A 288,358-nucleotide genomic window follows, 5' to 3' on the forward strand; every position below is an offset into this window, starting at 1 on the left:
AGTGGATTCACCCATCCGGTGAGTCTACCTCTCACACCAAAAGAATAGGGGTAGAATGCCGCAACTCAGTCTCTAATGAGACTCCAAACCTAAACTAGTGGAGAGTTTCTAAATTTAATATGATGTAAAAAATTGCAAAAATATAAAGCAAATTCTATTCTGTACATATGAATAAAGTGTACATATATTGCTTCATATCTAGGATTCACTGGATTTTAAAAGAAAAGTAGTTTTGCACAGATAGAAAGCCAGTGATGTCATCTTTGGAAGACTGAGAGAGTAACTCTTCTCCGTAATTTAACAACACTGAGAAAAGGTACAGCAGGCACCTTGGAAGGAGCCAAGGGATCCAAGCACTTTGTTATTCCAAAGGCTTCCAGAAACCAGATTTCAACTCTCTGGACAAATAGGCATTAAAAGGGCTGCAGCAAACTATACACATGGTATTCTTTTTCTTGGCTTCACAATTTTTAGTTAATATATTGGGTTCTTGGGTTAATTCCAATAGCACAGCTCATAAATGCAGGCCTTTTCTTCTAGGGGCTGGAGGGAACAATCATAAAATAAAACTTTGACAGCCTCTCTGTTCTATTATAAAATGTAACATCCTTTCTGAAAAAGAGAAATCCCCCAAAAGTGAAAAGAGGGCAGCACCACAAAAAAGTTGGGGACACTTCAAACAATAGTTTGAACCACATGTTATTCTTCAAGAAATTTCAGTTACAATAGCATGAATGTAGAATTATATGTCTTGGAGAAATAGAGAAAGCTGAATGAACAGTTTCAGAGATGGGGAAGAGCTGTTGCCACAAATATTTGTTCATTGTGATGCTTATTTTCTTAACCTGTGAGATGAAATTTCAGTTTATGAGAACTGGCTATTCTGTTCCCAGACTGGGCAGTGGCTGTCTGAATGTTTCTGTATGAATGAAAATCTCATCTCCCAGGGAATAAAAAAGATAAAGATATTTAGCAATGCCCTCTTATGTTTCTGAATTTTGTAGAACTGGCAGTCGTTTGATACACTGAAAATACGTTCTTCCCAAAGAAGTAAGGCTAGATTCTTTGAATATGTTTTGCATGACAAACCCCTTTGGCAGTATTATGTTTTTGCATAGCTTGTAGGGAGAGACTGGACGAGCTGAATGCTCCCTGGTTCATTAGCATAACCCAGCCCATTTCCAACACACGCCCAGAACTACCTCATTAGCCATTGGGATTGGAGCCAAAAACATAAGACTACAGTGAATATAAGGGGAATTACTGGCGAGAGAGCTCTAGACCAACTTAGTACTGAACCCATTACTTTTCCAAGATTAGAAAAATATTACACTAACAGGAACCATTTCTCCATCTCATTCAGATAAGAATTTAAGGTTTTAATCTGTATCTTTTACCTGGAACAATTAACTGCACCATAACAAGACATGCAGCCTGGCTGCATATATTTAAGCACTTCTGTTAATCTCTCTTCCTTTCTCTCTCTCTTTTATTGATTTATGTTTTGGATAGCTTTGACATTGTAAACCACAGACGAATTGGAGCCTCGCATTGAAAAGAGGTGTTGTGCAACGAATTTTTTCTTGTCTAAAGAAGTTTACTTTTGCAAGAGGGAATCTGAAAGATGACAGGCGCAAAGAGGAAAAAGAAAAACGTGCTCTGGAGCAAGATGCATACCCCTCATTGGGAAGACTTCAAACAGTGGTGTAGAAAACGACTACCTATTTTGGAATGGGCACCACATTACAATCTGAAAGAAAACTTGCTTCCAGACACAGTGTCTGGGATAATGTTGGCCGTTCAACAGGTGACACAAGGTAATGTACTGCGTTTGATTTTCCTGTTTTATGCAGAATAGATGTCACTTTGCTTTCTTGGAAGAGTGTTGTCACCTAAGATCTGCAGTTCTAATAAAATAGATATTTATTTAACTTTAGGGGAATAAACATATTGAATATCTGCATATAAAAGTTTTCCTAGTTGTCTTTTTTAAAAATCTTTTGATAGCTATTAGCATTGAGCCAGTTTTTGAATGGCATTACATATTTGCAGTGTTAAAATTCATACTATGTAAGAGTGAAAGATCAGTAATTATAAGAGAATGAGTTTTTATAGCTTGATTTTACTGATATCGTTTCCTACTTTTGCTGAATCAAGTTATGAAATATCTCCTGGCTTGCACACATTCTTTGTGAACCTAATTAACAGCACACAATTACCTGTTGTATCTTTAAGAGTTGCTGTAAGCAAGAAACCAGAGTTTTCTGTACATAAAGGAGGCTTTTTGCCAAGATCATTATTTGCAAAGAGAATCCTGTATGTCCTTAGAGCTTATGTTTTTCTGTTCATGCCTATTTAATTCTGTATCACATTACATACTGTATTCATTTTTCAATAAGAAATTTAAACTGGTGAGAAGTCTGATTTTAACTTTCCCAAAGCAGATTCTAAATGATATTCTGGATTTAGATAGGTGTTTCTGTTGGTGAAAGCTTTTAGTTAACCAGTGTGCATGCACGTATGAGCTTGTATGTGTTTTCCTTAAAGGCATGTTCTGTTCGTTGCATTTTTTTTTTTTTTTACTAATTCAGGTAATAATTTCCTACCTGTAGCAAGCAAAGGAACTGATTTCTCAGCCTTGAGAATTTGGAACACTTTCCTTGGCCTAGGCTCTGTAGATTTATATTTCCTGCGGTTTCACTACCTCCTGGGCTTGAAATATTATTCATACTGTTAAATTATAAGCACTCTTTCAATTGAATTATTCTCTAGCTGGAACAAACACATTGTGTATTTGTGTTTTTAGTATGGTTAAGAACATCTGCACTAGTGGCTTTTCTTTAAGATCCATGATACTATCATACTTTATGGGATTCCATTTGCCTGAATAGTCTTGTATTACATTTTTAATAACCATTTTGCCAGTAGCAAAGCATAGTAATCTTTTATAAAAATGCAAAGTAAATAACAGGTTAGGGCATTTTGAGCCTTGTTTTTATTCAATTTTAAAGACAAAATGAGGCACTACCATGTGCTTTGAAACTGGTGATGAACTTACAAGGGCTTTTTCACCAGATAGTTTCAGTTTATTTTATAAATTTATTTTTCTTTAATTTAATGTAAAGTGAAAGAGAAATATATTTTAAAAAATAATTTGTTTTTTCATCTTTGTGAAATATCAGGCTAATAAGGAAACTTGGGGATATGGTAAAGATACCTATGATTCCTCATTAGTGATATCATTTATGTGTAAGTCTTTGGTAGTTAATTAAATGGCTTTTATTTGGGTCTAGATTTTGAGGGATTTTGTTTTATGATTCATGTATTTCATTGATTATGAAGGAACACATTGGCCAGTTCCCTCCTGATGAGAAGCAGAAAGCTTACTCAGCCCTTGTGTCTTGGAAAGTTATGGATCTGATGGCTGGTTCTCTTGGACGGCTATGAGTGATTGGACAAAGCTACACTGCCAGAAAGAACTTAAAGGTTTTTGTTGGCAAATGAAAAGACTAATCCTTCTGAAAGCACCTATTCTTTTAAAAACAATTCTTTCAGACTTTCTCATGCTTACCCACTATGGAGAGATAAAATACCATAAGCTACCATTTGTTATAAGGGCACTGTGCTAAACCCTTTATATACGTTATCTTCCCTTATCCTAATAAAATCCCAAGAGACAGCAGTCTCTTCTCCATTTTCCATCTGAGAAAATGGAGGCTTAGAAAAGTAAGTAATTTTCCCTGGACCTCATACCTGATAAGCAGTAAAGTCAGGACTTGATTCCAAAGCCAACACTTTAACATTTTATACTTTATACTCTACATTGCCAAAATAACTAGACTTTTTCATAATACCAATGTTATTAGTAATAGAAGACATTTCTTTGGAAAGGTACAACTATTCTTCCCTTCAAATTACTTTTGCATTTACGTTTCATCCCTGCAGTTTTTAGACTCAAAAGCAAAGTGACAAGGAAAATAACTACAGTAGACATAGAGTAAGGAAGGCATTTATGTATCATTAGCCTCTATTTGTGTGAGTACAATGTTGGCAATCATTATCGGCTCCATTTATTTAGGAAAATTAGAATAAGAATAATTTTTACTTTTGCATCATAACACAAACAATAGAAATAAATACCTGTTTTCACTCTACTAATCTTTGAAGCAGCTTTTCAGTTACTAAGTGAAATTGTGGAATTCAACATTTTTTGACCTACAAATATGAAAAGTTATATGCTTTAATCTAGTAGTTGTTATTCATTCCTCTCTCTCTAAAAATGCATTTAAAATTAAGGAAGATAATGGAAACTAACATTTGAGTGTTTTCTGTATGTCAAATACCAAGGAGCCATTTTAAAGTACTTTATTAAAGAATTCCCCATTGTTAAATATAGGTGCTTGTCAGTTATCTTCATAGTTGACTCTATAGCATTTTCCGTTTTGACTATACTCTTTCTAAAACCCTTTCTGCTCTTGATTTTTAGACACTGCTTTTTTGTTTTTCTCCTACTATCTCTCTGGCCTTCTCTTCTTATGAGTCTCCACATATTTTGCCTCCTACTTTATTTACTCATTAAACATCAGTGTCCTGGAGACTCAAACTTCCAAAAATGCCTTAGGCTGTTTAATCTGCATAAGAGGCTTTAACCACCAGCACTGTGCTAGTGAAACTTTCTTCTCAACTGGAGATCCCCATATTCAATTATGCAAACCTGGAATCTTTTAAAAGCACTTCAAATTGCAATATTTAGTCTTCTAAAACAAACAAACTGAATGGCACCCACCATCCTAACCAGAATTATAATAATAATAACAGTAATTTTCAGGCACAAACACAAACACTGTTGTAAGAACACTTGGGATATATACAAAACTGAGGCCAAGAGAGGATAAATAACTTGCTTAAAGTCACACAGCTAATGAGTGGAAGAGTTAGGATTTGAACTCACGTAGTCTGGCTTCAGGGATTGTGCTGTCAGTTTTTTACTAGACTACGTCTCACAGAGGATCTCAAGAGTCATTCTCAACTCTTCCCTCTCTTTTGGTACTCTGCACGCTAACATGCAGTCAGCCACCAAGTTCTGTTGTCTCTATTCCCTAAATATCTTTCCAACCAAGTAGTTTAACCTCATGCTCCCCAGCTCTTGCTACTGCTCTAGTTCACGGACGTTATTGAAATCATCATCTTGTGGTTTTCATTCTCTGCTCTGTCTCCTCCTGTAGGCCATATGCCATACTGTAGCCAGAATGACCGTAAAAATCTGAACATACCATTTCAGAATTCTTCAATGACCCTCTATTTCTTCCAGGATAAAAGCCCAATTCTTCAGCATAATCTATTAGATCGTTAGTAATCTGGGCCCCTGGATACAAAGATCTGCTCAAAGAGAGCTCTCCTCTGAGAATCCCTTCCAATCTCCTTGGAAGACATATGTTTTCTTCCCTCCCACTCCCTTTGTACTGTTTACACATCTCTATGATAGGCCTTCACAGATTGTATTAAAATCTTTTGGTACAACTCTTTTCAGACTGGTCTGTAATCTCTGGAAACAAAGACAGTGTCTTAATCTTTATATTCTTACCAACTTGTATATCACCTGGCACATAGAAGTAGATTTTTCAATAAATGTTTGTTGGAAGAATTAAAAATAATTCAGCTCCTGAAACCTCGATTGTTCCATGGTAGGATGCTGCCACTCTAGGAAGGAAGTTGAGTTTAATTCTTAAGTTTTCAAATTCTTAATATTTCAAAATAAATGTAATAAAGATACTGATAGCAAAAAATATATTAAAATACGAGTAATTTCTTCCAATTCTTCATACTTTCTTGAAGTTACAAACTTGCAGCACTCCAGGCAAATCTGAGAAAAGAAATGTTTCCTTTGTCCCAAACAGTCTTAATTTCTTCTCCAGCAGACATTAACAAGTATGTATAGTTTATATAAAAATCATATGCCTGGTTTCTCTTGAAAAGGGGGATTATACGGCCATATGGTGCCCACATTCCCACGTGGCAAAAATCTGCTAGACCTTAATAAAGGCTACCTCCTTCAGAGAGGGCATTCACTTTGCATTTTGGCACAGTCCCCACCACTCACATGTGCACTGCCAACTCTTCCTGCTAGTATTCCCATTACCTGCCTAGCCCTCGTCTGACTCTGTCTCCCCTTCTCCCCTGCCAAGACATGTTTCTTTTTCTTCTCCTCAAAGCCCCCCAGTACATAGTTGTAGATTCTAGTTCTAGGTCCTTCTGGTTGTGCTGACACCTTCTAGTATGTTTTGTTGAAATGCCTTGAACTTACTCTTGAATAAAACCTTTATAGAGAAATTGCATAAGATTAGGTTCTTAACTTAGATCCATAGAACCTTTATTTATCTATAATTCTATGTATTTTCTGTTCCTTATTTTAGAAAAGAGTTCTGGGAAGGATTCCATAGGCAGTACCAGACTACTAAAGGAGTGATTGCCCCTCCCCAAAATAAATAAAGCATAGATGTGCTTATTTCAAAGAAATTTTAGATTGTTCTTTTACCATGTTCAAATTTTTCTTGAAAAACATTTGTATTTTTTTAAATACTTAAAAAATTTGGAGGCTTTCACTACTAACATCAGGTAAGAATCACTACAGTTAGCATCTGCCGCAATGTTCTTTGATGTCACATAGGACCACACTACAGAATGTTTTTGTGGATGAGCAAATATTCTAGAGAATGTCATTGACTTGAAATGTGTCACTAACATGGTTGGCAATCTAAACAGTATAAGACTTTGGTCCCTAGAGTATTTAGTTCACATTCTAGCTGGGATGATCACTTGGGCGAAACAGTTTCTTTGTTTCCAACCTGAAAACTCAAGCATTGAGACAGGGTGGAGGCCTAAAATGCATGACTTGCAATATAAGAACCTAATACACTGAGCAGCAATATGAGAATGTTTTGCCTTGCATTCCAAGGGATCACCTAGAATTCTTGTTCCCAAACCATGAAAATTTTATGCTACCATTGGGTTGCCCGATTTTCAAACCACAGCGTTTGGACCACAGCGGGCCACAGACAAAAGATGTATGTTCCTTATAATTACGCAGAATGTGTGGCATTCCTGGCACCAAAACATATGTGTGGAAGCTGAGCTTCATTGCACTCCTGAGGGCAACTTAGTGACATGTGGAACAATAAGTGGAAATTCCTGAAGCATACTGCGTGGCAAAGATTAAAGGCTTGTCTGGGAATTTTTCTCTGCGTAGTCAGCCTTAAGGATGCAGAACCCTAGCATTAGCTATGTATCTCTAACCTAACTCTCTTAATCACTATATCTTCCTGCTGGTAACTTTTCTCTTCTCCAGCAACAATGGCAGCTAACTATTGCTAAATAGGCCTAAAGTATACTTGCCCTGATCCACATAAAAATATACCCAGGAGCAAGTAACACTCTGCTGGCTTTTCCCTTCTCCATTTCCTCTAACCTAGTGATCCACTATAGCTCCAGGCTTTATTCAGCATTTCTGATTTCCTTTTGATTTTTCTTAAATATAAAATACTGATGATTTGTATATTAAAGGGCCATTTACATATTTCTACACTTAGAATAATGCTCTCTATAATATTTAGACCTGTTCACCTGGAAGAACCATGACCTTCCTTTCTAGGGTGTTGAGAACTTGGCAAGGTTTGCAACAAAATAGGCACTGAATGTGAAGATAAGGTGTGTGGCTTATATAGTAGTAGACTTCTGTTTTTTACCAGCTAGGATCCATCCCTGCTTCTTTTAGTAACTATGCCTTGGATTTGTTTTGGGGAACAACGCTTCTTCCAATTTTAGTATACATAATTTAGATGAGGTTATAATTTTGGCTCTAGTGATGGAGTCCAGGCTGATCAGTGGACTGAGTCCCCCTCAGGATTCTCAACCTTGGGGACCCACTGGAACCACTGTGGGGCTTGAAAGAACACTGGTACCTGGGTCCCATCTCAAGCAATTAAATCAGATTTCCTGGGAGTACTTCCCAGACATTGAGGCATTGTGTTTCTTCTTCTTTTTTCAGTTGTCCCAGATTCTATTGTGCAACTGTGTTGAAAGCTGGAACCAGACACAGCTATTGGTCCAGGTGAAGGCTTGTGGCTCCAGTCTTGATAATTAGCACAATTCCATACACCTGGCCAGTGAGTGGTTCAGGGATGAGATCTGCCCTCTAGGCACAAGGGTGTGGATTTACTACACAATAAGTCAGTCATTTCTTACTTTATCATAGTGGCAATACAAATGACCTGAGAGGTCCAATTGGTCTGGGTCCCAGGGTATGTGGGACCTTTTAGGAAGAGACATCTTCCTTTGTGCTGGGACTACTGACAGTAAGGATGATGCACTTCTATAGACTCTCATGGCCTCCAGAGCCTGAAAATGAAGCCATCCCAGCAAAGGGAATAGCAGAGAGAAACCTAGTCCTGATGACAGCTAGTACACCCCTGACTTCACTTGCCATGCAAACACATTTTTGTCTTTGCTTAAGTAGGTTTAAGTTGGGTTACTTCTAATCACTTTAAATACACGTTTGCATGTTACTACAGCTTAAATACGTTATACAAATTGTTTTTAATTCTACAAAACTCAGCAAGGTAGCTATTATTATATTTTATATTTTCATAAGAAAATATACTTTATATTTTCATGAGAAGAAAAATTTGAGGCTCAGAACATTAGATGACTTACCCCCAATTCTAGTACTGCTAAGAGGAATTCAGACCAAATCTGCCAGGCTCCATCCCTCACCACTCACTGCCTTCTGTTCTCTGGCTTGCTTGAGTATAACAGACATAACTTGAGTGGGACTGGGGCTGACTCTGGGCAACAGAACACCTGAGCCTTCCTTCACATTAACCCCTCAGGCTGCCCCTTCCTGTGAAGACATGGCACCTTCCTGATCAAACTTCCCAGAGAGCAGAAAAAGACTCTGCCAGTAGGAAGAAGTACCTATACCAGAGATCCTGCTTTCCCTTGAGAGCCTCTCGCTGCCCCCTGCTAGACTAGCTTAGGACTAGACAGGGAGGGAGATGTGCCTTCATACTGGCCTGAGCATCAACAAATGATAGCTTTTACCATTCAGCAGAGGGGACACAAGGATAAAATGTTTAGATGAGACTTTGCTAAAGGCTAGGGGGCAAGAAAAGGTAAAAACAGAGTACCATGAATCTGTAACCAGGGTTCCTTGTCTTCACTTGGTTTGTTCCCTTTTGTTTCAGCTGTGCTCTCCTCTATCAAAGTAGATGCCATCTCTAGCCCTTATCACCCTCAGCGCAGAGCACCATTGTAGACATTTACTCTCTCCCATTCTGAGTTCCAGAGAAGATCTGCCTTGAGGTCTCTTAACTTTTCTGACACTGGAGATGTCTGCCCACCAGGCAAGACTCTCCATACTCCTGTCGCAGCCATGAGCCTCAGGAGCATAGCTCCATCTCATCTTAGTACCATTTCTATAATTAAACAACATTGGAGGCCGGCCTGTGGCCTAGTGGTTAAGTTCGTGCGCTTCACTTCAGTGGCCCAGGGTTTCGCCCGTTCGGATCCCGGGTGCAGACGTGGCACCGCTCGTCAGGCCATGCTGAGCCGGTGTCCCAAATAGCAGAACCAGAAGGACCTACAACTAGAATATACAACTATGTAGTGGGGGGCTTTGGGGAGAAGAAGAAGAAAAAAAAGAAGATTGGCAACAAACGTTAGCTCAGGTGCCAATCTTAAAAAACAAAACAAAACAAAAACACTATAGCCTTGTTTCTCCAGTCTTTATTCTCAATCATCTTTTCTTTTCTCTATATACATTTCGTTTTTCATGAGCTAATCCTTATACATAGCTTCAATTGCCACTCTGCTGCTGGTGAATTGTAAAAATATATTTTTAGCCCAATTTTCTCTTCCTAGTTCTAGATATAAGTATCCGGCTGCCTATTGGACACCATCTTGATGCCTCCCAGGGACGTATTTAAAACTGGACACATCATTCTCACTCTCAAAATCAGTCCTTATCCTCTATTCGTCATTCCATTGAGAGTCATCCTCATCTACACAGTTGTCTGTGCCAGAAATCTGGCAGTGATCTTTATTGCCTTTGCCCCTTAACAGCCATATTCAATTAATCAAGTTCTATAAATTTCTTCCTCCTAAAGTCTCTCAAATATGTCTGATGCCCATTGCCCATGTGGCAGCTTCCTTGGTAATAGTAGATATTGTAATATTTGCTAAATCCTTAAAATTTGCCATAAACCATGCTAAACACTCATGGTGTATTTTATCAATTAATTGTCATCATAACCTAAGAGCTTGATACCGTTATTATCAATATTTTACAGATGACGGAAAGCTGATTAGTTTGCTTGCAGTGCAAAGTAATGCAGTTTCTATGAAACAGAGGCAGGGTTTAAATTTGGGTCTTTCTGACTCCTGAGCCCATACTCCTATCTTAATTTAGTCACCCTCATTCATTTCTTGCCAGTTAGAATGTCTGTTCATTTATAGTTTTGTCCCTCTGTTATCTATTTCAAACTTCAGCAACAAAAAAATTAAGTTAGATAGTGGGGATCTTTGTCTTAAATTCCTTCAGCTACACCATTGTAAATGGCATTTTAATCTGCTATTTCACTATATAGCATCCTTGCTTCACACCATCTTATTGGTCTCTCTCACCTTCCCTTACTGTCTTTCTTCTCATCCCTTCCCTCATGCCTCCCTGGAACTCCAAATACTTCTCTGAAACTGAAACCACAGGTGTGTTTTTATTGTCTTGTATAATGTTGGGAGCCAACATTTAAATATTAGATTTCATTTTAAAATTGAGAAGTTTTTTTGTTCTTCATTTAGATCTAATCATCTAACAACAGAGGGCTTATATTCGTGAATGAAAACAGTAGGTTGAGTTGACTGGTGCCTGCACCCTTTATGTGTGCAAGGACTTTCCATTTGTCACATGCCCCAACACTGCCTATCTTTTTACATCAGTACCACCTCAATCCTGTTGTTCATTCTCTTCAGAACCAAAGCAGCATGTTCTCAAATTCAGCTGGACACTTTGATTGTCCAAACCTGTCAAAGTATTCAGAAGAACAAGATATTTAATATAAAAGTAAACACTAGAAGGCAGTTGTGGCTATAAATAACCAACTTTCCTCTCATTACACGGATTGGACTTTTGAAAATATTTTTCAAGGCTCTTAAATATCTGGGTCTCATTTATCTCTCCAGCCATATGTCTTCTTATCTTCATCCTATGTTCTGGTTACACTGAACTGCTCTTAGTGTTCTAATGGATCATGTTTGTTTTGCCTCAGGACATTTGCACAGACTGCTCCCTCTTAAATGAATGTTCCTTCTCCCCTTGTCCCCTTCACCTGATTATATCTTAGCATATTTTAGGGCTGGATTTTGCCCAGTGGTTCTCAATCTTGGCTGCATATTTTTTTGGCACTTAAAAAAAATACCCATGCCCAAACTTTAGACCAATTAAACAGAATCTCTGGGCAACTTAGGGCAAGTCATTTAATGTTATAGGCCTCAGCTTCCTCAACTAATGACAAAAAATGAAGTAAAATGAGCACTACAGGCTTTCTAAAAGTGGTTGATACCTTTGTTTTCCCATAGCACCCTCGCTTATCCACTTGACTAAGTCTATCACCTTTGTTTTTGATTTAGATTTGATTTTTCTTGTAAGCTATAAGTTCCTTGAGGGCAGAGACTATTTACAGTTTAGGGTGACCAACCATCCTGGTTTTAGCAATGGGTGCCCTGAATTCTGGGAAACCCTTTCAGCTCCTATCAAAGTATCTGGTGCATAGTAGGTACCCAAATGTTTGTTGACAGTGAAAAATCATAATTGAGGTGACAGAATGGAGCTTTCCTGTGCCCACTCTCCTTTTGGTGGCCTCTCTCTGTATGGAAACTTTCAATCTGTTACTGTCTCTACTATCTGAGCTCGTAGGTCTGTTGATCATGGGAGTTCTTTCTTTTTCCTCTCGTGAGCTATCACCTGTAGAACAAGATGCAGGATAGAAGTGTGGTGGAATTGCCTTACCCCACTAGTGATTAGAACCAGTGATCTTTGATTAAGGACACTTGTCTGTGAACCAAGAGACTGTGTGTCTATAGGAATTTTATTTGCATCAGTTGTGGTTCTTGAATATATGTAAATTTACCCCGGGAGACCCACTTGTAATATCACTTAACTCTGATCCTACTCTTGCTGTGAACCAGACAGCTGAATATAATGTGGTTTGCTAGTAACAATGCTAAGACCACCACAAACCAGTTACCAGAGGGAAATAACTTTCATCATTACCCACACAGTTTGGGTTTGATTTCTTATGTGTAATTCTTGGAAGTGCCTGCTACCACCTAATTATTTTGTTTTTAAGAATACTAATCTTAAAAAAAAAAAAAAAGAAAAAAGAATACTAATCTGTCCTCCTAGGGTCTTTATTCATTTCTATTAAGAAAATACTCGAAAGAATACAGTCTTTTGCTATATTCTTGGAAAGAGAGAAGTTATTATAAGACAACAATTCAGCCCACAAGGGGTTTGTTATTTTTTCCTTCCTCAGAAATTTGTGGAAAAGCATATATGAGAATATGATCTTGTTATTTCAACCTTGAAGATATCATTCTGGTTTGGGTACATAAGGGTGGGAACATTTTCTTAATAGAAGTTTGTGGAGTATTAGTTTCAGCCACTTTCTGCCTTGAGAAGGTTGTGTAACATAGGGAGCTGCCAAAGAATTCAGTGTTTTTATTTGGGAACATGAAGTATAGAACAATCCGATCTATATAACATAACATGAAATGAATATTTGGTGGTAAAAATTAGATCCATATAGAGAACAAAGTGGCAGCCTTAAAAAACTGGCAAGACTTGCTTAGCTACAGACATATGGTATTATACGAAATGGCATTTTAAGAAATCAAGTGCTGCTAATCACTCTTCCTCCAGAGAGGATCTCGAGGGAATGATAGCCACAGGTAACATTTAGGGAATGGCAGCCAATGTTCCAGTTTACTAGCTGAGTTAGTGTTTAAAGTCTAGCTCTACTAAAGCTGGACTGGAGCAAAACTATTTAGATCTGAGACTGAAGAGTTGCTTCTTTCTTTCTTGTAAAGCTAAGGTTTGGATGTGCTTGTGGAAAGAGAAAGAGAGAGACGTATCAGAGCTTACCTTGAGGCAGGCCCTGGTCTTTTTATCATATCTAGTAGCACGGATGAAGAAATAGTAGAAGAGAGAAAAACACACATATGTGGACAGGCCTTTTCCCATCAAGAAATGTTTTCCCTTTCATGTTCAACTTTGACCTCTCTAAGTAGCAGCCTTCTTCTTGGGTAGGGGAGATAGAAGGTGGTGGAGAGAAGGAGCCTGACAACTTCTGCTTTCCCACTTGAGCTGAGGTTGCGGCACTATAACTAAAGAGAGGTGGATAGAATCAAGACATTTGAGAAGGTAGGATTGAGCTCAGGTTCTGGGAGGTTAGCTGAGACATACAACTCAGCCTGATAAGTGTCAAGTTTAGCATCTGGGTGTTAACCAGTAGGACCAGGACACAAAAGGTAAAACTAGGGAATAAAGTGGGGAAGCAGGCAAAGTGTAGGAGCAACTCAGGATTAGAACCTGGGCTCAAGATTCTGGGTGAAAGGAGTCTGAGTTACAGTCTAGGGAGCCAGCAGCATGGATAGATGTAAGTCTTTTCTAATTTTCTACCCAGTGTACGAGCAGGCCTCAAATTTTGGTGGTGGGCCTGAGCCCATGGGAGGCAGTGAGAAGATGCGCCTGTCTGGCAAAGAGAAGTAAGGGAAGAAGGCATTAACCAGCAGTTACTGTAAAGTGATGAGGACAGTTCTTGTCCTTTGCTGCTCCCAGGCTTAGAGTGTGATCTAAAGAAGTGTTATGGAAACTTGGTCCTCAAAAAAACGCTGAAATATGCCGTGGAGCAATTTCTGTTCACCTTTACTTAGCTAGAGTGTTCAAGGGAAAGAATGTTAGGACCTGTGAGAAGCCTTGAAGCTCCCAGTCATGCTTTGCCCTATGTGGTCAGCACCTCCTAACAAACTGGACTTCAATACCCCTGGGTTGCCACTGGCCTCCACAATGAACTGCTTATTAACCTCACTTCCTGACCTCTTTACAATCTTCTTGACCACTAGACCTTGTTTATGCTTCCATCCTCCTAATAATCAAGACCTTTCTTTGCCTTTGACCCTCTGTTTCTCCCCTTATACTCTTCATTGCTCTGGGCAAATGTATCATTCCATTCCTGGCCCTTTCAGTGCCCAGGAACTGAACCTGGGCTGCCAAAGTAGAGCGCACCAAACTTTAACTGCTAGGCCATTGGGGCTGGCTCTGTTTTGTTTTTTAATGCGTGTGGTGAAAGGGACCAAAACAAACAATTTTCATTTTGGATTTGTTATGTGAAGGCCTGTGAGATCTCTAGTTGATGTCCATTAGAGTCTGGAGTTTAGGAGAGATATCAGTAAGATATATATATATCTTGTACATCCAATCCCTTGACCATAACCCCTATATATTTATATACATATATGGGATTGGATGGGATAATTCATGGTTAATTTATAGAATAAAAAGAGGAATCAGAATGGAGGGAACCTTGGGGAACATAGACATTTCAGTGGCTGAGGACCTGGCAAAGGGAAATGAGAAGACATGGTCCATGAACATTGTGGTGCTCTGGGAGCCAATGGATAAAAGCTTTAAGAGAGGTGTAGTTGACAGAGTAAAACGTATGTATGAAAAATAGAGTCCCCAGGACAAAAGGAATAATAGTTAGAAACCAAAAATTTGAAATTCGACAAGAGAGTCCTAGAAAATATTCTTAATGATGAAATCAGATGTACCAGAACAAAATGCTTCACAATTCTTCAGGAATGTGGGCAACTTGTGGAAAAAACTTGTACACATCCTTCAACCCCTACTGTAATTCTAATCCTCCAATAAAACTTTTTGTGACAATGTCTTCCATAATTTCTCTGTCTTCTCTGAACTTTGACTACACTGATCGTTCTATGAACTGCACATATAATGGTTTAATGTTCAATAACATTTGTTTCAGGCAAGCACCCTATAGTTCATATCCCATGTTTCTTTATATCTCTCATGGAATTTCCTGTGGATTTAGGTATGTAGTAAGCGCTTTGTAAGGACTTGTAGAGTACCAATCAGAAAGACCTCAGTTTTGAATTCTGGATACGTCACTTGGACAAGTTTTCTGACTGCTCTAAGGTTAAGTCTTCCTCTATGGACGGTGGGGATAATAATACCTAGTATGTAGAGTTGCTCTGGAAAGTAAATGTTAGGAAATAAAGTGTTCAGGGCAGAATATAGTGCAAAAGAAATATTCCATAAATGCTGTTATTTTAATGCTATCGTTATCTTCTATTTCCCGTAAGAACGTAAACTTTACAAAGGTGGGGATTTTTGTCTGGGTTATTAATTGATGTATCTCAAATGTCTGGCACCTTGTAGAGCTTAATTCTAGGAAGATGTTTTTTCCACCTCTATGTTTTAGCTCTGCTATTTGGAGGTAAGAGAAAGATAAGAAGATGGATAAGATCAATTTTGTAAGAGATCTTCCAAAACACCTAAGTTAAAAAAATTCTAGGCATCTTACAGAATGTCAAGGGAACCCTCTCAAATTTGCCAGGGTGGATACTTCAAAGCTTACTTCTAGCTATTACTGATATCAGTTGCTAGACAGGTATCATTTAACATCTGCAGGTAGTCTGTGCATGAATGTGCACACACTCTGTGTGTCTCCCACTTCCCTTTCATCCTTTGCCTACCCAGTTAAAAAACTGAAACAGAAATAAAAATAGACAAATCCAAAAGGGAAAGGGAAGAAATACCAAATAGCCTAATTCGTGTTATAGGCTCATTGCATTTTGGGTCTCTGTACACCAGCCAGCACTTATATCCATGACTGCCTGACTGGGTAAAAGAACACCTTAATTACTATTTGTGTCCCATGGGTCCATGATAATTCTCATCAGTTTATTGTGTGTAAACTGTTCGGAGGTATGGGGGATGGAGGTATGGAGGACTGCTGGGGGATGGTACTTTGCAGACAGAAGCATATCGTGATCTTACGTAACCAAGCTACCTCCTTCTCTAAGCCTGCATTGTGTGAGAAAGGAGTGCCAGCCTGGACTGCAGCTGTCTGTGCTGCTCTGCACAGACAAGGCTCCGCACTTTTGTTCAGACTCGGAGATTAGCCATGTGTGCCTATCTTATGCTCAGTATTTCCTCATTTTCATGTGGGCCTTGGTGTTTGCTATTGCAGACTTAGCCACTTGAAGCTGGAGAGTTAACAAATCCTTTCTGGAAGCAGCTGGATTATCTTTAAGTAGTAAATTAGCCCCTACAGAGTATGATGACTGTACGTAATCCACTTCTGAAATAATTTAAAACATCACAGTCTGAAAAGTGATATCATCTCACATGCATGGTTTGATGTTTACTTATATAATTCTGTCACTAAAGGTAAGGGATTACTTCTTTTTCTTCCTCTGAAAATTATAATTTTGAATATAGTTAAGTATCATCTCACTTATTAAAAATATTAAAAGATGGAAATGACAAGGAGAAAGTCCTTCAAATTGACCTACTTCAAGACTGGGAAAACTGGGGACCACTATTGCAGTCTCTTTCCCTTCCTAATCAGGGGGTCTCCGAGTCTGAAGTAAATACAGTAAGAGGACACAAGGAAATGGCATATGGCATGTATGTTGAGTTTGTACCTGCACACATGCCTCTGGTTCCTGTCACCCTTGGTCACCATATGAAGTCAGGCCCTTTCTCAGTCATCTTTCCTTCCCCTTCTCTTCCTCTAACACTGGTGGTGCATGTCCTCCTCCCTTGCTTGTACTTCTAGTGAGAGCCACACAGCCCGCCTTTATCAGTGCCGCCTCAGGAACCCCTCTTCCTCAGGGAATAGAATCTACACTTTCAAAATGTTCACAAGGCAGTCTCTCTGCCTGTTTTCCTTTCCTAAAATTAGCTGGCTCTCTAACTCAAGGGCATTATCTTCTGAACACCTCTCTAAAGTAGAGGCTAATTGTTTTCCCACTGCCTGTGATAATTCATGTATAAAACACCTCATGCTTGAATTTGCATACTCAGTATCTGTCCTGTTCAGTAGTGCTTCTCCATTTGCATGTGCCCCTTCCAAGGCCAGTTGTCTTCACATGGTCATATATTTTTGTAAAATTTCCAAAGATATTTTAACAGAAATTGATTAAGAACACTGTCTCTTCCTGACTCAACTTCCCTTGAGTCATATTTCTAATATCTGGCGGCATTGGAGTGATTGCAGATAATTTTAGGATCTGGTTAAGAGGAAGTTGCCACAAAAGATTGACATTGACTGAGATTGAATAAAATGCATCAGATGGTAGTGTAACAATGATATTGTCAAGAAACTGGTTAATTCATGTCTGCAATTCTCAGATAATATTTAAGTTTCTGCACAGGAAAATTTGAAATGCCTTGAAGTCTTATAGCTATCAAGAATCTTAATAGATATTTTTTCAATTTGACAATTTGAATTTCACATATTATTAACTAGTTATAAAGCTAAAATAAAAATTTCTAACCTATCAATAATAAATCAAGGGGGGCAAATGGCTCTATCACTGGGTCCATGCTCCCAAGAAGGTATCAACTACACCTCCAGACCATCTTTCAGTGGGGAGGAAAGGGGGAACACGTATTCACTAGTTCACTCTCTGATTGGTCAAAGGCTCACCTTTAAGTGCTCCTCTGAGTTGGCATGAGTGAGTCTGGTCATTAACTGAATCCCAGAGCAGATGTCAACAGAGAAACCTGAGGGTGTGAGAGAAAGAGGAACTGTCAGATTTCAGGGCGTGAAGTCAGACAGCCTCCCCAGAGGGCAAGAGCAGGTGAGCCCAACAACACCTGAAATGTGTGTTAGAAATGTCAGGTTCACCTTATCTTCTGCTTCCTTTGTTCATAAGCCGCCCTTTCATTCTCACTGAAAAGGCCACTCAGAAGAACCTGAAGTCAGTGATTAAAGCATGCAGCACAAGATTGATTCTTTTATTTCCTTTCTTTGGGTCTTATTGTTAGTGTTTTTCCAAAATTCCAAACTCTTTCTCTTACGGAATTATTGTTACTTAGCCCTTATTCCTTGGAATGAGAACTTTTAAGTGCTTATATCTTTAGCAATTCCAGGCTCAGAATAAATTCTGAAATGCATACAGAAATACCTCTGATGCTTAATATTCAAGACATCACTCTGCCACCTCCACTCCCAACCCCCAGGCATCTATAAGAAATAATTAAGCTTTTGTCATTGGCTAATTTTTACTCACATGAAGTATCTTTACTGGGGGGATGTAATTTGGATAATGCTATGATTTATCAAGGGGTATGACTTATTAGGTTAAGAATCTCAACTTTGGCTTTAAAATATCTCAAATCTGAGAGTTCCTCTTTTACCATAGCCAAATACAGTAGTTCATTTGTGAGCCTAATGTTTAGAACTAAAAACCATTGTTTGGCTTCTGTTTGCAACCTCAAAAAAATTGAATAGAAGTGCTTTCAGATGATTTTGAAAAATGAATATAATTTTTTTTTTAAATTGACCAAGCTAAAATCTTCCCATTTTTCAGAAGGCATGGGGAAACTATCATTGCTTCTCTGAATAACAATTCCTCAGTCACTGGTCACAAATAAGATGGATAGATCTAGCAGGGAGCTCTTTTTTCTAATTTGCACGAGGGCACTGAATGATTCAAGCAGCAGCTCTGGTTAGATGCAGGCTGGGAGCAGAACCTGGGTTCAGCCTTTTTGATATTTTTGCTGTCGATGCAAATAATCCATAATCAATCTATAAATCACAATTGGGGTCAGTTTCTTAGGAACCAGATCTCAGGACTAGTCTAGGTCCTTCCTTCTCCAAGAAAAGAAGGGCACCAAAGAAGTAGGGTGTACAGAGTGGTTATATACCATCTTGGAACAAAGAGCATACTTCACATATGATAGGAATCTCCCTTTTACAATTCTCAGGAGACGCTTAGCTGGCACAGCAGATGAGTGATCAGCAGGTTGGTGGTCACAAGGTGAGCACAGCAGGTCAATAATTAATCCTTAGTTTAGGGAGGGATGCTTATCCTTAAAGAAATGTCAATATGAGGGAAGTTACATCCATTTCTTTAAGGGCATAATTCTTGTCTTTGGGAAGTAGTTATTATTTAAAGCAGATGTACAATGCATGTTCAACAGGCCACATCAAGCCCTTTTGGAAAGACAAATTCAGGCCGAATTAGTTTTACACCAAATAACTTCATCATATACTTCAATATATCTTATTGTTATTCATTTAATTATCATTTCCCCTTTTGATATATAATCTTTTGATAGAAAGACTTGAAGATCAAAATATTGTCCGTGGGTGCCAAAGTGGTTGTTGCCTGCCCTGGGTCCGTCGTGTCCCTCAGTGCTAGGCTTTTATCTCATTTATCTGCCCAGGTTGTGGGGAAATAGTCAGATATAGTGGACAAGCATAGAGATATATATTAACAGAAGAAGCAATTCATAGGTTATATAATTTTTAAATTAATTTTAGATTATTGTACAAACATTGTACATGTGCTTTTACATGACTCCTCATGCTCACATTGTTTACAATTATAATTACAATCTGGATTGAAAAAGGGAGCCAATACCTGAAGGGGGTCAACCGCACAAATCAAGACTGGGTGTAGGATCACTTAAGACATTCACCTGCTGTTTTTTGTGTACTTTAGCAGAGATGACACAATGGAAGATTCATCAGGTATAAAAACACAGCATTCACTTTGAATGATTGCACATGTACCACCTTGGGATGCTGTTAAAATATCTAAAGCCATTCTGTTTTGAAGGACAGCCTTTTTCTCTAAAGACATTTTAGTGTTTAATTAAGCTATTCCTGCTTGACTATTGTTAAGGCTTTGTTGAGTAAATATACTCAGGGCTTCTATATGTGATAATGACATCTTCTATCAAGGAAGAAACAAATATAGCTGCTAGGTGGCCATACCAGTGGAATACTGAATGAGCCCATCTGGCCTTACAGAGAGGAAGATTGGCAACAGGTGTTAGCCCAGTGCGAATCCTTCCCTGCAGCCAAGGGAAGCTCAGAGTGCAGTGTTTTAGCCATCCCAGCAGTAGCCAAGGCCAGAGATTTGTTCCACATAACGACTGAGTTCCATTAGAAGCCTCCCAATAAATGCCTGGCCTTCGAGATGAGCCTGTTCCAAATCCATCACTTTCTTTAAGTATGATAGCATTCTGAAACCTTAAATGGAACAATTATAAAATAGGTATATAGTTTAAGTATTACAGAGGTTTAAATGAGGAGATATAAGGATGGGAATACAGGCCCAGTCTGGAGTTGTGGATCAGCTGTCTACAACAGATGCCATCTTCTTCTCATCCTGGTTTGGAGATATTTGCATTGGTCAGTTGGAATCAGGTATCAGAAATAGTAACTGAAACCCACTCAGGTGAAGAAGACTTTTTTTTTAAAATGAGAAATGTGAATCCATGAATACATTGATTCTGTAGTGCATGAATTAAAAGTACCTGGTATGGTCCTTTCCAAAAGGGCTGAAAAGAGTCTTTTATCTGGAGTCTTTTCTAATAAACAAAGCCTCAAGTTTGAAGTCCATGATTCTGAAGGTCTTCATCTCCCGGGAGCTCAATGTGAAAAGAATCAGCTACCAATCTCTCATTTCTGTTAAGTGTCTCAATGAGACCTTGACAATAATTAAGAGATCTCCTTTAAGCAAAGTTGGTGCATACATTCCTTCATCTAACAGCATAGGCTGTCCAGTTATTATCTCAAAAGGGGACAGCAGATACTTACCAAAGAGTGTAGATCTAAGATTGAGGACTACTAGCAGAAGAGCCTTTGGCCCTGAGAGAGTAAATGCTTCTGAAAGCTTTGTCAATTGAGTTCTGATTGTGCCATTAGTTAAAATGTTGCATTATTGGCCAAATGTCACAAGTAGATTTAATTATTTGTCTGGTGAGATGAGTTCCTCAGTCACTGTGAAACACAATGGGAATTCCTCAAACAGGAATTATCTCTTTCAATAATAATTTACCTAATAATAATTTTCCTCTTCTGAAGGAAAGGCCTCAACCCAATGTGAGAACACACATATCATTACAAGATATTTTTATCCTTGGCATGGTGGTATTTGAGCAAAGTCCAATTGCCATATCTCAAATGGTCCCTTAGAAAGGGGAAAGTGGCCTCCTGATTCATGACGTAGTTCCCCTAGATTATATTTTGGGCATGTAGTACAACAAGTATAGGCTTTATGAGCCACTGTGGGAGAAAGTTTCCAAAAATGTCTTCCTCCTTTTGTTGCCACCTTTATTTCTATTCTTCCATGGTGATTTCTTGAGCCTATAGAAGGAAATCTTTTACTGAGTTAGAGTTAATAGAAAGTAGAGAGTGTTCTTGAGGCTAGGCAGCAGATGCAGTTTGATAATATCCTTTCTTATCATTTAAGTAAGACCCATCTGTAAACTGAATTAGATAATAGAATGCAGTCATGGTCTTTTCCTCTTGTAGTACTGGAAGCAAAGTAGCAGGGTTAAGATAGTGAATCATATTTACCTACACAATATAACCTAAGAAGGTATATCATCATTTATTTGACAATGCCTCCCATGCAATTTAGCATAACAAGCCTGATTAGTACTTCCCTCTTTATAGGAAGAGGCAACTTCTTTGAGAAGCCCACTGAAAATTTTCAGAGAAATTTTTTTCAAGTCCAAAGAAAGAGTTCATTTAGGATATGAATTTTGGGGAGCTTGTCAAAAATATGAAAAGGTTTTAAAACACTTGATCCAATAAGATCAAGGGATTTCTTGTCACCATGAAACAAGAATCACTGTGAAACAATGCATAGTTATCCATTTAACCAAAGTGAGATTCATTCAAAAGTCAAGAAAACTTTGTATAGTCTTTTTATCAAGAGAAGATTAAAAGTCCAGGAAAATTATCCTTTTAAGAAAGAGAAAACCAAATCCTAATTTTTGTAACAGTTTACTTCTGAATTAAAACTTATTCATTCATTTAATTAAATTCATTTTAATCTTAGCCAACTTGACCATGTGCAAAATTCTTTCTTCAAGGTCCTTCTTTAACAAACCTTCTATAACTTTCTTTTTACATTCAGTTGTCTCCATGTTGCCTTTTTTTTTTCTTCCTAGGACAAATTTATCTTTCTTAACAAAACAAACAAAATATTTCCATTCTTTATATCTTTTTTACTGAAAACATATATCTTAACTTTCCTTGAATACAAAGATGTCTTCCTTATTAAATTGTAGTAATTTTAATTACATAAATTTGAATTTTAACCCTTAGAAACCTTAATTTTTAGTGAAAACTAAGAAGTAAGCAATTATAAACTTTTACATTATCACTTTGTGACTTTATTAAATACTTTTTGTAATTTGTAGAAACATGCTACTTCATAGTACAATTTTAATAAAATATAAGACATATTTACTAATAGACCCAAACTTGTTTTTCTCTGTAATAAGAAGCCAAAATAGATAAACTTCAATATTTTGGTAATTAACATAAAATGTTTTATCTTACATGGAAATGACCAAGATACTCAATAAATTTTATTATTTAATTCAATTAGCAAAACTCTTAGGTTTCAAGTTAGCAAAAGGTTTTGAAATTATTTTAAGTACATACAGAATAACAGGTAAATTATTGTTTAACCCAACACTCTTATCTTTTTCACTCTATTTAGTTACTTGTTCCCAATAATTATTTAGATTGCCTACAAGACTCTATGAGACATTAAGCAAAATTAGCCATCATTTTAAATTATTATTTTTGTTAATGGGTTTTGTAATAGAGATAACATCAACTTATTTGACCAATAAACGTAGAATAAAGGATTCCTGTCTACATCATATCCAATGCTGATAATTCAGAGGACATGTTCATTTTAATCAAACCAACAAACATAAATAAGCTTTCATTTACCAAAGATTAATTTGATAATGTTAAGTTGAAAGACATTGGGTTAGTTTCCGTTCCATGTAGAAATAATTTATATAAGCACTTGCTTTGAGTCAATTGAATAGAGCTCTTTAGAAACTAGACCATCTGGAGGTTAGATATTATACACATATAACATACATAGACATATGTGTACAGAGACTTCACAGCTATTGTTTTAAAATCACTACTGTGAATCAGGTACAGTAATATAAGGCTCCCTAGTTATGCATCCAAATTTTGTTTTAAGCCTTTTCTACTAATATTTGAGGAGAAGACACTCAAGATGTTAGATTTTTGGCTAGGGTGCTCTTACAGCCATTTTTCTTTCCTTTTTCCCTTTGTTTCCTTCAGTGTTAGGAGTTCATGATGGGCTATTTAACAGTCCAATAGAGGCAAGGCAATAATCTTTTGTGAGATAGAGGAACTGGGTGGAATTTGAACTGTCTCTACAGCTGCCTTCCAGTTTTGCAAGGGTAAGTTGAGGATAGTTGTTTTCCCTATCCAACTACATCACCCTAATTTACTTTTTCACTCTGGGTGCTTAGTTTTATTTTAACTTAGAGAAGAAGGCCTGGAAAGAAACTTCCTATCAGGGTCTGAATATCAGCTTCCAGTTCTGCCGAATTTCTGATCATAACTTGCTAAATCCTTTCAAATACCTTGCCAGGTTTCAGCCAGGACAAACAGCAACTACCTGGTGGTATTGAGCAGTTCCAGTAATCCTTAATGTAGCAGTTTCCTAGAAAATCTCTCAGAGTCTCATTAACTCTAGGAATAGGTTATGGCAGTGTCTGTAAAGTCATGGCCTAATATATTTTACTTTAGGTACGTTTTATAACTTAATTTTCTATTAGCTTTTTGCAACAAAACTTTCAGTAAGGTTATTTTGGAATTTTGAAGTCTTTCCTTTTAAGCGCACTTATTAAATGATCTCATCTAATCAGAACATTCCTTCTAATGGCCAATGTAATTCCCCTGAGGTGGGTGGCAGTTTGGTAGGACCCTTAGCCATGATTGGAGTGCAACCCACATTTCTGTCTGAGTTTCTCTGATCACAAAATGGAGTGCAACCATATTTTTGTTTGGCTATATTCTGGGACCTCCAACCTGACAATTAATAAGACAAGCCCTCAGGACATGGAACAATCTTGGTAAGATTTTAAATTGTCCCGGGTTATCTTGCCAGCTGTTTGCAACTATCTGCATTTTGTTAAGCACTTGCAAGTTTCAGCATGAAGCCAATCAGAGTTCTGAGGGGAGGCTGCCTATTTGGGAATTGGTTGGCTTTTAGAAGCTGGATTTTCCATTTTTCTTTTAGTTTAGTTTTATTATAAAGTTTGAACAATTTCTAGGGACAGTGTAAGGAGCTGGTGTTGCTTCTCTTTGGAGCTCAATGAGTTCAGACTCTCATTTCTCTATCAGGCAGTTTATTCAGACTTTATAAACACAATTCTTTCCAGTTCAAAGCCAAATTAAAAGATCAGCCTGCTCCATTCTCTCCGAAATTCCCCCTAGGCTCCCCTTGCCTAGGAATTCCCCCTAGGTTTCTCTTTCTTAGGAATTCCCACTAGGTTCCTCTTACCTAGGAAATGTACTGGTACCCCCTTAAGACACCTAGTTTTAAGGCTTGAAACAGCTCATATAAACTCTGGACCATCAACTTAGAATAAGGAGATCTGGGTTTCAGGAGAACTTACCAGGGTCACCTGAAGAATGCAGTGATTGGGGTGCTCAATGGACTCCTATTGGTACTGAACACCAGTTCAGTGTATAGTCCTTGTGATCTCTGCTGGCTTTCTCTGAAATCCTGCCGTGACTATGCCAAGAAACGTCGACACAAATGATCCATAATCAACCTATAAATCAAAATTGGGTTGAGTTTATTACGAGCCAGATCTCAGGACTCAAGGAAAGAAGGGCACCAAAGAAGTGGGATGTACAGAGTGGTTAAACACCATCTTGGAACAAAGAGCATACTTCACATATGATAGGAATGTTCCTTTTATAATTGTCAGGAGATGCTTAGCTGGCACAGCAGGTTGGTCAGCAGGTTGGTGGTCGCAAGGGGAGTGGTCACAGGGTGAGCAAAGCAGGTCAGTAATTGATCCTTAGTTTAGGGAGAGATGCTTATCCTTAAAGAAATGCTGACCTCACAGTAAAGAGGTGAGGTCACTAAGCCAAGAAAATATAAAAGTCTCCAACAGAATGGCTCATATAGCCCCATGCATATAGAATATATAATTCCATCACAATTCCCAACTGTAGATACAATACTCAATTTCTATACACAATCTTTTGCAGTTCCACGTTTCTTTGGTCTTCTGAATAATTGCTGTTGTACGAATCCAGATAAAACTGGGCTGAAACTTAAATAAAAATGTGTATCTTAAAATACAAAACATTATCTTCTCTGTGATAAACAGTTCTCTTTCTCACCAGCAGTGACTGAGTCACTTTCTAGTGATTTCAGCCAAGAAATTGTAGTAGAAGCAGAAGCAAAGACTGAGCTACCACTTACCTGCTTTTGTGGTCCTCCTCGGCAGAGATCAGGCACTGTGTCTAGGGAAGCCATTCTCACTGCAGCCTGGATTGAAGGGCAACGCGTGCTGGTGGTAAATGTCCAGTTTCACACTCAGGACCCCTTGAAAGTTGGGTCATGTTCACAAGCCCTGAAACTACTGATGATATTGTGGTGGGAATATGGCGTCTCTTCTACTCCTCTGGTATAATAACCATTACTACACCTACAAAACATATTTTCCTTAAGTCAGACAGAGGAAGACAAGTATCGTATGATTTCACTTATATGCGGAATCTAAAAAACAAAACAAATGAACAAAAAAACCCAAAACAGAAACAGACTCACAGGTACAGGAAAAAAATGATAGTTACCAGAGTAGGGGGTGGGTTTGGGGGATGAGCGAAATATGTGAAGGGGATTAAGAAGCACAAACTTCCAGTTATAAATTAGTCATGGGGATATAATATACAACATAGGGAATATAGTCAATAAGATTGTAATAACTTTGTATGGTGACAGATGGTAACTAGCTTTATTGTGGTGATCCTTTCATAATGTATATAAATATCAAATCACTATGATGTACACCTGAAACTAATAGGGTATTGTAAGTCAATTACGCTTCAACAGCAACGACAAAAAAACAAGTTTTCTTAAAAATTGTGTCTTTTGAAGTCTTCTAGTGACCTTTTTTGTAGATATATCAGACATGCATTACCAATACACGATTTTTTTTTCTTTTTGAGGAAGATTAGCCCTGAGCTAACTACTGCCAATCCTCCTCTTTTTGCTGAGGAAGACTGGCCCTGAGCTAACATCCATGCCCATCTTCCTCTATTTTATACGTGGGATGCCTACCACAGCATGGCTTTTGCCAAGCGGTACTGTGTCTGCACTCGGGATCTGAACTAGCGAACCCCAGGCCGCCAAGAAGCAGAACATGTGCACTTAACCGCCGTACCACCGGGCCAGCCCCATGATTTTTGATCTTTAAGAATAATCAGCCATCTAAAGATCTCAAGTTTTGGGTTTTCTCCTCCAGTCAATCTCTGTGTCTCTCTCTTTCTCTGTCCCTCTCTCTCTCCCCCTCCTCTCTCTCCTGTCCCTCTCTCTCTCTCTCCTTCTCCCTCCTCCCATCCCCCCTTTCTCTCTATCTCCTTCTCTCATTCATTCCCCCATTCTCTTTTGGCACCCTCTCCCCTAATACCCATTTTGTTTTATTCTTTGATAGTTTTGTTTGTTGTGCTAATTTTGCTCTTATCTAAGTTAGATTAGGTAATGCAAATATCTGTTAGTATTTGCAGCAATTTTTCCCCCTGCTCTGATTGAATTGGATATCCTGTTTTATTAAACATGGAGAAGAGTGTAGATAATTCTGCTAATTTGTTAGTGACTCTAAATCATCAATATTTTCAATATTTTTGGAGGATTTAACATATTTTAGCTTGTATGAGTGTGTGTGAAAATATGTATGTAGCTTGAATTATGAACCAGAATAGGAAATGAATCAGAAAAAGAAAAGTTTATTCAGTCCCTCACCTTTTTGGAGGTCTGTGTGGGAGGATGTCTTGGGTTTTGTAGTTCTTATTTATGGAAGGGGTACCTGAAGTTTTAAAGCATTATACCCGTGAATTACTCCCTTCTTCCTTTATTGTGGCCATGGTTCATTGCCATAGTAGCAGAGAACAGATTCTCGCTGAGGGTGAACGACACTTGCTTAAGTGAAAGCTCAGTGCCAGTTTTGTATTAGATTAAAAAAAAAAAAGTGTCTACAAGATTTCTGGTCTTTGAGGTGGTTCTTGTAGAATCTATTGAAGTGATATTTTGCATTTATAAGTCTAGAGATCTATTAAAGATTTGAGTGAAGCATGTTTTACCTGACTGCTCCCATTTTAATTTGACAGGAATATGAGATTCAAAGAAATTCAGTTTTTGAACTAATTTTTTTTATAGATTCTATTTGGGATAAACAGAGAGAGAGATGAGGAGTATTGCAGTAAAGCAAACAGATAAACAGGGGGTAGCTATTCACAAGGCAAGAGGAGAAGGTCCAGTTTCTAGCTTTGTATTTACATTTGCTGTTGCAGTGAGAGTAGAAATGTAGCCAAATGTCAACATCCAGCCAACTCGATCCTGTCAGTATTTACCACATTTATCAGAATTTCGTGTCCCTGTGATTCATCCAAGGTGCTTTTGTTAAATATGTGGCATGCCTGTATCCCTTTCCCCCATCATTGATTTAGGGATCTGAAATATGGGCCAGAATTTTTCTTACTTGGAAACACTCTGCGTTTCTGTCTCTTGGTATGTAATTTTTATCAGATAACTCCTTCTGAAAACGGCTAAGAAAAAGTTGTTTTCTAGCTTTCCATATGACTGATTTAATGCACACAATACTTTTTGCAGAGTTGCTTACACTATAAATGCCAGGAGGTTCTTTTGGTGGGGGTGAGAGAATATCTAGCCTTCCAATGCTAACCTGGCTTCAGGACCTGTCCTTTAACTCTCCCTTCCTGAAAACCAGAGTGCTGCCTCTCATCCTGCCTGTATGAAATTCTAGAACAGCCTCTGCCACTGAGTCTCCTACAATCACTTTGTATTTCTTTTCACCAGACTTTTATGAATATATTGCCAGTGAACAGGCAGCCCAGATGCATTTTTAAAAAATAAAGAAGGGAATGGTCGTTGGTAGACCTTTCGTGTATTTTATTTATAGCTAAAATGTACTGCTTGAAAAAATATTTGATGTGCAACTAGAATTTACTTATTTTAAAAAAATTAAACAATTTAAAAAGAGTAAAAAGTATTGATATTAGAACCAGATTTCCAGGCTTCCTAGTGTAAATAAAGAACTGGCCTCATAGTTAGGTAATTGAGATTCTAATGCACCACCTTCCTCGAGTTTCTTTGTAAATGTAAGGTCCTTTATGCCCAATCAAACACCTGTCATTAAATTGTACGGACTTGAGGAGATTTATCAGAATCTAGCTTAACCTATGTTTAGTGTCAAGGATCAGCCACAAACAAGATCACTTTAATGAATTCAAACTCATACATATTTTGGTCACATTTAAACCATGAGTGATCAATTAGACGTGTCTAGGAAAATTTTCTATGTGCATATAACATACAAACTATGTAGGCAGTAGTGCCTATAAGAAATAAAAACAAACAATTATGAGTTACTCTTTGAATAAATAAAGTCGATTTTTTTTTTCACTCTAAAAAACTCTACTTGAATATAGGCTGGTGTCCAATTATGGGAAGTGCATGGGTTCAGACGTTGACCCTGCAACTGTTATGCATACTCTTAGACTGGCCAGCCAGCCAGCCGGCCAGGCAGCTTTGAATGTGTGTCCTTTTTGCCCCAACCTTAGTCACTTTCATGTCAGGCTTCTCACTTGTGAGTGGTAATGCTGCTAGTCCTGTGTATCTCACAGATAGAAGCTGTTGTGCGAATAAAATGATAACGTGAAAATGCTTCTCTGTGTGCGTGGAGGGATTTTTTTGCTATGATGTTATCACTTTTACCAGGAAGATACAACATTTTCTTGTAGATATCTCTGTAATCAAGGGGAAAAGTAGTAGTCTAAAAATAATTGTTTTGAGAGTTCGAATACAAATATGAACAAAGGAGTGAATTTTCTGCTATTTAGGACAATAATGTTAGGCTCTCATTGAGCAAGTAGTCTAATCAGATTATTGTTTCTCTTGTGTTAAGTAAACCAATATCTGTTCTACTTTGTAATGGACTGTATCTTGGGGTTATCAGAGGATCATAATTACCCCCGTCTCCTTCACAGGGTTGGCCTTTGCTATTCTCTCATCTGTGCACCCAGTCTTTGGTTTATATGGGTCTCTGTTTCCTGCCATCATTTACGCCATGTTTGGAATGGGACATCATGTTGCCACAGGTAATAATTTCTGTCTATGTTTGTGCTTCTCATATTACTAATGAAAGGGACTCAGAAGTTATCATTAGTTACTAATTACATTTCCAAAGCAATTCTAACTTTACTACTGAAAACCTCAGCAAATATTAGAGCAAGACATTTAACTTTCTGTGCTTTTCTCAATGTATACTGTAGTTTATTGCTATATAACCATGTAACAAAGGTTATTGCTAAAGACTCTTTGCATTTTTAAATTGTAAAAAGACCATAAAATAAGCACAAATATTCTGAATTTACAATGAAATGAGAGAAAGGAAGTACTTTGAGGGAAAGACAAGACTACATAAAATTTAGTTACTTAAATATTGAAAAATACTTTCCATGTAATTGATGTTTGGACTAAGTGACCTTTTAGGTTTCTTCCAAATTGGATTCTGTATAGCTCTTACCTTGCCTAATACTGCATTACCAAATAAAATGTGAACTGTCACAAGTAGTCTGAGAATAGAGCACGCTGGATAAAAACATGGGTTTTGGAGTTAGACCTAGGTGAATGTCTCTTTGTTGTGTGCTATCTGCATGATCTTAGGCAAAGTTTTAAAGCTGTGTTTATTGCTTTCTTGATAGTAAAATGCCAAAACAAATTCATATGATTGTAGTGAGAATTAGATGAGATCATTGATGTAGAGTGTCTAATTTAGTACTTGCCACATAATAAGAGTTAATGAAAGTTAGCTGTTATTACAAAAATGATACCTTCACCTTAAATATTAAGGCAATAATAATAAACATACTTTTAACCAGAAATATCCATAGAGCCATTTCTGCTTATTTTGTGCATGTAAGATAGCTCTCAGTAAATAATATCATTTTGTGTCTATTTCTTCAGGCATCGGTTTGTGTTATTGACTTTATTAGTTTTCTACTTCTGATGTAACAAATTACCATGAGCTTAGTGGTTTAAAACAAGAAAAATGTATTATCCTGCCATTTTAGAGGTTAGAAGTCTGAAATGGGCCTTACTGGGCTAAAATTGAGGCATCAGTAGGGCTGCATTCTTTTTGGAGGCTCTAGGGGGCAGTTTGTTTTGTGACTTTTCCTACGTTCCTTGGCTCATGGTGCCTTCATCCATCTTCAAAGCCAGCAGTGTGGCATCTTCAAATCTCTCTCTAATTCTGATCTTTTGCCTTCATCTTCCATATTTAAAGGACCTGTGTGATTACATTGGGCACCTTTGGATAATCCAGGATAATCTCCTTATTTTAAGGCCAGCTGATTAGCAACCTTCATTCCATCTGCACTGTTAATTCCACCTGACCATGGAGCCTTTTTATGGTTCCAGGGATTAGGACGCAGACCTATTTGGAAGGCCATAATTCCACCTACCACTTTGATACTTACATTTCTCATGCAGAAATTAACCCGTGAATAATGTTTTATTTATGTAAATTTGGCTTCTTATATCAATTACCTTTGTCATGGGGGATAACTCAACAGTTGTCAGTCATTTACAGCACTGCTACCTAAAGCATGGTCCACGAACCAGCAGGATCATTGTTATGTGGGAGCTTGTTAGAAATGCAAAATCTTGGTTTTCAATCCAGATCTACTGAATGAGAATCAGCATTTTCACAATCAACATTTTCTCCAGGTTTTATATCTATGTATAAATATATATACATATAAAATATGTTTATATATATATAATATGTATATGTATGTATATGTACTTAAATTTGAGAACTATAGATGTACTATTTGTTAGATGCTTACTTAAGAGCTTTATTTATGTTATTTTGTTTTGTCCTAACACAACCATTTTAAATAGACATTATTATCTGCATATTTACATTTAAAAAAACACCCTGAAATTTAGAAAGGTTTCTGTGAGAGCACAGAATAAAGTCTCAGGTTCATGGATTGCAACCCAGCTGTCCCCAAATTTTTCTTCTTTACAACCAGTTACTCAAGAATGAACTTTCCTTTTGTGTTGATGCAAAAGGAAAAAATCACAGTAATGAATTAGAAGTTTTTGAAGAGTATTATTTCTGAATTATCCTGCTCCCTAATTTAGTACCAATTTATTTTCATTTTTCAAAACATTTAAATATGTCATTACCAGGAAGAAACATACTGTTTTAGAGCTGACCCCAAAGCCTTTCCTCTGTTAACCAAAGGATAAAGGAAAAAGGTAAAAAAATTTGCCCAATAGATCGTAACTGCTTTAAGAATTCAAAAATACACAACCTGATACATACCTGAATAAACATTTACATAAACCACTTTATTTTCTAAGGAATCACTGTAGACATTTAACTGGTGGCATGGTTTTGAAATTACCATTTATATGACGCTCTGTATTTAGCAAATGTTATTAACAGCTATCGGAACCTTGCAGTCTACTAGGTAAATAACGCATTTCAAAATACATTTAATTTATAGATGTAACTATAGTCACTCTATCACACAATAAACGCTAAAGGCATTTTATTTCTGCATATGTACTTCTCCAGAGGACAGAGTCAGCTGGACCTTCACATTTCTTTTTTATCCCAATATACTTAGAATTCTTTAGACTCAGCAAAGCAGAAATGAATACAATATAGATATCAGGTGAGATATGCAAACTAATTATTTTTGACTTCCCTATGATCTTAAACACAGGAACCAATTGTATCTCACCAAAAAATTCCTGAAAACATTTAATATAGAGAACATATTTCTCTTTTAAATCATTTTGTTGTATTTTATTTTGGTGTGTATATGTGTATGGGAATTCCTACTGCCACTTTATTAAGAGATTGATGTTGCTTTCATAAAGAAAAATCACTTTATCTGGGATTTTGCCTCCAACTTAGGTAGTCAGAATATAATACTGAATTGCTAAATGCAATAATAAATTATTCTAGAGGTATCTTCAAAAGCAAATAAATCAAAAGCCAGAGTGTAAAGGCACCAAATGTGCTGTTTTGCTCAACAATGTGAATTTTGTTATTTTAAGTTAAAAAATATATATGTTTTAAAAAGGAATAAATCATTGATTGCTGCTTGTAACTTGCAAGGAACATGTCTTGGAATAAAAAAGGAAAAGGACGGAACCTTGAGAATAAATCCGTTGGAAAAAGAATTGTTGAAGATAGCTCATATGTGAAAATTTGTGGTATATACTCATTTTCTAAATTAGAGAAAATTTTTCAAAGAGCAAAGTCTGTTCAGCAATTTAGAGAAAACGTTAGAGAGACTGTTTAGAGAACTCTTCAGGAGAAAAGAAAATAAGCAAACAATTATTTACTGAAGGCTTACAATGCGATAGGACTTATGACCAATGTTGTTTATATATGAAATCTCATGTAATCTCTACCAAATTTTTCTAACTAGATAGTTTATCATCATCTTACAAATAAGGAGGCTGAGAGAGGTTATGTAACTTGACCAAGATTACAAGCTAATATTTTGCTGAACTGGAATTTGAACTTGGGTCTGTCCAACTCTGAGGCCCATATTCACTTCCTATTAGGACCTGCTATCCACATTACTGTTAAGCTGCTAGATACTAGACTACCACTGGCAGGCTTAAAACCTAACCAGGGTAAAAAGTTGAGAACCTGAGGGAGAGCACAGAGAGTAGTAGGGAGGAGATAAAGACAAAGGAGAGACCCATAAGACAGAGAAGGTAGAATGTCATTCACAATGTCCTCACATACTCACCCATAGCACTGGCATCCTTGATTGTTCTTAACTATCTCAGAAACAGCAAAGCATCATCCTTGCTAAAGACGTGGTACTCCCATATCCATGTTGGCACTGTGGATATCACCACATCCATTGCTGGCAAGGTCTCTCTCTGGAGACATTCTTGGGATGTGACTCATTCACAGGTGGGGCTCACTTTTATTGCCCCAACAAAATCTTTTAGATAGTCTTTCCTTACCATTCAGTTCCCTCCTATCTCCTTCCAAATCCAAGAAAAGATAGTCCTAAACTCAAAAATGAACTGCAGAATATCTTTGTTTTCAATTCTGTAGTCATTTGTTCAGCGGCTTTTGTACAAATCACTTTAGGAGATTTAAAGACCAAAAGACACACTTCTTTACTCTCAGGAGTATGAGACTTTGAGAAATTCTGTTGTAACATATCCTGAAAAAGTATGTCTTATCAAGAGCAGATTCTATGGTGAATCTTCCTTCTTTGGTGTTCCCTGTCATGGATGCCAGAATCTTACCTCTAATCATTAGATATATTTGTTCCTTGTTGTGTTCTTAATTTAGTACTTTATGATGAGGACAGTGATCATGATGGTTAATATTTATTGATAATTTATTGAGAATGACTTAACTCCTTAAGAGAACTATATTCAAGTTGTTCTGTGTATCTATATTCTACCAACTCAATAGAACAGCAAAGAACACAGCATAACAGACAAAAAGAGAGCATTCTGATCTTAATCTTATTAAGAATTACCATTTTTAGGTGCTAACTATATGCCATATACTGTGATATTTGCTGCATTACATTATTTCATTTAAGCCTCATAACAACCCCATTGGGTGAGGAATTCTGTCTGTAGGTAAAGAAATTGAGATGTCAGTGCTGGGATTGAAGGTGGGGTTTATTGGAGGCTGCAACCATGCTGTCTGAAGCACAGCACATACTGCCTCTCTCATCCAGTAAGACCAGAAGATTGTCTGTATTTGGTTTCCATTGAGACATGTTTTTGTTTGGCTCTCTTAACCTGTGTAGCTGCATGCTTTGTGTTGTCGTCTCTACATCTTGCCACAGGCTGTTTTTCAAAGTCTCACTTATGACCTGGAACAAAGTAAGGTCTTTAAGTAGTGAGTCAGGAAGAATGTTTGTGCAATACTGCAGTTTGTTTCTTTAATCTAAATTTGCTGAGCCCTCTCTGTGGGAACTGGCATTTCCCTGCCCATGTGGCTGCATTCTCAGACATGCTGTGCCAAGATGAGAGGCATCAGAACTCTTGGCAGGGAGAGGAAAAAAAATTGAAAATGTTTCACTATTTCTGTGAGGCCAGCTCACTTCCTGGGAAATACCTTTGAACCTTATCTAATTACAGTGGACAAAAATGGTAAGTTTAATCATTTGATAGGTCACAGCATATTATTGCTATACTATAATAAAATTCTACTCTGTTATGAGAGCATACGGAGTAGAAAGGCTAAAACTGGCCTGGAGAATCTGGGTTGGATTCTTGTTGGATATGGGATGTGAGTCAGACCTGGAAAGACAAGTGTTTGCACAAGTAGATTGGAGGAGCAAGCGTTTTGGTCAAAGAGCCTCCAATTCGACAGAGAGCTCATATTTTGCCATGTACCCTACTGAGGTCTTCATATTCATCATCTCATTTATACTCCCCCCCATTTCAGCCCTGAAATGTAGGTATTGTTACCCCCATTTTACAGATGAAGCAATTTAGACTCAGAGGAATGTGCTTTTGAGTCATGTTAGTGATAAATAGAGGAGCTAGATTCAAATCCAGACCATGATCTTAATCCCTGCCCCAAGGACATTCTCTCTGTAGGTCTGCCAAGAGGTGGGAAGATGTATGGCCTGGGAGGGAATAGTAGGTAGACGGTAGGACTGTATGACTGTGTATATGCAGGTAAGTTTCTATTTATTCCATGGAGAGGAGTGAAGGGTGGAGGAGTCGGGGTGCAGAGGAGAGTTTTTCTGATAGATCTGTTTGGTTTTGCAATGTGGATTCAACTTTAATAGCGGAATCCAACAATTTTTATTGAGTCTGTTACTAATAGAAGATTCCCAATCCCACCTCCTTCTTTTAGGCACCTTTGCCTTGACATCCTTAATATCAGCCAATGCAGTGGAACGGCTTGTCCCTCTGAGCGTCCAGAATCTCACCACACAGAGTAACACAAGTGTGCTGGGCTTGTCTGACTTTGAGATGCAAAGGATTGGTGTTGCTGCAGCCGTTTCCTTCTTGGGAGGTGTGATTCAGGTAAGTGGTACTGAGATTTGGGAGTGAAGAAAGGACAGTGGCAAAGGGAAAGCAATTGGTACTTAATTTTCATTTGTGTTCATGCGTTTGTCTTTCTAGATTGGATAAAGGGCAGATGTGTTTTATCTTTATGGAAATACTGTCTACTGCATAGAGGAGTTACTCTCTAAATGCTGGTTGAATAAATGAATTAGAATCAATAAATCGAAGTTACGGGAAAGCAATTTTTGACTTTTCAAGAAAGAGCTTTCTAACGAATGTTTTACAAAATGGAATGCGCTTCTTACAAGGCAATGAGGTAGTCCTTGTGTTCACACAGTGACCAGATCATCACTGTAGGAGATGTTATAGGAGAAATTCCAAAATGGGAGGGGAAGTGACTAGATTTCTAGCATCTTCCCAATTTTCAGATTTTATGATTTTACTGCCTACATCAGTAACAGATAGTATGTAGTTTGTGCCATAGACTTGCTGGTGTGCGGTCCTGGGACTCAGATCTGTACCAGTCTTTGCCCCTCTCAGCATCAGGCATGTGTGTTTTTGCTAGGTCTGCTCTAGTCTGTCTGTTTCTTCAAAATATCAGACTATGGAATTTTCTTTTTATAATCAATTGTCAAAATTTTAAACTGAATTATGTGTACGTCAGCTTCCTGGGTGGCTGTTTTCTGGGTTAGTACAGGCTCTATTTTACAATGCAACATTATTTACAAGGTCAAAGATGGTGTAAATGCCAAGAAGGGAGAAAACTAGTTAATGATTGCCTGGAATTGGATGGTAGGAAGAAAATGTGACCTAGAAGGAAGGAAACATTAAAAGTCTTTGAGCTACGTTGCTGTCTAGCCACGTAAAAAGGACAGAAGAATTAAGGATGTAAGACAAATAAGAACTCAAGTCCTCACAGTTCCTTAGAAAACAGACCATCTGAGTGGCATCTTTGCCTAGGAGATTACCAGACTAGAAGGCCAATAGGTATTTTCTATTGCTCATGTCTGTGCTTTTACGAAATACCAACTGGTTGAGTAGGTACCTTGTAACCTTCTCTATATGTTTTTAAACATGGATGATGTCGACCTATTCCGAGACTTGCACAGGCAGGCTTAGTGGCCTTTTCCTCCTCACTTGGCTTGTGTGGGGCCCTCTCATGGACCTGCCATCTGTGTCCATCTCAGAAATAATCAGTGACATGAACTTGTGATTCAGATGTGGATATGTTGCCATAGATTTGGCATAGGTTTTCCTTAATTTCTGTTCATTTAAAATTAAAATTGCTGTGTTAATACAGCAAAGATATATCAGTACTCTTTCTGATACCATTATTTTCCATTCATATTTCTCTTTGAATTTGTGATTTTTCCTATGTTTGGACTTTCTCTTATTCTATAAAGCATAGAATGAGTAATTTTAGGTGTATATTAGTATTTTTAAAATCTAAGAGAATATATAATTAGCAATAAGAACCAGCAACCTCTGCTTTGTTTCATTTTAACCATTTTCCATAAGTTTGAAACAATCACCAGGTATTCTGTTATTATCTAGCAAATTTGGATTAAAGACTTAAATGATAATAAAATATAAAAGTAAAAGCCAGGATTCTTACACATAAAAATAAATATCTCATTTCCCAGAATGAAACTCTCTAGAATTACAAAACAGGATATTATTAAAGATAAAAAAAATAATTTGTTTTCATGGCCTTTTATTACACCTAAGATCTGATCCAGTGATCGCATGTTTTGTCTTATAACTTCATCAAACATCTGCTTTCCTTGGTCTTTAGCTCTGATCCTGGTGGATATGTGACTTATGTTTTAGCCAATTTTTAAACAGATGGCTGGACTTTATTTGACCTGCAAACTCATCTATCCACTGTCAGCCAGAGCCCCGGGGTCTGTTGGATCTTTTGGATCCAGCTTCTTAGTCATTTTCCCTTTTCTCCTTCAGATTTGAAATCCACTGAACATGAGGGCAGTGCCAAGGTTTCCAGCTTCTGCAAACACACAAGGTGTTTGTTTGTTTGCCTTGTTTTATTGATTTTTTTTTGTGTTGTTTTGCTTGTACATTATTCATTTTCAGATTGTGATCTTTTTTCTTTTTTTGCCCTCTGAAGATCTAACTGATGGAATTATTTAAGTTAATAAGATTATATTGTTAAAGTGTTTGAAAGAATTACATCCGGTCTAGTTCAGAGGGTGTGTATCAATTGAAAATTCTCTCAGCTGCAAGTAACAATGACTCCACTACCAGAGGCTTACGCTATACAGACATTTATTGCTTCTTGTGCTACAAGAGGTCATAGAAACAGGTTCTTAAGGGTTTTCAGTTTCCAACAGCCCATTCAATTGATGAACTGATCTAATTTTTTATTAGATAATAAGGACTCTGTGACTTAGTGCTTTTCGTTTTTTGCCTCTTTTCTGGTAATTCACAAATCAGTTTTTTCCTAAGTAGCTTTTATATTTGTCTAATTTTTTTCCCACACAACTTTTTCTCCACTTCTTTATTCATATTACTTAACATTGTTTTAATGATTCTAGTATGTCTATCTCTTAAATTTTAACTTGTTTTATGCTATTTTTAGAAGAAAATGTGGCATAAAATAATAAATATATTAGAATTAAATTAAGATGCATACTTTAGCAAACTGTCTTCATAACATAAAATTTCTGGTTTTATTTTGCAAATCGTCTTTTTTCTCTTTTTTGTCTTTCTTCCAACTTTCTGCACATCCATAATATTTTGATTTGTTTTCTACATGACATTATTTAGAACACAAGTTTCTTGAGGTTATTTATAGTATCTTAATCCATTTTAAAGTCTTCGTTACACTTAGCATACCACTCTGCATGTGGTATATTCTTAGAAAACATGTTCAGTTAAAAAATTAACTATTAGAAATAGCGGACATAAGACCAAGTAATAATTTTATGATTTTTGAAAAATCGAGCCTGACGTTTGTTGATTTTAATTATTACTATAACAAGAGAGGACTATTAAAACAGACACACTCGGAGAACTATTCCTCTCCCTACCCCTTAGTCCTATTTCCCCATCCTTTCCACCCTATTCTCACCTACCTCCTGGAGGTAACCTGTCTTATTTATTCCTGGTTTATACTTCCTGTTTGTTTTTTCAAAATGAGAAGATACTTGTATTTTTTTTATTTGTACTTCTTTCTTACTTGAAAGTTAGTATTCTTTTGTATTTTTCTTTCTTGACCTAATGATTCCTGGAAATCATTCCAAATCAGCTTATTAAAAAAATCCTTTATGCCTTTTTATTGCTGCATAGTACTCAATTGTGTGGAAATACCATAGTTTATTCGACATATCTTCAATATTGGGCATTTAGGTTGATTCCAATATTTTTTAATTGTTAACAATGCTGATATGTATATGAATATATATTTTCATATTGTTAGTGGTGTCTGTTCTAAGTGAATTCCTAGAATGGGATTGCTGGATCAAAAGGTCAGTGCATATGTAGTTTTTTTAGATATTGTCGAATTTCCTTCCAAAGGAGTTACAGAATTTTGCATTCCCACAGAAGTGTATGAGATGTCCTCTGCCTTGCCAACAGAATGTGTTGTCAGACTTTTTAATCTTAGCCAATCAGGTAGGTGAGAAATCATATTCAAGGGTAATTTGCATTTCTTAAATTGAGTGTGGTTGACGTCATTTCATATGTTTAAGGCCATTTTGTATTAGTTTTGTGAATTGTCTGTTCATATATCTTTCCCATTTTTCCATCAGACTTTTGGTTCTTTTCCCCTCAAATTGTAAGAGTTCTTTATATATGTTAGATATTAGCCCTTTATCTGTGATATATGCTGCAAATGTTTTCTTCTAATTTGGCAATTCTTCTTTGGCTTTATTTTACCGTGCAATTAAAAAAAATCTCTATGTAGTCAAATTGATGAATTGTTTCTTTATTGCCCCTGGATTTGAATCACCATTAGAAAGCTTTTTCCTACACTGAGTTTATAGAGGAATCACCGTATTTTTTCTTGTTTAATTTATGAAATTACTGTCTATTATATACATGTGTATACATATTTTACATTTACATACTTACATTTATATATATATATTTTTTTACCTTTTGTTTTCTAATCAATGTGGAGTTTATGCTTGTGTATGGTGTGAGATACACATCTAGTTTTATCTTTTTTCCAAGTGGCTAACCAGTTGTGCCAGCAACATTTATTAAAAAGCTCATCTTTGCTTCTGTGGTTTAAGATGCCACCTTTATTATTTCCATATTTATGTAGATCTAGCTCAGGACTTTCTGTTCTGTTCTACCGGTGAGTATGTCTATTCTTGTGACAGTGGCACTATTTTAATTATGGAGACTTATAGTATGGTTTAATATTTGACACGACCAGTCCACCTTTGTAGTTTTTATTTCTTAGTGTGTTCGTGTCTATTCCTGCATGTTTGTGTTTTTTTAATGAACTTTAGCATCAACTTGTCTAGCTCCACACAAAAAAAATGCTTCTTATTTTTATTGGGATTGTGTTAAATTGACATCTTTATATGTTGAGTTGTCCTATCCAAGAACAGGTATGCCTTTCCTTTTGTCCAAGTCTAGTTTTGTGTCTTTCAGAAGTGTTTCCTCTTATAGGTTTTGCACATTTTTGTCAAGTTTATTCCTAAGCATTTAATCACTTTGTTGCTATTATAAATGGGGCTTTCTTTACCATTGTGTTGTCTAGTTGGTTATTGTTTGTGTCTTTACCATTGTGTTGTCTAGTTGGTTATTTTTTGAGATATTTTTGTATGTTAAGTGTATATCCTGATATCCTATTGAGTTCATTATTTAAATTCATTTTATTGTTCATTGATTCTCTAAAGATATTTTTTAACTTCTTTACAAATTAATATACCGCAATTTCTCTTGTCCAATTGCATTAGGTGATAGCTCTATTATAATGTTAAATAATAGTGGAAAGAGTGGGCTTTCTTGCCTTTTCTTGAGCTTATTCAAAATGCCATTAGTGACTCCATTAAGGTGCTGGCCTTAAGAATAAAGTATATATTTTTTCACGTTAAGAAATTATGTATTGTTTTATATTTTGTGTTTTTAATTAAAATTAGAAAAAGTGTTGAACATTCCTACGGGCTTTTCCAGCATCTATACAAATAATCATATGTCTTTTTTTTCTTTTCAATCTATTATATGGTGTATTATAGTAATGGATTTCCTAATATTGAACCAACCTTAAATTGCTCCAATAAATCCCACTTGGTCATGGTATATTTTATTCTTAATGTGGTTTGGATTCTGTTTATTAATTTTTTATTTGGTACTTTTGCATCATTTTCTTCAGTCATATTGGGTTGTAGTTTTCTTTTATATGCTGTCTTTATCAGATCCAGTTGTCGATGTTCTACATTCTTCTTGATGTTCTTTTCCAATGCTCTTCAGCAATGTCTAGCACTTTGGGAGCATCTAGTCTTTGAAGGTTTTGTAGAATCCTCCTTTAAAGGATCTCCCGTTGAAATCATCTGTTTCCTGGGGCTCTTTTCTGGGGTAATTTCTTGATAATATTTTCTATTTTTTTCTACAAAAATTGGTCAGCTTAAGCATTCTATCTCTAATATGGTCAAATTTGGCATTCTGGATTTCCTTAGAAAATTATCCTTTTAATCTAGCTTTTCAAATTTATTTGTATGCGTGTCTTTAAAGTAATCTCTTATGAGTTTTAAACAATTTCTTGGTTTAACGTTTTTCCCCTTTGACATTCTCTATTTTTGTATTTGCGCTTTTTTCCTTGATCATGTTAGCTGGTGGTTTGTCTATTTTGTTAGTTCTTCTTTTTTTAAAAAAAACAGCACAGGATTTTGAGATAGTAGATCTACTTTTTTTCTATTCCTATTTGTGCTTTTATCTTTATTATTTCTTTCCTTTTGCTATGTGTTTTTTCTGTTTGTTTGTTTTTGTAGTTTATTTGTTCTTTTTCTAGGTTTTGAGCTGGTAATTCAATTCATTTATTATAACCTTTTCATTTTTGTTGATAAAAGCATTTAGTGCTATGAATTTTCCTATGCTTATTGCTTGAAATGTATTCTATAGATTCTGATAGTGTTTCACTATCAGTTAGAGTTTCACTATTTTTTGAAATTCTGTGATTTCAGTTTGTATTTCCCCCTTCACCCAGCAATTGTTTAGGCAAAGGATTTTAATTTTCAAATGAATGGGCTTTTTTGCTTCTCAATTTTCTCATAATTTCCAGAATTATTACACGGTGGTCAGAGAGTGTTGCTTGTAGTATTTCTACATTATCTAAATGAGGTGTTAATTCCAAGGCAAGGTGGAACCATTTAAAATGCCAGTATTAATAAGTATTTCTGTTAGGGAAACAAACACTCAATAAAAGTTAAGGCACTTTTAAAACCATTGTTCTCTTCTCCCTGTAGTTTTTATTATTCTCCATGGTGGGCACTTTGCCCATTCCTTTTTCCAAGAACTTAGAGGGGTCTGTATTGTCCCCTGCCCATTTACCTCTGGAAGTTTTCCCAAGGTCTACTTTTCTCAAGCAACCACAGGTCGAGATTTCTCCCCTGGAGGACATGGGGATATATGGCTCCTTTGTTTGACAGTTGCACAAGCGTGGGGTGACACAGGTGGAAGTGTTTCATGACAGAGCCTTGTATTATTATACTAGTGCATTCTGGAAGCACACAGTCTTACTTCTTCAAGGATGATAAAAACCAGCTGCAGACCTAAATAGGAGATTCTCCATTTACTTTTGGTTTTGTACTAAACATTTTTTTGAGCGTATTAAATAAGAGGGTCATGAATGTAGAAAGGATTTAAGATATAAACTAGTTTGACCTGGCTATTCAACACATCATACTTACTCCTTCCAGAAAAATCATCGACTCCTTTCTTTTATAATGCAGGAGGAGGACAATCTAAATCTCTTTTCATGATATTTTGTTATTTCACAACCATTACAGTCAGGAAGTCATTACTCTGTTTAATCTAAATCTTTCTAGCTGTGTTTGTACCTGGTGAAGCTAAGAAGTAATAAACAATAAAATGAGCGCCATAACATTCTTAAAATTATAAAAATGAAAATTCCTCTCATTAAAAACAGTAATAATATTTATTATCCTACTACCTGCCAAGCTCTGTTCTAAGCTTACTGCATGTATTCACACATTCAATTCCCATCAACATTTTATGAAATAAGTAATATTATTCTTCCTATTATATATATACTGAAAGGTAAAGTGACTTTTTAAAAATCTCATGATTAGGAATTGGCTGAGCAGGAGTTGGACTTCAGTATATGTTCTAACTATGATGATGCATAGCTTTCTAAGCTGCTACTGAGAAAGAAAGCAAGGAAACTCAATCTGGTAGCTTCTAGGGCCGGACATTGTGCTAGTTCTTTTCCAAATTTTACCTCCTTAATAGTAGCAGCAGTCTGAGCTAGGCGTGACTTGTGTGGTGGGGGAAGACCTTGGCTGCACAACTGTGTGCCTGACATTCTCGAGACCTTCAAGGCCCTTTCCCATGCCACTTGTATGACTCCTCTTTGTCCTTTAACGCTCAGCTCAAATGTAATCATCTCAGAGAAACCTTCCCTGATATCTCTGAACATGGTTATAAGTGATTCCTCCCACATCCTTCCATCAAACATTGCTCATGACTTCCCTTACAGGACCTTTCAATCTGCCAGGAGATATTTTTCACATATTTACCTCACTTTCTGGACTGTGACACTGTAGAACACAGACTGTTTATAATTCCAAAAGGTCTATTAAATGTTAGTGGTATCACTTTGTTAAATAAGCAAAATTAAATTGAGGGTTTTTTTTTCTTACCTTTTTATTTACCATTTTCTCTCTCCACTTCCCACCAGAAGACAGAGAATGTGTCTCTATCTGTTTAAGTTGTAACATAGTTTTTAATGAAAAAGGAGTAAAGAAATTGTATTATAATTTTCTAATTTGGTCATAAATTTTGTCAGATCCATCCAGCTGAAATGTGGAGACCTAGTCAATGAAATCTCCCACCTCTTCCCACAGCTGTACCCTGATGAAAACTAAAAATACAACCACTCCTAAACTCCCTCTCCTCTGTGTCTTTTAATGATATCATGCTCTAGTCACCCCATTTTACGACTTTGTTGTTTTCTTTGGCTGGCACAGAAAGGAAGGCAGAAGAGTCAAATCGTCCATCCCTAGCGGTTCTGATTTTCACTGCTTCTTGCATTAGAAGCTATTTTTTTCTGGAAAAGTCTGAGAACTGAAAAGATTATAGTGCCGCCTTAAACCATGTAATTCCAAATAAAAATCATTCTTAAGCCCAGTGAATTTCTGATATATTCCACAATAAAAAAATCAAATAAAAAATAAATTGTGTTTGTTTCCTAAGCATATAATTGATTTGCCTCCTGGATAGTCCAACACTTGGCTGTTTTCTGTTCTCTGTTCCTGCTGTGTCCTGTTTATGTGCTTTTGTCATTTTTCCTTTAGCTACTTCTCTTATACTAACCTTTTAAATGGCTACTCGTTCCACAATCTATCATCAGATTAATTCTACCAAAGCACAGCTCTGATTTTTGAGTTAATGTGCAGAATACTTCTTGGCAAAATTAGGTGTTTAATAAATGTATGGAAGAGTGATGTCACTCACTCTCGCAAAGCTCCCTTTTCACTACTTTTGCAGTGCCCCATATTCTGACTTCAAAATCTCTTGCTTTATTTTCTATTGCTCCTTTTTGCCTAGTTGCGCTCCTTCTAAACTAGCAACTCTGTGTCCTCTGAGCATGTCAAGTGCTGTCCTGCTTTATACTCATATTCTTCCCTCTTTCTGGAATGCTTTCTAATAACATCTCTCTCTTGGATTCCTCCTTAAATGTCAAGGCACAATTTTACCCCTATGGAGAAGTATTCCTTTCTCCCTCTGAAATCTAGTGGCATGTTTTCTATTCCTCTCTTTTATACGTGTGCACACTTGTCTTGGTGTGGTTGTTTGCACACATGCCATACCTCTGAAACACAGCTGTCTGGAGCCCCTCTAAGAGTCCCTCTTTTCCCCTGTGCCATGTATGCAAAACTCAGGAATCCGTCATGCACAGCACACACACTGGGGAGAAATGTAGCCTTACCTGAGTATTCTGTGGGAGAGGTGAAGGAGGTTTTCTTTTTTCTTTCCTTTTTTAACAAACTTTTTGTTTTAGAATAATTTAGATTTACCGTAAAGTTGCAAAGTTGCAATAAAGTTACACAGAGTTGTCACATAGCTCACCCATCCACACTGTCCCTTATTATTAGCATCTTGCATTAATATGATGTGTTATTTACAATTAATGAACCAGATTGATATATTGCTACTAACTAAAATCCATATGTTCTATTCAGATTTCCTTAATTTTTACCTAATGTTCTTTTTTCTGTCCCAGGATCCCGTCCAGTATACCACATTACGTTAAGTTGTCCTGTCTCCCCTTAGGCTCCTCTTAACTGTGAAATTGTCAGAGACTTTTCTTGATTTTGATGATCTTGACAGTTTTGAGGACTACTGGTCAGTATTTTGTAGAATATTCCTCAATTAGGATTTGTTTGATGTTTTTCTGTGATTAGACTGGGGTTGTGGGTTTTTAGGAGAAAGAGCAGAGAAATAGAGTGACATTTTTGTCACATCATATCAAGAGTATAGACTATCAACATAACATCACTTTTGATGTTAACCTTGATCACCTGGCTGAACTAGTGTTTGTCAGGTATCTCCAATGTTAAGTTAGCCTATTTTCCCCCTTTTCACACTGTGTTCTTTGGAAAGAAGTCAACGTGCACGGTCCACACTTAAGAGATGGGAGTTATGTTAAGTGAGAAGTTAAGGTAAGGAGTGGGGAGTATCTACTTAAATTATTGGAATTCTTCACAGAGCTCTCCCATTTTTTAAATTTAATCAATCGTTTATATTGGTATGGACTCAAGGATATTTATGTTGTCCTTTGGGTCATAATCCAATACTAGCGTATTTGTGCTGTTCCTCAGATTAGTCTAGCTCTGGGCATTGGGAGCTCTTTTGGCTGGCTCCTGTGTCCCTCCTTGACATACCCCTTTTATTTATTTATGTATTTGTTTGTTTTTTTGTTTTGGGGGCACTTCCTTGCTTTCTGGCACTACAAGATGATCCAGGCTCGTAGAATATTTTTCTTGTCCCAGTCCTAGAATCATCCATTTCTGTAAGAAACTCTGGTTCTTTTTATTGTGAACAGTATTAGAGATCAACATCTGTGTGCTAGGTGTGCTGGTTGCTACTAGGGTGTTGTTGCTTTTAGGCCATTTCAGCTGACAGAGCAAGGAAATATATGTGTGTATATTAACTGATGTATGTAAACATATTTATATATATTTCTATATGTATCCATCTATGTTAAACTACTGTGTAGCTTTGTCAGACTGTCTTCATTCGCTTACAGTATTCATTTAAGATTCATCCATGTCTTTGCATGGCTCATTCCTTTGTCCACTGAATAGTATGGAGAAGGGTTTTATATTTTGAATTCCACAGCACATAACTGCATAGGTATCCATTTGACATTTTGTTCTCTCAAGTTCTCTGGTCAGACAGAGGCTTTTTCTGCCATATCCCTATGCAGCACTCCAACTGTTCTCCTGTAGTCATGAATAGTTTAGCTCTCTTCCCCAAACTTGCATGCCTGCTCAAGAAAGAACAAGGAGCTCTTAACCTTTTAGCTCCCACCCAAACAGCTTCTTAGACTTGACCTTCCTAATAACACCTACGTTACAGTTCTTTATGCTCCTAGTTAACATTCTTCCCCCCACTCCCCACCAACATCATCACTTCACCTCTCTTTGTATGGTCTTTTACATTATGAACTGTATCTTTGTCTCTTTATTCTGCAACAATGCTGTGCCTAGCACCTAGTAGGTATTCAATAAATATTCATTGAAGAGATAAATAAATGATTTGGTACAACGTAAGAGCCAGATTGTAGACAAACTGATGGAAACTGAAACACATGCTATAGTCCATCCACTTGAGGAGTATAGTTCTTTGCTGTGCACCCTTTTCTTTTTTCACTATTTGAAGGCCACTTTCAAGAAATGGCCTGAAATCTGAGATATATTCGTTTTGTATAGAACACATGGTGTTTATAGAAGCATTATGAAATCCTGTTATGCTAATGAACCTCGATAAAGTGTGTCAAAGGTTTTCAGCATTAGCCCAGAACATCAGCATCACTACAAAGAGCTGAAATATATTGTGTGAAGTTTCTCATTAAATGTGCATGGCTAAATTTGGGGAATTGGCTAGGCAGATTAGAGTTATTATCATCTATATTATTAGTAAAAGGAGCTGATGTGGCTGTTTATTGAGTCATTAGCTTAAAAAAGTCTTTAACGTTGGTATAAAATTTAAACACTGGGCCTCCAAGCAAAATATTCTAGAAGGGCCTTCATTTCACATACTTGAAGGTCCAAGGTACTTTTGGTAACCACAGTTCTATCTGTTAAATCTCACATGTTTGCAGTCATCCTTCACATACCCAGTGATTTGTATCAGAAATGATGTCTTAAGAGTCTTGTTGACCTTTCAGAGTCAGGAATTCTCCATTTGAGGGATTTATCCTTTTCTGGGAAGATTTTTTGAAAGCACAAAAATGTGTATGAGTAGAATATTACACAAATATCTTTGGATAAGTTTTAAAGGAGGATATTCCATCTTTTTTGGTTTCTGTTGTAAGGGAGGTACACATATTTGCAACATTTGAAACGGCTGAACTCTTTTTATATCTTGTAGTTTTTCTGGACCTTTCCATTTATAACATTCAGGTTGCAGAAATGACAAAGAAGCTGCTGCTATAAGATAGTGATTTAGCTGGAGTGGTTGGTGAATCACTTCAGGTTAGGTGACCTTTGTTTCTTAGGCGTGAGAATCATTAACCTCTCTAAGTAGGTGCCAGGATTTAGGAAACAAATGAAAAACAGAGGTAAAATGGAAATGGTCTATCCAAGGCCTCCCATAAGACTTTGCTTCTCAAAACAAATGAAGATAAGATTGCTTGGCATACAGATGAGAACTTTCCAGCATTACATGTATGCGTAAAATTCCACATGTGTGAACAGTTTTCACAATTTCAAAGATTTGGATTGCTTGTATGCTGCATTTAGTTGAAATGAAAATCCAACTCTGTAGTCTTTATCTTACCCCAATAATATGATAATTTCATCCTCATGGTCTGTAAAAGTTAATGTCATAATTTGAGACGAACTTACTAGTAGAGAGATGCTTGGGAAAAATTGGTTCAATGTTTTTCTTAACTGATTGTGTTTTCAGGATGAAAATGAAGAAACTGTGAATAAGAGTTGCCAAGAAGATCGGTGTGTTCCACTTGTACCTATAATATTGATTGATTGGGTATTTCCCTCAGGACATTCTATTTTAAAAAACAGACACGTAGCTTCTGAAAAAATGTTAGTAGTAGAAGCTACTGCTTTGGGTTCCTGTGTTAACGGAAACAGATTGCCTGATTTCTACATTGGCAATCCATATTTTTTTCTGTATTACATATTGAATAAAAGGGAGCTGCTAATTTACAAACTATTCAAATATGTTTCTTTCTGCACTGGTAAATTCTTTGAAGTTTTCCAGAGTTGGAAAATGTGGGGTGGCCCATTCTATATTTTCAAAACTGGTGGCTTGTTTTCCATCCTAGGTAAATATGTATGACTCCTCACAATATTTCTGGTGCATCACATATGTCACACATTTTACAGGTTTCATGGCTCTTTCATATATTATTTCACATTCACTTTACAACAGTTCTACAAGATAAATAGCAGAGACATCACTCTAATGATTTATAGATGGTGATGTGGCTTGGAAAATTTCAGTAGGTTTTCAATAGTCACAAAGCTAGGACATGGTGGAGTCAGAATCAGAACTTTGGTCTTCAGATTTGAGCCCAGGAAACTCCACAAGTTCAGAGCATTATTGCTTTGGCCAGGAGTATTGCAATATGATAGAAATTATATATTTTGCAATTTATGCTCTGGTGGTACCAGATAGCACTTTATACTTCTCATTTTTATCCCTGTGACCTCTTGATAGAAGGAGATCTCATTGCCATTCTTTCCTCTGATTTCTTTAATAATTAATTTTATTTTCCAACAAGAATTTTAAGACCAGATCTAAATATCATAATTGACACATTAACATGACCCACTTTGTGTCCCTTTTCCAGTGTGGATACTCATGAATGTGATTTAATGTAACTTTCAAAACAGTGAGTTTTATTTTTTGCAGTTTCTGTGACTGAGTTTACACAGTTATATTCAGTCAAAGAGTGGGCTATCTCCTAAAAGTGCTGTCTCTGGCAAAGGAAGAACACTAACCATTGTAGTGTTAACAGTGAGAGAGAGGAGAGTGTTGATTCTTCCTGTCATCTTTTGCCCAGCAGAGCTCAATGCACGTCTTCTACTCAGAGTTGATGATTTTGTCTGGTCGTGAGATGGTTTGGCAAGGGAGCATGATGCTAGGAAAAGGAAGGAAATGTTTACGGAAACTGATTTTTCTACTGATACCTGGGTTTCTTAAGACATATCCCTTTAACTTATCTCTCTTTTGTTCTTCTCCATATACAAATAAGTCCTGATATCTTCTTATTGATATTGGCCCTTTAGAGCCACTTGACAGAGTATCTAGTCAAAATAGTATGTTTCCACTTTTCAGAACCTAGCAGAAACTCAAGAAATGTTTTTTTCTCCTCAGTGCTTTTGAAGTTTTAAGCCTACTGTGTGTAAAGTAGTGAATCATGTTGTTTTGATGTTTAAAAAAATTATGAATATAATCATGAAAATTTAAATTTTCTCTGCAGAATCCCATATTTTAACTGATTTGAAGCTATTTCCCTTTTTTGTAACATGTGTGATTAGGAAGAGAGAAAAAAGAAAAGTCAGTATTCAGGAAAAAATGTGTATTGACTTTCATTGAAGCATTGAAGTGGTACCCAATAACATTTGGAAAGTCTTAGAACCTAGTAATGTTCTCAAGAAAACTCAAGATATTGAATACATAATATTTAAGAAACCTGTTTCACATTAGTTCTCTATGTCTGTGCAAAATGAAAATAAAATATATCAGATATTAATCCCTCTAGGAACCTTGGGAAATTTCATCTTCCTTTGTCCTCTTAGGTGGCCATGTTTGTGCTACAACTGGGCAGTGCCACATTCCTGCTCACGGAGCCTGTGATCAGTGCAATGACAACTGGGGCTGCCACCCATGTTGTGACTTCACAAGTCAAGTATCTCTTGGGAATGAAAATTCCATATATATCTGGACCACTCACATTCTTTTACGTGAGTTTTCCATATGTTTTTGTTCATATATTTTCGGTGTATGTGTGTCACAAAGTAGAATTTGGTTAATTACGATACTGAGATTGTTTTTATATTAAAGTAACTTGGGCTTAAATATAGTCTTTTAGGATATTTTAAATGTGTTCTAGGGTATGAAACTAATTTAATCAGTAATATCTACTGATTTTGGAAGCAATTCTTTATAATAAACAATTGGATATAATATAATCCGGGGGAACAATTGGAAAAAAATCACGAATGTTTTTGTGAGCCAGATATGTTACCAAATTCTAATGGAAGCCATCTACTTGGTTTTAAGCCCAATTTAACAATAGTATGCTCTACCACATTCTTTCAACTCTACCACATTCTTTCTATATTGTGAGCCATGGTCTGGATCAAATCAGAGGCCTGGTCAAAATTGGTGTGTGGAGCCCCAATAGCAGACGATCAGTTATTAAAAGCAACTTGAACCTAATAGAGGAAGATGGGGCCTGTTTCAACATATTATACTAATAACACACCATTGTCGTTGGTGTCTTTTTGAAGCTGACCTAAAACCTGTGACTGCCGAAGAAGTCACATTCTATTGGAGCTTTATAAGAAAATGAATGTCTTGTTAATGATCTTGAGAGCAACCAAACTTTATTTTAATTTTACATGTAGAGGAGGAAAAAGATCTTTTCCTTCTACTCTTCCAGGTTCTCAGCTGGGGCCCCTATAACAAAAGACAGATTAACAGGAGAAAAACAAACAGAAGTTTATTAATATGTATATCTCATACATACATGAGAGAAACTTAGGGATGAGCAACTCAAAAGAGGTGGCTAGAACTTAGGCTTAAATACCATCTTCACCTAAAACAAAGGAAGAAGGGTGTGGGGGAGGCAAGTTATGGGAAGGTGGCCAGGAAAAGTACAGAAAACAAGGGTAAGGTTTGTTATACAGATTTGAAGCATCTGTTGTGATTTAGAGTAACCCTTTTCTTCCTGCTTTAGAGAGGGAGACACCTTACAAATGGAGATTTCCTTTATAAATGTAAATTTCCCCTACAAAAGGGTAACTTATACTCTGTTTTCAGAGTTTCCCTGTGTCTGCTGTTCCTCAAAATAATAAACTCAAAATAATCCTTATGCCAAAGAGGGATATTTTGGGGTGGCATATTCTGGTCTCCTAAACTGTAATACTGTAAATTAAATAATATCAATGCTTTATAACGAGAGTATTCTTATCCTTAATTTTCTTGATCTTAATGACTGAAAAGTAGCTTAATATATGGAAGTACAGAATTTATCTAATCTCTGTTATTGAGGTGGTTTGTGGTGTTTCACTATTATACACAGCCCCCCTTTCTTTGTATGTTATTGTCTGTGTCACTGATTATTTCATTAGAATAAATTCCTGTTACTGCCCAAGGGAGTCATCTGCCCACCACAAGACATGCTGATAGTCAAGAAGCAAGGTGGTAGGAGAGAAAGGGTTTTATTACAGCTTGTTAGCAAAGGGAAAGATGGCTGACTAATGTCTGAAAGAACCACCTTACAGAACAGACTACAGGCCAGTTGTGGGGGAGGGGGGCTGTTCTCTAGGTGGGGAGGCATCTGGTCCCCGGGTGGAGCAGACATCTCGTCTTCAGTTCTTGATAATCTTTTATTTTACTGGATGGGCATCAGATGCTGGAGCAACACCCTATACCCATATCTTTCAGTTGTCATTGATGATGGCTGTCAGCATAGACTCTGCCCAGTGGTCATAACATTCCTAAGGAACTCGAAGGAACAAAGTTATCAACTTATTGCAGCCAGGAGGGGCCTTAAAGTCTAAAGAGCATGTCTATTTCATGGAGGGTGCACATCCAGCTGGGTTAGTTAATCAGACGCCATTGAAAGTTACAATATGATTTATTTTCTACAGTATGGCTTCCTTTATGTCAGCCTTGTGCTGAGTCAGTATCCTTCCTAGTAATGGAATTACTGGATCAAATGGGTATAATATTTTTGCTAAATTTCAATCTGAAAAGTTACACCAGTGAATATTTTATTTTCACCTTATCATTGTCAACTCTGATTATTACTGTTTTTAAAATTTGCCATTTTGGTATGTGAAAAATAGTATCACTTATTTGTTTAAATATGTGTTTCTCTGATTAATTGGTAAAGTAGTTAATAAAGATAGTAATGTATGCAACATGGAACTGGAAGCTGATTCTGAATTTTTGTTACTTAAGTAAAATCCTACTCAGTGACTCATTCATTCCAAGAAAGCTTAAAACTAAAACAAAAGCACTGGAGCTGGCCTGGAAACAACATAACTCCAAACTCCAGATCAAACAAAATCCGAACAAGACAAAAGTAGCTGTAAGCTGTCAGGTGACTGGTCGAGGTAAGACTTTTGGTGACACCAGGTCTATACAACTGAACCAAATCTGTGCTAGATTCTGCCTTGAATGACTTCCTTATTTGTGCATGTGCCGTGTAAGGGAATGTGGGCAGGTTACAAATTGGCCTTTTCACTCATATTCACATACACAAGGTTATCCCTCGTTTCATTATGTGTGTTAAAAGAAACAGGGTAGCCTGGTATGGGAATGACATGTAGTCTTTAAGCTGGTTTCTCCAGTGACAAAGTGCATAAAATGCTATATTAAAATGTTTTGTGTATGATTTCTTTTTTCTATTTTATTTTCTTGTGAGGTAAACCGTAAGCTACTTTATCTTTGCCTTGTAGGTCAAACACTGTGTGGCTTTTGCGGAGAGGTTTCTTTTGTAAATTTTCACACTGAAAAGAAATCAGATTTAGAAATATTTTTAGATCGGTGACTTTAAATTTATGTTACAGTGGTCCTTTGGTATCTGCAGGGGCTTACTGCCAGGACCCCCAGGGATACCAAAACCCAGTATGTTTAAATCCTTTATTTGGCCCTCCTTATCCATGGTTGCATATCTGCGGATTCAACCAACTGTGGATTGGTTCAACGGAACCCACGGATATGAAGGGCAGACTGTACTCAGGTGGTGGAAGCTGCTATGCTTTGTGTTGATGGAAAATAAAGAAAAGTTGCTCTTGCTTTTCAGCGTCACAGAGCCCTGTACTGTTAGGCTGCTAGATTAGAATGATGCTTTGGTTCTTTGTCAGGGTTTCAGAATGAATGCTGTTAAGTCAATGTCAAAAATTGTGGTGATCTGGGCATTAGATTAAGAAATAAATTTTGCGGCGCCAGCCTGGTGGTGCAGCAGTTAAGTTCGCACATTCCACTTCAGCGGCCCAGGGATCACCTGCTCGGATCCCGGGTGTGGACCCACCCACCACTTGCCAAGCCTGTGGCAGGCATCCCAATATAAAGTAGAGGAAGATGGGCACAGATGTTAGCTCAGGGCTAATCTTCCTCAAAAAAAAGTAAATAAATAAAAAAGAAAAAAATAAATTTTGCATCATGCATAGGTTACCCTGGGACATTTGGGAAGTGAGTTTTGGTATAGTTAGGCTGAAGAATCTGTTGATAATGTAAATCTGAACTTGCCCCTGGATCATTTAGGTGGGATATGAAGGAGCAGAGCTGAGCTCAGCACAGAGATATAGAACAGAGGACAAAACAGAGGCCTTGGTCATCAGGTCAAAGAACCTAGAGGAGAGTCAATTAACACATTTTGGGGATTATTCACTCTTTGACTGTGTTTCCTGCTTCTGAGTTTTCACACTGTTATATACTTTTTGAAAGCTACTCAGGCTGATGAAAGACAATGTCACTGATATTCCTTGGGACATAAATTAATATCTACAATATTTGAGATTCTTGCACAATGAGCCATCACCACTCCTAATTGTCTCAGCTGGAACACTCATTTTTCTTGAAAGAATTCAGGTTTGGCCAACAAAAATGTCCATTAATTAATTCTCACAGTAGCAATCCTTACCAGCTACTTTAAGAGAAAACACAGCCTCTGCCTTTATCCTGTTCTTAGGGCACTGCAGATTGGGGGCTCTCCCTTCTGTCACTCAGACGATTTCCGCAGTATGTTCTTCCTGAGGGATGTCTGATTCTGTACTACTGAGAGAATCTAATTCTCTAGTTTGAATAGCTAAGACCTCCATCACTTTGGTTGCTCTGGGCTAGCAGATGTTCTTGCCTCAACAAAATATTTTTAGGGAGCAATTTAAATCAGGTACAGGTACAGTATGTGCTCAGCTCTGCCTTGTCAGATTATAGAACAGACTTCCAATAGGTCTTCAGAAATAGATATGACATAATACTTTTCTTTCTTCTGTGTCTGGCAGTCAGAGCACATGTCACCATTGCCAGCTAAACTCAGATGATTAGGTCACTTTTTCTCTTCTAGCAGAAAACTGTTAACCAGCTTCCTCATGTAAGGGGGCTCTCCAGAAGTGTTAAACCCTACTAAAGCTTTTGCTGGCCCTTTGAGTGTCTCTCCCAGAATTCCTGGGATCTGCATACGCAAAGGCAGCCACTGGAGTACTCTTGTGACCCACTATATCCCTAAGGAAAATGGATAGAATTAGGCCTAATTCAGCTTTTTATTTAGCCTTCCTAAATCCCTTCACATATAGTATTTTTCTTTTCCCTTCATTCTTCAAGTTTTTTCTCTAAATTCACATACTTCTAATAAAACTCTCTTTTAAAATTGTGGCCATTTTTTTTTCCTGAGGAAGATCAGCCCTGAGCTAACATCTATGCCAATCTTCCCACTTCATATATGAATCACTGCCACAGCATGGTTGATGCATGGTGTAGGTCTGTGCCCAGGATCTGAACCTGCGAACACAGGCTGCTGAAGTGGAGCACACCAAACTTAACCACTATGCCATGGGCCTGGCCCCTAAAATTATGGCCATTTCTTAATGAAATGAAAGCATTGCACATTCTTCTTCAGTTATATAATGAGTAAAAATTAGTGTTTTCTGAGTTGACTTTTAGCTCTGGTGATTTTCTTAAGGCCCATACAATCAGGTAGACACTAATTGATCTGTCTTTTCTTTTCCTTAGAAAGAGGTTACAGGGGAAAGAACTTTAGAATCTGAGAAGCCTAGATTCAGATCATACCTCCAGCCATGACCAATTGACCAAGGATCTTTGACTTCCAGTTGCCTTTCCATAAATTGATGATAATTCTACTTCTTGGGGTTCATTCCTGGAAAGAAATGCCTGGAACATAGTGTATGTTCATTAAATGGAAGCCATTATCTTTGTGCTAGTAATGAATAGTTGGATATAACAAATTAGAAATTTTTTAAAAGTGCTGTGTAAGTACTAGATACTAATGCTTTTATTCTGTAAATGACTCTTAATCAGAATGATAAATCTAAGTAATAAAACAGTTATATCTCTTTTTTGCAACTTATAAATAAAGATGAATTCAAAATTTATAAAACTTTAAAAAATAAATACGTCTGGGAAGATGATACTCCAAGCTAATAGTGAACATAAGAAAGCAGGTGTCACCATACTATATCAGACAAAGTAGACTTCAAGGCAAAACAGGTAAAGAGAGACAAAGAGGACCAGTTTATAATGATAAAAGGGACACTCCACCAAGAAGACATAACACTTATAAATATGTGTGCACCCAACACAGGAGCACCAAATTATGTAAAGAAACTACTAACAAAACTAAAAGGAGATATCAACAAGAATATGCTAATAGTAGGGGACCTCAACACCCCACTAACACCAATGGATAGATCATCCAGATAGAAAATCAACAAGGAAATTGTAGAATTAAATGAAAAATGAGGCCAGATGGACTTAATAGGTGTATATAGAACACTCCATCCAAAAACAGCAGGTTACACATTCTTCTCAAGCGCGCATGGAACATTCTCAAAGATAGACCATATGTTGGGAAATAAAGCAAGCCTCAACAAATTCAAGAGGATTGAAATAATATCAAGCATCTTTTCTGACCATAATGCTATGAAACTAGAAATCAATTACAAGAATAAAACTGGGAAAGAGACAAAGATGTAGAGATTAAACAACATGCTACTGAATGACCAGTGGATGATTGAAGAAATTAAAGGAGAAATCACATATTATCTGGAGACAAATGAAAATGAAAACATGCCATACCAACTCATTTGGGATGCAGCAAAAGTGGTCCTAAGAGGGAAATTCATTGCAATACAGGCTCACCTCAATAAACAAGAAAAATCTCAGGTAAGCAATCTCAAGCTACACTTAACAGAATTAGAAAAGGAAGAACAAACAAAGCCCAAGGTCAATAGAAGGAGGGAAATAATAAAAATTAGAGTGGAAATAAATGAAATTGAAACAAAAAGACAGTAGAAATGATCAATGAAACAAAGAGCTGGCTCTTTGAGAAAATAAACAAAATTGACAAACCCTTAGCCAAGCTCACTAAGAAAAGAAGAGAGAAGATTCAAATAAATAAAATTAGAAATGAAAGAGGAGAAATCACAGTGGATAACACAGAAATACAAAAGATTATAAGAGAATACTATGAAAAACTATATGCCAACAAATTGGATAACCTAGAAGAAATGGATAAATTCTTAGAAACATACAGCCTCCCAAAACTGAATCAGGAAGAAATAGAGAATCTGAATAGATGAGTCACAAGTAAAGAGATTGTAACAGTAATCAAAAGCTTCCCCCAAAATAAAAGTCCAGGACCAGACAGCTTCTCTGGAGAATTCTACAAACATTCAAAGAAGGCTTAATACCTATCCTTCTCAAACTACTCCAGAAAATTGAGGAAGATGGAGCACTTCCTGATGCATTCTGGGAAGCCAATATCACCCCGATCCCAAAACCAGACAAGGACAACACAAAAAAGGAAAACTACAGGCCAATATCACTGATGAACATAGACACAAAAATCCTCAACAAAATATTGGCAAACCGAATACAGCAATATTAAAAAGATCATACACCATGATCAGGTGGGATTAATACCAGGGACGGTTCAACATCTGCAAGTCAATCAACGTGATATACCACATTACAAAATGAGAAACAAAAACCATGTGATCATCTCAATAGATGCAGAGAAAATATTTGACAAGATCCAACATCCATTTACGATAAAAACTCAACAAAATGGGTATAGAAGGAAAGTACCTCAACATAATAAAGGCCAAATATGACAAACCCACAGCCAACATCATAGTCAATGGGGAGAAACTGAAAGCCATCCTTCTGAGAACAGGAACAAGACAAGGGTGCCCACTCTCACCACCCTTATTCAACATAATACTGGAGGTTTTGGCCAGAGCAATTAGGCAGGAAAAAGAAATAAGAGGAATCCAAACAGGCGATGAAGAAGTGAAACTCTCACTGTTTGCAGACAACATGATCTTATATATAGAAAACCCTAAAAAATCCATCAGAAAGCTACTAAAAGTAATCAACAATTACAGCAAAGTTGCAGGGTACAAAATCAACTTATATAAATCAGAAGCATTTCTATACTCTAATAATGAAATAATAGAAAGAGGACTCAGGAACACAATCCCGTTGACAATCACAAGAAAAAGCATAAAATATCGTGGGATACGTTTAACCAAGGAAGTGAAAGACCTATACAATGAAAACTACAAGACTTTCCTGAAAGAAATTGATGATGACATAAAGAGATGGAAAGACATTCCATGCAAATGGATTGGAAGAATAAACATAGTTAGAATGCCCATACTACCTAAAGCAATTGATGGATTCAACACAATCCCAATCAGAATTCCAATGACATTCTTCACAGAAATAGAACAAAGAATCCTAAAATTCATATGGGGCAACAAAAGACCCTGAATTGCTGAAGCAATCCTGAGCAAAAAGAACAAAGCTGGAGGCATCACAATCCCTGACTTCACAATACACTACAAGGCCATAGTGATCAAAACAGCTTGGTACTGGTACAATAACAGGCATACAGATCAATGGAACAGAATTGAAAGCCCATAAATAAAAACCACACATCTATGGACAGCTAATCTTTGACAAAGGAGCTGAGAGCATACAGTGGAGAAAAGGAAGTCTCTTCAACAAATGGTGTTGGGAAAACTGGACAGCCACATGTAAAAGAATGAAAATCTACCATTCTTTCACACATTCACAAAAATAAGCTCGAAATGAATCAAAGACTTACAGGTAAGACCTGAAACCATAAGATTTCTAGAAGAAAATATAGGCAGTACACTCTTTGACATCAGTCTTAAAAGGATCCTTTTGTACACCATGTCTTCTCAGACAACAGAAACAATAGAAAGAATAAACAAATGGGACTTCATCAGACTGAAGAGCTTCTACAAGGCAAGGGAAACCAGGATTGAAACAAAAACACAACCCACCAACTGGGAAAAAATATTTTCAAATCATATACTCGACAAAGGGTTAATCTCCATAATATATAAAGAATACACAACTCAACAACAAAAAATCAAATAACCTGATCAAAAAATGTGCCAGGGATATGAACAGACATTTCTCCAAAAAAGATATACAGATGGCCAATAGACCTAGGAAAAGATGCTCATCATCACTCATCATCAGGGAAATGCAAATCAAAACTACATTAAGATATCACCTTACATCTGTTAGAATGGCTAAAATAGCCAAAACAAAAAATAACAAATGTTGGAGAGGTTGTGGAAAAAAAGGAACCCTCATACACTGCTGGTGAGAATGCAAACTGGTGCAGCCACTATGGAAAATAGTATGGAGATTTCTCGAAAAATTAAAAATAGAAATACCACATGACTCTGCCATCCCACTACTGGGTATCTATCCAAAGAACTTGAAATAGTTAATTCAAAGAGACCCATGCACCCCTATGTTGATTGCAGCATTATTCACAGTAGCCAAGACGTGGAAGCAACCTAAGTGCCCATCGACTGATGATTGGAAAGAAGATATGGTATATATAGACAATGGAATACTATTCATCCATAGTAAAGGATAAAATTGTCCCATTCAAAACAACATGGATGGACTTTGAGAGTATTATGTTAAGTGAAATAAGCCAGATAGAGAAAGACAATGTCTGTATGACTCCACTCATATGTGAAAGTTAAACACGTGGACAAAGAGAACAGATTAGTGGTTACCAAGGGAAAGGGAGGATGGGGGGTGGGCACAAAGGGTGAAGGGGCACACCTATAATATGACTGACAAGTAATAATGTACAACTGAAATTTCACAATGTCGTAAGCTATCATAACCTCAACAACAAAACCCAAAAAATATACATCTGCTATTAATGAGGGTTGATCATCAGAACTGAAGAAAAGTTATGTTTTTAGTTTGTCTATTCAGCTCATGCCCCCCTCCGCAGTTACAAACCCATTTAATAAATTATACATAGGGTTGCAATATCTTTAAAAATAAGCAGAAGCAATAATATTACAAAGGTCACTTCTGACTTGGGACCCTGGCTCACCAGTTAAATCATTTTATTCCCTTTTGTTCTTAAGATTCAAGTATTTGACTGGTAGTTGGTTTCCCACACAGAGAAGAGGGAAAAGTTTAATTCTTCTCTAGAATTAAAAAAAAAACAACTATTTTTTTAAACTGAGAAATAATGGTGTATCTTTTTATTAGAAAAGATGTTTTCCCCAAAAGGCATAATAAAAATTATAAGAATTCCTAATTCATATTAGCACATGTAGGTTTCTTTGAGATGGCGCCAGTGTCTCTGCCTATAACAGCCTATGATAAATTTGTCAGAGCTAGTTTCACTGGCATGGCTTTGTACTAGTACTGTTCTAAGTAATTATGTGCAGTGCTGTACATTAAACCGAAGAGCACAAGGCAAGTTTGGCAATATATTCAACTACCCCTTTTGGAGGGTTTTATTTCCTTCCTTGATAATGATGGGTTTCAGAACTGGAAAGCAATTTCACTCCCACCTCCATCCCTGAAGTACAAGCAAAGCACTTTTCTGGTTTGGACATCCCTGAAGGCTGCAAAGCAGGAAACAGAATGTTAATAAAACGGGATAGAAAGGTCAGAAGGAAATCAGAGCCAGTGAAACATTTTCTTTTATGGAGAATGAGGTCACAATTAAATACATACAAATGAGGTTTATATGTGGAGAACAAGTCTACTGTGAAGACACAGGCCCTCTGCGATTTCTGAATCGAGAACACACTTTGGGGGTTTATGAAAGCCCACATTTTCTCTGCAGTTATTGTGACATTTCTATTGTGAGTTGCAGGGATGTTCCATACATCCTGAAAAATGGACAGAATAAACTGAAGGGAAGAGAAAAGGAATGTTCATCTGCAGCTTGATTCAATCAGTGATACTGGGAATAGAAAATGGGGCAGGTTTAATTTGGATACATAACAATTATATGGGAATTTGTAACAGGGGTTACTTTAAAATTCTAAATCAGAGGGCAAATATGCCACTCAACCATGTTGGGATAAGCTCTTTCCATCCCCCACAATTCACTGAAAAATGCATCACCACAAAATCCGGTGCTCAAGTAATTCAACTTAGTTTTCTAAACAAAGGATGGCTGGGTGCCAACCTGGGCTTTGGCACACTTGGTTGTGCGTCTTGTCCAAGTGCGTTTCATGTACCCATGTTGTCTCTAACCATGTAACATACCATACTCCCCTTAGATCACATTTTGGTCTGAGACTTAATTTATTCCTTAAAGCAATAGTGATTGAATTTATTCCCAGTGTGAGAAGGAGTTATTGATCAGGAATTTATATGTACTGTAAAAAATAATAGAATAGTGTGTGTTTTGGGGGGCTTTTTGTTTATACTCATGAAAACACAGCCTTGGGTTGAGAGATCAGTAGTTCTCTTGTTTTTCTATTTGTTCATGATACTTTAGGAAGTAGAGGGATTTGGGGAGCTTGATCTTAACAATACCCATTCTAAAATGTTTGATGACGTAATGATACGTAGGCAAAGTTTCTAGGAGACATCAAATTCTTAAGAACAGAGAGAACTTGTTCTAGCATCAATTTTGGAAAGATCAGGGATGGCTTTAGGGGTCCCTAAGCAGGAATCTAGGTCTACTTAGAAATGGGATTCAAAGTTAAGTTGAAAGCAAGCTGGGGCAGGGAGAGGGCATGTCTGGGCAATTGTAGCTCCTGTTTAAAGGCTCCAAGGATGTGAAAGCTGCCTTAAAGAACAAAAGCCAGGGCTGACAGCAGACTTTAGTCTCCCAAAATGGGAGAGTTGGAGGCTTCAAAACCAGCGATGTTCAACGGAATAATCTGGGAAGATTTTATAAGCTACACATGGATGGGAAGAGATTAGTATGTATCCTCGATTCAGGAACCACTAGAATAGATTTACTCAGCAAATATTTATTGACCACCTCATAGGCATTGAGGATGCAGTTGAGAAATAACATCCGTTTTCCCATTGAGTTTTATCAAAATACTGAGGAGGGATGTGAATTAGGGTGGGAGAAGAAAAACAAATTGGTGAACAAGATAGCCTCAGATAGTGTTAATGAAGGAGACCAGGTAGTTATTGAAGGCTGGTAATGTGAGAGAGTGAAGGGGAAATGATAATGCTCACCTTGTATTAAGTTGGAAATTAAATGAGTCATTGCATATAAGATGGCTAGCCTAGTGCCTGGAAATATTAATTCCCCCACTTTTCTACAAAGTGATGAAGTTTAAACCCTGTTTCCCATTCTTTCTACCCCAATCTGCCCTCCCCTCATCTGCTTGTGGTAGAGAAAATATGAAAATTCTCCTTCATTCAGGTTGGAGAGAAGGAATTAGGGTGAACGCACTGCATAGATACAAGTAGTCTGTCACCAAATATATATATGTTAAGAAAAAACAGTCACTATCCCTGTACTTAAAGTGTTTAGAATCAATTTGGCAGGCCTTATTGCTTCCCTTGTACCAACATGATTCTGCTGCTGATGTTGAAGTCACAATGCTGGGGGTGGGAAGAGCTTGTTTGCCTGAGAAGCTGCCAGGTGCCATTGAATCCTACCACTAAAGACCAAAATAAAAGACTTCAGGCTCCATGGTAGTCTTCCCTTCAAAGGGGTGACATCTCCCCTCCATATCCCAAGGAGAAAGGAAGCACCAGGAAGTTTGGAAAAATCATTTGGTGGACTTAAGGAAGAGAATAATGAGTGAGGCGTTGATAAAATGGTGAAAGTGCTGGTTTAAGGATTCAGAAAGCCTGTGTAACCATCTTGAATGTCACTCACAAGCCAAGTCACCTGGGGCAAGTCACTAGTTGGAGCCTTGGTTTGTACCTCTATAGAATGAGTGTGTGCAACTGGTTGGTATGTAAGTTCTTTCTGGCTCTCATAAGTATCTTCTTCTAAATATGGCCTTTGTTGAAATCCTTATCACAGCTATCCACCATGCCTATTTATCCATGACAGACACTTAAACAGATACTAATCGTTTAGTAACTGTTACTAAAAGCTCTCCATTTAGTTTCATTTTTGTGTTTTAAAATACTTCTATCTTGGTTAACTTGAAGAGGGGGGAATTTACTGGGAAATATATATGATTCCAGAAGCAAAAACTCTGAAACCCTTTTGCCCTCTATATTAGAGGGCTGCTATAACAAATTACCATAGACTGGGTGGATTAAAGAACAGAAATTCATTTTCTCACAGTTCTGGAGGCTAGAAGTCAAAGACCAAGGCAGCAGCAGGGTTGGCTTCCTCTGAGGCCTCTCTCTTTGGCTTGCAGATGGCTGCCCTATTGCTGCCTCTTCAAGATGGTCCCTCTGTGCGTGCACATCCCTGGTCCTAATCTCCTCTTCTCATAAGGACACCAGTTGGGTTGGACTACGGCCCACTCTAATGGCCTCATTTTAACTGAATTACCTCTTTAAAGGCCCCATCTCCCCAAACAGTCACATTATGAGGTACTGGGGAGTAGGGCTTCAACATATGAATTTTAGGGGAACACAATTGTGTCTGTAATACCCTCTTTGAGTTGTCGCAGATGTGAGAAGGATTTGACTTGGTAACTGTGTTAGTGTCCTGTGACTACTGTACCAAATTACTATAAACCTGGTGACTTAACACATAGAAATTGATTCTCACATTTTTGGAGGCTAGAAGTCCAAAAGCACAGTGTCAACAAAGCCATGCTCCCACTGGAAGTTCTAGAAGATCCTTCCTTGTCTCTTTGGGCTACTGATGGTTCTAGGCATCCCCTGGTTTGCAACTGCATCACACCAAACTCTCCGTCTGTCTCTACATGGATTTCCCTTCTGTTTTAGTGTCTTCTCCTCTTCTGTCTCTTGTAAGGGCATTTGTCATTGGATTTTAGACACGTCTGTGTGCAGATTGTGTGAAATGTGTTTTGAGACCAAAGTCTGAACATGGTAGCAAGCAAGTATAAATGTTACCATTTTTTCTGGAGCTAGTCCTGGTTACGTGGTTGATGACTGACTCAAAGTCATATATTCAGAGTTAAAACTCATAGATTACAGGTTAGTACTTTATACCTACTATAAAGTAGCATGCTGACAGATTTATTAAAGTTTGCTGATTGCACTATACTCTTGTTTCTCTAGTGAATCAAAAACCTATTTATGGCAGATTATTGATACAAAGATAGCACAGGAATGATAGATGATAATAATAGAGGGTTTACATGTTCTCTTTGACATAGAAGTATATATTAGAATGTTCTATGTGGTCCCTTTATTGATAGTTCTTTAAAAATATGCTCATCATTGCTACTGAAGAATTGTCAATAATGTTATATACTTAAAATATTAAAATCAGGGGCTGGCCCCGTGGCTGAGTGGTTAAGTTCATGCACTCTGCTTCGGCAGCCCGGGGTTTCACAGGTTTGGATCCTGGGTGCAGACGTGGCACAGCTCATCAAGCCATACTGAGGCAGCGTCCCCCCATGCCACAACTAGAAGGACCCACAACTAAAAATATACAGCTATGCACTGGGAGGCTTTGGGGAGAAAAAGGAAAAATAAAAAAAATCTTAAAAAAAAATCATTTTTTCAATCATGAGGATTTCATTATAGCAAAACCTAGAGCAACTAGAATGCTGGTGAAAGGGATATTTTGGTTGAAAGAATTTTCTGGTTAGTTGAGTGTTGAGCAGAAGGCCCATTTAGTTTTTAACAGTTGTTAATATTTCTAAACATTTAACGTCTTTCTGTTTGCTTCCTGAAGTTTAACAGAGAGGATATAATTTAGATTTTTCTCCATGCACAGGTTTTTCTATGCAGGGCCTTGTTTAGAATTTCAGTAATTCAGTGAGAAACTACTAAATGTCTATGCCCCAGAAAGTTTTTTTTTTTTTTGTATTGTGGTAACATTGCTTTATAACATTATATAAAGTTCAGGTGTACATCATTATATTTCAATTTCTGTGTAGAATACGTCATGTTCTCCAGCCAAAGACTAATTACAATCCATGACCACAAATGTGTGCTTAATCACCGATTATGCTCCCCTCCCTCCCCCTTCCTCTCTGGTAACCAGGAATCCAGTCTGGATCTCTATGGGATTGTTTGTTGTTGTTTTTAATCTCCTACTTATAAGTAAGATCACATGGTATTTGACTTTCTCCCTCTGACTTATTTCGCTTAGCGTAATACCCTTAAGGTCCATCCATGTTGTCACAAATGGCCGGATTTCATCATTTCTAAAGGCTGAGTAGTATTCCATTGGGTATACATACCACATCTTCTTTATCCATTCGTCCCTTGATGGGCACCTAGGTTGCTTCCAAGTCTTGGCTATTGTGCAATGAACATAGGGGTGCATGTATCTTTACGCATTCGTGTTTTCACGTTCTTTGGATAAATACCCAGCAGTGGGATAGCTGGATCATATGGTAGATCTATTCTTAATCTTTTGAGAAATCTCCACACTGTTTTTCATAGTGGCTGCACCAGTTTGTACTCCTACCAGCAGTGTACGAGGGTTGCCTTCTCTCCACATCCTCTCCAACACCTATTTCCTGTCTTGTTAATTAAAGCCATTCTGACAGGAGTGAGGTGATATCTCACTGTAGTTTTGATTTGCCTTTCCTTGATAGTTAATGATGTTGAACATTTTTTCATGGGCCTGTTGGCCATTTGTATGTCTTCTTTGGAGAAATGTCTGTTCAGATCTTTTACCTATTTTTTAATTGAGTTGTTAGATTTTTTGTTGTTGAGCTGTATGAGTTCTTAGTATGTTTTGGATATTAACCCTTTATCAGATATATGGTTTGCAAATATCTTCTCCCAGTTGTTAGATTGTCTTTTTGTTTTGTTGATGGTTTCCTTTACCATGCAGAAACTTTTTAGTTTTATGTAGTCCCTTTTGTTTATCTTTTCTATTAGCTCCCTGCCTAGTCATGAATCGTACATGAAAATATGCTGCTAATACTAATGTCGAAGAGTGTGCTGCCTATTTTTTCTTCTAGAAGTTTCATGGTTTCAGGTCTTACATTCAAGACCTGAATCCATTTTGAGTTAATTTTTGTGTATGGTGTAAGGTAATGGTCTACTTTCATTCTTTTGTATGTGGCTGTCCAGTTTTCCCAACACCATTTATTGAAGAGACTTTCCTTTCTTCATTGTATGCTCTTGGCTCTCTTGTCAAAAATTAACTGTGCATAGATGAGTGGGTTTATTTCTGGGCTCTCAGTTCTGTTCCATTGATCCGTGTGTCTGTACCATGCTCTTTTGGTTACTATAGCTTTGTAGTATGTTTTGAAAGCAGGGAGTGTGATACCTCCAACTTTGTTCTTTTTCTTCACAATTCCTGTGGCTATTCAGGGTCTTTTGTTGTTCTATAGAAATTTTAGGATTCTTTGTTCTATTTCTGTGCAAAATGTTATTGGAACTTTGGTAGGGATTGCAGTGAATCTGTAGATTGCTTTAGGAAGTATGGACCTTTTAACTATGTTGATTCTTCCAATCCAAGAGCACAGAATATCTTTCCATTTCTTTGTGTCTTCAATTTCTTTCAACAATGTTTTATAGTTTTCAGTGTACAGATCTTTCACCTCTTTGGTTAAGTTTATTCCTAGGTATTTTATTCTTTTTGTTGCAGTTGTAAATGGGATTGTATTCTTAATTTCTCTTTCTGTTCCTTGGTTGCTAGTGTGTAGAAACACAACTGAGTTTTGTATATTGATTTTGTGTCCTGCAACTTTACCTTATTCATTTATTATTTCTCAAAGTTTTTTGGTGGATGCTTTAGGGTTTTCTATAGATAAAATCATGTCATCTGCAGATAGTGACAGTTTCATATCTTCCTTTCTGCTTTGGATCCTTTTTATTTCTTTTTCTTGCCTTATTGCTCTGCTTAGGACTTCCAATGCTGTTTAAAATAAGATTGGTGAAAGTGAGCATCCTTGTCTGGTTCCTGTTCTTAGAGGGATAGCTTTCAGTTTTTCTCCATTGAGAATGATATTAGCTGTGGGTTTGTCATATATGGCCTTTCTTATGTTAAGGTACTTTCCTTCTATAACCATTTTATTCAGAATTTTTATCATAAATGGATGCTATATCTTGTCAAATGCTTTCTCTGCTTCTCTTGAGAGGATCCTGTGATTTTTATTCTTCATTTTGTTAATGTAGTGTATCACCTGGATTGATTTGCAGATGTTGAACCATCCTTGCTTTCCTGGAATGAATCCTACTTGTTCATGGTATATGATCTTTAATGTATTTTATATTCAATTTGCTAGTATTTTGCATTGGTATTTCTGCATCAGAGTTCATCAGTAATATTGGCCTGTAATTTTCTTTTTTATTTTGTCCCTGTCTGGTTTTGGTAACAGGGTAGTGTTGGCTTTGTAGAATGAGTTAGGAAGCATCCTCTCCTCTTGTATTTTTTGGAAGAGTCTGAGAAGGTTATGTATTAAGTTCTTTGAATGTTTGGTAGAATTCACCAGGGAAGCCATTTGGTCCAGGACTTTTATTTTTTGGAAGGTTTTTGATTACTGATTTGATATTTTTACTGGTGGTTTGTCTATTCAAATTCTCTATTTCTTCTTGATTCAGTTTTGTAAGGTTGTATGATTCTAAGAGTTTATCCATTTCTCCTAGATTATCCACTTTGTTGGCTTATAGCTTTTCATAGTATTCTCTTATAATCTTTTGTATTTCTGAGGTGTCCATTGTAATTTCTCCTCTTTCATTTCTGATTTTACTTGTTTCAGCCTCTCTTTTTTCCTCATGGTGAGTTTCGCTAAAGGTTTGTCAATTTTATTTATCTTTTCAAAGAACCAGAGCTTGGTTTCATTGATTTTCTTCTATTTTTTTTTTTTTGGTCCATATTTCATTTATTTCTTCTCTGATTTTTACTATATCCTTCCTTGTACTGATTTTGGGCTTTGTTCTTCTTCTTCCATTTTCTTTAGATACACTGTTAGATTGTTTATTTGAGATTTTTCTTATTTGTTGAGGTAGGCCTAAATTGCTATAAACTTCCCTCTTAGAACTGCTTTTGCTGTATCCCATAGATTTTGGCATGTCATATTTTCATTTTCATTTGTCTCTAGGTATTTTTTGATTTCTCCTTTGATTTCTTCATTGACCCAATCATTATTCAGTAGCATTTTGTTTAATCTCCACGTATTTGTGGCTTTTCTGTTTTCTTCCTGCAGTTGATTTGTAGTTTCATACCTTTGTGGTCAGAAATGATGCTTGGTATTATTTCAGTCTTCTCAAATTCATTGAAACTTGTTTTGTGGCCTAATATGTGATCAATCCTGGAGAGTGTTCCAAGTGCATTTGAAAAGAATGTGTGTTTTGTGGGTTTTGGATGGAATATTCTGTGTATATCTACTAAGTCCTTCTGGTCTAATGGGTTGTTTAAGGCCAGTGTTTCCTTCTCGATCATCCATTCAGGTGCTCTGTCCATTGGTGTAAGTGGAGTGTTAAATTCCCCTACTATTATTGTGTTACTGTCTGTTTCTCCTTTTATATCTGTTAATAATTGCTTTATATATTTAGCTGCTCCTATGTTGGGTGCATAGATATTTACAAGTGTTATATCCTCTTGTTGGATTGTTCTGTTTATCATTGTGTAGTGCCCTTCTTTGTCTCTTGCTACAGTTTTTGTTTTAAAGTCTCTTTTCTCTGATATAAGTATTGCTACCCCAGCTTTCTTTTTATTCTCATTTGCATGGAGTATTGTTGTCCATCCCTTCACTTTCAGTTTGTGTGTGTCTTTTGGTCTGAAGTGTGTCTCTTGTATGCAGCATATATATGGGTCTTGTTTTTCTATCCAATCAGCCATCCTATGCCCTTTGATTGGATCCTTTAGTCCATTAACATTTAAAACAGCTCTTTATAAGTAAATACTTATTGCCATTTTGTTACTTTTTTTTCTGGGTGTTTTAGTAGTTATTCTCTTTTCCTTTCTTCTTCTTTAGCTCTCTTCTCTTGTGGTTTGATGGCTAGCAGAAATGATTGAAAGAGTATGAACTCGTTTGTTTTTTTTTAAACTAAATTCTGAATATAAGTGTTTTTAGGTTTGGATTTTGCTTCATTCTTATAAAAGGAGAGTTTTTGAAAATCTGATTTACATCAGATAGGATATATCAAAGACGGATTCCTTGAAATTACTGTAGTAGTATCAATGCCTTTCAAATAATAGAACCTCAATAAGCATGTTGAATGAATAAATAAATGATAACTTCAAATCCCCTTAATATGATATAGCCCAAGTATTGATAGTGAGACAAGAAGAGTCTTGGTCCTTCCTCTTCTTGTCATTGTACTTTTTCAGGGTAAAATCTACTCCTGTTCACAGATTTATTGTTACTATTACTGTGTTAGACAAAAGTCTTCCCTCATTCAACAATATCTATTGAGTGCCTGCTGTCTGTGGGATGCTGTTCTAGGAGTTGGGAATCCATCAGGGAAAAAAATTATAAAGAATGGCCAAATCAGATAAAAACACATTATATAAATAAATTGTGTGTGTGTGTGTGTGTATTTACATGTTCATTAAGTGCTCCAGGAGTCTCCCCTCTAAATAAAATAATATGAAGCAACATGTACTAAGGATAGTCTATTTTCATTCTTTGAAATATCTCAAAATAGATTCATTTATACATATCAATATTTTTCATTTTGTGTCGTTATAATTAATGGTCAATTTTAAGAACTCGTATTATAGTCTCAAAATGAGCTAAACTCCTGTTTTATTAAGCAGATTGGTCAGTTCTGATGAAATAGTTTACTTATTTATCCATACAAGCATAAACTATCTTTGCTTCTCTGAGATCTGGGAAGTGAGTGATGATCTTCAATAGGAATTTTTATCTGCTAGAGCTTAGTGTGTGATAGCATACTCAGAAGACTGGATTTATACTAGAAATGAGACATTTTAATGTGTGCTTAGGATGCCTAGATCTATATTAAATGAGCCTATGGAATTACGTGTGTGTGCATGTGCATCCTTATCCCTGTCCCCATCTCTATCTGTCCCCATATGCCATCCATCTCCTTAGCTGTAACTTCTCTATGTGGGTCCACATAACAGTCATTAGCATGGCATTCCTCATCAGCCTACTTTTCTATTGTGTTCTACATGCTGGTTGTAACAAGCCTCTGCCAACCTCCATGTTCTTTTGGAGCATTTTGTGAGATGTGCTTTACTCTACATGTTGTGGTTTAATCCAGACAGACAATAAAAACCCTGGGGGATTTTCTCATTCCATTCATTCTGGGACGGTCATTTTTATTACTGCAAACACATGTTCTCAAAATGCACAGTACAGCAAGTTTGGTATGGCTTGGGAGTTTTGCATATTTTCCCCCTTCTTATACTGGCATACTTATAATACCATGGATAAAACAGAAAACAGAAGGAATAATTCTCTAAATGCTTTAAAACATTTGGATGTTTGGTTTTTTCCTGACAAATCATCTGAGTGATATTCTCAAATTTATCCTTGCATCATGATAAACCATGAGAAAGCTATGTATTTGAACAAAATTTTCTTGACATCCTTCTAACCCCATTCCCCATAAAATTTAATTCGGTGAGTAGCATTTTAGATTTTTGTCCTGTGCTTTGAGAAAGGAGTAACTAAGAAGTGGAACCTGTTCCTTCACTTGCTGTGAGAATTCTGTGAGCAATTATCATCCACAACATAGAGAGACAGAGAGGAAAAATATTATCTGCATTTCAGATAACTATGATATTTTAGTACCTAATTTTCTTTTCAAGTAGTATGGAATAAAATAGAATACTTTGAAAAAGATAACAAGTAAAGCTATCTGACCCCTAAGTTATTCCTTAGTGTATCTGATTATGCAAGTGGGTTTTTGTTGTTGTTGTTGTTGTTTTAACTGTGTGGACAAAGGGGATTCTGGATTACCTACATTACCCTGATCTCTTGCACCCAGCAAGGCCTCATTTTAACTGAGTACATTTTCTTTGTTTGCAAGAGTTACAGTGTTAATGATAATGTTTAATATAAAATTCAGGTTTGGATAGTCTCATCTCCCAGAAGAGATCAGATCCTTCCTGATCTCTGGAGCAGATGGGTTGAGTCCTTTGACTGGGAAACCTACTGAGTGGAATTTTAAGAGATGCTAAGGAACATAGTCTACATAAGTTCTTTTGACCTAATATTTTTAGTTGTAGTCAAATTATATTTGAGATGCTAAGAGTGGAGGGCAAAGAACACCAAGACGTTGGGCTACTATAAGAATAGTCCATGTGCTTAAGTAAAAACTAGTTTTTGGGGCTGGCCCAGTGGCTGAGAGGTTAAGTTCCTGCACTGTGCTTAGGCAGCCCATGGTTTTGCTGGTTCGGATCCTGGGCGCGGACATGGTACCTCTCGTCAGGCCATGCTGAGGTAGTGTCCCACATGCCACAACTAGAAAGACTCACAACTAAAATATACAACCATGAACTGAGGGGATTTGGGGAGTAAAGGCAGAAAAAAAAAAGATTGGCAACAGTTGTTAGCTCAGGTGCCAATCTTTAAAACAAAAAACTAGTTTTTATCCCCTGAAACTATACTCGAGACATGTGCTGTGGACAAATAGAAATGAGATTCAGATTCAGAATGTTCCAAGAGAAGGGGGGAGCTGAGACATGTTGAAGAGAAGCATGAAGGCCTAATTAAAACCTATAAAATTATATAAATAATGTACCTTTATAAGAGAGAATATGGAAAATATAGATAAGCACAAACATCTCTGTACACAGAGCTATTAACATTCCAAACGTATCCAGAGATATTTAAAGTATGAAATTTTATTTCATTAAAAAAATACCTGTATTAGTTTGCTAGGGCTGCCATAACAAATACAAACAATTGGGTGCCTTGAACAATACAAATTTATTTCTCACAGTCTTGGAGTCCAGAAGTCCAAGCTCAAGTTGTCGGTAGGTTTGATTTCGTCTGAGACGCCTCTTCTTGGCTTGCAGATGGGAACCTTCTCACTGTGTCTTTCCTGTGTGTGCATGCATGTCTGTGTCCTAATGTCTTTTTATAAGTACACCAGTGACAGGGGATTAGGGACCACCCGTGTGACCTCATTTTACCTGAATTACCTCTTTAAAACCTTATCTCATTATGAGGTGCTGGGGGTTAGGACTTCAACATGTGGATTCGGGAGGGACACAGTTCAAGCCCGTAACAGTGATCAAACCATACATATTTGAAATCTGCTTTTCCCACTTAGCACCATACCAGGAACGCCTTTTCATGTCAATGAATATACGTACAGTCTAACATTGTGTTTAATGGACATAGACGATTTTGTTGTGTATGTGACCTAGTGAATTGTCATTTCCCCTGCTGCTGTACTCCTTAAATGCTTTCAACTTCTCATTTGCTATTTTAAACAATGCTTCAGTGAATATCCTCGTAACAAGGTCTTGCCACATGAGCTTATGTTTATAGCTTAATTTTCCTAAAGTACAGCTACTGAGGCAAAGGGTAGAACATTTGGAAGTTTGTGATACGTTTTATCAGATCACCAAAAGATTGCACCGAATTATACTCACATGGGCAGTATAGAAGAATTCCCATTTCTTCCCCTAAATTTCAGCAACACCGAGTATTATCATTCAAAAATCACTAATAATATGATTAAAGGAAAAATCCTTTTTATTATTGTTTGAATTTACATTTCTTTGATTACTAGGGTGGTTGAGTCTTTGTTCATATGTTTACTGACCTTTTGCATTTCTTTCGTTAGTTGTGTATTTATGTCTCTGCCCATTTTAAAATAATTTCTATGACTTTCTACATTTCTATGACTTCAGTTTTTTATATTTAACCCCTCTAGAATTTATTTTATTTTGCTTAATTTTGTTTCAAACACGGTATATTGGATAATCTTTTCTAGAACACAACTGTTGTATCTTTCTGGGTTTTGTTTGCTTTCCAGTTTTTCTTATATATTTTTATATTAGTGTCATGTTGTTTTAATTGGTATTCTATATACATATGTATATAGGTTGTATTAGCCCATTGATATTCTTCTCTTTTAAAATTTTCTTAGCTATTCTTGTGCATGTAATATATATATATGAATTTGAGTATCACTGTGTTAATTTTCCAGACAATAAAATTATAGTTGAGTTTCTTTTTGTCAAACATTTATGGAGAACCAGGATTGGATTTAAGCTAGTTATTATTTTTCCCTTTTGCCACTCAATTTGGGGTTCTTTAAAATCTCACCTTGTTTTTTTGATGTGAGTAGACCAGATGCTCATGTAATTATCAACAAGATCCTAAGTTGTTGAGCAAAATGTTACCAGCAGTTAGTTGAATAGATATAGGCTTTCAGTTTTAGAAAGGGCTTTCATTTTATTCTTTTCTTTGCATTTATCCTACTTCTGCCAAGTCAGATTTTCCAAAGTTACCAAGACTGAGTGTCTAATATAAATGTTTTATACTGTCTTCCTAATTTCAAGCACATTTTTTGATGTAGGCATAATTTCAAATAGACTTGCTTACTTTTAAAGAGTAGTTTTTCAGGAAGTCATACACTCTTTTTTCTCACATTATGTGCTTTAAGTTTTACAAACTTGCTCTTTAGGCAGAACATTTTCCCTAGACTCCTTCCCCACACCTCCTCCATGATCGATAACCTGGCTAATTCCTGTTTATCTTACTTGGGGAGGGCTCCCCTGACCACTGACACCTCAAAGACACATAGACTTTAGCTTCCCCTTCCATGTCCATAGCATTTTACTGCACTAATTTATTACTTTAATTAGCAAATCCTGCACTAGACTGTAAGCTCCATGAATACTGAGACTTACCCAAATTGTTCACCACTGTAGACCTAGAACTGAGCATAGTGCAATATGTGGCAATAAACAAATAAACAAAATACTGAATGACTGAGAACACAGTATTATTTTACATTAAGCCAAATATCTGATATGAGTTAAACACCAGCCCTTAACTCCTTTGTGTGTGGCTTGTATGTGTCTATGTTTGATTTGGGGGTTTGAGGAAGAATGGTGGGATACAAAGGAGCCTGCAGTCCTCTCACTGCTCTTAATGATGAATCTGCATGTAACTAATGAATTTTAGCATCTCTGCCCATTGAAGTGTCTGGGAACAAGCTGGAAGAGTCATTTTCTCTAGTAGTGGCTTATGTAGAAAGGAGCAAACCTTTTATCTTCTTAGATTGAAGAATCAAGGGAAAGCAATTTTAAACAAGCAAATGAAGTGTCTTTGCTCTACGTCAGCACTGACCACCCTTCTATGCCCCACTTTCCTTTCCCCACCCCTTAAGATATTTTTGCAAAACATCACTGAGTTCATTTGGGACCAGATTTCAATGTTGCTATATTATGGGTGACCCTGAACTTATTTGTGTTTTTCCTCATCACTGTAGATCTATGTATATGTCTTTGAGAACATCAGGTCTGTCCGACTGGAGGCACTGCTCTTATCCTTGTTGAGCATCATGGTGCTTGTTCTGGTTAAAGAGCTGAATGAACAGTTTAAAAGGAAAATTAAAGTTGTTCTTCCTGTCGATTTAGTTTTGGTAAGTATGAAATCAGCATTTAACATTCTGCCCTCTGATGCTCTCCAGTTTCTGGAGGTAACCTGCAGAGGCTCACTATGTTGTCTATAGTAACCCACAGCTACTTCTGTCTCTCATTAGAGTAGGGCTAATTTGCATGCCTATACATTAATGTAAGAACAGGAAACATTTTGAGTCAATAATTTAAAAAAGGAGGCACACGTTTTCAATCTACACAGCATTTCTCATATACTTGTAATTTTTTTTACATAAATCATATAGCCTAAGATTTTAAATGAGACATTTCTAACAGTGAAACTGAAAATATCTCTGGCTTGATGCGTCATAAGGTAATAAAAAGTGATACCACATCCTACTGATATGGCATCTGTATGATATGCATAGAAATATTATCAATTGAAAAATGTCCATTCATTATTCATAGATTTGTTGACACTTTTGTTACTGACATAATTTGCTTTATTAAAAGGATACTCATGATTTTCATTGTCCAGGGCTGGTTCTCTGAGATATTTTTTTTGTTGCACCTGTCAAAGCAATAAATTATACTTTGCTCCTAAGGCATATAGCACTAAAAAAATATGTTTTGAAATTTTCAGGGCCTCTAAGGGGAACTCTTAACTAAACAGAACATTAAGTTGGCAATTAAATGTTAACACAACCACAGTCTACTAACTTACTTATCATTAATTGGCTTTAGTTTTTTAATGGTCTTTGGATTATTCGTGTCTATGACAAGTGGTGTCTAAACAATTTCACCTATTGAAATATCCCTTCATACTATTGAAATAGTGTAGGTTTATATAAGTGTATAAGGCTAACACGTTGGAAAATGTCTCTGAGGGATATGATTCATTTCTGTAGAACTAAGATGGATGGCCTCTCTCCATAGCTAGACCTTTTTTGTTTTAAATTTTGTTTATTTATTTATTTTTTAATTGCAGTAACATTGGATTATAACATTATATAGCTTTTGGATGTATATCATAATATATTTTGAATTCTGTGTAGATTACATCGTGTTCACCACCCCAAAGCTAATTATAGTCCATCCCCTCACATGTGAGCCTAATCATCCCTTTTGCCCTCCCCCCTTCCCCTGTGGTAACCACCAATCCAATCTCCATTGCATAGCTAGACCTTGAATGATTATATACTCTTGATAATTTTTGGAGATACATATAACGCATATGATATATATAATATACGCATGTGTGTGTGTCTGTATTTGAAATAAGCCGTAAAAGTGGAGGATACCAAGATTATTAGTTTTCACAGCAACAATTGTGAAATGTACCATTTATTCCAGTGTCCTATAGGCATTAAGAAATGCTTATTATATCTTGAGATGCTTTATTACATAAGTTTCATAAAACCAAATATTGAAAATAACCTTAGGGAAGAAGTCCCTTGAACTAGTAATAAAACAGTTACTTATTTCTTGCAAAATTAGTAAGAATTATCCTTATAGTAAAAGAAAATGTAATTCTTATGCAGCGTTGCCCTCTAATATTTGAAAGACTCAAGACAAAAGTACTAATGCTGGCCCAAATACCTAAAAGTAATGGATCAAATGTTAAATAAAATAGCTTCTATTTTGCTACCTTGACTAAAATACCTTAGTGATTACCTTGAAATCCAGATTAGAACGCAGAATTCTCCTACTCCTTTGAGTTCTTACAGAAAGTGGAAGCATGGGGAGAGCCAGCCTCTTGGCCAGCCCCTTCTCTTCCCACTCCAACTCTATCCCACCCACCAGGGATTCATAAGTATGTGTGTGTGGATGCTGTGCCCCAGTGTCCAAGCTCCAAACACATCTGCCCTCTTCCACCACAACTGCCCCTTGGCCTTCTCTTGGGCCACACTGGGAAGATGGACCTGGGGAAGATGCCTTGGAAGCTTGAGGCCATTTGGGCAGGAAATTATAGCTTCCTAAGAATCCAGAGTGTGGTCCAGAAAGAGGGGTATCAGTTTCATCCCCTTGCCCCTACAAAGGTCCAATATTGTGGAGAGGGCTACAGTTGAGGAGGGCCAGATTAGAAGCCTCTAAAGCACTGGGCCTTGCTGGGGAAGATCCCCTCTTGCCCAGGTCTAAGGGCAGTGCCAGCCTTGTACACACATATAATACTGAAATAATATTGAAGAGGGACAAATGAATTGACTGATAAAGAAGTTTAATTATGTTAAAGAAATACAGTGAGGAAGTAAGACACATCTGAAAGACTAATTCAGTGACTTAGATTACTTAATTTTAATATTGGCTATGTGTATTGAACATCATGTATTCTTCCATTTTCAATAAGGATCCGGTATCTTGTGCCTATGGTATATTTTCTTTCACAACTGACAATATTTTCTGACCTGATTTAAGTATTTCACGAAAATTATTAGCAGTTAACATTTATTAATTGGCTTAGGAATTTTTGAATGTGATAGTACTTCCGGTTCCAACCTAATAGCCTGAATTGTTAACTACCATTATCTTCTTTAGACAATACTGTTGTATCACAATATTTATAAAGCTCAACAGTATAACCTGTACGGTTGTGCTGCCTTTTTAAAAAATCCTCAAGGATGTTTTGCTTTATAAGGCCATTTTATATTTTAAAAATCGCTGCAAATTCAGTTAAATATCATTGCAGAGAACAGAAATACATGAAAGGATTCAAACCCCTACAAAATGATATTGGGCACTAATTATTAGGTATGCTTTATTTTGCTAGTGAGATGTTATTATACCTTTTTTTGTCTTGTATATGTTAAATTTGTACTTTAAGTAGATAATTGGTGTCTCTCTTTTAACAAGAAAGATGTAGTGTATAAACAGTTCTAAACAGATACCTTACAGACACCATAACCATGTGAAATTTCCGGTACCTACTAAAATCAGCAGAAGAATGAAAGGAGAATGTGAAAATGGATGGAAAACATTGGGGTGGCATGACTGGCAAAACGAAGGTTGAAATGGGTTCTGAAAATACATTTTAAATGTGGTTATGGCTCCAGACAGAGAACATGTGACCTTACTTGTCATGAATCATATATCATATAACAAAGTATAGGGCACCTGAGACTCCATGGAGGTATTTGAAAAATATTGAGCCCAACGTGTTACTAACTAGCATATTTTACTCCAAGAAGCAGCAAAAGCTCAAACTTCAAGAATATTCAAGGAGATTGTAAATCATCAATCACCTCTTATAGGAATATTGACGCCATATCTCAAACTCTTGAGAGGTTGCTGTCATGGAAAGAAAATGTGCTGTGGTTATAAAGCATCCTTTCATGTCACAAGAGACAAGTTTTAGGTTGTACTGTGGTATCTGTACATACACACACACACACACACACATACATACACACACACACACGCACACATAGATACACACTCCTATATTCTATGTTCTGCTCCCCTTCAAAATCAAACATAATTGGGTTGACACAGGGTAGGATATTAGAAAAGCCATATTACTAGGATGTGATTTAATTTTTGAGACTGTAAATTAAGTAGTTTCATATCTCAAAGGGATTTTTTGATTTTTAAAATTTTCTTAATTTTTAAAAATCTGTGCAATTTCTTTATTACTCTTGACAGTCATGGGACACATGAACAATGTTTACTTTTAAAAATAGTCTTGGGGTATTTGAGAGGCCAGTAATAATTTTCTTTTTCTTCTTTCAAATGGAACCTTTCACACAGATTATTGCCTCATCATTTGCTTGTTATTGTACCAGTATGGAAAAAACATATGGATTAGAAGTAGTTGGTCATATTCCAAAAGGGTAATGTAGTCTTTTTTTCCTTTTCTTTTCTGTCTGTTTGCTTGTTTGTTTTTGATGGAGGAAGGGACTAGCGGTAGGTGGGTATGGATTTCATTTCTTTCAAAGGCCCTGTATGCAACAAAATTCTAATTAATTCCTATTTTGAAATGATAGAAACAAGCAATGCACATATAAAGAAAGAGAAACTTCCTAGAGTGTTTATTATTACTACGGAAGTTGATAACTATTTTATACAGCATTCCTTCAGGTGAAAGATTTGTCTATCATTTGAAAAAAAATGAAGGGCATTGAATTTCTAAATTAGAGTCATGCTCTGGGATTTAGTCTTCCATTCCCCTCACATATTCTTATCACTATTTTTAGTTCATTTAAAACATAGTAAAAGTACACAAGCATCATTTAAAATAGCAAACCCTTAGGCCTGGGTTGTGTACGATGATGAGAGAAAGGGCGGAAGTGGCAAAGAAGGCATATTCCTAGCTGGCTTAAAGCCTTCCTCTGGACACTAAAAGGAAGTTTAACAAGAAGAGGATGGGTTCCCCTACAAGGGCAAAAGGTTGTTCCAAATATAGCCTCAAGTAAAATGAAGGCATCTTAGGGAAGAGAGGGGTGTCTTGTGGGTTATTCCCTCTTAATGGGCTGTATATACGGCAATATTTATAAATTTGGGGGAAAGTTACAGTTGTTGAGTCATCTGTATTTTTATTTTCAGTCACAAATTTTGGTTTCTAACTACATTAAAATAGAGGAAGAGCAGAAAAATTCTGAGATTAGAAAAGATAATTTAAAAAAAAATCTTTTGTCTTTAGCCCCTAGAGACAGAGACTAACAGTGATTATCTGACTCAACTTGGATTTTCTAAAGGGTTCTCCACTATTCCATTCTCAAGTCAGTTTATTGTTTCTTTCTAGGTCAGTTTATTGTTACTAATAATTAGGCAAGCTCAATTTTCGTGAAACAAAAGTTCTTTTACTTTGAAATAGTAGCACTTTTGTATAGTATGTATTTCAAGGCCTATTATGATACAAATCAATTTGTTTGGGGGTTAAACTTTAGTAAGTGGGCAAAAAAATCATGCCTCTTCTCCATCCCCTCTAATTCTCCTGTATTTTGAGTCATCTTTCCAGACTCATCCTCTTAAGGAAGCGTAGAAAGAGCATGGCATTGAAATTAGATGGAGCTGAGATTGAATCCCAACTCTACCATTGACACTGTGACTTTAGATACATTACCTAACCTTTCTCAAAATGTTTTCTCCTCCACACAGTGTATACAGTGGTACTGGGTCTGGGGGGTTGTTGGGAGAATTAAATGAAATAGTTAATATGAAAGGGCTAAGCTTTCTTCTTACATGCCAGGTATTAAATCAGCATGAATTATCTTCCCTTTTCCTTCTACTTTGCCCAAAAGGGATTTTTTTTTTTTTTATTTTTTGGAGGGGAGGTAAGTCTCCCAAAGTATCATCAAGGGTAAATGAACCATAATAGTTTGGCCCAAGTGGTTTTCAAAAGACAGTAAGACAATGGCTAGGTGTTAATTGAAAAAAATATTTTAAACCATTCTTTAAAACTGAGAAACAGTTAACTGTGGTCCTATATTTTGCAACAGAGGATGATGGAGCCTTTATACATATTTTTCTTAACATATGTGATACATAGTTAAGTGTGCTGTAAAAGAATCAAGTTAAAAACATAATTAAGGTTGCGAACTCAATGGCAAATTTAGGGATTAACTCAAGAATTGTAGCTCACAGTAAACTAGTGTTTGCATACAACACTGTAGTATTCAAGGCAGAAAATATAGTCTCTGATGCCAGCCAAATAAATCTTTAGAAAGGTCCAAATGAAAAAATGCTCCAGATCTTCTTTTGTCTGATACAGGAAATTTTTGTTGAGGTAGTTTCTGTGATATAACCTGAATTTCCTGGATGTGCATGACAGTTAGACGCATGGAGCTGTCCCTGTGGTGTTCCTTGAGATCTTGCTTTTCTCCTAAATAATGTTGAAAACAAAGAGCTCCTAAGGGCAAGGCTGCTTGGTTTTCTCATGGGTATTTCACTTATTCAATGTAAACTTCAGAGCCATTACCACAGATGAATTCATTGCAAGTCTTTACAGAAATTACATGAAAGTTGATGACTTCAATATGGTCTTTCTTTATACAGAATTCCTCCACCTAGAGCTCCTCCAATGCATGTCCTCTCTGCAGTAATCACTGAAGCTTTTGGAGTGGCACTTGTAGGATATGTGGCCTCACTGGCTCTTGCTCAAGGATCTGCTAAAAAATTCAAATATTCAGTTGATGACAACCAGGTGGAGTATGCCCCAGCCTCTTTCCACAGCTATCAAAGCATTGTACTGTACACTCTTTGATCCTGAAAATGTTGAACTTATGAAAGCATAACTTTCCTAAGTGTGTAGCAAGAATAGGTAGAACAAAACAAAAGAAAAATCTCCAGATCATTCATAGAAAGTTTAAAATCTGGTGATCATAGGTTTATTTATAATACACTTTTTTTAGAGAGAGGGAAAGACATCTTGATGTTATTTTTTATTTCTTTTTTGGAGAGAATCCAAATATATTTATCATTGCACTGACCTTTAAAAATTATGGATTTCATAGTACAAATAATGCTAGTACTGTTTACTCTTAGTAAAAAACTAAAGGATGTGGGGATCTATTCTTAGATTGCCAAAGGATGAAGATTATATTGATCATATTTCTGAATTTACTCCTCCAGTTCTTATTTCAAGCCCAGTAGCCTATACAAGTCTGCAGGGACAGCTGCAGGATGGTGGTTATGAATGCCAAATTACCTGTGTCTAACTCTCATTCTGACACTACATGACCTTAAGCATTTCTGTGACCCAGGTTTCTCATCTGTAAAAAAGCAGATTTATTCACTCAACAGATGTGTGTTGAACCCTATTATGTACCAGGCACTGTCTAGAAACAAGGGACACAACGGTGCACAACAAAGGCCGTGTCTTTTCTCATCTCAAAATCTCCCAGTGGCTTCCCATCATATTCAGATGAAAAGCCTCTTTACCATGACTTACAAGGTCCTATGTGACCTGCCACTATCCCTTTTTCTCTCTCATCTTGTATCCCTTTTATGCTCTGTTCTAGCCACACTTACCACCTTGCTTTTCCTTGAACCCACCAGTCATGCTTCTGGCTCAGGACATTTGCACTTGCTATTGCCAATTGTATAAACTCTGTTCCCCCAGATATCTGCATGCTTCCTTTATTCAAATGTTCCCTTCTCAGGGGGACCTTCCTTGGTAACCTAAAATCCTAAAATCCAGATTTTTCTACTCCCTCCTCTTCTTTACTTTTCAGATTTATCTTGTTTATTGTTAGTATTCCCTCACTAGAACACCAGCTCGATGAGGGCAGGGATGTTTGTCTGTGTTGTTTACTGGCAGCAGCAGCAGAAGGAAAATATTAGGAATCTTTTGCAATAATCCAGGTGATATTTGGTGACTTGGACCAGGATGTAGCAAGAAGTTGAGAAGTGAACAGATTCTTGATTGGATGTGGGTTCCATCTGGGAAAAGAGGAAAGAGTCGAGAATATCGCCAAAGCTTTTGGCCCAAGAAATTGGAACTTGAGATGGGGAAAATGCAGGAGGACCAGATTGTGGGTGGTAGAAAGCTATAGCCCAATTTAGTTAAGTTTGGGATATCTGCTAGCCGTCCAAATGAAAATGCTGGTCATATAGTAGCAGATTGGCCATATGAGTTTGAAGTTTAGACAAGTGATCCAGGCTGGACAAATTTGGGAGTTGTCAATGAGTATTTGGGTAGGTAAGATGTAGATATGTTAATGAACCAAAGTGGATTCAATTCCTGGCGAGTTAAAGTCAGACTCTCTACCAGAAGTAGTTGTCACACAAAGTAGGGTTTATTTGCAGTAAAATGGAGAGCATGCAGAATCATTTTCAAAGTTGTGGTTCTCTCCAGAGCAGGACAGCAGGGGCCTTTTATTTCTGATGGGGAATGAATGTTCAGAAGGGAGAAGTGGGTATTCGCTTACGCAGGCTCAGTTGGAAAACATACGTCCACATTTGCACAGGCACTGCTCTTGGACTGGGGCTCTGGTTCAGGGTGGTTGGTGGTTGGTGGTTGCATCTCTTAACACAACAAAAAAGAAAGAAAGGAATTTGTATAAATAGTTAAATGCTTTGGAAACCTCCCTTGAGTTTCTCAGGGCAATTAGTTGGTGACAGATAGAGAAAAGAAGTGGTCTAATATTTGTGATTGGTTAGATGAGATGGAACCACAAAGGAAATTGAGACACCATGGCCAGGGAGGTAGGAGGAAAAACAGGAGAGTGTGAGGTCCTAGAAGTGAAGTAAAGGAGCCTTTAGGGAGGAGGAAGTGAGCAACTGTGTCAAATGTCACTTTCAGGCCAGGTAAGGTAGAAATTAATGATTGGAGTTAGCATTGTGGACATCATTTGTGGAGTGGTGGGAACAAATGCCGTGATTGTAGTGACTTAGAAGATAGAGGAGAAACTGGCAACAGAGACTATAAATACCTTCTACTTCCCTATAAGGTTGCTGTGAAAATAGATGAGTAAAGGTCTTAAAACAGTTTCTGACTCACCGTAAGCACTCAATAAATGTTAGCTATTTTTTTTATAATGGTTAAATAACAACCAGTGGAGGGAATAGAGATTGAATACAAAGAAGCCTAATCTTTGACAAGTTATACCTGTGGTTTCTAAATATTAATTGTGATTAAGAAATGATATGTTCTCCTATTATCAATCTTGCAGGAGCTTTTGGCCCATGGCCTCAGCAATGTGATTCCTTCATTTTTCTTCTGCATACCAAGTGCTGCTGCCATGGGAAGGACTGCTGTCCTCTACAGCACCAGAGCGAAGACACAGGTATCATCATTGTTCAGGGACAAAAGAACTGCCAGGCCTTTCCTCTCCTTCTTGGAGAATGGGACAGGCGAGCTTCTCTCTAAAGTTCTGAAAATATTTTCACTTCTTCAGTTTTTTTTACTAGTTTTGAAGAAGTATATCTCTCTTCTCTTTCTTGTGAATGATCCTTTCAGAAGCCGAATGATTCGGTGAGTGGACTAAAAAATTCTGTACTAATGGCAGCTTTATTGTTGGCAACTTTTGAACCAAAGCTCTCTCTAGTGATGCCTTTGATTTTTTTTTTTTTTGGCTGATCTAATCAGTCGATTTAAAAATTTTCCATTTTAGTTCACTTCCTTTAAATAAAATTAAATCAATTGTATGCAAAATCAGTCCTTGACCTTGAAATTCCTGTTTATAGAGATGTACAAGTATGTAAATGAGTAATAAGATGTCTGTGCACATTTTAGATTAAAGAAACAGTTATATATTTTTAGGAACCCAAATCAATTCAACATTTATTGAGAGCCTATTGTATACTGGTGTTATGGTGGGTATTGGTAAGATGACAGTGATGATAATGAAGATGTCACTGTGATGATGATGATGGCCATGGTGCTGGTGGAAGCATATCTTGAGTTAGGAGCCAGTCATGTGTGTCATACTTTTTAAATAAATGAACTCATTTAACCTTGTAGGCAACTCTATGAAGGAGGTATAATTGTTATCCTCATTTTCCACATGAGAAAGTTGAGGAAAAGATGGTTGAAGTAACTTACTCAGGTCACAGAGCTAGTGAGTGACAGAGCTAGGATTTGAACCCAGGTAGATTTACTCCAAATCTTGCACTCTTCTCACTGCTCTATAGAAGAAAATTCATGTATTTGTTAATTAAGAAATTAACATTGATAGCTAACCCTTATTAAAATAATTCATGTTTGTTTAACATTGGAATTGAATGCAAACTTATAAAACATTTTATGTGATAATTCAAACATTTATTAGGAGTCTAGCTTATATTAAGTCCTTTTTGAGGGGTTGTAGAAGAATAAATTTGAAAAGGATATTGTTCTTGACCTTGGGGGCCAAGTGGCAAGAGAAAGGTGGGTAAATAGACATTAAAATATAGTATAAAACTAATTAATAAAATTACTGATTAACATACCACGGAGCAGAGGAGAAGCAGTAAGAAATTCTGAGTATATAATAATTTGACAAATAATTGCCAACTCATCAGCCAAGTTGTGAAATCCTTACTCAACTTTGCTTTACATGACAATTTGATTGGTTTTCACGCAGTTAGTGATTTCCGGCATGGGTTCATCATGTGTATCAGCATAAACATTTTTGCAAACTATACTCCCAAATGTTTGTGATGTAAATTTGATTGTTTCATACGTAGTGTACTCAGTTATCCTTTACTCTCAGGACCCTTCTATCCATAAAATTCTAGGATTCTATGATAGTTTCCTCCTAGTTTCTCACAAGGATGAGTATATTAAATCTCTTCATGTTCAGGCTAGATAAGTAGGGTGAGTGAGTAAGGGCATGGATTCCAGAGCCTGGGCTTGTGTTCGGGCTCCACCACTAGTGCTTGGGTGACTTTGCACAAGTAACTTGACCTCTCTAGCCTAAGTGGACTCAGCTGTTAAAGTAATTGTGATAAGAATTACATGAATTAATACATGCTTATTTAGCACAATGCCTGAGCACCAAATAAATATTCCTTTACTGTTAACAATATCATTGGCTTTATTATTATTAAGTGTTTTTATTATAATAAAGTATTTTTAGAACCTTTTTCTTAACATTTAGTATTAAAATATCCTGGTTTGATTGGGGTGCAGCAAGGCAGTTTCCAGCCCAAGTTTCCCCTCCAACTTGCTGGGGATCTTGAGCAAGTTAGCATCTTTATCCATCATACGGACAGAGATAGTTGGTATAGAATCTGTGAGGTGTCTTCCGGCTTGAGTGTGTTCCATATCCGGAGTTTCCTTGGGCATTTACTGCTTTTCTAATTTCTATTTTAGTAATAACAAAAACATCTGATTAATCTTTGTAACTTTCAACAGCAAACGTCCAAAAGAGAGAACACATTGAGAAAATGTGTGGTTATTTTTAAACTAGGGTTGGGCATAAATTTGTTTGACTAATAGGGTAGGGGTAGAAAGGTGCCCTTCTCCTCTCTATTCTGGAGGCCACAGATTTGAATTATTAGAGCAACAGAACTTTTCTAAGGACTTTTCATTTAAGAGTTATTTTCTCCATGGTATTCTATTCATCAGACTTCAGAAAAAGTGGAAGAAATCTACAAAACACTAGTTCCAGGAGACAAAGGTTGGCAGCAGAGTATTTTCATGCTGTTCTGCTTGTTGAGATGGTTGCTAACCTGTTCAACAATTCCTATTGACTTGCACAGAGAAGGAATCTGATCTACTGTGCATTCCCAAATCAAGGATGTTTTCCCACGGTAGTCATTTTAGACCATTAACATTGCAACTGTTAAATTTATGTGGGTATAACTGACATGGTTTGAAGAAGGCACTGGGCAAGCTAAGTCTTAAAAATTTTGTTCTAGGTAGACCATTTGTGATACCAGTTTTCTGTGTGACAAGACTTCCTAAAACAACCCCTTAAAATGGCTCTGTCTCTCTTAGGGACTAGATTTGTACCCAGTAAATTAATCTAGAAGATTACTGTAAAAGCTCTTCAACTTTTAGGCTAATGATGACCAATCAAAGGAGCAGTGGGAACCACTTACATTTGTTAATTATTTTACCAGCTGACTCTTTCTTATTCAGAAATGTTATCAGTATTTCCCTAGAAAGTTATCTTTTTAAAATGCAAATATGATCTTGTTACTTCCTTCTAAAGCCCATAAAAAGCTTTGTATAGGTCTTAGAATTCAAACCTTTATGCTACCTACAAAGTTCTGAATGCTTGCCTCTATAGCCTATTCTTGGACTGTTCTCTACCTGATTCTCAGCTCTTAGGTCACATGGTCTTTCCTTGTGGGCTCGAGTCTGTTCCCTTTCTCTCTGTAGCTGCCTCTTCTTGCCCTCTAACCTAACTCCTCCTATCCTTCAAATCTCACTGTCACTTCTGGGTCAACTGTGTTCTGTTTTTCAGAGACCTTAGCTTTGTTGGACATTAAACGTTCATCAGTGTGATTATATGATTGATGTCTTCCTTCTAATCTTGACTTAAGCTCCTAGAGAACAGGGCCTGTATCTGCTTTGGTTCACTGTATTTTCAGTGTCTAGCCCAGGACCTGGCACATAATAGGTGTTCAATAACTATGTGCAGAATGAATGAGTGAGAAATGAAAGTATCCGATAATCATAAAACTAGTCAGTTTTGCTGACATTAGAAGGGACAGGTCAAGCCAGGCAGAGTTTTCATTGTGAGTTAATATAGTACATTTGAAGTCAGGAAAATCCCACATGAAATGAGATTTGGGATTGTAGGGGAGGAAGAACTATTCCTCTACCCTCCAGGTCCTTCTGGCTGGTTTAAGAATTAAATTGATGTGAGACAGAATAACAGGAGAAAATTTAAAAAGTTAAATAATGTGTATACTTGGGAGAAACCCAGGAAAACTGAGTAACCTGCCAAAATGGCAGAAGCCACCACCTTCAATAGCATCTTCAGCTAAAGACAAAGAAGGATGTTAGGGGTAGTGGTTTTGGACTTCAAAGGGGAGAAAGGCAACTTACATGGAGATGGAAAAGCAAATGTTTGCTGAACCATCTATAGACAATGTGATGAGAGAGAACTTTGATTAAAATGGGCTTAGCAAGGATCCTCCCACTCTATCATACCCAAAGTTATCTATGGTGGTGGCTTGTCCTGGGGACAGGCCTTTTATCTTAAATTCCTTTAGGCAGTTTGGGGGAAGGTCAAAGTTTCTTTTAGAGTCTTTTGTCCTTAAAATTAATGCAGCCAAAGAGACACATTTTGGGGTGGCCATTTCTGATCTCTGGCAGGATCATAGATTTTAGAAAAGTGTTGTTCAGTAGAAACATAATATGAGCCTCATAGGTGATTTGAATTTTCTAGTAGTCATACTTTTAAAAGTAGAAGAAACTGATGAAATTAATTTTAATAATATGTTTTGATTTACACAATATAGTCAAAATATTATTTCAACAAGGAATCTATCTAAAAATTATTAACAATATAGTTTACATTATTTTCTTTTTCTACTAAGGCTTCGAAATCTGATGTGTGTTTTACATTTATAGCATAGCTTAATATGGACCAACTATATTTCAAGTGCTCAAGAGCTACATGTGGCTATATTAAACAGCTCATTTAGGACCATTTACATATAAGTGAGTTGCTGGTAAAGCCTTTTAATGCTTTAGAAAATGAAATTAAAATATTTGAATTGAAATAAAATATTTTTGTTGTTAGTGCCATTGAGTCGGTTAGCAACCCTATGTACAGGAAGGCTAAACCCTGCCCAGTTTTTTTTGTGCTATCCTCTCACCTTCTGGTGCTATATCAGACAATGCTCTGCTGCCACTCATAGGGTTTTCATGGCCTATTTTTTCTGAAGTGGATGGCCAGGTCCTTCTTTCCACCATGGGTGACCCTGCTGGTATTTGAAATATCGATGGCATATCTTTCAGCATCACAGCAACCATAGTATGACAACTGATAGATGGGTGTTGTGTTTCCTTGACTGGGAAATAAACCCAGGTCTCAGCAGTGAGAGCACCAAATCTTAACCATGAGACCACCTGGACTGGCTGGCAAAAGATACTTATCATTTAATACCAAGTGCTGTGGTCAAAGGCCCAAACACACTTCTATCCTCCACATGTAGAAACCCTTTTTCCAGTGATTCCCTTTAGATGTGACATGCAGAGCATGCATATCTAAGAATAAGAAATGCATGCTTCCAACTTCTTTAAAGCCTCTACTCTAGCCTTAGAGCCTAATATCCCGTCTCCTTCTCTCTTTCTGCCTTTTGTCATCTCTTTCATCATTCCATTACATTCCACAAACCTGCACATATAGTGAGCTCTCGACCTTCTTTGCATTCTTTCACAACTACTCAGGACGGAAATGACTGGCATCTCACTCTTCCTGCAGTCATATATATATAGGTATAGGTAACACTAACGCTTGCAGAGTCATCTTTATAAGCAACCTACAACATATATAATATTTGTTTGAGAATATAACAAGAAGAAAATATAGATTATTTCATTATCCTGTATGCAAAACTAACTGAAATGTGAGTAGTTCTAATTTTAGAACAAAAATTATCTTTGGACATTTAGTATGAAATAGAAAGAGTTTAGAATAAGTAATACCTATAAAATGTTTTCCCTGTGGATAATTAAGGGTGTAGTTACAACCTAAGCTAACCTGAAACTCACTAAGAAGGGGGCACTTAAGCCTTATTTGTTTTCTGACTTTTAAGAAAGGGAATAAGTTTATCTCTCTTGTTCCAGTTGTAACTTGCCTTTAAAATTTTTCTCTGGGTAGATCAGAGATATATAAGAAAGTAGCACTTTATATGAAAAGTTAGGAATAGTCAGAAAGTGGATAATACTTGAAAATATAGTTTAATTGACTTATTACAGAAACCTGAAGTTGGAGAAGTCTATGATAGCACTGCAAATATCTGATCTTAGTTTAACCTCTTTGTACAGTTCCTGAGTTGGCCATCTGTGGTATGATGGCTTGAACTTCATGATCTCAAGGATTTTTTACAAATTCAAACTTCAGCATCTGGGTTTCTTATTTATGGAGACAGAATGTCAGTATTTTGAGAGCTTTGAGGGTAAAAACTATTATATTATTGATTGCTATGCTTGAGGAGTAGATGCACTGGACAGACCTGATAAAGATTTCTGTCCAATTAGATGCACTTGCCTTTTGACCTAGGGTATCAGTAATGATGAGGCAAGTGCACTAAAGAAGCTGACATAAGCCATATGCTTATATGGTCTATTTCATTATGTGACTTACCGTCTAAGGTCAACAAGTAGTCTCTTCACCCATTGTTTGTCATTCTTTGTAAATAAGATAGATTTAACTCGATTTATTTTGACAATAAGACTGAAATTGTAGATCACTGAGTGCATTATTGTTGATGTACATACAAAGCATCATGTAAATAAAAGATAAGTTAAATATTATTTAGAGAAAATCCTAGAGGTGGTTGTAGTTTACTGTTTTAAAATAGAGTGATTTAGTTAAGTTATAATTTCTATAACAGCTTTAGTGTATTATAAGATATCTAGGAATCTTAAAATGTATTTGGCATTTTGGATCCTAATTCAGTTCATTATCCATATGCCTTCTAATTCCCTAGCTCTATGACATTGGGTAAGTCACTTTGCCTCTCTGTGCCTCGGATCCTTCCAAGGAGTTTAGACTCTAGTTGTCCCAAAGTCATTTCTACAACTAAGACTAAGGGTTTTATCTTCAGATACATTGTAAGTGTGTGAGCGAAGAGTCCCAGAGAAGGGGTGCATGCCATTGTCTTTTGTCATGAAATAAACTTAGCAGTTGGTGTCCTTATCTTTCCATATAAATATGGATATACTGAGTCACTTACTGGGCTATCTGAATGAATCCTGTGATCTTCCCTCTGACACCTAGCTGTCTCCGGTCTAGTGGAATGACAGACATCATATTTTGTTGTTTAAAAGTTCTTATCATGTAAGATCACCAGTTACTCCTAAATGATTATCATAGTGACAGTTTGGTGTACTATAACTACTTTTAGGGGCAATCTTTAGTTCTCCAATGAATTATTTCTCAAAGAAAGATTTTTTCCAGTTTATATACTGGGGAGTGCTGGATATGAGTTCCACTGAAAACGCAAGGAACTTGTGTCTAGCTTCTTTCACTTAGTTTAATGGTTTTGAGTTTCATCCATGCTGTTGCATGTATCAATAGTCTGTTCTTTTTTATTGCTGAGTAGTATTCTATTTTATGGCTACACCGCAATTTATTTATCTATTCACCAGTTGGTGGACATTTCAGTTATTTAAAGTTTTAGGTATTTATGAATAAAGCTTCTGTAAATATTCACATACAGGTATTTGCATAGGCATATGTTTTGTTTTCTCTTGGGTTGTTCTGGGACATACAGTAAGTACACGAGTAATTTTGTAAGAAAACGCCAACTGTTTTCAAAGTGGCTGTACTGTACTGTATTCCCACCAGCAACGTCTGAGAACTCTAGTTGCTCTGAGTCCTTGATGTTGTTTGTTTTATTTATTTGTGTATATATTTCTTTTTAATTATACTCATTCTAATAGTTCCTGATTCCCTTTGATATCTCCATAATGATATTCTAGGCAATTTTGTGGTCCTGTGAAAGCTCTCTTTTCTCTTGTTAGTCTGACAGTTTGACCAAATCTTTTTAAGTCATGAACCCTTGCTTATGTGAAATCCGGTTCTCATAGTGGCGCATAGCTAGGAGTTAGGTGTTTTGAATTGCCTTTTGTCAGCAGGTTGAGTTGTTTAGAACATGATACCAATGACTTTTCAGGATTAGTAAAATTAAGTCTGTCTCACTACAAGGACTGCTCCCATAATGCCATATAACTGCTTCACACTAGAGCCCTTCCTAACAAAGAACTCCAAAGAAGAGAGTAAATGCTTCTGTGGAAATTTATCATCAGTGCAGGAAAACCCTAAGTGACATATTCAGTTATTACCCAAACAACTTGCCAGGAAATGGGGATGGGAGTCAAGCTGAACAACAGGCTAACAGATTTTTAATTGAAACATCACTTTCACTATTAAACAAACACAGCCATTGCTGTGATGTGTGATAAAAGTTGATGGTGTCCTGTTTCTTTGTATGGAATTGCTTTTCTCTCATCACTGACTTAATTTGATTGCAGCAGTTTGTCAGCTGTCACATTTGGGTTCCCTCAACTGCAAAATATAGATAATGACAGTCTATGCAATTTAACAATCATTTGCCAACATTTTCTTTCTTCTAATCAAGATGAACTAAGAATTGTCTTTTCTTCCCTGTAACTTTGGAATAATAAGAAAGTTCAAAGCTTTCTTTTTGTCTGTCTTATATTTTACAGGTGGCTTGTCTAATATCTTGCATTTTTGTCCTGTTAGTCATCTATGCAATAGGACCTTTGCTTTACTGGCTGCCCATGGTACAGTAGTGCTTTTTCATTGTCTACTCTTTAACTTTACTTTTAATGAGAATCATTGTATATTAAAATTTCTTCAAAGAGTAACCTCAATGATCCTAAATCTGAAAACCATGTGACATAAGTAATGGTTGAATGGAGGAGAGATGGAAAGAGACCACATTTTGTGGGGAAGGAATGAGAAGGTGCCATGGCTGTTTTCTAATTCTTAAGCTCTCATATAAAAATGACATTGTAGAATTAGATTTATGATGTTCCCATTTGGAGGTGGAACTAGGCAATCTCTGTTATAAGAAGTAGACTTTGGAAGAATTTTATCAGAACTTGGACTATTAGAAAATGCATGCTGGGCAAGACAGTAGGGAACAAAATGTATCTTGCCACCCTGGGTACATTTTTATGTAAAGTGACTCAGAGCACTTGTGCCAGTGTTTACCTTGCCTTTCATAAACCTGGGGCAACAAAGCAATGCAAGCAAGATCCAGAGAGCCAGAGACTGTCTTGGTCCTTTCTTGTTCTCATTTTTCATTTGTATAGTGAGATTAAACCATTTCCACAGGAGGATCTTCCAGTAATCAAGTTCATTTTTCAAGAGTTTTAATAGCTTTAGGTGAAAGCAGATAATTGATACTCAAGGCAATTATAAAGAAATATATGATATAAATATTTAATTTTTTGCAACACACAAATTTCAAACAAATGGCAGTGAATAGTTGTTATGAAGAGGACATTTAGTCTTATAACATTCATTCTGATAATTTACTACTTTTCTTTTTCTTTCTTTATTGTTTTTTTAGAATGACATAAATTTTACCCTGTGATTTTCTGGAATTGATATTATATTCTTAAAGGACAATAATAGGTTAGTGCTAAACAAAGTGAATATTGCTTTAGTCTTCTGAAAGGTGATTGCTTTTCTCTAGTAAATACTTTAAAAACAAAGAAGTAAAAATACCTCGGTCCTTTTAAATTTAAATTAAAATCTTTATCTTGCTTCTTCATCAATTTATTTCTTATTTGTAGTGTGTTCTTGCAAGTATTATTGTCGTGGGACTGAAGGGAATGCTAATACAGTTTCGTGATTTAAAAAAATATTGGAATGTGGATAAAATCGATTGGGTAAGTAGAAATTTGCCCTAAAATTTCTCTCTTTGGCTTAAACACATATTAGTAACTTTAATACTTTCATTTGCAGAAAATAGTTTTAGCCATTTGAGACTTGTACACTTTACAAACTACCATTTATTTTTTTCAAACTCTTAATAAAAGCATTAAAATGTGAAATGTCTTTATAAGAAACAGAAACGGAATTTTGTCAAATTTTGGTTGACGTATTGTTTGAGAACTTTTAAAGAAAATGTAGCTAATTTGAGTGGATTGGGGATTCCCAATTTCCATTAAGAATTGCTTCTGGATGTGAAGCTCATCAAGGAAATACACACGAATAGAAATATAATCATTTATAACATGTATGAAAAACCAGCATTAATTGCTAAGAAATGTATGCTGCATTAATATAGGGTGAACATATTAACAGTGACCATATTCATTCTAAATACAAAAATTCTTGTGAATTGTCTTTTAAGTGGGTTATATTAAGAGGAGCATTATGATAATAGGATATTGCCAGGAACAGATTACATTATACTAACAGTGATAAGATGTCACTTCTACTAACAGAAATATTTAACATTCTTATTCTAGAAAAATATGTCTATGCAAGAGCATCCAAAATTCTTTCTCGCCCCCATAGGGGTGAAGTATTTCATGAGTACCCTCTGTTTAGCTCTATTATGGCATTCACCATATTGAAATGCAGTTATCTATGTATTCCCCCTCCTTCAGATTCTTTACTCTGAGAGATTTTGGGGAGTTATTCATGCTCGTGCCAACTTTCATAGGACTTCTCCTAAGGCTCAGTATTTCTGAGCTCTTATCAAAGTTTAATGCTGGATGCCATTGGGGAATGCAGAGTTGAATAAAGAACTACTTGTCCACTCCAGACACTTACATTTGTGCAGGAGGCAGACATGGGAACACTAACTTATTATGCAAGGCATGATAGAACATGACCTGGAAACAGAAGTACAAGCTTAGTACTGGGGAAAAATAAAGGCTGGAGCATTAAATTAACTTGGTTTGGGTTAAAAAGAAAGATTCTCACAACAGAGCTAAAATGTGAATTGAGACTTGAAGAAACAGTATTTGGTAGGCAGGCCAAGAGGGCAAAATTGGTCAGGCTGATGGAGGATCATGACTTTTTTAAGGTGATATATATGAGGGAGCACATGGAAACAGAGAAATGAGAAGATGAAAACTTAAACTATTAGATAACCCTATGATAAAGATATTTCTAATGAACTCATTGATCACATAAGAGGGAGCACATTACCGTATTGGAAGGGGAAAGCTACCAGGGAAACCTTCTTCCAGAAAATGATGGGTAGAATATATAGTGCAAGGGTCAGTGTAGTAGCAAATGGAGTTGGAAAAGTTAAGAATGGGTTGGACTGGGAAAGGCTGCTCATGTCCTGGAAAAGAGGTTAGACTTCATCCTGAAGGCAGTGAGGCATCACTGAAAGGAGAAATAGGAATAAGATTTACTTATTAGATTATTAGAAAGTTTACTTGAGTAATTTGAGGAAGACGGGTCAAACTGAAGTATGCAGCAATTGGACCACTGCTTTAGTAATTCATGCAAATAAATGAGGAAGGCCTGGACCACAACTGAGACCATGAGATTCAAGAGGAAGGAACAGAGTTGAAAAATATTAAAAAGGTTGTCTTAGTCCTCTCTACAAGTTCATCACATAAAGCGCATCAGTCTAGAATGACTTCTAAGTTTCCGGTTAGGAACATCACAGGAGGAATATGATGTCATTCACTGAGTTACAGAACACGGAAGATTGTTTAAATGCAAGTGGTTACCTTTAGTCTTTTTCTAAAAAAAAAAAACAAAACAGATTCTCATTCCTGAGTTATTTATTTCAATTCATCTCTTTGTTATCTGTATGTTATCAGTAAGTAGTTTTCAAAGAAGGGCTTATGTATTTTATATTCTGTGAGCCATTGCATGGTGAAAATATATTTCTGTTTTCTTTTTATACTAGAAGGAAGTTTTTGGCTGAATCTAAAATGCCTTATCTCAGGAATTTTTAGATTTGGCATTATCTTCAGGCATTGAGGGATAAGGCAGAAAAATCACAGGTCAACATGACTTTTTTGTTATTTTATGTGTTTGTTTTTCTAAATGGATGCTCAGTGAGATTCTTTCTTGCCCATGAAGTTTGGTAATATTATCAGAATATTTCTTGTGGTTGAACACCAGTATCAAATTTCTATGAGAGTGACATATCCTTTTGATCTCAGAATCAAGAATTACATGCAAAATTTTTCTTCTAATATATCTTAGAATTTTTTAAAAAATCTATACATTCTGTTCTCTTAATGAATTAGGTATTTGTTAATTTTATTTTGTCATTCTTCATATCTATGCATTTTCCCATGATTATTTTTGTGTGTGCATGTATGTTTGTGTGTGTATATGTGTGGTTTCTCTGGACTATTCACTATATTTTTGATTCTGTATTTGTAGTTATGATTATCCCATTTTTTAGCTTTAACTATGGCTTTTATCTCTGTCATGTTTTTAGTTCCATGTAATTCCTTTTCTAAATTTTTTCAGTTTGCTATTTGTCTTCTTCAGTTTTTCTTTTGTTAATACAGTTTTTCTTCTTTGATTCTTCATATCTATTTTTTAAGGATTTTTCCTGAGATTTTATTGCCTATGACATGTCTGAACTACCTTCTGTCTCTATTTAATTATTTTCTTTCTTTCTTTTCCCCATTTCTATGAATAGGTTCCTTGCTGATTCCTTTATGATTAGAATGCATTTTTAGTGGACCTAGCTATTTGCTGAAAAATAATGTGAGGAGCTCAGGAGGTAGGAAGTGAGGGCAGGAGGTAAATTGTCTCTCTGATTTAGGTATGTCTTCTGAAGATTTGTCCCTAGTTGAAACAAAGTCTCACAAATCATAGGCTCTGGTGATCTGACACTTGCTGTCTCTTCTCATTCTTTACCTTGCTCCACCTTGCTTCACCTCTGTCAGTCTCCTTTGGTTAGGAAGCTAGGTTTTAAGTGATACAAATAGCATTTCACCTTACTGCCCTTCTTTCTATGGCATCAAATGGATACTGTATGGGTACATTCCCTTCTCTGGTGGCCCACCATTGCCCCTAGATCTTAAAGCACTTATTAGAAGATTATTGTGTAGTATTTTAAAAACCATAAGGCAGTGAGGCATCTATAATTGATTGGACTTTGAGGATAAATTTGTTGGCTTCCAGAGTCCTCTTTGATGTCTTTCAAATGTCACAGTATTTGGTAAGTCTACACCATATTTTGTGCTTAGAGTTGTGACAATGTTCTTGTTTTATGGTCTGGATTCTCCTCCCTATCTATGCAGTTTTTATGTTGTTTTTGGTGGATTTTAATAGGAGTAAAGTAAAAATTCTTTTAATATGCCATATAAATCTGATATCCAAATCTATACTTGGAGAGGTAATTCTGGCAGCAATATGTGTAAACAGTTTTCAGTGCTGATAACAACAGCAGAGAGTTAAGTAGGAGGCTGTCAGAAGAGTCTAGGGGAGCGAGAGTAAAGTGTGAATTAGGGCATTATCAGTGAATTGAGAATTGGGTATGGCTTGAGTTTTTTAAATTAATAATTGATAGGACTTGGGAAATGATTGGACAAGTAGAATGAAAAAGGAAAAATAGTAAAATATGATCCCAAAGTTTTTGATTATAGTGTCTTGAAGAATATTAGTGTTATAATTGAAAGAGAACATTGGAAGATGGGCAGATTTTGGGGTGAAGTTAATGTGTTTACATTTGGATATATTGACTTTGAAGACATTTAATAGACAGTTTGAAAAATAGTTTAATAGCAGCTTGGAATCCGTAGTCTCCTATGTAGGGGTGAGAGTTGAAAACTTGGAGTAACTAGACAGTATGGTGTGAGCAAAAGGTAAGGTTGAGAAAGGTGATGTGGATATAGCAGATGCATGATGACTAAATGGGACATTGGCTTTAGCTTGACAGTGGTCTCCTATGGTTGAAATGGACAGGTGTCTCTTAGTTGATAGGAAATTCAACAGTAAGAAGCCATGGGTTATTGGGATATGATCTGGGTGCAGAATTTGGAGTGAGAATGTTGCAGACTTTTTTGGATGTAGGCTATCTTACACAATAGACAGAATATGTCCAGATTACTCAATAGATACAGTATACCTAAAAAATATCATGGAAGTAAAGTTACCAAAGGTGTGTGTGTATATAAAATAATTCAAAGGTTGAAAGTTTAAAAAATCATGTAAGCAGGAAAAATCAGAAATTTTTCTTTCTTTAAATTTTTTATGTATAATAATGATTCTACCTTGAGTTATAGGTCAAAACCTTCTTTGAGGTAGTGAGGAAATGGTGATCCAAAATGGAGGCTGACTTGTGGCCTCAGAAATGAGTTTGAGTAACTGAATAGTTGGGGATAGAATTCAGACCTACAGACATTTAATAATGTAAGATCAATCACCAAAACAGATGGATCAGGGAGAGGCAAACTGGTCGAGTAGCTGCTAAACTGTGCTTTACACTGATGTATTTTCTATAAGGAGCAAGAGTTTATGTGTTTCCTGCTTGAGGTCAACTTTGGGGCTAGCTTGTGTTTCAGGGCTGTGAGTACCAAATAGGGAAAGGAACACATAATGAAGAGAAAAAATAGGGGCCCAAGAGCTAACCAATTCCTTACAACTGTGACAATCAGCATTTGTATCTTTAATAGGAATTGTTACAGAAGAGTGTTGGGATTTATTCTAACCAACGGAATTATTTACTAATCTGTGTTATTAATTTTCACTTGATATTTTTTTCGAAGCTATAAATGTAGCCCCAGGAAATAACTAAGAATTGTAAACCAAGCTTACAATAGATGATATTGTGGGAGAGTAAATATGCTTTAAAAACATGACCAGATGGTAGGAAAATTTTTGGTTGCTCTGAAGAATCATGGCCTCCAGGCTCTGTGGTTTTTTAAATGGCGGGGACCAGGATCCTCAGTTCCCTATGCTATGGTGAACCATGGAGGTTGACAAGAAGACATTGGACTTATAAAGCTTTGGTGAGTTCTTATTCTGCCATGCCCAGGCAGGTTCAGTCAGTATTACGAGATGAGTGAGAAACAGCAATCATGGCTTGTTGAAGTAATAATCAAAAGCTTGCAGCCTTATTTTATAGAGGATCAAGTATAGTAAAATACATTAGCAAGGAAAAAACACACTGTGTACAGATAGAAGATTCAAATGACTGTCTAGTCACCTGAATAGAGGAGAAGCATCTTACCCATTAGACGACAGGCTGAGGATAACATGATACAAAGTGCTAACTTAGCATTACATTTGTAGGTGATGGATCCTAACATGAGAACACTTAAAATATGTTTTTATTTTACTCCAGAATGTTTGTTTCTTCTAGGTCAAAAGGAATTTTACAGATAAAAACTCCCTCCATTTACCTCCAAGAGCTTAGCTTTTCAAAATAGCCCCTCATTAAGAACCACTCAAACTCAGTGTAGATAAATAATACAGACAAAGGAGAAGCATTTCAAATAAAAAATGCCCTTAGAAAGATTTGTTTCATGCTTGTCAGAAAAAAAGTCTATACCCCCCACCAAGGATCTGTGCTGTTTTCTGATCCTAGAGAAGTTTCTAATGCTCTCATTTGCATATGGAATTGAAATTTGTTGTTGAAGATGTTTTAAAGTGATAATATAGATTTTGGGACAGAAAGAAATCAATTTAGAATTGTATGCATAGGTAAGTGATGCAGATAATTTGGGGGAAAAGAAAGTTTGAAAATTTTGTTGGTCTACTATTTGACAAATGCAGGATTTTGTGTTTAAAAAATATAATCTTCTGGATTTCATAAAATATTTTGCTCTTAAAGATTTTCTTTGCCAGAAATAAACTTAGAAATGCCATTATAATACAATATCTTGTAAATTGTAGTTTCAAGTTGTGGACAAAACTGCAATAATGTTGAATTCCAACTGAAGGAATAATAGAATTTTCTTGCAGTCTGTAGAAATATTCCCCAAAACTAAGTTGGCCCTGATTTTTTAGCTTTCACAATTTCACAAGAAGTGGCCCCTAGCAAATAAAATTATGATGATCTTTATAGTGGTTGGTGTAAAAGTGGGTTTGCTCATGTTGGTGGAGTCAGTCATTTTAACATTAGCCTTTGAGAGTCTTATGTAGTAATAAACTACGTTAGTTCTTTTTATAGCAATCTTAGAAAATGACGTTGTTGTTGTTGTTGTTGTTGTTGGAAATGACCAAAAATCTGCAAACAATTGCTTGTAATGTTGTTATATTAACCGAGAAAACGGTGGGAAATTACATCATGCTTTTGAACCATACACATCAACCAACTATTTACAGATCTTAAACAAAGTGTTAGGTATTGAACTAAGGATTGGCAGCGTCTAGAAAGAAAAGACTACACGTTTTCCCCACCTCTGCCACTGAGAGTAGTGGGTCAGGATTTGTTTCTGTGTTTCTGTGCTGGGCCTCTGTTTTCCACTTCTTAAATAACGTATTCTTGCTGAGAGATTTGGTCACAGGAATGTTTATAATAAGATTGTGAGGAATTTAGCAGTCATGAGGAAGACGAGAATACCTAAGGACTCACATCTTCTGTTCACTGTTTCTCTTTCAGGGCATATGGGTCAGTACCTATGTATTTACAATATGTTTTGCTGCCAATGTGGGGCTGCTGTTTGGTGTTGTCTGTACCATAGCTATCGTGATTGCTCGCTTCCCAAGGTAAGATCTTATTTAAATGTTTTGTTTGTTCTGACACAGCAGCAAAGTATATGGTGTTGCCACTTACTTTTATTTCTGTGTAACGTATACTACTACAAGCTCGTGTTTTGTTTGGCAACAGAGAATTAGAGGAAAAATAAAAGGAGAGGTTTTATCTATATATGATATATAACAATATTGGTCTTAATAAAGAGAAATATTTTATTGGCACTATAAAATGGAATGTATAAAATCTATTAAGGTAAATAAATTAACCCCAAAGCCATATGCTGCTCACAGAGGTTTTTTTTTTTGAGTGAAGGGATATAGTATCCAATGAGACACAAATCATATGACAGTGTAATCATTTGGAAAATTAAATGATTTCAGTAAATTTAATTTTTTAGAAGACATATTAATCCATCTATATACTTTTTTCTAGATAATTTATTGAAGAACAAATTCTCTCTTTTTGTCTTTTTACTAACCTACTCTTCTGTTTTCCCAGTGTCCATCATCTGATAATGTTTCTCATCCTTCCCTTGAAATTCTATGTGAAATAATATATTAAAAGTTTTGAGTTTTACATCTACAGATTCTATTTTTAAAGAATCTATCTATGTAGATCCTTCATTATCTGGTCCTATCTTACCATTGATTCCCTCTTTACTTCCTTTCTCCTAAAACAAGATTTTCTCAAATACTATATGCTCTCTAGCCTTCTCTCTTGTAACTCTTCAATCCACAAGGTGTCAATCCACCTCTTGTAGCTTGGAGATATGGTATTTGGGAGCCAAGATGAGGTACATTACATTTTTTAATCTCTACTCAGATGTCTCTGTTGTTACTATTGCTGAAGATCCCAGAGAAATACAGATTTACCAATGTTTTATGAACAAATGAGATATAGGATCTACACCATTTTAGATACATTGCAATTATTAAGATAAAATGACATTCTTTTTACTTCTTCATGGTTAATGTAATGATTAGAAAACATTTTATTTTCTTTATGCCTTAATTCTAGAGCAAAGACTCTGAGTATAAAAAACATAAAAGAAATGGAATTTAAAGTGAAGACAGAAGTGGATGGCGTAAGTTTAGTTTCCTTTTCCTTTGTGCAATTATTAACAATTTTTGTGAGTGAGACGATTTTAAGATATCATAAGAAGCAGATAAATTATGACATTTGAAAACATGATAATTCTATATTTTTTCTTTGGTGATGAAGCTTGGTCATGCGCTAACATCTGTGCCAGTCCTCCTCTATTTTGTTTGTGGGATGCTGCTACAGCACAGCTTAATGAGTGGTGTGTAGGTCCATGCCCGTGATCCGAATCCATGAACCCCTGGCCACTGAAGCAGAGTGCATGAACTTACCCACTACACCGCTGGGCCAGTTCCAGATAATTCTATTTTTAATTAGTGTGAACTTTCAATGGTATATATGTGGCCGCCATACATATGGTGATTAACATGCAACACATCAATAGAACATCAGCAACAAGAATCTTGTATTAGCATTCAGATAAGACAATAGCATGGTTCGTAGTACTGCAGTTCCCAGTGGAATCATAGTCCAGAGTAGTTCAGGCATTTGGAAACCTCTTTTCCATTATTAAGTTGCATAAGACAGTCAAACTAAACTAATAGCTGTTCCAAATTAATTGATGAAGGAAGATAGGGAATAGGAAATAGGGAATAAAGGAAATAGGAAAGGGAATAAAACAAAGTCAGATCATGGTATTTTTTTTTTTAACACAGTCAATGGGGCTGTGTTATTAGCAGAGGGTAATTAATTAGTCCAGTGGTTATGGAACGCCAATAGGATTGGTTTCTTGTACAGTGGACACCTTTTTAAGGAAACAACTTATGTAAATTCTCTCACCCTGTCCATGCTTAGGCAGGCCAACTGTGTGTGAGTTCTAGATTCTTATTCTAAGGGACGACCAAAACAAGTTTAAAGTGAGGGGGAAAAAAACTGATGACTTGAATTTTTTTCCAGTTTTTAAAAATTGCTTCACTTTGTACCTGCTTTGTAAATGTTTGGCTAAACTTTTTTCTTTATTTTTCACATTTACTGGTTTCAGTAGCTCATGATTGCCCTCAGAATAGAGAGAACTGGCCTCCCAGCAGAGGGATCAATGTCAGGGTATTTCTGAGTAGACTGGAAATTGGAAGTAGCACCAGGAGTCCTTCTGTGACACCAAGGGGAGCAGCTTGTGTTTTGTTTTGTTTTGTTTAAAGATTGGCTTCTGAGCTAACAAATGTTGCCAGTCTTTTCTTCTTCTTCTCCTCCTCCCCAAAGCCCCCAGTACGTAGTTGTATATTCTAGTTGTGAGTGCGTCTGGTTGTGCTGTGTGGGACACTGCCTCAGCACGGCCTGACAAGTGGTGCCCAGGATCAGAACCGGCGAAACCCTGGGCCGCTGAAGCAGAGCGAGCGAACTTAACCACTCGGCCACGGGGCGGCCCCTGGAGTTTTTAATAAGCATGGAAATATTTGCTTCCTAGAGAGCGATTTGAGTTCAGAGACTTTGAGGGTGTTCCAGGCTCAAGTTTTCCACCAAAGCTGTCTTTCTTTTCTTTCTTTAAATTTTTCTTAGGCATTTAGTGCTTCTGCAAAGCCCCAGACTGATTCTCAGGCCCTGGAAGTCCTCTGTGTGTCCACCCTACCCGCCACAGCTATGTACAGTAACTTGACATGCTTAACTTTGAAACAGAATTGGAGTCTGACTTTTCTTTAGCTTAAAGATCACTGGTTAATAAATTCTATCTAATCCTTATCTTTTTTTCAGTCTAAATGTGGGGAAGTGAATGAGGGAATTTGTAGGAAGATGAAAATGCTGAATTTTCTCCATGTCTTTAAACTTTGATTGGTTCCCGTGTAGTCATTCACCTGAGTAATAACAGTGTCACATGAAAATATTAATTTTATTAGAATAGTGCACCTCACTAGTTATGTAATGTTTTGTGTCAAAAATAAGAGGGAAAAAAACTAAGAGAAAGTAAGGTTTGACTATCAACTGTTAGGGGGACGTTCTAGCCGACTTACAGTGTGGTGGTGATCTGTCATTCCTCTTCCGTGCCTGTGCTCTTCCACCGCTTCTTCACATGAAACATTCTCAGTTTGGGAGATCTCTTCCGGCTCAGTGAATTCACCACTGTTGAGAATTTCTTTTCCGGCACAATTTGGACTTCTATTCTCTAACAAATACCTAGCTTTGTGAAAACTAAATATGACAAGCTCAAGAATAGTGCTACTTCGTTTTGTAAGAGGTTTACTCTTGATTAAAAGTTGCTTTGGTAACTTAAGGATTTTCGTTTTCTTGGGTTGGTTAATTTGGAGCAAGTATCCTCACTTTCTAGAGTATATGAGCTATAAATTTTTTGTAGCTATAGAAACTTTTTGAGACTATCTAATTTAAATATTTACCTCATTTTTTTTTTTGAGGAAGACTAGCCCTGAGCTAACATCTGCTGCCAATCCTCTTTTCACTGAGGAAGCCTGGCCCTGAGCTAACATCTGTGCCCATCTTCCTCTATTTTTATATGTGGGACGCCTGCCACAGCATGGCTTGCCAAGTCGTGCCATGTCCGCACCCAGGATCAGAACCAGCAAAACCTTGGCCACCAAAGCGGAACATGTGCACTCAACTGCTGCGCCACCAGGCCGGCCCCTTACCTAATTTTTAAAATGAGGAAACTTAGAGAGGTTCGGTGAAGTGGCCAAATTCATGGACCTGGTGTTTTCTTTTCTCTTTCTTTCTTTGCCTGTGTGCTGCATCTCTTCTTCTATGTGAGTACTGAAGCCTGAAGGAATATTACTTTATTCAGTTGGTGAGGACATACTATTTCATAGAACTTACCATCCTCTCGATTTCTAGTTCAGACCCCTGCCCCAAAGGTGATGGAGAAGATGGTTTTAGTCGCATTGCTGCCAGGAAGACCTGGGCAAATGGCCAAAGCAGATACCTTTTGTACTGAAGCTTTTCATTCTCCATTTGTGCATGTCTTACCTACATCCTGGCAATCTAGTGTAACCTAGACCCCAAGTGAAGTTACATTCCTGATAATCCCTCTTGGTTTCCTTCTCCCAATTAGTACTAGCAGTCACTAGTAAGATTACATTCCAACTGAAAGAAAGCTATGTCATTATGACGTAAATGACTGATGGTTGACCCTTCAGGACATATTTTTATTTTTTAAAAATGCTGATGGTTATGTAAATGAACTTTTAATTTCTAGACTGAGTAGAAAAGCTACTTGTGGGAAGATAGGTCTCCTTGATACTCTTGGATATTCCAGGCTGTTGCCTCCCCTAAACCCAGTCAGTAGGAATAAGGGCCATTTTCTGAAAAGCTGCGGACTCATCTCATGATTATCAGTGTTTCTTAGGAAAGAGGAAAGAGGAAGTATATATTTTCCCTAAGAAGTGCAATCGTATATTAAGCTCTCCAAATACATTTTAATAATGAAAATGTTAGCTAAGAGATTGCTTCCATGATTGAGTAACATTTGGACTTGTAAGATGTAGACTCATTGGATAGAGCTATCCTCTTTTATTTCATTCAGAACTCTGAATCTATTCCTTTTCTCCTCTAAAAGGAAACCCTGAAGCAGGTGAAAATTGTCTCAATAAACAACCCACTTGTTTTCCTGAATGTGAAGAAGTTTCACACTGATCTAATAAACATAATCCAAAAGGAAAATGCCAGCAACCTGCTACTGGATGATATCAGCAAGGTACGATCAACTGCTTCATGATTACAGTGTCATGCTACAGGTAACAGGCAACCTTATATCATGACACTAAAAAACGTATCATGTAAATATAATGCATTGTAAAAGTGTTTGGAGACCTCTCTCCTCAGCAAAACCTTATATTGTATTTTACTTTTTATCTGATCCTTGTAGTTAGCTTTTAGGTAATCACTCTTATTCAATAGTTCCTTCATTTCTTCATTCAGCATATATCTAAAGGACATGTGTACTAGGTACTATAACCTTGAGAAGAATAAATAAGAGAAATCATTTAGCTTAAAGGACCTTTTACCAAAAGAAAGAAGAGTCAGATCCAAATTTAAAAGAGATAGACTATGATAAGTGACTTCAGAGAAGTAGAGTGTTGCCATCATTATAATGACATTATTATAAAATGCTAGCATTCTTTCTCTCCATAAGTTATCTCAACTTATGTGCATCACGATGATTTCATGTAAATGAGCTATCTGTGATTGTTGGAATTCTTAAGCCCTCCACAACGTTAAAAGAGCATGGACTTTGGAACTAAATTGCCTGGGCTAGCCACTTACGAGCTGTGGGACCTTAACAAAGTTATTGAACCTTTTGTGATTCAGTTTCCTCATCTGTAGTTGGGATGATAAAATGAGTTAATATATACAAAGCACTTAGAATAGTGCCTGTCCTACTCAAACTGTAAGATCTTAGCTAGTATTATTAGTTTGACTGAGTACAAGTAGTACCCTTTCCGTGAAGCTTTCCTTGACTATACCAGATCACAAAGATCTCTTTCTCTTGTGTCCTTGAACATATATTATCTTCCAGTCACTCAGGTATATAAGAGATCTTGACCCTCTCATTTCTGGTGTCTCAGGAGCTGTCTAGTACTGCATTCCTGACCTTTGCAGCTTCATGCTTCTGCTTCTGGGCCTCATACTGATCTGGACCACAGAGGTCCTCAATACAAGAAAGAGATATATCATTTGCTGACACAATGCAAAATGAAAATGTGAGGTCCCTTTTTCAACCATTACTAAGAATTTCAAGATGGCAACAGCAAATGGGAAATCCTTCTAAGCGTGGAGCCCTGTGTGATTACGCAGGTCACAAGTCCATTCAACTGGCTCTGCCTATATATCTCCAGACCAGTCTTTTCCCCTCACTGTGGTCTTTAGGATGTCACTTTCATCAGATTATTAGGAACCACCAAATGTGATTTTGGGTTGAGAAGAACTTGCTCTCAAGCCAAAGGCAGAGATACATTCCTAATTGTTCAATTGGTATACTAGACCTATTTCTTTCACAAAGCCATGCTGCACCTTGTGGCAATGTTCAATTGTATTGTGAGACAGGTAGGTTCTTGTGGCTGACGTAAGCTCACAACCACCATGCGTAATGGTATTGTGGAAAAGTTTGTCCAGAGTTCCAAATAACTTAATCAACCCACAAGAAGTTTGTAGTCTTATTTTACCAAAATATAAATTTATTCCTTGAAATGATAGACTACTTTTTGGGCTTTATAATATCTAGTAGAGTAGCTGACATGAAGACTCTTATAACTGTTTATTGATGGTCAACAGTATTTTCCTTAGAACATTTTCCTGTAAGACTAAGATTGCTCCAATTTGTTTTCAGAAGTTGAAAATTGGCATGTGCTTATCTTGTAGCATATTAAGTCAGAAGTAAACCTCATTCTGTGAGGAGGTTCCACATATATGATTTTGTTTACCTGGGAACTGAGAAATTTGAGTCTAATAAACAAATAGAGTTCATTGAATCTAGATTATTGGTAGGTAATCACAACGAAAGTGAGTCTTTAACTTAGAACTCTATGATGCTGAGAAAGGATTTGTTGAGACTGAGTTCCACTATAATGAAGATGATGCAAATATTGTGTGTATTTACATACTATGAGTTTTGAAGGACACAGAGGGATTCAGATAGTAATCTTGGAGCCTTGCTGTCTGAGGAACAGGGAATAAACCTTTATTCAGAATGGTTAAATGGATGGTCTTGAGTAGCATGGGGGCTCTTTTGGGCGTCTCATGTTATTCTTTTTATACACTGTCTGTCTTGGGTATCTATTTCTTGTTTTAAGGCCTGTGCACTTGTTCCAAGTTAAGTTTCAGAGAAATGAGTCTGCGTCAATTAATTTCTACTACAGCTTTGCCTCCTTTTATCTGGCTGCGCACAGTGGTCTACAGTTCTGTCTTAAACTGGAGTGCTCTGCTGGGGCCTCAGTCTTCTCTTCCGCACTTTCAATAGATGGTGGTGAGGAAAGGGTATTTAAAACACCCTAGCACAGGGAAACTCACATCCTATTCAAAAAACAAACTAAAAATGATTGCCTGTTTTTTTTATACTGTGGCAATATACTTCCTATATTTCACCATTAAATATCTCCCTGAATGCGGAAGCTTAGGAGGATTTCAGGGTGCTAGTATTTGGTTGATTCATGCTTATTATTGTATAGGCTACAGATACTCACATGATAATATTAATCACCGTTCTGTGGCCTCACTTTGCAAGAGAAGTTTCAATTTGCTGTCTATGTAAAATTTTCTTTTGCTCAATGTATTTTTTTTAAATAGACTTTATTTTTTTGAACAGTCTCAGATTTACAAAAAAATTGAGAAAGTATAGAGAGTTCCTATATACCTTGCATCACACAATTTCTGCTATTATTAATGTCTTGAATTAGTGTGACATATTTGTTATTATCAATGAGCCAATATGGATACGTTATCATTAACTAAAATCCATGCTTTATTCAGATTTCTTTAGTTTTACCAAATATCCTTTTTCTGTTCCAGGATTCCATCCATTATATTACATTACATTTAATTGTCCTATCTCCTTAGATTCCTCTTCTTTGTGACGGCTTCCAAGACTTTCGTTTTTTGATGACCTTGACAGTTTTGAGTAGTACTGGTCAGGTATTTTATAGAACACCCCTCTATTGGAGTTTATGTGGTGTTTATCTCTTGGTAAGACTGGGGATATGTGTTTTTAGGAGGAAAACTATAGAGGTGAAGTGCTATTTTCAACATGTCATATCAAGATTACATATAATCAACATGATTTATCACTGTTGTTGTTAACCTTGATCACCTCATACTGAATAAGGTAGTATTTGTCAGGTTTCTCCACTGTAAAATTCTTCTATTTCTCTCCTTTCCATATTGTTGTCTTGGGAAGCAAGTCACTACATGTAGCCCACACTAAAAGAATGTGAAGGAACTGGCCCGGTGGCATAGCTGTTAAGTTCACATGTTCCACTTCAGCGGCCCGGGGTTCACCGGTTCGGATCCCAGGTGCGGACATGGCACTGCTTGGCAAGCCATGCTGTGGTAGACGTCCCACATATAAAGTAGAAGAAGATGGGCACGGATGTTAGCTCAGGGACAGTCTTCCTCAGCAAAAAGAGGAGGATTGGCAGCAGATGTTAGCTCAGGGCTAATCTTCCTAAAAAAAAACCGGTGTGTGAAGTTATGCCCCACCTCCTTGAGGGTGAAGTATGTACATAAATTATTTGAAATTCTTTTTCACAGAGATGTCAGACAAGGTATTTTTAAAAGGAGGAAAAGGAAACTCACATTCATTGAATGTCTTTCACGGGCCAGCCTCTTTAATTAGGCTATCTAACTTAGTCATCACCAGCCCCATGATGTAAGAGGCATTACCTGAATGTTACAAAAAAGAAAGGTTGAGACTTAGAAATGTAAAATAACCTAGTGGAAATCATACAGCTGATAGCTGTCAGAGCCATACTTAAAATATATAAGCTGCACCATTGAGTAGTAGAAGAGAAAATAGTGAGATGTTCTCTAGTCGGCCTGTAAGATGAAAACTGATTTCCCAGCAGAAAGTATAATGTAGCAGTTGGGAGCATGAGGTTCAGAATGGAGAGTCACATGCTTTGGTTTTAGCCCAGGTTCTTACTAGCTTCGTGACTTTGGTCAAGCTATGTAACCTTTCCATCGTCTGCTCCCTCATATGGAAAATGAGATTAATAACTTAATAGTATTGTTCTGAGGATTAAATAGTTAGTGCAAAGTCCTTGGCATATAGTAAGAACTCAAAAATATTGATTACTATCATCATCATCATTAATAATAATAAGTTATTTGAGAAGTAGATTGCATATGATCTTGTTAGAGGCATCAATTACTGTCAATTGCAAAGAAGTTTAATTGTAGGATACAGAGTCATTTTTGTTCTCCAGCATTTTCATAAATCATGAATGTTTCTCAAGCATTTTCATGGACCTACAGATGAGCAGTTAACTTTTGTGTAATATGAAATATATGGTTAATGGCTTTCTCTCAGAGAATGCTGTGTTATTGAGATTAATGTCTGGTTGGATATGCTACATGAAAAACATACGCAAATATTTAGTTCCTGACCGAAAATCAAAAAAACTTAGTCTTGTAGAAAATGTTCTAAAGAAGATAGTCTAACTTGATATCATAAATTATCTACTGAGCTAATATACTCTTAGAACTAAAGATCATTTTATTATTTCAGTTTGTTATACATATCGTTCTGAAAAAAAGACTAGTGAAAAATCATTATTAGAGACTAGGTTTTTGTTATTTATGCAGAAAAGAATGATGTGCTTTTTTCAGAGACAGAAGTGAATTTCTTCAATGTTATTCTTCTTTGTATTTGTTTTCATTTCAGTGTGAACAAAACACCTTGCTCAGTCCTCTATCCAATGGCAACTGCAGTGGTGAGTTAGCTTGAAAAAATATCTAAGTGTTCTGCCTTAAATATTCATCAGAGAATGAAATCTGCCCCTTCTTCTCCACCTCTGCCTCCTTCTTCTCTCCTCTTTCTCTTCTTCCTCCCTCTACTCTCCCCCTCCTCTTTCTCCTTCCCCCCACTTTCTCCTCCTCTCTCCTCCTCCTCTCTTCCCTGCTCTGTCCTTCTCCCTGCTCCTCCTCTCTTACTTCTTTCTTCTCTTCTCCCCTTCTCCTCCTCACCTACTTCTTCTATTCTTCCTCCTCCTCCTCCTACTTCTTCCTCCTGTTCTCTCTCTTTTAGAAGTAAATTTATGTAAAGATGTGTAGCCCTACACAGGATGAAGGTGTAAAACTTTATTATGAGACATTAAAAATACCTGAAACACTTACTTAAATGATATTTATAAATAAATGAAGGGAAATGCAATGTCCATTAATTAGAATACTCAATATCAAAAGATGTCAGTTCTTGAATTTATTTATAGATATAAATTTAATCCCAATTAAAATTCCAGTAGGACATTTTAATGGCAATTGATAAGTTAATTCTAAATTTTGTATGGAAACTTGAATGGCCTAGAATAGGCAAGACTCTTGAAATATACGAACAAGGGCGAGAGCATGTTTCCTTAGTGATCAAAATGTTTTATAAATCTGTAATAATCAATGAAGTGTGGTATTGGTTCTGAGATAAATGAACAGATCAATAGAACAGAGTAGAGAGCCCAGAGAGGGGAAAAATCGCACATATGTTGGTGTTTGATTTGTGACAAAAGTAGCACTGCAGGGCTGTGAGGAAAGGACAGTCTTTTAATATATGATGAAGAGACAATCGTGTATCCATAATGAATGAAATTAGACCTCTACTCCACACCATATCCCCAAATCAGTACCAGGTGGATCAAAGTCCTAAGAGTGGTAGACAACATACAGAAGAGAATGGAGAAGAATATATATACAAGAAATGTAAAGCATTAATCATAAAGACAATGATCATTAAACTTCACTAGACTATTATTAACAGCTTTTCTTTACCAAAAGACACCATATAATGCATGAAAAGATGAGGCCAGAGAGGAAGAAGATAGATATGACATAAAAATGGAGAAATGATTGCATTCCCCAACAAATCAAGGAGCAAGAAAGAAAGCAGATGATCCAATAGAAAAATGGACAAAAGACATGAACAGGCATTTCACAAAAAGAGACATTTTCAGGGCCAGCCCAGTGGCATAGCGGTTAGGTTTGTGTTCCATTTTGGTGCAACAGGGTTTGTGGGTTCGTATCCCTCACATGGACCTACACACTGCTCGTCCAGCCATGCTGTGGCAGCATCTCACATGCAAAACAGAGGAAGATTGGCACAAATATTAGCTCAGGAACTATCTTCCTCAAGCAGAAGGAGGCAGATTGGAAACAGATGTTAGTGCAGGGCCAATCTTCCTCATCAAAAGAAAAAGGGAACATTTTCAAATTTACCAATAAGCATATGAGAATATGCTTAACTTCACTATTATTATTCTTAGTAATTATTGGGGAAATTTAAATTAAATCCACAATAAATAGCTCTTCATATATATAATTAGTAAACATTTAAAAGTCTGATGATACCAAGGGTTGGTGGGGATATAAGTCAACAAGAAATCTCTTGTAAACTGTTAGAATCACCTTGGAAAACAGTTTGGCATATCATATAAAGCTGAAGATATACATACATTATGACCAGCAATTCCACTCCTAGTTATACATCCTAAAGAAATGAGAGCTTATTTGTAGCAAGTTACATAAACAGGATGTTTACACAGTACTGTTTGTAACTATCCAAACCTGGAAACAGCTCATATGTTTAAAAAAAGTAGCAGGTGTAAATAAACTTTGGTATATTTGTACATCTGAGTTTTTATTTGATATGTTTATTGCATGGTATACTTATACAGTCATGAAAATTGGATGAGTCTGATAAACATAATTGGGTAAAAAAAAAGGAAGACAAAAGAAAATATAAAGTTCTAATTCCAGTTATGTAAACTTAAAAACCAGGAAAAGCTGAGCAATAGTAATTTTTGCACTTCTAAAGACGATAAAGAAGGAATCTCTTAATATTTGTACCTGGAAAAATATGCAAGATTCTTCATAGTAGCTTTGTTTATAATTCCCCCAAACCTAGAAACAACTAAAATATCTATTAACAGTACAATGGATAAAGAACATATGGAATGTTTATATAAGAGAATGAAATACATATTATATCTACTATATTATATTATATTATATATATTCTAAATAGATATATGACATAGAATAGAATAAAGTAAATATTATATAACTATATTAATCAATTGCATGACTCACATCAACATGGATGCAACTCAGATTCAGTTTCTTTAGTCTTTTCTGACTTCTTGTGGCAAATTTACTTTCTCCTGCCTTGTGCTTTTAAAGAATGCTTATCTAATACTGGTATAGTATTTAATGATAATTTCTTCAGTGTCTTTCTCTTCCGCTAATCTTGAAACTTTTTAAGGACCTTCTCACCTCTGCATCATTAGACCAGGCCCACTTTGCACAGAATGGTAGCTGATGGGCGCTGTCACCTTCACTGTATCCTTTTGAAACCTTTGGCACCCAGTGGCCTTTTAATAGTAATCAGAACTACCTGACCAGAATATTTCTTCCAACATCCTACTCCTTTTCCCTCTTCTAACACTCCAAAGTATCCTGGGTCCTCACATCTCTCCTTCTTGTTCAGGAACACCATCCTGCTCTCACATCCTTGTGCTTTAAATGCTAAGGTTACATTTACTGCTCATGTTCTTTATTTCATCTCTCAATTTAATTACCAAAATATATTAACTCTTGGTTTTATCACTTTGACGTTCTTACTCTGTGACTCTGATTCTGTCCTTAACTATGTTCAAAATGAATTACTGAAACTTTCATATTGGTTTTTTTTTTTCCTATAAGATATTCTTGGTTTTATTCCATGGATAGAAAATACCCAGTTTCCTGTGCTCACATCAGAAAGAACTAATAGATCAAGGTACTTCCTCAATTACCAGAGTAGAGTAGCCTGGTAGCCAACTATATTCTATATGAGCCAGAGTAGCCTGAGAATCTTCTCAACATGGGGCTGCAGAAGCAAATGGTTAGAGTTAACATGCAAGCTGCGATGTAATTGCCATCATGGCTCTATTCTATTCTATGATATAATGCAGATTAATCTTAAATCACATTTGCTTTAACATTCCTCTTATGCTTAAAAAATTATAATGATTCCCTTCTGAGGATCAAGTACGCACACCTAAACAGGGCACCTAAAACCATGCCCAATCTTCTCAAACTGCTTTCTCTTTTACAACACATTACACAAACCCTCCGTCCAAGTCAGACAGATCAACTCATGGCCTCCTTGTCTAATTTAACTATCCTTGGCTTTGCCTTTATTTGGGTTCTCCTGAATAGAGCCATATCCCTTCTCTGCCAATCTACATCTTATACTTTCTTCAAGGTTTAATAGGGAAGTAAAGTAAGTTGAAGGGACACACTCCTTGGCAATCCCTTTAGGTAGAAAAAGAAGTCAACCAGACCCATACAGGGCAATACATAGTTAAGTGCAGGCTGGAATTCAATGTCTTCAGCTGTAAAATGGAGATCATTGTAATAGTAAAACAGAGAGGCTACCACATGCTTTAGTCAATCACATATTACCTTATATAGTTATAGAGTAGCTTTATTTGTGTCTATTCTCCTTATAGCTAGATTTTTAAGGCAAAAAGTGCTAAATTTCCATTGCATTATTCTTCATTCTCCAATGAACACTTGGTCAATGAATGAAAATTATAATGATAAATAATATTTGTATAGCAATTCACAGTTTTCAAAGGACATTCTTCTTAGTAACTCTGTAATGGGTAATAGGTAAATACCACACTTTCCTTTTCAAGTAGATAATAGGATACTCTTCATTTTACTGGTGAAGAAGTTGAGGCCCATAGGAGACAACTAACTTGCTCTGGATCATGCAGTTTGTTAGGGACAGAGGCACAACTCAAGTCTCTGTTGAGGGCAGGCATGCATACAGAAAAGGGTGCTTAAAGCTGGGATTTGGGAGTACTGATCTGAATGCAGTCTGCAGGCACACAAGCTGGAAGGATGAAGTGGTGCTAACCCAAGAAAATGAGGTGACGGCATCATCTTCCTCTGCTTTGGTCACAAGGTTATGAAAATGGAGATAGAGGATGGGCTTAAAAGAGATTTCAGCATGTAATGAAAACAGCTGGCACTGTATGGGTATTTGGGGCAGGGGGAGGGCAAGGCAAATGATTCTGAAGCTTTGAAACTCTCAAATGGGGTTAGTAGGGGACCCAGTAGTGTACCTAAAAGAGAAGATATGTTTATTTTGAAGGATGGTGAATTTAAGATACTGAGAGGTAGTCCATGAGGCATCCAGTGGACTTTTGGGAGCACCAAATAGATCTGGAAGTAACTAAAGCAAAGGGAGCCATTAGCTATGCAAGGGAATGGGAAAGAGAGAAGAGAATAAAAAAATACTCCCTCGCCAACAATCTACAAACAACCAACTACAGATTTTTAGTTGAGCACATGATTGTTTAATCAAAATATTTGAAATAAGCTATATAAGTAATAAGATGGAAGTCATATTTCTCTAAATGAAAACAAAAATTGCTCAAATGTGGAGAAATCTGCCATTACCATGTTTAGTAGGATGTGTCCCAAAACACTTTAGTCACGTTATGCCATTACCAAGAGGCATAGTGCCAGTGTATCTCTTAGCATTATGATTCTCCAGGTCCACCTCTACCACCTTCTCACCTGCTTATCTTCTAATCATCCTCTAGACCTCAGTTCACAAGTTCCATTTATCTTTCATTCTTGCATTAATTAATGCATGTCTCTGTTTACTCAGCAAATATTCCTTTTGTTTGTTTGTTTTTGTGGAGGAAGATTAGCCCTGAGCTAATATCCATGCCAATCTTCCTCAATTTTTTTTTTTTTTTTTAGTATATCAGCCACCAGCACAGCATGGCTGCTAACACAGCGGTGTAGGTCTGTACCCTGGATCTGAACCTGGGGCTGCCGAAGTGGAGCATGCTGAACTTAACTGCTAGGCCACTAGGGCTGGCCCAGAAAATATTTCTTGTACTTACTGAACATCTACTAAGTCCTGGGCACAATGCTAGGTGCTGCACATTCAAGGGTGAAGAAAGCCGGCATAATTTTTGCCATTATAGATCCTGAAGTCTAAAATAAGCTCCCTTTCCTCACCGCCATCCACCAAAACCCCAAACCAGCAATCCAGATATATTGACTTCCTATTGCTGCTGTAACAAATTGCCACAAACTTACTTGCTTAAAACAACACAAATTTATTGTCTTACTGTTTTAGAGGACAGAGGCTGAAATGAATTTTACAGGAGAAAAATCAAGGTTTTGGCAGAGCTGTATGTTTCTGAGGCTCTAGAGGAGAACCCATTTATTTCCTTGCCCTTTTGAATTTCTAGAGGTCCCCTGCATTCCTTGGCTCATGGCCTCTTCCTTCATCTTCAACCTAGCAGTGTGGCATTTTTAAATCTTTCTCTGACCTCTTCTTCCATCACCACATCTCCTTTTCTGACTCTGACCCTCCTGCCTCCCTCTCGTAAGGGCCTTTGTGATTACATTGGACCCCTCTGGATAATGCAGGATTACCTCGCCGTCACAAGGTCCTCAATACAATCAAATCACAAAGTCTCTTTTGCCATGTTAGGCAATATATTCATAGGTTCTGGTAATTAAGATATGGACGTCTTTGGGGGCCATTATTCTGTCAACCACACCAGGTCATTCCTGTACATCCTAAGCACTTTCTGAATAATTTTTCCAGCCTTCATAACAGTTCAAATTACTTGTTCAGCTGACAGGTTTCCCACCTTGGTTGTGAGTCTGTTGAGGGCAGAGACCATCATCTCTCTTGTTCACCATTCTGCTTGCCGTTCTTAGGACAGTGCTTAGAGTAAGCACCCAATACATCTATATTGACTGACTGCTTGAGTGAATGAATGAATGAATGAATCAACCAATCAATGAGATATTCAATGGTGTGTGCACATGTTTCCCAAAGATAGTATTGTGGTTTGTCCTAAATATTTCTTAGCTCCTTGTTTTCTTGAGAAGTTAGAGATATAAACCTGCTTCTGAATAATTAATTGATATCAACAGAAAATGCCTTCTTTCAAAAAATTGAGTGACTCACAGACTGTCAAGAATCTTTTGAAGTATATGAAAAGCACTCCTAAATTATGCAACTATGAATACTTTTTAATTAAAGGAGCTAATGAATATTCCACAGGAAAGAGCTGGCTTCCACAATCTGGAGTTAATTGCCCACCCACACCTGATGGTTAATTTCTTTCTGAAATGTTGTTTTTTGTGGATAAAGCCCATCATTTCCCACATCCCACATGGGTATAGATTAGGTGTCTCCTTTGCACATGCTCCAAGCTTACCTCACTTTACCTAAGGCAGGATATTAGCTGTGTGTTCACTTTACTCTTTTTTACCACGATGTGATTTTTATTGCACTGGTTAATTTACTTGGAAGCTTAGAACACAAGGTTTTAGCCATAAAATCAGTACAGTGGCAGAACTGAGAGGATACTGGGTAAAGGAAAACTTCACTTATTTGGGGGAAAATCTCAGAAATGTCCACTGTATTTAAATTTTTATTTGAGTGGATTGGTAACTTTACTTTAAGGATGTCTTTTTTATTTACAAAAGACATCATGAATTGCTTCTATTAAAATAGCTTAACTAAGTTATTATCCACAACTACAAGACACAATTCTTTTGTTTGCTTTATTTTATTTTGGATGATCTGAAAATAAGCACATATTTTGATTAAAGAAACAAGAAAGAGGCGACTTGGATATAAAAATGAAGAACAAAGCAAGCACACTCAGAGACGATGGAAGCGGAATTTTTGTATGACCTCTGATAAGACCCAAACATTAACAATCTATCACCACTTAAATGATGAACTAATTACCAGAAAATAGAGAGAATGGAAAGTATAATTTACAAGTGGAATAAATGTGATAGGTTAAAAAAGAAAAAGAAAATTGTTTAAAGAATTTTCTGTACCTTTTTACCACCAGTTTCCAGTTATTTAGATCCAGTGATCAATGTCTCTAAATGACATATACATAGATTGTTTTTTCCCTGTAATATTAAGTTCAGATTGACAAATAAGTTTCTTATGAACTAGTAGTGGCTCCCTGAAGCACTGAGTTGATAAAAATTTTAAGGTCTTCACTGGCCTCAGTGGAAAAAATTCCCATGATTGATTAGCTATGTCTGTCTGGCTAAGGAATGGGTGTGATAGAACTCATGCTGTGTAGTTTAGTTATAGATAATAACTTATGTAGCTTCTTTCAAGAAAAGCAGTGCATTGACATTTTCTAAATAAAACCATTGCTGATATTTGTCAGATTACAGTTTCTTTTTACCAAGCCTCTCTTGTAGATATTACCAGTGACAATCATGTCTTCTAGTATATAAAGAATAGGCTTACAGATCTCAGAAAAATACATAATTTCATTAACTTTTAATTTTGGGGGGATTGAATATTAGTATTAAATTTTTCTACATAAATTTTTGGACAAAGAATTTTAGATTGTAGCTTATTTTGAAATATGTATTATATTATAAAAGACTCGTATTTTGTAAGAACAGCTCTCTTAAAAGATATGGAAAAAAAGACTTTACTAATTTTGATATCTAATTGTGTCATCTCTGTGATTTTAAGATCTATTGATAAGGATGTCAGTGTATAAAGTCATTTATTTAATCAAAGGCATTAGATTTTTTTTAAATTACCGATTGATTATTTTCTTTATATTTAAGAAGAGTATTCACATTTAAGCAGTGATATGCTAGGAAATGTTTAACAAACAACTCTTGGAGTAGAGAATAAGGCGTGGGGTGGTGGAGAAGCACTGATTTATAGCATTTCCCAACTTCCATTATGTAAATTTTTCTATGACTGATTCCAAGATGTCAAAAGAACTGCTAGAGCTGGCTCTGACCCACTACTGCCTTTAAAGAATGAAATAAATTTTGTTTTCTGAAACAGATATGTTCACAAGATTCTGCATAGGAACCCTTCAAATATTGAACTCCATGGTACACTGCAAGCATGATTAATCTTACTAAAACTTTTTACATTTAATTTTGTAAGAAAATGCCTAATCAATTATATATATATTTTATATCATATGAATTATTGAATTTTTCTGAGAAAGCTTATCTGATATTTAATTGTTAGAGATTTTTATACTCTGAAAATTCAATAAAACGTTTCCAAATTGGATAAAAATGTACTTATGAATTATAAAAAACATGTAAGGAAATATATGTCACAGATTAAATAGTGAGCCAAACGTCTTAGCAACTCTTTTAATATTGATCTAGTAATTCTGTTGCTGTAACTCTAAACAAAGTGGACCAAAAGTATCTATAAACTAATTAATGTAGCGCCAACCTGTGTGTGTGTGTGTGTGTGTGTGTATTTATGAGACTAGGAGATGGAATAAATACCACTTCAACATTCCACTGTTTATCTTTGCTTGGAATATGAATTTTTTCTTTTTCCTGTGATCTTAATCCTCTCCCATCTCTGATAATGAGCAGGGGCACATTATATCCGAGGGTATATATAACAGCCCTTGCGTAGTAAAGATAGGTCCTATGTTTAATTAGGCAAATAGTGAATGATAATGAATACTACTGAGTGGTCAGTGGATGAGCCACATTGTGGTGACTTTCCATTTTGTATGAGGTTCTAATTTACCATTTTAGGCCAATGAAAACATAGTCTAAATCTGTTCTTACTGCTTAGCCCTCCTTCCTATGGGAGAAACAGGGAAATAGAAGGCACTACTGGAGTGCCTGGCATGCAGTAGACCCTCAATAAATGTTGCTTGAATGGAAGCAGAAGAAGTTTGAGGTCTCAAACTATCATTAGTGTTCAATTAAAGCCATCCTTATGATTGGAATGCCTGCATTTCCATATCATTTCTACTTTTTGGAATTATGTATATCCTTCAAGACTTTTGCATGAAGCCTTCCCTGATCACTCCAAAGAGACTTCTCCTTTGTGTATTTAAATGCCCATCCTTTTTCATTTTTAACATCTATTATTTATGTACCAATCCTATCCGTGGCACTCAAGGATAAGCTCCTAGAAGAAAGGAATAGGATCTTACATTTGTATCATTCACTACATTTCAAAAATTTCTTGAACAAAATACATGCTCTATATTTATTAATTCAATTAGTAAATATGAATATAGATGTAAAAGTGAAACTTGGAAACAGATCCTATACCTGAATACCACTTTTCAAATACACTGAAGATTACTTTGTAGCATTTTCTCCTTTTCCCAACAGTTACTGCTATATATAAATGTTCAGTGTATATTCTCTATTTTCTGCCTGGTTTTACCTCTAAGCAGCAGTTTTTAAAAATGACATAATTTCCCCCGACTTCCCTTCAATGCTAATTGAGAAACAACCATATTCCCACTTTTCTGTAGTCATTCTATGGCAAAACCACGGGCATTTTAATGGCAAATCTATTCCAATGAAGAATTTATTTTTTCAGAGAATTTCATAATAATTAATGAATTGGGGTTTATTTTCTATACTTTGCCTAGTGATGGTGGGGGAATCTTAGCCTACATGGTCTGTTCTGAGGGCCACATCACTCCTTAGAGTGACATTGGATATGGCCTGTCACTGTTTAGAAATGTGTCATTTCACACAAGGAAAGTGTAGCCCTGGGGACTTCAGTGAAAAAGAAGTCATGAACTCCTAAGTAGAAAAAAAATAAAAATTTTTCCCATCAAATGCATTCAGAGGCAGATTTACCATGAGTTAAATGAAGCTTGATTTTTAGGGTCCCTCACATAGATCCCTTCCAAGGCCAAGGGACAAGCTCCAGCAGTGAATCTTTTCCTTAAAGTGTGACTCCAAAACTGTATAAGCTTCAGGCACCATACAACAGGGCACACCCATGAAGGAAACTGGCATCATGGGAAGAATACCATTCAGAATGTCTAGATGCCTTGATTCTAGTCTGTGTTTGGCACTAACTTGCCAGGTATCCCTTCAAAATCATCTGAACTTGCTTCAGTTCATCTGTCTGTGAAATGATACTGTTAATTAACATATCCCGTCTTCCTCTTTGAATTATGAATAATTATCTGAAATAACATTTGAATAATCAAAAATCAAAGAGTTCAGAAATAATTAGCAATTAACTGAAAAGTATAAAAATTAAAAAGTGTCTGAAATTAGTCTTTCTAAACACAAGGCCACTGTTATCTTCCCACCATTCAACAAAATCAGCAGCAGAAATCTCTAAGAATTCTCCCTAACTCAAATCTATGTTCCTTCTACAGAAGAAGCTTCACAGCCCTGCCAGAATGAGAAGTGTTCTTTAATCCTGGATTGCAGTGGGTTGACCTTTTTTGACTATTCTGGAGTCTCCATGCTTGTTGAGGTATTTAACACAGCTTGTGTCTGGATTGATTCTTTCCCTTCTCTTCAGTAACAGGGTTTTTTCACCACTTACTCTCTCAGCTCCAGGGTCTTGACCCTGCTTGTTTCAAGACCTGTCTCACTCATTCTCACCAAAGGACGCAGAACTTTATGCCTCCCATCACTGTAGATTTCTTTTCAGGAGCCCTCATCAAGCTTCTGTGTGTGTGTGTAGATGTATGGAGGCCAGGAGTGTGGGTATTCACATAGGGTTGGAGAGAGAACAGAATATAGACTCGAGATGTGGTAGGCATAGCACATGATGGGCAGTCAGCTTACAGACTTCTAGAAAGGAGAAGAGTCTCCTGCATGAGCAAGTGGCCTTGGTGATGGCAGGATGTTCTTTTTCACATCCTGGCTGGGTACAGTTTGACTTGATACCATCCCTGTCTAAAATAGTGCCAGGAGCAGGGGCTTTTCCCCATTCTCTGGAATGATAGTGCTTATTTCTCCACCCCATGATCTTCCTGGAGTCTAGATCTTGGGGTGTAAGAAATAAAACTCTGTTTTAAGACTGACATAGCTCACAAGCCTCCATTTCCATAGACAGAAGAACCCCTAATTTTGCCTATTCGAGGAAAATTCAGACACTTCTGGAAATTTTTTCTTTTTTTTTTGAGTAAATACTGAGTCAACAAGGAATGTACTCCCTTTCTTATTTCCGTGTGCTCTCTCCCTCAATACCCTAAATATGGAGGGAGGGTCTTGAGGCCTGGACAATGCCTGTTCTTTAATTCTCCCCAGTCCTCCAGCAGCTGCTGGGTGTGGCTCTCAGGTTACCTTGCCTTTGGGTGTTTGCTCCCAGGTATTCTCTTGCCCTGGCCTCAGACAGTCTCCCTCTATGTGGCTTTGTCTTCAGCCAAAGACTTAATCAAAACCTAGGAAAATTTCTGGAACTCTTTCTCTGCATGTTTCCCTCCTTCCTATTACTCTCTTGCACAATTTCACCCACCCAATCCTTCCTGAAGTAAAGTTCTGTCTGCTCAGCTCAGTGAAGCTGCTGCACTTTGTTTGGGCCCTCCCTCATCATGCCACCGCCCAGAAACTGCTTTGTAGCAGAAAGCTGAGATGGTTGGAGAGCTCACCTCATTTGTTCTCTTTCTCTCAGGGAACTCAGTCCTGTGCTGCCTGTTACCATTGTCTGAAAACAGTTGTTTGTATGTTTTTATCTGGTTGTAAGTTCCTACTTATTTATGGAGGATGGGATAGTTTTATATTAGTTACTCATCGTGGCCAGAAGTCAAAATCAGACTTTGACTTTTAAAAAGTTAAGACCAGTAGTCTTAAATGGTCTCACATTGTGGATTTTGATTGTTTTCTTGTGGTGTTGCGTAACTGTGTCTCTATTCATTTACACTTTAAATTTGAAATGTCCAACCTTTCAAGGTCAAGGGAGTACAAAGGTCAGCCTTAGCATGACTTTCCTATGGAGATAAGGGTAGAATGTGTGGAGGGGACGCTGCTCAGTGTGTGACTACTGCCTGAGAGAAGAGACTCAGCGACACTAGCTGTGAGGTGTTGGGAAATCATCTGACCAGGCGGGCTCTCAATTTATTCATGTTGTAAAAATGAGGAGGTGATTTTGTTTCAGAATTAGCAGATATTCAGAAAACAAATTATGCAAAACAAATGAATCTTAAATATCCTAGGCCTTAAATCTAGTGGCTACTTTTGGTAAGTCCTCCTTTTCCCCATGTAAGACCCTTTTATTTTCTTGTTGTTCACTATAAAATCTGCACAATTTGGCACAGGGTTCAACCTGAATACTCTTTTTTTGCATCTAAATCTAGACTGTTAACAGATAGTTCCTGTTCATTGGAGGGCTTATGTTTGGCATTTCTGTTTACTCTGTGTTGCCAAGGTCTGCAGGAGTGCTCTTAAACGTGGGGCATAAGGATCATCTGGAGTGCTCATTTAAAATGCAGTCTGCCAGGTCCTGGTTCTGGCCCAGGAATCTTCCTCTGAAGCAACCATAGGAGATTCTGAAGCATGTGGTCCAAGGATCATATTTTGAGAAACACTAGACTAGGATTGTCCTTTTACTGGGAAAAGGCAGTATGTATATTTTTTGTTTAATAGTATTTTAAATTTATTTATGAATATGCTCTAATATTTATTAGCCTCTGTCTCTAGATATTGCAGATGAGGACTCAGAGTTAGCAAAGAGGAGAAAACAGTTACAATTTCCTACTGAGTTTAGGATCTAAGGTTGAAAATTCAGAGGAATCCAAATAATCCAGGTACTGGGCATGTTGAGAAAGAGCTTTTTTTCATTCATCTTAATGGTTTTAAAATACTACACAATATAATGATGAAGTAAATCAACAGATGCATTTTATTTTTAAGTTGGCAGAAAATGACATTTGCCCTTGGCTTGGTATTTTCCATTTGTATATACAAAACTAGCAATTTTGCGTCAGTTTTCCTTTTAAACATCCTTATTGCTATTTGGTTTATTTCATCACAGTTACAGTAAATTATGATGTATGTTAAGGATGTAGGCTTTAAAGATAGGTAAACCCTGGGTCCAAATATTAGCCATCAAACTAGTTCTATGATCTAGGCTTAAGTATTTGTTTGCTTTTTCTGTAAACTGGAAGTAGAAATATCCACTTCATCAAGTTGTTATGAAGCTTAAAATGACATGTTGCATATAAAGCACAAAGTGTCCAGAAGTTAGTGAGTACTCAATAATGTTAGCTTCTATTATGTGTTCTCACTTTGCAAAAGTCATTTCTTAAAATGCAAAGAATGTCATTGCAACTGGTACTATTTCTTAGTTCCAGCCACCCTGAAAGAGGGTCCAAAGTGAAGAGCCGCAGAGTCTCTTCAGCCTTGCGTGTCTTCCTGCTTTCTCATAACCCTCTCTGGATGATTTTCTTAGTCACTTTAGTGTAAGGAACATTCTCCTAGAGTTATAGTTTGAAAGAAATGGAGTGACTTCTGTTTATTCCTCTACTTAGGACACTGGAGAGGTCAGTGAACTGGAGATTAGGTTTATCAGCACCAAGAAACTACCTGTAGCAATGTGTTTGTGCTTCACTGAGCTTAAGAAAAAGTCAAACACTGACGGGTCACCCTGAATTAATCATTCTAAATTACAAGGAAAGGAGCCATTTGTTCAATGGCATAGTCTCAGTCCATGTGTTATTATTTGTTTGTTGAGTTGCTTGTTTATTTATGCTCAGAGTGATACATGGCCTGTTATTCCACAATTCTTCTAACATGGAGAGAACTGTTTGCTGCTGGAAGAATATAAGGGAGATCTTTGGATGTATCATGCACACTCTTCGAATGTGTTATAAATGCTGCTTTCTACATTATATATGTAAGATACATCACTATTATATAACCAAATCCATCCTACTGTAACTAAAACTTTTCGATTTACTTTCACTGAGTTTCACGGGCTGATTTTGATCTGGGTGAATTCAAGATCAAGCCCTTCAGTAAGCTGTTCTTCCTTGAGCTTTCCTAGGACTTACATGAGGCACGAACCTAAAGTGTGCCAAGCAAATTAGTTAGCACCTCTCATCTTGATGGGCCTTTAAAAATGGAAGTTGGGCAATCAAACTTTGCTTTGATTATAGTGAGCTTCTCAACTTACCATCCATGGATGGGATTTAGAGAAGATGCACATGAAGATGCACAAATTGTTGTAAAATATTAAAGTAAGCAGTAGGTCAGCAGTTTTCATCATTTTGAGAAATAAGTCTTTGACTTCCAATACCATAAGTTTGACAACAATTTTCTATTATTCTTGTAGGGAAGAAAAGGAGATGTTTTTATTTTTATTAAATGAAGTAGAAAATGTAAGCAGCCAAACTTAGTTACACAGAAGGCAAACCCCCTGCTGCATCCATCTTGGTGTGCTGAGTCTCTTTGAGAAGCCTGCCAGAGTGTACCCAATTGTGTAACAATGCCTCCCTCTGGTGGTCTGACCAATCATAAACATTGGCTTTTTTTTTAACTAGAAATTCTCCTTCATTCTGAAGCCTACCTCATTCCTTCCTGCCAGCTATCCTCAATTAATTGTGGGTATGCTATTTTAATTCTTCCAGGTTTACATGGACTGTAAGAACCAGAGTGTGGATGTATCTTTGGCCCATTGCACAGGTAAGGACGGGAGTGCTTTTGGCTAACCTTAAATGTGATCCTTCTGCTGCCCCATGTGTCCCTATATCACTTGTGCTTTCTTGTAGCTTCCTTGATAAAAGCAATGAAGTACCATGGAAACCTAGACTCAGAGAAACCAATTTTTTTTGAATCCGTGTCTGCTGCAATAAGTAACATCCATTCAAATAAGGTGAGTTGAACAAATGGGCATGCAGGAGTTATAAGAAAAATTGGAATGTAGAATTGGGGCTTTGCATTTCTCATTGCCTATTACCCTAGTGGCATCTAAAATCTGTTAAAATGTCCCCCCCCCCCCCGAATCCTCTGCCACAAGTAAAGGAATGTTTTCATTCCTTTTTTGGACCAGTTAATGAACACTGTTTAATAATTTGGATTTTCCAAAAATATTGCTTCTTAGGTGATTTCGTGATCACCTATTAAGTGCAAACCTCCTGCTTATAAAATAAATGCTTCTTCCAGGATCTGCTAGCCCTTCAGTTACTACTCTTGTTTGACTATGGTACTGGCTTAAGAGTGGAGCCAGTAGGATGTGCTTATTTCTTTCTCTTCTATTTCAGAATTTGAGCAAACTCAGTGACCACAGTGAAGTCTGAGATGCTTTTGTGGCAGCACAGCTCTTATCTTAAGCAACTGCCGTGAAGAGGCCACACACTAGCATTTTGCACACCCTTATTTGCTGTTTAGATTCTACAGATGACCTCCACCACAAGTATGATGCGACTTCGTAACCACATATCTGCTGGTCAAGATTTGCCAACAATTTTTTCTAATTTTTGTTAGTAAGCAGATTCACTTAGCGGATTATTATATAGTTATTTTATAAAAATCAGTGCACATTTAGTTTTAGTGTAGTGAAAGGTAAAGATGAATTTATTTCCTTTTACCATAGTATTTTGTGTTGTTTTATTTCTGTTTTGTTGTAAGTTAATTTATAAAACTGAGAAACCCTTTGTCATAAGAGATTTGGAACATTTGCAAGCCATTTGTATAAATCCAAGATCATCTGTAATTATACGTAAAAACAACTTAGCAAATGTGGCATTTTCTCCTACCAAAGAAAGGCGTTAAACATCAATAAAGTTGTGTTTCTTTATACAATATGATATGAGATTCACAGAAGTCAAACAAAAACAAATGACAAACTAGAAACCATTGTTCTGCACACCTTTTCATGCATGAAAATCTTCAAGAATGTTTTCACGATAACTGGTATCCCAATGAAGCCAAGTTCTTGACAGTAGTCTGTTTTGCTGTGAATATTGGAAATGCTTAGGATCGTAAGACCTGATAGCCCTAATTTCCACATTCCATGTAAAAGTCTCTGTTTTCAGCTTAAGGTTTGCTGGAGCCAGAGAATGTAGATGTTGCACATTTTCTATTTTTTCACAAATAAGATTTTTAGTTTGTTATGGTGAGGAAAATCGGCCCTGAGCTAACATCTGGTGTTGATCCTTCCCTTTTTCCTTGAGGAAGATTGTCCCTGAGCTACATCCATGCCTATCTTCCTCTATTTTGTATGTGGGACACCTCCACAACATGGCTTGATGAGTGATGTGTAGGTACGCACCTGGGATCTGAACTGGTGAGCCCCAGGCCACTGAAGCAGAGCATGCAATCTTAACCACTATGCCACTGGGCTGGCCCCATACAAGTATGATTTTTAAATAAGAAAATACCACCAGTAGAATAGCCTTGTGCTATTTCAATATAGGATTAAATATAATAGTTTGGGACTTTTGTATTTCAGAGAGACAGTCAATATAATACTACATTTATCTCTATCCGTATTAGATAGATAGCTGGATCTCCATAGTATGTTTTTCTTTTTCTTTTGTTAGAAGAGAACTTGGATATGTGATTATCTGTAAACCCACCAAACCAACACAGTAATTGACAAATAAACACCACAGGTCAGGCTAACCTATATAAGCTATTGTTTTCATGCTTGTTCATATTTTTTCAATCACGTACAATTACACAGTTTCATATTTTTATCTAGCAATTTGATTTACTTATGAAGAAATCTCAGTTTCAAAGATAGGTGTAGATATATAATTATGCTTAAGTTTTAAGACGTTTTAGCTGTTGTAGAAATTATCAGTATAACAAAAAGCCGAGTACTTTAAAGTGAATTTGAGAAATAGGTTGAAAAAAAATTAAAAGACTGATAATTTAGGAGTTTCCATGAACATCTGTAAGATTAAATTCTAATGCCTACCAGCAATGTAACAGTCCCTAGCAAATGTATGGTAAACATTCATATGGCTCTTAATTTAAACATTAAGTCCTAGGTAGGACAATGTAATAAAATGAAAGCAGAATAATAAATGTTTCGAATTCTCGTAACTTATTCCGCCGTTTCAATTTCATTTGACATGAACTACAAAGAATAGTCTTTGTCCCACAGGAAGCCTCAATCCATTCATCACTAATTGAGATTGAAATGGTGAGGCCAACTTTCATTGCCATCAAATACTGTTCCCAGAAAAGGTGGAGGTAATCATTGAAAGTAAAATTTCCTCAGAGAAAGTAATTTCACTCTGCTTTATCCAATTAAATTATTCCCAAGGTGGATAGTGGTAACATTCATCATCTCTAACCCATTGGTCATTGACACTTAAACATGAGTTCAGCAAAGTTAAAAAAAGAAAATTTATTTTCCTGTGTATAAATTGATATTTTTCCATGCAATGTTGACCTACAATTAAATTCATGTACTGCAGGCATTTTCTAATTTGTTAGAGATTATGGACCCTGGACAGCATTAAAATCAGTGTAGTTAATCTATGGATGGTTTGTTCTATTTTATTGTTAAAGCTGACACAGTATTGTCTGAGCAGATGTATTTGGTGCATTTCAGTGTTTATAGTAAAAGTTTAATGGATAAAACTTAAAAGCCAATAACTTTGGTGTCAAATGTTAATATTATTTTCAAAGTAAAGGAAGACCAAAACATGCACCATATATAACCTTTTATTTTAAAGCTTATCCTGCATATCAAGGTCATAATGACTGTTGACCTGGAGGAACTCCCTAGGGGAATTGAGTTCTGAGGGCCCAATAGTTTAATATGAGTTTTAGACACACCAGATTCTAAAATATAAGTGTTTATTTCAAAGTAGGCATTAACAACACAAGAACTATATGATCCTGATGCTAGAATGTTTTTAGTCATGCTGAATTATTTTTGTGAGATCGTTTTCTTTTTATATGTGATAAACTACTTCCGTATTACTTATGGCAAAATAAAATTGGAAAAAATTAAAATTGACCTATAAGAGAGTTAAGGACCTGATAGAGTAACATATATAAATTAACCATAAAATATATAACCAGGAAAAGACTGTTAACATTACATTTATGCAAATTAAATGCCCTTAAATTTTACCATTTGTCTTTCATTTTAAAGGTTATTTGCCCCTGATTATGTGATTCAAGTGTTATAAGGTATAACTTGAGCTACTTTGCAGTAATTTATTTGACAGATCTCTATTCTACAAATGTGTAATGTAATGAGGAAAGAGATCTTTCTTTTTTAATGAAAATATTAATGTGTTAATACCCCTTATGGATAATGTTTGACATTTAGTGATTACCAAAATATAAGTATGTTGTTGAACATACATATGCCTTAGAAATTCACATTCTGTTTTTTGTGGGATGATGACCTAATAGAGAATACGCTTTTTGGCAATGACTCTCTTTCCAGATTGTAATAGGGAGTTAAGTGGTGCTTTCACAATCCAAAGATTTTTAGTTAAAAATCATGTAGTCTAATATGCTGTTCTTATTTTTTTATATTTTTCAATGCATTTAATTATCTTTTTAATAATTCTTTATACTAACTCAGCATGTAAAAACCAATTTACATAGAAATAAATTGAAATATAACTATTATGCTTAAATGGATTTGTGTCTATTGTTTCAAACTATTTACTCTCCTGCAAAGCAAATAATACATATTGCTTTCTTAGACTGCCCACAGAGTATTATGTGTTTAAAATTCATGGAAGTATCCATTATTCTTGGCAATTTGTTCTTACAAAATTTAGACCTAGGATTGTGAGGTATTCTGCCTTAGTTTATGGAAAGCTGATAAGGGCACGTTTTGCTGCAAGACTACATTTACACAATCTTTTTTCACAAGGTTTATCTCCTTTTTGTTCTAATTTTAATTAATGTGTTAATGTGTTAATGAAATTAATTTTAATTTCTTATTTGTTTGGGTTCTTCATTTGTATGCTGTTGTTTGTTTTTCCTGAGTTTCTAGGCTGAGTGCAGTATTCTTCAGCATTTTAAAGGTTACTCCTCCAAGGACAAGAAGATAAGATGCTCTTTTAGGTGTTGGAAATACAGCAGTGAATCAAACAGAAAAACAATCTCTGCCCTCATGGAGCTGACATTCTAACAAGGGAAAACAGAAAATAAATGGGATAAATTTCAAATAAATTTATTATGAGTTAAATGATAATATGTTCTAAGAATAAGAATAAAGAAATAAAAGAATAAATCAAGGAAAGAGGTTAGGAAATATGGCAGAAAGTGAAGATGACGTCCCTGGACAGGGTGGCCAGAAGAGTGACTGATGGGAATGTCGTAGTCAGCTCATGCTACTGTAACAAAATACCACACACTAGGGGCTTACACAATAGACATTTCTTTCTCAAAGTTGCGTGGGCTGAGAAGTCAAAGATCAAGGTGCCAGCTGACGCAGTTTCTGGTGAGGGCTCTCTTCCAGGCTTGTAGATGGCTAACTTCTTGCTGTGTTGTCACCTCATAGAGAGAGCATGCTCTCTGGTGTCTCTTCTATAAGTACACTAATCCTATCAGCTTGAGACCTCACCCTTATGACCTTATTTAACCTTAACTACCTCCCTATATGCTCTATCCCCAAATACAGTCACGTTGTGGGTTATGGCTTCAACATAAGAATTTTGGGGGGACAAAATTTAGTCCATAGCAGGAAGTTATAAATTTTCTATGCACTTAAAAAATTTGCTTTTCATGTCTAAAAAACAGGCTTACTAGAATTTCATTTATGTTTAGCATAATGTGATTTTTTTTGGCATCCAGAACATGATGCCATCATGAACTGCCTGGTTAAAGCATTCTGATGCTAGAGACAGTGGGTTAGCGTAGACATTACTAGCCGTAACTGGCTACCCAGATGAGATTCTGGCCATGAAACAGAGTGAAGTGGTCAGGCATGTGTTTGCAATATACCAATGGCTATTCAGAAACTTAGACATATTATATTCTGATGATAGTTCCTAATGATTAGTCATCTGATTAAAGAAAATAGAATTGGTTAGTTTTATTTTAGCTATCATGTTGTCTTAAGGAAATCAACAATAGAGACATACTTAATTCTATCAATTGTCAGGGAGATAGGTGCAGAACCGAGTCCTGGGGTTGACTGCAGGGAGAACTTTCCACTTTGGTTTTTGTTATGTTTTTGTTTTTGTTTTTTAAGGAGGGAAGAGTACTAGGATATACAAATTAGCTAAACGCTCTGAAATGATCTCTTTCAGAGTATTCGTTATGTCGAAATCCTCACTCATTTACTGTTGATTCAGCAACAGGAAGGTCATTTTGGTCAAACTTAACTCCTTTTTGTCCTAAATCATAAAGACCACGCTCTCTAGTAAGTGTAGGAAGCTTTTTAGTATTTTTTCCTATTTGGAGCCTCTAGTTTTTATGGTCACATTTAGAAACTGGCTAATTAATAAGTCCATTAAGAATCTACATTAACAAGAATAATTCTTACATTTAAAAAAATGTTTCAATAATAAAATGGGTAAAAATTAAATGAGAATTCTCTATTTCTTTTGCTTCTAAAGCTACCATTTTTATTTTCCTTCTCGGTTTTGAAGCAATTTCTGGCCTTGTTAGGCTAGAAAAGTAAGGAAAGGCAGAGCATCTTTACACTGTAATATGTGTTCTAAATGAACTTCCATATTTAACACCCTTGTTTTTACACTTCCTTACACTTTGGTTTATGCCTTACAGGGTTCCCAAGTTTCCATGCTCCCTATTTTCTAAAATTTGTAGTAAGGGACCTATTGTTTACATAAATGTGCCTTTCCTTAGGCTAATGAAGCCTGAGAGAGTTCAGGGGAGGGAGGGCAGTGAATATAATGCCTGGGCACTGGATGCATTTGGGGGAGAAAGAAAGACTAAGGATAAGGGCAGGTTTACAGAGGGTAGTAAATACATGAGGAAGTTAGTTGGCATGATTAACTTTATGGTGGTATAATTTCAAGAGTTTCTAGATGTCCCGAGTCCAAAAGTCTACTTCACCAGTCTTTCAAGGAGTCTGAGGTTCTCCTCATTAGCCACTTATTTAGGCTGGAGTAAATATAAGAAAAGAAAAACATATGTAAGCCATTGCCGTGCATTGCGTTAGCCTTAGGAAGAACTAGTTCATCTGATCAGCTTATAAAACGTTGTCATCAAGGACCCAAGAAAACAAAGCACAGAAGAAATTTTGATGACCAAGTCTGGTTAGAAATGTTCTTTGGAGCACAGGGTGCTGCTGAAGGTCGGGGTGGGAGTGGTAGTGTGGTATTGGAGGCAGTCTGGGGTAATGAGGGGGGCCCAGGGGTGATGTTGGGAGGCAGGCTGGTCCTCAGGCATTCTTGGATGACCAGGACCCTCCTCTCTCCCCACCCCGAAGATACAGGCATTGTAGAACTGAGGTGCATGAAGCCAAACACAATTCTTCCCACAGCAGTTTTCCTTGGGCTTGGACTCATGCCTTTTGCTTTGGCTCTGGAATTAAAATTTGAGAATCGCGGTGTGACTGCCAAAAACGAGATTGACATACAGTTCTTGTCTTGTGTACACCATTTTTTTCTGATTGCCCCTTTCCATACTGCCAATGAAAATATTGAAGTAGTAAGGGTCTCACTTAACAGAGTAGAGGTTTAATCAATTAAAATCAACCAAATGATAGTACCAAATTCCTCCTAAATCTTAGTTGAAATTTGATCTTTATAATATCTGCACCAAAATCACCATAGGAATTTGCTAACTATGCAGATTCAAGTACCCCATGCAAGACCTAGTGAATCAGAATTTCTTTGGGGTGAGCTTGGCAATAAGGACTTTTAAACAATAGTCCACTATAGTTTTGTACCCTAAAGTACACAGTCACAAAGTCTTTCTTTAGTCTGATATTTGAAAGAAGCCCTGTACTCTAATTCTTAGGGACATATGTGATTATTACTTGCTCTGTTTGGGCTTGTGTTTCAGTCACAATGTATTGTGGATATATAGTGGATCTATAGCACTATACTTGAGCAACCAGCACTGGGTGTATAGTTATGTCACATGGCAAAGGACCATGTGAAGTTCACTATAGCTTTTGATCAATATGAGTTTCCCAGAGTCAGAAAGTACCTGAAATATACTATCCCCTATTCATATATTCCTGGGTGAATTTCCTAAGACTAGAATCTTGTATTTAATATCCTTCATAATGGAAAATTTCAGTCTCTTCCTTGTTTCACAAATTTGTACTGTTTCTGACAGATACTGATGCAGTCATAGAAGAAAATGGTCCCATCCTCCAGGTTGCTCCTCACACATATCCATTAGAAACACATAATAAAAGAGTGAGATAGATTTGCCTTCCAGCCTAAGGCTCCATGGGTAATTATTTTCTTTCAACGCCTTCATTGAAATTCCTTGTGTAATGCTACCAGAGTGAATTATAGTTGAACCTTTTATCTGCACATATGGAGCTGAGCTAAAGAGATGGTGCCAGTAATATTACTCAGCTATTTTCACTTTGGGGACTAAGGCCGATGTAAACCATCATAACTAGAGAGAAAATAATATTCAAGGATGAATCACTGCCAGATGTGTGAATGTATGTCTTCAGATTTCATTTTTCTGGAATATGCTTACTGTAGTATATTCCTTATCCCTTTTTTAAGTGATTTTCTTTCTATGGGGAATGGATTTAATTGCATTAAATGTTCAGAAGATCCAAAAATTAATAAAATGTGTGTTTGGACTCCATCTCACAATCCAAGAAAGAAATCAGAAATTGTTCTAAAGTGAATGCTATGCAACAATGTTCTGTAACCCAAGTCCCAGAGGAGCTGTGAGGGGGACCTCACTGGGCATCGTCCCATGCCTCACTTGCCCGGGGCAAACCATTCAGATTTATGCCAATGTAAGGGAGACAGAGGGTAAAGTAAAACAGGACGTAATAATTGTTAGGAAAAAAAATTGCAGTCTGAGTAAAAATGGAGGGGTATCTGATATGTGTGGTCTTGAGATCCTGGATCATAACTCTTGTGTTATATACAGACTGCTGGATTGTTTGGTATCCAAATGAGGTCGCTGGAAGATGATCATATTTCTGCAGATTGGTGTTCCTGAAAATTCCTAATCTATAGCCTGAGGTGGGCCTTTAGTGCTATCTGTCAGTGCTTTCATTTCTCTGTGCTCTGTAATTGTGACATTCCTATTTTCCAGTATTCCAAAACATCACCACATCCCTAATCCCTATTCTAAATCCCATTCCTAAGGGTCTTCCACAGATAACCTTGCCTCCATCTTCAGGAAACCATTATGCATTTTCCCCCTCAATTTCCTACTGATCCTGGCCATCTAGAGATATACACATCCAAATCCATATGTACTTCTAATGTTTGAGCATCATTGGTTGAGTTGTCCTTTCTTCTAACCAAGATTGACTCTGCCACGTGGAGTTTTTCCTCCTCTCCCCCTTTCTTTCTTAGTTTCATTTTTTAAAATCAAAACTTCTGTCTTGCTTTTCCAGGCACTGCTCTATAAATTTAATTCCTCTCTACAGTGTCTTCAATCTCTTTTACTTGACTTGATGTAATCATAGTCTGTAAAAAATCTTTGTTACCTTATTCCCTTCCTCAAAAAAATTCTTCATCTGGCCATGCCTCCTTTTCTGCCTCTTCTTTCTGCTTCTCTTCAGTCTCTCCTGAATAATTTCCACTCCAATTTGTTGAAATGGTAGTCAACATTCACTGTTTCCACTTGCTCATCTCTGGCCTTTGCCCCCATCACTCTTTTAAAGGATTCTGGAAAAAATGATCATTCACTTCCAAATTCCCAAACTTAATGGCTACTTTTCAATCCTGTTCTTATTGATCCTCTTTGCTTTTCATACTCTCAACCACTCTCTCTTTCTTAAAATCATACTCTCTTGACTTCTGAAAACCATTCGTGTGTTCAAGAAGTGTTTGAACATCTGTTATATTCCAGGTACCATGCTGGCTGATGTGGATACAAGAATGAGTAATTTCTTGCCCTCAAGGATTTTAGATACTTCTGGGCAGGACACAGATAGGTAAAAAGAGAATTATAATCCTACACACTAAGTACTCACAGTTTAAGATGCCATTCAAATATCATCCATGCTACCCTTTATGATCACCTGTGCTGTGGTCACTCTTTAAAGATGAGATGGATACCCTTACCCAAAATTTGTTCAGCATTGATGATACCACAATAGGCACCCAAAGAGTTTGAAAAGGTTTATTACTTACATAATTAGCTTTCTGGCGAGAGCAGGGGAGGCCCCCTAAGCTGGTCAAAATGATTTGAAAGATCGAGGGAAGGAGACTAGCTTGAGATTTTCACAGTGGTTAGGGGGAGTGGCTGGGGAAAAGGTTCCTGAAGTGATTTGAACTTCCCACAACAAAGGAGGAAGCTCACAAGCTTTCTTATCAGCTTGCCCAGATGTGGGACAGAAGGGAAACAGCAAGATATGAAGCTTAAAAGCCGTCAGCAGTAGTCACATATCAAAAAGTGGAGTTAGATTCTCTGTTACAATCCGCTCAATTTAGATTAGATCACCACCTATGTTCTGTTAACATCCTGTTCTTTCTTCTAACATTACCATGACAATATTTTACTGTAATTATTAATTTATCTGCTTTCAAAGGCATTGGCTATGGAGTAATAGTTATTCTGTTCCTGGCCCACTAATTTATGTTTAATATGTGTTGGTAGAAGGAATGAATGGAATGATCACTCAATTAATTAAAACTATATAAAGACATTAAAAAACCAACTAAGGAAAAGAGGTTGGCATCTATCTTCAAGGGACCCAGAAGGCCAGTGTATTTAGGACAGGGTAAACAAGGTAAGTGACTTGTGGTAAATATGGAGAGGTAAATAGAACTCTCCTTGTGTAAAAGTTGTGATCTCTATTGAACAACTTAAACTTGCCAGTTTTTAATAATAATTACACTGCAGTTTCCTAACCTTGACTCCTAGGGAACTAATCTCTACTTTCAGGTGCAGTAAGTAGGTATTTCTAAGATGCCATCTGAAGGGGAATCAGAAGCTTCACTTCTCCAAATATCTTGCCAATTTGTGATAGCTCTCAAAATTTATACTGATAAAACTCTCTTTTCTAGTAATGCATTAATTCCATATGTCTTCAGTAAACATACTACAGTATGAAAAGAGAAAATCAAGATATTAACTCACCATTACAATTTACTTTATTTTATTACCTACCAAAAACCCTGATTTGGGTAAATGGAACTTATATGGTAGTAGATTTCGGATCAGTAGAAAGATGATTGTTTTATCAATCAATTATGCTGTATTGATTATCTAGTTCTTCTTAACAAACTACTCCAAAACATAGTGATTTCTTATTTCTCATGATTCTGTAAGTTGACTGGATTCTGCTGGTCTCCCCTGGGGTCACTCATGTTGCTGCATTCTGCTGGTGAGTTAGCTGGGCTCATCTGGGACAGCACGGGTGGCTGGGCTTCCTTGCCCATACGGTCTTTCACTTGGGCATCTTCACTAGGCTGGTAGGCTCAGGATTCCAAGACAATGAAGGCAGCTGCAAGACTTCTTCAGGTCTAGGCTCAAGGGCTCAAAAATGTCACTTCTACCACATTTCTTCTACCCCAAGTCTAGCTCAGTTTCAAGGGAATGGAGAAATAGACTCCACCTCTGGGTGGGAGGAGCTGCAAAGCTACTTTGTAAAGGGATATGCATAATATTGTAGCCATCAAACAATATACCAGAGTCCACCTTGATGACACAAATTATTCACGTTCTTTCAACATGCAAAACACGCTCACCCCCATTCGAGGACTCCAAAGGATCACACCAATTCCAACACCAGGCTTGAAGTCCAGGATCTCAGGACCAGCATATAGTTCAGTGTGGGTGAAGCTCCTCAGGTGCAGCTTCTTTTGATGCTGAGAGGTGTGAACTAGAAACACAAGTGAACTTCCAGCCACATGTCAATATACAATGGTAAAAGAGGGGCAGAATAACTACAATAGATATTTGTGTTCAGAAAAAGTAAGAATGGAGCAATGAGCACACAACACCCAGATCTTGGTTTCTAATGGTATCCAATAGAAGGAACATGGGCTCCTGGAGAAATAGCTGATTCTCCATTAGAGAATCTTGCTAGGGCTGGAGCAGTCTAACAATAAGAAAAATATCAGAAAAAATCTAAGTTGAGGGTCAAAGACCTCGAATTTGTCTTCAAAATACCTGGCCAATACATCTTACAACTGTTAAGGCCATCAAATGCAAAGAACGACTGAGATACTGTGACCCCAGAAGAAGCAAAGGAGACATGATGACTAAATATACTAAGATATTCTGTCTACAGAGTATCCTGAAAAAGGGCATGAGGACATTAGGGAAAAAATAGTGAAGTTTGAATGAACTGTGGACTTTACTTAATAGTAATGAACCCACATTGGTTCCTTAGCTGAGACAAATGCTTTATGGTTTTGTAAGATGTTAATAGTTTGGGGAAATGGATGAGGAATATAGAGGAGCTCTCTGTCATATCTTTGCAGCAGATACTATAAAACTACTCTAAAATTTAAAAAAAAAATTTAAATTAAAAAAAAGTAAGAATGGAAAGCACACAGCAGTCAGGATTCTGTAGTAGTTCTGAAAAACAGTTGGGCACATGTCACCAGATTTCCTTCCTCTGGGGGCAAGGCATGTTTCTTGATTAGGGTCCAATTCTGCAGTGGGAGTGATTCTTGAATGCATTATTCTTGGATCTTGGCTCCACTCTCTTGTCTTTGGTTCTGCTCTCCAAGATGTCTTCTCTTTATTTACTTTTTTAATTTAATTTTTTTTTTTTTTGAGGAAGATTAGCCCTGAGCTAACATCCGTGCCCATCTTCCTCTATGTTATATGTGGGATGCTTGCCACAGCATGGCTTGCCAAGTGGTGCGTAGGTCTGCACCTGGGATCGGAACTTGTGAACCCCAGGCCACCGAAGCGGAATGTGGGAACTTAATCGCTGTGCCACCCTGTGGGCCCCAGATGTCCTCTCTTTTTGACCAGAAATAGCTGGTGCTTGCAGCTGTCTCAGCCTGCTTCTTCTCCAGAAAAAGTTGAAGCCCAGAGGCTTTTTCTTTTTTTTAACTGTTTCTGTTCCTTTTGGTCCAAGGAGGCAGTGTTTGTATCATTCTCTTACAATTCTCTTACAATTGGCATGAATTTTTCTGGGCTTAATGCTGTGCTCCAAGGTGACATTCATAATTCTTTTGGGGACAGATCTGTATCTACTTTGGCATATAAAAGTGCTGTGGGATAACATAACACACTTTCAAATTTTAGAAAACTATTGGGCTGATTAGGAGTCTACCAGCCACCATCTTAGGTCTTTCTGAGATCTTAACAAAGGATTTTATAACTACAAACTTAAATGGATATTTAGCCTAAGACTATCTTACATTGACGCTATTCTATGGGATGGACGTGTGAATCAGTTTTATATTTAACTCAGCAATTCCTAGCTCTTCTATATTTTCTCTAAATTCTGCCTGCAAACTGAAAAGTTCTCTCTTAGCTCATCTCTCCTTTCTCTTACCTTATTGGATGCAGCTAAAAACAAAACCAACTAAATGGTATTTTCAACACTGACTGATGCCGTCCTTAGCCAGATCCATAAATTCATTTTCTACATTCCAAGTTGCTGCAGGCCATATTATCCAAGTTTTCCTGCCACTGTGTAACTAGCTTGGCTTTCTCCTAGTCTCCAGCACTCCTTCCTCATTGCTCTTCCAGCCTCCACTGATATGCCTCCTCCCAGCCTCTGTTTTTCTCTCCGTCCTTCTCCACCTGACAACTCCCACTTCCCAATCTGTGACCTGAACAATTATTTGCCTTTACCCCATCTCACAAATTTCTTAGCAAAATTCTTTGGCCAGGACATCCACATTGCATCCTACTCCTCTCCATGAGAAGGAATGGAAAGATACATCAAGGATAAATAAATTTTAAAAAGAACGACCTAACTCCAAGTCACTGTTAAGGGGCAGTATGGCTTGTCCAGAGGTTATTCTCTTCTTCACCTTAACCAACTCCAAAACGAGGCAAAATTGATATTGAAAGTGATAATAATTAGGGATATATAAAGAATTGAACATGTTTCTAGGTTATAAGGTACACCCGATGGGTTCATTTTATAGGGGAGTGTCTACAAGGTTTAAAGGTGAAATATAAGTGATCATTTATTGATTATTTACTGTGGTAGTCTTGTTTTAAATACTTTACAAATATTATATACTTTAATACTTAAAGCAACTCTATAAGGTAGAAAGTTTTACTTAGACTTCATCTTTTTAAACACTGGTTAAGATGTCCAAGAATCTGAACATTCTTCTTTGAACATTTCAGGAAAATCCACATTTTCTTCTCTCTATATATATCTATGTGTATCTATTTATTCTAAAGGCAAAATTAGCTGTACTTACACATGATTTTACTTTAGTTTATGCTTTTTCCCCTTCTTTATAATTGTTTTTTCCCTGGGCCAATTTCTAAAAGTTATGGAGTTACAGAGCTTGAAATTGTTTTTCAAAGCATAATGAGGAATTCAGAGATAAAAATCTTGGACTATCGTGGGAGATAAGAATGTATTTAACAATCTCTCCTCCTGCTCATTTTTCCTATAGTAATGAAATAAAGATAGGACTGGGAGAAAAATAGGAGATAATATTATAGTATTTTGGCGTACCAACATTTTCATGAAAACTTTTTATTTGTTTTTTTCCTAGCATTGAAATATGCTCAGTTCCAGTGAAATGAGAAATGCTATGTTACCAAACAAATATCTGGAAGCCAATGTGCAAGTGATCTCTGCATTCCTTTAACGTTCCCAATATGCCAAAGGTTGAGGACTATGAAAAAGATGGTACCATAAGGACTGACCCAAACTCACAAAGAGATGATGTAATGGAAAATAATAGCTAGTAATCACACTATCTGGGTTTTGCTTTTGTCAGAGGAAACTGTCTCAGTCAGCTAGGGCCACCATAACAAAACATCATAGTCTGGGTGGCTTAAACAATAGGAATTTATTTCTTAGAGTTCTGGAGACTGGAAGTCTGAGATCAAGGCACCAGCAGGCTTGGTGTCTGGTGATAGCCCTCTCCTTGGGTACTGATGTCTGCCTTGTTGCTCTGTCCTGATATGGCCTTTCCTTGGTGTGTGCAGGTGGAGAGAGAGAGAGGAAGTAAGCGCTCTGGTATCTCTTCTTATAAGGGCACAAACCTGGTCATGAGGGCTCCACCCTTACAACATCATCTAAATTTAATCACCTCATAAAGGTCCCACCTTCAAATATCATCACATTGGAGTCAGAGGTTCAACATATGAATTTACTGGGGGCACAATTCATTCCATAGCAGAAACTTCATTTTTTTATCTTCTTTTAAAAAAAACCATACATCACAGCAGCTGAAAGTTAGAAGTCTCAGTAAAATAGAATGATGATTCCTTTTAGGTTCTAGCCAAAGTCCCATCTAACAAATAATCCCTGTTATCACTCATGTGACTTTAACGCATCCTGGGATATAGGAAGAGGGTGAGATTTTTATTCCCTGGGTTTGCATACAGCAAAAGCTATGTATCTGGAGGAAGATTTTTTCTTTTTCCCTTTCTTGATGGGTTTGACTCCAAGTTGCTGAAAAGCTACTAAGCTGAATGTAGCTGATGGACCCTTGAGAGCAGTAGCATTAAAGCAACGCTGAAAAGGATTGTGTATTGGGCAAGATTGTGAAAGATTCTTAAAAAAAAACCACAAAACAATCCTAAAGGTCTATATCAAACCAATATGATGAATCTGTGAGATTGTCAAATAGGCATATTTAATGGTTAAAGTCATGGTCTGAAGTCCTACAGAACTGATTTTGGATTTTACCTTAGGCAGTTACTAGCTGTGCGGCCAAGGGCACATCCTCAGTAAGCTCGCAGGAAGATCATACATTAAATGAGAGAATTAATGCAGGCATTTAATGCATTCTTTCATCTAATGAATGTTTATTGAGTAGCTACCATGTGCCAAGTTCCTTGCTGTATGCTAGGTATTGGTAAATAAATGAAAAGCAGTAGGATATATTGGAGTATATGACGAAGCCATTTGGTTTAAAACTAATTTGGCCTGATCTTGTTTTTCCAAAAGGGCTTGATGTGACCTGTTGAGCATGCATTGTATGTCTGCTTGAAATATTTACTATGTCCCAAAGGCAAGAATGATGCCCTTAAAGATACAGATGTAGCTTCCCCCATATCGGCATTTCTTTAAGGATAAGCATCTCTCCCTAAACTATTAATTACTGACCTGCTGTGCTCACCTTGTGACTACCAACCTCCTGTGTTCACGGATCTGCTGTGCCAGCAAAGCATCCCCTGACAATTGTAAAAGGGACATTTCTATCATATGTGAAGTATGCTCTTTGTTCCGGGATGGTATATAGCCACTCTGTACACCCCACTTCTTTGGTGTCCTTCCTTCCTTTGGGAAGGAAGGCTCTGGGCTAGTCCTCAGATCTGGCTCATAGTAAACTCACCCTAATTTTGATTTATAGATTGTTTACAGATTATTTGCATTGACAGTGTTGATCAGTGAATGAAAAGGAGCTGGAACCTGACTGGTGATGCTTTACTCTGGTAAGGGAGAGACAAAAATAAGGCAAATAAACACTGAAATAAGTGCTTACAAATTGAGAAAGTGCCCTGAAGCAAGGCACCACCATGGTAAAGAATAACACAGCCAGGAAGGAGAAGGGTAGTGGAGGGATTGGGGAGACAGTAGAGAACCCACTCTGAGCAAGGCACTCCAGGAAGGCTTCTCGGAGGAGATGATTTTCAAGTGAGAGGGTATGGAGAAGAGGAAGACACCTAAACAAAAAGCAAAGTTAGGGTGGGGGAAGCAGACACCAGAAGACTCCAAAAGAGGAAAACTCAGGTGCAAAATCTCAGCGGCAGGAAAGAGCTCAAGTGTTAAAATGCTGAAAGGAATAGAGCACGGCTTGGGGTTGATGGTGTGGGGGTAAGAATGGAGCTTGGCATGAAGGAAGCATTTACAAATGCTTTTAGTTTTTATTCTTGATGTTTTTATGAGGAAGAAATAATGTATAAAAATCATCTAGCATAGTGCTTGAAACCTAATGGGTGCTCAGCCAACACAGCTGATTGTTGTTCTGGTTGTTATTTTTAGCAGAACTAGTAGCTTTGCTATTTTTTGAAAAACAGATCGCTTTTCACGTCTCCTTTTGATAATGCTCTTATTTGTCTTTGTTTCTGTCACAATTTCCATGTCTCTCTCTGTTGCTTTTTATTCTTATCTTCAGAGCGCCAATATTAAGCTGTTTTACTCTCTAGCTATTCCATACATAGTTGGTGGCCCCTTAAGAATATTTGTTCCTCAAATACATTTATATCGTTTACTCCAAATGAAGGTTTTGTTTCGTTTATTTACTGAAACATTTTTTTGAAAGAGAAATGAGTCAACAAAATAATTTAAAAATTGAGTTAGTTTGATAAAATACCTCACATTTGGTATTGAGAGCAATGATCATTACTGTGATTATCTGGAAAAAGAATAGGAGCCCTGCCCTAGTGAGCAGAGTTTGGGAACCCCCAAAAGGGTTTGCTTCTCTCCAGCCACAGACAGGCCTGTTACTCTCCTCAAACTATCAGAAACGATAGATTTGAGATTCTGGATTCTTCAGAGCTTCCTCCAAATGAACAAAAGACAGTCATGCTTGGAGTCTTGGTAGCATTTAGTCAGCCCTTTAATGTGATTCTAATGGTTTGTGTGTGTGTGAGAATTAACAGTAAATTCATTGTGAAAACCCGTTTACCACAGGCTTGACACCAGCAAAAGCCTGAGGCAGCTCAGGGAATTCTGGGATTCGACATCTGTTTCAGTGAACACAACTCAGGCATTCCACATCCGTGCTCGCTCATTGGTGCTTAATAGCTTCTTGCACAGCTCTTTTTCTCCTCAGGACATACACATTCAGACACAGAAAACCATAAAGGCCAAATGTCTTCTTTAATTCTCTGAGGCTTAGCTAGCTAAAAGGAAATTGTCAAGAGCCATAGCAACTGGCTTTGTGAAAAGAAAATAATAATAATAATAATTTTAATAATGGAAAACAAAAGAGAAAAGAAGCTAATTTGCTGAGTTAATTCATTTAAAATCCTGTTTTTCTCTATTTTGCTGCCTTTGTGTCAGATTTTTATATATATTTAAAATAGAATGTATAATTTGATCATACCTACTTTGTTATAATTTACTGTTAATAACTTTGCTGAAGTGTAAGTGGCCTCACATACTAACTGGGTGTGCTTCCTGTGACATATGCAAACTGACTTAGAAATTAACATCTGCTGTTATTATTCATAATAGATCAGCTTTGTCTGAAATATTTGTGTCCAAAATTGCCACTTGGCATGTCTTCAAATTCAAATCCACTTTCTGCCCTGAGATGAAATTCAAGGATTTGTTTTCTGTTTTCTGTATTTTGGAGAGGCTGCTTTCGCTGCTACAATAAGGAGTGTTCTGTGTTTACATTATAATGACTATTTATGGGGGTTTAATATGTTGCTTGTTGCAAATCGCATCCGACGGAAACTTGGCAAAGTGGCAAAGAGATGTGGGCCACATCCAACTATATTTAACAGCGTATCATGCTGTTGATCTTTTGAAAATCTATGGTGTTAAATGATGTTTAGCATAATCTTACATACTGTTTTCATCTTTTGCTTTGTAGAAGTTAAAAATGGTCTTGCAGTAACTTTGCAGGAAAAAAAGTGTGTTTTCTGGTTGGCAACAATTTATTAAGGTATTGGAGGGACACACAATGACAGAACCTAAAATCAATCTCCTTGTTTTTGAACTGCTAATGCTTTGCAGATTGTTACTGCATTTTTGTGTTTTTGTATTATCTGTTACCACGTCCTCCTGTGGCTGGGTAAAAGATGGAGGCAGAAACTGACCTGCAAAGAAAAAAAAAATGTGTAGATGCTAAAGAGTAACACAATAGCCAAAATGAAATGGGTGGTTTGTATTGCACGAGCATTTTATATAATGGTATTCCAATTCGAAACATTGCACCAAACTGTAAAGGCTAATTAGCTAGATAATTCTAGAGATGTGAAAAGAGAAGAAATAGGTTGTTCATCATTTCATAAACTTTAATTTGTAAAAAGGTGAAATGTTCTAGATTGTGGAGAAAGTTAAGATTATTAACTCAGGTTCAGATTATGTAAACAATAGCATCTCCAGTTAGTGTTTAACTTCAAAAGAAGATTGCTGTTTCTTGATCATAACATTGTTAAGGGAAGCAGTTCTCCATGGGCCCTGAGAATCCCTGCACATTCCAGCTGTACGTATAAACTGCAAGGTGTATCTGTCTTCTGATACTGAGCAGTCTTCATAGACAGCCACATGGGGCACTAAGCAAGTCCAGATGACCTCCATGTAACTGCTCACTCCCTAGTGGAGGGAGACTGGCTTGTTTGCTGCTTGCTCAGGAATCATTGGTCCCTTGGCTCTGGACTCCTCAGCTGCAGTATTACCCTCTGCATGCATAGCATCCATCTGAGCCTGTGGTATCACCCATGGGACTTGGGGATCGGGATCTGGCAGGCACCACTACGCTGATGCTCCTGCTGTGTGCTGTGCTATGAATCATAAACTGTCTCGTCTACATTCGGCATCTATGGAATGGTCCCAGATTTATTCCCTCCCTTCCTCTATAAGACTGAATTCTTCCCTGACAAATATATTTTGAAAGATCCTCCTCAAAAATATTTTGATTTTAGTTATTTAAAAATTGTATATTGGCAAACAAAGTATAATAAACAAAAGTATTTTACATAGATAATACGTACACTACTCATTTTTAAAAATCATTGTCTAACTTATTAGAACAAAGTTAAAAATATCTCCCATTTATTGGCACTTATTATGTACATTTTTCTCATTAATCACCTCAATAGCCTTATAACGTCAGTGTTATTGCACTGTTTTTTACACACTAGGGAAGTTAAGCCTAGCTAGGTCAATAAATTGTCTATGTCAGATGGCTTTTAAACCTAGTTATGTCTGACTCCAAATCCAGTGCTCACAAAGTCTAAGTTCAGCTGCCTTAAGACCGACTGCTTTAAATATTTTGATTAGTTTCATTTCCTAATATAAATTTTATGTACTAAAACATTTATTCTTGGAAGTACAGTCTTCTACCTCCAGGGGTGGCCTTTCTACCCTTTTTGTTCTATTACACTGTTGTTCTCAAATCATAAGCCATACACTTGGAATAAAATCAGGATTTTAAGTCATAATTTGATCTTTGCTTGACTGTCATGGGACCCAAGCTGTTTCTAATAAATAAAGTAAGATGTTTCAAATAAATTTGATTATTCATACTAGTAAATAATGAGATAGCCCAAAAAAGGTTGAAATTATCTTAAACTGATTAATGGTCCATTTAATTTGCTTTACTTTTTTATACTGCAGAATCTGGTTTTGCTAGACTCCTTGATGCTCTAGACAAACGAGTAGAATCTAGGCTAAGTGAAGGACCAGATGGCCTGAGGGGGAGGAGGAGTCATCATCCTGTTAAGCATATTTGATATCCTATGTTTAGGGTTTCTTTCAGTTCTGATGTCACTGGCTGGATCTACTACTATAGCATAGTTACAATAAATAAAGCCAAACCAGGTGATTCTACTGAGTCAGTCTATTAAATTTATAAAACTTTACTTACTGTCAAATCTTCTAACTGTATGCAAATAATTAATACATGATTAAACATCCTTTGGGGATCTGTAGTCTTTAGGTCAAAACTTTATAAAATAACACACAGACTCTAAAAGGTACTGTGGGAGATAACAACAGTGGACTCCTCTGAATCAATAAGGATACTTCCAAAATTTTGCTTTGGAGAATCACTATCTTCTGTGCTTAAAATTGGAAAGTTTTGAGCGGTTTCAATTCTCAACCTAGCGCCTGAGAAAAGAAGTGGGAGCTCCAGTTGTGTAAGATGGATTCTGATTCTGCATACAGGAGTTGCCCTGGCCAACCTGGTTGATTGAATCTACTGCCCTCACACATTGCAAGTGACAAGAGAGCTGGTCTAGGCTCCACGGGATCTGGAGCTTACGCTATTGTATCACCCTCTTTAATTCCAAAAAAGATTATGAAATTAGGTATGAAAATAGACATTTATTTAGAGTGAGGAAAAAAATTAAACAAATCACATTTTAAAAAATGTGACAAATACCACAAACACTCCAAAACCCAGAAAAATAATAGTATTTTTAATCAATTAACTTCTGGCTTCACTTCCACGATATTTTTGAAACTTTTTCCTGCATACTCTTGGATCACCTTTTATGTGACAACAGTTATGTTACATTTTTTAAAGAGAGAAAAGAAAATTCAGTATTTCCTTTAGCATGATTGAGTAAAATTTGTTTTTGTATTGGTAATTTGAGAATCACAATTTCCTACTAGTAATGTCATGTAAACCTTTAGGATAGTTGTCAAAGTTGTGAAAATCTCTATCAAAATTTCTTTCATGTATTAGCTGAACCATTTCACATTTTCTTGTGCAATGACTCCCCTCAAATGGTCTTTGAATCGACAATTGTCGTTAACCAGTTTGTCATTGGTTTTCTTGTTGTAGTGTAGTATTCTGAATATTTTCTTTGTCACTGCTCAAATTGGTTAAATTAGCAGGTAATTTAAATCTTCTTTCCAAATGTGTTAATATGATTTACTTCTTTTCATTAATTGAATTCTCAAACAAACCAAGTGCCTATTCATTATTTCTATTGGAAATGGTCTTTTCGTATAAAGAATTACTGATTTGGGTATTATGTGAGTTTTTGTTGTACTGCAATTCATTTCTCATTGTAGAATCTTTTTTTTTAATTTCCCTCCACTTTTTTTGGTTGTTGTTGTTGGGAGGAAGATTGGCCCTGAGCTATCATCTGTGCCAATCTTCCTCTATTTTGTATGTGGAACGCTGCCACAGCATGGCTGGATGAGCGGTGTGTAGGTCCACATCTGGGATCTGAACCTGTGAATCCCTGGCTGCTAAAGTGGAGCATGTGAACTTAACCACTAGGCCACCGGGCTGGCCCCTCCTTGCCCTTATTTTTGATTCTGTTTCCTACTTCATTAATTTTTAATCTGAGTTTTTAAAAACTTACTTAATATGTAAATTTTAAAACAGACACAATATAAAGCCAAATCAATTATCTGTAGTTTCCATTTGCTTTACTGAAATTTTCCAAAATATCCTTCCAAATTTTATTTAGTATGGCACATTCCCATCTTAACTTCTCCTTAACTAGATTCCAAAGACAGTCGCAGTCATGCTAGAGCCAACCTCTGAAGGTGAAGTGTGATGGAGCCGTAGTAGACATGGAAAGAGACGCCAATCTTAGTCAATTGAGGTTAAAATGTCTTACTTTAGTAAATGCTAAAAAAAAAAAAAGTTCAGTCATATGAACACATTGCTGAAGGCTTTCTTAGGGACTTTGAAAGGACTCATTAGGTCCCGGGCCCTGAAACTTAAGCTTCAATAGCTTCATGGTAAATGGGCCTCTGCTGCCCACCTGAGGACAGATCCAGCCATGAGCAATCCCAAGAGCATCTGGGCTCTGATGCTGTAGATGGCTTCCATGGTAAAACATTCCAGAACCTTAGCCTTACACAGGGGCAGAGAAAGGGGTTAGGGAAGGTAAATTAGGCCATTTCACCAGCAACTGGTTGAGATTTGAAGACTAGCAAGAGTGACCACTTGGGCTCAGCTGAAGATTGTTGTCCCTTCTGTTCACTACTGAGAAACAAACCAAAAGAGCAAAGAAAAAATATGTAAGTAAATGGACATTGCACCCCAATGCTCAACTTAGCTTCTTACCAAGGCAGCCTGAAGTTCACTCCTCAAAGCACTCTCAAAATTGGGTAACTCTTGGGGTCAGAGGGCAGGAAGCCTCTAATCTCTCCTGGGTTACACCAGGGAGGAGTCACTATGGTCCTCAAATGGCCACCAGTACATTGGGCCTACTGCAGGCCTGGCCGTATTGTACCACAGAGAAGAAAATAAGGGCCAGTGTTAAGGCTTCTAACACAGGTGAGGGTGGCCAAGAGTCCTGGTGTTTTCCAGGACAGAAGGGTTTCCCAGGATGCAGGTCTCAGTTAAAACCAGGAGGGCCCCTGGAGAATTGGGATAGTTGGTTACTCTAAATCAGAGAAGCTGGTGCTCCAAATGGAGTCCTATGTCACAATATTTCCTAGACATCAGAACTTGGAGTTTTCAGTAAACTAAACTGAGTTTGAATCCAGTTTTTAGTCATAGATCTTGAGCAAATGGCTTAAACTTTCTGAGCTTCATTTGTAAACAGGAGATGACAATACCTCTATCATAGAATTTTTTTGAGGAATAAATTACCTACTAAATGTAAAGGTCCTAGTACAGAGTCTCACACTTTCAAAACTGGTGGCTGTCATCAATGTTACTCACCTCATCATCATCCAAGGAGTTAGATCTGATGAGTGGAGTCAGCAGCAGTTTCCAGTAATGGTGATATTTTCAGGCAGGTAAATTGCAGCGTCCGAACTCATAGAGTCTGTCCAAATAAAAGCTACTAAACAAAAGGGTCTTTGGGAATGTCTCAGGGTATTGGGGATCAGGTTTTAGTCTTAGAGAAAGAAACTGGCAAGAACCAGGCAGACTAAACAATTCCCAAATGTGTTGGTTTCAGGACAGCGCATCAGTCCCTTCAGGGAATTAGAGCCCAAAACCAGAAAGCTGAAGCAGGTTGGAATCTTGGATTTGTGTCATTGGGTGACAAAAGCTCTGTGTGTTTAAGGGAGAATTTGTTAAGGGAGATTAGTACCAGTGAATATTGAATTCCTGGTACTGAGCCTGCCTCCTAGTAGGTACCAAATAAGTGGGTGCTCCAAACTTGCTATGGGTGGAAGGGTGACACAGACGACCCACCCTCAGCCAAGTAAGCCTTAGGGGTCATGTGCCACTTCTAGAGCCCATGACAAGTGAGCCAGTTACCCAGGTGCTTTAGGTTAGGCCTGCAGGGATCTCCCTTGGCCAATGGACCATGGGTAGTTCTATTCTATATTGCCAATCTGAATGCCAAAGTGTCTGAGATCTGATCTACTCCTAAAACAGAACCTTGGGATAAAGTGTCCAAATTCAAGTGATCAGTTGAGCTATAAGACCTGAGTGAAGTGCCAATCAGAGGATCAGGAAGCTCTGGACCTAGCTATATGAAAGGATGTGAAGCAGGGGAAGTGGTAGATAATGCAGCAGTGACTAAGCTACGCTATAAACCCCTTAAGGGCAGAAGCTGTGATTTCTGTCTTTGTATCCCAACAGTGGAAGTTCCATCCCAAGAAGGCAATAATTTTTTGCTGGTACTGCTGCTGGTGTAAGCTGGAAAACTAGCAGGTGTCTCTTAGAAGCTGGGGAAGGGAGAGGATCCAACCTTTGTTGGACAGACTGTCGGCTTCATGGGGACGGTAAATACACAGAACTCCACAAATTTGTTAAGATAAGAGGAATGTCCTTTGGTTCAGTTGTGGGAGCTTTCTGGGATCCAGAAAGGCAGTTGGGTGAGCAATATATCAGTAGTGATAAAACAACTCAATTCCACTGGAGAACAGCATTTGTCCTCTTGGGGCTGTGCTTATCGGCATTGAAAAAGCCTGAGAAGCATGCTCTTGGCAAAACTGAGGGAACTACTTTTTGTCAGAGGGAGCTGAGATCTCCCAGGGAAGAGCATCCCCAAGGCCTTTAGGAAAAAATATGTTCACTAGTGAACTTACTAATTTTTAAGCTTCAAGAAGATAGGGATAATGCCTGGCTTGTTCTCTGCATCCATAGCCTTACCTCAAATATCTAATGTGGTGATTAGTTAGAAGGAGGGTCCAATAAACATTTGTTCAATGATTGAAAAAATAAATTAATGAATGAATGAGTACACTTGTCTTTAAATGCCCTGGGTGACCTTAGGTGTGGCTCAAAAGGCAGACAGTATTTCTTAGTTGCCACACTTAATTATTTGACCTAATGAAATATGTGATCTAAAGCTATTGAGCAAGGAGTCTTTTTACTTGAAATCATTTTGGTTGATCCTATGAAGCCTTGTGCTCCCCACAATAAAGAAGCAATAGCTGGTGTTCTCATGTATCTAAGAGGGCAAGATGTATTCGTGGTATATAGATGTTGGGGTAGCAGAAGTTTCAAATGGAAAAATTTACCCACTACCTTGCAATTTTTTTCAAAATTCTGAAACTTTAATAGTAATGAAGAGCTTTGCTTTATGCAACTTCCTCACTGTTGTCTTTTATGGGTGCTTCTAAAGTAATATAATATTTTCTCCCTTAGAGAAAAGCACAAACTTTCTAAATTAATTTAAGATACCTATTTTATTGTCCATTACCCTTGGCACAACACGTAGCAAATCTCATACTAAAAGTCAGCATGTGTAGCTTTAGTACAATCTACAAAATCCTCTTGGAGGGAAAAAAAAAAAAGACTAAAGAAATATCCCAAGGCATAACATGCAAAACCACTTTTTCACTAATCAAAGAATCATTGCAGACTTGGCTGACAATCCTGTAATAAATGACCTTCATTGTTGCTCAGAAACTATATGCTCTGTGAATACAGTACATTTCACATTATCTAAAACCTAGTATTGAGGATTGAGGCTGTTTTTAGTCCAGCAAGGGAATGAAGGATGACTTTTCACTTAATTCCCATGCCCTGGAATATGCCTCTAGTGAAATTGTTGAACTTTCTGTATTTACATTCATAGAGCAGAAACTCTAACCTGATTAATAAGGAAGCAAAAAGAATTAGCTTGAGCTTGTGATTAATTCAGCTGCATCAACTTACTTTGCATACACTAACTAAACCACAGAAATTTAAATTAGCCTGATCTATATATTTCATTTAATCTAAGTTGACCAAGATTTCTAAAACGAGTGCACTTGATTTTTTTCTAAAGAGTAGGAAAATCCATCTGTAATCCTAGTTAATATTGGTTTTGTATTGAAGACTGAGGATATTAAGTAGTTTATATCACCAAGAAACCACTGTTTTCTATTTTATTTTTGAGTTAAATAAGAAATTCTCTTATCTATGGTCATAATACCTAAGGAGACCCATTCAGGAAGTGGATAATTTTACCTACTCAAAGATATAAACTGATATTACTCTGAAATGTATTAAATGGCCAGGGTAAGTATTTTGGAGCACATATTTTGAACAAATAATTGGCAACCAATATTATTTAGGATGAAAATGATGAGAATGAACATTTTTTTCTTGGAAATCAAGTAACCTCCACAACATGAAAGCTTAGGAGAATATCTACACCCAAGTGAGCCTAACTCATAAGTCCATGATTCTACCCAGCAACCCACAGGAGATCAGTATCCACAGAACTTGGAAAGAATGCCATTGCTCCCTACTACAGATAAAACCACTTCTGGTTCAGTGCCTCTGTCTGAGAGCAATGTAGCAGGGCAATAGTATTATCGTCATAAAGAAAGCAAGATGTTAGAATTGTCTTTTTAAAGAAAGCAAGGTCTTTATTCTAAGACAATAAAGAGATTAATATTATTTCTGTCCTCTTTCATTTCACTCCCTTAGTTGCAAATGATTCTTCTTTCAAAGAAGTTCAAAATGCTCCAAATATAATCTATATTGTTGAGTTGGACTATACAACAATCATTTAAAGATGCTGGCTGGCCATTCACTCATTCACTTATTTAACGAACATTGACTGAACAGTAACTAGGTCAGCTAGAAGGAAAGAAGATACTCTCAAGATGCTGACTGACTGCTGTTAAGAGAGGGCCTCCCAGGAAAGTAAACTGATGGGGAAACTATGGTCTGGTTCTTGGGTTTGTAAGTCCAGGAATTCCATTTGTTGATGTACCCAGAGGTAATTTGAGTTAGGAGGACAAATGCATGAGGCACGTTATAATCAAAGATAAGAAAGAATCTTGAAAACAGCGAAAAAAAAAGTGACTTGTCACAAATGAGGGAGTTCCCATAAAATTATCAGAGGATTTCTCAGCAAAAACATTGCAAGCCAGAAGGGAGTGAGATCATATTTTCCAAGTGCTGAAAGAAAAAAACTGCCAACCAAGAATACTATCTTTGGTAAAACTGTCCTTCAAAAATGAAGGAGAAAAACCTTCCCGGATAAACAAAAGCTGAGGGAGTTCATCACCACTAGGCCTGCCTTACAAGAGTTGTTAAAGGAGGTCCTTCAAGTTGAAATGGAAGGACACTAGGCAGCAACAAGAAAGGATATGAAAATATAAAGCTTTCTGATAAAGGTAAATATATAGACAAATGTAGAATCCTGTAACACTGTAATGACAAAGTGTAAATCATTTTCATTTAAGGTATAGAATTTAAAAGATTAAAAACATAAAAATACAACAATAAAACTATGTTAAAGGATACAAAATATATAAAAAGGTGTAATTTGTGGCACTGATAACCTAAAAGATGTAAAGGAGTAGAGTCTTTATTTGAATGAAGTAAAGTTGTTATTAGTTTAAAATAGATTGTTATAACTATAAGATGTTTTATATAATCCCTGTGGTAACCACAAAGAAAATACCTATAGAAGATGCACAAAAGAAAATAAGAAAGGGATCAAAGTTTGTCATTACAAAAAAGTTAATAAAACGCAAAGAAATTCAGCATGAGAGGAAAAAAGTAACTATACAACATAGGGAAAAAAATGAACAAAACGGCAAAATAAGGTCCTCCCTACCACTAATTACTTCAAATATAAATGGTTTAAACCCTCTAATCAAAAGACAGAGTGGATGAATGTATCAAAAAACAAGTTCCAACTATATGCTTTCTAAGAGAGATTCACTTTAGATATAAGGACATACATAGACTGAAAGCAAAGGATGGAAAAAGATATTCCACGCAAATGGTAACCAAAATAGAGTAAGGGTGGACATAGTTATATCAGACAAAATAAACTTTAAGTCAAAAACTGTTAGAAGAGACAAAGAAGGATATTATATAATCATGTATCATCAATTCACCAGAAAAATATAACACATAAATATTTGTGCACTTAGCAGAGCACCCAAACATATGAAGTAAACATTGACAGAATTGAAGGGGGAAATGGACAGTAACAAATAACAGTAGGAGATTTCAATACTCTACTTTTAATAAAGGATAGGTCAATCAGACAGAACATCAATAAGGAAGCATAGAACTTGAACAACACTATAGACCAATTGGACCTCATAGACACGCATAGAACACTCTACCCAACAAGAGCAGAATACACAGTCTTCTCCAGCACACATGGAATGTTCTCCAAGACAGATCACATGTTAGGCCACAAAACAAAATAACCACCACCTCCCTTCTGTCCCCTAACTCTAGCAAGAGAATCTCCAGCCCACTGTAACTGGAAATACATAAGAACAGGGAATCCTGGGAAATGTAGTTCAGCCTAGTCAAGTGGGCACATTACAAAGTTATCACAGTCATCCATTAAATCTATAGAGTTCTGTATTTTGTTCTCTTCTTTTCTTCCCTTACATATTCTTTTGGTTCACTCTGCCCACTCCATGACTTCAACTACCATCTCTATGTGAACATCTCCCAACTTTACACACCCAGCTCAGCTGACTTCTCTCTTTAGCTATTGACTTAGATATGCAAGAGTTAAGCTTCACATTCATTTTTTTTTCAAATATCAACAATGATAAATTCATGTACCTATGCACAATTGTTCAACGGAAGCTCTGTAGCTTCCCAATTTTGATCAGTGTCATAATATTCAAGACAAAACTCTAAGTTAGTCTGTATGAAATTGCATCAGACAGCCTCTGTATTTCCTTTTTAAATTCTTTTGAATTGTTCACAGCAGTTGACCCAAAGAAATCATTTTAGTGATTTAATGTTATTTTATTATACTTAAGATCAGTTGATCTCCAAATTGATAAATATATGTATATAATTCTAGCCAAGTAGATTGAGATCAAGTACTTCCAAACAGTGCATTTTAATTCTAATAGCAACATTCTCTTATTTTTTAGCATGCTTGAAGATATTTTTGGCCTAGTTATGCAATATAGTGCTGAGTTCAATGGAATTATAATAGAAAAATTTCTTCATTGAACTGCAGAAAAGCCCCAAATCAAACTAGTACTTTCTCTCCTCTGAAGTCAACTACCACCATATCTCTTCTCATTTCTTTTTGAGATTTTTAGTCAAGGAAAAGATTTAGATTCATTTCATTTTAACACTGTAGGCAGAGATGAGCATTTGAATCAATGAAATCTGATTCTTTCCTACAGGAAAGTTGAAAATCTTCGGGAAATCCTTTACAAAACATAGTGTTGTGGAGGACTTTTCCTTTTTGATCTTCCTTTTCTCCAACTGCAATTTCTCAAAGAAGAACTATAATAGAGCTCATTATTCGTATACTTTTTAACTGGGTTACCACAGATCAGAGAAGGCTTTTTTTCTTTCTGTCTCTCATCATTTTTCTTTTATCTCCTCCCCTTTTTTTAATGTATATGAAATGCTAATGAGCTAAAATGAGTTAAGTGAGCATAACTTATTCCTAACTTGATATTCTTGCCTTTGGCCAACCACTCTTATTTTTCTCTTTCAGGAACTGCCGGAGGAGTAGATGAAGACTAGTGAGCCGAGTTTAAGAACGCTCAAGAAGAAACCAAGACCAGATCTCTTTATGTCTTTAATATTTTCCAGCGGCGATGGAATCACATGAAAAAGAAATAGGTGTTACTAGTAATTTTGTATTAGTGGTGATCATAGAGTACTGAAGGAAAAAAAAATCCTGCACAAAATATTACTCTGTGAGTCATGCAAATTGGATTTATGTTGTAAGAGAGCAAATAGTGCCCCAAAGAATCTGTAAATAGAAAAAAAAGAGTCTTGTTTTTGAATTGACCATTTCTAAAGCTGTTGTTTGATACCCTAATTCATTCTCAGAGATTGTTTTTGAGGCTTTCACATAGTAGGCACTCAATAATTATATGTTGAAAGACTTCTGATTGAAGACAGGAATTGTATCCATTTTTTATATGAAAAAATCAGGTTTAACTTGAATCTTAGTCACAGAATAAATGAAAGAGTAGTATAATAATTATTTTATTATAATTATTATTATCTATCAAGTGCCTTCAATATGTCCATCATTGTAATGTCCATGTACTAGTAGGTATTTCTCTGTGATAATAGGACTTTCCAGAAGTCTCAATTAATTTCTTAGGAACAAAGCGAATCAACTATTTGATCAGTAAGCATCTGTTATCAATACTGTAAAATTTGGTGAAAGAATTATGTTCTATTAGTGGTAATATTGGTCTTGTTTGCAAGGTAAACATTTTAAATAAGATAAACACATAAAAACATTTAAAAATTTTCCCTAAAAAACTTAACCATCCAGAAAGAATTATTTTCAGTTTGCTGCAATAGTGAGAAGTCAATCGTGAAATGGAGCATTTTCTATATTTACTTCTTATTATAAGTAAATTGAAAAATGTTTCCTTTTTCACTATAAATGATTGGCCAACTTCAACTGGAAAATCCTGATTTCCAGGATATCATAATGATGGATATGATGGATAATAGCTTTACACTGTTTAAATATGTGGTATGGACTAAAAAAACTGGATAGGTCCTAAGTGACAAAAGTGAGTGGACCTCAGGTCTGTGTGGCTCAGATGAGGCACAATATGTAGCACTGACTCATGACCAGCAAGATAGCAACCTACCACTTTTTGAAAGCTAGACAATAAAAAACTGGTAAAGACTTTGCTTGCAATATGCTTGAAGTATACAGTCTATGGATTTGAAGAAGCTTCTGTTCAAATGTTCTTAAACTTTAATTAACACAGAATATGAGAGGTATAGGATGTGGACCACAGATAATGTTATTGCATTGTAAGATGGAATCATAGAAGCAGCCAAGATGTTTATTGAGATGATTTAGTTTCAAAGCAGACTACATTGATGTTCTGTTATAACAATTTTATTTCAACTGTACCAAATGATGGATGAAGATGCATTTATCTGGTCTGATGGATGTGGTACTATGACCAGGTACAGTGATCTGTGCTTTCTTATTGAATAATTGAACTTGCATTTCTCCCCAGAGAACAACTATACACTGCATTTTCAACTAATTTACTGTCTTGAAAATTTCTCTTTAGTTGGAAACATAATCATGATTACTATCAAATAAGAAATAATTTTGTAAGATTGATAGCATAAGAATTGTTACATAGAATTTGGTCAGCAATTTATCTATGACAATGGTGCCATGGGGTGCTCTGTGAAAGTACATGAGGGTCTCTTATGAACTGAATAGTGTCCTCCCAAAATTCCTATGTTGAAGCCCTGACTCCTAAAGTGCCTGCATTTGGAGATAGTTTTAAAGGAGAAGTGAAGTCATAAGAGTGGGGCCTTAATCCAGTAAGACTGTGTTCTTAAAAGGAGAAGAAGAGACACCAGGAGTGTACATGCTCAGATGAAAGCCCATCTGAGAACACAGTGAAAAGGCTACCATCTGCAAACCAGGAAGAGAGGCCTCACCAGAAACCAACCCTGCTGACACATTGATCTTGGACTTCCAGCCTCCAGACCTGTGAGAAAGTAAATTTCTGTTGTTTAAGTCACCCAGTCTGTTATGGCAGCCTTGGTAGACTAAAAGGTTCTTGTAGAATACCAACTTCAGAGTGTTGCCTACAGCTTCAATTCTTCTTAGTTTCCTTAAGTAACTAGTTGTGGACCTATCACAAGTATATTTATCTAGATGCTTCTTGCATTATCTAGAGCTCTATTTTCTGGTGGTACCATCTTTGAGTTGGCAAATTCCATGCTTGCCAGCACAGAGGGAAAAAAATTGTAATGGTAAAATATGCATAAGATGAAATTTACCGTTTTAACTATGTCTAAGTGTACACTTTTGTGGCATTCAGTACATTCATACTGTTGTGCAACCATCACCACCATCCATCTCCAGAGCTTTTTCATCTTCTCCAGCTGAAACTGGGTACCTATCAAATACTAACTCCCAGTTCCCTGTCCCTTCACCTCCTGGCAAGCATCATTCTACTTTCAGTCTTCATGAATTTGACCCTTCTAGGTACTTCATATAAGTGGAATCATGCAATATTTAACATTAAAAAATTTTTTTTTTTAATTTTTATTTTTTGAATGTACATCATATTTCGAATTCTGTATACATTACATCATGTTCACCACCCGAACACTAATTATAGTGAATCCCCTTACATGTGACCCTAATCACCCCTTTTGCCCTCCCCCTTCCTCCCTTCCCCAATAGTAACCACCAGTCCAATCTCCAATGCTAGGCGTTTTTTTTTTTTTTGTCGCTTTTATCTTCTACTTATGAGTGAAATCATATTTAACATTTTGTGACTGGCTTATTTCACTTAGGATAATGTCTTCATTTTCATCCATGTTGTAGCATGTGTCAGAATCATTTTTAAGGTTGAATAGCATTCTATTGTATGTATATACCACATTATGTTTATCCATTCATCCTTCAAGATACACTTGGGTTGCTTCCACCTTTTGGCTATTGTGAATAACACTGCTATGAATATGGCTGTACAAATATCAGCTTGAGTCCTTACTTTCAATTCTTTTGGTATATATCCAGAGATGAAACTGCTGGATCATATGGTAATTCTATTTTTAATTTTTTTATGAGTCACCATACTGTTTTCCATAGTATCTGCACCATTTTACATTCCCACCAACAATGCACAAGGATTCTAATTTCTCCATATTCTCACCAATGGTTGTTATTTTCTGTTTTTTAGGTTTTTAAGAAAGATAATCGTCTGACTTTTGTATCAGAGTAATGCTGCTCTCATAGAATGAGTTAGAAAGTATTCCCTTCTCTTCAATGTTTTGCAGAGTTTGAGAAGGATTGGCGTTAATTCTTTAAATGTTTGGTAGAATCCACTCATGAGCCATCTGGTCCTGGGCTTTTCTTTGTTGGGAGGTTTTTGATTTCTGATTCAGTCTCCTTACTAGCTTAGTTTTATTCCGATTTTCTATTTCTTCATGATTCAGTCTTGGTAGGTTGTATGTTTCTAGGAATTTGACCATTTTGTGTAGGTTAGACAATTTGTTAGCATTCAGTTGTTCATTGGACTCTCTTATTACCTTCCTATTTCTGTTAAATCAGTTATGATGTCTCTTTTCTTAGTCAACCTAGCTGAAACTTTGTCAATATTGTAGATCTTTCTGAAGAAAGAACTCTCGGTTTTGTTGATTTTCTCTATTGTTTTTCTATTCTTTATTTTGTTTTTATTTGTTCTAACATTTATGTTTTCTTTACTCTGCTAGCTTTGGGTTTAATTTGTTCTTTTTTTTCTAGTTCCTGCTCCTCTTTTTTGAAACAGAAACTTCCCTCAAATTTGCCTCTCTTTATCGCCAGTGGTAGCTCTAGTTATAGTACTGAATATTCATCATTTTATGGACACATTGAAAATATTAAAACTGAGAGCAACTAACTTTGAAGGTCACTTAATCAAAATGCTTCATATTATGGAGTTGAAAATTTGATCATGGAAATGTAAAATGTTTCCTCTCCCTTCTTCATCCCCTCCCCATTCTTCTACTTTTTCTTTAAGACCTTATAGCTAATAATTGGCAGAAAGAGAAAAAGGAGTCTTAATTCTTGGTACAGAAAATTTTCTACAATACTACTGTTTGCTTTCTGTTTTATCTTTCTCAAACAACATACTGTAGGATGAAAAGAGAATGAGATTTGACAGCAGAAGTCCTGGGCTTAAGTCCTTTTTTGCTACTAGATGATTTCAGTAACTCTCAGGCAACTCCAGAAGATTCCTTCTGAACCTTGCTTTACTCAGCAAAAAAAGGAATATAATGATGACAACTCTCTTGCTGGGTGGCTGTGAGAGTCAAAAAAAAAAAGTGTGAAAGCAATTTATAAATTATAAATCTTATTCTTTGATTCACTATTCCTTTTGCCAGATTATTATTCCTAATCAGGTGTTATATTCTGAATATTTACAATTGACATTGTACGGAACCAGGTTTTCAAGAAGGTTAGGATCTAGGGTAGGGTTCAGGTAAACTGAAAGGCAGAGAGTCATTAAGAGGCTAGAGGCAGAGCCAGTATAAACTATTTCACTATTTTTAACAGCCTCGTATGGTTATACCAGAGGTACCAACTGAATACTAGTCCTCTTCTTGTGTATCATGTCCTATTCTAAAGAGTCACACATAATATTTTATGGGTTTATTTTAAATAGACTTACCTGTCAGAGTAAAAATAATGACATCTTCTCATAAAAGATAGAATATATATTTAGCTTAATTTTTAGATTGAGTGGATTTCTCTCACCATGAAAGACTGGTCATGTTTACCGAAGATACTAAATATTTTAAAATTGCTTACTAAAGTGACCATCAAATTTCAAGCTAGATTAGCAGTCATTTGCCTATGAAAGCTGATTTGATCACTTTTTTTTTTTTTGGTAATCAGTTATCTACCCTTAAAAGTTAATTACCCCTAGACTGAAATTTCATCACAGTTGCCCTAATTTTATTTGCCACATGTCTCTAGCCAATTGTTTCCTCTTGATGTATGTTGCTTTCATGAATTTGCAAATTTATATTATTCTAAATATGGTCAGTTATATATTTTATAACTTTATTGAGATATAATTCATTTACCATAAAACTTGTCTTTTTAAATTATACAATTCAGAGGTTCTTAATATAGTCACAGAGTTATGCAACCATCACCACTATCTAATTTTAGAACATTTTATCACCCCAATACTCATTAGCAGTCACTCCCTAGTCCTTAGTGCCTGGAATCACTAAACTACTTTCTGTCTCCATGAATTTGCTTAATCTAGACATTTCTTATAAATGGAAATCTACAATATGTCTTTGTGATTGGCTTCTTTCATTTATCTTAATGTTTTCAAGGTTCATTTATGTTGAAGCACATATCAGTACTTCAGTATTTTTTATTGCTGAATAATATTCGATTGTCTGAGCATATTATATTTTGTTTATTCATTCATCAATTGATAGACACTTGCATTGTTTCAATTTTTTGCTGCTATGAATAATGTTGCTATGAACAAATGGACAAATTTCCTGTGGGTATATGTTTTCATTTCTTTTGAGTCTATGGCTAGGAGTGGATTTTCCAGGTCATGGAAAAGGAGATTTTGTTTTTTTTAAAGTTTGGCCAGTTTTCTTCATGGTTACTATAAATGTTAGTTATTTCAGAGTGTATATACATGTGTATTTACACTTATATGAGTATATATGAATATCTATTGATTATGAAATTTCCAGTTTTTATAAGAATGTGAAACTATTTCTTGAAAAAAATTACTGAAATAAAGGGGCCAGCCCAGTGGCACAGCAGATAAGTTCGTACATTCTGCTTTGGTGGACCAGGGTTTGCTGGTTCAGATCCCAGGTGCAGACCTATGCACTGCTTATCAAGCCATGCTGTGGCAGGCGTCTCACATATAAAGTAGAGCAAGATGGGTACAGATGTTAGCTGAGGGCCAACATTCCTCAGCAAAAAGAGGATTGGTGGTGGATATTAGTTCAGGGCTAATCTTCCTCAAAAAAAATTACTGAAATAAATATTTAGATACTCCATCAGGGCAACAACAATGCCATCTACAGAATATGCCAAAATCCTGGATCCTGAAGCATTGGACATTTTTTGCATTATTTACTATATTTACATTTATTTATAGTATTAATCTACTTTTATGTTTTGAAATGGTAACTTTGTGTTGTCCATCAGCTACTATAGTCAGAATCCTCATTTCTAAAAGTTTGTTAATAGAGCAGGGTCAATCAAATGAATACTGAATGTAAAGAATTTAGGATATGCCTAACAAATTTTAAGCTTTGAATACATGATATATACTCTTTTTCTTCAGTATATTTCAGCCTCATTCCTGAGTTTCTTCCTTTGCTGTGAATTTTTTTATCAATTATGGAACCAACACTTAGGATGTCGTTTAAATGGACTAACTATCAAAGGCATTCTATTGAATTAGCTATTAAAATCCTTAATTCTAATTCCTATTATGTCTAATATATAAAGAGGCAATGAGAACAAAAACAACATCATGCCTATTGTAAACTTTATTCCAAGGATCAGTTGATATCAGTGTCAGTAATAACATCACTATAAGTAAATTTGATACTTTACATCTTCAAGAATGTCAGAATGTCCTTCTGTGTTCATAAATTAGGCTCAAAATGCACTTATAATAGTGCTCTTCAAAGTTAGAATAATCTTTTATACCATACTTTAGAATAAAATTACAAAGCACACATGCTACTTAAAAGTATCAAAGTCAAATGTAGTTCTCAACTGACCTTTAAATCCTCTAAATTCACATGTAAAATCTAGCTTCCTTACAAATGGGTTATTCCTAGTACTGTTTCTCTTCTGAGAATCATGATAAACAAAAACCTCCAAATATTCATCTAAACTTTCAGGAGTTGCTGTGTGGTTTAACCAAATATTACCATTTTGTAGTTAATGTGTTGCTGCCCATTCATGCTTTGGTGGATGTTATTTCTGAAGAGGGTTAAGTCCACTTCCAAATCTCTAGTGATTCATAGTTGCAATTCTTTCGGGGCCTGCAAGTAAAACCAACACAGTAAGCAAGCAATGTTAAACAGCAGGATGCTGCTGCTGGCCAACGCTTGTAACACTTTCCTTCAGTAAAAGGAGATAAACCTTATGAACACAACACAGAAAGTATCTGTAGAGCTTTTAAAAACTCAGTACTACAATGGGGTACAGCTTTTGGAGGCAGAGCTCAAATAGAAAGTTATTACTGCCAAGTTTGTCCTGTAACTTCTCTCCCCAACTCCCCAATGACATTGCCAAGAGAGAAAAGAGGCCATACCTCTTTGCAGGGAACTAGAGCAGATAACTTCTCAGAATGAGCATGGGAGTTCTAATATTGCAGAAATGGATGGTACAGAGAGCTGGAGATGTTTAAATCTCCCTGTGGAAGACTCTGTCTTTAAAAGTTCTGAATCGTGAACAATTTCAGATAGATACTGAAGCATATCCTTAGTTTCTAAATTTATCTTGATACAGTGAGTAATAGGGGACACAAAAAGAAGGAGAGGAGGGAGAGAGGCTGAGAATAGAGTTGGTTTAAGAGGTATTCAGCAATGAGTGCAGAATTTGATGAATTCCTAGGAGAAAACCTAGGCAAGGTTCAGGATGGATGAATTCTCCCAGCTGCTCCTACCTGATGGCCTCGTCACTGTCTAAGTGAAATGGGATTAGGTTTCTGGGATTAAATCCAGAACCACTCTGTGGTTAGATTTGTGTAAGATTTTAAAGCAGCAGAGTTCAAGTTCTGGCTCCACTATGTATTAAAGTGCAAGCTATTAAATTTCATGTTGCCTTGGCTTTCTTATCTGTAAAATGGGGATGAATATTACTTGACCAGTAATGTTACATCATCAGAGATATTTGGTCCCATCAGTCTCCACACATATCCCTTCAATGCTAGAATTCCCTTGCTCGTTCTTAGAAGTTGCCTGCTCAAACGATTGCAAAGGACAGGGCACAGACTTTTCACTGAGCAGTGCCCTTGAAAGGTTAGGAAGAGGAGTTACAGGACAACCTGGAACTTAGCCTAAAGGAAACAAAATAAATAGTAACAACACTTCAGGGTGTCAGAATTAGCTAAGACTTTATATAAAACTCATAGAACTGTGTTGGCACGTAGTAAGCATTTAATAAATGTTAGTGGTCATATTTGTTTTTTGTTTCTGTTTTTGATTACTATTTAAGAATCAGTGTAAGTTTACTGAATGATGTGAGTTCATTCTCAACAAATGTTAACAAATCATATTACAGTCTTTATATAATTCTGATCTAAAAGTCCACTTCAGGTACTATCAAGAGATAGTATTCAAATTTCTGGCTCCAAAACCAATGATTGTCCTCAACATTATGGTGTTGCTAGGGCTGGTCAGGTTAGCACGGTCCCTCATAGACTGCAGCAGAGGTAAACTCTTTCCTTCCTGGTTGAGCTGCACTTTTATGCTAGCAGGACCACTGGGATCAGGATTCACGTTCATTGCCTTGGAGTCGTAGTTCTGCCATGCATGTTTCTTTTTATGTCCCTCAATTTAACTTTCAGTCTCCACATTACGTTGGTGGTGAAAAATTCTTTTTATGGTTTCTAGAATATTGTAAGAGTACAGGCTCTGCATTCTCCAGCAAGCAATGTTTCATTCATCCATGCTAGGCTTTCATTTCTTCCAGGATTGACTATTTTAATTTGTTCCTTGTGGCATTCCAGATTGTTTGCTAAACTGGCTGCAGATGGTTTTGAATGCTGCTGCTGCCAGCATTGTTACTAGGACTTGATCTACAGATCATATTTCTCCCATCTTACAATCTCTATCTTGGCTGCCTCCTAGACAGCATATGGCTTTTAAAATCCTTTTAATGACCTATAAAGCTCTCAATGGCCCTGATTCTGTTGACCTTTCTGACCTTTTAACTTTTTACACTCCAACACAGACTCTTCAGTCATCCAGTATGATGTTGTCTTGTAGTGCGTAACTGAAACTAGTGGATTGGTAATTGAGTTACAGTGCGGGCTGGTCTCAGCCTGTCCCAGGCACCAAAGATCAGAATGACTTGAAGAGTGTACAGAGAGCAGAGATTTTTGTGGCTAATGCTTGTATATGTATTTAAGGACTAAGCAATTTTCTTTAATTCTTACCTTACCTCATTGAGATGTCTTTAGCTATTTCTTATGTGTTTTCTTATTTTCTGGTCAAACAAGTTAAAGAAATGCAAAGGTCCCTCAAATGAGTACGTAACTGGTGAGGTTTAAAGCAGTCATTGAATGAAGGTGCTAGAAGGAGACACTGCTGTGTGTAATGACCTTAGTTGTCTTGAGAAATAAAACAAAGTAACATACTTATCTTGTAGACTCACAAGGTGTAAAACCACATACTGCAGTTAGGCATCTTTTGAGCACCACTTGATTTAGTAGTGGGGATCATCAAGTTATTGTCTGGGAAGCAGAGGAGCAAAAAGAAGTAACTAGTCCTCTTTCCCATCTTAATTACCATAACTAGCAGGCAGGATTTGTTTGTCTTTCCATGCATGATTTCTTTCTTATCTATCTTTTCCTAATTCCACGTATACGTTTAGCCAAAATTAAATGGAAAAATATCTAATACATGCTGTTGTGCTTTTCTTTCTTTTTGGAGGGGGTTGGGTAGGATAGGTAACTATTCTTCTTTTCCACATTTGGGAAGCAATTGAGAAATAACATGCAGGAAATAGAAAACTGGAGGTTAAATATGAGCTTTATTATGGATAAACCTGATTGAAGAATATGGCTATAAGCGGTCAAAGGTACAAACTTCCAGTTGCAATATTTAAAAAGGAATATGGCTATAGATCTATGATCAAATAGACCCAATGATGCTTTCTCTCCCTCTAAGACTATACTACAGAACAGCCCACATGAGGGAGAGTTTGGTCTTCAGAATAGTCACAGATAGCCAGAATGACTACCTCGCATTGCACTGGGGCCAGGAAGGAAAAAGAGAACAGTTTTCTCACTCTTCGTGATTTCAGCTTTTTAAAAAATTTGTCTGTAAGAGTTCTATCTCTGGGAATGGTTGGTTAGATTATTTAGATTACCTTCTCTTTCTGATAACAGTAAGATATAACGGAATGACATGCTTATTCCATAGATATAATACATAATATTTATTAAATATATACTGTTTATATGATATATGAAATATATTATACTGACATATATATGGAATATGTTATATATGTTATATATTAATATGTTATATATAGTATTATTATTTTTATCAAATAATTATTAATTATATGGTATTAATTATATATTATACATTAGTGGGAAACTGCATATCGAATATTAAATATTTAGAAAAGTCTAAACCTAAACAAGCATATGGACTAACTGAATATCAGAGCACTAAAGTTGTTAGTTTATTTGTTGTTTGGTTGTTTTGTGCTGGGGGTATGTGAAAGTGACACTGTTGGGTCTTTTAGGGCAAGAAAAACAGAAGTTAAAACTCAAGTTTTTATTATTGTTTTTTATAAAAGATCTTTTCCACAATTTATAAGAGATTCTATCCCATATTAAGCTAGGACCTAAAAGGGTCTCAACCTAAGGAGATAAGGACAACCCGTAATTAAAACTGTTTTTGTCTTTCTCCCTAAACACAAAAAAATCTGCCTTGGGGGGCAATGAAATAGGAGAATATGAAGGAAAGGGGGAAAATATCTAAAAATTTATGGCAGGAGATTAATATTCCCCTTTACTATCCCCAACACCCCCCTCCCCAGGTTTGAGGAGATTCCCAACGGATAGTGCCAACAGATGCCTCTGGTAGAGGACATATTCATCCTAGGCCTTAGAGAATCTCCATGTAATTTTTCAAAAAATACAGTGGCCATCATTCTGTCAAAGATAAATAGTCATAAAGGAAACAAGGCACTATAAGTGAGAATCAGCAAAGACAAGAGAAAGTAGAAACAGATTTCAGATATTAGCATTATCTAAAGATGATAAAATATCTATATTTTATATGTTAAAAGAAGATAATTAGCAGACTTCTGCTTCTGATCATGAAAGGTTAACTTCTACAGGACTTTCATGCCATTGTAAACCACTAGAAAACTTGAAAAAATGCATGAAACAACTGTATTTAGATATTGAACAAGAGTCAGTTCAGAACTATGTGCTCTGAGAGGAGGGAAGCAAAGGTAGTAAGCTCTACAATTGTAGCAGCTGTGTGTCTGGTGGCAATTTTTGAACTGATGCAGAGGTGGGGAACCCAAACAGAGCTCAGTAAATTTACCAAAGTTGAAGAGACAGAATTTTCAGGTAGAGTATCACAGAGGGAGCTATGCAGGGAAAGAGCTGAAGAAATCTGCATAGGGGTTTCCTTGAGTCTTTGTCTTTATACCCATCTGCACGCACATAAGGTGAAAGTCCAAAGACTATGCAAAGAACAAAGGCTGTAGAAAGAACGATTACTAGGGAACAGTAAACTGAACAATATTAAAAGTTCACAAAGACGGGAATCATTTGAGTTTCCACTGACCAGGGTGGAGAGCCCTTATTGACTATATTAGCATTTAAGCTAACATCAATAGTGGGACTGAACAAAGGTTAGAGTGAAGCTTCTCTAGCCTGGCCCTACAAAAGCTTACAAAAAGCCCTAGAAAGGATCAAGCTGATTCACAAGTACCGTAACTTCTTGCCAGAACAAAGCCCATAACCCTAAAGGAATACAACAAAATCCAATATTCAAGAATAAGATTTGTGATGTCTGGCATCTAATAAAAGTTCTAGACATGTGAAGAAGCAGGAAAAAAAATGACCCATAACTAGGAGAAAAAGCAGTCAATAGAAGCAGACTCAGAAATGACAGGAATGATGAAATTAGCTGATAAGAATGTTGAAAGACCTTTTATAAATCTGTTCAATATGCTCAAGGATTTAGAGGAAAACAGCAAAAAACTACCAAAGTAAAAGATATTTATAAGGCAATGGGAAATTTAACTCTGGATATTTGGTGAGAGTAAAGACTTTTAAAATTTAATTTATGATAATTATTGTGATTATTTTTGAAGAAATTATTTCTTTTAGAAAAACATTAAAATATCTACAGGTAAAGTGAAATGCTATCTGATAATCGCTTCAAAATGTTATAGATATAGGAGACGTGAGAGGAGACATAAATGAAGCAAGATTGGTTGTGAGCTGATATTTAGCAACAGATAGGACAAAGAAAAATAGAATATGTAAACTGAAAAATTGATCAGAAGAACTCACCCAATGTACACATAGAGAAGCAAAAAGATGGATATAGAGAGTGAGAGATGCAGGGGAAACTCTAAGAAGGTTAACAGCATTTGATCAAAGTATCAGAAGGAAGAGCAGGTGTAATATTGGAAGATATAACGGCTGAGAAATTTCCACAAATGAGAAATTCTTCCACTTACAGATTGAAGTAGCCCAGAGGATTCCAACTACAGTAAAATTTAAAAATCTGCACTCAGACATATCGTAATAAAATTACATAAAACCAAAAGGAAAGAGAAAAAATCTTTAAAAATTTGAAGAGACCAAATAGAACCCAAATTCTGTCTAAACTACTGACATCTGACTTCTCAACCATAAAAATAGAAGCTGGAAGCAAGTATAATGATATTTATAATTTGCTGGGGGAAAAATGTCCACTTAAAATTCCAAACCAATCAAAAATATTTTTCAAAATAAAGAAATTTTCAAAAAAATAAATCTGAAAGAATTTATCATTGGCAGTCTCTGAATAGGCGATTGTAAAGCTGCTTAAGGAAGACTGAAAGTGACCCCAGATGGAAGGTGGGAGACGGGAAAGTAAATTAAGAGGAAAAAGTGTAAATGTGTGGGCAGGTGTACATGAACATGAATTATACAGAACAGAATAATGTCTAAGAGATTTAAAATTATTGACTCGAAATGCCTGGAAAACTATAAAATACCAGTCAAGAAGCAGAGTAAAGTAGAGCTAAAATATTCCAGGCCCTGGTATTATTTGAGAGGAGGGCAAATGTTTTAATTAGTTTTGTGAAATATGCATGTTTTAATTTCTAGGATAACCACTTGAAGAATGGAACCAGAAAGGAAAAAAAGGAAAATACTACAAATGTTCAGCACTACAAAAGAAAGCAATGGAAAAGAGAAAAAAGAATATTCATCAAACAAGACAAATAGATGATAGATTTAAACCCAAATTTGTCAATATTTATATAAATGCAAATAGAATAAAAGTTAAATATTTTTTGAATGAATTTTTAAAAATCCAGTTACACTATTTAAATAAAACAGAAACATCTTTAGATGCTTTAACCTTAGGCTATGGAAAGCTTGAAAATCTGGAAATGGAAAAAGACATACTAGGTAAATAGCAACGGAAAGCTTTTGTAGCTACATTAATAATAGACAGATGTTAGACAAAATATGAAGGGGATAAAGAGGATCACTTCATATTAATGAAAGGATTAAATTCATCAGAAAAAAATACCAATTTAAAATTTATATGCACCTATTAACATTACCTCAAGTTATAGAAAACAAAAGTTTCTCATGTGCTGAGCCATAAAAGGCTCAACAATTTGAAAGAATTGACTTCTTATAGGGTCTGTTATCTGATAAAAAGGCAAATAAAATCTAAAAGTCAATATCAAAAAGAGAATTAGAAAATTCCCAGATATTTGGAAATTAAATCTTCCATGAGTTAAAAAGAAATAAAAATGGAAATAACATATTTTGGCCTGAATAATAAGAAAGTATTACATATAGAAACATGCCTGCTGGAACTATAGTAGTACTCAGAGAGCAGTTTACAGCCTTAAATATTAGAAAATAAGAAAGGTTAAAACAAATAAAATAAGCATCCATCTCATGTGTTAGAAAAGGAATAGCAAAAGAAACCCAAATATGGTAGAAGGATGCGCTAAAGATCAGAAATTATTCAGATAGAACAGGAACAGGATCATACAAAGGTGAAGATTAACAAAACCAAGAATTTGTTCTTTGAAAAAACTAATATAATTAACAAATATTTGGCATGTATAAAATATATCAGTCGGGACCAGTCAGGGGACAGAAACTATACCACTAATTTGAAAATTTAATATAAAAGATTAACTAACAGCCGGGAATAAACTATTAAGAGAGGTAAAGAGAACTCTAACCAGTACAGAAAGAAGAGGTATAGGGACAGGCTGGAGCTGAGAGAAAGTACCCGAGGAACGAATAACCTTGGAAGAAGGCTCCCAACAAGGATGAGGTTCAGACCTCATGAAGAGGGTGTGGCTATGGCCCACAGCATGTCACAGATATTTGCTGAAGTGCTACAGGCCAGGGCAGGCAAACAGGAAACCACCCACTGGGGTGTCAGTGAAACTCACTAGGAAGTTGCCTGCTGGGGTGCTGTGAAACTCCCTGAATAGCCAGCCGCTGAAACTCACTGTCAAGTGAGTATCCTCAGGTGTCTCCAATGCTGCTGGTGTCTGAAGGCCACAGGATCAAGGAGAAAACACGCTGGGACTAGGAAGAGAAGCCCCTTCTTCCTGTAGTGCCTCTCCTGTGTGCTCGACTAAAAAAGCTTAACATTGTGCTGGCTGGCAAAGGAGAAATATATGCAAGTTCTAGCTCCAGTATCACAAAGCTAGGGCAACGAAGGTTAAGAGAGACAATAAGTCAATAATTGGCACACATGGAATATTATATGACAATAAAAGTAAACAAATTGCAGCTGGCAGCAATGATGTTACCTTAAAGAAGCAAATCACAAAGAATGTACGTACTGATTCTGTTTTATATAAAGTTGAAAAACAATGGTGATAAAAATATAACATATAGCAAGAACGTAATCGCCATAAAGTCACAGTCATATCTCAAGGAGGGAGGGAAACCATTGTGATCAGTAAGAGACACACACTGATTTCAGGTGGCAGCTGGTTGTGCCAGCAATATTCTCTCTCTTGATCTGGATGGTGGTACAAGGTGTGCACTTTATAAGAACTTGTCAAATTATGTGTTTAATAATGTTATTAATGTTGCTACACCAGCTTATTGTTAGTGTTTGCCTAATGCATCTTTTTCCATTCTTTATGTTCCATTACCTTGAATATTTAGACATGTTATATCTCTGTCTAGAGAGCTCAGGGGATTCACCAAGGTGGTGACACGAGCTGAATGTAGAAGAAAAAACAGTTTCTGGAGACAACTCTGAGTCCTTATTCTGAGGTGTTGTATTTTGAATGATGAATCTCTAACTTTTAATGCTAGAACCTATGACGTTTAAATTGCTTGTTGCATAGGTGAATTCACTGGGACTTAGAGAGGAAGATGATTAGCCCGTGCTCGCATGACAAGCTGGGCTAACACATGGACTGCATGAGGTCTCTGGCTCTCAGTTCAGTGCTATATCCAAGACCCCATGATATTTTACATATTACCTTCAAGGAATGCATCCTAGCCTCAATTGGAGTCTAAATGGGGGAAAAGTATTGATATAGTCCTATATAAAATTTATATTCCAAAAAGTCCTAGTTGAACATGATACAGAGGTACAGGTTACCTTGACCACTTTTCTTTTAGGGTTTAGACAAGCAACAAAAAATATGCATATGTAAATTTTGTCAAACTAGATTAGTAATTTTGAAGTGAGGGCCATGTTTTCCATTCATTGCATTCCTCCCTCTTCAGTGACAATGATTTGTTATGGGATATGAGCAGGAGCTTCCTTACTTCATATTTATAGAAAAACAGGCATAGAGTACGTAAGACCTAATGAGTACATTTCGATATGCCCTTTCATTTTATTTAACCTGAGAATTGATTCTGTTCTTTAGATATGTAGTTCTGTTCAAACTGACAAATTCTTCCACCAATCCCCTGAAACACATTCTACTCTATTTGGTTTTGACTTGGCCTAAGATTTTATAGCTCTGTGGGATTTGAAGTTGTATATTCAAATGTGGTTTTTTTTCTTTGAAAGTGTCAAAAAAAATCTACAACCAATTTGAGCTAAATAGTAATTACTGTTTCATGAAATTCAGAATTCTAGGAATGAAGCCAACTTCAGATATAGCCATGTTCTGGAAATCAGAGATTATCATTAGGGTTCTCTCTCTGTTCTGCTTGTGTCTACTTGACTTCATTCTGCAGACAGGCTCTTTCCATGTGGCAGTCAGAATGGCTTCCTGTACATCCTCCTGGATTCCCTGTTAGCTCAAGTGAAAAGCCCTAGGAAATACTCTGATTGGCTCTAGTAGAATTGTGTGACTGCATTGGAATGACCAGCCTTGGAGCCTATTCTCTCCCTCTTGTGTCTAGATAGTTTGAATGAAAGCCCACTGGGATCACAGGAATGAGACGTTATTCTCCAAAGGAAAAACAGGTGCTATAAGCAAAGAAGGGGAATAGGAGACATGCTGTGATGACAAAAATCATAGCTCTCGTAGTCCATAATGGGGTCAAGATTACTGTATTGGAAAACATTTGTCTTATCGTAGTACAGACCATATATCATACAAAGAAATGCACAAAGCATAATGTGAAAACATTCAGTTGGAAGGAAGATTGCTTAGAAAGACTATACATGTTGACTTGTAAGATGTTTCTTAGTCTCAGGTGCTCTTAAAAATTTCTGATGGAAATTTAAATTGGTGCAACATTTCTGGAAAGCATTTTGCTATGGTGTAATCAAGAGACTTGACTTCATAAGATTTAAACTGGGAATTTTCCTTCCTCTAGGTATATATCCTAATGAAATAGAGGTGAAAACAAAGATCATGTATAAGAATGTGAGCTATGGGGATATTAACACTGATGAAAATTAGAAAGATTAAATGTACTGCAATAGGAGAATGGTTAAAAAAATCATTTCATGTCTAAATAATGAAATATTATGCAAGCATTATAACTTCAAAGACATGAAAAGGGCTCACATAAAGAAACCAGTTTTGAAACTATATGCTCATTATAATTCATATTTCATGTTTATAAATAGGTATATTTATACAGAGTTACACAAAAATGTCAACAGCTTTTTTTTTTTCTGGGGAGTGAGATTACATGTTGTTCTACATTAACATTTATATTTTTCTATTCTAAGTAGATAATCTATTGTTACCATAGATTTTTCGGAAAAATCTTTGTTTCCTGAAAAGTACATCCTGGTTAACTTTAGTGATGCTACTAGACACTATCAATTAAAAGTTCCAGGGGCCTTGTCAATAGTTGTGCGGCAATGACAATATAACTAACTCCTTTTCACAGAGCTCAGTGGAAAGGAGAGCAGCTAAGGAGTACTCAGACATCATGGAGTACAGAAGTATATCTGTAAACAAGCAGGGAGAAAGCCACTCAGACACCTGGAGGGAGATAGAAGAGTCAAAGAGATTAAACAGGGGATCTCCTTTTAATATTCTAAATGGTGCTAGAGTACGTATGCTTCCTGAGGGCAAAGTCAGTGTCCACTGTCCCCAGTAAAGTGGCTCACATACAAGATGCCCACAAAATGGTCACAAACACATTGTTTTCACACTCATGTAAAATAACTCAATTAACTATACCGATAGCTATGAAAACACCTTCTCACTCACCACCTCTATCTTTGAAATGTATAAATTTTGGTACACATGGAGAAAGCCTTGTCAGTGGCATTTATAGAGAAAAGAACTAAGCAATGTGAGCTCTGGAGGTTCTCCAGCTGATTTCCACCCTCTGATACTGTGAGACGATTGTCATGCAAACACACTGGAACAATAACTCAACAATGCTAACATCAAACAAAAGAGGCCCCTAGATTTTCTGACAAACCAGAAATAATTTGCCAGGTGCAGGCAGCATACTCATGCTGGCATTTGTAAGTTCTTACATTTGGCAATAAATATTGAGAGGGTGCCATGTCAGCAGTCTTGAGGGTGGTTGAACTGGAGTTATTTGATTTATGGTGTTCCAAATCAGAACAGAAACTCATTTTGCCTCAAGAACACACAGGGATCCTTGGTAATACTTATAGACAGAATGGAACTTACCTAAACCTGCTTTCCATTGACTTTTATACTTGTATTTGCTTCTGCTAAGAAATTGAAAACGACTAAAGGCAACAAAATCTGTGGCCAGGACATAGCTCTGCAGTTGTTTGGCAAAAGTTAGGCACACTGAGTGAATAGCAAAATGAAAACAACCTAAGAATCCACAAGTTGGAAAGATTTAAATGCATTTGCTACAGCATGTAGCCCCAATGCCTCCTGGTAGAGCAATTACTGTGCAGGGGTGCATGCCATAGGGATATTTTGTATACATAACGAATAAGGGAAATGTCACATAGCACTTCTTGGGCTAAAGCCCAATACTCATTCTCCCTATTTGACAGATTCTCAGTGGGCATGGCAGAGTTGCGATGTCTCATCCATTGTGTGCCAGGGAAGCATCACCTATCGGTTAGGAACAAAATTGAGAGTGGGATCATTCGAAACCAACAGGGTATGAGGAAAGCAGAGCAGCCTAGCTCCCAGAGGCATGCTACTTGTTGCATGACCCACATTTAAACTAAAGCATCCTGCCGAAGTCAGGCCATAAAGGGGATGCCTGGACAAATCCTGAACAGGAGGTGGGGAGGGGAGGTGGGAGAAGAATGAATGCATAATGTCTGGAGTCAACAAAATTAATTTTCTCCTGAGGCTTATGGTCACAGGGCAGAGCGAAGGTGGCTGAAGGCAAGGTGGAATTTACCTTGGCAGGTGATGAGTCATGGGGGGAAAGCATCACGCCTCTCCCATAGGAATGCTACTTCCTGAAGGGAACTCCTGAGGACATCTGATGGACACTGGGGGCCCTGGGGCATTTGCCACACAGGAAATGCTAAAGCAATGACAGCCAAGCAGGCAGAATGGGAAAAAGTGAGCCAAGGAGTAGGCTCAGCCTGAAGTTCTCCACAAAGTGCCCTTGCTTTGCCCGAAATCACTCGATTGAAATCACCTTCTCCTTTGACAGGTTCCCACCTTGGAAAATCTGAGCAGTTCCTTTTACAGCAATGGTTATCAAACTGAAGTACATCAGAATCACCTGGATAGCTTGTTAAAACACATTACCAGGCCCTCCACCTATAGTTTCTGATTAACTAGGTCTGGGGTGGGACTTGAGAATTTGCATTTCTAAGTTGCCAGGTGACACTGATCCTGCTGGTCCAGGCAACAGCTTTGAGACCCACTGTCTTACAGCACACAGGGGCCCGGGAAGTGTTTAGAGGTGGCTTTGATTCAGTAGAGGTTTGTTTTTTGCCTCAGCTTCCCAAACGATCGATTTCATGAAAAGCCTAGCAGGAAAAAGTAAGTTGAAAGTAAACATGTTGATGTTTAATAATTCCACAGAGTATGACAACTGGCAGCTTTGCCTGTCGTATATTTTGTTCTGTTTCATTTGTCCATGGGGAATATGGACTTAGATATTCTACTTGTCTTCCCTCTCTGTCGAAACAGTCTCCCTTTCCTCCCAACTCAGATGGCAGTACTTGGTTGTTATGTCAGGCCTCCAATCCTCCCTGCAGCGCTACTGCTCGCCACCAGGGCAGCCAGGCAAATTCAGAGTGAAGGACTGGCAAAGATGAAACATTTCTCCGGAGACTCTGACGCCTTTTTTGCACAACCAGCTTAATTAAGAATCCTTGGCAATATATTAACCACAAGCTTATGGATCTCAATATGCCAATCAAACATAATGAGATAAATGCAAATGTCAAAGCACAGACTCTTTGCCTAGGAATATGTAAACGCTTAAAGCTGTATCCTCAGTCAGTTGTCAGAAAGCAACGGGAATAGCTGGGCCTGGGCTGGGGCAGGGTTTGCCCATTACCATTAAAATATCTAAGGCGTGACCTCCAGGACCAAGCTATTCCATGTTCACGGGGGATTTCAGGGTGTGAAAATAAAGCTAAAAATCTTTGGTTTACAATCTCACATTAAGATAACAACAAAAATAATATATCTGGCCTACTTCTAGAGAATACCACCAGAAGTTAGGAGCCAAAAACAAAACCTGCACCCCAGGTCTGTCACCATAAGATCTTAGACAAGCCAAATGACATCTCTTTGTCTGAATATCTGGTGAGATGGAAATGATAATGGTTGCTTTTATCTATTTCATAATAATGCATATCAGAAAAGGGAGTAATAGGTTTAATTATATTAATTTATATGTTTTTAATGATGGGGCTAATAAATGGCTAAAATAGAGGACTATCATCTACTTGGTTTATCTGGCTCTTGACCAGATTTGAGGAACTTCTAACAGTTGAACAACTTGCAATTTAAAGCTGACTAACAGATGGTTGTTAACCTGGAACACGTGTTCTGCTGGCTGGATGGCTCGGCCTTGCTAGGTTTGGTGGTGGTCACCATTTTTACTTAAGACCTAAATGAAAGTACAGTTATCAAATTTATGAGTGACACAAATTTGGAAAAGATAGCTAATATCTTCTGTGAATAAATAAAGAGCCCAATATATTATCTTTCAGTTTGACAATAAGGTGACTTTAGTCAGTCACACTTTAATAGAGACAAATGCAAGTTCCTCCACTAATTAAAAAAAACAAGCCTGAAAACCAAATTCCACTCATAGAATAGGTAACTTAAAAATCATATGTTGGAAAAGACTTTAAGGTTTCAATATGAAGCACTAATATGCTTTGGCTTCTAAGAAAGTTAATGTGATCTTTGTTGCTTTTAACGGATTATAAAATAAAGGATGAAAGAAGAAACAGTGTTGCTGTAAATTAGCCAGACTCTATCCAGAGTATCATCCTCAGTTCTGCACAGCATTCTATTAAGTACAGAGAAGAGCAATCAGGTGGAGGAAGGAAAGGATTTCATCTGAGGGGTGGCTGAATGAGCTGGGAGACTTTCAGTCCTCATCAATGAAACTAGAGGAAGAACATGAACTCTGGTTTAAAGTACTTGAAGGATAGTCACAGTGAAGAGGAACTAGTAATTATTTTTTATATGTTGAGCCCTGGAGAGTATAATTAGAACCAAAAGATAGAGAGGCAGATATTAGGTTAGCATAAGAAAGAAAGTTTCTTTCTTTTAAAAAACGTTTATCAAAGTAATGCTCACACACATACACACACAGTTTACAGAGACGAATACTACTACAAAGCATGTGCTTAAAAACTAGTTATCTTCCCTCTCTTCACCCTAATCCTCGCTCTACAGAGGCAACCTTGAGGCACTATTTTCACTTATTCTAGTATTTCCCTATATTTTCTAAATATCATGCATATTCCCATTTAAAAAAAATCTAATGACTTCGACTGTAGAAAATGGAAATTTGGTTCTCTATCATCACCCTCCCCTCCCCTTCTCCCCTTCCCCCAATATAGTTAGATAACTGTTTCTGGTTTAATCAATATTCAGGATATACTTTATGTAAAGAGTTCTTGACTAAGTCACGAAGTATTAAGGTGGTATTTTCTGTCTTATACAATGTTTTGTCTTCCTTGGAATTAATGATTGTCCTATTTTTGTTTGTTTTTTCCTGAGTGCTTTTTTTTAAAGGTATGCTTTCTTGTTCTTTGGTGAGGAAGATTGGCCCTGAGCTAACAGCTGTTGCCAATCTTCCTTTTTTTTTTTCTCAAAAAGCCCCAGTACATGGTTGTATATCCTAGTTGTACATCCATCTAGTTCTTCTATGTGGGACACCGCTTCAGCATGATTTGATGAGCAGTGCTAGGTCCATGCCCGGGATCTGAAGCCGTGAACCCCAGCCACTGAAGTGGAGTGCGTGAACTTAACCACTATGCCACCGGGTGGCCCACCTGAGTTCTTTTTGGTAATTCATCCCCAAACTCTCCATTGGAGCTGAAAGACTTTAATGAATACAGCAAAGCACGTTTGTCAATCTCTTAGTACTGTTTTTTCTTGGCAACATTCTCTCTGGAGTCCTCAGCTCACGGCCCCTACCTTGATGCAGCTGTGGTCCTTGAAATTCCCTTTACCTCTTTCCTGAATCTTACTGTATCCTCTTTATTGTTCTCTTTCCCTGTTTTGATGGAACATTTTCTCCAGTTGCTTCATCAGAAAGGATATATGATAAATAAAATTTTGGGAACTTGACCATCTGAAAATGTCTCTATTCTTCCCTGAATTTGATTGAGAGTCTTTCTAGATTGGAAATTATACTCCCTCTAAATTTTGAAGGCATAGGTTACATTACTGTTTTTCTAACTTTCAGGATTGTTGTTAAGAAGTCTAAGATTGTCCTTTGCATACATGCTTCATTGGTTTATTTGTTTTCTTTTCCTTCTGGAAAGTTTTCTGTAAATTTTCCTTATACTTATTAGGCAGAAATTTCTCAATGATTGGCATTAATGTGGAGCTTTTTTATTCATTGTGTGAGATATTTCAGAAACTCTTGGCCTTCAGTTCTGAGAAATTTTCTTATGCTCTTTATATTTTTTTTAAAACTAATTTTATATCTCCATTTTTCTGTTTTCTTTCTGGAACACCCATCAGTCAAATGTTGTGCTTCCCAAATCTTCTAAATAGTGTCATGTTGTTTTTCTTATTCTCTATCTCTTTATACTTTTTTCATATTATGGAGAGTTCCACAATTTTATCTTTCAATCAATCTATCAATATTTTAATTTCTGTTACTGTACTTTGAATTCCCAAGAGCTCTTCCTTGTTCTCTGAAAGTTCTGTTCTTATTGACTCCTGTTTTTTATTTTGTAAATGAAATATCTCTTTGAGAATAATTTAGTATTAATATTCTCTGCATTATCTGTCTCATCTAAGTTCCTTTTTCCCCTCACTGCGCATTGATTTGGACTCAGTCTTTCATTTTAGAGACTTTCCTAAAAAGTAAATGCTGGGATATCCTTTTATATTCTAGAGTGTGTTAGATTCAGTTCCCTGGAAAACAGACTGTGCAGCAAGTTTTCTCAGAATTCTCTTGGGATTAACACCTGAGGGGGAGAGGGATAAATTGGATGGGGATATGGTTTCAATAAGCTATCAGGCAATTACATGGAAAGCTCTGGGGTTGAGATGGTTCCTCAGCAATTGAAGCACAGAGAAGCAAGAGAGCTGGACTGTTTACCTCACATCCACAAGTTGCTGGATTTGGGCTGTCCTCCAGGAAGGGGTGTGACCTTGGGCAAGGCAGTTCTCTTTATCTGAGGGCAATTCCCTGAGAGGGAACAGGTTACAATCCATAAGCCACTAACTTTCCAGCAGTTGGAAGCATCATCTTAGTCCCAAAGGGAGAATCTAGGTGATAGACTACAGCATCCACAACAGCAAGGCACTTAAATGCTATGATGTAGATGAGGTTAGGCAAATGGTAGACCTCACTACAACGTGATCATTTTGGGAGAGAGATCTCCTAGACGGAGCCTCAAACATCAGTATTAGAGGTATTTCTCTTGGGTTGGTAAGTTTTCAAAGTGGAAACTTGGGAAGGAGTTGGCTGGTGGCTAGTGTGCTAGAAGGCCAGTAAAGGGACTCAGTGTTCAATGTGCAGACTCACCCTTAATCCCCTTGTTTTCAGGAAATGCTTCACTTCCACCATCCAGTGTGGTTGGTATTCAAGTGTTGACAATATGGTTCAACATCTTCAGAAAGTAAACCATCATGCCTGGGTGGGAGGGAGAGTGCTTTCCTGGCTTTAGGAGGAGAGGGAGAGAATCTGGGTGTCTGACTCTTCTTAAACAGCCTCTCAATAAATTCTCCCATTTTTCTCCCCACACTGCACTTCAGTTGTACCTGAGCTTTTCCATGATTTGTCTTCCACCTTGCAACCTTGAATTTCAAGTTTCTCTATTCTGCCAAATCAGCTTCCAACATTTCTTTGACATCTCTGGCTCTTTGCTCTTGTGGGATTTTTTAAAGCAATTCTTTACTTGTTTCACTTGGATTTTGGAGATGAAAAGGGGAGACAAATGGGTTGTTCAGTCTTCCATGTTTGACTTTAAATTCCAGTAATTGCTTTCTAGAAGGCAGAATGTGCTGTCTCAAGAGGTGATGAATTCTCAATCACTGGAGTTGTTCAAGCAGAGAATGGACAATCGCTCAAGAGGAATGTTGACAGAATTCCTATCTCAGATTGGAATTAGAAGCTCATTTCACCCAATCCAGAACTTCTATGGTTCCATATGATGTAGGAGAAAGAGCTTTATGTCCACAAGAGGAAATGCTACCTGAAAGTCAGAGAAAATGAGTCTATGTATTACAACTTCCCCATTTGAGAGATAGGCTTGATATCTGAGGCTCTTTTTAATTTGGCTTCTTGCCGGGGTCCAGCCCCAGCATGAACAGGGTCTCCTGAGGGATGGACGGCATCGGCTAGGGAGGAGGTGGTGAGACAAGGAGTTTGGTGTCCAAGTCTAACTTTATTTTGTGTATGTATGATTTATATAGGGCTCAGGATATGCAAGGATGATTTCATGAAACAATCCCAGTTCATATTTTTGGCTCGTGTAAATGGGTTTTTGTAAGGTAGACAATAGTCCAAAGAGCAATTGATTGCAAGGTAGACAATAGTCCTAAGAGTAATTGATTGTGTATAGGCCCAGGGGGAGTCAAGCTTCTGTAATTCTTTACTTCAAGGAGGCTACCACCAGTGGCCTCCTGACTCAATGGGCTGTGGCAACCACCATCCTCCCAGAGAGATCTGTGGGGGCTACAGATTTCTTTGTTCCCTCTCCACTCCCATCGCTTTACCCGACCAAAGGACAGGTCAGAATGCTCTTTCCCTAGAAGATGTTTTTCCCCAGAACTTTCCCTAGAATATTGCATTGTATCATTCTCATTCCCAGGGCCGGGCTGATTTCCCCTGAAATAACCCCAGGTGCAGAACAGAGTGAGCAGAAGCAGGAAAGTCAAAAGTATCAGGGATACTTGTTGCAGGGGCAGCCTGGTAGATTCCCTTGAGGGTCGCTGTGCGTCCCCTCATCTCTCTCCCGGACTGTGTCACAAGGCAGAGGCTTAACTTGTAGGCTGACGGCTCCCGGCAGCTTCTATTTACCACTCTAGTGCCAACTCACAATACTCTCCCCACACACCCTTGGATTCACTTATACAGAATTTTTGGCAGTTTCTCAAATGTATCATGGTATTTCATGCCTCAGTGCTTTCATACATGCTATTTCCACCCAGAGTACTCTTCCTTCCTTTTCGTCAAGGCTACTCCTACTAATTCTTCAAAAACTTAGCCCAGGAGTCTCCTCCTCCTCAACACCTTCCTTCAGTGCCTGCCCCCAGTTTTATTTAGTTCCTTCTGTTGTTTTCTCAACTAGACTGTCATTATTTTGGACGTGGGGAATATGCCATATGTACTTTTTTGCCTAGCACAGTGCTTAGCAAATGGTAAGAGCTCAGTAAATCTGCACTGAATGAATATCTGAACAATGAATGGATAAGGAAACAAAGTCTGAGAAAGTTTAAGTGACTTGACTAACATAAGTGATCAGCGACAGATTTAGTTGGAAACACAAAAAGAGTTTTAAAATTTCCATTAAAGTGTTCTTTCAGTCACATAAGCTAACATTTTTCTATCCACGTATTCCAGTGTGGGATGACCAGTTCTCTTTTTGTCCCCCTTTTCCCTCTTTTCTCTCATTCTTTCTCTACTTCATTCAGAAAACTCCTTTTGGTAAATTTCAAAAATACAAATATGACTTTCATTTCTCTGGCTCTAACTCCATTTCTCTGTTACAAATCTCCAGTCTTTCTCAAAGCTTCACTGATTATTTCTAGAAACCTGTAGGTTGTCTCACATTCACTCAAGATTAAGTTCTTTCCATTCCTATTGTTTATCTCCCATTTTCATCACCCCAGCTCTCCTTCCTTTCAGGGACATCCCTGGCTTGGGCCTCCATTGCCTTTGCAGACATTTCATCACTTATTACTACTGTCCTGATGGTAGGGGTTAGCATGAGAATCCTGATGTCTGTGACAAGGCTGTGGTCTCTTGATGTTTCTCCTTGTTTTGTGTTACACATTCTCATATTGGTTCTAAAATCAATTGAACCCCATTGTCTTACGGAGTTTGTAAACATTACTGATCACCACCCTCCTTCCCAGAATTCAAACATAAGTCATATAAGTCCATAAGATGTGGAATGAGACAAACTCAAGTGACAGAGACTTACCTGCTCCTTTTGAGAACTCAGGCTTTGTCACTGGGCACATTTGTCTATGCAAATTTCTGTTCCTCTTAGGATGGATTATTTTCTAAGAAACTTTTCAATTCCTTATACTAATAGGCTCAAGCTGGACCTGCTCTTCTAGTCAGCCAGAGATACCCAACCATGTCTGAATCCCAGCAGGCAACATAATTTAGGCCCAAGCTGAGATCATATCTATATAAGAAGGGAGAACAAACTACATATTCCAGTTGAGTATATCTATTCATAAATGGATAGGCAAGCCAAGCCAAAGTGATCAGTGGCCGTGGAATTATGTCTTCTGGAATATTTAAACTTTAGGAGTCAATCTTAGATCAACTTCCCTAAACACACCCCCTGAAATTGTTTGGAAGAATAGGCCAAACGTTGTCTTTGTTTTCTGTGTTATTACATTTTAGATAATGCAATACTAAGAGCTAACATTTATACAGCTCTTACCTTGTGCCAGGCAGTGCTCTAAAGCTTTACAGGCATAAACACATTTAATCCTCACAATAGAACCTCATAATAAAACTGTATGAGATAAGATAAAGTTTTATCCTCATTTTATAACTGATGAAACTGGGTCACAGAGAAACTCAGTAACTTGTCCAAGATCACAGTAAGTGACAGAGCCAGGATTTGAATCATATTCTGATCTGGCTCTAGACTCCGAGCTCTCAAATGCTGTATGGCTCTGACCTTTCTTATTAATGTAAATCCGTACCTTCTAAGAAACTTTCACACAACGTAAATATGTGACACAGCATATTGTTTCACACAATATATCACACAATAATGTGTGACACTGAAAGGGAGTAATAGAATAACCATATCTATGAAGATAAGCACAGTTTTGCAGTCACCCTGCTAAACTGTTTTACCTATATTTTTCAGTCAGTATAGCAACTCTGTTGCATTTTCGTCTCCATTTTACCAATGGGGATACTAAGATATAGAGAAATTAAGTAACTTATTCAATTTAACTCAGCTAGTGGGACCAGAATTCTAACCCAGGTCTATGGGAATCGAAGTCTAAGATCCTAACTACTTCTCAAGACTGCTCTCCAGGTAACCTACGGAAACCGTTGGCTTTATTTCACTTTGAATTTGCAGTACACAGTAGTTGCAAATAACTCACATTCCAGGACTTGTAGTGCAATTAGTAATTATGGAAACATCAACCCTTTGTGGCTGCTGTTTAGGCGCCAGGTCAGCCCAGCATTCAGTACTGAAATTTATGGCTACTTTGTGGCTCACTACTCATTCATTTATGATTTGTGAATTCACGGTGGCCAGGGTTAAGCCCTCTTGAACATTATAAAACCATGTTGCCCTTTCCTCCATGTTGCTTGACCTCACAAATTATGTTTATATATTATACATATATAATTATATTAAGTACATAATATATAAGTATATATTATGTAACATATATAATATCTAAATATGTATTTACACACATATATATTTGAATATGAGTATGTTTACATACCTCTGTACATAGCATATTGCCTACTACTTCCAGGTTGCATTGTTCAAATAGCTAGAATGGTAGAAGACTCAAATCTTTGTAATCGGTATTTTTCTTTTTTTTTTGCACGTTATTGCTCTGGACATCCGCTGAAGTATCTTCATGTTTTTATTTAAGAAGGGAATTAGTTGCTGATATTGGCACCATAAAGTAACATCATGATAGATAACAGGTGCCAGTTCCCTCATAAAGGCACATTTGTTCTTCAGGGAGAGAAAGTGTATTTTAGACACATTTTGAGGGATCAAAAATGTTTATAACTCGACTTTGGGATAAAATTAGATTAATTCCACCAGATGTCACTATTTCCCTTTTAGTGAAAATGGTTTGCCATCAAATGATTTCTAACATATTTTAAATAAACAGAAATGAAGTAAATGATTTCCTTTTGTACGGGTAAGTCAACCAGCACAACATGGTGTCTACAAAGAGACATGTTTTAGAATTCAACCAAGTCCTGCATGTTGTTTGATACTGACACAGTGTAGCCTTCTTAGCGAAGAGCCTGATATGTATAGTATTGATACATATTTTAAAGAGAGGGATTCAAGTACAGTTCAATGGTCTGTTTAACTCTAAAGAAAAATGTGGGTGAAAGTAATTTTCCTGTTAAAAAGTAAGGGTTTCAATTATAGTCTACAAACCTGACCACCACTTTCTTACTTGCTCCTTTATTCTTGGGGGGTCATTGAACCTTCTCAACTTTATTGACCCAAATTTAGAAGGTTAAGCTCTAAAATCACCAGAAAACAAATCAATTATTTGATTACCAAGTCTCTCCACCTCATTATCAGGAGCCTAAAATTTATTTATTATTATCATCTTTCTGTGGGATTATCTGCCATCCATTTCAATAACCAGATCAAATATGGAGGGCTTAGTTTGATTTCACATGGGATAAGTGTGAGAGCATTTTATCTCAAACTATTTTCCTTCCCATGTCATGTTTTATTTTCCTGGCTAAAATGCCTTAGCCATGAGTCCTTGAGTACAGAGAAACAGGGTGTTGATAAAACAAAGAATAAAAGATGTAGAATAACTTTACATTTTTTCAGAAGCCTGTATTCTCTTTACCAGACATATTTGATGATGTCTACCTGCAAACTCAACAAAAAAGTCATTTTATGACCTGCTGTGAATGGGTCATATAGATTAATTAATTTAGCAAATATTTGTTGGGCTTTTCTACATTTCCATTGCTTTGATAGGAAGTGAAGACTTGAAGACATGAAAGATAAGGTCCCAGTCCTCAAAGCCCTTACCGTCTAACGAGAAAGAAAGATAAGCAAGGGGGTTTAATACACTCTTAGGGCAATGGCAGATGCATTCATGTATGTAAGCACCACAGGCTGACAGATTAAAGTGAGAAGATCCGCGTTCATATCCCAGGGGCCGTAGTGGCCAATTGAGTCAGCAGGTTTACTTGTGACAGGTGACTTAATATTAGATCATGAAGAAACAACCCAGTTCAGGATATATTTTAAGTAAGTAAGTAAATAAATAAAGTTTAAGGCATGTACATTATACAATTGCACATCTAAGAGTTTTTTCCAAAATAATGTTTTATTCAAGCAGAATAAATAATAATAATGTGACAGAGGCCCCAAGGGAAAGAGAAATGACAGAGGCCTCAAGTCACAGAATCCCCAATCACTTGGATTTTCAGGGGATATGTGCAGATTTGCATTATATGTTATTTTTTGTACTAATGTTTGTACTCAAACTTCTAATCCAGTGAGTTCCGTTGCCTGTATGTGCTTCTCAAAAGCTTCCACTTCTCTTTAAACTCTACATTGTTTCCTCCTGGACTTCTTTTGTCTAGTCCTCAGCCTTTTCCTCTTACTAAAAGCTATACTCCCCACAACAGTGACTTTGATATTAAATCCATTGTGTCTCCTTCTGGAGCATGGAGGAGTTCCCATAGGGCGTTTAAGTGTACTTTGTCAAAAATGATGGCTGACACACTTTCTGAATAATTTTCTCTAACCTCTCATCTCGTAGTTATGGAATGGTAGCAGTGTACAAAGACAGCCAAAATATACAGTGCGTGGTTAATAAGAAAAACAAAAGCAGCCATACAACCTTCATGTGAAAAACACACCCACTCACAGACTACAGTAAGAAATACAGTTCTTTTGATGCAATAGTAGTGTGGATCAGAAAATGTCCCAAACTAACCCTGTTTTATTTCCTGACTCTCACTGTTAAAATTTCAGAGGGCAGTTGTTGTTGTCTTTGGATGATTTTTAAGAGTCTGTTATTTAGACTAAAATTCCAATGATCTTTTCAAGGTTGGTGGACCTCACTTCAAGTCTCTGTTTACAGGCCCAGCTACCTTGATATGAACTGTGACTGTGAAAGGGCCATTTATTTCTTGACTTTGTCCTGGTACACATTCTTCCCAGTAAATATCACCTGAAGCCACAGCCCCAGGCACCCTATTGGTCACCAATCCTACCATGACTGGTTTTAGATATGAACATACAGTATCTATGACTTTCATAATGAGAAAATAGTTTATAAATGCTCTTGATGTGATTTCAGTCTTCCAAATCTATAGCTAATGCTTTGTTATGTTTGGACACTATGGAAATTATCTTTATTCAGTGTAATCATATTTACTTTCCACTATTTTTATTGCTTTGTAAATTTACATGTAAAATTTTATTTCTTCATTCATATATGTTTGTTCTGTTTTCTTATTTTTTTATGTTAAAACATCTCAATTCCCTATATTTGGACATGGATTCATAACTGTTTCACGTTAAATAATTCAGGTTTTGAAGGTCCATTCATCCAGCAAGGATTTTCTAAATTGATCTCCTTTTTTGGTACGTTTTTCAAACATGAATTGTGTGACTAGATTCTGAAATCTAGTCACACAAAACTTTTCATCAGTTTTCAGAAGGTGATATATTCTCCTCACTTCTTGCCAAGCTGGTCCCTTTGCCTAGAAATTTTCCCTACTGCTTGCTTTGGCTTGACTAACTCCTACTCCAAGTTTAAATGTTGATTCCATTGTTAAAGGTGTCTCTCCTCATCCTTCCTTCCCCAGTTTCCTCCCACAATACCAGCATATGCTTTGAACCTTTCAGAAAAAGTTTCTCTAGATTCTGGCCAGTTTGGTTGATTCCTGTTAGGAATCTAGTCTCTTTCTCCTCTAGCTGATGAGGCCAGAGGTAACTCCCCAAGGGTGAAGATGAGGGTGGGAGAGGAAAGCACTTTTAGCATCCCTCCTCCTCCAGCATCATCCGAGACAAAGACCCTTCCAAGCTAGAAAATGGTGATTTAGAAAAAAGACACTTTGGAGGTGGCCTAATCGGAAAGATAAAATAAATTTCTAACCTGGTTATCTTAGAAACAAAAGATAAATTTCTCTAAACTGGTAATTCTGTTTTAAACAACTTTTTCCTTACTTCTGCCCATTCTTAATTCTTTCCCCAGTGTATTCATCATCAAACCATTAATTCCTCTTTCTGAAATATGTCTTCTCTCCCATTCCCCAAGTCAATGGCTTAAAATAGTCCCCTCTATTTTTTCTTTACAAACATATCATCATTTATATTTTAATGGGTTACCTTTTTCCTTAGCAATCTTCCTCCTGAAGCTCTTCTTTATCTTGGTTCCAGTCCTGGCTCAGTACTCTCAGGGCCTTGGGCATGGACCTCATCCTGGGATGACCCATTATTGCTCTCTTGAGTCATAATAATGGTTTCCTGAATCCCGTGTCTTCCTCTCTTGGTTTACTCATTTGTTTTTGCTGTATCAGGCTCTCAAGTAACTCCCTAAGAAAGAATTCATAGCAGGTAAATTTTCAGAGACCTTACTTGTCTGTAAATGTCTTCGTTCTATTGTTTACTATTTAAGAGTCTGCTGGCTATACAATTCTAAGCTAAAATTTACTTCTACAAAATTTGAGAAATGTTCTTTATGATCTTCTAGCATTGAATCTTGCTGTTAACATGTTGTATGTTATACGATTCTCCATTCCGTCATAGGTGAGCTTTTTTATTACTACTTCTCCCTCTTCTTGTGAAATTTCAAAAATATACGCTTTGCTGAGATCCCTTTTTCATCTGTTGTACTGGGCACTTGATGAGCCCCTTCGATCAGTAGAATAATGTATATTCATTGTGAGACATTTTCTTGTGCAAGTGCTCTTATGAGGAGTTATATTTAATGGTTAAGAGTGAGATTTCTGGAGTTCTGAAGCATACTATTCGACATTAGGCAATTTAAAAACCTTTCTCTGTTCTTCAGTTTTCTTATCTAAAAATTGGAATAATAATATAACCTACCTCATAGAAGTTTTATGGGATTAAATAAGTGAGGATGTGTAAAGCCTCCAGAACAATACCAGTCATCTGTTTTTATTTTAGTCTGGGGTTTACGCAAAATGGATGGTGTCTTGTATGGAAGATATTAAAGTTCACCAAAGAGAGATTAAGCATGATCAAAGCAAAATATAATATATAATAGGAAATTTGGTTAAGGAAATAAGAAAACTGTTGCAGTTTTTAATTTCCTGAGCTTTGTTACAAAGCATCGTGGGTGAGTTAACCAATGTTCAATGAGTGGAAGAAGCCTAGACTTCCAAATCCAAGCTCTTTTATCAGATTATTTTATAGGGATTAGTAAGGAAATAAGAGGCTTCATGCAGTTCTGTTTTTCTGAAGCCATATGTACCCATCTGCCATTTACCACCTGGTCTTTCATAATCATTGCAGCTGGATGGAAACATTTCCTGATAGTCTCAGGAAACTTTTTTCTGAAAGGCTCTTTCAATGCTTGGCCAAAGAGGAACCTTCATTCTGCATAAGGATTTCACACGTTTTTTAGCCATGCTTGAGACGAGAACATAAAATCCATCATTCAGGGACGTCTTTTGGATTTGTGACTCTCTCTGGAGGCCAGTGCACTCATAAAACAATGATGGGATTAGATCCATCCAAACATGGAGTTTTTCATTTATGCCAGATGTAATATTGATAATATCCTTCATTTAATAATTCATCCAAGTATAATTCAATGCAAGTTTCTAGTGTAATTTACCAGCCATATTCATCTTGCTTGACTGTTTTATAACACTGAAGAGGAGTAAGCACAACTCCATAAAAATTCCATGTTGAAATCTGGAATGAGGGCTGCTTCTGTAGCAGGACTGGTTATTTCCTCTTTGAGAAGTGACACAGTTCTGGCCTCTGCCAGAAAGTCAGTTCATGCAAGCCCAGCTCTGTCTGGCAGTGAGTGATTTGTGGCCAGACAGGTAACAGTGGGGAAAGGAAGGAATCCCTTTCAAAAGCTCCATCAAGTCTGTCCTCCTTTATCACTACACAGTTCTTTCCCACTGTTTTCCCCTGTAACGGACTTCTACCTGTTCTATGTCACTGTGATTTAGAACATAGACAGCAATGTCTATTCTTTTTAGAGCATGTTGATGCCTGTAAACTAACAGGCAACCTGAGAATAGCTAAGGGAAACAGACAGCAAAATATCAAAGTCTAAATGACATGAATATTCTGATTAGAGTACAAATGTAGAAATACAGATTATATGCAATTATGATTGTGTGATATAAAACGAAATGAAGAAAAAGGCCATGTGAAAGGCAGGATTAGATCCATTGCTCTTATTTCCATAGCTCTAACTCTGTTTAACCACCACAAACTTGCTCCACATTAGTAGTGGAACTCTACCCTCTAAGGTCACTATGGTATTGTAATGGCCAAATCTATTTTTTTCAGAATTCAATGTGATCTTTCTATTGCATTTGACCTGAGTCATCCATCTTCTTTAAACCTCTTCTTCTTTGGTTTCTAAGACACTATATACTTTAAAATCTGCCACTTCTAAATCTTCTATTTTTCTGAATTTCCTCTTTTCTACACTGTTATTAGCTCTCTTTTTTGGTGGAGGACCTTATTGTGGGTATGGGTGCTCAAGACCTTGTCTTTATTCCATGCTCTATTCTCACTTCATTACCACGACCTGAGAACTGACCCATGTCCTTCTCAAAGCACTCACAATCATCTCCATGTGAATGATTTAAAGATCCACATGTCCACGCCTACTTTGGAAGTATCTGACTCTCATCTCCTCAGTCTCCATTTGTAGTTAGCCACTGTGTCATGTTGGTTACTCCTCCAAAATACCTTCAGGAAGGCATGATAATGGGAGATATTGTTAAGAAGATGAGCCTGGAAGACAGCTGAGCCTTGGCTTTCCTCCCTGCCCTGGCCCTTAGTAATTGTGGGTCTTTTGGCAAAGCTGCTAAAGCATCTAGTTAAACACCCTAAGAAGTTTTGTAAAGATCAAATTTGATATCTGTAAATCACTCATCATAGTTCTTAGCCCATAACATATGCTCTATAATGAGTTCTATTGGAAATTTTTTTTCTGGGTGATATGCTATATTCAGAAACTCAAATATCTAAATGTATACATCTAAAATAGAATTGATAGTATCTCCCTATAACTGGCATTCTCGCTCAACTTCCCTGTTTTACTCAGTGGTATCATCTCTCTCCATTTCCTCACTAGAAATCTCAGTGCATGTGACTTCTCCTTACTTAGATGCTGTAAATGGAATGCCTTTAATAACCATCCCCTCTTTCTCAGGGACGCTCAAGCTCACTCTGACATCACCTTGTACCATTCCATTTTTTAATTTTCCCATAAGGGTGCCAGGTTTATCTTCCAATTACCCAATTTTCAACTTTGAATCTGAACTTAATTATATAGAGAATAAAAGTGTTTGATAAAATGATTTATATGTCTTTCCAACTCTGAAGTTTTATAGATTCTTAAGTTTTATGATTCCATATTGCTACTTTTTGAAAAAATCTTAATGTCCACCTACTGCCCTCAGAAAAAACCTCACAGTAATTTTTCCAGCTTTAAAGACATTTTCGGATATGGCCACACCTTACTGAGAAACTGTATCTTCCTTTAAGCTTCTGCCCTCTCTGTTGTCCATGAAGGCCAGAGTCTTCTGTACATGCTCCCCTCCGTTCTTCACACACTTGGCCTCTTTGTTAATTAGTCCTTTCTCTTCTGCTCCCCATTCTTTAGAAACCAGACCAGGGAAAGTATAAGTAAAAATGTTGTGTGATAAATAAAAATGAGAAAATAAAATAACATTGGGCTGTATCTTCTCCATTGGTCTCTGTGGCTTTCTTTCTCATGAGCACTCTCCTTATAAAGGGCATGATAGTTTCTGGCAGTCCTATGTTTACAAGCTTCAAGCTGTTAAACCCCATGGAGAACCCTGATTGCCCCACATTGGTTCATGAGCCAATTATTGCTGCTGGAGGAAAATTCCAGTCTACTCTGAATGACTAGGCTGGTGAGTATGTTCACTAGTTGGTGGTGGGCAGTGGCTCTAGCAAAACCATAAAGTATGAGTATGAGGCTAAATGTCAAGCTATTGGCAATTGTGACAGACACATCAAGCTGTCTAGTAAATATCTATATTCCTCTTCTATAAAGGAGAATATTTTCTAAGAAGCTGCTGGCCAGCTGGCTATATGAGATCAGCTCTCGTAAATGGAATATGAGTAGAGGTATACCACTTTCAAGCCAAACTGATAAAGAAGCAGATGTGCCTTCCCTATTTTCACTTTCCCTTTCTCCCAGTTGTAAGCAAAACATCATGAACCCCTGAGGGGATGGTGGAGCCTCAACATGGAAAGATTCTTTGTCCTGAATGATCATGTGGAAGGTTATGTGCCAAACATTCTCACTGAATTCTTGCACAAGGAAAAAATACATTTTTATTCTATCAAACCACTGAAATGTAGAGATTTATCTGTTATAGCAGCTAGTGTTACCTCAACAAAACGGGAAACACCCAAATAACTGACATCACTCAGAGAAAAAAAAAGATTGATTGTATTAAATTGATCCTAGCATTGACCCCCTTCTTCACTGCATAATAGAATCTTCTTGAGGGCAGGGATCTTTCCTGACTTTCTCAATGCTGTACCTCAAATACTAGAAGAGTGCCTAGCACATAGTAGGTGCTCAATACATATTTATTGTTTAAAGATGTATTAGCTTTCTATTATTGCATAACAAATTACTACAAACTGGTAGCTTAAGCAACACACACTTACTATCTTACAGTCTTCACGGGTCAGGAATCTGGGAATGGCCACGATAGCTAGGTCCTGCACTCAAGATCTCACAAAGATGCAATCAAAATGCTGCCTCTGGTTGAAGTTTCATCTGAGGCTCCGTGTCCTCTTCTGAGCTTATGTGGCTGTTGGCACAATTCATTTTCTCCCAAGAGTAGAACTCATGGTCGCTCGCTTCTTAAAGCCTAGTTGGAAAGAGAGTTTCTGACTTCTAGACCTTCTTTCAAAAGCCTTATCTGATTAGTTCAGGCCCACCCAGTAAAATCTCTCTTTTTGTTAATTTACAGTCAACAAATGATGGACTTTAATTACATCTGAAATGCCCTTTCACTCTTGTCATGAAATTTAACCTAATCAAGGCCATGCCTATCCCATTACCTTTTCCATATCCTATTGGTTAGAAGCAAGTTATAGGTCCTGCCCATACTTGAGGAGAAGTTACTGTATAAGGGTGTTACTCATTTGAGATTATACTAGAATTCTACCTACCACAAGGACAAAAGACATTGAAATTATGCTTATATTTTAAAAGATAGGTACAAAACATTACTTGAAAATAGAGTTGGTGACTGCCTGGAAGTTTAATATGATATATATTCAGTGTTTTTAAAGATTTAGATTTAAGAAGTGATTTTAAGAAATCAGTAAAACTTTGGAAAATTGGTAAACTAAATTTTAAACTATTTTACATTTTTTATGGATCTGGAGTAAGTATAATGTAACACATATGCGTATTCATATGGAAACATATTCATACCAGTTTAGGAAATTATAAGATAAAATTTTTACTAAATTATAATTAAGAATCCATGCTAAGGGATAGTCTTCCATAATACAAGTACCCAAAATATTACAGTTAGTAATAGTAGTAATGAAAAGAATAATGAGAATAAAGTATTCTATTGACGTAAGTGTGGTACTAATTTGGCAGATATAATAATTACTACATGATATCTGCTGTGTTGTTAAAACTGGAGAATCTGCCATTTAAGAAGTTATTACAATAACTGGACATCCTCATGCAAAAGCAGGAATCTAGATTCAGAACTTACACCATGCACAAAAATTAATGAAAATGAGTCCTAGGCCTAAATGTAAAACACAAAATTATAAAACTCCTAGAAGATAATATAGAAGAAAACCTAAATGACCTTAGGAGTGGTGATGTCTTTTCAGATGCAATACCAAAGCCATGATCCATGAAAGAAATAACGGATAAGCTGGACGTTATTAAAGTTAAAAACTTCTCTGTGAAAGACAATGTCAAGAGAACAAGGAGACAAGCCACAGACTAGAAGAAAATATTTACGAAAGACACATCTGATAAAGGACTGTTATCCAAGATATACAAAGAACTCTTAAAACTCAACAATAGGAAAACAAACAACCCAATTAAAAAATAGGCCAGCGACGTTAACAGACAACTCACCAAGGAAGATATTACAGACAGGAAATAAGCATAGGTAAAGATGCTCCATATCATATAGCAGCAGGGAAATGAAAACTAAAACAATAATAAGATACCACTATGTACATATTAGAATGGCCAAAATCCAGAGTACTGACAATACCAAATGCTGATGGGAATGTGGAGCAACAGGAACTCTCATTCATTGCTGGTGGGAATGCAAAATGGTACAGCCACTTTGGGAGACAGTTTGATAGTTTCTTAGACATATTCTTACCATGCATCCAGTGATCGTGCTCCTTGGTATTTGCCCAAAGAAGTTGAAAACTTATGTCCACACAAAAACCTGCACACAGATGTTTATAGGAGCCTCATTCATAATTGCCAAAATTGGAACCAACCAAAATATTTTTCAGTTGGTAAATGGATAAATACACTGTGGTACATCCAGACAATGGAATATTATTCAGCACTAAGAAGAAATGAGCTATCAAGCAATGAAAAGACATGGAAGAATCTTAAATGCATGTTACTAAGTAAAAGAAACCAATATGAAAAGGCTACATACTGTATGATTCCAACTTTATGACATTCTGGAAAAGGCAAAACTGAGACATTAAACAGATAAGTAGTTGCCAGAGGTTAGGGGGAGAGGAGAGATGAATAGGCAGAGTACAGAGGATTTTTAGAGCAGTGAAAAAACTCCATAAGATACTATAATGATGGATACATGTTATTACACATTTATTCAAACCCATAGAATTGACAACATCAAAAGTGCACCCTAATGTAAACCACGGATTTTGGGTGATTATGATGTGTCAATGTAGATTCATCAGTTGCAACATATGTGCCACTTGGGTGGGGGGGGAGATGTTGACAATGGGGAAAGCAATGCACGTGGTGAGGGCAGGGGGTATATGAAAAATCTTAGTACCTTCCTCTCAATTTTGCTGTGAACCTAAAACTGCTCTAAAAAAATATATCTTAAAAAAGTTACTACAACTTTATTTCTGCTTTCTAGGGTTGAGTTTTTTCTTTTCCTCTTGTGATAATCTCTCTCTTTGTTCTGGGAAGGTTTACCTCTGTGGGATTTTAGAAATTATTCAAACATAACAGAAAGGTACCTACATTTTCTTTTTGAGAAAATCTTGAAGTCAGAAAAGTAATCCACATCCAGACACTTAAGGCTAAGAGAGCAAATGTTCTCACCGGTGATGTGATTCTGATTTAGATTGCCCTTTGTTAACATTTTTGTTTCTTCATTTGCTCTTAGGGGATTTATGTGTTTGTAAGTTTTCCTATACAAGCATTTGTTCACAAAATTCTGGAAACAGAAATTAAAGCTTTACTGGCTAACCCCAACATCCTTGACTCTATTAATGTTTTTAAATGCTTAGCATTTTACACTTTGGGAACTACACAGGGAATTGTGTATTGCAGAATTGTCCTGAAGGGAGCCTGGGGAGATCCACAGCTGTGCAGGGGGTGGAGTTCTCCCTGAAAAGACGCATGTTCCTATGAATCAGGCTGGAGAGAGATCTATCAAGAGAAATAATTGAGGACTCCTGGGGGAGTCAAGAGGAAGAGAAAGCCATTTCTTTTCTCTCTGGCCTCAGGGAGTTGGTATCTAGGCTGTGGGAGAAGTGGTATAGTTAGAGAATTCTCCTTGCCTATTTACCAAGAGTTAAGCTGGATGCTATGACATGGAATAGATGAGAGATGGCAGGGAGGTTGATTTTTACCACAGTGACGGAGGCTAAGGTCTAAGAAAAAAAAAATGTTCCAGGAGATTTGTGACTTGTGGTTTAGGACTAGACTGTGAAAGCAGCCACAACCAATTCTAACTTTTCTGTATTTTAGTTTCCCTCTCTTGTTTCTTTCAGGAATAGTCTTGTTAAACATTACATCATCCATTTGTGCTTCACAGACTTGAGGGATGAGCTTGCCACTATGCTTGGTGAAGCTAAAGATCCACCCTCTGCCCTGAGACACACATGAAATGAACCTCAACTCAGAACTGGGCAACAGGGTCCAGAGTCGGATGTTGGTTATTCCAAGTGACTGATGAGTACCAGAAAAGATTTCGAGAACACGTAATAAATGCTCTCAGGATTCCCAGAAGTACTCGGGAAACTGAAACCTAATAAAAGACTAGCACCCTAAGTCAAACAGGATGAGTGCCTGTACCAAAATAAATCAGTAAAAAAAAAAGGAAGGAAATATTGCTTTATTTTGAAGTCTTCTGAGGCTGGAGAATATGAGTTAAAATGTATTTTAATTTCTATCTCTTTTCAATATTTCCTGTTCTTTATCCAGCTCCTGACAGAACTAACATCTGAAATTTTCCACCTGTACGTGAAAATACTTTTAGCTTTATCTTTCCAGAGAAGTCCTTGATTACCTTGGAGAAAAAGACTCTAGGACAGGAGGAAGAACAGTGATGTTAGAGCACTAAAGAGTGGTAATAACTTAAAATTGAAAATACATTATTTTTATAAATTAATTTCCAAACATAAGTTACTGTTATATATGCATTAATTTTATGGGTAAAACAAACCCAACTATACTTATAAATACCTATCAGAACCTTACTAAACAGATACAGTTTGAAAATATCTAGTATAGTAAAAATATCAGAACATCTACTAAAAAAATCCCATTTAATTAAAAAATTGTATGGAGACAAAAATATTCACAAACAGAAATGAAGTGTATTGTATGTAGGATTGTATAAATGTACATTAGGTTGAAATAACTTTTGAAAATACCTGATACTTTAAAAGTAACCTAAATAGCAGGCAAAAGAGGTTGTTTTCATGCCACCCCTTCCTTCATTCCCTAAAAGATTCTCTGGTATCTCATGCGGGGAGCTGACATCAGAACAAGTTGTGACACTGAGCAGAAAAAAATCAGAAGGAATCTAAAAAAACTGTCATGCCATTTAAGAAAGGACTGTGAGATCAGCTGACACATAACAGCTATAGAGTGGAGAAGAAAATGCTGGGCCGCAGGGATGTGATGAGGAGTTGACTGGCTGTAGAACTGCAGAGGGGATTCTCTGATGAGGTGGGAGGTGGAGGATTTGATTTCTGAGCTCTCTGCCAGCTCTTAAGATTCTATGAATTTGGCTATCTTGTCCATGACAGCATGTTGCATTACACTGGAATAGGTTTGTTTATTGTTTAGTTCTTAAGGTGATTGCTATCTTTGCTTGGCACCCTTTATTTCTTGTGTTTTTTAAAACTTTTCTTTCGATTGACCAAATGCAAATATGGATTCTGCCCACACATTACTAACATTCAAAAGACAATAAAAATGAAATCCATCATGCAGATGCTTCATCCAAATTGACACTAAATATTCACAGGGGGTGGGACTTCAACCATCCGTATTTTTAGGGGAGGCTGATTGAGTTGTTGCAGCTATGCTGAGCATATTAAAGGGCATGACAGCCCTACAGCTCATTTGCTCTCTAATAATATGAATCACAATAACAAGGAAGTCAGTGATCTGGGCTGCTGATTTTTATTTTATTTTATGTTTTTGGCTTTTTATGGTTTACAAAGAATACTTCTATCTCTTATTTCATTTAATCTCACCATAGAAGGGTAAAGCAGGTATTAATAGTTGAATTTTATAGATGAAAGAACTAGGTTCAGGCAGTTAAAGCAGCCAGCCCAAGGTGACATAACTAGTTAATGAGAAAGCAGAACTGGTTAATGAGAAAACAGAGACTTGAATCCAAGTCTTCTGGCTCCGAGATTTATTTCCTGTTAGTATTAGATACCGGTTTTACCTTAGTACTTTTTTGGAAAATAGGTTTTAGAGTGTATAATTTAATGTTGTTACATCTCAGTGGAAACTGGCAGAATCTGAATTATTATCAAATGCAAGGAAAAGATTGTGGTATAATTAGAATATGGCAGGACATAATTTGTGATTGCTTAGTTTAATACTATTTTCTGTACCTTTAAGTAAAGGGAAAATGCTGAATGGTGGGCCTTTTCTGATCAAAAAGTGGTCTTTTTCCTCCTCTGAATCAATTTACCACACTTTCACTATCACAACAGTTTTCAGCTGAGCTTTTATATGTAAAGGTAGAAGCTTCTTGAGAGGATTTCTGTCTGTGATCTATAGAGCATTTCCCCCTCCGCCTCACTGGACTGCCACTAGACCCAACCCTGGTGAAGCCTGTCTCCCTCCCATAAGCCGGGAGTCCTCTGTAGGTTTTGTAGAGAGGCAAGGCTGAAAAAAAATATCTATCTATGTTTGCCCTCATTCTTTGTTAGTTTAAATTTAAGGGACTAGGATACAGACTTTCGAAATATCAGTTAATGTGGCTGTTTCCATTTAAAAAAATAAGTCGAACCAGTTGTTTAACATCAAGTATATGAAAGAAATCATGTTGATCTTTCCCCCACATGTCAGTTGACTGTTATGGGAAATATTTTGGCATCATATAGATGTTAGCATTGTCTACATGGTGCCAAATGACTTGTTGACAAAAGAAAAAGGCAAATAAACTAGTTATATGAGGTTTTGTAGCCACAACTTTAATTTTACTGATACTAGCTACTATGTATTTTTTTTCTGAAGTAGGAAAATTATATCATGCTTGATAATTTCTTTCTTATGGCTATAAAATTAGGGATATTTTTCTTGATTTTTGAAGTAGTCAGAATTATTGAGCCTATTTATTTGTTTATGCAACTAACCTAAAAATAATACTCCATGTTAAAGACTTTGAGTTAAAATTACCAACTCGCCATAAAATTACATTGTATTGACAATAGTGAATTAAAATTATTAGGAAGACAATAGGCAAAATATACACATATATAAATTTTATATATGATTGCATAATGAATTAATAGTAGAATTTTGGCTCAGACTATTTTTATCTATGATTAAAAAAAGGAAATGGATTTAAATAACAAGAAAAGCAATGCAATTGGATGCTTCTTTAGGAGTCACTAGAATATGTAAATACAGTCAAAGATGAACCAACTGGGAAAATACTTAGCACAGTCATAGGAGCCTTGAGCCGACATCCTGCTCTGTTCAGTTGAGGGAAAATAATGTTTATTAAACAATGTTGAAAAATATATAACAGAATACAAGTGCTAAACTGTACATTCTATAATTGCTTTAGGTGTTCCTAGGAATAAAAGATTGATGAAGGCTGTGTTAGAGGGGTGGTGTTCTAGCTAAGCCTTAAAGCAAAGGTCAAGTGTGAATTGATAGAAGTGAGAAAGGAAGACATTTCAGATGAGAAAGGCATTGTGAGGGAAATCCTAAGGGTGAAAATAAGCACAGTGAGCATTTTCATTTGTTTGTGAAAATATGGTAATACTGAGTGCCTTAACCTAAATGGCTTAGAGATGGTTCTAGAAAATGTCTTGAATTTCCACTTCCTTTCTGCTTTTGCTGACCTTGTCATTGTTGACTTGTTAACAGTATTAGCAGCAGTAATGTTTATTAGATAATAATAAAAATAATACCTCAGTAATCTACTTATATTTATCTAATCTGCACTTACAGTATTCAGCGTCAACATATGTCAATAAAAAACCATCCTTAAATGCAGTTCTCCAAATCCATTACTTACTATTTAAATGGTTTTTAAGTATTATGATGAAGAAAACATGGCCTTCTGGGATTGAGAATAATGATGTAATTCAGTTAGATTTAGGGGTACAGTTCAGGGGGGGAGAGGGCGCTGGACTGTATGAAGTCATACTAAGAACACTGGACTTTCTGTGGTATAGAATGTTGGGCACTTTCTTTTTTCCTAGGTTTCTTGAGACAAAACTTTTTTTCTCCAATAACTGATGGGCAACTGATAACCCCCATATATTTATGCTGGCCGTATGGGGTATGCCAAGTGACACTGTATCTGCAGTCAGATAACATTGCAGGCATTCAGAGCTTTATAATCAAAGGAAAAAAATAGAGAAGAAGAAAGAATAACCACATAGAGTATGATTCATCAAAAGAATCATGTGAGGTCTGCTGGAAAATTTTTCCTAAAAAAGTGCAATAGGTGATAAAATTTGTTGGTGGTTCACAAAGCAACCTTTTGATTTTAATAATTACATACTGAATATCCATTAGTGTATTAGAAAACGCGTGTGTGTGTGTGTGTGTGCATAATTAGCACAAAACCACAATGTAATGTTGTGGTTCTTAATGTGTGGCTCCTAAACAAACAGCATCAGCTTCACCTCAGAACTTGTTAGAGGTACACATTATCCAGCCCCAGCCCTGGCCTACTGAATTGGGAACTTTGGAGAGGAGGCCCAGTAATCTGGTTTAACAAGCCCTCCAGGTGATTCTGATGTGTGCTAAAGTTTGAGAACCATTGATTTGATGAAGATAATTGCTTAGGATAAGGCTAGGTGAAAAATCTATTTAAATTTAATTTAAAAATAAATTTTAGTATAAGTGGTATGTGAATAAGATAAATATCATTAAGGTAGCATTTGAATTACTGAAGTTTAAAAACAGTGCTTTCCTGTGTAAGAATGTAGGAACTGTGATTTGGCAAGAATTTCCAGTGGAAAAGAAATGAAAAAAATGAAGAAAAGCGGAAAGAAAGAAGGAAGGAGGAAATGGGGTTTAATGTAAACTAGTGTGAATCCAAAGGACCATTTGGAAGACCCACTAACAAAAGGATTAGTAAATCATAATTTGGGACTGTCTTGCCTAACGTTGAATAGCTGAACCTCATTGTTACAAATAATCTGGTTAAAGATAGCGGGGCAGAAAGATCCTAGATTTATGGCTCAAGCACAGAAGCACTTTGCAGATGGCCTAAATTAATGGACATTTTGTTGTTAAAACACCAAATGTCTAAAAGCAAATTAGAGCCATTTGGGTCAGAAAACTCTGCCTTAATTTTTCTCATATTTGGCAGCAATCCAGTTTGGATATTCCTTGTGCCACTGTCTATACTCAGGGAATTTTTGCAAATCTCAAGGGATCATATTCTCCCCCACAGAGAATGTTGAAGATAGTCGTTTTAGCCCCTTACACACAGCAAATATGAAATTCTATTTTTTTCTAGACCTAAATTTATTTATTTCTTTATTTTAATTAATTAATTTTTTATTGCAGTAACATTGGTTTATAATATTATATAAATTTCAGGCATACATCATTATATTTCTGTTCCTCTGTGGATTACATCACGTTCACCGCCCAAAGACTAATTACAACCCATCACCACACATGTGCCTAATCTCCCCTTTCATCCTCCTCCTTGCCCTCTTCTCCTCTGGTAACCCATCCAATCCCTATCTCTCTGTGTTTGTTTGTCATTGTTTTTATCTTCTACTTATGAGTGAGATCATATGGTATTTGACTTACTCCCTCTGACTTATTTTGCTTAGCATAATACCCTCAAGGTTTATCCATGTTGTTACAAATGGCTGGATTTCATTATTTCTTATGGCGGAGGAGTATTCCATTGTGTATATATGCCACATCTTCTTTATCAATTCGTCCTTTCATGGGCACCTAGTTTGCTTCCAAGTCTTAGCTATTGTGAATAATGCTGCAATGAACATAGGGGTGCGTGTATCTTTACACATTCGTGTTTTCGTATTCTTTGGATAAATGCCCAGCAGTGGAATAGCTGGGTTGTATTGTAGTTCTATTCTTAATTTTCTGAGGAATCTCCATACTGCTTTCTATAGTGGCTGCACCAGTTTACACTCCCACCAGCAGTGTATGAGGGTTCCCTTCTCTACACATCCTCTCCAACACTTGTTTCCTGTCTTCTTAATTATAGTTATTCTCCTGTAGTTTTGATTTGCATTTCTCTGATAGTTAAGGATGTTGAACATCTTTTCATGTGCCTGATGGTCATCTGTATATCTTCTTTGGAGAAATGTCTGTTTAGATCTTTTTCCCATTTTTAAATTGGGTTGTTGGCTTTTTGGTTGTTGAGATGTATGAGTTCTTTGTATATTTTGGATATTAACCCCTTATCAGACATATGATTTTCAAATAGCTTCCTCTAATTGTTCAGTTGTCTTTTCATTTTGTTGATGATTTCCTTTGCTGTGCAGAAGCTTTTTAGTTTGATGTAGTCCCATTTGCTTATTTTTTCTGTTGTTTCACTTGCCTGGTCAGACATGGTATTTGAAAATATGCTGCTAAGACCTATGTTGAAGAGCATAATTCCTATTTTTTTCCTATAATTTCAGTTCTCATGTCAAGTCTTTAATCCATTTTTAGTTCATTTTTGTGTATGGTGTAAGATAATGGTCTACTTTCATTCTTTTGCATGTGCCTGTCCAGTTTTCCCAACACCATTTATTGAAGAGACTTTCCTATCACCATTATATTTTCTTGGCTCCTTTGTCAAAAATTAGCTGTCCATAGATGTGTTGGTTTATTTCTGGGCCCTCGATTCTGTTCCATTGATCTGTGTGTCTGTTTTTGTGCCAGTACCATACTGTTTGATTACCATAGTTTGTAGTATATTTGAAATCAAGGAATGTGATACCTCCAGTTTTGTTCTTTTTCTCACAATTCCTTTGGCTATTCTGAGTCATTTGTTGTTCCGTATAAATTTTAGGATTCTTTGTTCTATTTCCGTGAAAAACATCATTAGAACTTTCATATGGATTGCATTGAATCTGTGGATTGCTTTAGGAAGTATGGACATTTTAACTGTGTTAATTCTTCTAATCCAAGAGCATGCAATATCTTTCAATTTATTTGTGTCTTTTTCAATTTATTTCAACAATGTTTTATAGTTTTCAGTGTACAAGTTTTTCACCTCTTTGGTTAAATTTATTCCTAGGTATTTTCTTCTTTTTGTTGCAATTGTAAACGAGACAGTATTCTTAATTTCTCTTTCTGCTACTTTGTTGTTAGTGTGTAGAAACATAACTGATTTTTGTATGTTGATTTTTTATCCTGCAACTTTACTGTATTCATTTATTATTTCTAAAAGTTTTTTGGTGGATTCTTTAGGGCTTTCTATTCATAAAATCATGTCATCTGCAAATAGTGACCTTTTCACTTCTTCCTTTCCAATTTGGATCCCTTTTACTTCTTTTTCTTGCCTGATTGCTTTGCCAGCCATTCCTATTCTTCCCCAAAGTGAGCACAAATGTCAGAGAATTATTTCTGTGTACCCATTTATTTATCAAAAGAGAAACAAATGAAAGATAGGATGAAATGGCTTTGTGTTTTCTTTGTGGAAATGAACTCTCTTCATAAGTGTTTAACTGTACCCTGTTCCATTCACTCAATTACACTTTCTGATTGGCCTTTAGGATCTTCTAACATGCAGGCCCTGCTACAAAGTAAAATTATAGAGCGAAACATCTAGCTTGTTAATTGCATTTCCTTTTTCTTGAAAGACACCATCAGAACGTCTTCAGACATATCTTTATAGTTGTACATTTCTGTCTTGCCACAATAAAAGTTAATACTCAGGCTTAAGTTGATCCTCACTGTACATAAAAAACTGTCTTCAAGTCAGACTAATTCATTGTGATCATTGTCCACAGTAACTGTTGGTACTGGAACAATCTTCAATCTTTAAGCTCTTTCAGATATTCTGAGTCTCTACCAATCTGCTCTTGCTTATTTCCATCCCAGTCTGCTGGCAGAAAAAATAACTGTTTGTTTATTGGACCTTATAGATTCTTAGTTACTTTCTATGTATTCACCTCCCTTGCTGTATGATGGGGTTCTTGGAATCGGGCCCATTAGTCATTCATCTCTCCAAGGTAGGACCCAGCAGAATGACTGGTACATAGAATTATTGAACAGAAACACTCAGGAGATAAACATTCTTTCAGGGTTCTCAGAGAACTGATTCAAGTAAAAGTACTGTCATCATTATGCTGGGCTCTTGTCCTCCATTTTTTTTTCTTTTTAATATTTAAAGCATGGGCCTCTTATTTGATTCTGGGTACTCAGGATTTTCATATTCCTTTGAGAGTGAGGACACTCTCTAACAATTTACTACTCTATTTGAATGATATATATTTTTATATTTCCTTGAGCCCAAGAAATTCCAGGACTGTTTTCAAGTCATCCTTGATTCCACGATGGGAAATATTGACATATCACAAAGGTCATTTCATAGATGTGGACATGGGCTGTGTACGAGAGTCATGGGGTATACGCCAGGCCTTCTGGGGGAATCATGTGATTTACAGGTCCTGACCTCCATCCTTTTTTTTCTTTTTCTCCCATTCATTTATCTGCTTCTCCCTTGATTTTCCACCTTCTTATTAAAGGGAAAAGAAGAAAGATGAGGTATGAAATGGGATAAGAAATATGAAAGGAGAGAGAATAATTAAATGAAAGAAAATAAAATGTATAGATTGATAGAGTGCTGGACACAGAATGATATATCTTTCAAGGAAGATTGAAATCCAAATAAAATTGTTAAAAGCTCCATCTGTGAGCATACAAGCTAACCAGAGGGTGGGGGTGAACTCAGAAGTATTTGGGTTTTTAGAGTCTTACAATCCATGCAATAACAGAAAAGTAAACTAAAATATTTCATTAGGCAAACATTATTAAATGTCATTCAAAGCCATTTCTTAAGAAAATGGGTTTTCCTACAAACAGCTTTATGAGTATTAAAATTTCGATCTAAAGATCTAGAAAAACCTTACAAGGTCTAAAAATTTTCATAGAACCTCAACCATCTTCAGTTCTATTAAGGATGTTGCAAATTTTTGGAATTGACTCAGAGAACAGTTAAGCACCATCTGTGTGCCATTTACAGTAGAAAAAAGTATCTTTAAACTATTTATATTCTGAGATTTTTTAATTCTTGTTGGACAAAGTAGAATCAATTCTGCTTTCAGGAAGTAACTTTGCATTCCTCAACTCATAGTCAAAGAATGAATCTCTGTGAAAAAAGCCTTGCTGAAGGAGATATCACAATAAACACAATTATTTGTCATAAGAAGTTAACGCATAAATTCTAAGCTGATTAAGAATACTACTGACAAGATCTCATCAAGATGGCAGTGTAAGCAGACTCTGAACTCATCTCCTCCCATGAACACAACCAGGTTACAACTATTTTTGGAAAATTTACCCTGGAGAGAAAACTGAATAAAAAGAGCCCCCACAACAAGGGACAGTCCTGACTAAGGCAGAAGGGGCAGAAATTCCTGCTGGAGAGAAAAAAGTCACCTTTGGGAGTAGTGGAGTTTCTCAGCCAGCCAGGCAGGAACCACCCTAAGGTATGCAGCCCTCCCTGGAGGAGTGAGGTCTGGAGTGGGGGCTGACACTGCTTTAAGCATCCTTCAGACTCAGCACAACTGAGACAAGGGACTTACTATCTGGCTTTGCTGGCTACTAACTGCAGTGGTGAATAGCCCCAGAAAAGCTATCAGATGAAAGCTGAAAAGACCCGAGTCTTAAAGGACCCATGCACACACTCACATGTCTCAGCAACCTAAAATCACCAGAAAGAAGGCTGACAGTCCTTTGGTGAAAAGAGACTCACCTAGTGGGCTCTGGGGACATCTCAGTGAGAGGAGGGACCTCTCTGGAGACTGAGTCATTGGTGGGGGTCATTGTTCTGACCTGGGCCAGGCATGCTGATAAAGAACCCGGCAGACAACACCATTGAGATTCTTCCCCTGGCCTGTTATCCCAGGGGGCTGCCACACCCACTAGAGAGCAGATTTAATCCAGTTCAGCCAGCGCAGGAAGCCTGCCATAAGGACCGGCCTCCCCAACAGCAAGCCCTCAGGCCACTTATCAGCCTGCATTGACTGGGTGCCTTGATCATCTACAGGCAGGAGAGTGTGTCTGCCTCTATGGGGCAGGGCCTGTGTAAGGACCATGTGAACTGTGGCGGTCACTGGTAGAGAGGTGGGGGCCCCTGCAGTGGGGTGCTGGAGAATGCTCCAGAAGGTTGGGAAGTGTGCACAGACCAGGATTGTGTTGATGGTGTGTGTGGTCCTGCGGGGGGTGAGGCTTATCAGTGGCAGAAGACCTGTGCTTCAAAAATAGCCATAAAAAGGATCAGCCTGCCTTCCAAAGCTTGAAACAATTGAATGCTCCCTGCCTAGGGTCAGCCCCACTCAACTGCACTCCTAAGAGAACTGGCAATAGCCTTGTAGGCCTGAGGCCTGTCAGAACTGTAAGCCCTTGAGCCTAACAACCAGCTACACTGGGTACCTATCCAATTAAACAGAAAAACTGCAACAGGGGTGTGCTGAAAGACTTTGTAGCCAATGGTGCTGAGGCTCCCCAAACTGGATTTACAAACAGCTGGCCAGGGTAGGAAAGACTAGTCTCCCTGGGTACCTGCATTAAGAGCAACCCTGCCACAGCAGAGTGACACAAGTAACCCAAAAAGGGGTCACTCCTGGATCTTTTGGACTAGTGACAAGAGGGAAGCACACTGCTGGACCTCAAAAGTCATCTCTTACATAAGGCCACTTCTCCAAGATCAGGAGACATAGCTGACTCACCTAATACATAGAAATAAGCACAGAGAAAGAGGCATAATGAGGAGACAAAGGAATACATTCTAAGCAAGGGAATAGGACAAAACCCCAGAAAAAGGACTAAATGAAACAGAATTAAGCAACCTACCTGACAAAGAGTTCAAACAAAATCTCATAAGGATGCTCACAGATATTAGGAGAACACTGGATAAACACAGTAAGCTCATCAACAAAGAACTGGAAAATATAAAAAAGAACCAATCAGAAATGAAGAATACAATACCGGAAATGAAAAATTCACTAGAATGACTCAACAGCAGAATAGAGGATACAGAAGAACGGATCAGTGAGCTAAACAAAAGACTAGAAGAAGTCACCCAAGCAGAACAGAAGAAAGAAGAAAGAATTAGACAGAATGAGAAAAGTCTAAGGGAACTCTGGGACAATATCAAGTACACTAACATTCGTATTATAGGTGTCCCAGAAGGAGAAGAGAGAGACAAAGGGGCAGAAAATTCATTTGAAGAAATAATAGATGAAAATTTTCCTAATCTAAGGAAGGAAACAGACTTTCAAGTACAGAAATCACAGGGAGCTCCAAACAAGACAAGGCCAAAGAGGCCCACACCAAGACATATTATAATTAAAATGTCCAAAATTAAAGATAAAGAGAAAATCCTAAAAGCGACAAGAGAAAGGCAACAAGTGACATATAAAGGAAAGCCCACAAGGCTATAAGCAGACTTCTCAGCTGAAACCCTACAGGCGCGAAGAGAATGGCATGAAATATTTAAAGTGCTAAAAGGAAAAACCTACAGCCAAGAATACTCTATCCATCAAGGTTGTCATTCAGAATGAAAGGAGAGATAATGAACTTCCCAGGCAAGCAAAAATTAAAGGAGTTTCACCAAGAAACCAGTTCTACAAGAAATGCTGAAGGGACTCATTTAAGTGGTAAAGACAAGACCACAAATAGGGATAAGAAAATTATCAAAAAAATAACCCCCCCTCAAAAAAAACCCAGGAAATAAAATCACTGCTAATGGTAAAAATATAGTAAAGGTAGCAGATCAACCACCTGTGAAGATAAGATGAAGGTTAAAAGACAAAAGTACTAAAATTACCTATTTCAATGATAACAGGGTAATGGATAGACACACACAGATCAAGAGAATAGATGTAATTTTGAAAACTTAAAATGTGGGAGGAGGGGAGTGAAAAAGTAGAGCTTTTAGAAAGAGATTAAGCTAAAGAGTCTATCAACTTGATATAGATTTTTATATTCATAGAATATTATATAGCTTCCTCATGGTAATCACAAATCAGAAACCTATAATAAGTAAGCAATAATTAAGACAAAAGGACATATTACTAAAGAAAGACATCAAACCACAAGGGAAGAGAGCAAGAGTAAAAGAAAGGAATGGAGAAGAACTAGTAAAACACCCAGAAAAATAAATATGTATTTATCAATAGCTACTTTAAATGTCAATGGACTAAATGCTCCAAACAAAAGGCATAGGGTGGCCAACTGGATACAAAAACAAGACCCCTATATATGCTACATACAAAAGACACTCACAAACTGAAAGTAAAAGAATAGAAAAAGATACTCCATGCAAATGGAAAAGAAAAGAAAATGGGGTTAGCAATACTTATATGAGACAAAATAGACTTGAAAACAAAAACTGTAACAAGAGGCAAAGAAGGGCACTAGATAATGATAAAGGGAACAATCCAACAGGAAGATATAACACCAGTAAGTATCTATGCACCCAACATGGGAGCACCTAAATAGATAAAGCCATTATTAACAGAGATACAAGGAGAAATAGACAGTATCACAATAATAGTAGGGAACTAAACACTCCACTTACACCAATGGATAGATAATCCAACCAGAAGATCAATAAGGAAACACTGGCCTTAAACAACACATTCAACCAGATGGACTTAGTGGATATATATAGAACATTCCATCCAAAACCCACAGAATATACACTCTTTTCAAATGCACATGGAATATTCTCCAGAATTGATCACATAGTAGACCACAAAACAAGTCTCAATAAATTTAAGAAGATAGAAATAATACCATGCATCTTTTCTGACTGCAAAGGTATGAAACAAGAAATCAACTAGAGGAAGAAAACCAGAAAAGCCACAAAAATGTGGAGATTAAACAAAATGCTACTGAACAACGATTGGGTCAATGAAGAAATCAAAAGAGAAATCAAAGAATTCCTGGAGACAAATGAAAATGAAAATACAACATGCCAAAATCTATGGGATACAGCAAAAGTGGTTCTAAAAGGAAATTTATAGCAATATCTCAACAAACAAGAAAAATCTCAAATAAACAATCTAACAGTGCATCTAAGGGTACTGGAAAAAGACTAACAAACAAATCTCACAATCAGCAGAAGGAAGGAAATAATAAAAATCAGAGCAGAAATAAATGAAATAGAGACTACAATAACAATAGAAAAAATTAATAAAACCAAGAACTGGTTCTTTATACAGATAAACAAAATTGACAAACCTTTAGCTAGACTCACCAAGAAAAAAAAAAAGAGACGGCTCAAATAAATAAAATCAGAAATGAAAGAGGAGAAATTACAACGGACCACCTCAGAAATACTAAAGATAATAGGAAAATAGTATGAAAAGCTATACACCAACAAATTGGATAATCTAGAAGAAATGGAAAATAGAGAATTTGAATAGACCGATCACCAGCAAGGAGATCAAAACAGCAATCAAAAACCTCCCAAAAAATAAAAGTCCAGGACCAGATGGCTTCCCTGGTGAATTCTTCCAAACATTCAAAGAAGATTTAATGCCTATCCTTCTCAAACTCTTCCAAAAAATTGAAGAGGAGGGGAGGCTTCCTAACTCATTCTACAAAGCTAACATTATCTGGATACCAAAATCAGACAAGGACAACAGAAAAAAACAAAATTACAGGTGAACATCATTGATGAACATCAATGCAAAAACCCTCAACAAAATACTAGCTAATCGAATACAACAATAAATTAAAAATATCATGCATGATGATCAGGTGAGTTTCATTCGAGGGATGCAGGGATGGTTCAACATCCACAAATCTATCAACACGATACATCATATTAACAAAATGAAGAATAAAAATCACGTGGTCACCTCAACAGATGCAGAGAAAGCATTTGACAAGATACAGCATCCTTATGACAAAAACTCTAAATAAAATGGGTATAGAAGGAAAATACCTCAACATAATAAAGGCCATATATGACAAACCCACAGCAAATATCATCTCCATGGAGAAAAACTGAAAGCCATCCCTGTAAGAACATGAACCGGACAAGGATGCCCACTGTCACCAGTCTTATTTAACATAGTATTGGAAGTCCTAGCCAGAGCAATCAGGCAAGAAAAAGAAATAAACGGGATCCGCATTGAAAAAGAAGAAGTGAAACTGTCACTCTTTGCAGACGACATGATTTTATATATAGAAAACCCTAAAGAATCCACTAAAAAACTGTTAGAAATAATAAGTGAATACAGTTAAGTTACAGGATATAAAATCAACATACAAAAGTCACTTGTGTTTCTATACACTAACAACAAAGTAACAGAAAGAGAAATTAGGAATACAATCCCATTTACAATTGCAACAAAAAGACTAAAATACCTAGGAATAAACTTAACCAAAGAGGTGAAAGATCTGTACACCAAAAACTACAAAACATTGTTGAAAGAAATCAAAGAAGATACAAAGAAATGGAAAGATATTCTGTGCTCTTGGATTGGAAGAATTAACATTGTTAAAATGTCCATACTTCCTAAAGCAATCTGTAGATTCGATGCAATCCCTATCAAAGTTCCAAGAACATTTTTCACAGAAATAGAACAAAGAATCCTAAAATTTATATGGAACAACAAAAGACCTCGAACAGCCAAAGGATTCCTGAGAAAAAAGGACAAAGCTGGAGGTATCACACTCCCTGATTTCAGAATATACTACAAAACCGTAGTAACCAAAACAGCATGGTACTGGCACAAAAACAGACACACAGATCAATGGAACAGAATCAAGAGCCCAGAAATAAACCCACACATTTATGGACAGCTAATATTTGACAAGGGAGCCAAGCGCATACAATGGAGAAAGGAGAGTCTCTTCAATTAATGGCGTTGGGAAAACTGGACAGCTACGTGCAAAAGAATGAAAGTAGACCATTACCTTACACCATGCACAAAAATAAACTCAAAATGGATTAAAGACTTGAATGTAAGACCCGAAACCGTGAAACTTCTACAAGAAAACATAGGCAGTACGCTCTTCGACATTGGTCTTAGCAGCATATTTTCAAGTACCATGTCTGACTGAGCAAGGGAAACAAAAGAAAAACTGAACAAATGGGACTACATCAAACTAAAAAGCTTCTGCACAGCAAAGGAAACCATCAACAAAATGAAAAGACAACGTAACAATTTGGAGAAGATATTTGCAAACTATATATCAGTTAAAGGGTTAATATCCAAAATACACGAAGAACTCATACATTTCAACAACAAAAAAACCAACAACCCAATTAAAAAATGGGCAAAAGATCTGAACAGAGATTTCTTCGAAGAAGATATACAGATGGCCAAGAGGCATATGAAAAGATGTTCAACATCATTAGCTATCAGGGAAATGCAAATCAAAATTCCAATGAGGTATCACCTCACTCTAGTCAGCATGGCTATAATTAACAAAACAGGGAACAAGTGTTGGAGAGGATGTGGAGAGAAGAGAACCCTCGTACACTGCTGGTGGTAGTGTAAACTGGTGCAGCCACTATGGAAAGCGGTATGGAGTATCCTCAGAAAATTAAGAATAGATCTACCATATGATCCAGCTACTCTGCTGCTGGGTATTTATCCAAAGAACTTGAAAACACAAATGTATAAATATACATGCACCCCTATGTTTGTTGCAGCATTATTCACAATAGCTAAGACTTGGAAGCAACCTAGGTGCCCATCAAGCGACAAATGGATAAATAAGATGTGGTATATATACACAATGGAATACCACTCAGCCATAAGAAATGATAAAATCTGGCCATTTGTGACAACATGGATGGACCTGGAGGGTATTGTGCTGAGTGAAATAAGTCAGAGGGAGAAAGTCAAATACCATATGATCTCACTCATAAGTAGAAGACAAAAACAACGACAAACAAACACATAGCAATGGAGAGTGGATTGGTGGTTACTATAGGGGAAGGGGGGAGGGGGGAGAGCAAAGTGGTGATTAGGGTCACATGTGAGGGGATGGACTATAATCAGTTTTTGGGTGGTGAACATGATGAAATCTACACAGAATTCCAAATATATTATGACGTACATCTCAATGGTATATAATGTTATTATCCAATTTTACTGCAATAAAATTAAAAAAAAACCACTTCGGTAAAACAAACAAAACAAAACAAACAAACACAAAGAAGTTATTGCATAAAATTGCAGGTTATCTGGTCAAGTTGTATGAAACTAATCAATAGGCTGGAGCTTTTTTTAACCTATTGGTGATCAACAGAAACTAATTCACAGATTTACTCTGTATGACATGAAGCAGTTAATTATTTTCAAACAGTTATAATGATTTATAGACATGACATGTCAAGGAGGAATCACAGTCTATTCAATTGAGAGAAATTAAAAATAAAAGCAATAACCTGGTTCATCAAGAAAAATTGTGCAAGATTGGGACATAGTCTCCACTATGAATTATTATTATTTTGAATATTTTATATTTGTTTTATATTTAGCATGAGCAGTAATGTTTCTTCTAGTTTTTTTAATCTTGTAAGCAGATGGCTTCTTTAATGAGACACAAGCCGTGACAACTATAAATACATATAGATTAACTCTTTAATCAAATAATATTATTAAAAGAAAATTTTATATATTTAATAATACCTATATTATTATTATATTGAATAGTAAATAGAAATCTAAGTAATTCATATAAGTGGCTTCAATTAACTTTGTTTATGCATAGTTCATGTAAAATCTAAAAATTTCCCTTTCACTTTCTAGTTCTCCAGTGGCTTGCATTTAATATCCGTCAATGGCTATAGGTTTTCCTTTATTAAGCGTGTATTCATCCTCACTGTTACTATCATCATCAACAACTCTAGCACATATATATATTATCATTCACTTACATTGAATCCCAGGCTCTCATCAAGAGTTAGGATTCTTTATCACAAACACTGCCCCTGCTGTCTTGTACTGGGTGTTGGATATATATCCTGAACCTAGGGGAACCTCAAGCTTGTGTCATTCATTCCTTGAGGAGGAGTGATGATTTTGGGCCTTTGTTGTGGGGGTGGACCTGTACATGTTAAGAAGAAAGAGACTTTGTGTCTTTATTAAATGGTATCTTTGTATCTTTCTCTCCTTGAGTTTAATTTTCATTTTTGGAGTACTTGTTTAATATATCTGATGTACCATGATGGGCTTTGAGTGGGATGTTTGCAAAGACGGAACCAGAAAGAGAAGCAAGAGAAAGAAGATACTGTCTTGGACAACATAGGTTTTTCCTGTTCGGGAAAAATATGTCCTCCTGGATCATATAAAGTTCAGTATAATTTCTAATGGCCAAATATTTCATATACAAATTGGCGTACAATGTTGTAGTGATAAATAAAGGACATTTGCCTGAATTTTTCCTTTGCACCTGTCTAATCAGGACATATTTTGCTTGACTGGCCAAATATTGAGGTAGTAAGGATTGTTCTGCCACGAAGACACATCTAGCCCTGAGATTTCTTTTGCTTTGCATGTATGGTTCATGTCACTAAGTCTACAATTTCCTTGAACAACTTCTTGTTTCCCATCGTGATGGGTATTAGATGCTGGAGCACTTGAGACAGGAGAGCAAAAATTGGTCCTAAAGCTGTGAATTACTTGTCTAAGATTATGACTTCATGGTCATCTTACTCGTATCGGTGAACCCAGTTTCACCAGTCATGATGCAGTGTTAAGAAGAGGCAACATTTAGAATAGGGTCTGAATTCCTGTTATAGGGATGTCTTAAGTCAAAAATTTTACAAGGATTAGGCAAAAGCAAAAGAATTAAAAAGAGAGGAGAAGGAAAAGACTGAGGCGTTCTGGAAGAGTCTTCAGATATCTTTAAAGTACTAAAAATGATTTTCCTTAATGACATACTTAGGATATTATATTTTCTGGAGCAGGAAGAAATCTTTGTCCTTCCTTTTTCTCTCCACCTACCAAAATCTTACTCTTTGCAGTGCTGTTTCCTCCATTTAGAAATTCTTTATTTATTCTTGTTGAATTTTTTTTTTATTCTTGAAGATCATAATCCATTGCTGACATACCTTCAAACAGATTTGCCTCATCTTCCTTTGAACATTTATAGCATTTGTTTATAATTATCATTAAGTAATAATATTTGTTTATAATTATCATTAAGTAATAATATTTCCTTATATTCTTGTTGTTCATGTTTATAACTTAGCCTATATTCTTTCTTTTGGTTTAGGAATCATCCCCAATATTTGCTCAATGTGTGGCATTAGTAAGTGCTCAATAAATTTTGATGATTGAATTGATGAATAAATGAGGAAACAAATGACTGAATGAACCTTAATACACACCTTGGTGTAAATGAGTTTAAGCCAAAATGTAAATGATGATATTTGATCACCCTGTGTTTTATCTTAGTGGGTGTCTTTTGGGAGGGTAAATAAAAACAAAGAAGCTGTTGAGTATCTAAAAAGCAAAGAGGATGACTGTAAGCAGAAAAACAGAACCAAAATGGGAATCTTTAAGCAAATATGTAAGTAGAGGCTGGTAAAAACAACATATATCAGTCAGTCCTTGCTTTAGAGTCAAGGACCAGATCTTATTTGTCTAGATATTTCCAGTGCTTAACACAGTGCCTGGTATCGATAATCAGTGATATTTATTTCTTGATTAATTATAGTTAACATATATTGAGTTCTTACTGTAAGTCCACATCTGTGCCAAGTGCCTACACCAATACTATGAGGTTTCATTATTGTCTTTATTTTATAGATGAGGAAACTGAAGCTTAAAGAGTTCTAGAAATATGCTGAGGCCACACATTAAGTTGTGAAACAAAATTCAGTTGCAGAGGTTTATCTATCCTGAGAACCTAAACTCATAACTTTGAGGATTTTGTCATATAGCTTTAAGTTTATTTTTATTTTGGGTAAGAGAAACCCAAATTGTATGAAAGGATACTCGGGTCCTATAAGGTCTTATTTAGTCTTATTCTAGCCTGAGATGGGCAATGGGTGATGAAGATATGCTTAAATGTTTTAAGGAAATCAGGGACCATTTATTGGGCTAGAGACCACATTTTCTTCAATGATATATTATAGTCACGCTACTCTACACAATCACTTTATCTCAGGAGAAGGAGGATTTAGGATACATTGAAAGCTTGCTTTTTAAGTGGCTTCTGGGAGAATCCTATATCAAATACAGATATATGTCTATTTCTTTATAGCAGTTCTCAGTGTTACCTGGAGACTCATTGGGGTTGCTGAGATGATTGCTTGGGATCAAAAATAACAATTTTAGGATGCCAAGACAATTCAATGGGGAAACAATGGTTTTTTCAACAAATGGTCCTGGGGCAACTGGATATTCACAAGCAAAATAGTGAAATTGAACCCCTATCTCATGCCATATACAATATTAATTCAAAACAGATTAAATACCTAAACGTAAGAGCTAAAATTATAAAATTCTTAGGAAAAAACACAGATGTAAATCTTTCATGATTTGTGATTAACTAATGGTTTCCTAGATAGGACACCAAAGCCACACATACACACACAAAAAATAGATAAATTGGACATCATCATGCATCAGAGGACACCATGAAGAAAGTAAAAAGGCAACCCATAGCATGGGAAAAAATTTTTGCAAATCTTATATCTGTTAAGGGATTTGTATCTAGAATATACAAACAACAATTAAAACTGAACAATAAAATGAGAAATTACCCAATTAACAAATGAGCAAAAGATCTGAATAGATACTTCTCCAAAGAAGATAACGCAAATAAACAGCAAGCACACGAAAAGATGTGTAACATTATTAGCCATCATGGAAATGCAAACCAAAACCACAATGAGATACCACTTCACACTCACAAGCATGACTATAATAAAAAAGAGAGATAATAACAAGTGTTATCAAAGTTGAAGAGAAATTTCATACATTTGTAGTAGAAGTGTAAAATGGTATAACCAATGTGGAAAACAGTCTAGTAGTTCCTAAAATGATTAAACACATAGTTACCATGTAACCCAGAAATTCTACTCCTAGGTATATACCCAAGAGAAATGAAATCATTTGTATACACAAAACTTGTATAAGAATGTTTACATCAGCTTTATTCATAATAGCCAATAAGTAAAAATAGCCCAAATTTCCATCAACAGATGAATAGAGAAATGAAACGTGGTATAGCCATGCAGGAGAATATTATTCAGCCATAAAAAGGTATGAAATATTGATACATGCTACAACATGGATGAACCTTGAAAACATTATGCTAAGTGAAAGAAGCCAGTAACAAAGGACTACATATTGTATGACTGTATTTTTATGAAATGTCCATAATAGGCAAATCTATAGAAGCAGGAAGCAGATTGGTGGCTGCCTAGAACTATAGGGGATGGGAGGCTTGGAGTGTGATGGAGAAGGAGTGTGGGGTTTGTTTTTAGAGTAATGAAAATAATCTAAGATTAATCGTGGTGATGGATACAGTATTCTGTGAATATATTGAAAATATTGTACACTCTAAATGAGTAAATTGTATGGTATATGAATTACATCTCAATAAACTATAAAAATAACAATGTTAGTACTTTATATGACTTTTCACCTTTAGTCTCACAAAAATGTAGAGACTACACTACGTGTGGTTACATCTTTGTAATGACAGTTAATGAAATGTGTACTTGCATAATCTTGTGTTTTTTAAACATTTTCTAAAGTAGTAGTTTTAGGGTATAAATATGTGTTTTTTCAGAAAGTTGTTTTGGCAATATAGCTATTTGTCATGAAAATGCATTATTCATATTAACATGATATGGGTTTATTATTGCAGAGTATGAGTGAAGAGAAAGCTATGTCAACAAAGAAGTGCAGAAATCTATAAGGTCCCTTGCTAATGCTAAGTTGGTCAACGTCTTTGACTGAAGACAGTGCTGGTGTCAGTCAGATTGGGCAAAGAACAACTACATAGAGAGTAAGGTAGAAACTACCAGAGAACATAATGAGTTGAAAGACATTCAAAATTTGACTCTCTGGAGTGGAGAGACCTCATTGAATGATTGGGGTATTCAGGAGAGATTTCAGAAGGCCACTCCTTAGGCATGGAGCTAAACTAGTTCTAAAATAAAGCTTATTCTAAACCTTAGAGAGATGAAAAACAAGCCTCTAAATGATCAAGGTGGATTGCAAATAAAAATACTACCTTCGAGAATAAAACTCAACATTCTTCTAAAAAAAAACAAAATCCAGACAACAGAGTAATATTATAATATTCAGAATCCAATCAAATATTATCATGCATATCAAGAAGCACAGCAATGAAACCCATAGCCACAAGATAAGTCAGTCAGCAGACAGGGCTTCAGAAAAGATATAGATTAAGAGTCAGCAATGTTTTTCTGTAAAGGACGAGAAAACAAATATTTTAGGCTTTGAAGGCCTCATATGATCTCTGTCACATGTTTCTCTTTGTTTTGTTATGTTATATATTTAGGTGTGTGTTTTTTACAATGCCTTATAAATATATAAACCATTCTCAGTTCATGAACCACGCATAAACAGTCCCAGGCACTATCAGTTCTGAGTCCTTATATGGAGTGATAGAATGAGCAGAAAAGCAATTTAAAATAGGTATAAATATGCTCAAGAATTTAAGAGAAAATACGAACATAATTAGGAGAAAAAAATGAAACCTATTTTAAAAACACGCAAATGGAACTTCTCGAGATGAAAAATAGAATATCTGAGGCAAAAAAGTCACTGGATGAATTTAACTACATATTAATTACCACAGAAGAAAATGTTTAGTGCAATGAATGAGGGCACTAGAATCTATCAAAATTGAAGTACAGAGAGGAAAAGTGATAAACAAAAAACGTGAACAGAGACTCAGTGACCTGTTGGACATTAATAAGCTCTCTAGCACACACGTAATTGAAGTCCTCGATGGAGCAGAAGATAGGGCATAAAATAATTTTGAATGAGTAAGGTTGAAAATTTCCAGATTTGGCAAAACACGTACATTTACTAATTCAAGAAGCTCCATGAAACCAAAACTGAATATATATGAATAAAGCCACACCTGGGCATATCAAAGTCTTAGCTACTAAAAACCAGCAATCAAGAGAAATCTTCAGGGGGCCGACCCCGTGGCCGAATGAGTAAGCTTGCATGCTCTGCTTTGCTGGCCCAGGGTTTCACTGGTTCGGATCCTGGATGGCACCTCTTGTCAAGCCACGCTGAGGGAGTGTCCCACATGCCACAACTAGAAGGACCCACAACTAAAATATACAACTATGTACGGGGGGGGTGGTGGTTTGGGGAGAAAATGCAGAAAAAGAAAAAGAGAAAATCTTCAGCAGAAAATGATATATTATATATAGTGGAAGAAAGATGAGAAATTGAACTGACTTCCCATTACATATAATGCAAGCCAGAAGAAAATGGGTTGGCATCCGTAAAGAGTTGAAAGAAAAAAAAAAAAGTTGACTTAGAATTCTGTATCCAGCAAAAATATCCTTCAAAATGAAAGCAAAATAAGACCTTTTTAGAATAACAAAATCTGAGAGAATCTCTCACTAGGAGGCTTGCATTAAAAGAACTCAAAAAAGTTCTTTGGGCTATATGAAAAAGATTTCAGATAGAAATACATACCTGCCTAAAGGAAGGAATAGTGCCTGAAATGGTAAATTTGTGGGTAAATATAAAAGATTACTTCTTGTCTCAAAATTTTATTAGAATATATTTGACTGATTAAAGCAAAAAGAATAAATATGTATAATGGGATATAAAACAAATGTGGAAGTAAAATTATTGACCAGAATAGGACAAAGGATAGGAAGGCAGAAAAGTATATTGAAGTATATTGCTGAAATGTTCATACATTGTACATGAATTCATAACATGCCAAAGAAATTATTCCAGAAAATTATATCTAAATGGGCATATCTAAAAATATATTATTATTGGGAAGTATTCTATATGAAGGTTTTTTCTTAGTTCCTCTGCTGCCAGAAGAACGTACTATAAAAAATGAGGACCATACACCACTCACCAGTTGCCAAAAACCAAATTAAGTTTGATTCTGAAATGTATATAGGGGAAAAAAACTCAAGTGTATTATTCTTGTTGTGATGGATAACACTAAACAGATATACAAGTTTGACTGAAACAAACCTAGGGGAAAATTGGTGCTAAATCAGGATCTTTGAAAAACATTTGAACCCTGAAAAGGAAGTCAAAGTTTGCTTTTTCTCACACTTAATGAAAGTGGAGAGAATAGAATTCTATCAATGTAATGAATTCCAGGAAGGTTTCATCAACAAATAAGAGTATCTGTAACTAAGAATATCCACGGGACAGAGAATTTTAGGAGAGTTTCCTTACAAGAAAATTCCAAATGCTTTACAGAATCTCTCTCTCTCTTTTTTTTAATAATGTAAGAAACTCTTTCACATATTTTTATTCCTTTCATCTTCTGGGTGGATTTGGGAAACTTTTACAAGTCAAATTCTTGCTGAATGTGTATCTCACAAGGAGATGTCTATGTATTTGTCTTGTTCAGTTGCAATAAGTGATAAAATTGGCTTTAAGTGAAGTGCATAAATGTGTGTTGAAACCTTCAATCCAAGGACTATACATTGCATGAGAACTGGTCTCTGTTAAATCTTAATGCCCACACAAATAAGACATTTTCTAAAAACTGTAGGAGCAATATATTTACTTTTTATACATAAGCCTGATACTTAAATATTGCTGCTACACAGTCTGGCTAGTTAATGAAGATTTAAGATTTACTTTGATAGTATTAAGGGCAAATACTAAGATGGCCACAATCACAGACCAGAAAATTGAACAAATGTTTTAAGACTGAGAGGGATTCTATGAGAATATTTTTAGCAACAAGGGACTTAGTTTGAAGAAGAGAAATTCAGCACTAGTGAATAAGTGGCGAGAGATTCCATGTTGTCTCTTTGCCAAAGTAACAGGTTTGTTTCTAAAGCTTATTTATTCATTCATATTTTAAGCAGATTTTTGAGAAATTGAAAGACAGGTTGAGAAGGTGACCCCAACGGAGTTGGTTTTTTGGGGCCAGCCTGGTGGCACAGCAGTTAAGTTCACATGTTTCACTTCAGCAGCCTGGGGTTTGTCTGTTGGGATCCCAGGTGCGGACCTATGCACCACTTGTCAAGCCATGCTGTGGCAGGTGTCCCACATATAAAGTAGAGCAAGATGAGCACAGATGTTACCTCAAGGCCAATCTTCCTCAGCAAAAAGAGGAGATTGGTAGCAGATGTTAGCTCAGGGCTAATCTTCCTCAAAAAAAAAAAAACAGAGAAAATTTTTAAATTACTTTTTAACATGAAGTCAGTAAAGTGTGTTCTCTAGTATAAAGCATAACAAATTCATTGATTCTCAGAAGTTGTTAGAGGATCTTCTATGTACCGCCCCAGTCACTGAGGGCTCTTCAAAGAATAAAACAAAGTCTCTTCCCCTAAGGAATGTACATCCTGGTTGGGGGGAGACAGAGAGTAAACAAATGAACCTGTGCAATGTTAGTGCTCAGAATTACTATCATGTAAAATAAGCAAGGTAAAGAGATATGAACAGAGAATGGACGGGTGCGCTATTCTATTTAGAGTGGTCAGGGAAAGTCTCTCTCTTAAGGTAACATTAGAATAAAAATTCGCATGAAGTGATGCAGTGAAATTTATCCATCCATAGATACACAGATCTAGATAGTGCTCCAGGCAGAGAGAATAGCAATTGCAAAGGCCATGAGGTGGGAGTGTGCTTGGTACACTTGAGGAACAGCAAATAAGACAACACAGCAATGTAGTGGGGCAGAGGGAATAATCAGAGTGGTAGGACATGAGGCTAGAGAAATAAACAGGGGCCAGATCGTGCAGGAACTTGTAAGCAATAAACAAAACTTGGGTATTCTCAATAAGATGAGATGACATGGGAAAGTATGAGCAGAAGAATGATAATCTGAGCTTGTTGTGAAAGGGATCAATTCTGGTTGCTTTGTAAGGAATAAACAGTAGCAGCAGGGTAAGCAGGAATGATGATTGCAGCCTACTGCGATATCTGGGCAAAAAATAATGATGGTTTGCATTGGGGGTAACATTGGTATTGGTAAGAAATGGTTGGATTCTGTAAATATTTTCAAGTAGAACCAATGAAATTTGTTAATAGATCAGATCTGGGCTGTGAAAGAAAGAGAGGGAACAAGGAAGACAAAATATTTTTGGCCTTAATATTTAGAAGAATGGAACTGCTATTTATTGACATAGGGCAACTGAGGGAAAAGCAAGTTTAAGGGGAGAAGAATCAAGAGTTTTTTTGGAAAAGTTAATTTAGAGATGCATTTTAGACATTCAAAGATTAGTGTCAAAAACAGAATTGGATATGAATAGACAGTTGGAAGCATTTCAAGGAGAGATTAGAGCAGATTTACGAACCTGAGAGTCATTAGCATAAGATGGTATTTAAAACCACGGGACAAGAGGAGACCACCAAGAGTTTGTTAGTATATAGAGAAAAGAGGTGATGCCAGGACAGAGTCCTAAGATTTCCATTGTTCAGAGATTGGAAAGCTAAGATGGAGACAGGAAAGAAAGCTGAGAGGAAGTGAGCAATAAGGTAGGAGGAGAACTTAAAGGGTCAAGTGAAGGATGTAGTTCAAGAAGAATGGAGTGGTGAACTATACCAAATGCTGCTAATATTGTCTATTCATTGGCTGAATACATGGTAATATGTAAGTTATCTAGAATTTTGCCTTTTCTTTGGTTCACCATTATGGCCTATTGCTATATGATCAGTCCCTCCATCCTGGATGACAATACCATATGGTCAAAAGTGGCAGTTATCCAAGTTCAAAGGTCACAGGAGGTGAAATCTGATGTATGTGATGACTATGCTCTCACACCCAAAGCAGTATATCTGGTGGTATTCCCTACTTTGTTCCACGAAACTCCTATCCCCGCAAAAGTATATAAGAATCATTAGAGAAGGAAAAAAGTGACATTGTATAATATTAAAATGTCTAAAATATGACAAAAGTCACTCTTGGGAAGACGTTGCTGCTTTATCACTAGTCCAAGGCCTTAAAAGAATTAACCTAGAGAAGACTCAAATCATTCCACTCAGGAACTTCTACACGGTTTAGATTTGGGGGAGGTTTTGAAAATACTGAATTAAAATGTGTCTTTCAAATATATAGACTAGCCTTATCTAAGATTTATTCCTTTTTCTCCACTAACATAAATAATCAATAAATTATTATGTTTTTGAGTAAACATAATCCGTTTGACTTACCCTAACAATTAATTTAACTTTTTGTGTCCATAACTAGATAAACACTGTCCTTTAAGTAACATCAGGCTGAGATACTTGAATATATTGTATTTGAGCATTATACTATGATCATTAAAATATGCCCTTCTATGACAAAGAATCTGTTTTAACACAATGTAGTGAAATTTCCATATCATTGGTATAAAGCTTACAAAACCAAATGCAAACTTTTGATGATGGAATATATTTAATATTAAACTGAAGCCAAATATTTGAGAATTTTTATTTTATAAAGTTAAATCAAAAATACAATGGAAAATCAAGAAAGAGAGGTAAGTTAAAAGGAATTCCTTGCTCACTAGATGCACTATAAAACAAAAAAGCCTGTTTTTACTGTCTTCTTTTCTTGAGAAGGTGTCCAGAAGGTAATTAGGATATGAGTTGGACTTGGGACAATGACAACATGCATGAGAGTCAGGGATGGCGTTTTTAAAACCTCAGGCAAAGAAAAATTATAGGCTAGTGTGACTCTGGGTCCCACTAATGGATTCTCCACGGGGTCTTAGCGTGTGTGTATGGGAAGGTGGAGCATGGACTGGTTTCCCACAGTAATTTGATGCCACAAACAGTTCTCTTCTAATGGAGTTATAATAGATTCCTTACTTCAAACAAATATTAATGTTAGTGGACGTTAATTTTCATGGTGTTTTCTTTGAGAAAGGAGGGATTTTGCTCAGGACAAGATGACACTGTTTCAATTTACAAGATGAAAGCTTTCACAGAGAGAGAATAAAAGAGGAGTCATTGCCTTTATGCTTTATCTGGGATCCATCTCAACTCTTTTCTGCTTTGTCCTCTGGCCATATCTATATTCACTATTTACTGCAGAGCAATTGACGGCATTGCCAAATGGTTGTGCACTGTGGTCTTTACAGTGCATTATAGACTTTACAATGTTTGCAATAACCACAGTGGTGGTCAATCTGATACAGTCACTCAAAGCTGTCTAACAACAAGGCAAAACAAAAAGTACCATGTTGATTGGATTTTGTGGTGATCTGATTGTTTTGTTTTTTATTTAACTCTTCAAGTTTACGGGATAATGCCTAATCAAATTTTACTTCCTGGGCATTGTTTTTGAATTTAGGAATCCATGCATATCACTGGAGGCAAGTATTTGGGGCCTGATATATGAGGTTTAGGGCTCCTTGCCTTTTTGCTTTTCAAAAGATTGGGATTTTTATTATAGCAGCAATCAATTCCCAAACCCTAATCCTAGGCTTAATCTCTAACCACGGTCTTGATATCTACTCCTCATTCAGAAAAAATTCTTTTTGAGGAAATAGTACTTAGATTTAACAGTATCATTCTTCCTCAATTTCTAAAGCCATACCCATATATGCCAAAAACTCCTTTTAATTTTCAGTGGAGATATGCTGAAAAATTTGTAAGCTTTTCATTATGATACATAGAATGTGTGTCATACAGACTCTTCACTCGAAGATTTCCTGGTATGTCCCCTAAAATTCCATGTTACTTTTAAAATCTGTACTTTGCTCCTGCTTAAAAACCTTTAGTAGCTTTCCATTACCACCATGGTAAGATCCAAACTCCTAACATGCCATACTAAGCCTTTCTTGATCTGACCCTTTCTAGGTAAAACATCTTGCAGTTCACCAGCACTCTTATGTTGTTTCTTACTTGGGTACCTTTATGAGTTGTTATCCTGTGCCTAGAGTTCTTTCTCTTTTCCTCTTTCTCCAGTCATCTGTTTTACTCACAGAAACAGACTTTCTTCCAGGCAACCTTCCGTTCCCATCCAGGTGGTACTATGCGCTCCTCCTCTGTGTTCTCACTCTGGCATGTTTCTGTCATTGTACTTGCCACATTAAATTCTCATTATTTCTATTTTTGTCTCTGTATTCCCCCAAGACACTGTGGTCTCCTTGAAAGCAGTAAGTGTTAAACTTTAATTCTTTGTCAAGAGCAGTGCCTAGCTAAAAAATGAACAATCACTAAATAAATGTTTGTCAAGTGAATACACGAATAGTAATAAACGTGATTAATATCAGACACTGCCAGTTTTAGTGTGTTTGTTTTATCAATATTATTTCATCCAGCCCCTCCTAAATACCTTGAAACAAATACTTCTTGAAGGATGCATCATGTGTTCCATTATGATTTAGTTCCGAAGGAATTTTATATGCTCTGACAACTGAAGGCATTAGAGAGCCCTGAGAGGAAGCACATTTGTGCTGAAGCAGAGCTGTAATCATACTTAAGGAACAGAGTCCTAGCTCATGATTTATTGCCTGAAAGTTTCCAGTGTGAGTACAACTGGTGCACTCTTAGAATGGCTCCAAATGATGAAGGATTTAATTACATCAGGGAGTTCTACCTGCAGTGCTAGAGACATAGGCATAAATTTGTGTGTCTATTTCATTTACTTGAAAGAGTTTTGATTTTTGTCTCAAATTTGAATTTAAATGAATATAACTGGAAGCTATAGTTAAAGTCCATTATTCTCAGGAATCCAATGATTTGACATAAAAATGTTTACATTTATTTAATTCAAAGGAATAGCTCAGTTCCTATACTAAACAGCAAAGCCTACTTTTTCTTTCTCTTCAGGTAGCTGCCTAAGAGGGATTTTCAAGTAACCTTACAATCCATTTCTTTACCTTTAATGAGAAAAAAATCCTATGTATTGCAAAATTAAGAACTATGTCATTTACTTTACTAATGGAAATTTAAATATGTTTACTATATGTATTTTAACTTAATATAGTATTTTAACTCTGATAATCGAGTGTAAAAATAAATACTTGACATTTTCTTCAATAAACTTTAAATTTTTTATTGAGATAAAATTCACATAACAAAATTCAACGTTTTAACCATTTTAAAGTGTACAATTCAGAGGGGTTTTTTTGTATATTCACAATGTATGCAACCATGACCACTATCTAATTCTAGAATATTTCGTCACCCCCAAAAGAAACCCCATATCCGTTAAGCAGTTGCTCTCCACTCCCCTCTCTTCCCAGACCCTGGCAGCCAATAACCTACTTTCCGTCTCTATGGATTTATAGACAGACATTTCATATGAAATATGAAAGCTATCATACAATATGTTACGGCACTTTATGACTGGCTTATTTCACTTCACATGTTTTCAAGGTTCATCAGTATTGTAGCATGTATCAGTACTTTATTTCTTTTTATGTCTGAATAATATTCCATTGTATGACTATAGCAATTTTATTTATCCATTCTTCTTTCTTGGTCCTTTGGGATGTCTTTCCATTTACTTGTGTCTTCTTTAATTTCTTTTTTAGTTTTCAGTGCGTAAGTCTTTTGCCTCCTTTCTTAAATTTATTCCTAGGTATTTTATTCTTTTTGATGATATTGTGAATGTAATTGTTTTCTTAATTTCATTTTTAAGATTGTTCATTGCAAATGTATAGAAATACAACTGGGTTTTGTATACTGATTTTGTATCCTGCAACTTCGTTGAACTTATTTATTAACTGAACAGCTTTTTGTAAATTCTTTAAGGTTTTCTATATGTTATCATATATCCGTGAATATAAGTAGTTTTACTTCTTCCTTTTCAATCCAATAGCAATTCATTTATTTTTCTAGCCTAATTTACTGGCTAAAACATCCAGCAAAATGTTGAAAGGAAGTGGCAAAAGCAGACTTTTTGTTGATCTTGGAGGTGTGAGATTTTTAGTCTTTTACCAGTAAGTATGTTGTTAACAATGGGTTTTTCATAGACATCCCTTATCAGATTGAGAAAGTTCCCTTCTATTCCTAGCTTGCTGAGGGGTTTTATCATGAAAGGGTGTTGGATTTCTTTAAATGCGTTTTCTGCATCTGCTGAGATGATCGTGTATTTTTTTAAATCTTCATTCTTTTAATATGGTTTATTTCATTGATTGATTTTCATATGTTGAGTCACTCTTGCATTCCTAGGATAAATCCCACTTAGTTATGGTGTATAATCCTCTTAATATGCTGCTAGAGTCTGTTTGCTACTATTTTATTGAGAATATTTGCGGCTATATTCATAACCGATTTTGGTCTTAATTTTCTTTTCTTCCTCTTCTCCTTTTCCTTCTCTCCTTCCTCCTCCTCCTCCTCCTTCTTCTTCTGGTCTGGACTTATTATCAGAGTAATACTGGCTTCATAGAATGAGCTAGGAAGTCTTCCCTTCTCTACTTTTTTTGGAAGAGTTTGATAAGGATTAGCGTTAATTCTTCTTTCATTATTTTGTAGAATTCACCAGGCTATGTGGTCCTGGGCTTTTGTGTTGCTGTTGTTGAGATTTTTTTTTAATCACTGACTCAATCTCTTTACTTGTTATAGGTCTATTCAGATTTTCTATTCCTTTTTAAGTCAGTTTTAGTAGATTGTGCATTTCTAGGAATTTGTCATTTCCTCGAGGTTATCTACTTTGTTGAAATCCAGAATCCATAGTACTCCCTTAGAATCTTTTTTATTTTGGTAAGATCTGTAGTAATGTCCCACTTTCATTCTTGTAGTAATTGATACCTCTCTCTTTTTCTTGATTACTCTAGCTGAAGTTTTGCCAATTTTGTTGATCTTTTTGAAGAATATAGTTTTAGATTTTTTTGATTTTCCATGTTGTTTTCTATTCTCTATTTTGTTTATCTATGCACTAATCTTTATTTTCTTCCTTATGCTTCCTTTGGGTTTAGTTTGCTCTTCTTTTTCTAGTTTCTTAAGGTGGAAAGTTAGGTTATTGATTTGAAATTTTTTTTCTCTTTAAAGTAGGTGATTACAGCTACAAATTTCCTTCTGAGCACTGTTTTCATTGCATCTCATGATTTTGGTATTTTATGTTTTTGTTTTTATTTATCTCAAATTTTCTATTTTCCTTTTTGATTTCTTTGACCTATTGTTATTTAGGAATGTATTGTTTAATTTCCATATAACTATGAACTTTCCAAATTTTCTTTTGTTACTGATTTCTAGTTTCATTCTGTTGTTGCCAGAGAACATACTTTGTATGATTTTAGTATTTTAAATTTATTGAGATGTTCTGTGGTGTAACATATGGCCTATCTTGGAGAATGTTTCATGTGCACTTGAGAAGAATGTGTATTCTGCTGTTTTGGGTTGGAGTGCTCTATATAAGTCTATATCTAGTTGGTTTATAGTGCTATTCAAGTCCTCTAGTCTCGTCTAGTCTCCCTGATCTTCTACCTAGTTGTCTAACCATTATTGAAAGTGAGGTACTGAGGTCTCCAACTATTATTGTTAAACTGTCTATTCTTCCTTTAATTCTGCTAATATTTGCTTCATGCATTTTAGGGCTTTATTTTAGGTGCATATGCATTTATAATTGTTATATCTCCTTGATATATTCACACCTTTATCATTATATAATGTCCTCTGTGTCTCTTAACAATTTTTGTCTTAAAGTAGATTTTGTCTGATATTAGTATGGCCATCTGCCACTATTTTAGCTACTATTTTCATGAAATATCTTTACCTATCCTTTTACTTTCAACCTATTTGTGTTTTTGAATCTACAGTGGGTCTCTTGCAGACAGCACCTAGTTTGATCATGTTTTTTCATCCATTTTGCCAATCCCTGACTCTTACTGGGACAGTTTAGTCCATTTACATTTAACGTAATTACTTATAAGGAATGACTTACTTCTGGCATTTTGCTATATGTCATATCTCTTTTGTTCCTCAAGTCCTCCATTATTACCTTTTTTTGTGCTAAATACATATTTTCTACTATACCATTTTAATTCCTTTGTCCCTTTTTTTACTACATACTTTTCAGTTATTTTCCTAGTGATTAACTTGGGGGTTACAACTAATATCTTAATTTAAAGCAATTTAGTTTAGATTAAGACCAACTAACATTAATAACATATAAAATCTTTGCTTTTACGTAGCACCATCCCCCCTTTATGCTTTTACTTTTACAAATTAAATTTTTATATACTGATGCCCATCAAGACAGATTTATAATTATTGTTTTATGAAGTTGTCTTTTAAATTAGATATAAAAAAAGAGAAGTTACAAACAAGAAATATAAAATACTGATTTTTATATTTATTTATGTAGTTACCTTTACCAGTGTTCTTTCTTTGTGTGGGTTTGAGTTACTGTCAACTATGCTTTCGTTTCACCCTGTAGGACTCCCTTAGCAGGTAGGGCAGGTCTAATAGCAATGAATTCTCTCAGCTTTTGCTTATCTGGGAATGGCTTAATTTCTCTTTTACTTTTGAAGGATAGTTTTGTCAGATATAGAACTCTCAGTTGATAGTTTTTGTTTTCCTTCAATATTTTGAATATTTCATTCCACAGCCTCTGGCCTCCATGGATTCTGATAAGCAATCAGCTATTAACATATAGAGGATCCCTTTTAAGTGATGAGTCCCTTTTCTGTTACTGCTTTCATGATACTCAAGATGTTTTCTAATAGTTTGATTGCAATGTGTCTCAGCATAAATCTCTTTTAGTTTATCCTATTTAGAGTTCATTGAGCTTCTTTAATGTGTATATTAATGTTTTCCTTCAAATTTGGGAAGTTTTTGGCCATTACTTGTTCAAATATTCTTTCTGCCTCTTTCTCTATCTCCTTTCCTTTTGGAACTCCCAGTATGCATGTGTTAATACACTTGATAGTGTCCCACAGGTCTCCAAGGCTCTGTTAATTTTCATTATTTTTCCTTTCTGTTTCTCAGATTGAATAATCACCATTGACCTAAGTTCTTGTCTATTGATTCTTTCTTTTTCCTGTTCAAATCTTCTAGTTAGCCCTTCTAGTGAATGTTTCATTTCACTTATCATAATTTTGAGCTCCAGAATTCCTATTTGATGCCTTTCTATGATGTTTATCTCTTTATTAATGTTATCTACTTGATGACACATTGTCCTCACAGTTTCCTTTAGTTTTTTGGTCATTGTTTCCAAAAGACCTTTGGACATATTTAAAATATGTGATTTAAAGTCATTGTCTAGTCCAATGTCTGGGCTTCCCCTAGAGATAGTTTCAATTACCTCCATTTTTTCCCTATTTATGGGTCATGTTTTCTTATTTGTTTGCATGAAATTTTTTTTTCATAATTTTTTTGTTGAAAACTGGAAATTTTGAATATTATAATGTGGCAACTCTGAGAAACAGATTTTACCTTCTACCCACCCAGGGTTTGTTTTTACTGTTTTTTATGGTTGTTGTTGTGTATTTGTTTGCTGACTTTTCTGAACTAGTTTTGTAAAGTCTAGATTCTTTGTTGTGTTGGTGACTGAAGTCTCTATATTGTTATTAGTGATTAGTTAGTGATTGGGCAGAGACTACTTTAAACACCTGGAAACAAAGAATATCTTCCAATCGATGCAGATGGACTCTGTGTGTATTTTGGGGAACACCTTCAACACTCAGATAGGCAATTTACAACTCCGCTTTAGACTTCATTTCCTACTGTGTAGAACTTGAAGGTCAGCCAGAGGTGAGAGCTTAGGGCTTTCTTCTTCTTCTTTTCTTTTTTTCTGAGCACACAACCCTGGGCATATGCCAGGACTTCTGGATACCCAGAAATATGTCAGAGCTTTTCATATCCTTATTCCCCAAAGTATTTCATTCCCCAGCTTTTCCTCCCTAAGTTTTGGTTAGTCTATTGTTTGCCCCAACTGTTATCCATTGCCTAGACAGCAACAGCTAATACATTTGCCTATAAGTGTTTTGACAAATACCCCCTGGGGTGCCACCTCAGCATTAGGAGAGTTCTGAGTTAGATGAGACAAAGGAAACCCCTTTGAACTAATCCTCCAGGGAACTATAAGACAGCTCAAAATAAATAACCACAGTTCTTTGTAAATGAGATCCATTCTGCTCCCTCCAGTGTACGTGTACCAGAAATGCAGAACTGTTTTCTTCAAGACCACCACTGACCTGGGGAGTGGGAGATGGGACCATGGTAAGTTAAAATGCCAGAAATCTTGCTTTTCTCAGCTGGTTTTTCTTGAAATAGTTTTACCCTGGTTGTGAAAGGCTTTTGATTAGTTTCCAGAGTTCCAAAAAAGTTGATTCTCATCATTTTCACCAGATTTTTCATTGTTTTACTGGAAGGAGGGACTTTCAGAGTTCCTTACTCTACCATTTTTACTGACATCACTCTTTGATAACTTTTTATAGCTTATTCCTAATCTAATGATTAAACATAGAGTCAAAATACCAAAGGGACACTCTCTCCTTTTGGGATAACTGTGGGCAAATGTCTAAGAAAACACCTCTTCCTAAGAGAATTTTTAAAGAAGGACTTAAAAGTAATAAACCAGATTTTTTTATATTGTTTTCCATTTCACAAATAAAAACAAAGGAGACATAGAATTAAAGAGGAAAACTTGGCCATAATAAAAATAAAAAATATACTCCCCAAGTTTAAGCAACTTGATTTATAAATGCAATAAAAATACAGAATGACTAGGTACTGTCCACCATTTTCCATTCTCTTCCCATTCAAATAATTACTTAAAAACTAATGAATGAAAAACAAGGGACTCGTTGATTCATAGTGTTATGCCATGCTTTTTTGAATGTGCTTTGCAGACCCAGACTCAAAGACTGTGGTCAGAGTGGAAACAATATAAAAGCAATGTATGTAATGAAATAATATGAAAGGAAGGGAAGCTGTGAAGCAGTCATATTGTTCAAAACAATTTCGGAAACTTTCACCTTTGCTAGTTCTCTCCCTCAATATGTCACTCTCATGTTTTTTCTTCCTCTCCCAGAAGTCATACTGATCTGATATCAGTCACTAATATTCCAGCAAGAATTAATTTCAGAGGTCAGCTTGATTTGATTGAAACTATTAGCAGCCATTTCCCAAGAGCTGCTAGATGTCAAATAGCATGTTTAGCTGAAACAATGTGCTATACAGTTATAATAGTATTGTTTAACACAATTTTTTATTGAAAAAAGTTAATATTTTTATCTGATGGGTTAAATGGGCCTTTGTGGAATAACCTTAGAATTTCTTCGTATACATCTATAGAACGAAAAGAATATGTAGATTTAGATAGTTTGTGTGAGGAATAAAGCATTCATAGACCAGACTTACAAATGAACTTTTAGATTCGTAAATCATGGGGCCCCATCAAACATCTGTTAGGTACTACCACAGATTCTTTCTTGTTGCAGCCACAGGAACAACCAGTTCTGCTCTGGCTCAATCCAGTTTTGTGCATGTATATCCCGGCAGCATTTTTGGCCCTCCATGAAGGTTGCTGTTGATACAGCTGCTGGAGTGGGGCACCCCTGTTATCACTCACTCAAACGTAATCTGGAAGTGTCTGAAGGATAGACCCTTGACTGATGGGAGAGAGGAGCATATGGATAGATGCTTCCTCCTTTCTTAATGTAAAGACAGTCCTAAAATGTGATTTATAAACTTCTTCAACAGGTCTTATGGGATTGAACAACCAGTTGTACCATAGCAACAGAGAACTTAGAGAGGCATCTTTGAATTCTCTCTTCTTCCCTTCTTCATTCCCCCATCTCTCATGTCTACTTCTTGGGTCCCATTTTCCAAAAGTACTTTCACTTGGTTTCAGGTCCTGATATCTAGGGAATCCGGTTTAAGACACCCTGACCTTAAAATGATCCATGAATAATATAATAAAGAATTATATTTGTATAAATTAGAGGTTTAAAATAAAATGTAAACAATTAGATAAACAAAAATATAGGTACTATGCCCATTTATTTAGCTTAGTATATATGAGCAAATGCATTGGAGGATACATACACATACAGACAATCGTCTGCTTTATTTCACCTGATCAAAGAATTGTAACTTAAGAATGTGTAATTTAAGAATGTGCAACCCAAATATGTAATTCTTCTTCCAGTGCTTTTGATTGGGCACTGGAAAGAAAAGGTCCTCTATACAAAGTATAATATTGGCTGGGGTATTCAACAGGCTCACCTCTTTAGGTTGAAGATGAGATTAAATGAGTTCTCAACCCTGAAGGTACAAAGTGCACTATTAAGTGTATAGTTCTTCCTTTAAGTCTTTCCTGAGGGGAATGTAAAGAGGCTTTGGTTTTAAAATCCCAGAAAAAGCTATCATGAAACAATTGTGAACAAAATTCCATCATCGGTATGCTTTAGAATTGAAAGCTTTGCTTAATGTGTCAAGTAAGAATATGATGCAGGCTCATTCTGATAGGCACTATCACATTTTATTCACACAGTGCCACATGTTCACACTGACTTATCTAAAATCTATGCACTTTAGCACTTTGGCCAGCTCTCCCTGAAGATCACACATGCTTCATTCATAGACTGAGTGTTCCATATGCATCTTTTAGGAGTCCAATGCAAGAACTAGCTAAACTGTTTCCTGTGCAATGAAAGCTATGTCACTTCATCTCATCATTGGTCCTACTTTGGCTAAGCTTAGACACTTTGTTTTTTTGCTGCTGGAGGAGAATCCTGAGAAAGCTAGTGAGTGACGGCTATGGTACCAGCAGATACCACTTGGCATCCTTAATTCATCCAAAGCATGCTCCAGTCTTGAATTTTAAATGTTGATTTCCTGTGGGGTATTTTTTTTTCCTAGTTTAATGCACTCTGTATGACAAACAGTAGATTTAAGTTAATAGAGAAAGGGAGAATTATCAGAAAGATTATATGTCCCTGGTTATATAACCAGGGCTGGTCAAATATGAAGGCAAAATAAATGGATATCTTTATGGTCTCAAGATCTAGTAAGGCTTCCAAATATCTTCCTCAGAACCAGATGGGTGCCCCAACTTTCACCATTCCCTGTGTGTATAGCTATGAATTTAGTGTCAGAACACTTGGTGTTTGAGTAATGACAATGGCACTTGATCAATGTGTGGCTCTAATAAATGCCTTAATCTGGTTTATCCTGATTTTCACCACTTGTAAATTATGGACAATGATACCCATCTAACTACTTCACAGAGCCTGTTGTGAGGAACAAATTAGAAAATAAAGACAAAAGAGTATTGCAAACTATACAATTTATTCAAAAATAAAGTTATTCTTATCATTAGTAATTTATTTCAATTACTAATAGCATAAATTTACATAATATCAGTCATTCATATCTTTTTGTGAATTCAAGTGACCTAAAGGTACATTTTGATAGGATATATCCCAGGGTTTCTGAGGCAAGTTGGTGGAAGTGAGTATGTTAAATAAGAGTGAAATAGATCCAGAAAGAATAGTCTGATATCCTGAAGATAAATTTACCTACATTTAATAAGGCTAAGATTCAGTTTTGATAAGAATAATTTGGCCTGTTCCTCCCAAGTCTGTGAAGATAATTGGCAGTGTGCTAAGAGGGCTGACGATCAGTGGTGCTGCCTAAAGGCAGTGCCTCAGTGCCAGTAGGGCAGGCTGCCCTCAGCAGGCCATGGCCTACCCTTAGGGACCTGAGGAGATGAATAGAGGCAGCCATATTTCTTTGTATGCAACTTTTTGTGGAAATTGTATGCAATTTCATTGTAAAACAGGCATGGACCACACCTAAGGAATATTTCTGCATCTTAAAGATATTTTGTTCATTATATTCATGAAGGATGAAGGATGAAGGATGAAGGAGCTGAGCATCTTAAATGAATGAAAAATAAAGACTTCCCTGGTCTGTCTACTCCAATGAAATGTGTTCATTCTCTCTTCTATGAACCTACACAACACTTTGTATGTGTCTTGTGATATTTGTCAAATTCTGATAGCATTGTTTGATTCAGTTATTCCATCCCTTTTACACCATTTAAATTTCAAGATTTCTGAGGATAGAAATAATGTCCTACTCATGTTTATATTGTCTATAGGCAATTGTAGCACAATGCCTTGAGACAGTTGATGATTAACGAAGAAAGAAAGGAATGAGTGAAAAATACAGGCAGCATTATTGGTGTACATTATTCTTCTATTGCAATACCATTCTTGCTAATAAATTGAGGCCACGTGCATTGGCGATTTGAGTAAAATTTTGAAAATGAGTTTAGAGACAAGCCAGTCTGTTAATTGCTTTTTTAAAAAAGTGTTCCCTTCCTATAATTTCAGGATAAAAATATTAACTCATACTTGATTCCAAACATGAATAGATGTAAATATAAAGACATGTGCCGATCCTAGAAGACTTCCTATTTTTTAAATAAAATGATTTTTAAAGGAATAAAACATGAAATTTTTATGTCAAAATAAGAAAAATGACCTGGAATTTTTGATATATAAAGGATTAACATATCTTAAGACTTTTCTTACAAAGAAAGGACAGTAGTCCAATAATGCACTTGTTTTTTTCATGGATTCCCACACAGAGGAAAGGATTGTGACGTAAAGGAAAGAAGAAAAAGTCTAATAGCAAAAATGTGGTATTTCCAGTTGGGGAAGATAATCTGTAGTGAAACCGTCAGTCTATGGGTGAAATTTCTATGAGAAAGCTACTTTGCAGAAATGGAGAGACCACACAGTGTGTTCAGCACAATGGTACTACTAGTTAGAGAGCCTGTGTGTGAGAGTGAAGTACACAATGGCCTGCTGTGTAATTAAAGAGAGATGTTAGAAAGATGGAGAAACCCCATACTATATCCACAGAGAACACAAATACTTTTAGGGAGATGTGAGGGAGTTATACAACTAGTCACCAGGTTTTCAAAATAAATTAAAGGGTACTTGTTAATCTTTAGAGGTAGATGATACTTATTTTTCTTTTCAGACTAGAAGTGCTGATCTATTATTGACTGTTGCTTGATCTGTTTTTGATATTACCTTGTTTTCTTTTTCTTTCCAAAAGCCATATAAGTTTGGGAAGAATAATGGTTTTTGAAGAGAGAGCTATGGTTATTGTCTTGCAGAATAAAGTATCTTTAAAATAATTCAGTCAAAAGTATGTCATTAAAATGTTAAAACTCTTCAGCAAAGTACATACCCAAAAGAAACTTTGAGGTACTAACCCAAGCTGTGGCCACCTTGCAGAAGAAGTGTCTTTTGGATGAGTTTCCTTTTCTCCCTCTTTTCTATGAAGTGTCAATGAAATTCATTTTGTGAGCTTCCTGTGGGCTCTGAAGAGAAGGCATAAAATTTACTAGTGTTCCTGGTGAGTTAAAGAAAGTTACTGAACTTGGGGTTTCTTTCCATCCTCATTTGTTCTTTTAGAGTGGTTCTTACCCCTCATTGTGCATCAAAATCATCTGGAAAGCTTTTAAAGAAACAGGGTACCCATTCTCCATCACACTCACCCCCCAAGTTTCTGATTCAGTTGCTCTAAGTAGTATCTACAAATGCTCTTTTCAAGTCCCCCATACACTCCAACACCAGTTGAATCTGATACACAGCCAAACTTGAGAGCTACTTCTTAAGAACCCAAGATTTGTGAGCATTAATGTACGTTTACTTAATCAGTTAGGATTCAGCTATGCTTGACATTGAGTTATCTCTTGCACTGGCAACATGTAGAAACTGCTGTTTTATTGCTCATATTCATCTTAATTCTTATTTCCTAGAATATAGGGCTAAATAAATGTGAATTGGAATTCTTCCATTTTACTCGAGAGCTCGAACTATCAAATAGATTATTCTTTGAAATGCAAAACCTATCCAAGGCAGCCTGGAACAGGAAGAGTCAGAGAGCACTGTAAAGACAAAAAGTACTAGAGGAATCAAAGAGTCAGATGATGAGGGGATCACATATAAACACCAGGCTTGAAGGTCCACAGGCAAATTGAAGTTGCAGGGCAGAAAAATCTCAAACCAAGTAGATAAAGTCTGAGAAAGACTAGGATAGGAGCAAATGAACAGCTCCAGGGAAATTTCTGAAATGACCTAGAACTGTCCCTGATCCATTTTATTGGCCTGTGGATGGAGAGGTGTGGTGTGTTTGGTGCTTCCTTAAAAGACAGAGGACAAGTCTCTGCTTGTGATTTTGCTGTTTGCTCATATCCTTGGTACCTGTGCTTGGCCCAGAGTAGCCATTCAATAAATCTTTATTGACTGAATTAATTAACAGAATGAAGGATAATTTCCAAAGAATAGTAACTATCCTTCCCTCATTTCATACTTTATACCTGAAAATTCAGTAAATGATTTATCTCAACTTTCCCTAAAAGCCTGAACTTGACTTCCAGGACTGGTGGAATTAAGCTAGTGGTTCTCAACTCTGCCTGTGAATTTGAATCACCTAGACAGCTTTTAAATGGATATTGTTGCCTGAGACCAACCTCCAGGTATTCTATTAAACTGGTTTGAATGGAGCCTAGGCATTAGGATATTTAAAAATCAAACTAAAACAAACAAACAACAACAACAAAAACTCAGCTCTCTAGGTCAATCTAATGTATAGCCAGGAAATTAGATTTTCATAGGTGTTCTTAAAACTCACCAAATCTTTTGTTGCTTAGCTTCATCACAATCTAACCCAAACTAGACAATTCCAAGAATTCTTTTAGTCCTGACTTCTGACTATGTTGGTTACAGATAAGAAAAACAACTCAATGATTTGAGGAAAAAAATAGCTACAGTTTAAGCTGCTAACAGATGCCCAATAGGTATGTTCACTCTGTCTTAATAATTATTGCCTCTCTGGCCCACTCACCTCCTGAAACCTAAAGATAAATTATTGATACTTACATGTGTTAGGGTCAATTACTTAGGAAACTTCTCTACTCCTGTCCCATTCATGATATGAGCCTGCTTCACCTGGTGTGAACTCTTGGTTCAGTAACAACAAACTGGATTTTTCACTCTGATCCCTGGGTCTGCGAGCATTTGGACTTTGTCATGTTACTATTCAAATGTTGACACTTCCCAGTGGATCTTCTTTATAATTAGCTCTTAGCAAGTGATGTTGAGTAAAGTAGAAATACTCCATCCCAACTTCAGCCCCACCTCCAGTGAGTTATGACTGCAGACCAGTGGCTAGTAACCCTCTTGCCCCCTCCATTCTCACACATCAAGAGAAGATTAGAATAATCTGGGAGATGGAGCAGACCAGTGGAAAGAAGAAAACATATAGAATAATGGATAATTATTACCAACTGAGCTCAATGAAAAGTCTTAAAATTCAAGTTACAGTTGAGTCTACTGATGTACATTAATAAAGCAAAAACCAAACATAAATTAACATTCAGCTTCTAGAAATATTTTCTGTGTAGACACCTTTCCTAAACCCCAAAAGTTTGCAGGAAGTGAATATCCACTGTAAATATTTACTTCTGTGACTAAGAATGGAAGACACTTGTGACTAGCACTAACACCTGAGTTGGAAAGTTGTGAGAAGGTGGTAGAAGATGGAAAGCCTATGGGCTCGACTACCTGATACTCTTCTCTACTGTAATTAGGACAAAAAAGAGGCCTTTTCTGTCTGTTTCTCTCCTCTTTTCTTGTTTTCTCTCATGGTTTACTTGTGATGAGTCGTGTGTCCTTGGGCAAATTGATTTTTTAAACTGAAGCAGTGTTCAGTGCTCTGTCCACATTGACTTGTGGAAATGTATCCATGGTGGTTTTAGTGTATTTACAAGGAGGCTACTAACTCTCATCAAATCTATTAATTTCCTCACCATTTATAGTATGCAGCTCCATTTGTCTACAGAAAACAAACTTTGCATTAACTTCTCTGGGAGCCTGTAATTTCTCTATGAGACTTTCACTATTTGGTTATTTCCTCCAAAAAGCAAAATGTAAAAATTCCTGCCCCGTTACTCTGAGAAGCGCACAGAAAATGGGATGGGTGAAAACTTGCATCTTAGACATGGATTCAAATTTGGCCAAATTTAAGTAACCCTCAGTATGCACCACTGGTGAAAGGAATAAAGGTTGGATGACCGTAGGCATCAAAAGAAATGGGAAGCAGGTTGAGAATCAAGAGACACTAGACCAATAAGTAGGTACATTTGTCAACATTCACGTATGAGATGAAAAATGTTCTGCCCAACCATCATGCTGCTGTTTTTGGCATAAGAGTGTCACCATCTCCCTATGACCCTGCCTCAGTCAGGGGCAGAAAGATGGCTCATAAAAGGACGATGCATGAATGCTGGAGGGGTTGAAAGGAATTAATTCTCAGGTTGATTTCCGCGCCTTTACAGATACACACATGATGTGTTATTAAAGGAACCCAGATTCTGTCTCTGCTATTTATTAATATTGTGAGGGAAAGAAAGGAATTCCATATAATGAGCAAATTTCCAAGATGTGTTTTTAACACAATAGCATTGAGATGAATCACGAGTCATCTCTTTCAACTAGTCCCTGTCCTTTCTTGAAGTAAGAATTGTAACTCAGTGCCACTGACTTGGAAGAGATTTAAGTTAAGTGGTGCTTCAACTCATATTTCTAGCTTAGAGGATGCCAACCATGTTGGTTATAATCACAATAAATTGCAGCAGTGTGGCATGCATTTAGCCAAGCATAAATGAAAGTAGTTCTTCATAGTGTCCAAGCTCAATACCTACCTAATCCTACATAATTGTAGTTTTGAGTGCCCAAATTTTTATTTTATTCTCCCTTTATGAAAGTTTTGTTTTACTCTGTTTTCACTGCAGAGTATGATTACTATATACCAAAACATTATGAAGACATAAAAACAGAATCTCACAACTTCAAATCTCTAGTCAATCCTTATTCGATGCAGCAATTCCTTGTGTATTCTATAATATGAAACATTAAACTTGGCATTTCCTTAGAGCTATAAAAATTTAAAACTCACCTATAAACAGCTATTTATGGAAAGTCAGTGGCATCTGAAATTCTTTTTCAGTGAGAGTTTGGGGAGGCCTCATACCTCTCCTGTATTTTCTCTCTCACACAGTCCCACACCTTCTACCACACTTCTTCCCACCTATTCTTGACTCTCCATGCCCACACTTTCTGCTTCCCCTTCACACCACATGGCGGGGTTATGACAGTGTTAACCAGGCCACAGGCTTATCTTGCCACTCTGTGCAAAAGGACATCATGTGTGACTCATGTCATGTCAGTCCCCCAGGCACAGTGCTTGAAACAGAGAAGGAATTCACCGAACACATGTAAATGTGTGAAGCCACCATTAAAACCAGAGAATGAATCTAAGCTATATTTGGGGATTTCTCAAAATCAGCACCAAATCAAGAAACTTTTTTCTGGTAAGAAATTCTTATTACATTCCAGTATAATAGTTTCCAGTGCCAATTTTAAAACAAAATTAGACTATCTTCATGACACCTTACTGTGATTCATGTGTTTACATGGACAAATCTGAGGAAACGATGTGAAGTAGAAGGGTTGAGCAAGTAAAAAAATTGATAATCATGTTTTAGCACTATGTCAGCTATGTTGATGAGTCTATTTTATTTCATAATGTTACACAACAAAGATACCTTTCACAAATAAATAGAAATAGAATGATTCTAGGCAATCAATGAAAATATATATATTATTTCTTATTAGGTACTCAAGGGCCATGAATTTTTCTTCTGAAGGAAGGATTCTGATGTCCTATTGAGGTCAAACTCATTAAGTCTCATCCATGTATAATTTAAAATATTTCAGAAACTCTGGTCATTCCTTTTACTCAATTCCTAGTATCATTTTTTCTCTATTTTAACATCTCATGGGCCACAGAGATGTTCTGGATAAATGTTGTAAGTAAAGAGATCTGCAGATATGTAAGTGTGGTCTGCTTTTTAGGCTCTTGGTCTAATGATGTTAATGTTGGTATCTCACTCCAGGAATTTAGGAAAGAACAAGCAAATTTACTACTCCTAAGACTCACATTTACTAATTAAGTGAAATCACGTGTAAATTTAAATTGAATCGCTAATTTAATACTATCATATTTGATTCAGCTCAGCTAGTAGGTAAAGTATCCAGCATATATAAAGTATTTTAGAATTTGTTAAGCAGTCTCCACTACATTATCCCACATGAGTCTCACAACAGTTGTTTGATGTTAACAGGATAGAGCTCTCTTTTACAGACTGGTGAGTGATAGAATCAAGATTTGCAGCCAGGTCTGCAGACTCCATAGTTAGTGTTCTGAATAGAGGCAGGAAAACCATGTGTTGAATGAAGAGTTTTCCAACTACTATAATTTAGGCCTTTCTTACTTCTTCCTTTGGGAAAGGATCTCTACTAGGCTGGTATGGCTTCCGTTGGGGTTTAGGGGTTACAACCTCAGCATGTCGCATGGCACATGTTTGAGTACTATATCTCATAATAGAATAGATGCTTTCCCTACTAGTAGGAGAATAATTTGAAAACTGTTTAGTGTCCCTTAGGCATACTAAAGTTTTGGGTACGAATAGAAAATAGCCTGTGCTTTCAAAGTTTGGGGATTAAACACAGAGAGAAACAAAAGCTGCGTCTTCAGTCTCCCTGTGAACACTCAGCTCTAGCACCAGTTCTATATTTCTATATAGGGTTGTCAATTATCTCTGTAACTGCCTCACTCTGCTGTGAGTGTTTTAATAATAATAATAAGAGCAAAAATGTATCAAGTGACTGATATGCACCAGGTCTCTGTACAATGGAATTTTACATACATTATCTCATTAATCCTTGGGACTCAATGAGGTTGACCTTTTTTAATCCTCACTTATTGATAAAGAACCTGAGTGTCACATTAATTAAGTAACCAGCACAAGATTACAGAGTTACTAAGTAGCACAGCTGTGATTCAAATCCAGCACTGCTGGCCACAAAGGCTCTATTCTTTTCATTTTGCCTTTGCATTTGACCTGTCATGAAGTATATTTTGTAATTATTCTATTGCTTCCAAACTCTCCCCATTTAGTGACCAAAATTTGTCGCTATCAGTCATGCTGAGTTTGGAGTGAGTATGGAGTATTTAGCTTTACGTTACAAGATGACACCGAATAATAATTGTTGGAGTAAATAATCTTTGAAAGACACATTGAGGCAGGAAGAACTAGAATGAATGAAGATCACAGAAAAATATCTAAAATTGTTGGCATTTTACAACCATTGTATATCACAGGGAAAGAATAGAAAAATACCGGGAAAAATGTTATGATTAAATTTCTCTGGTTGGTGAACGTTCCACTTTAAATGTTTATGCTGAAACATAAACAAAATGAATAGCATTATTACCTATATAACAACCGTGGTGAGTGGAAGATGGGCACTCCGTTCTGCTATAATTCTGAAGCAACATATCCAGAGCATGTGGCAAACTGCACTGTGCAAGTCACTGGTTGTCTGCAAGAGCTACCCTCTGAAAAGCTACATCAATCAAAACAAGCTCCCAGAGCTCAAAGTACAGGAGATATCACAATAATTAAACAGTAATGAAAATAAAAAAGCAATATCTCACCTCATTAGTACTAAATATGTTGTTTATTCTTTCCCAAAGTAAAATGTTTAGAAGCCTGCATAATGAGGGTCTCATTGACAGAGGTGTGGAATTATGAAGCTGCTAAATCCAGCTCGAAGACAGAGTGATAAAATAGATTGGAGTTTGCAATAGCTGTGTTAGAGCAAACTTGGGTGGCTGGATTCCACATTAGCACATTGTTTTGACAATGATGCACTCAGATTCTATTTCACAGTGATGGGAGGATGTGACATGTGGGTGGAGAAGGGAGTTTGGGGCTCAAGTAAAAAGCTATAGGCTACAGGCAGGGAAGGAAACTGGATCAACTCTTTATGATACTTCATTTTCTAATAAGGATATTTGCATGAAAAACACCAGACAAATGGTCTAGAGACGTAATTAAAGCTGATGGTCAGTAAAGGGACCAACTTAAACTTGGGAATGTTTATCTGTCTGGAATAGTATCTGCACAAAGGTATAATAATGATAAAATCTGTCCTTTGAACTCTATCCTCCAGTGTACACCAGCATCTAAAAAAGCAGTTGAATGTTTGTTGTGAAATGTGCTGTTGGCTATTAGTGTGTGTTCTTGATATGTTAATGTGCTGGAGCTAGGAAATTTATTTTGCATGAGTTCCTGTGTCCTCTGTGTCTGACTTGGAATTGCCATGCTGCCACTTCATTCTGTGAAAGAGTTAGCTACCCTAGTTCACAATGCTGATCCCACTTTGGAAATGCCAATTCAGCCACTGGCACATGAACAAGAAAAGAGCATAAAAGACCACTAGCCTGCAAACTCCTTGAGTGCAGCAGCCTTGACTGATTCTTCTTTGTATTCCCTGACTTGGCACAGGGCAGTGTACGTAGCCAGTACTGATAAATAAGGGCTACATGTCTGAATGAAAAGGGCATATCCTGATCTTTGTCCATCTCCACTTATCTCTATAGTGAGAACATCAAAATGCTGATGGGGAATGAGGGACATTGAGAAGACTCCTCATGAGGACTAAGTGAAAGCAAGAGTGGGAAGCTTTTGTTCTGCTCAGCCAGAGGTTTCAACCATGAGCCCTACCTCAGATTCTAATACCATTCACATACCTGTGCAAATCACACCAATGACAGAAAGAAAGAAAGAGTAGAAGCAATAGCATTCCCAATGATCTATGTTTCAAAAGCTAATTTTCGAGTTACCACTAAATTTTACTGATGGCCACACTTTTTACTCTAGGGCTCTTTGGGGAGAGTTAAGAAGACGGTTGAGGCAGATTTTATCTTTATGACTAATGGATCTTGAAAGTTTCTCCAATGGAAAATTCCCGTGGTCTGGGTGTTGTTTAATCCCTTAGCTTCTACTTTAGAACAATAACCAATCTTCTACTTTTTCAGAGTGCCTTTGATCTGTGCGAGAAGGCAGTGACCCCTTGAACGTGTTGAAGGCTCTAAAAAACTTTGGGACAAGTGTATCAGTAAATCTGCCGTTATAGTAAGAGGTAGATTTGGAATAAAAAGGGGAAAGGTAAGTTCAAGAAAAGCTAAACTTGCTTTTCTTTGGATAGTGTAGGAGGCAACATATTATGGTGGGAGGGAGAGTCTGGAGTGAGACAAAATCATATTCAAATTCTGCCCTGCTGTTTAGATGTTGTGTAAAATGTTTCATTAATCCCACTGAGCTTCAGTTTCTGCACCTTTAAAATGGCAATCTTTATCCAATCCAACTTGTCATCAGGTTGTTAAAGAAGTCAATGAACATCAAAATCCTTAGCATATTGACAGCTATTATAATTTAGTTCATTATTACAACTTTTCCCTTGAATTTTCAAACTGCTTTGGTGTGCATATTTGAGTATCTCATTTATTTACTTGTTTTCAATTTATGAGGTGGTTCAGCTGCCGGGGCCTCTGAACATGTGTCCATAACAAATAACATAATTCTAAAAATAGAGAAAAATTGTATACTGTTTCATGAATTTTAGTATGTCAGTATTTCACACTTCTTGCCTAAGGAAGAAAATGTGTGTGTTTGTGTGTGTAGAGAAAGAGAGACTGAAAGATAGTGAGAGCACTGTATCCATCCAGTATATGTATGTATGTGTGTATAAATATATATATCTTATTTGCTATGTTACAAACACATTCCCTATTATTGATAGTGTTTCCATGCCTCCTGTTCTTTTCCTAGCTAGTATGCATATCTTCACAGTTTTTTCTCATCCTGTACAAAGAAGGCTAACCTTAGGCAAGCATTTTACCTTTCTGAGTCTCAGTTTTATGACCTGAGAAGCACAGAATGCATGAGACCATGCCTTCCAGTTCTAGAAGAAAGATACATCCCATTTTCATAAGACCAACAATATTTAAGTTCCTGTTAATCATGCGGACATTTGAACCATTCCTAATACTGGTATTAAGTTAATTGCCTTATCTCCAAAGTGAATAGAAAGACATTGGTTGACATAACAAGGAGAAGGATATAGTAGAATGCCCTTTTAAGACTCCCTTTTCCTTATAAAGAAGAACCTGGGAATGCAGGTACCCTTCATTATCCAAAATTTCACAATTTGAACTCAAAAACAAAATACAAGTATCTTTCACTGTCCAACCTATGAATTCTCACTGTCCTGACTGAATGCTTGCCCTGAGGGATAGCAATCATACTTGTGTTAGCCTAGCTTTGAAACAGTCAGGGTTCTCAGGATATGATTTCAGTTCCCTGCATTGGTAACCACAGGACCAGGAACAGAAATTGCCACCCCAAAATATGCCTCTTTGGCATAAGGGCTATTTTGAACTGATGATTATTTAAAAAATAGCAGACACAGGGAAAGCTCTGAAAACCTAGTAGAAGTTACCCTTTCATAAGGGCAATTTACATTTTTAAGAGAAATCTCCATTTGTAAGGGTGCCTCCCTCTCTGTCCCAGGAAGGGGAGGATGACTCTAAATCTCTAGAAACTCTATCAATCGAGAAGGCCATGACTTAAAAAAGCATACAACGTTACCCTTGTTTACTTGTTTACCTTGTTACCCCAGTAACCTCCCATAACTGACCCCATCTTAACAACAGGATGTTAAAGCTATTTGTCAGGGCCGGGGAACCAGCCAGGAGCACATACAGAAAAGAAAATTTTGACCTGCCAATCAAATGCATCCTGCCAGCATTTCAGCATACCATCCAGCCCTCCCTGATCCCTTAAACCTTACCCCATGCCCTTGGACAGGTGAGATAGATTTGAAAAGCATGGCCTCCAGTCTCCTTGCCAATTGCTTGCGCAATAAAGCCTTTCTTCTTTCAAAGGCTGGTGTGCCACGGTGTTGGCTTCTGTGTGCATTGGGTGGCAAGCCCTTGCTCAGTAACACAGCTATTGTCAGGGATTTTTTCTTGCTTATTAAAAATGCATAAGCAGGAATCCTTCCATATATCCACAACTCTTCAATCCATCCACAGCCAGAAGACCTTCTATAACTCCAGGGATTTTGCCTGGTATTCAGGTTAGGGAGACTGATTTAGTTGGCCTCTCAGAAGGTGTGGTTTGGTTGCCAAAGCACAATAGAAGAAACACTTCTCCCCTCAAAACCCCAGTGTTTAAAAATGTAGGGAGTGAGTAGAGAGTTGCTTTTCCCAGAATCTTAGAATTAAGGAATATTTGTCCTCTGATTTATACTTTACAAAATAAATATGTAATTAGGAAGATCACAGATAAACACAGTCACCTTAAAGATTCAAATGACTCCCAACCATCAGCATTGAAGATCATCTGATTGAAAGGATGAACTAAAAAAATCAAATGTTGGTCAGAAACGGGGATCAGCCAAGAAAGTACAAATAAAGGAAGGTCACCAGGGCAAATGTTGGCCAAGCTCATCAAAGCACTCTCTAAGAAAAGGTAATATTCTTAGATTTTATGTACTATGGTTCCATGGGAAGTCCCTCGTGATGCCATGCAATGGCATAAATTACAGAAGATAAGAAGATATTATCTTCATTAAATTTTACCTCCTCTACCACAACTATCCTAATTAGAAGCTGTCCTCTCTAACTTCCACTCAGCCAGAAGCATCCAGCACCTCAGAGCCTCAGAAGAATTATGGCAATGAGAATGCAAAGAAAGTTTTCAGGCAATACTCAACTTAAAATTAGAAGGGATATTTTTGAAACACAAAGAAAAGACACTGATTTCTTCACATAACAGGGCTGGCCCTGTGCTATATAATATTCATAAAAGAAAAAATATCACACAGGAACAATTTTTCCTGTGAATTCAGACTAGATGAAGATTACTTGGGCTAGGATTAAATACATGCGAGAGGAAGGAAGATAGTTAGATGCCACTGAGCATACCATGAAAGAATCTACCCTCCATCCCTAGACCTAGTTCTGGAATACCACAGAACTCTATATTTGTTAAAGCAATACTTGACTGCTATTACCAAATTTTGGAGGCTTAATACAATAGTATTTTATTTCTTATGCAATAGTCCAAGGAGGTTGGTCTGATTGGTGGGCAGCTTTTCTCTATATGGTGACTCATGGACCCAGACTCCTTCCAGCTTGTGCTTCCTCAGTCCCTTAGAACATGGGCAATCGGTAAGCAAAAGGGAAAATAGAAAGTAAAAAAGTAGCACCTGCTAAACCCTGGTATAGTAATGACCTACATCATTTCTACTCTTATTCAGTTGGCAAGAACTAGTTACATACCCACAACTAGATGCAAGAGGAACTTGGAAATATAACCGCTGGCTATAAAGCCCCCTCCCAGCAATAATTCTATACTATGGAAGGAGAAGCATGATATTTTGGTGGACAGCTGGCTGTCTCTGCCACTAATTATCGTATAGGCTTGGGTCCTAAGACAAAGTCAACATGTACCATAATTTCTGTCTGTGGTTCTGCAAAGTGGTTAGACTTGAGGAGATTCCCCATGCTGGAGTAATGAGGTAGCAGTCAAGAAGAAATGTAGCTTGGCTAGTCAGAGAAGTTCAAAGACATCCCCTACCCATCACCCTCAGCAGCACCCTCTTCAGAAGTTCCTTGTGCCTCCAGAGTGGCATGGGAGAGCATAAGACATTTTCTTGTGTACCTCCCAGTCTCCTTCCAGAGGAGCCCAAAGGTAATGTAAAGAAGGATGACAGATGTGAAGAGGCCCTGAGGGTAGGATGAATGCTACTATGAGCCATACAAGAGGGGCAACTAGGAATGTGGCCAGCGTAGCAGATGCCAGCAATGTAGAAAAAGATGACCAAGGACCAGGCAGCCCCTCCCTTCAGTGCAGTGGCACTAAGTATACTTCCTGAGACTTAGAAATAAGCAAAGGGAGAAAAAGAAGGGAAACAATTCTGGATTGGCTGAGTCTACCTTGAATTGAGTATGTTTACTCTGAATTGTCAGAAATTAAGCAATTTTGCTCCCAGACAGAATGGGACTCAAGCTAAAAATTAAGAGAAATTAAATAAAATTACTTTTTTTGAAAAGACAACTCTAGATTATGGCTTGAGATTTAGTCACCACTATGTGTATACTCAATTTTCATAGCCTGGTTGCATACTCTCCAAGCAATTTTAAATTTTTAATTTTCTTACCAAGCTCTGCTGTCTACTGTGAGAAAATATAGTAGTCATACTGTACATAGCATTATATTTATATTTTGTATGTAACAAAGTCTATTTATTATGTCAAGTATCATAAGTTATCATATTTATATTTTTACATCGTGTGATAGTTAATTTTACGTGTCAACTTGACTGATAAAATTATCAGTAATTTTAAGGGATAAGAACTAAGGGATGCATAGATAACTGGTAAAACATTATTTCCGGATGTGTCTGTGAGGGTGTCTCTGGGAGAGATTAGCATTTGAATCAGTACATTGAATGAGGAAGACGTCCCTCTCAGAGGAGAGTGGGCATCACCTAGTCCATTGAGGGCCTGAACAGAACAAAAAGGCGGAGGAGAACTGAATTCACTCTCTTTGCTTGAGCAGAGATATCCATCTTCTCCTGCCCTTGGACATCCAGAGCTCCTGTTAGTGCACAAAGATGGGATTCTTTTGCCCAATGCACGTAAAAAGCCAATTATAGCAGCATCAGCTTTTGAGAAAAGAAAAGGCTTTATTGTGAGGTTGACCTGCAAGGAGACAGGAGGCAGAAAGCTCTCAGTTCTGTCTCCCTGCTTTAGGATTTGGGGTGAAATTTAAGAGGTTAGGTAGAACAGGCTAGTATATGGAAACGCTGATGGGGCAGGTTGGAGGGCTTTAATAATTTATGATTAAGCTTTTAAACATTTATGGTAAGGTGTGGAAGGGGCTTTAACACCGGATCTTCTTAGGAAATGGGCCCCTTGCCTCTGATGAGAGTCCAACTTTCAAGTTCCAGTTATGTCCCAGTCTTTGGTTCCATGGAGGAGAGAATCTTTGGTTCCAGGGTCATTTCAGCTCAAGATTTTCTCATCTATGTGTTCTCTGGCTATGTGTCTTGAAAATCTTTGGCTTGCCCCTGAGAAAACTTTTGTTGATAAGATGGGGTCAATTGGAACTGGTCGTAGAAGGCCCATGGTTGTACTCCTGGTTCTGAGGCTTTGAACTCAGACCTGGACTTACACCATTCCCTCTCCCCCATTCTCAGGCCTTTGGACTCAGACTGAATGATACCACCAGCTTTTCCTGTTCTCCAGCTTGCAGACTGCAGATCACAGGACTTCTCAAGCTCTGTACCTGAGCGACCCAATTCTTATAATACATCTCTCTCTCTCTCCCTCTCTCTCTATGTCTATACATACATACATATATATATATATATATATATATATATGCATACATATATGGAAATATATATGTATATCTTCTATTGGTTCTGTTTCTTTGGAGAATCCTGACTAATTCACATAGTTATATTTTTCTACATAAGTTAGTTAACTAAACACATTTTTTTTCCTTTTTTGTTTTTATTCATGCAAAAAGAAATTCATATACCAGGATGTTGGTTTTAAAACAGAAAGCTGTAAACCCTGTCCCCATTCATAATGACCCTTAAAGATCACCAATACCTCCCCATCCTTACTGTTAGGAGCAAGGAGGGGACCTCCTCTTGGTGTACGTTTGTTGGGGGAGGGTCCCCACTTAAGACTTTATCAAACATATTTTTTAATTGAGTTCCTACTATGTTACAGGTAGTGTTCTAGATTCTGAGGATATAGCAATAAATAAAACAGACAAAAGCCTCTGCTATCATGGAGTTTGCCTTCTAGTAAATAAGCAGAATTCACTTTCTAGTAAACAAAAAATAAACAAAATAAATAAGTAAAATATAAAATTATATCAGGTGGTGATAAGGGCTATGGAAAAAATAAAAAGCAGAGAAGGGAGCAGTGGGAATGGGGTGGAAGTGGGGAGACACTGAATTTTAAACAGGAATGTGAGCGAAAGCCTCACTGAGAAGCTGGCATTTGTGAAAGGACTGATAAGAGCTGAGGGAGTGAGTTGGAAAGATAAGTGAGGAAAAGGGCCCTGGGAGAAGGGAGAGTGTCTGGTGCATCCAAGGAAGATAAGGGGGATCAAGGTGGCTGGAGTACAGTGCACACTAAGGGTAGAATAGTAGGAGATTAGTTCAGAAAGGTAATGTGAAGGAGTGCATATGGGCAGAACCTCGTCAGCCATTGAGAATAAAGAGAATAAAATGGCCTTTGCATTGTGATCATCAGTCTCATGAATTTACTTAATGTGAATTTGGCTCAGAAGACAATTCTCAAGGTGCAACCAAAATTGAGTTTCCGAGTTCCAGGAGCCCTGGGGAGGTTGTGTTGTCAAGGTGATCTATCCATGACTAGCTTGTCCTTCTGCTGAACTGCTCTACACATAGCACAGGCAAGTGGGGCGTCTTCCTCGGTGGCCAGCCCAGTCACCCCTCTTGAAGGGGAACAGTCTCTGTTACTTTTTGATAGTCCCATGATGCCCTTTTTTCTTCTTTTCCCTTCAATCTCACCTTGAACTGATTTAACCTGCATAAAAATCCTGAGGAGACAAAGGAAGTGGAAGTACATGGGCTGATTTGTGACCCTACCCAATAGCCTGGCTTGGTCTGAGCATCCTGCTGAGGGTCACAGAAATACAGCCAGACTCACAGGTTCAGGGAAGCCCAGGGGCCATATTCTCTGCCTTTCTGGAAGCCTTTCTGCTTCCCGCTCTTTCCACCCCACCCTCAAGCCCCCATGACTGCGTAGTTCCAATTGGTCACCCATGGCCATGCCCCAGGGCAGATATTAAGACATGGTAGTAGATTTTCTTCCAGACTTCAAATTGAGGAAACTGAGCATATTCTGTTGCTTAATTGTATTGCTTTTCTCACAACTTTGCTAATTCTATAGAATGAATGTTTTGAATTATAAATATGATCACAGTTGTTCTTTCCCATCTGCTAGCTAGTATATTCCCATTCATAATTTCAACACCTGTGGAATAATCAGGATTATTTAACATTATCCTTTGTGTATCAAATCATAGACATGTTTATGCCTTATTTTATCTATTTTTTGTGCATTTTGAATGAAGGCTCTTGGTTAAGTACATTAGCTTTTAGCTTGGATACCTCCTAATAAATGTGAGCATTGTGTTAATTTGGAAAGAATATTTATTCATTTTAGCAACTTCTTTATAAATGTTTCCCAAACAACAATAAAGATTAGGCAGCACACAAATATCTTTCTTAATGTTGGTATTAAGGTATAAAGTTAAGAGTTGAGGTTGAGGCTTTCTGTGAGATGGTCAATGTATTCTATACCTTGGTGACCATTGAGCACAGACCTGAAGACAGACAGACTGAGGGTTAAATCTTGGTTTTCCTGTTTAGGAGAATCACAATTTCTGTATACATTATTATATTTCCAAAATGAGTGCAAAATAGCCTTGATAAACAACCCAAATATACATTTCCTTTTTGAAACTCATTCTCCTTCTTTGTAATCTTCTAATGTAGAATGCAATCTGCTTATCTCATCAATATTAATGTAATCCCTCTCTTTATATTTTTTATAAAACTGTGTATGTTGGGATGAGTTCTTAAACTTTTACTTACTTTCTGGGTTAAATCTTACCACATAAAGAATTGCCTCCTTTGTGAACAAATGTGCCAAGTCAACTTGGATCAGCTTGATGGTTCTCACACCTTTAGCGTTCATAAGACAACATTTTTATGTTGCCAGATGTAACCCAGATGGTACATATTAATTTATATATGGATATTGGAAAAATATATGGTTTCCATCTGAGGTCTTTTAAGTAAGATTTTTAAATTGATGTGAACATTGCTTTTTTTCCCCAACTTGCACCATAATGCAGTCAAAATATGGTTCCCAGGTGAATGAAATTTATCTGTTTCATTTGGGATCACTCTGTATTTCTGAGCCATGACTTCTGAATGAATCTGTGTCTTTGCAGACTTGGTTTCAACAGGCTGGCTGAAAAGCAATGTGATAGTGTCAAGTAACTATCATTATGTTGAAAGTGCTGATAAGATAAATTTAGAATGTTTTTTCATCTCATTTTCAATGTTAACAACTGTGCTATAGTCTTGCCAGCAGACACAAATGTCTGATAAAGTTTTGACATTTTAATCCTTTAGTCTCTCCTGTTTCGATAAATATTAGACATAAGGTGGTATTGAAACACCATCCTGAAATCTCCAGGATTGCAGAGAAAATAGTCCATCATAAGCTCATTATAAAACTATTTACAAAAGAAATTGTAGAGCCAATTCAATAGACAAATCTGAGATTTTGGTCTCCTATTGTTCTTCCCTTCATTCCATGAAGAGTCAGAGGTGTTTTGTTCAAAAGAAACAAAATGTCTGAACATTTTGACATGGTCCTAGGAGTATATCTTTCAGAATAGATCTCATAAGGATTATCAAAGAAAAAAGTACTTTCTTTACATTTCACTTCCTCTGCTGTCCTCTCTTCTTTTTTCTTTTATATATTCTTCTTCTTTAGCCTATTGTTACTTGATAGATATCAGTGCTTACATCCTCTTTGTGTATCTAGCGTATGCATGGAAAAATAGACACATTTTAACGGTCAGAAATTTGCTCACAAAATGTGGAATTAATAAGCTGGTATATGAACTTACCCATCCAAAATAGTATAAGAATATCATGTTCAAAACATACCTCTGGATAGAGGTCAGAGGTCAGAGGTCAGAATAGCAGCCACCGCCTACCTCCTTCCACCCCAGACTTGTACTGTGAAACTTAAAGAATTAACTTATATTTCGATTTCCTTGTCATTCTTACACACAAATTAGAATGCTTAAAGCCTCCAGAAAACTTGTTTACTGAGTCAAAGGAAGAAAGGAAGGTAAGAATATAGAAGAACTATGAAATGGAACATATATATTGCTTAAAGTAGTTAAGCATTCAACTACATATCCAGTATGCGCAAAGCTGCTCAGACAAGAGTCAGCCATTCCTGTCATGTTTAACATACCCTTTTATTGTTGAATAAAAACCCAAGGACACAATCTCCCGACACTGATAATTCAAGCTCTTGAAGAAGCAAAGCTCCACTATCTGAGTTCTTATTACAAGAACCTGGGTTCTGTGAGGCAAAGCAATGCTGTGTGGCATGCAGAAAAAAGAAGCATACGCTTTATCCCCACTCAGTGTTACATGCTGTCACATAGGAGAGAAAGCCACACCTCGAGTTTCTCTAAATCCTTCCAAGTGAAAAGAATTCCTCCAACCTCAGCTTGCTGAGGGTCATGCCACAGAACTTGGGAACAGGTCCAGAAACCACTATCCAGGGCCGACGCACAGTTCTCCTCTCATCCCAGTCTCTCTGTCCTCAACCATCCTGAGGCAGGCAGACAAGATTGGCCCCAATAGTCCTTACCCTCCTATTATTCATGCCCAAGTAATACCTTCCCCTTGAGGGAGGACTAGACATAATGGCTTGTGTCTAACCAAGAGAATACAGTAAAGGTAATGTAATATCACTTCCATAATGAAGCTACAAAATGTTATGACTTCTGTCTTGTCAGCAGATTCTATAGATCTTCCTCAATTTATGATGGCTTACGTCCTGATAAAGCCATCGTAAGTCGAAAATATTAAGTCAAAAATGCGTTTAATGTACCTAACTACTGAACATCATAGTTTAGTCTAGCCTACTTTAAATATGCTCATGGGGTTGGTCCAGTGGCACAGCGGTTAAGTTTGCATGTTCCACTTTGGCAGCCCAGGTTCGCTGCTTTGGATCCGAGGGGTGGACATGGCACTGCTTGGCAAGCCACACGGTGGCAGGCATCTCACATAGAAAGTAGAGGAAGATGGGCACGGATGTTAGCTCAGGACCAGTCTTCCTCAGCAAAAAGAGGAGGATTGGCAGCAGATGTTAGCTCAGGGCTAATCTTCCTCAAAAAAAATTAAATAAAAATAAATATGCTCAGAAGACTTACATTAGCCTTAATGCCATCCAGTGAATTTTGACTCCTAGTGACTTGTGTACAGCAGAGCGGAACAGTCTGGTCTTGTTTTTGTGCCATCTTTTCACCTTCCAGTATTATATCAGGTATTGCTCCACTGTTATTCATAAGGTTTTTATGATCAACATTTTGGAAGTGGGTGGCTGGGTCCTTCTTCCTAGTATGTCTAGTCTGGAAGCTCCACTGAAACCTGTCCACCATGGGTGACCCTGCTGGTATTTGAAATACTGGTGGCATGGCTTTCAGTATCACAGCAATGTGCAGCCACCACAGTATGACACCTGACAGATGGATAATGTGGTTCCCTGACCAGGAAATTTACCTGGGCCACCTGCTGAATCTTACCACTAGACCACCAGGCCTGGGTACCTTAGTCTACAGTTGGGCAAAATCATCTAAAACAACACGTATTTTATAATACAGTGTTGACTATCTCAAGTAATTTATTGAGTACTGTACTGAAAGTGAAAAACAAAATAATTGTATGGGTACAGAATAGTGCTAAATCTACTGGTTGCTTACCCTCAAGATTGTGTGGCTGACTTGGCACTGTGGCTTGATGCCACTGCCCAGCAACAAAAGAGAGGATTGTACCACATATTGCTATCCTCAGAAAAGAGCAATATTCAAAATCGGAAGTTGGGTTTTTACTGAATGTGTATCGCTTTTGCACCATTGTAAAGTTGAAAAATTGTAATTCAAACCATGGTAAGCTGGGGACTGTCTGTATTGTTTTCTTGGCTTGCAGCTTTGATGGAGCAAGTTGCCATGTGGAGAGGCCCACATAGCAAGAAATTAGGATGACCTCTGACAAAAAGCCAGTGAGGAACTAAGGTCCTCAGTCTGACAGCATCTAAAGAGCTGAGATGCTCAATCTAACAGCCCCTAAGGAACCAAATCCTGCCAATGACCACTGAACTGGGAAATAGATCTTTCCTCTGTTGTGCCTTCAGATGAAACCTCAGCCCTGGCTGACACTTTGATTGCAGCCATGTAAGGAATTCTGAAGCAGAGGACCCAGAGAAGTTGTGTCCAAATTTCTGACCCACATAAACTGTGAGATAATAAATCTGTATTGCTTTAAGCCACTTGATCTATGATAGCTTTTTACACAATAGATAAAAATACACCTCCCAACAGAGTACTTCCAAAGTCTCTGTTCTGCATATGAATCAAATCCTGACAGCCTGACTCACCAATTAGCACAGCCCAGTTCAGACTCAAATTTAACAACAATCTATCCATCGGCTTCTTCCTCAGAGGCAGGATTGTGGGAGATATTTTTGTATTTTCTGTGTGTTTCATTTATCCATATTCTCCTGTTCTCAAGAATAACCAAGAGTTAACTGCAGCAATTGTCTTGCATCTTTAATTAGTGCCAAGGGTATAGTCTTAGATTTGAAATCATTAAGTCACAGAATAAAGAAATTTCATAAAAATCCAGATGCTGCACTTCTTAAAGTCACTTTATTTTATGTCATTTTCTCTCCAGATAAAGGGTCTTCTCATTTAAGTGGCATCTTCAAATCTAGTGATTTAAGATATTCACACGGCATAAGTAACTAATTATCTTATCATCAGTGGTGAAACCCAATGGTTATATTTACACTGGTAAAATGTGTCCTACTTTTTAAACTGGACTGTCCTAAATACATAGGATACAATTGATTTTTTTTCTACATTGTCTAAAATGCATTTTTTCAAAGCCAACATTGATTTCTAGGGTCCGACATAAACCGCCAGGGCTATTCCTGTTGACAGCAACAGAAAATCCACCACTGATTTTGCCACTTTAAAGATGGCTACTGCCCACACACTAACTGACTATAAAGAGGGTAGGAAACACCTAGGGTGACGTATTGGCTGCTGATGTGGATCTTCAGTCTCTCCCCCTCCTTCAGTGCACTGCAGCGGATAGTATGATCTGGCAACAATGGAAGCAACAGTTTAATGGAAGTAATGAGAACTCTGTCTATTACATTATTTCTTTTTCCTTTTCCCGCCAATTAGAAAATAAGCCAGGCAGTTTTGCTGACATTTCAATAATGCACTTCATTTTGCTACTATTTTCAATGACTTTCTCAGTTTCTTGTCTGATAAATCAATGCTAAAATAAAACTTGGAGGTAAACAGATTTAATTGAATGTTCATGATGTTAAATATCTGAGAATTTGGAAAACGTAGAATTATAAATAATTTGGGGGGCTTATTTTGTTGAATTATTGGCATTAAGTATTATAACAGCTTTCTGATGAGAAGACAAAGATTGAAGGAGTTCTTTTTGTGGATTCTCTACAACATTTGCGGAAGATTTGGGGACATTTGGGGAAAGTTTCTGCCAGAAGTTTTTATTTCTCCCAGCTGGCCTTATATGTAATTCTCTTGATAAGATTTGAGGATGTTGGGACTCAAAATTAATAATGTATTGCTAACTTGCCAATCAGTGAACTTGGATCTTTTGATAATTGCATGAAATTCCATTTTCACTTGTTGAAAGAGAGCCTTATTCAATCAGTGGTTAGATGCGCTCATAAACATTGTTACACGTAACACCCATAATACTTACCTAAGATGATAGATAACCTAGCCTTTGCGTAATGCCCTTATTTCATGAGAAACAAAAGGTCATTCTAGAAGGATAGGTGTAAAAGATATTTTCATAAAGCAAACAGTCTTAACAAAACTGCAGTACTGTTTGTCCCCCTAGCAAAATTTACTCAAAGTGTGTTCTCACAATTGAAGGAGACAGCAACGAAAGGGGTGCTTTACCTGTTGTTCTCCTCCCTGTCTTGTAATGCACCAAAGCTAGCATGCATCCCAAGGAACCATTATCTGAGGGGCAAAGACTTGAGATTAGGAATTAAATTCAGTAAGTTTTAATTTCTTTGTTATTTTAAGAAATTGACAACAAATTATTAAAATATGTGCAAAGGCTTATGAAGAGTTTTTCTGAAAGAAAAAACCGGAATAAGAAAGTATGTTAAATGGTAGATTTTAGTATTCCAAAATTGGCTACAGCAATATCTCCCATGCCACACGCTCTTCTTACCATGTAACTGTTCCATTCCTCTCAATGAGAAGTGGGTCTACATTCCCTCTCCTTGTATCTGAGAAGGCTTATGACTGTGGCAGAGGTTACAATACATCACTTTCAAGGCTAGTCATAAAAGAATATTCAACTTGCAGCTTCTGCATAGTTTTGTGGGGGAGCTTGCTCTTGGAACACAGCTTACATATCATGAGGAAGCTTAAGCACCACGTGGAGTGGCCCTTCTGGAGAAGAACCAATGTGCACACTCCGCGTTCCCAGCCAAGGTTCTAGCCATTAGCCAGCAACCACCAGATACGAGTGCTGTACCTCCAGATGATTCCAACCTCCAGCTAGCAAGCTATGGCCGGCCTTCCTCTCACACCAGCTGATACTGCATGGAGCAGAGACAAGTTGTTCCTGGTGGGTTCTGTCTAAATTATTAATTTCTGAATAAAATTAATGATCAGAGTGATTTGTTTCACAGTAATAGGTAACTGGCACAAGTAGATGAGGCAACAGAAGTTCATAGTAGATAAGGGATTCGATCAATGACACAGAACTAGTAAACCGTAGAGCTTGACTCCAAGTTCTGTCCACTTTCTGTATGTATATAAAGTTCTTCCTGAATAGCTATTTGATGGAATTGAAAGTTGTTCTCCAATGATAATTGTTTTCTCTCAGATTCACCTACAGATTTTCAACACTTATGTATCTAAGGGAAATAACGAATTCATGGATAAGATGTTTCCATAGCTTTTAGAACAAAGAAAATATTTTCAGACCACATGGTGATGAAGCAATCTCTCTTTTCACATTTCAAATCATTCACAGGTTCCTCTGGCCTAGATCTTCTTTTGCTCTCATTCCGCAGGATGTCTGCTTGAATTATGGCATTGTTGAGTTCAAAAAATAAATGCTAAACACCTGATTCATTAACTATGCTGCTATTAGAAACAAACAGTGGAAATACAAATAGAAAAGGAACTACTTAGCATCTCATTTGCATTTTCCTTATACATGTTGATTCCATGTATATTTGATTTCTTTCCTAATACTATTCAAATTGCAAAATGCAACCTTGCTGAACATTTACAGCTGTGCCTCAGTCTCTGTCTAATCATCTCAGCTATTATTACAGGAGGACAGGGAGTGTTACTGAAGTGTTTACCATAGGACTTAAAGACTGAAGGGTGGGGGCCAGCCACGTGGCCGAGTGATTAAGTTCATGTGCTTCACTTTGGCAGCCCAGGGTTTCGCCGGTTTGGATCCTGGGTGTGGACATGGCACGGCTCATCAGGCCATGCTGAGGCAGCATCCCACATAGCACAACCAGAGGCACTCACAACTAGAATATACAACTATGTACTGGGGGGCTTTGGGGAGAAGAAGAAGAAGAAAACAAAAAGATTGGCAACAGATGTTAGCTCAGGGCCAATCTTCCAAAAAAAAAAAAAGACTGAAGGGTCAATGTCATCTTAGAACTTAAAAGGGCAAGAATTCCACTCTCTGCACCTTCCCTTACCCCTCTCCCAGGTTGCTCATGGACATTACACTCAGAAAGTAACTTCTTAAAAAGTCATTTAACGCAAATCTTCTCCATTTTCTTATGTGTCAACTAATAATTAAACACCCATTTGATATATGTAATTGTAGTAAAAACAAGAGTAGAATCAAAAAGATTACAAATAACACAGAGGCAAACAGCATGTGATGGAGACTTTCGAACAGCCAAATTAGAGTATAAATGCTAGATGGAGTCTCTTTCAGCAACTAATGTGTCTCTGCTGGGACATTGAGAAGACCTCTTTCCATTGCTCCAGACCTTTGACTTAAAACACTCATTTAGAAAGATGGTTTGGAAATTCTGATCCACTTTAGGATACTAGGGTCAAGACGCCTGGTAAGTTTGGTAACATCACTAGTGGTAAGATTGGATAAAGTAACCAGTGCAAACTAAGCTTTTTATCTGAAACATCTTCTATCGAGTACCTCAGCTTGAGACAATTTTTTTAACTATGCCACAATATATTAAGTACCACTGTTTGTCTTCTCTGGGTGCTATTTTGAGCAGGATAAAAAGATATGATTCAATGAGAAAAGGAAAAAGAACAGACAATTGTTACTGGGTGTCTACTATTTCTAAGGCATTTGATATATATTTCTTCATTTATTTCACACTAAAGCCCAGTGAGATAGACTTTTTTTGCCCATTTCTGCACAAGAAAGCTGAATTTCAAACTTAAATAACTAAACCAAATCCACCAGCTACAGTGCAGCAGAGGCAAGATTCCAAACTCTCCAGCTCCGAAATCCAAGCTCTGGCTACCAGGCCATGCCGCTCTAAGCAGACTTGTACGTAGGAGCAGTTTGTCAGCTGAAAAAGCACATTTAAGGTATCTTTCATACCCTGCCACTGCCACTTGATCAGTTGTGTGACATACTCTCTCTGGGCACTAATTCTTCAATCTGTAAAATGGGAATAATTTATGTTATGGATTTAGAGATTATGTAGTGCCTTGCTGAGCACTCAGTAAATTGCAGCTGTTATTATTTTGTGATATGAAGAATTTAACTTTTAAATCTTCTCCCAATAACTCATGGGAGGCAAAAGAGAAGAACAAAGTTATTTATGTTGTATCACCATGACACTGCAGTTTTCCTAAAACAATACTGATTTTTTAAGATCGTCTTGTCCCTTTAGTTTTTTCTTCAAATCATCTGACGAACACCAGTTGATTCATTTCTCCTTTATCTTCTTATTAGTTTTCATTGCCCTTCTTGTCAAGTTGCCTTTAATAATTTATCAATTATGCCTGATCAAGCCTGCTTGGCTGGAAGAGCTAAGCTACAAAAAAGAACAGGAACAGATGTCAAAACTGCATTTATCTTCTCTTTTTTGCCAAATGCCAGGCAAAGAATGGCACCGTTCTGCTTGCCTGCCCCTTCTACTGGTGAGTAGTGCAAAATGATTCACACGGTATCTGCTTTTATAAAGATCTGCTAGCATTGCCCACGTGTGTCCAGATGTCATCACACACGCACAAATATCTGTAGGACTGAAAGTGAACATGCTCTCGTGAGATGCCAAATCCAATGTTGTTTTGTTCCAGGGCCTGAAATGGTCGTATGGATTAGAACAAGAGATCTAGGCTTCTTTTGATTCCTTATGCAGAAGATTCTTTTCCCCATATAAATTGACTGCTATTTTAATGACACAGCATTGAAGTTAAAAATGCAGGTTAATCTCCTTAGCTGTGCCCTTGACACTGGGAAGGATGAGCAGTGACAGTCCATTACTGTTAGACAACCAAGCCCACATCAAGACCCCAGAGAACAAAGCAAAAGAGTTTACTTTTTCCCTCAGGAAACCTATGGCTCCTTGGTAAGCTAACTTCAGGGTATAGGGAAGTCCTTCCTATAGTCCCTATCTCTTTTCTCCACCACCACCATCCTCCCTAAAACACCTGACCACTCTGCTTCTCCTTTACTATCCCACTTCTTTCTCTTGGCTTTTGAAGAGTGCTCTCTGTTATTTGCTTCTGTCCAATCTCCCCCTTAGTGGAGCTTTGGTGGGTGGGGTGGGGAGCTCATTTCAGATCTTGTAACTATGAGGAAAGAGTGAAGAAACGTCACCCTTCCTGGTCCAGTATCAGGATGAAGCATCTATAAGACCAAAGGTTTTTCTCATTAAGATAAACCATCTCCAAACATAAGGTTATGTGTCTCTATCTCTCCATGAGTGTCCTGGTTTAGCCTGGGTCACATCCTTCAAAGTGGCATGGATATGTCCTAGGCGCAAGGAGGGTAGGAGATAAATTCTGTCATGCCACAATGAATATAGAAATGCTGATTTCAAGTTGTGTTGGTATCCATCTTCCTCTTCCTGCAGGGATGTTTATCTCTAGACTTATTTGGTGCCAACAGGTCTAGGTTGAGAAATAGGGCATCATCAAATAACATTTGTATGACAGTCACTGAACATTATATGTAGAGCTAAGGTTGCAAACTTTTTTCTGTAAAGGACCAGATATTAAATAATTTCAGCTTTGCAGGACGTATGGTCTGTGTCTCAGAGGCTTAAGGCAACAGAACTACTCAAATCTGTGGATGATGCATGAAAACAGCCATAGATAATGCAGAAATGAATCTGTGTGTTCCAATAAAATTTTATGAACAAAAATAGGTAGCAGGCTTGATTTGGCCCACCAGTCATAGTTTGCCCACCTCTGTTGTAGAAAATGGAAGTAAATATATATTCCTAGCTGTGGTCCAGTGAGGAATATTTTACTCTGCCCCTTCTCTGGACACATTTCTTCCAGGAGTAGAATTTTAACTTCTCCCTACTCTTCTTTGATCTCTTTTCTTTATTCAGTAAACATATATTCAGAAAAGACCAAGATATGAACCCTGTCTTCAAGGAATGAAATAATGTGTTATTGATATAGGACACTGTAGAAACAGAGAGGAGGCAAATTAGAATAAGAGGAAAGCTTCTAGAGGAGATGGCATAAGCTGAATCTTAAAAGCTGCACTGGTATTTTCTAGGTGGGGTATATGCAGGCATTGTGACATTCTAGCTAGAACAAGGCCTGCAAGCAAAGGGAAAAATGTGTGGTCTGTTTGTGGAAAGGTAGCTTGTTTAGCATAGTTTAATAAAAGATGAAACAAGGTTGTTATGGTGAGGTAAGACTGGGGTAGGAGGCAAAGTTAGATTACACAAGTCCTTGCATATCACACTAAGGAGTTTTAAGTTTGGCTTGTTCTTTGTTGCTTTGATGTGGAGAGGAAACAAGTGAAATTACTGGCACAGATCTCTGTTAGGGCAACACAGCATAAGGCTGAGCCCTGACTCGTGGCCTTAATTCCTCACTCTACCACTGTGGCATGGCATTGTTCAAACTCTCTGTGCCTCAGTTCTCTCACTTTTAAAAGGGGGATAATGCTAATAAAAATAGTGCCTACCTCATAGGGTTGTTATGAGGATTAAATAATCTAATGTTTGTAGAGCCCTTTGGGCAGGATCTGTAACACAGTAAGGTACTAAGTGACCATTCGTTAAATAAAAAAAGAAATACAAATATTACAGCATTCCAGAAGAGAGAATCTGAGCCCAAATATTAGCACTGGGGATGAAAAAGGGGAAGTAGTTATGAGATATGATAGAGAGATATATGTAAAAAAGCTCATTACCAGTTAAATGAAGAGGCATGTCCTTAAGGAGAATTGAAAATCTCAGTGGAGAGTAGTTTTATGGTTTGGCCATTTGGGTGAATGCGGGTGAGGTTTCTGGATACAGAAATCCCAGTGGAGAAGCAGAGTTTGGGAAGAGTCCTAGATATGCTATTCATTGCTTCTCACCCACATTCTTTTATTTAGAAAACAGCTTTTCCTTACCCAGTATCTGAAAGGAGCATTGCCAGACTTACAAAGAAGAAAAGGGAGAAAGCTCAAATAAACAAAATCAGAAATGAACGAGGAGAAATAACAACAGACTCTGCAGAAATACAAGGGATTATAAGAGAATACTACAAAAAACTCTAACAGAATGGATAACCTAGAGGAAATGGATAAATTCTTGGACTCTTACAATCTCCCAAAGCTCACTCAAGAAGCAGACAATTTGAACAGACCAATTACAAGGAAAGAGATTGAAACAGCAATCAAAAACATCCCAAAGAATAAAACCCCAGGACCAGATGGCTTTCCTGGGGAATTCTACCAAACTTTCAGAGAAGATTTAATACCTATCCTTTTCAAGCTATTCCAAAAAATTAGGGAAGATGGAACACTTCCTAACACATTCTATGAGGCCAACATCACACTGATACCAAAACCTGACAAGGACACCACGAAAAAAGAGAACTACAGGCCAATATCACTGATGAACATAGATGCAAAAATTCTAAACAAAATTTTGGCAACCAGAATTCAGCAATTAAAAGAATCATACGTCATGATCAGGTGGGATTCAGACCAGGGACACAGGGATGGTTCAACATCCGCAAATCAATCAACATGATACACCACATCAACAAACTGAGGAATAAAAACCACATGATCATCTCAATAGATGCAGAGAAGGCATTTGACAAGATCCAACAGCCATTTATGATAAAAACTCTGAATAAAATGGGCATAGAGGGAAACTACCTCAACATAATAAAGGCCATATACAACAAACCCATAGCCAACATCATACTCAATGGGCAAAAACTGAACCCCATCCCCCTGAAAACAGGAATGAGACAAGGATGCCCTCTATCACCACTCGTATTTAACATAGTACTGGAGGTCCTGGCCAGAGCAATCAGGCAAGAAAAGGAATAAAAGGAATCCAAATAGGGAAGGAAGAAGTGAAACTCTCGCTGTTTGCAGACGACATGATCTTATATATAGAAAACCCCAAAGAATCCATTGGAAAACTGTTAGAAGTAATCAACAACTACAGCAAAGTTGCAGGGTATAAAATCAATTTGCATAAATCAGTAGCATTTCTATACTCCAGTAATGAACCAACAGAAAAAGAACTCAAGAATACAATACCATTCACAATCGCAACAAAAAGAATAAAATACCTTGGGGTAAATTTAACTAAGGAAGTGAAGGACCTATATAATGAAAATTACAAGGCCTTTCTGAGAGAATTGGATGACGACATAAGGAGATGGAAAGACATTCCATGTACATGGATTGGAAGAATAAACATAGTTAAAATGTCCGTTCTACCTAAAGCAATCTACAGATTCAACGCCATCCCAATCAGAATCCCAATGACATTCTTTACAGAATTAGAACAAAGATCCTAAAATTCATATGGGGCAACAAAAGACCCCGAATTGCTAAAGCAATCCTGAGAAAAAAGAACAAAACGGGAGGAATCACAATCCCTGTCTTCAAAACATACTACAAAGCTACAGTAATCAAAACAGCATGGTACTGGTACAAAAACAGGTGCACAGATCAATGGACCAGAATTGAAAGCCCAGAAATAAAACCACACATCTATGGACAGCTTATCTTTGACAAAGGAGCTGAGGGCATACAATGGAGAAAAGAAAGTCTTTTCAACAAATGGTGCTGGGAAAACTGGAAAGCCACATGTAAAAGAATGAAAATTGACCATTCTTTTTCACCATTCACCAAAATAAACTCAAAATGGATTAAAGACCTAAAGGTGAGACCTGAAACCATAAGGCTTCTGGAAGAAAACGTAGGCAGTACACTCTTTGACATCAGTATTAAAAGGATCTTTTCAGACACCATGCCTTATCAGAGAAGGGAAACAATAGAAAGAATAAACAAATGGGACTTCATCAGATTAAAGAGCTTCTTCAAGGCAAATGAAAACAGGATTGAAACAAAAAAACAACCCACTAACTGGGAAAAAATATTTGCAAGTCATATATCTGACAAAGGCTTAATATCCATAATATATAAAGAACTCTCGCAACTCAACAACAAAACATCAAACAACCCAATCAAAAAATGGGCTGGAGACATGAACAGACATTTCTCCAAAGAAGATATACTGATGGCCAATAGGCACATGAAAAGATGCTCATCATCGCTGATCATCAGGGAAATGCAAATCAAAACTACACTAAGATATCACCTTACACCCGTTACAATGACAAAAATATCTAAAACTAATAGCAACAAATGTTGGAGAGGTTGCGGAGAAAAAGGAACGCTCATACACTGCTGGTGGGAATGCAAACTGGTGCAGCCACTATGGAAAACAGTATGGAGATTCCTCAAAAAATTAAAAATAGAACTACCATACGATCCAGCCATCCCACTACTGGGTATTTATCCAAAGAGCTTGAAGTCAGCAATCCCAAAAGTCCTATGCACCCCAATGTTTATTGCAGCACTGTTTACAATAGCCAAGACGTGGAAGCAACCTAAGTGTCCAGCAACAGACGAATGGATAAAGAAGATGTGGTGCATATATATAATGGAATACTACTCAGCTGCAAAACAGAACAAAATCACTCCATTTGCAATAACATGGATGGACCTTGAAAGAGTTATGTTAAGTGAAATAAGCCAGCGAGAGAAAGATAATCTGTGTATGACTCCATTCATATGAGGAACTTGAAATTATGGACTAAGAACAGTTTAGTGGATACCAGGGGAAAGGTGGGGTGGGGGGTGGGCACAAAGGGTGAAGTGGTGCACCTACAACATGACTGACAAACATTAATGTACAACTGAATTTCACAAGATTGTAACCTATCAATAACTCAATAAAAAAAAAAAAAAAAAGAATGTTCCCTGTGCAGACTCACCTCCCTGGCACAACTGGAGAGCTCCTTCTGTTTGTTTTGGGCCCCCTGATCATAACACCTGTATGTGGCTCTAATCTCTCATCTCAAGAATTGGTGCTAGAACATATTAGGAGGAGATGTATTTTTAAATTGCTTAGAAAATAGTACTGAAAGTAATTGGCTCTTGGATCTGAGTAAAGCTGACTGGTTTGATCTATAAAAATATCTTTCCTTCTCCCCACTGCCCATTGCCTTATTTTCTCTTCATGTTGGGAAATGAGTTTTCCTTTTATTTCCTACCTTGTTCTGTGAAGGCCTGTGCTGATTTCACAAATAAGGAAGAAAGAAAAATCTCTGTATTTGTTTTCTTGCTGCTGCTTAAATACTGATCTTTAGAAATATATGAAGGATTGCCTGGGGCCTCCTGGGAAGTCTCGCTCAATTGGAGTTGTGGCTTTTCTTCTAGTTGCTTTGTATGAGTCATCAGGAATAAGTATTTTTGTTATTTTTTATTATTATTTTTAAAAAACACTTTCTTGGGGCTTAATTTACTGCTGCAGAGGATGTCACTACTGCCTTAAAAGCTCCCCAGCAGTCCTTGCTGTCTTTAACTGTTCAACAGAAATTCTGTGAAATCCAGCTTTTTTGATATACTCACACATTCATTACTATGATTCACTCTCCATAAAAAATTTACAAACGCTCAAGTTATTGGAAAACTCTTAAGTAAATATTTTTCCATAGATGTTTTTAAAAGTTCTATAAGATTCTAGAAAGCTTACATAAGAAGCTCCTTTGCGGGGGCTGGCCCAGTGGCATAGCAGTTAAGTTCTGACATTCTGCTTCTGTGGCCTTGGGTTCGCCAGTTCCAATCCCGGGTGCAGACCTACGCACTGCTTGTCAAGCCATGCTGTGGCAGGCATCCAACATATAAAAAAAAAATGGAGGAAGATGGGCATGGATGTTAGCTCAGGGCCAATCTTCCTCAGCAAAAAGAGAGGAGTGGCGGCAGATGTTAGCTCAGGGCTGGTCTTCCTCAAAAAGAAAAAAAGGAGAAAAGAAGCTCCTTCATGACTATGTGCCCAGAAGGAAAGTCAACTCATACAGGTAGAGGTGATGCTTCTAAGGAAAATTCTGAATTAGTAACTTTAGGTTGCTTTATGAAGCAAAATAGGACTTTGTACAGTTTCCTCCATTTTTTTCTGCTTTAGTTTCTTTAGGAGTGGAATGTTGATATTGGTTCTCACTTGTTGTGATATATACAAAATTGATGATTATTCAAACCAATATTACTTTTAAAAAAGGGTTAAATAAAAGAAAATGCCTGCAAACGTATAGGTGATGGGAGTGCTGGGGTGACGATAGCATTCAGAGGATTGTGAAAAATCAGTGGCAGTTGAAAAAGCTGGAAATACTCACAATCGATCCTGCATTGCCAGGACCACAGAAAGACACCTACAATGAATAAGGGAGTGTTAGCTATTTGGAAGGTTAGAATAGGTTACCTTTCAGCTTCTAAACAACAAAAAGTCCAGAGTCTTCAAGAGACATTTCTTTTCAGTAACAAAGGGGAGGCAATCTTTCCTTTCAGATAATGAGACGACAAGACTGATGCTTACATAATTTGGAGTATGAATCTTCTTTTGGTTGAAAATTTCTGGTGAATATTGTGTGGTTATGTTTAATATCTAAGTAATGGGTAGACTCTTCCCTCTGCTGTGAAGGCACAACTGGTCTGGAAGGTGGACCAGCTGGTACCAGAGGAAGGTGCGTTTGATGGGCAGCTGATTCTTTATTTTCATTGGGTTTCTGTTTCCTCCTGGCTTGACTTCTACTTGTTTCTATAATATGCAGTGGGTAGAAATTGGAAATTAACCACTCAACCTGCCTTGAAAGTGAGGGAAAATTGTAATCAGAGAATAATTTTGACTATTTTCTTTATTTAACAACTGATGAAGCATTAACTATGTAAAACAAAGAAATACAAAAATACGAAGAGGTATCACCATTATTCCCTGACTTGTTTGTTTTAAGATGTGGTGTTTTGTTCAGTTTTCTTTTAAATCCAAGAATATTCTCCCTCCCTTTCCATGTTTTTGTATTATGAGAATACTTTTAAAAAATGAAAAAAATACTGTAATAAAATAAAAAAGAAACACTATAAATGAATGGCTTCAGTCATTTAGTTTAGTCAATCGTTTAGTCATTTTTCTGTGATCATTAGAATTAAGAAAAAAATCCCCTGAAGGCATATAGTTACCCATTTCTTTGGGGAAGTACAAATAGCTTTAGAACCAACCCCAAACTTTCTATAATCTGGTATATAGCATGGCTTTTTAGACAAAAATGTTTAATAGGCAAGAACAAGAATTCAGAAAAGAAACACATCAGATATAGAAAGTTTAGGCTTTAAATTTGAAGAAAGTAGGGAATGGTTCTTGATTTCTTGCATTTTGATTTATATTTGATTTCTTTAAAAAAAATACTATCACTGTACTTTCAAAAAATCTCATTTATCTCCGAGTCTTAGAGTGAAGAGTCTTCAACTAGAAATCTGAACACCTTGGTTTTAATCTTATTTAGTCAAAAGCACATTTGATCTCCACATGCTCCTATTCTTTAGCTGGAAAACAGGGGTGGGAATCACTATGCTTTACAGGAAAGGAACATAGAGAGGATAAAATGAGATAACTTGTTAAGTGCTGAGAAAGACTCTCTATAAACTCAAGCTGCTAGTGTTACTTAATGTGATTCTCTTCTCTGGAGGCTGTCATCATAGATTGTTTGCCAGCTCAGCCTTAAAAATGTCAGGCATCACAGAAAGAGAAACCTATAAGTGAGAAAGTTGGCTGCAGTCACTCCCAGGGGCCCCTCTGACACCAGCACTGTGGGGACTTGCAGTGTAATCAGTTGAAGCTGTGTAGAGAAAGTCAGTTCCCACTCTGCTGCATCCTCCAGCATTGTGGAGGTCTGGAGCATCAAGCCAACACCTCCTGCTGAGCAGCAAAACATTTGTGCCACCTGTCATCCTGGGGAAACAGTTTTGCTGCTGGGAAGCATAATCAATGGAGAGTAAGCCCAGTCACTTCTCCCATCTCAACCTCCTTCCACTTGGGAATGTAAGTGACAACTATTGAGCCATCAGAGTGAAAATCTCCAGTAGTACTGCAGTGCTCCAGACACACAGAACGAACTGCAACAACATAGGTTTCAGGAGGATGGCTGATTGTGTTATCTGTCTAATAATAAAATGGGAACCTAGCTTGTATTTTGTATTAACTCTATCTTTCACTTTTCTTCTCTCACATACTCAAGAAACATTCATCATCTGTGATGTTCCAGGCACTTTTCTAGGTAATAGAAGGAATCTGAATTGAATCAGAAATAGTCACTTATTCTCAAGGAGTTTTCTATCCAGCAAAAGGAGAGAAGACAAGTGTAATATAAAATCATTACAATGCATGGTAGATGTGACTATTTGCATATTTATATATGGCAAATAAATATCTTGAAAGCGAATAATATCCTGGGGCTATTTTTATTTAATAACATCTTAGGGTATATAAAACTTCTGTTTTATTAATAAGTGAGCAGTAAAGAGAAGGGCCTATGAATTAAACTTCGCTGATGACTTAACGGCAGGCGATTACAATTCCCAGTTATTAAAAAAAGTTTTTTTCAAACATTGTTCTACAAATACTGTTGTAGGATCTAGGGAGACCATCGGGAGCTAAACTGTCAACAATCCACGTCCTCAAGAAACTTGCACAGGGCAGAGGGGAGAAGAGAAGCCAATGGATCTGAAGTGGCCAGCAGAAAATATCTAGCACAACTAGCAATGCTTTTAAGAGTTTTGGCTTTGTCCTTGAGTGAGATAAAAATCATTGGTCTTTCTTGTCTTTTTATGATAAAGAAGCAAATGTAGAGACTAGAGTGACAGGGACTGAGATTCAAAGATGATGTGATCCTGGAAAGTTATTTTGAAGAATCCCAGATTTCCAAGCTTCTGTACATTTTGATTGAGTGTAGAGCTGACAGGGGTCAAGGAGAGGGAGCCCTACAAAAAACTTTAGAGGGATTTGATTATCCCATTGAGTACTTACAATTACAACATGTATACAGCATTGTTTGGAAATTGTTGCAATAAAAAATTCCTTTTTTATTGATTTATGAAAATTATATATATCTCACCAAAATATATTTATGTATTAATATATATATTTTTCAGCAACTGGCATTTCTAGTTTTTACTCTTGATCTTCTCCAAAGAATAAACTATTAGACATACACATTAATTCATATGAATATTTAATAGATTAAAGATGATATGTAATAACATTCAGAGAACTACAATGGCACCTCTCTCTGGATTAGGATGGGTCACTAATACTTCTTTGAAGCGCCCTCTGAGGGTTTATAATAAGCATTGAAACCAGTTATGATATCTGGTCACTTGTAAGCTGGTGAGAAGGGATGTGGGAAGGGGGGTGTCCTCCTCGTGGAGAGCCAAGGAATTACATGTTGGGCTTTCTCCTACCAGAGGGTTCTGCTCATACTGCTCCTATACTTGGAACTCTCCTTCCTCCATCTCTTCATCTGGGTTCTTCTGCCCCATCTTTTAGTTTTCAGCCAGTACATTCCTCCCTCTGAAGCTCTTCCTGATAAGGGCTCTCCCTTCAGACAGTTTTCAGTCTTCCTGTCACAACTCCTACAGCACTGTAGTCATTGAGTCAATCGTTGCTTTTCCCATCAGACTGTAAGAGACTGGCTCCTTGTTGAGTGTTGTGTCTGCCCAACGTAAAGTAGTGCTACTTGTACACTTTGTGACTGGCCACTAAACTTCCTGCTACAGGCACTTCACCACCTCCTATGAAAGGCAGGTCCTGGTAATCAAAGTGCCATGGTTTGCTCTGGGGTAGATGTAAATGTGTCAGTCTGAGAAAGGAGCCAGGTGACATTGTGCTAAATAACTTTGCTTAAGGAAAGTGGGAGAGGTGGAGGGGGCACTTAGAGGGAGGAGTCAAACCAGCAAATGTGGGTGATACAATGAGGTAAGAAGTAGGGGACCCAGGACTGCCGCTTGCAGCCTGGGAGAAAAGAAATATCATAGAAGGATGATTTCAAGCAGTTTGCCGAGGTGTTTCCAACATAAATCTTCTCTTCCATGTCTCCCATGAAATCATGGGTAAATTCTAAATTGCCCACTAATCTTTTTGAGAGGATCTATTATTTATGGTGACCCAGGGAGGGAGTAAATTCTGTAACCACACTGATTCAGGAAAGAATGAAGGCTAATATGGGTATGTGAGGATGTGATGGTGATATTCCTTGAGAGGAAGATGGAAAATCAAGAGGTGGGAGACACCAAGAGAGACCAAGAGAAACCCTGAAGCCTTTAGGGAAGAGAGTGATACAAAACCTTTCCATTTATTTTCCCTCTCCTCTGACCTGGAACAGAAAAGGATTCAGCCAGTCAGAAGAAAATGACTTGTGTTTTGATGTGTGAAAGAACTGTTATGCTGTCCCATTCCCCCACAAGTTTTGAAGTGTTAGCTGACAATCACCAGTGTCTGATCACTTGTAGGCTTAGGAGGGTGACTCTGTAGGGCACTGGTAGCCCAGAGCCCTGCTTTCCCACACCAGAGGGCTTGCACTCTATGCCTCACACAGATTTTAGGGTCAGTAAGCTGAGGCCAAATCTTTGACCGGCCATGTTTGTAGCCATGCAGCCACTGGCTGGTCACCTAATGTGTGTGCCTTGGTTTCTTCACCTATACCATGGGGATGCCAATGCAATCCACATGGCTGTTAAGAAAATTAAAGGTGATGGTATTTGGTACCTGTGGCAAAATCAGTGTTCAGCATATGCAATTTTCCTACCTATGCTGGAACAAGTTGATAAGATACCTTTTGAACTTTTCTCTTTCCTGGTGTCACAAGTTGCAATACATATACTAATTCTGATTCTACTCTGCTTTTCTTCTAAGTCTCAGGTTCCATATCTATAAAATCAGTCAGACTTCACTCTTCTTTGATAAGAAATCTAGCATTTTTTTTTTGGAGCGATAGCTTATCCCAGGAACTGTTATTTACTTGTGGTAAAACACACACACACACACAATCCAACCTCTATTTTGTAGATAATTTTATCATTATTATTTCACAGTTGAGAAAATTGAGACACAAAGAAGATAGAAAACTTGCCCAGGATCCCATAGGCAGGAAGTGGGAAAACCAGATTGAATGGGAAAGCCTGTCACAGAATCCAGCTTTTATCACCATAAGCATATTATATTATCTCTCTGTGAGGAGAATGAAGCATACCTCTGATGAATCATACAAAAATAAACTTCTCCCTGCTTATATTTGACAGGAGAATTAGTTATTCTATTTACTATAGAATGGGACACTGGGGAGATCCACGTCCCATTTCTTCATCAACTAAAGTGGATTTTGCTTTTCACTGTTCAGTGTGTAGGTCCCAGACCTACTGGATAAGAATGATCATTTTAACAAGATTTCAAGATGATTTCTATGAACATTAAAGCTTGGGCAGCATCACTTTGCTTCTTGAATATCAGTGTCCGCTGAGTGAGGAGTGTGGAGTCGAATTTCCCCAATTCCATCCCGAGGCTTGAAAGTGGTTCTCACTCCTGGTCTGACTCATGTTCTCCATGCCGGATGGTGAATTCATCCCTCTCTTCCATCTGCATCAGTCCCGAAAATATCTCTTTTGAAGAGTTGTAAAAATGAAGCTATTCTTTACGGAAGCATAGAAGACAATTGCAAAATCTTCATATTTTAGTAAATGGAGCAGTTCAGGCAATCTTTTTAACAGGTTTCATGAATTTTTTTTTCAGTAAATTGCTTAATCTTTTTTTCGTATTTTTTACTGGGAGTATATTTTAGCTAAATATGTACTGTCAAGGTCAATGTGGCATTATTTAGCATAATTTAGCAGGTACAGCCTTCCTTCAACAGAAGGTACAAATGGCCTTTTACCTTTAGATTCCTCACAATATCCAAGAAGGATTGCTAAGTCATTTTCTTCAGTGTTTTTCCAGCTTCCCCTGGCAAACTGAAAGCGCTTGGATTGGCAACTGCTCAGAATGAACTTCTGCTGAACTTTTGAACAAGAACAGGTGGACTGGTGAGAGACCTGGGCCGGAAGGGCTAGGTCCATATATTGTGATAGATATGGATCAATAGATCGATCAATCCATCAATAGATGATAGATAGATAGAGAGATAGATAGATAGATAGACAGATACATGATAGGCAGTTAATGATTGTATCTTCCTCAGGTATCCTCAGCAGCGGCACCAATGAGCCATGATTGCACCCAGTGCCATCTGATTTGCAGACCCTGAGACACAATTTGCCATGCTGGTGTTTAGTCACTGCACTTTGGTTGACCACAATCAACCTGGATCTCTGACAGTAGAGGCTGTGGTCACACTCTGACCTCATTTTGTCTTCCTTTTGCAGAAGAAATACGTTTCTACAGTTGGGCACTTTTATTCTTTGTGTATTTCAACGTGTGACTTTTTTTAAGGAAGTCATTGTCACTATATAATTTAATATATCCTATAATAATCATAAATAAATATATAAATAGAAGAACCAAAATCCTGTACCAGCTATTCAAGAAACAGTGGCACTGGTATTTTTATAAAAACATTCTTTGGTATTTTCAAAGAGTTTTACAACTCCTTCACAGCTCTGATGTCGCCAGTGAGCAGGGAGAATATTAATAATCAATGTCTTAAAATTAGTGCTCCTCATCCTCAGCTCCCCACCTTAAGCAAGTGATTCATGGAGTCCATTTATCTTTTCCTTCTTATTTCCAGCAAGGGAGAAGATGAGGATGTTTCTGCAAAATTGCCTCCAAATCAGCTGTAGGCAATTGTGCAGTTGGGAAAATGGCCAGTTAAACTCTGAATTCTCCAAACTCCTGCTCTAATGCAGGCTCATTTACTCCTAGGTCTTTTCTCCTATCCCCACTTAGAAAATATTTTGGTGACTATTGGGAATGACCTCTTATGATTTTAATTTTTTTGACCTAAGTCATATAATTCATGCTTCTAATTTTCTAATAGCCCATCCCATTCACAAATGTCTTATTACGTAATGAAAGAATCACAGGAAAAAAAGGACCTCAGAGCTACCAAGGACTAGAACTTCTTGGAGATATTTGAACCTCCCATACAAACTGACAAAAAGACAGCAGACATTTTAGGCCTGAACTCCAGGATGACTAATTCAATTAACTTCCTCCCAAGGCTAGCTATTCCATCTTGGAACGGGAGAAGATAACAGTTTGTTTGCTTGTTTGTTTGTTTTTCTCCTGCTGCCAAGTAGCAAAGGTAATATAGATGGTCTTCAGATCCCACCTAAATACTCTGCAGGTTATAAATGTCTTTTAGCTATTATTTCAGAAGATAGAATTATGCTATGCATTATATTCATTTTAAAAATATGTATGTTTTGCATGTATATTTTATACATGAATATTTATATTACATATATATTTCTATAAAAGTTGGGCATGTCAGATACCACCTCGTTTGTTTTGCAAATACCATGTAGATATTCAAAGGTAGATTCACAGTCACCCTGAGCCCCTGGCCCAGGGACTTGTTCTAGCCCCTGGATTTTTCTGGGACTGCTTTTTATACTTAGTGTAAATACTAAGAACTCCTCCCCTAAGTCATTCTTCTCCCACTGTGCAGTCAAGCATTTCACTTGTTCCTGGCAAAATGAGCACAATGTGAGCAGAGCTTTGGGAGGTGGAGCCTCTGCACTTCCTCTTCAGCAACATTTGATCTGGAATCTGGAGACTTCATTCCTGGTGGGGTAACAGCAACCTTTCCCCCATAATTAGTTTCTGTAAGCTGCAGTTCATTAGCGAGAAGAATGACAGTCTCCAGATGCTGATGCTGGCTTGTGTGTGACTCCAAATCTCTATCACCTTATTTAAAGGTGGAATTGGCCATTAATGGTAATAATAATTCAAACATCTTGTAATACCAATAGCAACTCAGCCACCTTAAAATAATTCTGGTTGTGAGCAAACTAAGCAATTTAAAGGCAGCTCATGTTCTCTTTTTCATGGCTGCTACTGGGAATACTTGATAATTTATGAAGGCTTATACCATCAAATTAATTAAATTTTCCGGATGCCACGTCTTTTTTTTTTAATACCAGCCAGCTGAATTACAACAACACTGTAGCTATTCATTCCTCTAGTTTCTGGAAAATAATACTTGAACCATCTTAGAGATGCCCTTATTCCAGGCACAGTCAGTTAAAGATGCACCAACAATTTTTTATTCTTCATCTTATGAATTTTTGGTTAAAAGTTAGAAGACAGTATCCCAGCCAGGAAGCAATTTTTTCAACAAAGTGAAAAAACGTTAGTCTTTTGTAACTAATTTGAGGGAAAGAAAGAATTTGTGGCTGGGGTACTTGAATTTCTTCTAGCATATGGGAATGGGAATAGGTTTAGGATTGCAAGCCCTGGGAAATCAAATGCATTAGTCCATAGTCAAAACCTGAAGGAAGTGAAAGTGAATCAAGGTAAGGCCTCTACAGATGAGAATCCAAATAATGGAAAATAGAGCCCATAGTCCAGGGTCTGTTTCTCTTTTGTTAACAGCTGGTCTTTCCTATTGGATATAGACTTGACATTCCACTAAACCAGTAGACAGGAGATTACTGACCCCAGTCTGACTAATTTTTCATTATATTTTAAATTCAGTTTAGAAGTCAGAAGCCCTGACTGTATGCTGAGAATGTAATTTGAGTTTTTTCTCTTGTAAAATGAATATAACAGTAGAAGTTTTCATTATTCAACACATTATATGGAGCTCCATTGACTGGTACAGTAGTTAGATGTGATACAGAATAGTGGTTAGGAAAAGGAGTTTTGGAGTCAGTCAAATCTGGGTTTAAAATCCTTCTCTGCCTCTTGTGAGCTATGTGACCTTGAGCAAATTACTTAATCACACCAAGTAATAGTATATCATCCAAAAGAGGGGTTGGCAAACTCTGGCCCATGGGCCAAATTCAGGCCACTTCTTGTTTTCGTAAAGTTTTATCGGAATTTGGCCATGCCCAGTCATTTACATATTGTCTCTGGGTGTTTTTATGCTACATTTGTAGAGTGGAGTATCTCAACAGACACTGCATAGCCCACAAAGCCTATAATATTTACTGTCTGGCCCTTCATGGAAAAAGTTTGCTGACCCATGATACTGTAAACTGAAATAAGAGTACCTACCTCATAAGGTGATTGTGACAAGTGAATAGGATAATATGTCCATATTGCTTAGAACATTGTCTGGCACATGGTAAATTCTCATTAACTGTTATGTATTGTTACCTGTATTTTGCCAGACAGGCTCAGTCCGGAGGCACCATGACAAATATGACACAGCCTCGTCCTATAGGAACTTAAACCAACAATCCAGTGCGATGGGGCAATAGAGTAGTACAAGATGCTCAAGGGCATAGAGCAGCCATTTGTAATACCTATCTCTTCCCTATATTTATTATGGGGCCTGTGGTTTATAAAATCATGCTTAGTGTTTGTCTTCCCAAGCATACAAAACATCTAATAGATGAAGACTTCTTGCTAATTGACTTTATAGTGTTTCTTCTCTCCAACTTATACAATTAATAGAAATTTGGTTATAAATGGAGGCAGGAAGAGGCTAAGTAGAGAATTTGAACAGGACTGCTGATTCACTTTTCTGAGTATAAAATCAAATAGAGAAAGTGAGGTGTTTCATGTGTTTAACGTGGTGTAGTGTAAGACCTAAAATTAAGGCTCAATATTATGCCCTGTCTGGACACCTAGTAAAATCGGGAAGGCCTCACATGGCTTAGCTACAAGTTCCCTCCCCACTCTTCTCTTGAGAATAAGGCCCCCTAGTCAGACAAGCCTCCTTATCAAATGGGCCAGGTCTTCTTCCTGCTTTTCCATGAGTAGCAGGTTTCAGTTCCCTGCTGGCCCATAAAACTGCTCAAGCAAGCCAATCACATCTTCCTAGGGAGCCAAAGGACACCCCACACTCTTGATACTACAAAGCCTGCCTCCCACAGCCCCTGGTTGTTCACCTGGTTCCAAATTGCAACCCCTATAGGCCTTGCATGGCATGTGGTGTCTTCCTCCCCCAGGCTGTGAGTGTTTGTGACTAATTAACTGCTGTCTGTTTCATCTGTCTAGGGTTGAGTGTGGTGTGTTCAGCCAACCCCATAACCCTACGGTGGGACAGTCTCCCTCCCTGATAAGGAGAAGAGGAGGTGATTAAAACACTTGTCTCAATGTGCACCAGGACATATTGGAAACTCCTGGAACCTCGTATAACCAACTACTCACAAGGAGCCTTTGCACTTTTGTATTTTGTGATTTTTTGGGTTTTTTTTAAGGAAAGGGCAGGGACAGGAGTCAGTTAACTAAGATAAAGGTGCAGGATGAGAAGCACTGCTACTTCAGACTTTGTCCCAAACAGCACAAAAAATATTATGTGAAATGAAATGAATCCACAGGAAAAAGGCGCTCAGCTTATCCCCTCGGAACAGGCACGGCACTCAAACTGCTTGTTGCAACAACACATTTTTATGAAGAGGATATGTTATGACTAATATCTTGAACTGATTAGACAGCTAATGTCACCACTAGTTAGTATATTAACCAAAAGGATGTTGGGGTGCTGAAATAATAAAAGAAAAAAATCTTATTTCTAATCTTTGTCCTCACTTTTCCCCTGAAACAATTTTTTTCCAATTACAACTTTTAGTAAATTTAGTTGTGCAAACATCATCATAATCCAAGTTTAGAACTTTTCCATCATCCCCGAATTCCCCTTGTGCCCATTTGCAGTTTATCTACACTACCACCCCTAGCCCTAGGCACCCACTGATCTGATTTCTGTCTCTATGAATTTGCCTTTTCTAGACATTTCATATAAGTGGAAGCATACAATATGCAGTTTTTTCTGTCTGGTTTCTTTCACTTAAAATGTTTTCATGGTGTCTATGGTTAACCATGCTATATTGTATATTTGAAAGTTGCTAAGAGACTAGATCTTAAAAGTTCTCATCACAAGAAAAAAAATTTGTACCTATGTGAGTTGATGGATATTAACTAAATTTATTGTGGTAATCCTTTTGCAATATATAGGTATACCGAATCATTTTGTTGTACACCTAAAACTAGTAGTGTTATATGTCAATCATATCTCAATAAAACAACAGAAATATTTGTTGAGTGAATTAATAAAAAATAATGTTTTCAAGATTCCTCTATGTAGTAGCATGTGTCAGTAGCTCATTTCTTTATGTTACTGAATAGTATTTCATTTGTATGGATTTTCTTTATCCATTAACCAGGTTTTGGATATTTGCACTGCTTCCAGTTTGATGCTATTGCAAATAATGCCACTAAGAACATTTATGTACATGTCTGTGTCTGGAAATATGTTTTCATTTATCTTGGGTAGATTCCTAGGAGTAGAATTTATGGGTTGTATGGTAGGTTTATGTTTGACTTTTGATGAAACTGCCAAACTCCTTTCCAAACTGGCTGTAACATTTTAAAACAGTCTTCTCTGATACTTTTGTAGGGGAGGAAGACCTGTTCCTCTACACTCTAGGTCCTTCTTGCTGGTCTAAGAATTAAATTGATGTGAGACAGAATAACAGGAGAAAATCAAACAAAGTTTAATAACATGTATATATGAGAGAAACCCAGGAAAACTGAGTAACTCACCAAAATGGCAGAAGCCACTACCTTAAATATCATCTTTGGCTAAAGACAAAGGAGGACGTTGGGGACGGCGGTTTGGGACTTCAAAGGGGAGGAAGGCAACTTAAATGGGGTTGGAAATCAAATATTTGATAAATAAATGTTTTCTGGACCATCTATAGACAATGAGACTTAAGAGAGAACTTTGATAAAAATGGGCTTGCTGGTGCCTTCCTAACTACCACACGTAGTTTATCTTATACTATAGTTATCTTACGGTATTAGCTGCTTCCTGGAACAGGCCTTCTATCTTAAATTCTTTTAGGCACTTAGGGGGAAGGTCAAAGTTTCTTTCAGAGTCTTTTGCTCTTAAAAATAATAAAACCAAAGAGATACATTTTGGGGTGACAAATTCTGATCCCCCACACTTGCTGTTGACATCTTTTTTATTATAGCCATTCTAGTGTGTGCATAGTGAAATGTTTATGCACTTCTGTCCATTTTTAAATTGAGTTGTTTGCCTTCTTCATTGACTCGTAAGAGTTCTTTAAATATTCTGTTTTCAAGTCCTTTATCAGATATTTGATTTGCAAATATTTTCTCCCAGTCTGTGGCTTATCTTTTTATTTTCTTAATTGCGTTATTGAAAGCATGAGTCTTGAATTTCAATGAGGTCTAATTTGCCAAATTTTCTTTTGTGAGTTGTGCTTTTGACGTCATATCTAAAAATTCTTTGCTTAACCCAAGGTTAAAAAGTTGTTCTCCCATGATTTATTTCAGAAGTTTTATATTTTTAGCTCTTACATTTAGGTCTATGATCACTTTTGAGTTAATTTTTGTTTGTTGTTCAAGATAAACATCTATTTGTTTGTTTTGCATGTGGAAATCCAGTTGTTCCAGCACCATTTGTTGAAAAGACTATCCCTTCTGCCTTTGAGTTGCCTTGACATCTTTGCTGAAAATCAATTAACCGTAAATGTAAAAGTTTCTTTACAGACTCTCCTTGTGTGAACCACATTTTGTTAGTTACTGTGGCTTTATAGTAAGTTCTGAAATTAGAAGAGTAAGTCCTCTAATTTTGTTCTTTAAACATTGTTTTGGCAATTCTAGGTCATTTGAATTTCTGTAAATATTTTAAGAACGGCTTGTCAATTTCTCTTAAAAAGTCAGCTAGGGTTTTGATGTGATTGCTTTGAATTTATAGAGTAATTTGGGGAGAATTGTCATTTTGACAATATTGAGGTTTCCAATCCATGAGCATAAGATATCTCTTCATTTATTTATATCTTTCCAAATTTCTCACAATATGTATTTTATGGTTTCAGTGTACAAGTCTTACTTTTTTTGTTAACTTTTTCCTAAGTATTTTGCTCTTTCTTCATCCAATTATGAATGAAATTGTTTTCTCAGTTTCATTTTGGATTGTTCATTGCTAGCATATAGAAATACAATTGATTTTTGCATTCTGATTTTTATATCCTGTGACTTTTCTAAACTCAATTGTAGTAATTTTTGTGATTCCTTGGGATTTTCTACACATAAGAATGTGTCACTGCTAAATAACGAGTTTTACTTCTTCCTTTCCTACCTGCATGCCTTTTTAAAAAGTTTTCTCTATGTTTTTTCTTTTCCTCATTTCTTTGGTTAGATTCCTTCATACAATGTTGAATAGAAGTGACAAGATCAACATCTTTGCCTGTTCTCAGTCTTAAGTGGAAAGCATTCACATTCAGTCTTTCACCACTAGTATGATAACAGCTGGTTTTAGTTTTTTCGGTTTTTTTAGATGTTCTTTATCAGATTGAGGAAGTTTCCCTTGTGCCCCTGACTTTTTGAGATTTTTTTTTAAAACATAAGTGGATGTTAGATTTTGACATGTGATTTGTCTCCATCTGTTGGGATGGTTATGTGGATTTTGTTCTTTACTCTATGAAAATAATGCATTACACTGACTAACTTTTGGTTGTTAAACCAACTTTGCATTCCTAGGGGAAAAATCCTAGCTGGTTATGCTATACAATCTTTTTTGTATATTGTTGGATTGTGTTTACTAATATCTTATTAAGGATTTTTGTATCTATGTTGGACTCTAGTTTTCTTAAAATGTCTTTTTCTGGATTTTCTGTTAGACTATCACAGAATGAGTTGGGAATTGTGGCTAATGCACCCTATACTATGTTTTGATATTGACTGAGGACCTTCATAGGTCACTAGCACCTGAATTGGTGCTATAACGCATGGCTGGAGTAATGACAGTGAAGAAGCATAGCCTAAAGAAGCAGATCAGAGGTCCCTACTCCAGAATCTCCTCTTCTTGGTTTCGTGATCTCATATAAGGTCTTACAATTCTTTATTCTGAGGGTTTTCACTTTCTTGGTTATACAGTAAGGATGGGACAGATACAGACTAGAGCCTTGCTATAGAAAATATGGTCCATGAGCCAGGAACACTGACATCATCTGGGAGCTTGTTAGAAACACAGACTCTCAGGCCTCATTTCAGACATACTGAATCAGGATTTGAGTCTTGTATGTGTAGGTGTAAGGAAGATTGGCCCTGAGCTAACATCTGTATCAATCTTCCTCTACTTTATGTGGGATGCCATCACAGCATGGCTTGATGAGCGGTGGCATGTCTGTGCCCAGGATCCCAACCCATAAATGCCAGGCTTCCAAAGCAGAGCATGTGAACTTAACCACTACAGCACTGGGATGACCCCAAGATTTGTCTTAAGCTTCTAGGTGATTCATTTGCACATTAAAGATTGAAAACCACTGAACTAGATGCTCCTAAGTTTACTTCCACTTTTAAAATTTATATGATTATAAAACCCTGGTATAATCAATGAGATTGGAAACATTACAGAAGTTGTTCTAGAAGTGTCACTTGGATTTGAAGGGTCAAGAAGGAAGAAAGGGATCCAACCAGTTACACCCATAAGTGATACTTGCACTTGTTGTCCTCTGGGATTTGTGGCTAACACACCTGTTTTAATGAATACATGGGATTCATGGAGTGTTTTCATAAAGCAAGTTTATTTTGTACTCTCATTGTCCTTTTGTTTTTAATTACTGGGGTTAGTTTTCCATGACTCTGAACAAAAAATTGACTTTCTAGTATGTTCACGTTAGAAAATAGAGTCTCAGTTTAGAAATTAGAATGTTCAGACCCTCCGTTCAAGAGTGTGCCTTCCTTCTCATCTCACAGCAAGGAAGGGATTTTAGAGTGAGCAATCTGCTCTGGAAGAAGAAAATGTGGTCAGCTTCTTCCATCTTTTTGAATCTCCTCCTCCCCCACTCGATAGCTACTAATTTTTGCCAGGAGGGAAGGGAGTAAGAGGTGATATAGAAGTAGGACAGGTAAGGAGTGTAAGAAAGTTTTTGTTTCCCTGGTACCATGTTCAATAGGTCTTGAGCCTTCTCATTTTGGCCAAACTTGAGCTACTCTGTGCTGAGGCCTGTTTGGGCCTTTAGGTATCCCTCTTAGACAGAACCTCTCTATCTCATGTGGCCTTGAAAACTTTGCCTCAACAAATCATAGGGCTACAATCCATTTCTGGCCCTGCAACATTTCTCAACCTTGCAGCAGCCAGCCAACCTGTCTACTTTTATATTTAACAGGCAAAATCTGACATGAGTCCACTCTAAATATTCCAGCTGAAAGAGACACAAATCAAATTCTTTGAGAGGCCCTAAAAACCCCTCTCACTAGGCCTCAGAATGGTGGAACTCATAGTGCGCCATAATTCATTCCAAGTTTATTTCTAAAATAAACTAGCTTGTGGTTTGGGTCAGGTAAAGAGATAATAATCATGAAACTAATTTTCTGATATTTTCCTTTGTAAATTTGTATTTTGGCCTAATAATTATTTTAGGAATGTCAAATCTATTGAATCTTTGTGCCTCATTGAAATATCCAATTTAAAAATTGAGGTGAAACTTGCCTAAGTTTTAAGAGAATCATAACATATATATCTTGGTATGTTTCAGGCATAAATGGGAGGCTTACAAGAGGAGACCATTTTCTGATACAGTGTAGGAATACCATAGCAAATTTGAAAGTCTGATGAATGACTCAAAGAAAGTCTATTGGTAAGAGGGTTGAAGAATCTCTTAAAGGAAAGAAGGAACCAGGCATAATGAACTTGATGAATATAAAGCATAGGTATTTGGAAGACAACATGGATTTTGATTACATTGCCTGCCACATGAATATATTTCTAGCTCCAATTTTCTGGGACATCTGAATCCTAGAACCTAAAAAAGAACTTTCACTAGAAGTCATACTCCACTGTGGCTCAAATAACTCTATTTTAGGAATGTTTCTAACAATATGTGACCCACAGAGGAACACACTATCTCCCTCATTCTGCCACAGAAAAGGACTCAGTAGAAACCCAGGCAAAATAATTTTTCTGTGTTCAGGGAGGAGCAAGAGAGACAGTGGTTGTAGGGCCTGGAGGAGTAGGTTCATGCCTGTAGGTCCCAGTAGAGCAGTGGTGTTCACAGGCAGGGACTCTCCTGTGTCTACAGGAGTGTGGAAAGACTGTTATTTCTCATGAAGCAGTGGTGACTGTCATAGAGCACCATGGCTACCGCATGAGCAGACTTGTTCATGAACCCCCAAGACCTTCCATGAACAACTGGGGGTGTGGTGGTTCAAGGGAGGAGCCGGAGGAGCTAAACATCTCTTTTAGTAGATAGGGATTATGAATTAATGAAATGTCAGTACAAAGGTTTGTGTGATCTCCTTTGTTACTCAAAGGATAATAAGGCCTAAGAAAATTTGGGTTTGGAATGGTAAGTTGAATCTCCTCAGTAACTGAACAGAGTTGTAAACGTTGAGAAGAAACGCAAAAATAGGATTCGAAGTCATCAAGACTAAGGTCAGGCTTGCTAAGGAATTATGAAACCTCATGAAAGAGCAGGGCCTGCAAATGTGATCCTTTTTCTCTGCAGTTTCTCTCACTCTGAGTGGATGAAGCACTGCAGCAATGATTTTAGTCATAAACCACTGACACGGCAGACGGACAGAGAGGAGCTAACCTGAACCTTTTCATCCTCCAGAAACAGTTATATCTTTTTCAATGAAATTAGCATTAATGCATATGCCCCTTAAAAATGTCTGTTAACAACATTAACCACTCTTCCTTTTACTGTGACCTTCATTTCTCTCGCCATCAGCACCATTTTTGAAACTTCACATTTTGTTCTGCCAATTTTCAAAAGTTCTCCCTCCTCTTGCATTCTTTTTGCATTTTCTTTCTCACCTCACTCACTTTTCAAAATGAAGAGGAAGGAATATTCATGGAAAAAAACATGCAACTTCCCCCAAATGCTTTTCCAGTGGGCAAAAATGGCTTTTGTTTTACTTTTTCCTTTGGACAAACATGTCATTTGAGCTCTTGATTGCATGGAGACTCAGTCGCATGTTAATATTTTCCTCTGTGTTCAGTTTGATGTTTCAGTGTCTGAATCTAACATCTAGGAAGATAGGGAAAGTATCATCAGAGATGTTGGGGCTTTAGGTCAAAGAAGAGAATCAGACTGCTACATGAAACAAAACTGAAAACTGAGAGCAGGGCTCAGCTGCAAAACATATGTTTCGGCAAGAAAAGCACTTTTCTTCTTTGTAGTAGCATTACCTTTGATATGTCCCCCATTTGGCAGTCCTGACCAATAAAGCATTTTTAACAAAAGCAATCTTGTGAAATTCTTGGTTTTCATCCTCCGTGTTTTAAATTCATCAGATTCAGCAGTGCCCTTTTCCAAACATTAAGGTTAGTGGTCTTTAACAAAGATTTGTAAGGCACATATGCACTGATGTTAAATCAGATGAAACAGACTTAAGTGTTTCTGGAGGATGGAGAGGTTGAGGTTAACTTCTGTCCATTTGACTAACTGTATGTCAGTGGAGTGTGACTAAAATAAATGTAGTATGAGAGTTTGATCCTTCATCAGGCAACATGATTCAGTTTACTACCAAGGCGAAAGCAGAGACCAGTGACTGACCGCCACGCTGTGCAATTGCCTTTTCTGCTACATTTGTGCTACACTTCTGAAGTAGGGAGCTGGGTCACTGTCCTATTATGTTAGACAAAGTGTGCAAGTCATTGAAGGCCTTCCAGGTAGCAACATCTGGGTGATACTTCCCAGTACAAAAAAGCCCTCGAGGAACTGAACCTCATGTAATTGCACATCTGTTTCAGGTTTGAAAATATGGTTTCTCCTTGTGAGGATGTCCTTGAAGATTTTTTAGTCACTGATTGTAAATTTCACCATTTTTCAAAAGTATTGATAAAATGCCACAAACACAATTTTAAGCAATGTTCTAAGAGCTGTGTGCTTCTCAGAGGGAGAACACTGAGAACTGGTAAGGTAGGCCCCTGATATAAAATGTGTGCTTTTGAAATGTGGTATATATGTTTCATAATTACTCAGTGAGCAAGTCTATCACAGCATTTCACAGTTATTTTACAGTTTCTGATGTGAGAATAATCAACATGATTTTCCCTGTTCTATTCTAGTTTGGAAACTCCTGGGAGTTTGTTGACCTCCAAAAAAAGATAAATTAATTAAGCAATTCGCTTGGTGACAGTTAAATGAAAAACCACTCCAAAATGTTCTACTGATACATTCAGTAAACTTGTTGTTCCACTGGAACTGAGTCAGCTGTGGGGCTGGAGGTTAAACACCTGTCTTATTAATGGGTCTTTGGAAGAATAACTACTTAAAAGTGAAATAATTCATCTGGTGAGTTAACTGAGCCTCAAGTCAGCCCCTCAAATGCTAGGTTTATGCTTGCTGTCTAAATTAATTACCTCCAAATGACAGGTTGGAATTGACCAACCATTTGTATTTAGATTTGCTTCTATTCAAGCAAGAAGGACAGAAATCAAGAGTAGGGCAGCCAACTGAAGAAAGAGAAGAGTGAATATTCTTAGTATAAAGACTACAAAACAAAGCCAAAAGTCTCTGGGCACAGCAACTGTGACTCACCTTCCATTTCTCTGCAGATCCATTTATTGACACAGAGAGTATGCAGTGCTATTGTAAGAATTTTCAAGGAGCTTGAGATGCCTTAGCTCGACAACACCAAGGTCTATAATGTTTGTATACTATATGTTTTTTGGAGTTAGAATGGAAATCACATGTCTATTTTTTCCTATTTCATTCATAATACTTGAGTGTTGTGCATAAGAGAAACTTTAAGTGGTCAGAATCTGGTGGCTACTAATGCCGTAGGATAGGGCCTCAAAAATCCCAAACAAATGATTTGTTCATTGTGGAAGAATTCTAGTGTCAGGACTGAAGCACCAAACACAGTTTCAGCCCAGGCAGAAGGATGGAGACAATGAAACTCCACATGAGTCCCAGCCTCAGGACTGGGTTTCAGGGCCAAGGCAGAACCAAGGGCAATGAGGTGGAGTTCTGGAGGGGGTCGGTGCTACCTTTGAAAACTGGCTCTGCAGCTTCTCTAACCGTCGGGTTCCTAATCAGCAAGTCAAGTCAGAAAAGTAAGGCCTAGAGTGGTTGTGCATCTTACCCTGGAGGTGAATGAGTAAGGACTGAGTAGGAAATAGACCCAGGCATTTTGACCTGAGCACCCATGTTCTCAGCAGCCATTTTCCACTGCCTTTCAGCAATGTCAGTAATGAGCAGCACATTCAAGAGTGTCAATAATTCTAAAGCTGTGATTTTGAGATTCTGAGATGAATAGATCGGCAAGTGTGATTAATAAGCTTACCAATACAGGTTTGACTAAAACTCAACACTCAACCCAGGTTCCTGGTTGTGCAGAAGATTTGAATTTCAGAGGAGAAGATCCTTAGCTAGAATTATAGTTTTAATTTGTAGTAACTTTCTTCTTGTATTTAACGACATTTTCTGATTACTGAGGTGATAAATGCTTACTTTACAAATTTGAGTAAGGAAAGAAACGTATTGAGGAAAAAAGAAAAGTTTCATATAATCCTGTCAACTAGAGATAACTATTTTGAATATTTTGTTGAATTGTCCTATCGTATGTGTGTTATATGTATGTGTAGATACGTGAGTGTATGTATGCAGATGTTGTAAAGATACTTACCCAAGATTACACAAAACTAAGTGATAAAACCAGGATTCAAACCCAGATCTGCCTGAAACAGATTTTTGAGTATATAAATATGTACATATCTGTACATATAGCACATAAATGTCTTTACAAATATTTTCCTAAATATAATATATTAATTACATTATGCGTCTAGTCTTCAAAGACCTTTTTCAAATTTGCATTAAGTTTTATAACCATACTGGAAATTATGTAGACAGACACTGTTTAACTGATCTCACTGTTCACCTCTGTTCCTTTAGACCCATTCTTGTTTGTTGCCCATTCTTGTGTTTCTTTTCTTTTTAAATGACTTTATTGAGGTATGATTGATGTACAAAAAGCTGTACACAAAAAATAAGTGTATACCCATGAAACCATCACCACAATCTATGCCATAAATATATCCATCACCTCCAAAAGTTTCCTCCCATCATCCTTTTTTTCCCCAGCTTTATTTGAAGTATAATTGACAAATACAATTGTAAGATATTTAAAGTGTACAACATGATCGTTTGATATATATACATGTTAAGAAAGGATTTTTTCCATTGAGTTAATTAACGCATCCATCTCCTCACATATTTATTTTTTTTTTTTTTTACTGAGAACACTGAAGTTCTACTCTGAACAAATTGCAAATACACAACACAGTGTTACCAACTTTAGTCACCATGTTTTACATTACATGCTTGGACCTTATTTATCATACAGCTGAAAGTTTGTACCCTTTTCCTATTTTCCTAACCCTAAACCTCTTCCTATTTTCCCCACCTCCAGCCCCTGGCAACCACTTTACTACTCTCTGTTTCTATCAGTTTGACCTTTTTTTTTTTTTTTAAGATTACGCATATAAGTGATAGCATGCAGTATTTGTCTTTCCCTGTCTGGCTTATTTCACTTAGCATACATAATACCCTCTGGTTTCATCCATGTTGTCACAAATGACAGGATTTTCTTCTATTTTAAGGCTGAATAATATTCCATTGTATATATATATATATATACCACATCTTCTTTATCTACTCATCTCTAGACAGACAGTGAGGTTGTTTCCATACCTTGCCTATTGTGAATCATACTGCTTTGAACGTGTGAATGTAGATATCTCTCCAAGACAATGATTTTCTTTCCTTTGGATATATACCCTAAAGTTGGATTGCTGGAGCACATCGTAGTTCTTTTTTCAATTTTTTGAGGAGTCTCCAGACTGTTTTCCAAAGTGGCTGTACCAGTTTACATTTCCACCAACAGTGTACAAGTGTTCCCTTTTCTGCACATCCTCAACAGCATTTAGTATCTCTTGGGTATTTTTTTGATAATAGACATCCTAACAGGTATGAACTTTCATGTTAAAAAAAAACTGTCCTTTTTTGTGATAAGGATATTTAATGTAAGATTTACCCTCTTAGCAAAATTTTAAGTATACATTATAGTATTGTTAACTATAGGCACTGTTCAAATTTTTTATTTTGACTTGTATCTTAATTTGTTAGGGCACATATTCAAATTATTGTTTTCAGGAAATATTTAAATGTTATATTTAAATATTTAAATGTTTAAATATTTAATATTTAATGTTTCAATGTTTGATATTTAAATGTTTAAATATTTAAATGTTATATTTTATGATCCCCTTAGATGTCTGAAATATGAGATGTCTGCACACAGAAATGAAAATCCTAAATAGATATCCTATATAATCCACTGGATCTGAGCTTATCTCTTACCAAAATACTGACCTCTTTACCTTGTTCCTCAGAACTCTATATTAAAATATTGAATCTATCCTCTACTAAAGTCATTTTCTGTTATATGCAGTTATATCCAGTTATATGGAAAGCCTACGCTGTAATTTTTATTTGCAAAATCATGTCTTTCACATTGTACAAATTTTCTTATCCAAGATCTTTTCCTCTTTCTGACTTAATAATGCTGCATTTTCTTTGATTCCGGGTCTTCTTGTGTGGACATGAAAACCCAAGTTAAAATTTAAAAAATCAACACTTTTTCTTTGCAGTAAATCTATTTCAAAGGAAAAAACCTGTGCCAATCTCAAGATTATCCTTTTCTTTTGAACTGTGATGTAATTTCCAAAGCATGGTGGTTTCTTTTTGCTTATCCTTGCATAGGGCAGTCTGTGTACCCAGGATCGACTTAAAGTAAATTTGGAATTGAGATTGATGTGGACCTCTATCCAACTCTTTCATTTTCAAACAATGAAGGTAAAAAATACTAGATTTATCATAGTTTTATCTGACTAGCTTTGGTGTTCTGTAGACTGGATGTAGGGGAAAGGGAGTTTGAGTCAGAACACTGGCCAATCATTGCAGGTAACTTTGCCTCTGATCCAAAGTATTGCATGTGCTGTTGCTTTCATGGGATTCGCATTTTTTCATTGTGTGGTACTTGGTCTGCTCTTACCTCTAGCCCTCTCCTCTCTGACTTGGGGGCTGTTGGTCACATTTTTCTGGGTATTTTCCATCTGCTTTCTATAACTCTTTCACTGGAAGATAATTAAACAACTGTACTCATCTCACTCTCTTGCCCAGAAGTCCAGAACTGTGGTATACGCATTTAAACATTAAATTGTAAAATACGACTTGGGAGTCAGATAACTTGGTACTACCTTTATTAGCTATGGCCTTTTGAAAATTATCTAATCTTTCTGAGGATCAGTTCCCCAATCTGTGAATTGAGGGAAACTACTTTGTCCTCTGCAAGGCTGCTGAGAGGCTTCTGTGAGTTACCCAGGCACTTCTGGTCCACGTCAAAGACCTCCCATCAAAGGTGGTGTGGTTTCCTACTGAGCGGATTCCTACCAGAGTCCATTTCAAGACATGCCACGGTCCCACCATCCCGAGCAACATTCATTCTCTTCCTTGGTTATCAGTCTGTGTGAAGCTTTTGTATTTTGCGCAGTTCTTAGTCAACACTTGCACTTAGCAGGATCTCAATAAATACTTACAAACTAGTGTGTTGGACCTAATTTGGGATGCCTTTGGGGACTTAGTGAGTCATCTTCTGAGGTAGTTTCTCATGTCTTGTTTTTAATTAGCTATTTTCCCTTGGATGCACTTTAATAAGGAAAAGAAATGAGACCATTGGGAGTGAGAGCCTGAGGAGAAACTAAAGAGAAGGGCTAAGGGAACATTCTTCACTGTGGGCACAAAGCAAAGAACAGGCAGTGCTGGACGTCACCCCATCACGTGTGCCATCTGCACTGTGCACTGGGAGATCATCAGCAGCTCTGTCCTTCCTGAGCACTGGCTTTAATCCCTGTCCTAAACAACCCTGGAAAGGGGAACGAGGAGAAGGAAAATGTGGATTTAACGAAAATGCTCCTGTCACCAAACACTTTTCTGTTGCCTTTGTGCTGTATCCTGTCAGTACCTAACCATATGGTGTTAAAAACACTCCCTAAAATGTGATTTTTTTAAAAGCTACTTTGCAGTTATAATGGGTAATTGTGATCTGTTTCACAGATAGAAGTGAATGAAAGTGGTTCCTATGATATCACCAACTTCAAAAGGCATTAGAGGAACAGGAAGGAGGAAGGAAGGAAGCTGATCTTTACTCCCTTCTCTCTATAAATCGCAGTAGCTCCCTCTAATTGTTTAAGTCAGAAGGGAGCACTAGGGTGGCCCCTTCTAGTCATTATTAGTCCAGCAGACTTCTGAGCTGTGCTTTTATAACTGTCCCTCTCCGTGGCTCCTTATGCCACCTTTAAAGATGAGTCTCTGTGTCTAGACTGCAGGGCATCTTAACTTCCCTCCAACCACAAAGCTCAGTATAGGCCACAACTGGGGACTGCAGAGACTCCCTCCGGTGGGCACTCCAGCCCTGTCAGTTACGTAGGAGATGGCTGACACTAGCTGGAGCAGTTGAAGTTTGATTAACTGATCCTCTACATTAAGCAAAAAACATTAGGAGAAATTGCCCTAATTGGCTGCGTTATCTACATGCTTAAACATCCTGGGAGGGATTTCCCCATCTCTGCAGTAGTTACTGGGCTGCCTAACCAGATCCTTCCCATTGGCATCATGGCCTATGGCGACACATTAGTTAGCATTTAGAGATTGCCAACAGAACCCGAACTGTGTTCACCTACTCCTCTGCCCTAGAATCAGAGATATGAGGATGCCAGAGGGAGGTGTTTCCAAAATACCCTCACTCATGGCTCCTGAGCCCCAGTCACATGGCTGGTTGACCTCAGATACCTCATCTTTAAAATGAAGGGAATAGACTTGATGCTTTTCTAAGGCTTTTCAGCTTTCACATTTTATGAATCGATGACTTACAAATTTGATCAAGCATTACTTTGCACACTACTTGTCATCTTTCTAGCAAGCAATACAAAGTTAGCACAAGTCACAGATACAAAAATTACAAAGCCTATTCTCTCTGTTAATAGATAAATTGAGGCATATTAAAAACGTTAAGAGTTTATTTGAGCATTTATCTGTTGGAATGGGGCAGCACCAAATCAAAGCTGTAAGGAGCACTCCACTGACAGAGCTGGGGAGAGACTTTATAGAGCAGAGGCAGAAGCAAAATAAGGAAATTATTGATTGGCTACAGCTTAAAGCCCAGCTGGCTGTTTGTGATTGGTTGTCCCTAGGTTTTGATTTCATAACCTTGAGCCATCTACAAGCTTAGATTTTGGTTTGGTTATATAGGCCTTCATGGCGTTAGAGCCACCTCAGCCTACTGGCCTCCTTGTTTTATTAACTTAACACCCCTGACACTTGGGAGCGGAAGCTCAGACTAAGCCCACCCTCGTCACCAGATGCAGAGGAAGCTTCTACCCTCTGACCTGGGTTTGGCTGGTTGTGCCCTTAATCAGCTAAATAACAGTGGGTAAACTTCTTAAAAGTTTTGAACCAGTTTTCCTGTTTGTAATGTGAGAGCCAGTTTGTTGTAAAGATTAGAATTCATGTATGAAAAGTGCCTGGGACATAGTAGGTTCTCGATAATTTGCAGGCAGGTGTCTGCTCTGTGTGATATTGGACGATTCACACCCCTCCACTCCTGTTTCTTCACCCTTCATGAGCAGAGCGACAGATAGATGAGCTCAAGACCTACCCTGGTCTCTGAATTCTCAGATCCTTGCAGAGCTCTAAAAGACAGCTCCAACAAAATATATTCTGTTTATTTGACACATTTCAGTCTCTCTTCCGCAATTTGGGTTCTCCTTACAGTTTTGCTTTTAGGAACAGTTTGTTCTGTGACAAAAGGTTTGCAAAAAATACGGGGATAATTGCTAAAGTTTTTCTCTTTTTGACAGTAATTCAATGCTTTTAACAAAATTTATAATCTTTTTGTACCTAAATGTTTATATGTGTTGTTAAACCATAATGTAAAAGTATATAAACATTTTCACATGTTCTACTAGATCAAATATGGTATGGATGATAAAAATTAGAACCACCAACCCAACATATTGTGAAAAATGCCACATATGCATTTAATTATAGTTTCTGATTTCCAAGCATGCATTCAGGGAAAGGAGGAAGTGGCTTTCTATTTAACTTCTCTGCTGCTAACAGAACATGCATGTGTTTTGGCAAGTTTCCTAGGGAACATCTGTCTAAAAGGGAACATTGGGGAGTTAATTGACATCTACCGAGCCCTGGCAACTGCTATATGGCCCATTCTGTCTCCATTAAACTTAACTGTGTCTCCCTTTAAGCAGAGTCACAAAACATACTATGGATTCAGGTCTTTGAATAAAAAAGCAGATCATTTAAAGCAAAACTTAAACTGGTTTATTTACAGAAGAGTTTTATGAAGTTGGTAAATGACTTACACACTTTTTCCAAAAGAATTATTTGTAGAAGATGCCAGTGCTGGAGTGGAGGATAGAGTTATAAGGAGAGGTTTGTAAATAGCTTGTGGATATGTTTCCAATGGTTCATACCAAAGAATGAATGGGAAAAAGTTCTTTAGAATTGGCAGGGGAGGGGTTGGAGAAGGCTATGGATGGGATGGAAAATGAAACAAGCTAGTCCTTTGACATTGTCTCGGTCCAGGTTTGAGGAAGCATGATGACGGATCTGAAAAATAATAAAGAACCCAACAATTTAGAGGAGCTGGCTAGACAAATGTAAAAGAATGGGATTAAGTCTCCCCTTTCTCAGCTAGATTTGACAAGGAATGTACTAATGGTTTACAGATGAAGAAAGACTTGAAGTGATAGAACAAATTGTTCCATGCTAGTTGGAAAGTTAGTGGAAATGTGAGAATTTGAACTCAATGCCTTGCTCTAAATCCCAACGTTCATTTCTTTTTAAACTGCAGGCATAAATTTTTCCCCGTTTCTTAATTAACTGTGCCACAAGAAAGACACTGAAGACTAGGGTGATGGGTAAAGGACTCAGACATAGGATTGCCAGATAAAACACAGGACACCTAGTTAAATTTGAATTTCAGATAAACAATAATTTTTTATTTACTAAGTCTAACAATCTAGTTAGACAGGAATTTAAAATAACAAGGCGCTACAAGTCAGAATCAGGTAAACAATTCTAAAACAAGACAAAAAGAAAAGGCGAAGCTAGAGAGAGAAATCCCTAGATGGGTAAAACAAGAAATCACAAATTTCAAGAGAAGATCAAAGTGGTGGGGGGCTGGGGACAGTTGGCAAAGAAAAATCAGGATCTGGAAGATTTGCAGACCCAGCAAAGGAAGCCAAAGCAGAACAGGAAAGAGAAAGTAACTCAGCAGTTCTTTGACAAGGCACAAGCTAGGAAGACATGACTAAAACGACTGTATTTTGCTAGGGCTGTCAGAGACTGAGTGGCTTAAAAAACAAAAATCTCCTTCCTCACAGTTCTGGAAGCTAGAAGTCCGAGATCAAGTGTTGGCAGGGTTGATTTCTTCTGAAGCCTCTCTCCTTGGCTTGTAGATGGCCATCAGCCTCCAATGTCTCTACATGGTCGTCTCTCTGTGTATCTGTATTTTAGTCTCCTCTTCACATAAGGATGCCAGTCATATTGGATTAGGGCCAGCCCCTATGATCTCATTTTACCTTAATTACCTCTGGAAAGGCCCTATCTCCAAATACAGCTACATTCTGAGCTAGTGGGGGCTAGGACTTCAAAATATGAATTTTAAGGAGACATAATTCAGCCCATAGCATGATCTTATACTTCCTGAATTGAAATCAATTCAGTTCTGTTCTGCAAGCATTTATAACTACTTAATCTTGTGATTTTTGTTCCAGGTATTGGGGAAATCAAAATTAATAGGGTGTGGTTTCTGCCCTCAAATGTACTGTGTGTAGGGGAGCCAGACACAAACACAAGAATACTGGCAACAGATCTAGGTCAAGTCCTGGCTCATCCACTTACTGGCTAAGTGAACTTGGACAGTTTTGTGATCCTAAAAAGAGGTATAATCATATCTGTTTGGTAGAATAGTCTTGAGGATTAGCAATATTGATATCAAGCCCAGTTCCTGGTGCATAATTGTAGCTCCTACTATTACAAAGGGTTCAGAAAACACATAGGGAGATGCTAACTGTTACAACTAGGGAAATTTAGACAACTTCCCCAAAAAAGTGGTCAATAGAGCTGAGCCTTAAAACACCAGTAGGATTTTGTCAAATGGAGAAAGAGGCTAGACCATAATACAAATACAAAACAGGAAGAGACATGCACATATTTTGATATGCCTAGAGCAGAGTAAGGCTGATGCAGTAGCAGAAAATAAGGCAAGAAACAAAGGTTGGTGCTACCTTTGAGTATCATGTTAAAATATCTGAAGATTTTGCCATAGGCAAAGGAAAATATTGGTGTTTTGTGCAGTTTTGTTTGTTGTTTTTTGTTGTTGGCTGTTTGTTTATTTGTATTCTTTTCATAGAGAATTAGCTACTTTTCAAAGGTGGTATTTGGGAGTGCCTGACTATAATGGAAATGAGAAGAAATTTAATAAAAAAGAATAGCTCCTGTCCAAGGCAAATTCTGGCAAACTGCATATACTAGAATGAGATCCATCCCTTACATAATATCAATGGGTAAAATGGTTCTTTTTGTTTTCACAATGACAAAACAAAACAAAAATCTCTCAGCTCCTGCCTCTCCCTAATTCTTCCCAATCAGCTCATAAAAGCACTCACACCTCTCATAATCTTCTAAAAGAAAACCCCTCCTATGATCTTCCATCTTCTCTTTGCCTACCATTTCATTTTGTTTTCTGTTGTTCTTATTGTTGTTGTTATAAACGGAAAATAATTGTTTCTTATTACCAAGTGATACACGTTTATTGCAGGTAAATTAGAAAATATGTTAAGGCAAGTAAAAACAAATTGCTAGTAACTCCCTCCAAACTCCCAAAGATAATTCAGTCCCCTAAACAGATACTCACATATATTTTCATGATATGGATGGGATCAAACTAAACGTTCTATTTGGTTACATGCATTTTTTAAAATGCTTTTTATTGAAGAAAAATATAG

At 36.9% G+C, this 288,358-nt stretch overlaps 1 protein-coding gene and 1 long non-coding RNA gene across 10 annotated transcripts; one reads left to right on the plus strand and one right to left on the minus strand.

The window, feature by feature from the left end:
- Window positions 1-1,244: 1,244 nt before the first annotated feature.
- On the plus strand, window positions 1,245-126,696 carry SLC26A7 (solute carrier family 26 member 7). 9 transcript variants are annotated; one of them, XM_014853414.3, is made up of 19 exons: window positions 1,245-1,376; window positions 1,513-1,817; window positions 29,412-29,522; window positions 35,303-35,475; window positions 49,659-49,823; window positions 73,603-73,755; window positions 77,456-77,538; window positions 79,703-79,850; window positions 82,321-82,434; window positions 90,486-90,563; window positions 91,584-91,679; window positions 98,333-98,439; window positions 99,446-99,512; window positions 103,026-103,163; window positions 107,844-107,892; window positions 118,366-118,466; window positions 122,566-122,620; window positions 122,707-122,810; window positions 123,199-126,693. In XM_014853414.3, the coding sequence occupies exons 2-19, from the start codon at window positions 1,625-1,627 to the stop codon at window positions 123,232-123,234; spliced, it is 1,971 nt and encodes a 656-aa protein (XP_014708900.1). In that variant the 5' UTR covers window positions 1,245-1,376; window positions 1,513-1,624; the 3' UTR covers window positions 123,235-126,693. The 9 variants fall into 9 exon arrangements, with proteins under 9 accessions (XP_014708900.1, XP_044600012.1, XP_070337431.1 ...); XM_044744077.2 differs by having other exon boundaries at window positions 1,251-1,817; XM_070481330.1 differs by lacking the exon at window positions 77,456-77,538 and having other exon boundaries at window positions 1,251-1,817; window positions 123,199-126,696.
- LOC123275844 (uncharacterized) lies at window positions 24,797-33,340 on the minus strand. Its single transcript, XR_006511950.2, has 3 exons — window positions 33,210-33,340; window positions 25,606-25,831; window positions 24,797-24,943 (listed from the first exon to the last, which is right to left on the minus strand). It is a non-coding gene; the product is annotated as an uncharacterized lncRNA (long non-coding RNA).
- Window positions 126,697-288,358: the final 161,662 nt, after the last annotated feature.

Source organism: Equus asinus, chromosome 12, assembly GCF_041296235.1.
Source record: "Equus asinus isolate D_3611 breed Donkey chromosome 12, EquAss-T2T_v2, whole genome shotgun sequence".
NCBI lineage: Eukaryota > Metazoa > Chordata > Mammalia > Perissodactyla > Equidae > Equus > Equus asinus.

Bases quoted from the DNA above. Each gene is read 5' to 3' on its own strand.
- SLC26A7 (XM_014853414.3), top strand. From the start codon at position 1,625: ATGACAGGCGCAAAGAGGAAAAAGAAAAACGTGCTCTGGAGCAAGATG. The intron at 35,476-49,658 runs GTAAGTGGTACT...TTGTCCTCTTAG, and splicing joins TCTTGGGAGGTGTGATTCAG to GTGGCCATGTTTGTGCTACA. The intron at 118,467-122,565 runs GTATTTAACACA...TAATTCTTCCAG, and splicing joins GAGTCTCCATGCTTGTTGAG to GTTTACATGGACTGTAAGAA.